The following is a 288358-nucleotide window of genomic DNA, read 5'->3' on the forward strand; positions in this document are numbered from 1 at the left end:
TAGTTTTGAATGTAGCTTTGGTATTGTTCTCCCGCTGGCCCAGGCTCTGTTTCTAGTTTTGATTGTAGCTTTGGTATTTTCCATTCTTCATCCTCGTAATAGTTATCCTTGCTTTCCTCCTTGCTAATCCGCTGCACTTCCTGATTCACTATCCACACATCATCCAACCTTCTCTCTCTCTCATTTTCTTCATTGTTCAGCCACTCAAAGTGCTCTTTCCATCTGCTCAATACACCCTCCTTGCTTGTGAGTATGTTTCCCTCACTATCCTTTATCACCCTTACCTGCTGCACATCTTTCTCAGCTCGGTCCATCTGTCTAGCCAATCGGTAATGGTCCTTTTTCTCCCTCCTTAGTGTCCAACCTTTCATACAACTCTTCAATTGCCTTATCTTTAGCCTTTGCCACCTCTCTTTGCCATGCTCCTCAACTCCTTACACTCCTGTCTACTTTCTTCATCTCTCTCACACTCACACGTCTTCTTTGGCAACGTCTTTCTTTCTATACTCTCCTGTACTTCCACATTCCACAACCATGTCTCCTTGTCCTCCTTCCTCTGTCCAGATGTCACACCAAGCACCTTTCTAGCCATCTCCCTCACTATCTCTGCTGTAGTTGCCCAGCTATTCGATAACTCTTCACTGCCACCCACTGCCTGTCTTAAGTCTTGCCTGAACACCACCTCACAATTAACCTTTTTCAATCTCAAACATTTGATCCTTGGCTTGACTCTACTCCCACTAAATACAGTTGGAGATCAGTGTACACCATCCACCCACAGTACCACCAAGGTAAACCATTAAGTCATCTGTAGCATAACACTTTACATTATATCATTTGTATACTATTAAAGGTATTGATAATGAGGAGGTTACTTTTGAATCACCAAGTCTGCCAGTCATCAAGCCATCCTCAGTTAGACTGATCTCATGTATTCTCAGGGTTGGGGCTTTCATCTGGGTCAGTGTTCATAGCTGCTGTGGTGATGGTGGGGTGTAATTCATGCAGCCATAGGGAGTCTTTTTGTTCTTTCATCGACATCCTGGAATGATAGTATTTTTATTGGCAAACACCACACCTTACGTGGGGAACTAGAGATCAATGATACTGCATAGGCTCACAGTGCCTTCCTCACATGGGTGCATACACTGGCATGCCCACTGTGCAGGGTACCACCACCCTGGTTGAATACACCTGCATGCCCACTGAAGTGTACCACTGTTTTGGCCTAACGCACATTTCCAGGCCATGTCTGCAGCATAGCACCTTTTCAGCTGGGTACCTGAGCAGGACACAGCTGTCCCCACCCACACCCCCCTTGATGACCATGTCCATCCTCCCCTGACCTGAGCAGGACACAGCTGTCTCCACCCACACCCCCCTTGATGACCATGTCCATCCTCCCCTGACCGGAGCAGGACACAGCTGTCTCCACGCACACCCCCCTTGATGACCATGTCCATCCTCCCCTGACCGGAGCAGGACACAGCTGTCTCCACCCACATCCCCCTTGATGACCATGTCCATCCTCCCCTGACCGGAGCAGGACACAGCTGTCTCCACCCACACCCCCCTTGATGACCATGTCCATCCTCCCCTGACCGGAGCAGGACACTGCTGTCTCCACCCACATCCCCCTTGATGACCATGTCCATCCTCCCCCTGAGCAGGACACAGCTGTCTCCACCCACATCCCCCTTGATGACCATGTCCATCCTCCCCTGACTGGAGCAGGACACAGCTGTCTCCACCCACATCCCCCTTGATGACCATGCCCATCCTCCCCCTGAGCAGGACACAGCTGTCTCCACCCACATCCCCCTTGATGACCATGTCCATCCTCCCCTGACCTGAGCAGGACACAGCTGTCTCCACCCACATCCCCCTTGATGACTATGTTCATCCTCCCCTGGCAGTGCCATCAAAAAACAATTTCATGTAACCAAGGAAATATGTCAGGATTTGTACTGATCATTGGAAAACATTTAGAGGGTGTAATACATTATATACTTAGCTCTATTGAGTTGACATGTAAGAGAAGGATTGGTCCTGAGGGCCACCCTGTCCGGCTAAAAGATAATGAAAGGCTCCACTGCCAGGATAGCCTGTAGTTTGAAGTACTTCGAGCTGAAGTGACTGCCAAAGGAGCGTGTAGCTCTGAAAACCTTGTAGCCGAAGTAAATGACAAAAGAAAGAGAGTCTTCCAAGAAAAAAATTTTTATATCTGCAGTAGCTGCTGGTTCAAAAGGAGGTAGGGTGAGTTTTTCCAGCACCAAATTGAGTTCCCATGCAGGATTCTGCTTTCTCCTGGGAGGCTTTAAATTTTTGGCTCCTCTGAGGTACTGCTTTAGCAGGGGGTGAGAAAAGAGCGGAGGGTCTATATTGTAATGATCCGAGATGGCAGAGGCATGGATTCTTATTGAAGAATAATATAGGCCCTTGTGAAACATCTCAGTTAAGTATTGCAAAATCTGAGGAATATTGGGCTTTGGTGAGTCTATTCCTTGTGCTTGGTTCCAAGGACCAAATATCTTCCATTTATCAGTTTAAGATTGCAATAACACTAGGCCTGCTGGACTCCAAAATGACGTCCATCACAGGTTTAGTGAGACATGTGATTGGTGAAATTAGTTGATTAGCCGTGCTGCAAAATTCAGAGCTTGGAGCTGTGTGCAGAGTTTGATAGTTCTGCCGAGACAGGAGGTGAGCTATTTGAGGCAAGTACCACGGAGGATTGTGTGACATATTCCTTAGACATGGGTACCATTGTTGGCAAGGCGAGTCGAGCAATCAGAATCATTTTTGGTTTTTCCTGTCTGACTTACAGTAAGACCTTGGAGAATAGAGGCAGAGGGATAAAGGCATAGACTGTTTATTCCAGCTGAAGGATAGAGCATCCACTTTCCATGCTTTTTTGTGATGAGTTCTTGTGCAGAATTTTTCCAAATGATAGTTTTGGGGAGAGGAAAATAGATGTATGTCTGGGCTCCACCATTTCTGTGTTAACATGATGAAGACTTTGGGTTCCAGTTTCCATATGTGCGTCTCCATAAGATTTCTGCTTTGGTTGTCTGCCAGAGTTTTTGGCTTTCTTAGCAGGAATTGATCGTGAACATGTAGTTGTTAAGTAAAGGTTGTGTTCCACAAGGCCATGGCTGGTCTGCAAAGGGGGCAGGAGTGGGTACCCCCTGCTTGCTTATGTACCACATAATGGTATTCTTTTCTGTCTTTATCAGTAGTTGTCCTGGATGAAGGAAGTCCTTGAAGGCTGTCAGAGCATTCTGTACAGCTAGCATTTCTTTCAAGGTTGATATGTAGATGCAATTGTTTTGGGCTCCATTTGCCCTGAATGCATCTCCCGGCCAGATGGGCCCCCCCAAGCATAGTCTGATGCGTCTTATGTTAGGGTCTGGGTGGCATGGGGTAGAATGAATGACAGTCCCTTGTTTTGGTGACATGCGTCTGCCCACCAAAGGAACTCTTGTTGCAAGCAGGGAATGAGAGGAATCACTGTTTCCAGGCTGTGACAATGTTGACTCCATAAGGTTTTTTATGTACCATTGAAGTTTCCTCATATGCACTCTCGCATATGGAATTAGTACAATGCAGGTTGCCATGAACCCCAAAGCCTGCAGAGTTTCTCTTGCAGATAGCTGGGTTTTTGGTCCAACTTGTTTGAAGTATGCTGTCAACTGAATTACTTTGTCTGGCATGAGTTAAGCCATCTGAACAGTTTTATTCAAGCTTGCACCGAGGAATTTATAGGACTAAGAAGGCAAAACCTACCGGTAACATAGACAAATTGTTGTGGCTCAAGTTAATTGATTATCATAGTCTAGATTTATGATGTCAGAAATGAGACATTCCATGGCTTTATAAGCAAGGATGCTTAGACGGATGGCTCTGTAATATCTGTGTTTCGTGTTTGGAACTCCCCCTTATGTATGGGCAATCATGCTGGCTGTTCTCCAGCCCTCAGGGATATAGCCTGTTTCAAAATTCATGTGAAATAGCTTTAATGGAGGTTGCAATAGGCTGTACTTATTGCTAATTTTTACATTGTACGGTATATTATGAGGCGAAGGAGGAAGGATGATGATAGGCCTTGAGTTTGTGGTGTCAGTATTAGTTCCACCTTTGTTTAGGGTGATGTTGAAGGCAAAACGCCCCATGGAAAAGACATATAATTCCTGCACGGAACTCTTTATAAGTACAGATATGGGGAAGGCGATGCTGTCTGCAGATACAATGAGAAAGGTAGGAGGTGGCTTGCCAGGTGTATTGCGGCAGGGTTTGAGTTAGAGGAGGAGTCACAGTCTGCAGACACAGGCATCTTTTGGACTTGCTGTGAAATACTATTCAAAAAACATTTATCAGCTTAGAAAGCGTTTACTACACATTACCATTTATCCTTAAGCTGCATATCAATCATTCTCCTGAGGTGTTACATCTCCTTCAACCCCTGCTGTTACTGGGATTTACCTTTTCTCATGCATATCATTATTTAAATAATTTTAAATGCCATTCAGTCTCAAGCTTCAGTGATGTACACCTGCTAGGCCACTGTCTACAGACACACAGGCATCCTCTTGACTTTGCTGTAATTTCCTGCTGCGAAGGACTTTTCAAAACCCATTAAGCAGCTTATCAAGCATTTTCTACATATTACCATTTAACTGAGCTGCAAATGCAAGACTTTCCCGAGGTGTTAACTCTCCTTTAACCCCTACTGTGTTGAGTGGTTTGAAGTGAACAATAGCAAAATGTTCCTCCTTTATTTACAGTTTTCTGTACCCAGTCGAGTATTTCCACATGAAAGACTTCTCTCACCCTCCTAACTGACATCCTGGTATTCAACCCTTTGTGAGGCAGCTTGGCTTCCAAATTGTCTGTCTCTGCTATTCAGTCCTATTTTGAGTAATCTTGGCTCTTTTGTTGTCCGTCTAAAGGTGAGTATTTAGACATGATGGGCCTCTCTCACCCTCCTAAATGGCTTTGTGGTACCCGATCCTTTATGATTCATGTGGTGTTGATAGTTGTGTGTCTTGCCTTTAAAAAGGGTTGAATGTGTCCAAAAATTTAAGGTCAGGTTTAAACTTCAATGCATCTCAATGTTTTTTAATTCTATCAGAGCACCGCATTTAGAAAGAGAGAAAGAGAAACAGAGAGAGACATCTACACATATTTGCATACATGGTACTTGTAACACAAGTACCATATGTAATATGTTACAAGATATGCCTGTCAAGAAATATTTCTGATTTTTTTTTTCTAACTGCCTCTGTTTGGGTATGCTGACTAATGCGTATGTATGTACGTATACCATACTTGTGTGTATATCAGTATTTATGCATTTTCAAAGTGCTTACTGTAATAAATGTGTATGTATGTGTGTGTATGTATGTACAATGTTTGTGGAAAGGCCTATATATCACAATAGTAATAGTGAAGAATAACTGAGGTGAAAAAGAAATACGGTTGGTAGGTTCATAGGTTCAAGGGTGTGTGGTCAAATCAGACCAGGCAAGAGTTGACTATTCCTGTACATCAAGGGTCGCCCCTGTTGATAATGACTCGGCGACAATGTTGCTACCTGTAGGGGGGGGGGGTAGCAAAGAATTTTTCCAGGACAATTAGAATGTAGGAATTCACTCGCTCAACATTTACAGGTATTGGTAGATGAGGGGAAGTTGCCGCTCCCGAGTGTGACAGTGTTTGGTTGTACCCCAATATTCTACATGTGTGCTTAGGATTTTCACATTCAACTTGCTGCAATGATGGATATGGTACATATTAACTGGTGGGCTGTGATGGCCCCCCACTTAGGAGTGTGTTGCGGCCTTGCCCCCTGTAAAATGTTTCAAATGGTGTACTTGGTCAGTAGCTTTAGCAATTGTCACTTTGGGGGTTATGATTGTTGGTACATATGCTTTCGCCCACCTGTGGTGGAATGGGGGTTATTACAGGAGGGATGACTGCTGTTGCTGGCGAAAAATTAATAATCTATAAAAATGTCAGATTGACTTAGTAAAAATACAGTCTGCATAATAGTTTGTGCTCTATCTCTAAACTTGCTTCCGCGCTACGCCACCACATGCGTATGTCTTTGAGGGTCCAGTACCACATCATGTTGCTACCAAGATGGCTGTTTTTTACAGGTGCTCATAATTCTTTATGATAACTCCTGTACTGAAATTATGTCAAAACAATATTTCCTATTCTAGCAGTACAAACATGTGTATGTGCTGAATTACATAGCCCCCACATAGTATGTGTGTACACATTATCGGAAACGCATACCTGCATGTGTTAATGTGCGTGCTGATGTGACATATGTCATTTTAATTTGACAACATGTCACCTTCTAGAACTATGTAGTAGGCATGCATGATAAGGGATGAGTTGTAAAAAGGTGACTGCATACATATGGAATCATATCTCATTGACTGACTTTGTGAGCCTAGATAGTGTTTTGCCTGTAGCGTACACATGCTTTTGACACCTGGCCGTGACCCATCTACTGTTGATAATAGTTTTTTGGACACATAGCCAGATTCTTACTACTGTGGGCAGTGTATAACTAAAGACTTTGCCTGTTGCTGGTTTGTGGGTTTCTGATATTCCCTTTCAACCCTGGTTGCCAACAGCTAATGATTTTCATGTGTAGGAAGGTAGCCTGTATTAACTGTAAATTAAAAGACTGGATTTTTGTGACGAGAAAGCGGTGTGCCACTATAAGAATGACATCATTTGTCAGGGACATAAATGAAGAACGCTTTGTAGCAGTATTCCTTTCATTTCTTTCAGTGTGGGTACTGTGATGGAACCAGATACATGCACAGTGAAGCAAGGCATGCAGATGGAAGGTGTGATGGAACCAGATACATGCACAGTGCAGCAAGGCATGCAGATGGAAGGTGTGATGGAACCAGATACATGCACAGTGCAGCAAGGCATGCAGATGGAAGGTGTGATGGAACCAGATACATGCACAGTGCAGCAAGGCATGCAGATGGAAGGTGTGATGGAACCAGATACATGCACAGTGCAGCAAGGCATGCAGATGGAAGGTGTGATGGAACCAGATACATGTACAGTGCAGCAAGGCATGCAGATGGAAGGTGTGATGGAACCAGATACATGCACAGTGCAGCAAGACATGCAGATGGAAGGTGTGATGGAACCAGATACATGCACAGTGCAGCACGGCATGCAGATGGAAGGTCAGTATTGTACTGATGCATGCACAGTGCAGCAAGGCATGCAGATGGAAGGTGTGATGGAACCAGATACATGCACAGTGCAGCAAGGCATGCAGATGGAAGGTGTGATGGAACCAGATACATGCACAGTGCAGCAAGGCATGCAGATGGAAGGTGTGATGGAACCAGATACATGCACAGTGAAGCAAGGCGTTCAGATGGAAGGTGTGATGGAACCAGATACATGCATAGTGCAGCAAGGCATGCAGATGGAAGGTGTGATGGAACCAGATACATGCACAGTGCAGCAAGGCATGCAGATGGAAGGTGTGATGGAACCAGATGCATGCACAGTGAAGCAAGGCATGCAGATGGAAGGTGTGATGGAACCAGATGCATGCACAGTGCAGCAAGGCATGCAGATGGAAGGTGTGATGGAACCAGATGCATGCACAGTGCAGCAAGGCATGCAGATGGAAGGTGTGATGGAACCAGATACATGCACAGTGCAGCAAGGCATGCAGATGGAAGGTGTGATGGAACCAGATACATGCACAGTGCAGCAAGGCATGCAGATGGAAGGTGTGATGGAACCAGATGCATGCACAGTGCAGCAAGGCATGCAGATGGAAGGTGTGATGGAACCAGATACATGCACAGTGCAGCAAGGCATGCAGATGGAAGGTGTGATGGAACCAGATACATGCACAGTGCAGCAAGGCATGCAGATGGAAGGTGTGATGGAACCAGATACATGTACAGTGCAGCAAGGCATGCAGATGGAAGGTCAGTATTGTACTGATGCATGCACAGTGCAGCAAGGCATGCAGATGGAAGGTGTGATGGAACCAGATACATGCACAGTGCAGCAAGGCATGCAGATGGAAGGTATGATGGAACCAGATACATGCACAGTGCAGCAAGGCATGCAGATGGAAGGTCAGTATTGTACTGATGCATGCACAGTGCAGCAAGGCATGCAGATGGAAGGTGTGATGGAACCAGATGCATGCACAGTGCAGCAAGGCATGCAGATGGAAGGTGTGATGGAACCAGATACATGCACAGTGCAGCAAGGCATGCAGATGGAAGGTGTGATGGAACCAGATACATGCACAGTGCAGCAAGGCATGCAGATGGAAGGTGTGATGGAACCAGATACATGCACAGTGCAGCAAGGCATGCAGATGGAAGGTGTGATTGAACCAGATACATGCACAGTGCAGCAAGGCATGCAGATGGAAGGTCCGTATTGTACTGATACATGCACAGTGCAGCAAGGCATGCAGATGGAAGGTGTGATGGAACCAGATGCATGCACAGTGCAGCAAGGCATGCAGATGGAAGGTGTGATGGAACCAGATGCATGCACAGTGCAGCAAGGCATGCAGATGGAAGGTCAGTATTGTACTGATGCATGCACAGTGCAGCAAGGCATGCAGATGGAAGGTCAGTATTGTACTGATGCATGCACAGTGCAGCAAGGCATGCAGATGGAAGGTGTGATGGAACCAGATACATGCACAGTGCAGCAAGGCATGCAGATGGAAGGTGTGATGGAACCAGATACATGCACAGTGCAGCAAGGCATGCAGATGGAAGGTGTGATGGAACCAGATACATGCACAGTGCAGCAAGGCATGCAGATGGAAGGTCAGTATTGTACTGATACATGCACAGTGCAGCAAGGCATGCAGATGGAAGGTGTGATGGAACCAGATGCATGCACAGTGCAGCAAGGCATGCAGATGGAAGGTGTGATGGAACCAGATGCATGCACAGTGCAGCAAGGCATGCAGATGGAAGGTCAGTATTGTACTGATGCATGCACAGTGCAGCAAGGCATGCAGATGGAAGGTCAGTATTGTACTGATGCATGCACAGTGCAGCAAGGCATGCTGATGGAAGGTCAGTATTGTACTGATACATGCACAGTGCAGCAAGGCATGCAGATGGAAGGTCAGTATTGTACTGATGCATGCACAGTGCAGCAAGGCATGCAGATGGAAGGTCAGTATTGTACTGATACATGCACAGTGCAGCAAGGCATGCAGATGGAAGGTCAGTGTTGTACTGATACATGCACAGTGCAGCAAGGCGTGCAGATGGAAGGTCACTGTTGTACTGATACATGCACAGTGCAGCAAGGCGTGCAGATGGAAGGTCAGTGTTGTACTGATACATGCACAGTGCAGCAAGGCATGCAGATGGAAGGTCAGTGTTGTACTGATACATGCACAGTGCAGCAAGGCATGCAGATGGAAGGTGTGATGGAACCAGATACATGCACAGTGCAGCAAGGCATGCAGATGGAAGGTGTGATGGAACCAGATGCATGCACAGTGCAGCACGGCATGCAGATGGAAGGTCAGTATTGTACTGATGCATGCACAGTGCAGCAAGGCATGCAGATGGAAGGTGTGATGGAACCAGATACATGCACAGTGCAGCAAGGCATGCAGATGGAAGGTGTGATGGAACCAGATACATGCACAGTGCAGCAAGGCATGCAGATGGAAGGTGTGATGGAACCAGATACATGCACAGTGCAGCAAGGCATGCAGATGGAAGGTGTGATGGAACCAGATACATGCACAGTGCAGCAAGGCATGCAGATGGAAGGTCAGTATTGTACTGATGCATGCACAGTGCAGCAAGGCATGCAGATGGAAGGTCCGTATTGTACTGATGCATGCACAGTGAAGCAAGGCATGCAGATGGAAGGTGTGATGGAACCAGATACATGCACAGTGCAGCAAGGCATGCAGATGGAAGGTGTGATGGAACCAGATACATGCACAGTGCAGCAAGGTGTGCAGATGGAAGGTGTGATGGAACCAGATGCATGCACAGTGCAGCAAGGCATGCAGATGGAAGGTCAGTGTTGTACTGATGCATGCACAGTGCAGCAAGGCATGCAGATGGAAGGTGTGATGGAACCAGATACATGCACAGTGCAGCAAGGCATGCAGATGGAAGGTGTGATGGAACCAGATACATGCACAGTGCAGCAAGGCATGCAGATGGAAGGTGTGATGGAACCAGATGCATGCACAGTGCAGCAAGGCATGCAGATGGAAGGTGTGATGGAACCAGATGCATGCACAGTGCAGCAAGGCATGCAGATGGAAGGTCAGTGTTGTACTGATGCATGCACAGTGCAGCAAGGCATGCAGATGGAAGGTGTGATGGAACCAGATACATGCACAGTGCAGCAAGGCATGCAGATGGAAGGTGTGATGGAACCAGATACATGCACAGTGCAGCAAGGCATGCAGATGGAAGGTCAGTGTTCTACTGATACTTGCACAGTGCAGCAAGGCATGCAGATGGAAGGTGTGATGGAACCAGATACATGCACAGTGCAGCAAGGCATGCAGATGGAAGGTGTGATGGAACCAGATACATGCACAGTGCAGCAAGGCATGCAGATGGAAGGTGTGATGGAACCAGATACATGCACAGTGCAGCAAGGCATGCAGATGGAAGGTGTGATGGAACCAGATACATGCACAGTGCAGCAAGGCATGCAGATGGAAGGTGTGATGGAACCAGATACATGCACAGTGCAGCAAGACATGCAGATGGAAGGTGTGATGGAACCAGATACATGCACAGTGCAGCACGGCATGCAGATGGAAGGTCAGTGTTGTACTGATACATGCACAGTGCAGCAAGGCATGCAGATGGAAGGTGTGATGGAACCAGATACATGCACAGTGCAGCAAGGCATGCAGATGGAAGGTGTGATGGAACCAGATACATGCACAGTGCAGCAAGGCATGCAGATGGAAGGTGTGATGGAACCAGATACATGCACAGTGCAGCAAGGCATGCAGATGGAAGGTGTGATGGAACCAGATGCATGCACAGTGCAGCAAGGCATGCAGATGGAAGGTGTGATGGAACCAGATACATGCACAGTGAAGCAAGGCATGCAGATGGAAGGTGTGATGGAACCAGATACATGCACAGTGCAGCAAGGCGTGCAGATGGAAGGTGTGATGGAACCAGATGCATGCACAGTGCAGCAAGGCATGCAGATGGAAGGTGTGATGGAACCAGATACATGTACAGTGCAGCAAGGCATGCAGATGGAAGGTCAGTATTGTACTGATGCATGCACAGTGCAGCAAGGCATGCAGATGGAAGGTGTGATGGAACCAGATGCATGCACAGTGCAGCAAGGCATGCAGATGGAAGGTGTGATGGAACCAGATACATGCACAGTGCAGCAAGGCGTGCAGATGGAAGGTGTGATGGAACCAGATACATGCACAGTGCAGCAAGGCGTGCAGATGGAAGGTGTGATGGAACCAGATACATGCACAGTGCAGCAAGGCGTGCAGATGGAAGGTGTGATGGAACCAGATACATGCACAGTGCAGCAAGGCATGCAGATGGAAGGTGTGATGGAACCAGATACATGCACAGTGCAGCAAGGCGTGCAGATGGAAGGTGTGATGGAACCAGATACATGCACAGTGCAGCAAGGCATGCAGATGGAAGGTGTGATGGAACCAGATACATGCACAGTGCAGCAAGGCGTGCAGATGGAAGGTGTGATGGAACCAGATACATGCACAGTGCAGCAAGGCATGCAGATGGAAGGTGTGATGGAACCAGATACATGCACAGTGCAGCAAGGCATGCAGATGGAAGGTGTGATGGAACCAGATACATGCACAGTGCAGCAAGGCATGCAGATGGAAGGTGTGATGGAACCAGATACATGCACAGTGCAGCAAGGCGTGCAGATGGAAGGTCCGTATTGTACTGAGTTGAGCTGCTTTCTCTATTTGAATGCTCATACTGTAATGGTCACATGGGTGGGTTGATAACACCATGATCTGTGTTGGTTTAGGTGTCCCTCAGAGACCTATCCAGGTGTGGATATGTGGCCATTCCTACGTGCACTGGTCAGCGAGAAGAGCTGTAGAAATAGGAGCCAAACATTTGTGGCAAAGTGAGTCCGAAATGCAGGTGTCATGGGTTGGGAAAAGAGGCTTGCAGTGGGATGGTCTGCTATGCTTGCTGCGTGAGAAAAACGGCAGAGGTGAAAAAACAGATATCCTAGTACTGCATCTGGGAGGAAATGACCTGACCACATGCCCCCTTGTGGATCTGAAAGTGGAAATTAAGAACATTTTGTGGAGACATGCGTGAATGGGCGTACCTTCGTTGAAGGTTGTGCATTAGGGCCGGTAACTCAGCACATAAAAATCAACTGCCAATCATTAGCGGACCGGAGTTCCGCTGTGGCGACCCCTAACCGGGAAAAGCCGAAAGACACAACAAAAGAGTAGAATGTGGATCTCTTCTGACATCTAGTGGTCATTTTTATTATTTTCCACAGGTGCTGTACTAGGACAACATGGTCTAAATAGTAAAAACCGATGTGAAAACAAAAGATTTTTCATTGTGCTGGATTATGAAACATATAGTATTGTTTTATAACTGGGTCTTAAATGCTTCTTAATAACTTGCATTAACCTCTCCATTGCTAAGCAAAAGAGGTATTAACCCCTTGATTTACAAATGTACAGATGTAAAGCAAATGGTAGTAGCAGACAAAACTCTTGATTGTGTGGGTCAAAATATTATGACTACAGATATAATACAATTGTGCAATACATTTTTCGTATCTGTTTTTTTATCTGCTCTATTTTGGACAGAAATTAGTTTTTCTACCCAAACAAGTGTATTTTTCATTGTAATTTCAAACTCTGCTGTTATGTTAGATGTCATTTGGGATTTACTGTATCAAAAGAGCATGTATCCAATGTATCATTACTCAGCATGTTGTCTTTTTTAAATATTTTATTTAATAAGGCAAATCATATTGGCTAATGTCTCCTTTATCTGATACAAGGGAGAAAGTTCCACAATACAAATCTAGGGACTTTTTAGTGGTAGCAATCAACCACAGAAACATCTATTTGGGAGGAACCAGAATGTATAGAGCAAACCTACTCTTGAAATGAGGGGGATTCATATACCATCCGTACAGCAGATGTAGGACATGATTTATGTATGGACCTTGTAAATAGGAAGTAAGAGCATTCAGCACTGTGCTTGTCTGTACAGCAAGCCATCAGGGCCTAATTCTTTCTCTCTTTCATATTAACTATATAAGACCAGTCCTTTCTGTCTGAGAATGGCCTGTTTACATCCAGAATAGTGCAAGGACTGCCTCCCTAGATAATGTTGCTGTCAGACCACATTATTACTTTTGGTTTTTAAAATTTGTTTAGTATTTTATACTTCAAATAAAATTCCTAAAGGACTGCAGCTTTTAAATTCTGTACTGTCAGGAGAGGAAAGACAGATACTTCTAAAACAATGAAAGAGTTCTAAGGAAACTTGTTAACTCAAAGGGTTACAATTGGATAACCATGTGAAATGCTGCATTGAAGTTTCACTAAAACATTTCAAGAACTTGAAATTGATGCGCCACCTCCATGGTGGTCTCTAGGTTATGTAGCTTCACCTGGTGTCATATGATGCGCCATCTCTATGGTGCACTCTGGGTTATGTAGCTTCATCTGGTGTCATATGATGCACCATCTCTATGGTGCACTCTGGTTTATGTAGCTTCATTTGGTGTCATATGATGCGCCATCTCTATGGTGCACTCTAGATTATGTAGCTTCAGCTGGTGTCATATAGTGTCACTGAACAGGAGGAGACGGACATGTGGAATGGGAATGACTGTCAAGAAGCCACTTAGTCCCACCACACCATTACCTTCTGGGTGATACTGACATATACAACTTCATTAGTGCAGCATCGACTGAGGAGTACAGGAGGACTGATGGAACTCTGCATGCCAGTTAAGTACTGGGAGGTATCTTCACATGGGCATTACTGTGTGTCTGTCGGCCAGCAGTTGGGGGCTGTTAACTCATGAATCCATAACTTGTTGGTATCTGCTTTACCTACTTCCTGATTGTGAGGGTACATCAGCCTTGTCTTCCCTACAGTGGGATTAAATGCAGGTGGGAGTCCTGAAGGGACCTGAGTCCATCACAGGGCACATCTGTTATGACCACTACTACTAGTCCTCCTGTGCGCTGTTTTCATACATAATTGCTTCCCAGATGTGTAATTTTGCATCATTGTTTGTTTATAATCGGGACCTTTTACAGTCTGAGTTTTGACTAGCATTTAACTGCAGTGATAATGATCCTTTCAGCTGAGTTAAGTCCATTTGTTATTTCCCTCTGTTTTTTGTCCTTCCCAGTGTTTTACCCACACCATCATGGTGCACAACACTCCCAGTCAGGGTTGCCAGACGTCCCTATTTGGGCGGGACTGTCCCGAGATCAGCAGCCTGATCCCGAGTCCTGCCCTGCCGGTTTAAATCCCGGCCAGCCTCCGCTTTGTTTGTTTTTGATTGTCCCGTATACCTGGCATACGGGCCAATCAAAAATTGCTAAACACGGAGCTTCTTGTGTTCTGCATTAAACACGAGAAGCTCCGTGTTTAACGATTTTTGATTGGCCCGTATGCTGGCATATGGGCCAATCAAAAATCGCTAAACACGGAGCTACTTGTGTTTAATGCATTCCGCATTCAACACGAGAAGCTCCGTGTTTATTGCAATATAGCTGCACTTTACACTGTAAAGTGATATAATAATATCAGTCATGGCAAATTCTTTGAAGCATTGTTACAACTTCTCTTAATAGTCTCACTTTTCATTATTTCTTCAAAGATATTTATAAAATTCAGCTAATGGAGATGCCAAGAACTGACTGTGCTTCTAGTAGTATGAAACAACCCAGTGACAGAAAGGGGTGAATCTAATTATTTTTCTCTGCTTTATATTCATGGAAATAACCTATCTACATTTGTACTCTGAAGTGTACAATTTAGTATTCAAACAAACACACCAGTCAATAGCATCTAAAACATACTAACCTCTTTCATGTTTGGCTTTAATGTTACTATACTAGGTCAGGGTATTGACCTAGTTTTAGTCCACAACATATTTGTTGTTTGCTGCACCCTGTGTTCCAAATTATTTGGCATGCCAGATGCTGGTTGGGAACTGATTTATATGCACGTATTGCACTGACAGAACAAACTTCCTGATGTATTTGTCAGATGTTATCTGAGTGCAGCAAGGTGAAGTTTTTTTTTTTTGTTCTTCAGTTGCCGAAGAACTTTTTTTTTTTTTTTTTTGGTCTTCACTTGTCGTTGTCCCTACCTGGGGTGCTGGAAATCTGGCAACCCTGCTCCCAGTCCATCTGATCTGATCACTAACAATTGTTGTGGTACCCCTGTCCTTTACTTTGCTAAGGTGTAACTGGGTCATGTCTACAGATGTGCTGTCATTATTTAATTTATTTATTTATTTATTGATATGTGTTGACCGGGAAAGTCCACTGGGTCAGAACCCCAATTTCAGTGGAGGCCTGGGGAGAAGAGCTCCACAAGTAATCAAATATTCTACAGAACAAATACAAAGTGAAAGTCAGACATACATACATTAGCATAGGGTGGGGACTAATGGTAAATAGTTAATACATAATTATCAGACGCTATGGATACAAAATAACATACTGTCAGTCACGAGAAAGTAATCCTAATGATTAGTAAATTGCACATATTGTAGGTAGGAGAAACGGTCATACAGAGGAGGAAGAGTAAATTGCACATATCGTAGGTAGGAGAAACGGTCATACAGAGGAGGAAGAGTAAATTGCACATATCGTAGGTAGGAGAAACGGTCATACAGAGGAGGAAGAGTAAATTGCACATATCGTAGGTAGGAGAAACGGTCATACAGAGGAGGAAGAGTAAATTGCACATGTCGTAGGTAGGAGAAACGGTCATACAGAGGAGGAAGAGTAAATTGCACATATCGTAGGTAGGAGAAACGGTCATACAGAGGAGGAAGATTAAATTGCACATGTCGTAGGTAGGAGAAACGGTCATACAGAGGAAGAAAATAATATAACAGTGTTAGAGTAGGATCTTTTAGTATTTGATCGTGATTTGCAGGTACATAGGGCAGTCTAGAATGAATGGAACAAAAAGAATATTTTTTGATGGAAGTATTACCACTTGGGTCATTGTAATTATAGCTCATATTGTTGTATTTTGAACCTTTGAAAGGAATCTGTTGTCTAGTTAAAAAGTACAAGGTACAGCAGAATAACAACAGGTTTGCTGCAGGAGCTGTTTTCTGCAAAGCTGTATGTCCACAGGGTCAGAAGTGACGTGCAGTAATCGCATGTCATAAAAGAGGGGGCATGTCTATATCACTTAAATTTTCAGCATCTGCAGGTGAGCAGTTAAAACCAGTGGCTCTCAGTAAATGTTTCAGCACTGTCTAACTCTACAGAAACTGAGCGGAACACGTGAACATCCATTGGGTAGGTACCAGAGGAAGAATTAAATAGTTGGTACCTCAGTGGAAGTCGTGAATTTATTTAAGCATAGGTACTGCATCATTTTGGGCTGTAAGTTTTTTTTTTTCCATGTGCTAAAATAAACAAACATACCAAAATTTTAAAAACATTTTCTCAACGTACTCATACAATTAGACCTTAGAAGATATTTCTAGTACAGATGCACAAATCACAACATACACTATGACAGTGTTAGAATGCACATGAATTTGCAAATGTATGACACTTTGAGCAATTCATTTCTGTTTTCATAATGTATTAAAATTGTCACATCTACAATACAGTACACTGTGAAAGAGTATTCTCTCATTTAGAGAAAATGTCATATTTTATGCCAACACTGATCAACTCTGCCATACTAATGTTTCAGTGTTTCTTACTAAATGAGTTGCAACAGGCACTTGATAAGGGGACATCTGAATTTATTAAGTAAAATCATTCTTGACAGGAATGGCAGACACTTCAGAAGTTGGAAAAATGAGATTGTTATAAGGCGTTTACCTAATAACCAGTTATACACGCAGATGTGCACTTAGTCATTATATGATGAAGGGACCTATAAGAGACTGGTTGTGTGCCCAGACCATGGAATGTGGCCTGAATTATAGGGGTCACTGTATAATGGCGATGGAGAGCACATGGTAGTGCTTACTCATTGTACAAAATTAATAATTACATGGAAAGGGTGCTCTAACTTACTGAATTTTCTTTGCAGCTCTGTGCATGAGCTCCCCTTTCGTATTTACTGAACTCAATGTGCATGATGAAGACCCTGGAAAGATTTTTCCTTCTAGTGAAATAATTATTTTGCCAAAGCAATAGCTGAATCCATATACAGTTCTGTAGTGTACTGCATGGGTCTCAGGGCAGAAGCACATTTACTACCAGAAATTAAGATGCTAGTGCAAATATTAAATTTTTGTGTGTGTAATAATTATTCTGAGTAAAATGAACTTGTTTACTACAATTAAATACCACTCTTACACATATCCAGCTTCACCACCCCTTTTCCTTATCGCCTGTAAACTTACCAAAACCTAGCAATCCCACTTCAGACTGCCTAAACACCTTTATAAATTCACCCCTATCCTGCTCATACCTCATACTCCTCTCAGATCCAGTACTGAATGCAATCTAGGTCCCTACCACCACATAACACCCATAATTTTACCCCAATACCACTACCCTCTCTGTGCATTAACGCCCAAAGCACCTCTAAGAGACTTGATCAGATCACATCTTCCTTACAACCCTCTTACCCAACATCACAGCTGTCACTGAAACATGGCTGAAACAAAATAATCCTAATTTTCAGCATCTACTTCTCTCCTACAAACTCCTCCAAGACACCAGACGTGGCAGTAGACAAGGTGGGGGGCGGGGCACTTTTATTCTTTATTAAAACCTTAAACCAACTGTTACTGCTCAAGCAAATGCATCCTTAGATGTTGAAATCAAATGGATCCTTCTAAAACTTCCCTCCCGTTGGATCCATCACCTTCTAATAGCAGTTGCCTCCCTTCCTCATCCGACCTCTCTTAACAAATTTAAATCTCTTAGTCTTACTACCATCTTAGCTGCCCAAAGCTATTAAAATAGTTATTCTCAGTGATTGTAACCTAAACTATCTAGGAATTGCTGAATTCCTAGCCAAAAATCAACGTTAAATCAATGATGCTTCTCATCCAACTCTCAAAACCAACAACCACTCCCTCCTGGATCTGGTATTCACTAACAACCCCCACCATCATCACCAATATTCCTCCACCCTCATTCAGCGACCACTGCCCAGTAATCTTCCAAATTATTCATCAGTCACCAAAACTGCCCCCAAACTAGTTAACTTAAGATGTAGATCCACCATGACAACTTCAAAAAACACCTAGCAACTTTTGACTGGTCTCATATTACCAACGTACAGAACCTCAACCTGGCTGAAATAGCTATGACACCTACCCTCCTTCAGTCTCAAGATAAATTCTTCCCTCTCCCACACCACCTTTTAATGGTTAACAGCCCTCCAGTTAACCACTAAACTGAAAGTTCTGCTCAAACTTTATGGCAATATGTGGTCTTTGTGGAGATGAAATGCCTCACCAGAAAATTCTACTGCCTTTACCACTCTACATCACATAGCTAAGCAAGCCATACACAGGCAGGCAACCAGCTACTTCAAAATCAAGCAACTTGCTTTTCCAGGCAAACCCCATTTTTGGCAGGAAGTAAACCTTTTTGCAGGCTGTAAATCCACTGATCTCACCTCCTCTCCTATCACCAACTAGACCTCTCAAGACCAGCTCTCAGCATCTCCCTTTCTGAAAGATTTCAGGCAACTCCCTAGTACTGCAACCTCTACCTCTCCCCCCAACTCGCATACCCCCTCTTCTAGTTTAAGAAAATTACACATAAAGAAGTTGTTACCCTTCTAGAAAACATATCCCTGGGTGCACTCCCTGGTGCATACAACCTACTCCTTGGTTTATATCACTCTGCAAAGACTTCATTACCAAACCTCTCCTACATATTTATAAACTCTGCTTAATTCAAAACACAATGCCAGACATATGGAAATCTGCTCTTGTCAAATCCCTTCCCAAACAGCCTCAGCCAGTAAATAACTCCCACTACTTCCTACTCCTTCACTGTCTCCAAGAAATTAGGATTAGGCCGAACATTTCACCTGATTCCAACATTTCTTAGCAAACAGATATTTCAGAGTCAAAATAGTCCCAACCCTATTTCCGACAGCAACCTTTACCAGAGGAGCACCCCGGAGATCCATACTAGCCCCAGTTTTATTTTCACTGTTTATTAACAACTTGCCCTCTGATCTCCCCAGTCATCCTATTAATCTCACCAAGACGACACTGATATATAGGCTGCATTTATATAGCACATATCATGGACAGAAGTAGGGCAGAAAGTAAAAAAGATAGCCGGGTGCACAAAACCCGGGGTAAAAAGTGACCAATCCTGGCAGGCGCACTGGTGCCAGGACTGGAAAAAATGACAGTGTAGAATCCACAAAATACGGAAACATTCCTACAGTGGGGCCAGGCCCAGGGGGAGGATGCCCCCCCCCCCCGGTGAAGAAGGAAGTAGTAGTCCACAAAAACTGAAAGGCCAAAGAAGAGCCATAAAGACACCAGAGTGTATTATTGAGGATAAGAAAGAAATTGTGTAGTGTCACTATTATACAAAAAGCCCAGAATTTCCAGACACAAGATATATAAAAAGATTGAGAGAAATTAGCGAAAAGAAAAATACTTTCGCAAGAAAAACTGTCAGAAGCCTCAAATAGAAATATATGTTCATTAATACAACAGATTTGTGAAAAACAGTATATAGACCAAGAAACGTTGATCTGTTTGGAAAAAGAAGCATCTGAGGAAGTGAGAAAATATAAACAAAACCTAGAGATTTTTGAAAAGTATGAAAAAGAAAAATGGACATGGTTAAGAGAGAGATGATATGGTGCAATATTTATGCAAAGGAGAAAGCCAAATTAATCAATATAAGAAGGCAGTCCTAAAGATGTTCGAAGAGATATACAGGCAAATGCATCTAGATATGGAAATAAAAAAATATCACAAAGAGGGAATGTAGAAAAGAAGATTAGTACAGTAGAAGTTAAAAAAAAATAGAAGTTAAAGTTATGGAGTGCCTGCGAAGTGAAGGATTTAATGTAGAAGGTCTAAAACAGACTACATCACAGCATGATGGAGTGAGTCCCCAGAATAAGGAAAAGCAAGAAGATCAGGAGACGTGAAGAAGTAATATGGACAGGGGAAAGGAAAAGAGATTTAATATGGTGTGATATTTATGCAAATGAGAAAGAAAAGCTAACCAATACAAAAAGAGCAGCACCAAAGATATTTGAAGGGAAATACAGGCAAAGGAATCTGGACATGGAAAACTTTACAAAACAAAAAATAAGAAGACTAAGAGGAAAAGTAGAAAAAGAGATTAGTAATGGAGAAGTCAAAGAAATAGAAATTGATGTTATGGAGTACCTACAAAGTGAAGGATTCAGTGCAGAAAATTTCAGAAAGCACCACAACAGGATGGAATAATCGACATCCAAATTAAGGGGAATCCAGTGGAATGGGAAGTAATGGGTCATGTGCCATATGAAGATATTTTAGAGCCTTCCACAGGAAGCCGATATAAACATTCACTTGAAGCTAGACAGCAAGGGAAGGAACAGGAAACTGTGGAAACTCTGATGCAGTCAATGTTGAAGAGTGATAGGCTAGTGAGTTCCCCTATGACAGAACAACAGAAGATGCTATAGAACTTTCTACAGAATGCCTACAGGAAATGGAAAATATGTGCCCTCAGTTTAGAAGAAAATGAGCTAAGAGAAGAGTTGCATGATCTAATAGAGACAGGCATATTAAGGTCAATGAAAGAAAAAGACTTCAGAAGGTCAATAAAACCCAAAAAGTCATAACTTTGATAAAACAAACGGACACAGAAATTAGGACTGTCCAAAGAGATCCATGTGATACAACAGAAGTAAACAGGATATATTACTGTGCAGCTAAGTTAATAACTGATAAAGTTCTACCACAAGAACACAGGGTAGTGAGGGAAAGGAAGGGGAGAAATCGAATACCATCGCGGAAATATCGAATAGAGAAAACTATAAAGCAATTAAACCAAGAAGTGTCACTGTCAGAAGTGTATAGAAGAAGGAACAGATCAACAAAAATACTTAGAAAGGTAGATGTGATAAAAGCAAAGTGCAGTATTAGAACAGATCAGGAACTATCATGCACTATCGCAAATAAACTAAAAATCTCAGCACAGGTAGAAAAACATAGAAGATACGCAGATAAATATAAACGAAAAATACAAAATAAGCAATTTATTGATGACCCAAAAAAGTTTTATAGAGAACTGATAAACAAGGTAAAAGAACTGAAAGACCAATAAAAATAGAAGAAATAGATATATTCTGGAGAAGTATTTATGAAGCTCCTGTGGAACATAACAAAAATGCAAAATGGATAGAAGTAAAAGAAAAAATAAGACGTTTAAAGGTACAGGATATTAAACGGGATGAAGTAGCAGCCAGAGAGATTGAAACAAAGTTAAGAAAAGCCTCTAATTGGAAAACTCTAGGCCCAGATGCAGTACCAAACTTCTGGTTAAAGAATTAACATCTTTGCACAAAGATTTAGCCATGAGTAAGAACTATTTATATGCGCACCCTGAACAGACACCAACCTGGCTAACAACAGGAAAAACAATGCTCCCACTTAAGAGTGAACCTGCAAGGTACCCTAAAAATTATAGACCAATAACTTGCCTTCTGATGATGTATGTACTATACACTGAAATTGATGTTGACAGTTTATTGTCATTTAGAAGAAAACTCAATTATGGCAATAGAACAAAGGGGCAATAAAAGAAAGTCATATGGAACAAAGGATCATTTGTTGTTGGTCATTGTGGAGCACTGTAAAAAGGGGAAGAATTTAGTTATGGCATGGATTGACTACAAAAAAGCATTTGGTAGTATCTCACATTCATGGATAAAAGAGTGCCTAAAAACGTATAGAATACATCCTACAATGAGCGACTATATTACAGTGACAGACCACTTTGCAATTAAGCCACGATAAATGACAAATTATTATTCCAGGGATAAAAATTCAAAGGGGGATATTCCAGGGTGACTGACTGTCACCGCTGCTATTCTGTCTTGCACTTAATTCATTAAGCTGTAGACTTAACAGCTTAGGCCATGGCTGTAATTTGGCTCCTAGAAAACAACAAAATATAAAGACTTCTCTTCTCTTTGTTGATGATTTAAAACTATAGCTCATCAGACGAGGAACTAAAACCACAACTGTAAGTTGTAAAAACATCTTCAGATGATATAAGAGCGTTGTTTGGTCTTGATAAATGTGCAAAAGTAACCTTTAAAGCAGGAAAACTGCAGCACCAGGAAAACAATTTGGGACAGGAATGTGATATAAAAGAACTTGAGCAAGAGAGAGAGTGTATAAAATTTGAGAACTGATGAAGGATCAACAATAAAGCAAGAACAATTGCGAATTAAACTTAGTAAGGAATACTTTAGAATACTTAAATAATCCTGAAAATGGCGTTGACATCTAGAAACAAAATTCAAGCTATAAACCAATTTGCTCTTCCCGTCCTAACTTAGAGTTTTGGAGTGACTGATTGGCCCTAAAATGTGTTGGACAGATTAGACAGGAAAACAAGAAGGATGCTTCATCCTCGCCAAATGATTTATTAAAAATCAGTGCATATCAAGATTATAAATTCCCCGTTCCGAAGGAGGGATGAGCCTCCTTCAAATTGATTACTTGTATAAATCTGCAATCATGGAACTGCACACATCTGCTGACCTCACAAGACCCAAATGTAGTGAAAGTTTTGAAACGTGAGGAGAATGAATCTAAGATGATTTCTCTGCTTAGTCTAGCAGAAACATAGCATCAAGCAGGAATAGAAATCAAACCAGAAGTAGATAAAAATCAGGCAGCAACTAAATGTGCAAAAAAGCAAAAGAAAGAATACAAGGTGAAAGACCAGATGAAAAGGCAAGAAATGTGAAAAATGCATAAACATAGTTACAAGTATAGAAAACTTGTGGAAGAACCTCATGTTGAACAGGAACAAATGCAGGAATGGTTAAGGAGAGGTGAATTCAAACCAAGAGATGAAAGGTTAATACTGATGGTCCAAGATAGTGGGCTTTGTAAAAGTCCATTGAAGATGTGGGAGAAACAGACAAATGAAGGTTTTGTAAAAAATTGGAAACAGTCGCACACCTCGTTGCTGGTTGTGATATACTAATGGCAGCAGGACTGTATACTGAAAGGCATACTAATGTGGCAAGAGTGTTGCACTGGGGATTGTGCAAACATTATGGTATTGAAGTGGCTGAAAAACACTGGAAAAGTACAGTTGTGTACCTACCATAAATGTAGATGTTCGAGTGTATTCACTGTTGCAGTCATTTACACTTGGGTTATCCTGCTGGCAGGCTACCCGCAGTCGACCTGAATTCCAATATCCTGGTCCAGCATCGGTTGCTCTCGCCTCTTCCCTGACGTCAGTGCACCAGGGGTATAAAAGATGCAGCCGCCATTTTCTTCAGTTTTTTCTTGCCCCAGATGTCAGGTGCCCCCAAAAGGGTAGGCTAAATAACATTGCTTATACAAGCATGCACTAAAATAAACAATACCTTCATCTACAAGCAAATACACCACATAGGTTGTATAGGATAGAGAAGTACAGATAGGTCCCAGCAAAGAAAGGGGGATGGTGGGTGGGTAACCTGGACTGCAACAGTGAATACACTCGAACATCTACATTTATGGTAGGTACACAACTGTACTATGTTCATCGTGTTTCACTGTTGCAGTCATTACACTTGGGTTGAATCCCAAAGCTGAGGTTGGGCGGCTGGGTCTAAATAGAATTGGGAGTGGCTATAAGGCCCTGCAGAACTGCAGTGGCAAAGCCTGCTCTGGATTTAGAGTAAAGAGGTAAGTGGCAGTGCTTAGTAAAAGTGTGCACTGAAGTCCAGGTTGCAGCCTCCAAAATAGTTGGGAGAGTAGCCTAATGGTTACGGTGTTTGCCTTACAAATACAAGGTACACGGTTTGAATCTCACAGGGGATAATTGGCTAGGCTTCAAATGGCTCACAAGGGCAGTTAGCCTAGTACTAACCTATGAACCTATACCAAGAGAATATATTTCAGTTGTCGATCTCCTCTCCGGTCCAGCTGGTGAATATGGGAATCTTGGGGCAATGTTACAACTGCCTCATGTACACAGACACCCCTCTCCTCCTCCCAACAAATTCCAACACATGTGAAAGATGCAACCATATAGCCAAACTGGAGGCTAAGCTCTCTCAACTCAGTACTGGCGTAACCAGTCAGGAGGAGAAGGAAACCACACTCACTACAATTCCAGTCTCACATAGACCTACCATGACAACAAACCAAACACATAAACACACAAAAACATACTTGGAGGCTCTAAATAAAAATCTGCCTAAGCAGCAGAGACCTCCAAAGCAGGCACCAAGCAACCGCTACCCCAAAACAAAACACGTGCAACACATAGCTCACAAAGCCAATGTGCCGAACAGTCACAGCCCTTAAGGCTAAACAACACACCTGATACACTTGTAATAGGTGACTCTATCGTCAGGCACACTGATGTCCCGCTCACCAGGCTGAACAAGGAGAAGGTCACGGTGAGTTGCCTGTCGGGCGTTAGGATCCAACACATAACACAAGCACTCAGGTCACTCCAAGGCAAGTGCAAATATGACTCAGTCATTGTCAATGCTGGTGTGAATGACCTGAGACATACCTCCCTGGACTACATGAAAAGAGACATAGAGGAGCTCTCTGAGCATGTAGCCCAGGCCGGTATGACCCTGACCTTGAGTAGCATTTTACCCTCACCAAGAATGATGCCACAATATGAAGACAAGATGATCAATTTCAACAATTGGCTTAAGTATTGGTGTCATTCAAAGGGGATCCAATGCCTGTCAGCCTGGGATGACATGCTCGACAAGCCACGATGCTTCGCTAGGGATGGCTTGCACCTGTCACCCCTGGGCTTTTGGATATTGGCAAAGGCTCTTGCTACCCCCATAGTGCCTTTTTTAGGCAAGGCTCAAAAGACAAACCCACCTCCATAGGTATAACAAGGGATAAGAAACTAAGAGTAATGCTACTCAACGCCAGAAGTCTAAACCTCAAGATGCATGCACTCGAAACTCTCCTCGGCATGGAGAACATTGATATCTGTGCAGTAACAGAAACCTGGTTCAAGGCTCCCGAGAGCACCCCAGCACTACCAGGTTATACCTCATACCATGCTTTTCGGCCCCAAAACTTGGACCGAACCACAAAAGGAGGGGGAGTATCAATATTCGTCAAAGATACCCACACCTCCAGGTTGGTGGCACAGCACAAAGCATCAGAGACTATACATGTGCAACTAACAGTGGGTAAAACTGCCTTCCAGTTTATAGCCTGCTACAGACCACCCTCCCAAACACAGGAACCCCACTCGGCCTTCCTGACAATACTGGAAAATATGAAGGTCTCTCCAAACACCATTATATTGGGTGACTTCAACTACCCAAACATAGACTGGGAGCATTACTCTAGCTCCAACACCCTAGCCCAAAGGTTCCTAGAATTTATAAACTCAAATACTATGGAACAAGTTGTTACCACTCCCACAAGAGGGGAAAATATACTGGACCTGATCATCACCAACATGGGGACACTATGCTCCAGACCAGAAGTGTATCCCTCACTGGTAAGATCAGACCATAAACTAATCTCACTGTTTATTCACATCCCGACCCCACCCCCTGCCCAGAAAACCACAGTGAAAAACTTCTCTAAAGCAAATTTCACATGCCTCAAAACTGAGGCGGAATCCTTCAAAGCCCCCAGGCCTGCGGAAAATACGGCCCAGACCGCAGAATCCTTTATAAACGCATTCTATGAACACCTTCAGGAATGCATGGATCATGCAATCCCAAATAAAACCAGGACCCAATCCTCCAAAGGCAGACGTCCTGTCTGGTGGACCCCAGCCATAAACAAACTATACAATAGAAGGAGGAAGCTACTACATGATGGAGCAAAATCCCAAAAAGGGAAGGCATCTCTGATCAGTATTAGCAAAAAACTACGGGCACTCATAAAATCGTCTAAGGCCAGCTTCGAGAGAAAAATTGCACAGGACACTAAGGATAATCACAAGGCTTTCTTTAGTTATGTTAGGAACCTGGGTGGGAATTCCCAGATATGCTCAGAATTAGTCCAAAATGACAAAAAATACACCGAGCCCACAGACATTGCCAACATCCTAGCTGACAGGTTCAGTGCAAACTTCTCCCCACCAAAAGGGCAAATATCTATCCCAACAGAGTGCTGCCCCTGACATCTCAGATGCTCAGGTAAGAGCCGCCCTCTCCAAAGCAAAAAACACAGCATCAATGGGACCAGATGGTGTCCCGGGCTGCGTCCTACATGAACTCCAAGAAGAGCTAAACCCAAACATAAAACTACTGTTCAATCTTAGCCTTACTACAGGATATGTACCCAAAGAGTGGTGTACAGCAACAGTGGTCCCTCTCCACAAAGGTGGTGACTCAATGGATCCTGGAAACTATCGCCCCATAAGCCTGACTAGCTTGGTCTGCAAAGCTATGGAAAGGATCATCATGGACCTCATAAATAAAGATATTGGGGACCTACAGACACTGGATCCTACCCAGTTTGGCTTTGTTAAGGGCAGATCCTGCCTCTTAAACCTGGTCGATTTCTTTGAAACAGTCACCAAGGCCATTGACGAGGGAAAGGTGGTCCACACAGCCTACCTGGACCTCGCAAAAGCCTTCGATACAATACCCCACTCGGGCATTATAGATAAACTCACCAGCTTAAATATAAACCCCTATGTCACTAGATATGTTGCAAACTGACTCAAGGACAGAACCCACATGGTTAGAATTGCTGGAGCCATGTCAGACTCCAAACCAGTTACAAGTGGCGTCCCACAAGGCTCAGTCCTGGGACCTCTCTTGTTCGGTATATATTTCTCGGCGGTACAGGCCAACACGGAAGGACTTTGGCTGACCAAGTTCGCAGATGACTGCAAACTGGGTGCCATAATCAACTCTCCAGCCGACACAAGCATCCTCCAAAAGGGCCTCATAGAAACAGACAACTGGTGCCAGAGCCATGGCCTCAAGCTAAACGCCAAAAAGTGTATAGTCATCCCTTTTGGCAAAAACAAAGTGCCCACAAATTACCACATAGGTGGTAATCCATTAAGTACAGAAGACATCATTAGGGACCTGGGGACCCAAGATGATAGCAATCTCTCATTTGACAACCACGTGGCCAAAGTGGCTAGAAAAACATTTTATATAGCCCACCTAATCATGAAGGGATTCACATCTATATCAGGGGAGGCCATCATGCCTCTTTACTCATCCCTCATCAGGCCCATAATTTGAGTACAATGCCCCTTTTGGGATGTACCTTACCAGACACCTGCAGCAACTGGAAAGGCCCCAAAAGTACCTCACCAAGAGGATCAAAGGGCTCAAACAGATGCCATATGCTGCCCGGTTAAAGAAACTCCAGCTCTACTCAGTGGCATACCGCCTGCTCAGAGGCGATCTGTGCCTGACGTGTAAAGCCATGTCCAACCCGGAATTAATGGACATGCTGCACCTCAGAAAATCCAAATCCCATCGAGCTATGCGCTCGAGAGACTTGAACCTCAGCACTGAAATAAATAGGACATGCTGGAGGGACAGATTCATAACCCAGAGGCTCCCTTCACTCTGGAATAAAATCCCAGTCCAGGTTAGGCAGAGTCCCACATTGACTCTCTTCAAGAGGAATCTTGATGAGTGGATGGGAGATCGTAGGTTTACCCCGGCTATCACTTCTGTGTCACTGTTAGACAGAGGCACAGTATACTAACCTCAAAAAAAGGCATAGCAAAATTAATTTAAAATGGGTGGTGAAAGCCAAACACACTCTGGCTAGGCTTATAAATTCCCTAGGGCAGATAGCCTAGTATGAACCTATGAACCTCTCCTTGGTTGGTACTCCTCTGAGGAAGGCTGCTGAGGTGGATACTGCCCTGGTCGAATGTGGTCTAATGCCCTTAGGCACTGACTTGCCATGTTGTGAATAGCAGAAATGAATGCAGTGTCCTATCCAGTTTGAAATTGTCTGCTTTGAGATAGCCTTTCCTTGTGATCCTGCAGCATATGCCACTAAAAGTTGCTCAGTCTTTCTGAAAGCTTTAGTTTTGTCCAAGTAGAAGCGTAGCTGTCTGTGTATGTCCAAAGAATGCAGAAGTCTCTCCCCTTTATTCTGTGGGTTTGGATAAAAAGTAGGCAAATAAATGGTTTGGTTAAGAGCCACACTGGACACTACCTTAGGCATAAATGTTGGGTTTGTCCTTAGAGAAACCCTGTCCGGATGGAAGATAATAAAAGGTTCCACAGCCATTACTGCCTGTAACTCTATGAGACTCTTCTTGCTGAAGTTTTTGCTAGGAGCAGAGCTGTTTTCCATGATAAGAATTTTATCTCAGCTGTATTGGCTGGCTCAAAAGGAGGCAGTGTGAGTTTTTCCAAGACAAAATTGAGGTCCCATGCAGGTATTGGTGCTCTCCTTGGAAGTCTTATATTTTTGGCCCCTCTGAGGAACTGCCTAAGCATTGCATGTGAAAAAATAGGTGGGTCTGTTTTGTAATGAGCTGAAATGGCAGAGGCATGGATCTTAATTGATGAGAAGGATAGGCCTTTGTCCAGCATCTCAGTTAGACATTGTAAAATCTGAGGAATATTTGGAACAAGCGTGTCAATTCCTTGTGCCTCGTTCCAAGCACAGAATCTCTTCCATTTTTCTGCATAAGATTTTCTGGTGCTAGGCCTCCTGGCCTCCAAAATAACACCCATAACTGCTTTAGAGAGAGGTGTATTCTGAATGGTTACACTATTCGCCATGCAGCTAGATTTAGGGTTCTGAGCTGGCTGTGCAGGATCTGATTGCCTCAAATTCCTCATTTACTGACCCAACAAAACAATGTCCAGGCTAGGCCTTGGGACAAGCTCCTTAGGATTGGGTACCAGTGTTGGCGTGGCCAATCCGGGGCAATCAGTATCATTTGTGGCTTCTCTTGTCTGACCTTTAGGAGTACCTTGGGAAGGAGAGACAGTGGAGGAAAGGCATATACTGTAAGGTTGTTCCAGCTGAATGACAAGGCATCCACTTTCCATGCTTGTTTGTGATAAGTCCTTGTGCAGAATCTCTGAAGTTGGCAGTTGTGAGGGGAGGCAAAAAGATCTATGTCTGGCCATCCCCATTTCCTTGTTATGCTGAAGATTTGTGGATCTAGTTTCCACTCGTGAGGATCCATGAGGTTTCTGCTTAGTTCGTCTGCCAGAGCATTTGTTTTTCCTGGCAGGAATTGTGCTTGCAGGTGTACTTGGTAGGTCAATGCTGTGTTCCACAAAATCATGGCTTGCCTGCAGAGGGGGTAGGAATGTGGCTCCCCTGCTTGTTTATGTACCACATGACTGTGGTGTTGTCCGTTTTTATCAGCAGCTGTCCTGGATGAAGTAGGTCCTTGAAGGCTGTCAGGGCATTTTGTACAGCTAGCATCTCTTTTTGATTGATGGGAAGATGCCTTTGGCTTGGGAGCCATGTGCCCAGAATACATTTTCCTGCCATGTGGGCCCCCCAGGCATAATCTGATGCATCTGTTGTTAGTGTTTGCCTGGCTGTGGGTAAAGTGAATGGCTGTCCCTTGTTGTGGTGACAGGCCTGTGCCCACCATCGAAACTCCTGTTGCAGGCAGGGAATTAGTGAAATTAATGATTCCAGGCTGTGGCAATATTGAGTCCAAACACTTTTTAGATACCATTGTAGTTTCCTCATATGCAGTGTTGCATATGGAATTAGCAGAATGCAGGAGGCCATGTAGCCCAGAGCCTGCAGAATTTTTCTTGCAGATAACTGGGTCTTTGTTGCCATGCTTTCGAAGTAAGAAGTCAGCTGCCTTTGTTTGTCTGGCATGAGATAAGCCATCTGGGCAGTTGTATTTAAGCTTGCACCCAGGAATAATATCTCTTGAGAGGGTACTAGTTTTAATTTCTTTTCATTTACTGTGTACCCTAGGCAAATTACAAACGCCAGATGTTTTAGTAGAATGTCTTTGGTCTCTGCTTGAATAAGGCAGTCATCCAAGTAGGGATATATTTGAATTCCTCTTTGTCTGCAAAATGCAATTACTGGTGACGGGCATTTTGTGAAGACCCTGGGCGCAGCAGATAAGCCAAAGGGCAGTGCAGAGAATTGGTAGTGCATTGAGCCAGCTACGAATCTGAGGTATCTTCTGCAAGATTGTCTGATTGGGACATGCAGGTATGCCTCTTTGAGGTCCAAAGTTACAAGCCAAGCCCTCTTGCCCAGCATGGGCAGAAGCTGCTGCAGAGTTAACATTTTGAATTTTGGAATATCCAGAAATGTGTTTTGGATAGACAGGTCCAGTATTGGTCTCCAGGCTTTGTCCTTTCTGGATACCAAGAATAGCCTGGAGTAAAATCCTTGTCCCTGTTCTTGTTGTGGCAATGGCTGAATAGCCCTCATGTCCATGAGAGATGAAACTTGTTTTTGTGCCTCTGCCCATTGATTGTGTGGCAGGTTTGGCATACCTTTTGTCTTTGGAAGGGTGTGAAAGTGGAACCTGTAGCCCTGAGAGACTATATTTAAGACCCATTTGTCCTGGGTGATCGCGTGCCAATTTTGTGAAAAAAGTGCTAGCTTTCCCCTTAAGGGTGCTGCCAAAAGATAAATACTTGGCATTGGCAGAGGGAAGTCATTGGGACTGTTATATGGCTGTGATTTGTCTTCTCTGCTTTTGGAGGTAGAAGCACCCCATTGTTTGGGCCTGTATGAGCCCTGGGGCTGTTGTCTGCCTCTAGGGCATCTGTATCTGCCTCTTTGTGGCCTGTCTGACATGGAAAAGGGCCAGTTCCTGCTAAATCTGGGTGGCTGTACCTGTAAGAAATCCTTCACTGTCTGTATAGATTTAGCTTTATCCTCCATTTTCTTCAACACCTCTTCTGCCTTAACACCAAACAAAGTATCATGCTGTAATGGAGCATCCAATAATTTTGCTTTAACATGATCAGGCAGAAGTCTGTTCCTTTAACCAAGCATGCCTTCTAATGACAGATCCTGTTACAGCGGCCCTGCAAGAGGCCTCCAGTGAATCATAACCACATTGCAAAGTATGTTTTCCCACTTGTTCAGCTGCGTGCAATAAATCCTGCAATTCCTTGTTCTCAGAACATTCAGAATTTGTCAACATTTTCTGTTTTAACAGAGTCATTACGTATTGCTGATATTTAAGCATATGAAACCGACAGTTTAAAGCCCTTACAGCCAAGGTAGCAGAAGTGTAAACTTTTTTCCCCCATCTGTCTAGTGCCCTAGAATCTCTATCTGAGGGGACAGGGTTTTTTGCAGTAGCAGCCTTGACCCCTTTGGGACCCTGAGAAATAGTTTCTGGGTCAGCAGTAGGGTTTTTATATAAAAATTTATGAGAATATGGAACCCTGTGGTATCTGTCTGGCTTAACAGGTGCAGGAGGTAGAGAGTCAGGAGACAGGCCGGACTCTGAAAGTACATCATCTACAATGTCTAGAACAGGTGGAATAGCAAGAGGTCTGTGTTGAGGTAGTAAAAGAAAGTCTCTGAGCCTTTTCTTAGAATCTGAATAATCTTGGCTCTCCCAGTGGAAATGCTCCCTCATAGTATGCAGGGTTTCCCCAAATGAGTAATCCTCAGGAGGAGAAGCTGAAGGAATAGATTCTTCAGCAACATAATCCTCATAGGGAGGAATAGAGTATCCCTATTCTGAAGAGGAGTCAGAGGAAATGGAAACCTGATCAGAGGAATCATATTCAGTATCTTGCCTAGGCCTCTTATCAGGAGGGGGATGGGAACCCCTGATCAAAGTAATTAGGTCTTCGGCCATTTTGAGCATCTGTTTCTTAGGCATGGAAGTCTGTTCTGGAGAATGCTGTACTTGTTTCCTTGTCTTTAAAACTGTTTTAGTCTTTGTCTTGGATGCTGACGTTGGCTTGACATAAAGCTGTGTAGGTCTGAAAACACCCTCAGAAGCCGATGCCTGCTCAGCAGCTCCGGATCCATCTGAGGGATTAGTTTCTGAAGGCTCATTACCTTGAGTATCCAGAGGCCTAGTTGTCTCCACATGGGAGTCGGAGGTGGCCTGTGGCTCTGAGGTAGCGGGTGTCAGTGGCTGTGAAAGCGCCTCACTGAGAACCAGCGAACTGGCGACTGGCCTAGAAGAGGCTTCGTCGTCGGTTTTGGACCTCGGATGCCTGTCCTTTTCTTTTTCCTTGCGTTTTTTATGAACTCCAGTCATCTGTTGTTCCGATGGCATTATGTAGTTAAACCTTCAGCCAAAGTAATGAAAAGCAAAATTGTACCGATGCTTAATAGTGCGTTGGTTAAATCTAGCACAAAACTGACAACTAGCAATGTCGTGGTCAGGACCTTGGCAAGGAATACAGTAAGAATGAAAATCCTTATGAGGTATTTGCTTCCCACAAGAAATACAATTGTTAACTTTTTCTGACATCGGTCTGGAGCAAGAAAAAAGTTTCCCCAACAGGGTACTTAGTTTTATAGAAGACTTCGGATCTGAAATTCAATTTTGAAAATCTCAGGAGTCGGCCGACCGGCACTTGCGAACTGCTTTTGCTTCGGGCACCGCGCGGCAAGAAAGACTGAAGAAAATGGCGTCGGCTGCATCTTTTATACCCCTGGCATACTCACGTCAGGGAAGAGGCGACAGCAACCAACGCCAGACCAGGACTTTGGAATTCAGGCTGACTGCGGGTAGCCTGCCAGCAGGATAACCCAAGTGTAATGACTGCAACAGTGAAACGCAACGAACATCATGAGCCACAAAGCATTATAGAAAATGAAGTTTACATCATATGGGATCATCACGTTACCAGCAGTTCAAAAGACAGATGCTAGAAAACTGGATATAGTGGTCCATAAAAAGAAGACAAAGATAGCATTGATCATTCCACATCCAGTGACTACAGTGTCTTGCGGAGAGAGAGCAACAAAGTCATAAAATATCAGGATTTGCAGGCACAAATGAGAGCAATGTGGAAGAAGGATACCCAGACAGTTCCAATAGTAGTAGGAGCAACGGGTCTTATAAAAAAGACTCTACATATGTTTACCAATACATGTAACCCCATATAAATTGCAGCGAGTGCTGAGAACAGCACTTCTGACTAACATCAAAGATTGAAACAATACTAATTTCATGAACTTTAATCATACTTTGACTCAGGACTGGGGTCCATTCCCGTTGTGGTATTAGAAGCCCAAAAGGTTTGGAGAAATTAAAAAGGCCAGATCACATGGTTATTCAGTCTAGCCCCTCACATTCAGCTATTCAAACCCAGCTTCAGTTTGACCTGCAGTCCCTTAATTTTAACTAAACGACCATGAGCTACTCCTAAACTATCTAAAACAACCACTTCCAAGCTGATTCCTGTCAGATAACTTGCATTGAGTGTAGCAATCCTTAGTTCATGTATGGCAGGTTGATTGGTTTGGCTTTTCACTCAACAGAGCTATCCATGGTAACCCAAACTGGGCCACAGGATACCAGCTGGCTAGAAACTTTTTGACCCTGGGCTTTATTGTGGACACATACTGGCTGATAGGGGCATATACACCCCTCCCACTGTTAGCATGCATCCCTGGCACAGGTTAGAGTAGGCTGGGTCCTGAACTCACTTATCACTGGCAAATACCCAAGCCCATTTGGTGACATTACTCAACGCGACTGAATCACCTAGTGCTAATTGTTTACACTGTCGATTGGATAGACCTGACCTCACTTTTATCATTGCCTGGGGAATCAGGAGCAGCAGTGAAATGGCATAGAGAAAGGGGTCTGTCTATTTGAAGGAGAAGGTGTCCGCTCTCCGTGTCCCTGTCTTTTGGTTCTGGAGTAGAACCTTTTGTAGTGGTTTGTTGTGATGAGAGGTGAAACGGTCTATTCTGGGGTGACCCTCTTCCTGGGTGAGATCCAGGAACATCTCTTTTCAGCATCCATTCTGTGGGGTCCAGAACATCCCTGCCCAAAGAGTCGACTAGGTTGTTGTTTTGACCTGACCCATGATGTAGGATGCTATGAGTGTCATTTGTAAATCCTGTGCCAATAGCCAAATTTTCAATGCAAGACTTTACAGGGGGTAAGAAGGGGTTCCCCCCTTGCTTGTTTATATACCACATAATTGTGGAGTAGTTTGTTCAAATTTTTAGGGTTCCTGGGCTCGGGTTGTAATGAAAAGCTTTAGCTATAAAGATGGCAAGTATCTCTTTCTGGTTTATATGCAACTTTCTTTGTTCTTTGGTCTAGATACCCAGCACCTTCAGGGGGCCTAAGTGTGCTCCTCTGAGGTAGTATGTGAACTATCTGTGATGATGGTCATCTGCTTCTGGCAGTGAGATGTTTGCCCCAAGATTAGTTTCCTTTTCAAGCACAGGAAGAGAGGCACTACAGTTTCCAAGGTTATAACCACTGGGTTTTTTCTCTTGTGCAATTTTGCAAGGCCAGGATGCCATGTATACCAAGGGCCTTAGGCAGTCCCTTGCAGAGATGGTTTGCTTTGGTGGTAAGCTGAGTAGATAATTTGTGAGGTAAGAAACCTTGTCCTGGGGGAGGAAGACTTTTTGTTGCGCTGAATGTATCATTGCACTCAGGAAAATAATTCTTGTCTGCAGCTGAATTTGTGACTTGTAGAGACTGAGGTTGAGGCCTACCTTTTGGATGCAGTCCGTGGTGATGTGTAAGGCTGCTTGGAGTTCTGGAATTGGTTTTCCATGGATAAGGCAGTTGTTCAGTTAAAGGTAAATGTGCACCCCTATGGTTTTGAAGTGGACTAAAACTGGAGGAAGACATTTGGTAAAAATTCTGGGAGCAATGGATAAACCAAATGATAAAACACAAAACTAGTAATGTAATATTGCTGCCACGGTATCTGCTGTGGTCCTTTGAAATAGGGATGTGCAGGTAGGTGTCCTTCAGGTCTTGCATGACTATATAAGCCCCTTGAGAAGTCATGGCAAGCAGTTTCAGAAGGGTCAGCATTCTGAATTTTACAAGAACTAGGTTAACTTTGCCAGGTTTTTAAAACTGGTCTTGAGCTGCCTTCCTTTCTGGTTACAAAAAAGATTCTTGAGTAAAACCCTGTTCCCTCTTCCCTTCAGGAACTTGTTGAATGATGGACCATTGCTTTAAAAGGTCTAGCAACATGGGAGGAAGAAAACCCTCTTATTCTTTTGGAGACTTCAGCATTCCTAGGAAGGGTGGCCTTTCCCTGAACTGAATGAATACCCCTTTTCTACAAAGTGTAGGACCTACTGTTGATGAGTTTCTATTATTGTAGGAAAGAAGGAGTCTCCCCGCTAAAGGAAGTGGGGGCGGGGGGGGTTGGAGGGAATGGAGATCTATGCAAAGTCACAGCTGTTCCCTGGAGTGGGCACCCCCACCCCCAGATCTAGGGTGTCTTATTAGGTCGGCACCTCCTAGACTGTCTGGGTGTCTCTGCTTGGAGAGGCCTCCCTTTGTCTAGTCTAGGGGGGAAGTACCAAGGTTTAGAAGGATAGTTTCTATTATAGCTGTTTTTGCCAACTTCTCAAATATTTTTCATGCAGGATGCCCAATACAGAACTCCTTATCCAGTGAGGCATCCAGAAGTTCGGCCTTTACCTGGTCCGATAGTTGCTGTCTCCTCAGTCAGACACGACTTCTGATGACTGAACCTATAGCAGCTGCTCTACATGATATATCCAATGCATTGTAACCACAGTTTAGAGAATGTCTGGATACTTGCAGTGCTGATCTGTTTCCTGTATGTCTGTCTGTAAGGCCTTGTCTGTAATGCCCTCTGCCTTAGTAATGATTAGTTCTTGTAAGGACTCCAAGTACTTCAACATGTGAAATTGTCAACTAACAGCCTGCACAGAGAGGGTAGCCAATGTGCAATTCTTTTTCCCGGATCTAATAATCTGCTTTCTCTGTCATTTGGTAAAGGGTTCCAGCTGCACCCTTAGAGGCACCTTTGGAAGATTCACTAGATACTACAGAAGGATCACCTTGTGGATTTTGTAGAGATGCATGTGAGTGTCAAGCACTCTGTAGAAACTATCTGGTTTCTTTGGGGCAAGTGGTAAAGAGTCAAGGTGCAGAGAGAGGCCATCAAAGACATCATCTAGACCTCCATGAACAGGAGGAATAGCCAGTGGTCTGGCAGATGGTAGACTTTGAAGCTCCCTAAAAATGGGTTTGGCCCTGACAGAATTCCTTGCTCTCCCAGTTAAATGCTTCCTTCATTTTACGGAGGGTATCCCCAAAGGATTAGTCCTGAGGGGGAGAGCAGAAGAGAGGGTATTCAAATCAGAGTCAAGGAAGGATTGAGGGGGGAGGTGCTCTGAATAGGACAATTCTTCTTCACCCTCAGATCCTGTGGAGTCCAATCATTCTTGAAAGGAAATAACTGTCCTCCTTTTACTGGGAGAGGCATCAAGGGTAGGCAGTGGAGTCTGGCTAGGCTCCCTAGATTTCACAAAGGCCATGAATTACTAAGCTGTCTTCAGAAGGTCCTGTGTTTCAACCCTGGCTATAGCAGCAGAGGACTGGGTAGCCAGCTGACATGTCTCTTCAGCTTAGGCTTCCTTTTTATAAAGAGAAGACTTGGGATGCGGTTGACTGACCATGTCTTTGGTCCATGTTCCTGAAGTCTGTTCATAAACAACAGCAAAAAACGCTCTTCCTTGGTAAGCAGTGTAAGAGTGCTGGCAGCCAAAGCCTGGGGAGTGGCCTTGGACACAATCGACAAAGGTGTTGGAGTAGTCACATCTAACTGGCCTGTTGCCATGACTGCCTCCTGAGGGATTCTTCTAGAAGGCTTGGGCCTAGTATTCATCAAACCCAGGGGCTACAAAGGCACTTCACCCAAGTTGACAAGCAACTTTAACACAGACACCTAAGGTTTGCTGGTATCCATTGAGTCCTTTTCCTTCAATTTTTTTTTTTTTTTTGTCTTATACAACTTGGATAAGATACCGTCTGTAGCTGCGGAGAGAGGAAGTGGAGGGAAATGAATCCAAGGACTCCATATGGGCTGCATGGACTTCAGCCCTACCCTTAAGAGTCTTTGCTCAAAAGCTAGCATAATCCTGACAGCTAGAAATGTTGTGCTGTGGCCCCAGACAAAACAGACAAAAGTATGAAAATCTTTATGTGGCATTTGTTTCCCACACTTCAATTACTGAACTTTTTGAACATTAATCAGAAGAAATGATCCCCCATGGGGTACTTATCTGAAAGCAGGAAGAAATAACTCTGGATAGAAATAAGCCAAAAGATGGACTGTGAGTATCTGATAGTAACAATGTAGAGCATTGGACTGCCCACTTAGAAAAAAATGGAGACTGTGCCGATAGACACTCCTCTTACACCCTGACGTCCAGACACCAGTCTCTGGGCATCCATTAGCTAGGAATGATGGAAAGACTTGGAAATCAGGATGGTAATGGGCTTCAGCATGGCAGGAACCCTCAAAAATCAGTACTGCACCACTGACTACAAACAGAATCAAAAGCTTCATTGTTCTCTCCATTCTATAAGTTCTACACCATGATGACAGATGTAAACAACTCCATCTTGTACTGAATCAGTAATGAACAATGACAGATGTAAACAACTCCATCTTGTACTGAATCAGTAATGAAGACCATAAATTCTACACCATGACGACAGATCTAAACAACTCCATCTCGTACTGAATCAGTAATGAAGACCATAAATTCTACACCATGATGACAGATGTAAACAACTCCATCTTGTACTGAATCAGTAATGAACACCATAAATTCTACACGATGATGACAGATCTAAACAACTCCATCTCGTACTGAATCAGTAATGAACACCATAAATTCTACACCATGATGACAGATCTAAACAACTCCATCTTGTACTGAATCAGCAATGAACACCATAAATTCTACACCATGATGACAGATCTAAACAACTCCATCTTGTACTGAATCAGTAATGAAGACCATGGTGCACACGCACATTACAAATAGATATAATTTTAAATGCGCACTCTTTAGTGTTGGGAACAGACCAGAAACAGTCAGTCTTGCAACAATGATCAGTACCTAGTAATCAAAATGGTGGTGAGGGGGCTAATTTGCTCCCTATCCAAACACAACAAGTCAGCCATTTACAAGCCTGTTGGGAATCTTTCTAACTTTAACTAAGATTCAATTCCTTACATCCCTCCACACTTGCAACTGGAGTTCATTAAAGCTCCTACTTGTAGATATAGCTGTCCACCACCTTAATGATACTTTTTTCAGACCTCCTAAATTCTCATACCTTACTTGGGTACAAATGAGTTATATCTACCCCAGCCCCCTCAATCCCCTAGCTCACTCTACCTACCAAACAACCCAAGCACCTACCAGATAAAGCAGAGGACACCTGGCAAAAAGGCTAGGACCCCAAACAACTACTGGCATTACCATCACATTTGTAATAATGCCAAAGCCCAAATAAATTCAGACAAAAGCTTATTTTTTCTACTGGTCTGCCATTTCTATACTCCAACTCAGCCAAACCCTCACAACCTAACCCATTACCTAATGATTCTGACTTATGTGTAGCTTGATCTTTCAACACACATTTTATTAACACTGATACCTCTCTTAAATAATAACCACATACAGACTCGGGTCCAGCTCCCACATGCCGTACTGAAAATACTCAACATCAAAAATGTCATCATCAAACAGTACCTCAAATAAAAATAAAATAAATTTAAAATTCACCACCACAACCCCAGACAATCTTGCCCAAAGAATATCTAAAACTAGCAGCTGAGAGCTTAGCTTATCTATTCTCTATCTAAATAGAAAAATCCAGGAAGCATAATTCTCCTTCATTTAGAATAAATCCTTAATTTTCCTACAACACAAAGGTAGCTCATTCTATGATATTTCTCTGTTCAGGCCTGTAGCTTTTCTATCACTGCTCTCAAACATCTTACAGAAATGTATCCACTCATACTACTTGAAAGCCAAGTTAACTTCTCGACCATAATTTTCTCTTACCGTGCCAGCATGGCTTCCAGGGCTCTCACAGCAGTGACACAACTCGCTTCTTGTTTCTCGGTGCTATAAATATCTTTAGGAATAGTCATCTCCTAGTCTCCTCAGTATTCTTCAAACTCTCTAAAGCCTTTGACAGTGTCACACCCCTTTCTCCTTCAAAGAATATCCAAGACAAGTTTATCACACAACACCATCATTGAGGTTCACCATAGAATTCAGAGGGTAAAATGGCTATAAGCCTCCTCCACATTCCTGCCCACTTAATTTCTCTTCAATATATTCATCAACAATCTGCCCACTGTACTAGACAACTCCACTTTGATCCAGTAAGCAGATAACTCCACCATCATCTGTTCAGCTCCCTGCATCTCCAAACTTAAAAAGTCACTTAACATGCCTTTACATCTGTGGAAATCTGGCTTCAGGAATTTAACCTAGTCTTAAACCCCCCCCCCAAAAAAACAAAACAAAACGTATGCTCTTCAGACCTAAACCAGCATCACCACTGCTCATTCCACTTACCCTTCAACCAGACATCTTACATATTGCCATAGTCATTTCTATATGTAACCATGGAGCTTTTATCCCCAAGCCTCTTCTAACAACTGTTTTAATTCTTAATTGGACCTTCTGGATAAACAAATATAAATAAATAATACACTCTCCAGAAACTGTACTTTACTGTCTCAGATGGACTGCATCAGACATTCACTGTCTGATGCTCAAAATGAACAATAACAGGGAAAATACAAGAAGAAGAATGCTATGTTTAACTGCTAAACTTCACCAAAGATAAAAACATATTGTCTTTCTTGCTTTTTGTGTTTGTGTACACTGTATTGGGCATCTTTTCTGATCCCTAATCATCAGTAATGTAAAAGTAAGTTGTAGGAGGAGGACATGCCTTATGTCTTCTCTGGTTTAGGGTGTCTGCAATGGCCTAATCCTGCCCATGGATATGTGTGTGTGTGTGTGTGTGTGTGTGTGGGGGGTGATGCATATCACTATGGAGGCCCACAACACCTTCTTCATGCATACCCATGTTGAAGGCTACCGCAAGATGGTAGCTTGATGACCATAATACCTGCCACCCCCCACCCCACCCAGTATGAGCATTTGCATCACTGCTCCTCTTGCTGGGGACTGCAGCAGTGCGTGTCTGTCCCCTCACCTCCCCAGGATGAACATGGCCATCCTCCTCTGCCAGATCTCTTCGGTGCCCAAGCCACTAAATGTCAAGGCCTTGCACCTCTTCACCACTAGAATGGACTACTCAAGGCATGTTTTGGCATTGTCGTTCCTTCAACAGAATAGTAAGAAATCTATTACTACTATGTTGTTGCAAACCAGGAAGTATAAAATTTTCTATGCTAGTTACATTACATGTCGTGCATAATAATGTTTTGATCCTTTAATCAGAAGCCATCAGTAATAGGCTTTCTACTATTATCAGAACAAATGATGTGAGGTCTAAGCATCCATACAATAAAAGCAGAGAAGGCAGCAAAGTCAGAATGTATGACACAACGTATGCTTAAATTACAAATTTAATAAAACGAAAACAGCAAAAATGAAAACGAACATTGCAAATGATTATGCTCACATTCTGTAAGCAGTGACTTGCACAATGGGTATTAAAAAACGCAGCACTACAAATCAGTGTTATACAGTGAATGTTCATTTTCGTCTCAGAAGAAAGGCACAAAGTGGTGAGTTAGCTTCTTGTGGGATGTTTTTGGATCACTGGAATGACTGAAAATGGAAACTGGCCTACAGTGTCAAACTTCAGTGGCTTTTACACTAAATGTCTATAAAAAGAATTGATATCCAGCTTGCAAGTAGCACATGGAAACTCCTTCTTCAAGAATGGTTCATACCTATCAAAAATAAATAAAATGAGGTATCATCAACTGCATAACTACATACATTGCAAATAAATGTAAACAATTTTATTTATACAATGCTTTTCTTACCTGCAAGTGTTAAGATATTTGTAAAGTGACAAAATGCAAGACAGAAGTCAATATGCACACCTTCACCCACAAAGTCTGAAAATTGCATGCACAAATTCTATGGGACTCCAAATCTGGCACCAGACAAGTGGAGTACCTCAGGGTTCAGTCCTGGGACCGCTCTTGTTTGGCATCTACTTCTCTGAAGTACAGGACAACAAGGGACTCTGGCTAACAAAGTTCGCAGATGACTGCAAACTGGGAGCCATTATTGAATCCCCAAATTATGTGGATATTCTACAAAAGGGCCTTACAGAAACAGATGCTTGGTGCCAGAGCCATGGGCTCAAAGTTAATGATAGGAAATGTATAGTTATCCCCTTTGGGGAAAAAACATGTACCCATGAATTACCACATAGGTGGCAGTACACTAAACACCAAAAGTGTGATGAGAGACTTAGGGACACAGGTGGACAGTGGTCTCACCTTCGATAACCACATTGCCACAACAGTCAGGAAATCCTTCTATGTGGCACACCTCATCACTAAGGGCTTTTCATCCAGAAAAAAGGAGGTCATTGTTCCACTGTACTCATCCCTCATTAGACCCATTATAGAGTACAATGCCCCATTTGGTATGTACCTCACAAGACATCTGCAACAGCTGGAAAGGCTGCAGAAATACTTCACTAAAAGAATCACAAGCCTAAAGCAGATGCCCTGTACTGACTGTCTAAAAAAAACTCCAGCTATACTTTGCCTCTGCGTAGGCGATATGCCACAATCTCTGCTTAACATACAAGGTCACGTCAAACCCAGAGCTGTTGGACATGCTCCACTTAAAGAAATCCCAATCCCTCAGAGCCACACGCTCCAGGGATCTAAACCTTGTCATCACAAAGAACAAAAATATTGGAGGGATAGGTTCCTGATCCAGAGACTCCCCATACTCTGGAAGAGACTGTCCATACATATCAAGCAGAGTGCCTCCTTGGCCCTATTCAAAAGGAACCCTGACGATTGGATGGGAGATAGGAAATTCACCCCGGGGATCACGTCAGTCACCCTGCTAGACAGGGGTCCAGGGAAGTAAACATTGTGGGAAGAAATATCCAGGGAATTGTTATGGTTATGCTTGTATAGGCCCTAGGGCCGATAGCCTAGTACCAACCTATGAACAGTGCAACGGTTAATATAGTGGGGAAATTCTCCTTCCCTTTGGAGGAAGCATTTGAGTGCCATTCTGGTGTTTGGCTTTATTGGTCTGAATATACCCATAAAGACTTAAAGTAATGGGCATTCAGATACCAAGTACTTGAAACATTGTATGCCCATAGGAGGTCATTCGCACACATCCCGTTGCCCTTTACTAGAGGATGTAGAGGATGTTTAAGGTATTATACGTTGAAAGCTCTAGCTTGGCTGGGTTTTTCTTTGCAACTTTTACTGAATGGTTTGTCTGTGTGACCTTTTTACCTTTTAGTTTGAATTTTCTTAGGGGGTTAAAAAGCTGCAGACAGTAAGATTTATCTTTTAACTGTTTCAGCTTCCCAATGAAATTATACACTTTAGAAAGTATTGACAGAAGACAATCAAAGACTTTCCAATAACCTTGTTTCACTACAGTACCTCAAAGATGATTGCAGGCTACCACATGAGCACGCACACACACACACACGCACACACACACATACAAAAATGATTAGTTGGACGTTACCTGATTGCACTAGCATCACTGGGGCCTTTTCAGCATATATGCGAAAACTACATGAAACCTTAAACTCTGCATTTATTTAGACTATATGTGATGCATGCTAAAGGCCCATATGAAAATCAGCCATTAAAGTGAATATCACACATGACTCCGTTTTAGTTTTCTATGAATGTTTGCGACTTTATACTAAGGTCTTACAAATGATTGCATTTACTGCAGGTACTGCCGCTGTGACTGTAATAAATTAGTACACCTGCTAGTAGTCGGCTTCAAGTAGACCTGACTCAGCAATATACCTGCATTTTAAAAATTACTCAGGGCTGTAACTTTTAGTTTGGTGGGCCTCCTAATATGTCATTGTACATGCAAGAATGACCACCAGTCAATTCCATTTCATATTTTAAATCCATTTTCTAACACTCTCTTAATGTATCACATCAACGCGAAAAGGACAGGATGTGACTTTGTACCACAAAATGAGAAACTTACCAAAAGTTTACAGCCAAGTTAATGCCAGTCTTCTTACTTGGGTATGACTGAACTTCATGCCACCAGAAAGCAGGAAGGAATAGCACGTCCCCTTTTCCAACAGTGCAGTTTAAAGGCTTGGCCTTGGAAAACATGGGGAAGGTCTGCAAAAGAATAGAGACAAGTGTAAATGAACAAGTGGAGTAAGTTTCAAAAAAATAAAGAAACGGGGTATCCTTTACTCTCACAACATCCCATAGAGAAGTTTTTTTAGGTCTTCCTGTGTTGTGCCTCAGCATATCTGAATTCAGACTATGATGAAGCACCTTTTGCCAAAGTGGGAGAATTTAACAAAAGAAAAAAAAACACAGGTACAGCACTCATCTTTTTTAACACCTTCATTGAATTATCACCTAAGGCATAGGCAAATGTATATTTACATAAAAGAAAACAACCCATATTGACGTTTCTAGTACAAAGATGTTTTTTTTTGTTTTTTTTTTAACTGTCATCAATTCAACATTACATAAATTGGTTGGTTCCTGCCTTACTTAAATCTCACTCCTCCAAAACATTATTCTGCATGTGTTCCCATAATTTCCATTCTTCTGTGTAATTTGCTTCCACCCTTTTCTAAAGATCCCACTTCCAGTTATTTTATCCCTTTTACAATATTTACTTCAAATACAGTTGGTTTAAACTCTGATTTCCATTCTCTAGCAATTAATTTTTGGCAGCCACCAAAATTAAACTTAGCAAGGCTTTACTATGCATAAGTAATTCAGAACATTTAGTCCAACCAGAAAAATGAAATCAAAACTAATCCAACAAAAATAAAATGAAATGACCAGGTACCACAGTCGTAAACCAAATAATCCACTTTAATACGATTAAATCACAGGAGCAACCACCATTAGCGCTTTCGTCTTAGCCACAAGACTTTCTCAGAGACTAGTGTTTTATATAAACATTCTATTTATTGTAGGTCCTTTAGTGGATATAAATTTGGCATTATAGACATAGTTAGAAATAATACAGGGGGTGGTGATTTAAAGAATATGTTGCTTAATAAAGAATTAAAATGGCAACTTAGGTTAAAATCTAACATACCCCCTGGATTAAATAAATACATTTCTGTAAAACCGGTTTTAGTACAGAAGGCATCTTTAGTGTGAATTTTTAGGTAGGGCATATAGATGGATAATTTCAACAGCCATCATGGTTAAGGATTATAAGTAAGATTGGTCAAATCCCAGACATGTTATTATTTTAACATTTTCTTAGGAAAAGGTTTTATATTTGTAATAATTATGGTGTTACTATTTATCTCATTTAAAAAGGTATGATATATGGTTTTAATTTGATAGTTTTTAGGATGAATATGAAGTGTTATTTGGTATTGTTCCTTTAAATTGTTAATTAATGTTCAATTATGTCTTACATAAAAGATCTGTAACACATGGAAGGAGTATCTGAGGAAGTCTTGTGGCTAAGACGAAAGCGCTAATGGTGGTTGCTCCTGTGATTTAATCATATTAAAGTGGATTACTTGGTTTATGACTGTGGTACCTGGACATTTCATTTCATTTTATTTTTGTTGAGGTTTTAAAAGTATGTTTCCCGTGTAGGGTATAAATGTGATGTATGCATGCTCAGTCATCAGAACTTATTTGCTACCAGTCTGAATGCCTTTTGGTCAGCTGATTCCTACCAAGCCATTTACACATAAGTGCCCCACTAGAGTTCTTTCTTTACCTTTTCTCTTTGTTTACTGTGAATTCATATCATCCACGAAGGGAAAATATCAACGTGGGTGTCAGATTCTCCATAATGATAGACACAAGAAGTGCCTGTTCTGTTTAGGTGCTATGCATGACTATACCAAGTGTACCATTTGTCAGGCTTTTGTGAAAACTCACCACAGTCATATGTCTTCCTTATCCAGCCATCCATTAAGTGAAAAATGCCTTAAGCTTTTGACCCATGGTACCATGGCCAAATCCATCTGCCCTGAGGTTCAGCTGCTGCTTAAAAGAAGACTATTATGTCTCGCTGTGATTCTGCTGCTGTCCAGTCTCCACAGTATGTCTCTCTTGAGCTGGATGAAGACCCCAAAGACCATGCAATGCCGATGTTGGTTCCCTCTACTGCAACCCAGTTGGACACTGGCATGAAACCTGATTCTTGCATGTCCTCTGAGGATGTGCAAACTTCCATTACTGATAATTTCCTACCCCCTAAAGTGTTTCAAAAAGTACAGTTGTGTACCTACCATAAATGTAGATGTTCGAGTGTATTCACTGTTGCAGTCAATACAATTGGGTTATCCTGCTGGCAGGCTACCGGCAGTCAGCCCGAGTTCCAAAGTCTGGGTCCGGCGTTGGTTGCTGTCGCCTCCTCCCCGACATCAGTACGCCAGGGGTATAAAAGATGCAGCCAACCCCATTTCCTTCAGTTTTTCTTGCCCCAGATGTCAGGTGCCCCTAAAAAGGTAGGCTAAATTATGCCAATAAGCATGCACACACAATTTTATTTATTTTATTTTATTGTTATTTTACATTTGTTGACCGGGATAGTCCGACTGGATGCATGTCCATTTTCAGCGGAGGCCCGGGGAGAAAAGCTCCAAGGGTAAGCAGATACAGCACAAAAAACAACTTTTCCTTCATCTACAAGCAAATACACCACATAGGTTGTATAGAATAGAGAAGTACAGATAAGTCCCAGCAAAGAAAAAGGGGGATGGTGGGAGGGTAACCTGGACTGCAACACTGAATACAATCAGACATCTACATTTATGGTAGGTACACAACTGTACTATGTTCATCGTGTTTCACTGTTGCAGTCATTACAATTGGGTTGAATCCCAAAGCTAAGGTTGGGAGGCTGGCTAAAGAGGATTAGGAGAGGCTATCAGGCCCTGCAGAACTGCAGTGGCAAAGCCTCCCCTGGATTTAGAGTAGAGAGGTAAGTGATAGTGCTTAGTAAAAGTATGCACTGAACTCCAAGTTGCAGCCTCTAAGATGTCTTTGGTTGGTACTCCTCTGAGGAAGGCTGCTGAAGTGGCTGCTGCTCTGGTTGAATGTGGCCTAATGCCCTTAGGCACTGATTTGCCATGCTGTGAATAGCAGAAATGAATGCAGTGGCCTATCCACTTTGAAATAGTCTGTTTTGAGATGGGCTTTCCTTATGATCCTGCAGCATATGCCCCTAGAAGTTGTTCAATCTTTCTGAAAGCTTTGGTTCTATCCAAGTAGAAGCGTAGCTGCCTGTGAATGTCCAAAGAATGCAGAAGTCTCTCACCCTTATTCTGTGGGTTTGGGTAAAAGGTAGGTAAATGAATTGTTTGGTTAAGGGCCACACTGGACACTACCTTAGGCATAAATGTAGGGTTTATCCTTAGAAAAACCCTGTCAGGATGGAAAATGATAAAAGGTTCCACAGCCATGAGTGCCTGTAACTCTGAGACTCGTCTAGCAGAGGTTATTGCTAGGAGCAGAGCTGTTTTCCAGGATAAGAATTTTATATCGGCTGCAGAGGCTGGCTCAAACGGAGGCAGTGTGAGTTTTTCCAAGACATAGTTGAGGTCCCAAGCAGGTATCGGTGCTCTCCTTGGAGGTCTTATATTTTTGGATCCTCTGAGGTACTGCCTTAGCAATGGATGAGAAATAATAGATGGTTCTGTGTTGTAATGAGCTGAAATGGCAGAGGCATAAATTTTAATTGATGAAAAGGAAAGGCCTTTATCCAGCATCACAGTTAAGTATTGCAAAATCTGAGGAATATTTGGAACAGTCGTGTCAATACCTAGTGCCTGGTTCCAAGCACAGAATCTCTTCCATTTTTCTGCATAACATTTTCTGGTGCTAGGCCTCCTGGCCTCCAAAATAACATCCATCACTGCTTTAGAGGGAGGTGTGTCTTGAATGGCTACATTATCCGCCATGCTGCCAGGTTTAAGGTCCTGAGTTGGCTGTGCAGTAACTGTCTTGTTGGGTCAATAAGTGAGGAATCTGAGGTAATGTCCAAGCTGGGCATTGAGACAAGCTCTTTAGGTTTGGGTACCAGTGCTGGCAGGTCTTGCCAGTCTGGGGCAATCAGTATCATTTTTGGCTTCTCTTGTCTGACCTTGAGGAGTACCTTGGGGAGGAGAGGCAGAGGAGGAAAGGCATATACTGTTAGGTTTTTCCAGCTGAAAGATGGAGCATCCACTTTCCATGCTTGCTTGTGATAAGTCCTTGTGCAGAATCCCTGTAGTTGGCAATTGTGAGGGGGAGGCAAATAGATCTATGTCCGGGCATCCCCAGTTCCTTGTTATCATGCTGAAGACTTGTGGATCCAATTTCCACTCGTGGGGATCCATTAGGTTTCTGCTTAGTTCGTCTGCCAGAGTATTTATCCTTCCTGGCAGGAATTGTGCTTGCTGATGTACTTGGTAAGTCAGTGCTGTGTCCCACAAGTTCATGGCTAGTCTGCAGAGGGGGTAGGAATGCATGCCCCCCTGCTTGTTTATGTACCACATGACTGTAGTATTGTCCGTCTTTATCAGTAGTTGTCCTGGATGAAGTTGATCCTTGAAGGCTGTCAGGACATTCTGAACAGCTAGCATCTCTTTTTGATTGATATGTAGATGCATTTGACTTGTGGAACATGTGCCCTGAATACATCTTCCTGCCATATGGGCCCCCCAGGCATAATCTGATGCATCTGTTGTCAATGTCTGCCTGGCTGTGGGTAAGGTGAAAGGCTGCCCTGTGTTGAGGTGACAGGCTCTTGCCCACCATCAAAACTCCTGTTGCAGGCAGGTAATGAGGGTAATTATTGTTTCCAGGCTGTGGCAATGTTGAGCCCAAACACTTTTCAGATACCATTGAAGTTTCCTCATATGCAGTCTTGCATATGGAATTAGCAGTATGCAGGATGCCATGAAGCCCAAAGCCTGCAGAATTTTTCTTGCAGATAACTGGGTCCTTGTTGCCAACATTTTGAAATAAGTAGTCAGTTGTCTGTGTTTGTCTGGTGTGAGATAAGCCATCTGGGCAGTTGTATTTAAGCTTGCACCCAGGAATATTATCTCTTGAGAGGGTATGAGCTTTGATTTCTTTTCATTTACTGTGTACCCTAGACCTGTTAGTAATCTTTTTACAAATGCCAGATGCTGTAGTAGGATGTCCTTGTTCTCTGCTTGAATGAGGCAGTCGTCCAAGTAAGGATATATTTTGTATTCATCTTTGTCTGCAAAATGCAATTACTGGTGCCAGGCATTTTGTGAAGACCCTGGGCGCAGTAGATAAGCCAAAGGGCAGTGCAGAGAATTGGTAGTGCGTTGAGCCAGCTATAAATCTGAGGTATCTTCTGCATGATTGTCTGATTGGGACATGCAGGCATGCCTCCTTTAGGTCTAAAGTCACAAGCCAAGCCTTCTTGCCCAGCATGGGCAGAAGCTGCTGCAGAGTTAACATTTTGAATTTTGGAATATCCAGGAATGTGTTTAGGATAGACAGGTCCAGTATTGGTCTCCAGGCTTTGTCCTTTCTGGGTACCAAGAATAGTCTTGAGTAAAATCCTTGTCCCTGCTCTTGCTGTGGTACTTGCTGAATGGCTCTCATGTCCATGAGGGATGAAACTTGCTTTTGTGCCTCTGCCCATTGATTGTGTGGCAGGTCTGGCATACCATTTGGCCTTGGCAGGGTGTGAAAGTGGAACCTGTAGCCTTGAGATACAATATTTAAGACCCATTTGTCCTGGGTGATCATGTGCCAATTTTGTGAAAAAGGTGCTAATTTCCCCCCCAAAGGAGCTGCCAGAAGATAAGTGCTTGGTGCTGGCAGGGGAAAGTCATTGAGACTGTTTCCTGTATGGCTGTGATTTATCCTCTCCGCTTTTGGAGGTAGAAGCACCCCATTGTTTAGGGCTGTATGAACCTTGGGGCTGTGATCTGCCTCTTTGTGGCCTGTCTGACACTGGAAAGGACCAATTCTTTGTAGGCCAGTTCCTGCTAAATCTGGGAGGCTGTACCTGTAAGAAATCCTTCACTGTTTGCACAGATGTAGCTTTGTCCTCTATTTTCTTCAGCACCTCTTCTGCTTTAACACCAAACAAGGTATCATGTTGTAATGGAGCATCTAAAAGTTTTGCTTTAACATGATCAGGCAGATTCTGCTCTTTTAACCAAGCATGCCTCCTAATGACAGAGCCTGTAACTGCGGCCCTGAAGGAGGCCTCTAGAGAATCAAAACCACATTGCAAAGTATGCTTTCCCACTTGTTCAGCTGCATGCAATAAATCCTGCATTTCTTTGTTTTCTGCACATTCTGAATTTATCAACATTTTCTATTTAAGCTGTGACATAAGATATTGCTGATATTTAAGCATATGAAACTGACAATTTAAAGCTCTTGCAGCCAAGGTCGCAGAAGTATAAATCTTTTTCCCTCATCTGTCCAGGGCCCTTGAATCCCTATCGGAGGGGATAGGGTTTTTTGCAGTGGAAGCCTTGACCCCCTTGGGACCCTGAGAAATAGTTTCTGGGTGAGCAGCAGGGTTTTTGTAAAGAAATTTGAGAATCAGGAACCCTGTAGTATCTGTCTGGCTTAACAGGAGCTGGTGGTAAAGAGTCAGGAGACAGACCGGATTCTGAAAATACATCATCTACAATGTCTAAAACAGGAGGAATAGCAAGGGGCCTGTGCTGGGGTAATAAAAGGAAGTCTCTGAGCCATTTCTTGGATTCTGAGTAATCTTGGCTCTCCCAATGGAAATGCTCCCTCATAGTATGCAGGGTCTCACCAAAAGAATAATCCTCAGGAGGAGTGGCTGAAGGGATAGATTCTTCAGAATCAGAATCCTCATAGGGAGGAAGGGAATATTCCTGTTCAGAAGAGAAATCAGAAGAAATGGAAACCTGATCTGAAGATTCATATTCTATGTCTTGCCTAGGCCTCTTATCAGGAGGGGATGGGAACCCCTGATCAAAGTAATTAGGTCTTCGGCCATTTTAAGCATCTGTTTTTAGGCATGGAGGCCTGTCCAGGAGAATGCTGTACTTGTTTCTTTGCCTTTAGAGGAGCTTTAGTCTTTGCCTTTGAAGCTGAAGATGGCTTTACATATAATTGTTTAGGCCTGAAAACACCCTCAGAAGCCGATGCCTGCTCAGCGGCTCCTGACCCATCTGAGGGAACAGTTTCCAAGTGTCCAGTACCTTGAGTTTCCAGTGGCCTAGTCGGCTCCACGTGGGAGTCGGAAGCGGCCTGTGGCTCTGAGGTAGCGGGCATCAGGGGCTGCAAAAGCGCCTCACTGAGAACCGGCGACAGGCCTAACGGAAGCCTCATCATCGGTTTTAGACCTCGGATGCCTGTCCTTTTCTTTTTCTTTGTGCTTTTTATAAACTCCGGTAGTTGGCTTATCTGACAGCATTATATAATTGAATCTTCTGCCAACGTAATGAAATGCAAAATCGTACCGACGCTTAATAGTGCATTGGTTAAATCTATCACAAAACCGACAACTAGCAATGTCGTGGTCAGGGCCTAGGCAAGGAATACAGTAAGAATGAAAATCCTTATGAGGTATTTGCCATTTTCTTCAGTCTTTCTTGCCACGCTGTGCCGAAGCAAAAGCAGTTCGCAAGTGCCGGTCGGCCTACTCTGGAAATTTTCAAATTCGAATTTCAGATCCGAAGTCTTCATTAAAGCTAAATACCCCGTTGGGGAAACTTTTTTCTTGCTCCAGACCGATGTCAGAAAAAGTTAATAATTGTATTTCTCGTGGGAAGCAAATACCTCATAAGGATTTTCATGTCAGATGGAGAAAGATGTGTCCGGAAAAAGGGGCTTTTGACCCTTGGAAGTTTGAGTGAGTTCATCAGAGAACATATGACGTTCATTGTGTTTCACTGTTGCAATCATTACAATTGGGTCTGTTCATTCTGTTCCACTATCCTGACAAGGAACAGGGTTCTATTCCAGGATGTTTCTAGTTCCCAGAAAAGAAGGGTCATGGAGACTTATCCTTGACCTGTCTTATCTCAGCACCTTTCTAAATGTTCCCTCTTTCAGGATGCTTTCCCTCCAAACTCTGATCCCTCTCTCTTTCTTTCTCAGGCATTTATTTCTAGTTTCTCTAGACATGAATGATACATATCTTCATATTCTCATCCATCCTGTTCTCAGGAAGATTTTACATTTTTCCGGTTCTTCCTCTCAATTTCAGTTCTCTGCTTGGCATTTGGTCTTTCTCCAGCCCCAAGGGTATTTACCAAATGTCTCTCCTCTGTGGTAGCCTTCTGCAGGCTTTGGGGAGTCCAGATATTCCCATACCTGGACAACCTACTTCTACAGGCTCTGTCCAGTTCCAGCTGGGTCAGGATCTACCACTTCATCATGCTCCTCCAGAACAGTCTGGATTTCCCTATCAATCTCAAGAAGTCAGTTCTGACCCCTTCCCAAGACCATATTTTTCTGGGCTGCAGAATTCATACCATTCCAATGCTGGCCTCTCTCCCATCTCCTAAAGTTCTGTCCTTAACAGCTTACTTCCAGTCTCTGCTCCCCCTCCGCCATTCCTGCATGGGAATTTCTTAGAACCTTGGGGTTCATGGCATCTACCACCCCCATGATCCACTTCATCTGAAAGAACTTCAGTGGTACTGCAAGACTGTGTGGCTCCAGCATTGTCACCCTTTAGAGTTTCCAGTTCCTGTATTGCCAAACGGATTGTTTGGCTATACTTTGGTATAACAGGCTAAAAAGAATGCACTCCCAACTATTATGTGCACTAAAACCCCAGGTATGATATTATCTTGGCTTCAAGGTGCAACTCTAAACTGCCTTTCCTTGCTGTTCTTATGATACAATCACATAAGCCTTTCTTGTTTTACATTCTGAACTAATTTTAGACTGATAGTCTTTTAACAAAACTGGCTGTTTTACCTTGAAGTCAGGCCTGAGTATGTCCACAGGTGACATCACCATGGATGTGCTGTCCAGCACCTTTCTTCTTTGGAAGGTTTTTGAGGTTTTGTTAAAGTCCAGCAAAGCCTCCTGGATGTGTCCTTCATACAATGCAGCACTGCTTTGTGGCTCAAACACAATGAATTCCTTCCGGCCTTTGATCTGCAGTTATACAAACACGGAAGAAAAACAGGGTTTGATTTACAAAAGAAAAGACATCACTAATGTACAGAGTTTTCCATCAGCATCCTTTCTTTATACTACTAAGCAGACGAACATTGTAAACAACCTAGACATTTTTGTTATACAGTCAGTAAATGCTGTACAGATAAGGCAATTGAGCATTTGTTCAAAATGTTAAACCAAAAATATATTTCAAACTACAATCCATGTTAACTCATTACTTACAGAAACATTTCTAAATGTGAGGTGCTGCAGAGATGCGACACATTAGCCAAGTCCCTAAGTTTACAATCTGTTGTGTTTTATTTGTGCATTATACAATACTGGTAAATATTTTAAATCATGTTGAACAGCTGTACCTACCTATGGTGTTGTGCAAAGATACTTGCTTTTTTCTGCAAGATAGACATGCTACATAAACAGTTTAAGTAGGAGAAGTCGATCCTCCCAGCAGAAAAAATAGTTTAGAATTACCAGATTTGAAGTGATATTTTAGAGCTACACAGTCAGTGGTGCTGCAGTAGCTTTGTCGCCTCACAGCAAGACGTTGTCCCATTCGATTCTCAGCTAGAGCGTCTTCTGTGTGGAGGCATGCGTGAATGAGCGTGCCTTCGTTGAAGGTTGTGCGTCAGGGCTGGTAACTCGTCACGTAAAAATCCACTACTAAACATTAGCGGACTGGAGTTCCACTGTGGCGACCCCTAACCGGGATAAGCCGAAAGACACAACAACAACAACAGTCAAGGCTCATATACACAACACAAGCAGGAAGTTGTAATTCAAAGTGGAAAGTGATGATGAAGTGGGGGGGGGGTCAAGACATAGGGGGGGGTTGGATGCAGATCCTTGAGAACAATAACCACAATACAGAAAGTTGCATAAAGTATTGTAAGAACTAAGCCAACACGTGAATGAAGAAAGGAGAGTTTGCTGATAGGAATGACTGCAAGTAGGGGGACAGCAAATAGGCAAAAGGGGGCTGGAAGCTACTGGAGAAAACTAGCAGAAGAACCAAGGTGTCAGGAGCAAATAACTAGAGGGGGAAACATAGAGTGGGGTGAGACCAAGGAGTAGTTTGAACTGCAGGTTAATGACTACCTTCTCTATCAGTGACCGATATCAGAGAATCTGCCAGTGACCGATATCAGAGAATCTGCCAGTGACCGATATCAGAGAATCTGTCAGTGACCGATATCAGAGAATAAGCAAAGAGAAAGAGATGGGAGTCCTAAGTGAATGACCTATGCTGGTAGACCTTTGCAGTTGAATCTATAAAAGAAGTTGCTGTTAAAAGGGGAATATTTAGTACGGCATATAAAATATTGTATGATAACTATCGTAATCAAGCAGACAAGGTTAGAAAAGGTTGGGAAGAGAGAATGGGAAAGCAATTTAAAAGGGAACAATGGGCTAGCATATGTACGACTCACAAGTATTCAACAGAATCGAGAAGGTTTAGGATTTGTGCCTGGAAATATTTGCATAGGTTCATATGTTCATAAGTAGATACTAGGCTATCGACCTAAGGGCCTATGCAAGCCTAGCCAACAAAGTTCCCTGGCTTATGCCAACCCAAGAAAGTTAATTTCCTGTGCCCCTGTCGAGCAGAGCCACAGACATGATCCCCGGGGTGTATTTCCTATTTCCCATCAACTCATCAAGATTTTTCTTGAAGAGTGCTAATGAGGAACTTTGCTTGACATAGATGGGTAGCCTGTTCCAGAGTATGGGAAGTCTCTTGCACAGGAATCTATCCCTCCAGCATGTCCTGTTTATTGTGGTGACAAGGTTTAGGTCCCTAGAGCGTGTAGCTCGGAGGAATTGGGATTTCTTTAGGTGTAGCATGTCCAACAGCTATGGGTTTGACATAGCTTTATGTTAGGTAGAGATTACCTCAGAATAGGTGATATGCTACAGAGTAAAGCTGGAGTTTTTTGAGATGATCAGTAAGGGGCATCTGTTTGAGGCCAGTAATTCTCTTTGTGAGGTGCTTCTGTGGCCTTTCCAGCTGCTGCAGATGTCTTGTGAGGTACATTCCAAAAGGGGCGTTGGACTCTATAATGGGTGTGAGTGTCGAGTAGAGGGGAACAATGACCTCTTTTTTTCCTGGATGAGAACCCTTTTATGTTAAGGTGTGCCATGTAGAAGGATTTCCTGACTACTGTGGCAACGTGATTATCAAAGGAGAGACTACTGTCCACTTGGGTCCCAAGGTCTCTTATCACACATTCGGTATTAAGAAGACTGCCGCCTATGTGGTAGTTCATGGGTACAGAGTTTTTACCAATGGGGATAACAATGCACTTTTTGGCATTGAGCTTGAGGCCATGGCTCTGACACCAGGCATCTGTCTTAGTGAGGCCCTTCTGTAGGATGTCCACATCATTTGGGGATTCAACTATAGCTCCTGGTTTGTAGTCATCTGTGAACTTCGTTAGCCAGAGGCCTTCTGTGTTAGCTTATACTTCAGAGAAGTAGATAACAAACAGGAGAGGTCCCAGGACTGAACCCTGTGGTACTCCACTTGTCACTGGTTTGAGGTCAGATTTGGAGTCTGCAACTTTTACAGTGTGGGTTTTGTCAGTGAGCCAGTTGACAACCCATCTTGTGACATAGGTATTTATACCTAGTTTAGTGAGTTTAGCTATAATTCCAGAATGGGGGATGGTGTCGAAAGCCTTGGCGAGGTCAAGATAGGCTGTGTGAACCACCTTACCCTAGTCTACGGCTTTGGTGATTGCCTCAAAGAAGTCAACCAGGTTTAGGAGGCAAGATCTGCCTTTCACAAACCCAAACTGGGTGGGGTCCAGAGTTTGGAGGTTACCAATGTCTTTTTTTATGAATTCTATGATTATACGTTCCATAGCCTTGCAGACCAGGCTCGTCAGGCTAATAGGGTGATAGTTCCCAGGATCAGTGGTGGCTCCCCCTTTGTGGAGTGGGATAAAGTACAGTTACCATAAATGTAGATGTTCGAGTGTGTTCACTGTTGCAGTCATTACATATGGGTTATCTGCTTGCAGGTAGCCCTCAGTCAGCCTGATTAACAAAGTCTTGGGACTTGCATCGGTTGCTGTCCCTTCTTCCATGACGTCAGATCGTAAGGGGTATAAAACATGCAACCGACGCCATTACATTAGTTTTTCTTGCCCCAGATGTCAGGTGCCCCCCTAATGGAAAGCAATTAAATAAAAAAGTACAATGATATACCTCCAACAAAAAAAGTAAATACACCAAAAAGGCTTTTAAGCACAGTAAAGGAAAATAGAGGTATAGTCTAAAGGAAGTTAGGGGGCTGGAGGGAGGGTAACCAGGACTACAACAGTGAATACACTCGAACATCTACATTTATGGTAAGTGTACACAACTGTACTATGTTCTTCGTGTTTCACTGTTGCAGTCATTACATTTGGGTAGATTCCCAAAGCTATGGTTGGGAGGAAGAATTTAGATAGCATTAGGGCCAGCTATAAGACCCTGCAAGACTGCAGTGGCAAAGCCAGCTCTGGATTTAGAGAAAACTGTCAAATGATAATGCTTGATGAAAGTATGCACAGAACTCCAGGTAGCAGCTTCTGGGATGTCCCTGGTAGGGATGCCTCTGAGAAAGGCTGTAGAGGTAGATGCAGCCCTGGTGGAGTGAGGTCTGATCCCCTGTTGGATAGGTTTTCCATGGTGCTTATAGCAGAAATGAATGCAATTGCTTATCCATTTAGAAATGGTTTGCTTTGAAATAGCCTTCCCCTCTACCCCTGCAGCAAATGCTACAAGCAGTTGTTCAGATTTCCTTTGAGGTTTAGTCCTGTTCAAGTAGAATCTAAGTTGTCTGTGCACATCTAAGGAATGCAGTATCTGTTCCCCTTTGTTGTGTGGATTGGGAAAGAAGGTTGGCAAATGAATGGACTGATTAAGAGCCACACTGGATACCACCTTGGCCATGAAAGATGGATTGGTTCTGAGAGACACCCTGTCCACATGAAATATGATGAAAGGCTCCACTGCCATAAGGGCCTGTAATTCAGATACCCTTCTAGCTGAAGTGATTGCTAAAAGGAAAGCTGTTTTCCAAGAAATAAATTTTAAGTCTGCAGTAGCAGCTGTCTCGAAAGGAGGGAGAGTGAGTTTCTCCAAGACAAAGTTAAGGTCCCAGGCTGGGGTTGGAGCTCTCCTGGGTGGTCTCAAATTTCTGGCCCCTCTGAGGACCTGCTTGATCAGTGGATGAGAGAAGAGCGGAAGGTCTGTATTACAATGAGCTGAAATGGCTGAGGCATGGATTTTAACCGAGGAAAAAGACAGGCCCTTGTGAAGCATCTCAGTTAAGTATTGTAAAATCTTAGGTAAATTAGGCACTGTTGTGCTCATCCCTTGAGCTTGGTTCCAGGCACAGAATCTTTTCCATTTTTCAGTATAAAATTTTCTAGTACTAGGCTTCCTTGCCTCTAAAATGATATCCATCACAGGCTTACTGAGGGATGATAAAGTAGGGATTATGTAATTAGCCAGGCTGCAAGGTTCAGTGTTAGAAGCTGAGGGTGCAAAATATGGTTCTCCTGCTGAGACAACAGGGAAGGAGTCTGAGGCAGGTGCCATGGGGATAACCATGACACACTATGCAGGAGGAGGTACCAGTGTTGGTGCGGCCAGTCTGGAGCAATCAAAATCATCCTTGGTTTGTCCTGTTTGATTTTTAGCAGTACTTTGGAGAGCAGAGGCACAGAGGGGAAGGCATTTTTCCAGCTAAAGGACAGAGCATCCACTTTCCAGGCTTGTTTGTGGGGAGTCCTTGTGCACAATTTGTCCAATTGGTAGTTCTGGGGAGAGGCAAACAGGTCTATATCTGGCCTCCCCCATTTGCTTGTCAACATGTTGAAAATCCTTAGTTCCAGTTCCCACTCGTGTGGGTCCATGAGGTTTCTGCTTAGTCTGTCTGCCAGTGTATTTAATTTTCCTGGCAGGAATTGAGCTTGTAGGTGCACTTGGTAGCTCAAGGCTGTGTTCCACAATGCCATGATTAGCCTGCAGAGGGGGTAAGAATGTGTACCCCCTGCTTGTTCATGTACCACATAACAGTGGTGTTGTCCGTCTTTACCATTAGTTGTCCTGGAAGAATGTGGTCCTTGAAGGCTGTCAGAGCATTCTGTACAGCTAACATTTCTTTTTGATTGATATGCAGGTGTATTTGACTTGGGTTCCATTTGCCCTGAATGCATTTCCCTGCCAGGTGAGCCCCCCATGCACAGTCTGATGCATCTGTTGTTAGGGTTTGGGTGGCAGGGAGTGGTGTGAAAGGTAGTCCCTTGTTTGGTGGCAGGCCTCTGCCCACCAAAGGAACTCTAGGCATAGGCAAGGTGTTTAGAGTAGACGGGTCCAGGATAGGATGCCATGAATTGTCTTTTCTGGGTACCAGGAAAAGTCTTGAGTAGAAACCTTGTCCCTTTTCCTCTTCTGGTACCATATGAATAGCCCCCATGCTTAAGAGAGAAAGTACTTGTTTTTGGGCCTCTGCCCACTGATTTGGGGGTAGGTCCGGCCACCCACTTGGTGTTGGCAACATGCGTAAACGAAATCTGTATCCTGGGACACTATATTTAAAACCCATTTGTCCTGGGTAATGAGTTCCCAATTCTTTGCATGAAGAGCAATCTTTCCCCCCAAAGGGGCAGTCAGTTGATAAGAGCTTGGAAATTTTAAAAGGAAGTCATTGAGATAGTTTACCATGGGGGGGGTCTTATTATTCCCAGATTTGGAAGTGGAGGCCCCCCACTGTTTAGTTCTGTGTGTCCCCTGGGACTAAAACCTGGGGGTTTTGCTGTGTCTGGGTTTGGCTTGAGAAGACCTGGAAGGGGCTGGAAAGGACCAATTCTTAGAGGGCCAGTGCCTACTAAATCTAGGAGGCTGAACTTGTAAAAAAATCATTAACAGTTTGCATCGATTTAGCTTTATCTTTCATCTTTTTAAGAACTTCCTCAGCCTTGTTGCCAAACAGGCGATTCTGATTTAAAGGAGCATCCAACAATTTAGCTTTAACATGATCATGCAAAGATTGCTCCTTAAGCCATGCATTCCTTCTGAGCACAGACCCAGTAACATCAGCCCTGCAAGAGGCCTCTAATGAATCAAAACCACATTGCAATGCATGTTTTCCAACTTATTCAGCAGAATGCATTAAATCCTGTATTTTTTTATTTTCTACACAGTCAGGAATCAACATAATTTTCTATTTAAGCAGTCCAATAACATGTTGCTGATACTTTAACATATGAAACTGGCAGTTTAAAGCCCTAATGGCCAAGGTTGCAGAAGTGTAAACCTTCTTACCCCATCTATCCGGCGCCCTGGAGTCTCTATCAGAAGGGGTAGGATTTTTAGCAGTAGAAGCCTTAATGCTCTTGGGCCCCTGTGAAATAGTCTCTGGATCTGCAGTAGGATTTTTAAAAAGGAACTTGTGGGAGTCTGGAACCATGTAGTATCTGTCAGGTTTTCTGGGAGAAGGAGACAGGGAATCAGGGGCCAAACTAGATTCCGAAAAATCATTGTCAACAATGTCTAGTCCAGGAGGAATAGCTAAAGGACTATGGTTAGGTAGAAGAAGGAAATCCCTAAGCCTCTTTTTTGAATCAGAAAAATCCTGACTTTCCCAGTGGAAATGCTCCCTTAGAGTATGTAAGGTTTCCCCCCCAAAAAAAAATCCTCAGGAAGGGAAGCAGAGGGAATGGAGTCCTCTGCATCAGAATCTTTATAAGTAGATAAGGGCAAATGCAGATCATCAGAAGAATCAGAAAAAACAGAAACCTGATCAGAAGATTCATAATCAACTTCAGTCCTAGGCCTCTTAGAAGGAGGGGTTTGGCTACCCCTGATTAGAGTTATTAGATCTTCAGCCATTCTTATCATTTGTTGTTTAGGCATAGAGGTCTGAACATGTGGCTTAGGCATCGTTTTTTTCAGTATGGATCGAGATTTAGGCCTAAGTAAAGAAGGAGGCATCGGTTTAATATGCAAATCCGTAGGCCTGAATACACCCTCAGAAGCCAGTGCCTGCACAGCGGCTCTGGACCCATCCAAGGTAGAGACATCCGCAGGTTCCATAGTTGAAGCATCTCGCGGCATACCGGACTCCGAATGGGTCTCAGTAGAGACCTGCAAATCAGAAGTAGCGGGTATCAGGGGCTTCGAAAGCGCCTCACTGTGTATCGGCGAACTGGCGACTGGCTTAGGAGAAGTGTCGTCGGCAGTTTTAGACCTCAGCAGCCTGTCTCTGTCTTTATCTTTGTGTTTTTTCAGAATCCCAGTAGTCGGATGGCTAACTGACAACATTTCTGGATAATTAAACCAAGAACCGAAATATTTAGAGGTAAAAATATACCGGTAACGGACAGTGCGCTGATTAAATAAAGCACAAAACCAGCAGCAAGGTACGTCGTGGTCAGGGCCTAGGCAAGGAATACAGTACGAATGAAAATCTTTGAGGCATTTGCTTTCCACAAGTAATGCAATTATTAACTTTTACTGACATCTGTAAGGAGCAAGAAAAAGTTTCCTCAATGGGGTACTTAGCTTTAGTTGAAGACTTTGGTTCTGAAACTCGAAAACGAAAATTTCAGGAGTCAGACGACCGGCATTTGCAAACTGCTTCTGCTTCGGGCACCGCACGGCAAGAAAGACTGATGTAATGGCGTCGGTTGCATGTTTTATACCCCTGACGACCTGACGTCATGGAAGAAGGGACAGCAACTGAGGCAGGACCCAAGACTTTGTTAATCAGGCCGACTGAGGGCTACCTGCAAGCAGATAACCCAAATGTAATGACTGCAACAGTGAAACACAAAGAACATCTGTTACTGTGTGCCATTCAGTGGACACACAGCCTGACGTGAGGCTATGATTGAACATGGTGCTTAGGTGGGGAGCCAGTTCGTTCTGAAGTTCGTGTAAAATGCAGCCTGGAATGTTGTCCGGTCCCATGGATGCTGTGTTTTTGGCTTTAGAGAGTGCTGCTTTTACGTTTGAAGTTGTGATTACAGGGACTCTGCATTCTTCCTGTATAGATATGGGCCCTTTAGGGGGTGAGAGGGGGGTAATGTTAGCACTGAACCTATCTGCCAGGATGTTGGCAATATCAGTTGGTTCTGTAATTTTTGTGCCATTGTGCTGTAACTCAGAGCAGATCTGAGTGCTGCCATTGAGATTCTTGACATAGCTATATAATGTTTTGTGGTTGTCCTTAGAATCAGTGGCAATCTTGTTTTCATAGCTAGCTTTGGAGGATCTTATAAGGGATCTCAGCTTCTTGCTAAGGCTGACCAGGGAACTCCTCCACTCGTGGGATTTTACTCTCTTTTGCAACAATTTCTTCCTTCTGTTGTAGAGTTTGTTTATGGCGGGGGAACCACCAGATTTGCTTCCTTTTTTTGGAGGATAGCGTCTTGGTTCTGTTACACTCGTGTAAGTATTTTTATATCCCAACCAAACTTCAAAATATTTTTCCTCCGGTAGATAGCAAATGCTAGGGGTGTGACTGGGAAAAAGAAGGCAACTGGAAATATGTTTTTTGGGAGTTTAATTGGGTGTCAGATTTAAAAAAATCCATAGAGAGTACTCTGCCATAATTATTGGGGGGGGGGGGGTGCTTTAACTAAGGAAATGATTCCTTTGAGCTGGGACATGGGATCTGAATTGCCTACTTATAGTAAGGTCTTATTAAGTTTAATTCAGTTGGCTGCCAAAAAACAAAAATAGAAATTACTAGAAAATGGAAATCAAAACCAACCATATTAGAAGTACTTAATGTTGTAAATGAGAGAAAAGAACTGGAAGAGGGATCTTTATAAAGCGAAGGAGCAAATTACAAACAAATTAAATTTTTGAAACAATACATGCAGAATAAGGTTTATGAGGAGGAGGAGTGAGGTTTAAGGGAATGTAGGAATACGACTTATGTAATGTTGGACTGATGATACTTATAAGGAAAGGAAGAAAAAATGTGGAATATAATGTATGTAAATGAAAAAAAGGTTAATATGGTTTTGTTTTCTTTTCTGTTAATGTATGTGTGCCTAGGTCTTATGTGATAATTCAATAAAGGCATTTAAAAAAGTGGTAGTGATTACTAACATGTCTTTTTATAGAAATAAAATGCTAAATTCTAATAGATTCATATTTTTCTGCAAATAAAATCTTACTGTTACAGTACATTATGTAGGAGACTAAGTCATTACATGTCAACGCATTTTCCTTATCAGAGCTATGGCACTGTAATCGATATCCAGCAGTGGCAAAACTACATAATGCAAACAAGAGTAAGAGGCAATTCTGTCTCTTCAACTCCATCATCTGCATATCGCCATGGAAATGTAGGAAAGAATCCGCATGACAGAAGCCAGGAAGAAAAGTAGCCCTGCACAGTCTGCAACATGAAAAAAAGGAATGTGGACCCGTTGACTGGGACTGCATTCAAAAGCTACAGCCGGTTTTTATGCATCTTTTCTATTTTTTTCTGGGATACGTCATTCAACACGTTGATCCTTAAGCAGGTGAAGGATAACAACCTGTGTGATCGAACACATGTAAAGTGTTGGAGCTGTAGTCTAGTCAGGATCCCACAAACCTCCAATGACCCAGAACCACCACTGAAGAAAAACACATCTACGGTTCCAGAGACCTTGTCGCAGTTTGATAATGAAGGGTCCACTCAATGAATTGATTAAAGCAGTTCTAAGACATTCTACCATGTATGGCAGTTTATGGGTTATTCAGTGCCTTTTCCAGGCTACCCTCTCGTATGAATAACACCACAGGCAAACCGTTTTGGAGAAAAGTGCAAACTGTTGTGATCACTGATGGCACTGTAAAATAAACAGCGACTGCAATGATTTTCTATGCAAATCATCAAATGATGAGTTGCAACCTGTGCAAATACAATTGCCGAGTTGCAACCTCACCCACTTTATATTTGACCAGTAGCAAAGGGGGGTAACACACATACATATGAATACACACACACACATCTCAGATACTTGCTTGTGCGTTAATGTAAATATATAAAGTATATAAAATATGCATATATATATATATATATATATATATATATATATATATATATATATATATATATATACATACATACATACAGTGGATATAAAAAGTTGATACTTCCGTATTATCGCAACCAGATTTTCGCAGTAATGCTGTTTGCTTCTGTTTACATAAAGAAATAGTAATAAACTTTTGTAAAGTTTAATAACATGTTTTCTGTAATGTCTGTAAGTTTTAGGAATGTTTACCACTCAAACTGCTGAGAAAATAAGTGCTGAAAATAGGTTTCCCATTTTACCGCCAGCATCTCATGTCATCTAAGCATGTCCCATACTACTTCATATGCATTCCTTTTCTCGTGCCATCAAATGTTGTCATAGCTGTAGTAAACAGATTTTTGAAAGCCATATAGTTACTTATGGTTTTATCTGTACAGTTCTTTACTTATTGTTCACTAAAAATGCGTTTGTGGGATTTACCAAACATATCAAAGGAGCAATTCAACTATTACAGCAGTATGGAATTATAGCCAGTTTTAAGGAATGCAGTCCAGGACATGCAATGGAGATATACTACGGGAAACAAATACTTTGGAAGTACAGCTCTGACAAATACTACCAACATACTGGAGTTCGTGAAGGTAACTTTTTTGAAGGCAACAGGATAACTTTTACAACTGCTGTTCGTTTCATCTGTTGGTGCAAACAGTTAACAACAATTAATTTCTGTCATGAAGAACTGGATATGGCTGACAAGACTGTCATCGACTGGACTAATTATTTAAGGGATGTATGTGCCATGGAATTGGAGAAACAAGACAAGAAACAGATCAGAGGGCCAGGGCATATAGTGGAAATTGATGAAAGTTTATTTAGTCATCGGAAAAATAATGCTGGTTGTATCCTCCCTCAGCAGTGGATTTTTGGAGGGATCTGTAGGGAGACAGAGAAACATTTGTAGTAAAAGTGCCAGATAGAATTGCATCCACATTGTTTGAGAAATTAAGGGAATACATCAAAGAAGGTGGCACTATTTACTCAAACTCCTGGAAAGCATATCAAACAAAACAACTACAAGAATCTGGCTTCACCCATGATAAAGTCAACCACAAGTTCAGCTTTTGTTAGCCCAGACACTGGAGTGCATACCCAACATATAGAAAGAACGTGGGGATCAGTAAAGTGGAGAAACAAGAAACAAGGGACTGCACATCACCATCTTCAGGCATATTTAGTAGAATATATGTAGCGCGAAACACAACTGGGAAATACAAAAGACTGCTTTGAAGAATTTCCTCCTCACAAAATCAGAACAACAGTGACTAACCCATCAATATCTTCTCAGCTTTAAAAAATGAAAACCAGTACAACAGCCACTGAGCAATCCATATCTCCTCAGCTTTGTACGCAGAAAAGCATTACAACACCAACCAGACAATCCATATCTCTAGAGCTGCAACACCTACTAAAATTAATGCAATTAAAACAGACATTGCACTAAAAATAAAAGCAAAACAGTACTGTCTTCTTATAACAAAGTTTAGTAAAGTATGTTTTATTTTTCCTGACAACCTTTCATTATATTGTTCGGAACAGTTTAAGTATTAAATACTTTACCTACATTAAATTACATGAGCCATGAAGTATATAAAAACAAAAAAATGCTATGTTACCAAAGGTAGTCTCAGCAAGTGAAGAAAATGCAGGAACAAAGATGAGACATACCACCAAGGCTGTCGTGAGACAAACACGTCACTTTAAAAAACAAATTATTTAATACGAATAATAAAAAGTAGCATACAACAAAGTGCTGGGGTGGATAAGCGCTTTCAGTAAAAACCATCTTCAGATCCTCACCCATTAACCAACAATTTTTCTTATAAAAGGAGTAATAGCCAATCATCAAGAATCAGGAAACAGATGATCCGCTGTGGTGACCCTTAACGGGAAGAGCCAAAAGAGAAGAAGATCATCGAGAAACAGGAACAAGTTGGACCAATGAGCTTCTCAAACTGAATCAACCATTTAGCATATCAAGATGACCAATACGAGACTATCAGAAACTATTTCTTCCAATCAGGAGCATGCCAGTTTCAAATTCATTCAGAATCACTGTAGAACCTATCAACAAAAAACAGGAACAAGCTGGTCCAATGAACTAGTCATACTGAACCTGCTATTTAGCATAACAAAAGCACCAATCATCTTTAATCAGGAAGCTATTTCGCCAATAGGAACCAAGTCATGACTATTCCTAGTCAGGGAGCTTGTTTTCCAATATAAATTAGACTGTGACTATTCATATTCATGCGAGGAAAAGAGACAATGAAAACACCCAGTAGAAGCAAAAGGACACTAAGGAGAAAAATACGATGCCCATGCTGACTCAGATGCAGGCCTTCCTGAATGATAGCATGATTTTTCTTTTCTGTCAGTAAAGAGGCTCTGTTTCTTAGCGGAACTCTTTATTTTCCTGATCAAGTGACTGTGCACAGTGACAGTTGCAACCAGCCGATCAAGAAAAATATCTTCAAATGTACATAAGGCAATATCTATTAGTAATTGCAAGACCAAAGTAACCAATCAACTGTATGATTAAAAACGCCTTCTCCTTATATGAAGGGAAAGAAAGTAAGACAGCAGAATTCATAGCCCGAATATACTCAAGTCCGTGATGCAATCAGCATGTTACATTAGATCAACTGCATTTCTTGACAAGGCCTCTTGCTTTTAAAATGGGCTTAAGGGGGATAACACCATTAAGACCAGGTGGACGATCAGCTCTGAGTTCCATAATCCATTTAGTTTCTTGTAATTCAGTATTGTTACGTACATCACCCCTTCTCAAATTCTCTCTTAACATTCTTATGGCCATAAAATGAAACTGGTGTGTTTTGTTGTTTTGAATATGCTCATAAAAGCATTGGTCTCAACACTGTTACGAATGTCAGATAGGTGTCATAGAATCCATTCTTTATAAGCTCTATTGGTTTTGCCTATGTAATAGGCTGGACAGGACATGCAAGTGGCTATGTAAACAATGTTGGCGCTCTTAATAGCTCTTCCATGGAAATAGTATTTGAATCCAGTAACTGGATGTACAAAAACATCACCTTTTTTGTGGATCTCCCCAAAGAGACTGTGAACAGAGAATGCAGGAGTATTCCACGGTGCCCAACGAGACCGAAAGACTTTAAACTGGACCCTTGAAATTTTAACCACTTGGTATGTTGTATGCCTCACCCTACTTCCAGGAAGTACTGCGAACAATTTGATATTTTTCTGACTTTCTTTTTGTAGAGCAAGTTAAGTTTTATTAACTGATGCCAACTCAAAATTAAGTTAATCATTTCTTTATGTGCTAATAAATTCTATTTTTATACAAAATTCAACTTGGTGCATGTTAGCTGTTTTATGTAACCTAGAACAATAGGATTTGGAAAGGGGGACAAATTAAGTGTTGAGCCAGCTTTCTCACCCACAGACAAATGTATTGCATTTAATATAAAGTTTTACTTTCCAGCTAATTGTTCTGACAGTACCATGCCAAAGTTATAGGAGTTTTTCTTTAAGGTCCAATGGGAAAATACAACTCACAGAAATTACTTTTTCTGAGAATAGTTTAACTTGTAAACTCACTTGTCTAGAGGAAAATAGTGATTACCCAGTCATGTCCGAGGGTCAGCTCCCGGGGTTCTATCCTGTCTACCTGGGAAATAGTGATCACCCAGACATGTCCAAGGGTCAGCTCCCGGGGTTCTACCCTGTCTACCTGGGAAATAGTGATCACCCAGTCATGGACAAGGACATTGAAAAATATAATGAAGCTGTGACTACTGATCTTTTGTTCCAGGTTGAGGAAACTAAAAAGAAATATTATAAAATGAGACTAGATATCGACAGCAAATGTGACGTTATTGTAAAAAGGAAATATAAAAAATTACAGAGGGACATCAGAGAATACAGTGAAGGCTGTCAATATCCTATGCCACCTACTACCCAAGGGTACACCCAAAAACAATATAGACCAGTATCTTATTCAGAACAGGTATTGCAAGAACGTGAACAACCAATAGACAGGTTTCATGAATGGGCAGCTGACCCACTCCCCAGGAGATCCGAAAGGATTCGCAATCAGCGAAAAACCCCTCAGCCTTTTTCCCCCGAACGTCCCCCATACAGGGGGAACATGAGGAACAACATGAAGGGGTGTTAGAGACTACTTCCAACGAGACAACAGATATTATAGAGATATTTCATAGTGGTACTGATGATGTTGAATTTCCTTATACCATATGTAAAAAAGCTGGTTATTCTATTTACAACTACAGCCATTTACACATCACTGACACTTTTTTTGAACTATTTACCAAGGGACTTAAATATGTCCCTAGTAGGAGTAGTAATGTTACACAAGTTATAGTGGATTTGAAATTATTCATTAGAAAACTTAACTTGGAAAACCTTATGGGTCACAGTGATCCAATCAGGCAGGACCATCCGCACAGAACTAGTACTTTTAACCCTCCACTTCATCCTCAATTGAAAAATCTCGAAATGAGAATAGAACAAAAGATCAGGAATCAAAGTAAACATACTAGATTTGCTTCTAATTTAACCCCTTCTGAAAGGCAACTGTTGGACACTTTGAGACAGGACACAAGTATTAGAGTTATGGATCCGGACAAGGGAGGGGGTATGGTCATCATGGACCAGGTTTTGTATGAAGGTAAAATGAATAGTATACTCAACAATCAATCCAGATACAGCATAGTTTCACTTAATGAAATCAATATAGCTTATAAAAAAATAGATCTTGCTATAAAAAATCTTCTGGATATAGGTACTATAGATCAAAGCACCTATGCCTTTTTACACAACGCAGAACCGAGGGTACCATCTATTTTCGGAGTACCCAAGGTCCATAAAAACTTACATGACCCTCCTTTAAGACCTATAGTGGCTGCCCAGGGTTCAAAAATCTCTACTATTTCCAAGTTTCTGGATTACCAGTTTAAGAAATTGTGGCCTAAAGCTAACCATTTACTTAAAGATTCGTGGGAATTTTTGAAACAAGTAACCCCTGATTTAATGGTACCTAATTTAAAATTCCTGACCATAGATGTTGTGGACCTATTCTCGTTAATCCCACATGAAACAGGTCTGCTATGGTTAGATGAAGCACTTACATCTTGCCCCAAAGCCAACAATCGGGACAACTTTCTGATTATGAATCTTATGAAACTTGTTTTGTATTACAATTTTATTTACTTTGCAGGTGAATATTATAAGCAAACCTCTGGGGTAGCTATGGGGGCCAACTGTGCCCCCACATATGCTGACATTATTCTGTCCATTTGGGAGAGCAAATATGTACTGAATAGTCCTTACAAACAATACTGGGTTGCCTATTATAGGTTTCTCGACGACATCTGTATTTTTTGGACAGGACCAGACAACCTTATTCAGGAATTTATGGAGTACTTGGCCTCCACCACAGATTTTCTTACATTTACACATCAAGTCCACGAGAATAGAGTAGAATACTTGGATGTCCTGCTTAGTGTAGACAGGGAAGGAAGATTTCAATCTACTGTATATAGAAAGCCTACTTTCTCTAACAGCTATATCCATTTCAAAAGTCTACACCCTATGTACCAAAAAAGGGGCATCGTCAAGGGGCAATTCGTTAGAATATCACGGATGACCTCTGACGATGAACAATTTTTATTAGAATGTCAAAAATTGAGCATTATGTTTCGGGACAGGGGTTACCCGGAGGATTTCATTTACAATATTAGGGATCAGGTAATGGCTGGTAGAAGGGACAGATTCATCCCGGTGCTAGGCTTAGGAATTATTTCTCAAGGCCAGGACACCATCGACAACAATTTAGAATTTCAGCAAGCTTTTATTACACAATACAGTACCAATTATAGTTACATCAAGGACATTATTTCCCAGGAATGGAATACATTTTTAGAAATTACTGATTTGCCCAATTTACATGGTAAAAGTATGAGAACAGTTTACAGTAAAGGGAAAAACATAAAGAGTATTTTGGAACATGGTCCTACTCAGAACAAATCCGCACGTACACGTAAGGGTACCTATAGATGTGGGACTTGTGTTCAATGTTCCCACATCTTACATGACGAACAAGTAACCCTTTCAGCCCTGAATAGAGTGATTAAAGCTAGGGCATATTATAATTGTAACAGCCAACGGGTTATATATCTGGCTACATGCACTCAATGTCCAGCATATTATGTGGGCAAAACTGAGCGAAGTCTCAAACGTAGGATATATGAACATATGTACGATGTACAAAAAGAAAATAACAACAATGCCCTGTACAAACATATATCCACATGCCCTACAGCTAGATACAAATTTTTTGTTCTGGAAAGTATATACAGGGACCCTAGGGGAGGACCATGGCAGGCCAAGTTGGAACAAAGGGAAACTTTTTGGCAAATTTCCCTGGAATCTAACAAAAAACCAGGCTTGAACGATTATATTTCTATCAAGCCTATTTTAAAATTAAAGGCAACCTCAGCTTAATACATAAATGTATATTTTATTTATATATATTTTTTATTCTACATATATACATATATTTTTTGTATATATTTTTTAATATGAGTATAAATTTTTGTATAAAATTTTGTACAATCATTATTTATTTATCAACACATCAGTGTAGTGTTAATATATGCTTTTTTGTGCTTAGTTGATCTATCCACAGCACTATAGTATAGAATTTTTAGGGTTTGTTGCTTTAATTACTTAATTGTTTTATTTAGAGGGCTGGTCATTCAATGTATTTAAGCAATGTGAAAACTTTCTGTATGATGTCTGAGGAAGTTGCATTCAGCAACGAAAACGTGTTTAACTGGGAGAATTGTCTGCGTTAATAAAGGAGTGTTTTTACATCTACAAGTGTTTTTGACTCAAGATCGACTTGGTTACTACTGGATATTCATTGGCATTTTTTTCCCCCGGGAGCAGGTTTTGGTATTATTGTGTTGTTCGGTTACCTGCTTTTTCTCCTTTTCTGGTGTTCTATCCTGTCTACCTGTGAAATAGTGATCACCCAGACATGTCCAAGGGACAGCTCCCGGGGTTCTATCCTGTCTACCTGTGAAATAGTGATCACCCAGGCATGTCCAAGGGTTAGCCCCTGGGGTTCTATCCTGTCTACCTGGGAAATAGTGATCACCCAGGCATGTCCAAGGGACAGCCCCCGGGGTTCTATCCTGTCTACCTGGGAAATAGTGATTACCCAAACATGTCCAAGGGTCAGCCCCCGGGGTTCTATCCTGTCTACCTGTGAAATAGTGATCACTCGGGCATATCCGAGGGGCAGCTCCCAGGGTTCTATCCTGTCTACCTGGGAAATAGTGATCACCCAGGCATGTCCAAGGGTCAGCTCCCGGGGTTCTATCCTGTCTACCTGGGAAATAGTGATCACCCAGACATGTCCGAGGGACAGCTCCCAGGGTTCTATCCTGTCTACCTGGGAAATAGTGATCACCCAGGCATGTCCAAGGGTCAGCTCCCGGGGTTCTATCCTGTCTACCTGGGAAATAGTGATCACCCAGACATGTCCGAGGGACAGCTCCCAGGGTTCTATCCTGTCTACCTGTGAAATAGTGATCACCCAGACATGTCCGAGGGACAGCTCCCAGGGTTCTATCCTGTCTACCTGTGAAATAGTGATCACCCAGGCATGTCCGAGAGGCAGCTCCCAGCGTTCTATCATGTCTACCTGGGAAATAGTGATCACCCAGGCATGTCCGAGGGTCAGCTCCCGGGGATCTATCCTGTCTACCTGGGAAATAGTGATCACCCAGGCATGTCCAAGGGTCAGCTCCCGGGGTTCTCTCATGTCTACCTGGGAAATAGTGATCATCCAGGCATGTCCAGGGGTCAGCTCCTGGGGTTCTCTCATGTCTACCTGTGAAATAGTGATCACCCAGACATGTCCAAGGGTCAGCCCCCGGGGTTCTCTCATGTCTACCTTTGAAATAGTGATCACCCAGACATGTCCAAGGGTCAGCCCCCGGGGTTCTCTCCTGTCTACCTGTGAAATAGTGATCACCCAGACATGTCCAAGGGTCAGCTCCCGGGGTTCTCTCCTGTCTACCTGTGAAATAGTGATCACCCAGACATGTCCAAGGGTCAGCTCCCGGTGTTCTCTCCTGTCTACCTGGGAAATAGTGATCACCCAGGCATGTCCAAGGGACAGCTCCCGGTGTTCTCGCCTGTCTACCTGTGAAATAGTGATTACCCAGGCATGTCCAAGGGACAGCTCCTGGTGTTCTTGCCTGTCTACCTGTGAAATAGTGATCACCCAGGCATGTCCGAGGGTCAGCTCCCGGTGTTCTCTCATGTCTACCTGGGAAATAGTGATCACCCAGGCATGCCCAAGGGACAGCGCCCGGGGTTCTATCCTGTCTACCTGTGAAATAGTGATCACCCAGACATGTCCGAGGGACAGCTCCCGGGGTTCTATCCTGTCTACCTGTGAAATAGTGATCACCCAGACATGTCCAAGGGACAGCTCCCGGGGTTCTATCCTGTCTACCTGTGAAATAGTGATCACCCAGGCATGTCCAAGGGTTAGCCCCTGGGGTTCTATCCTGTCTACCTGGGAAATAGTGATCACCCAGGCATGTCCAAGGGACAGCCCCCGGGGTTCTATCCTGTCTACCTGGGAAATAGTGATTACCCAGACATGTCCAAGGGTCAGCCCCCGGGGTTCTATCCTGTCTACCTGTGAAATAGTGATCACTCGGGCATATCCGAGGGGCAGCTCCCAGGGTTCTATCCTGTCTACCTGGGAAATAGTGATCACCCAGGCATGTCCAAGGGTCAGCTCCCGGGGTTCTATCCTGTCTACCTGGGAAATAGTGATCACCCAGACATGTCCGAGGGACAGCTCCCAGGGTTCTATCCTGTCTACCTGGGAAATAGTGATCACCCAGGCATGTCCAAGGGTCAGCTCCTGGGGTTCTATCCTGTCTACCTGGGAAATAGTGATCACCCAGACATGTCCGAGGGACAGCTCCCAGGGTTCTATCCTGTCTACCTGTGAAATAGTGATCACCCAGACATGTCCGAGGGACAGCTCCCAGGGTTCTATCCTGTCTACCTGTGAAATAGTGATCACCCAGGCATGTCCGAGAGGCAGCTCCCAGCGTTCTATCATGTCTACCTGGGAAATAGTGATCACCCAGGCATGTCCGAGGGTCAGCTCCCGGGGATCTATCCTGTCTACCTGGGAAATAGTGATCATCCAGGCATGTCCAAGGGTCAGCTCCCGGGGTTCTCTCATGTCTACCTGGGAAATAGTGATCATCCAGGCATGTCCAGGGGTCAGCTCCTGGGGTTCTCTCATGTCTACCTGTGAAATAGTGATCACCCAGACATGTCCAAGGGTCAGCCCCCGGGGTTCTCTCATGTCTACCTTTGAAATAGTGATCACCCAGACATGTCCAAGGGTCAGCCCCCGGGGTTCTCTCCTGTCTACCTGTGAAATAGTGATCACCCAGACATGTCCAAGGGTCAGCTCCCGGGGTTCTCTCCTGTCTACCTGTGAAATAGTGATCACCCAGACATGTCCAAGGGTCAGCTCCCGGGGTTCTCTCCTGTCTACCTGGGAAATAGTGATTACCCAGGCATGTCCAAGGGTCAGCCCCCGGGGTTCTCTCCTGTCTATCTGGGAAATAGTGATTACCCAGGCATGTCCAAGGGACAGCTCCTGATGTTCTCTCCTCTCTACCTGGGAAATAGTCAAAAAACAAACCAAAAGGTTCCGAACCAGCAGGTGTAAAACTCCAAAGGTTTATTAGAAAATGTAAAAGTAAAGCGCTTTTCGTCTCCCTTAGTAGGAAGACTTCTTCAGACAAAGGAAAACTTCATCAAACACAATTTAAAACCCAAAAAAGGGGTGTGTGTTACAAAATTACAAACAGCTGCCTTAATTGAATCCACTGACATACCTTCACATTTAAAGTTGTATTACATTAAAAGCATAAATAAATGTCCACTTAGTGTAGACAGGGTGTCAAACATAAAAAAGTTTTCAAAAAAGAAACATGAACTTGATAAAAGTAACCAAGAATGTCTAAACTCATTCACTCCAGAGCAGCTCAGGAAAAGCTGCCTGCTGAATTCCACCATAGGAACAACAGAGCAGCCTGAGTTCATTTTCAAAAAATCCATTTGTAATACTATACAGAAAACAAATGCTCATAACTCTTTAACTATAAGAGCTACACTAAAAATGTAAACGCGAAAGTTGTTCAGCAGACACTGACCTTTCCAACAGTGTAAATGTTGATAGTGGATATCAAAGTCATAATGAAATATTTGGCAAGGAATGCTGATATTGTGCAATTTTTTTAATTTTTTGGAAAAGCAAAGCACAATATCTTGGTCTATGTACCATGCAGACACATACAATTTGAATGTAATTTGTTAGTATGAATGTCAGCTTTAAAATGATACCTTAACCATTACTGTGTGATGTTCCTTTCCAGAGATATTCACAGAAATATGATTAATATATTATTTTTCATAACTGATAAATAAACAAAGCATAATATCTCATCACCTGTAACAGACAGAGCCTACATATCAGTGTAGAAGTTGTGCATCTGAATGCCAGCTTCAAAATGATGCATCATTTGTGTGATCACCATGCTCCCTCGCAAAGATATGGGCATAATAATGAGAAGTATTGTAAATGTATAATTTTCATATTTGTACAAGACTAAACAAACTCTGATATCTGTACGTGTGTACAGTGCCTAGACACAGTTCTTTTACCATGATGTAAGGAGTAACACTGTCTTCAAAATGATGCATTACGTCACACAATGTGGTGCTCCCTTGCAAAGTTATTTACCAAAATATGAAAAAATCATAATTTCCATAACCTAAGTCAGAAACAAACTTTGATATCTGCCTATGAGTACAACATACAGGTACCATACTGGTACAATTCTTTTACCATATTAGAACCAGCAATACTGTCTTCAAAATGAGATATTACTTGGCACATTCAGATGCTCCCTTGCAAAGTTATTTACCAAAATATGAAAAAAATCATAATTTCCATAACCATAAGTCTCAGACAAACTTTGATATCTGCACATGTGTCAAACATACTGGCACAATTCTTTTACCATATTAGAACCAGCAATACTGTCTTCAAAATGAGATATTACTTGGCAGATTCAGATGCTCCCTTGCAAAGTTATTTACCAAAATATGAAAAAAAATCATAATTTCCATAACAGTTATTTGCCAAGCTCAGAGAAATTAATTTTACACAACACATTTCATAATAGTGTTTTACTTACTATACTGGTCTGACTTGGTCATGGGTGTTTTCCATTCTTCTCACAAGCTGCATGTTAGCAATCTTGCATGGCTCTCCTCACACCATTGTGGAGGTTGGTCAAGAACAACGTAATGCCCTCCTCAGTTAGGTGAATGCCATCCCTTCTGAACAGGTGAACATCTTCTGCGGTGATGCCATTATGGCAGATTGTAGATCCACCGACCCTGTGCATCAAGCCATGCATGAACGCATTCTGTAAACGTCTGAACAGCGGAAGACAGTCTTACCTTACCTGAAATAAAGCATGGGTGGACACTGACAAGGGTGCACTGCAAGGGCACATGTAAAGAGAAAAAGCAGGGTAAGGACCGCCGCTCCACTAATATGCATTAGGGAATGGATGGCAAACTGATAAGTTCATAGTTACTAGGTATCTCCGCCAAAGTAAAAAATACAACACAGTACAGTATCAGCAATCCATCTACATACTGTGGAAGTAGAACCCCCACAGGCTTCTGCATCAAAAGCAAGTATACTACCTGTAATAACACAAACAGACTTGGCAATCCACTATCACATGCCCAAGGTTGTTCTAAAACTTCAAAAACTGAACAAAGGATTCTTAGTTTATTTCCCCTTACATAAATAGCACACTTAAACACCTTTCACAATATCAACTCTACTTAGTGCAATAATGGCAAAAGATAAACCAAAGAACAGCATCTGATCACAAAAGCCTACATTGCAGATATTACTTATGAAAACTAAAATTACACAGTAGTACAATAAGCACTTTCTAAAGAACTGCAAACACATTTAACTACGTCATATAATTTAAAAATTAAAAAAAAATTGTGAAACATATGCTAGAGGCTATAAATATAAAGACTACAAAAAAAATCAAATGACTGCAATGCCAACTACTCTTGCTTGTTCATTTTATGCTGCAATAAGAAATTCCAAGTAGCAAAGTACCCAGACAGCAGTTCGGTACAGGTTTAAAATGCAGATATTACTTATGAAAACTACTAAAGGTGGTTGTGTAGGACTCGTGGCACGTCAAACAGGACAATGAACTTGAGCTTCTCCATCTTGAAAGTGCCATAAGCCAAATCCCATAGCACTTACTTGGAAGACATAGGCCCCCCTCTGTGACCCAGGAAACCCATGTATTATTGGAAACACTGACCATGCAACCCAACAGCTAAACCAAAATAAATAACAGCCACCCTTGGTTAAATCACATCATCAATAGGCTCTGTAACAGAAGGAAGAAATTCATGGCCAAAAGTAGGAGGTGCAGCACCCAGCAAGATAAAAGCTGTGTAAAACTAAACACATATGAAGACAAATAAAGTCTAGCAAAGCCAACTCTGAGGTACATTTCTCCTACCAGGCCAAGGACAACCACAAGGCATGTGCACATCCTCAAATGAAACAAATGCTCTCCATAAAGGGCTAACACAGACAGATAACTGGCACCTCAGCCATGGACTAACACAAACTTGCCAAGAAATACATAACAATATACAAAGTACCCACAAACTACCACATAGGTGGCAGTCCCCTAAATATGGAAGGTGTAATAAGGGATCTGGGGACCCAAGTAGATAGTAATCTCACCTTTGATAATCACATTGCCAAAGTGGTTAGAAAATCCTTCTACCTGGCCCACCTAATCACAAAAGGGTTTGCATCCAGATCAAAAAAGGTCATTGTGCCCCTCTACTCATCAGATCCATCTTAGAGTACAATGCCCCATTTGGGATGTACCTTACAAGACACCTGCAAACAGCTTGAAAGACCACAGAAGTCCCTCACCAAGAGGATCAATGACCTCAAACAGATGCCCTATGCAGCTCGACTGAAGAAACTCCAGTTGTACTCTGTTGCATACCGCCTACTCAGAGGTGATCTACACCTGATGTACAAGGCCATGTCTGACCCAGAATTGATGGACATGCTCCACCTAAAGAAAATCTTATCCCCTCGAGCCACATGCTCTAGGGATCTAAACCTCACCCCAGCAATAAATAGGACGTGCTGGAGGGATAAATTCCTGTCCCAGAGACTTCCCATGCTTTGGAACAAGATCCCAATCTACATTAGGCAGAGCTCCTCACTAACACTCTTCAAAAAAAACCTTGACGAGTGGCTGGGAAACAGGAAGTTTACCTCGGGAATCACTTCATTGGCTCTACTGGACAGAGGCACAGGGAACTAATCTAAGGGGACGGCGAAGCCAACACATTCTGGCTAGGCTTAGCAATGCCTTCAGGCAGATAGCCTAGTACCCACCTATGAACCTATGAATATCCTCCAGGAAGTCAGCCAGCCCTTGGGACTGTCATATTGATACCACATGCCTAAGACTTGACTCAGTAGTCAGGGACTTGGGGGCACACACAGACATTAATCTAGCCTTTGACCATCACATGTCTACACCAGTGAGGAAATCATTCTATGTTTTTCAATGTACAAACAAAGGTAAGGTATCTCGGTCCAAGGAAGTCAATGTTCCAGTTGATTCAGCATACTTCAAACCAATCAAGTAAAATGCTTCCTATAACCAGGCATATCCAACAAGTGAAACATCGACAGAGGTTCGTTAAAAGAACACGTCATACTTATGACAGATACACAAAACACACAGCATCACAATTACCCATTCTAAAGACGTAAACCGTGATTCTGGTATAAATAGGACAGTATTCATCTGAACTGTAAAAATTCATTAAAAATGTATTATAGAAGACATCCTTATCTGTAATAATGTTGGCCTACTAATGCATATATTGATTTCTGGGCTGAGCAACATTTTTAAAATACTGCAGATAGTCACATAACGTGATAAGGTTAGAAGAAACTACTCTGAATAAAAGTAACAGAGCTAAATGAATCCATCAAGGACAAATCAACAAATGTAAAATAAATACAAACAAGATAAATCAAATGCAGTGGAAAGACACATTCATCATGCAGTGCAGTGACATACACTATGAACTTTCAAATGAGACCTATATAATTGGATTTTGTAGATCAAATACATGTAAAGAAATTGTGATGAAGATCATTTAATGAAAAACATTTCAGCAAGGAATTGTGTTCTGATTCACACCATTACTTATTCCATGTCCTGAATGCCTTTATTAGATATGATGTCAGCTATGGTAACTGCAAAATCAATTAGCCAAACAGAACACATTTGCTGAGCGCAACCTTTTTCATAACAATAAACTGCTTTATGAGCAAAGCAATGGGAAAAGCTCAGCAAACTTTTAACTGACTATGTATATATAGGGAGATATAAGAAGACCTACAAAACATCAAAAAATGTATGTTGCTTGTCCCCTGGACACGACAAAATAAGCAATGCTGTAACCAACTATCCTCACACTTGCGCAAAAAAAAATACAGGGTACCCTTCTCCACAATCATCACACAGCATTATCTAGTCCTACCTTTAAATGTAAAAAAAGGTAAATAAAACTAATTATAATAGCAATAATTCAAATTTTTAACCAGGTAGGCCAACTGGACATGCAGCCGCTATTTAAAGGTATGAAACCACAGAATTCCATTCTATAACACACACGCACAGACTAAACCAATGTAAGCAAGCTCACTCACTATGAAATCACAGAACTGCATTCTATAACACACACTTAAAAAAAAGCATACCTGAAAAATCACACACACACACACACACACACACACCATGACACACTATCACTTAGTAACACAGAAAGGAGACAAGCATGAAGCTGTAAACCACAAGACAGCCATTACTTTTTATTGGGCAGCACTATGAGTTCTGACTGAGGGCTTCCAAAGCAGAGACATCAGATTCCCATTTTATTATACTTGGCTGCATACATAGGTAAGGCAAAATAACAAGCTAAAATATATATAGGAAGGACAGTAAAGTAATATAGTTTTGGGATGTTCTTGTTTTCTTGCAAATGGTAATTTCCTTCCAAAATACTAAAAGATCAGAAATAGAGTAGAAATGTACAATTCACCAAGTACCTCCGATTCCACCAATAAGCACTATGAGCCCAGTAATCACCACGATGAAAACTTCAACAAACGGTTTAATTAATCCACATAACGCCAAATACTCCACAAAATATACAGACAAAAAAACGACATCAACGTGCTGTAATAGTACGTGAATAGGATTATTCAAGTACAAAGCAAAAACATAACTTAACAGTAAATGCGTGGCACCGGTATTAAAAAACAAAAAAGGACGCCAAAACACTAGTTTAGCGCTTTCCAACCAGAAAAACTGGTCTTCTTCAGAACTAGAACTGAGTGTTTCCCATTCAGTTTAAATAAATTCATTGGCGCCAAAAAATTAATTCTTTAAAGATACACTGTTGTCAGTAAAATCCATTGCTATATCGCACAACAGTATAATAACATACATTCAACATATTTGAACTAATCATTCTATCCTGTATGATATATGTCGACAATTAGATAAAAACGATGTAGACATCTACCTGAAGTTTCTATAAAACGTATATCAGCAAATGTATGCGTGTGCTTTGACTGTCCGTACATTGTAAAAAGCAACCCTGCATAATTCGTAAAAACATACATCCTAATAAGTGAATATAAAAATTAAAAATTGATTGTGAGTTATATGATTAAATAAAGTTAAAAAATTAGTGCACATTATAGTACGAATATAATATAATGTTTGACAGGGACCCTTCCCTATGCCATAATGTTCGTAACTCATAAACCAATATGGATTCACTCTACATTCTATACTAAAATCAAATTCAACATCTCATGAAATTATGATTATATAAAATATTATATATTATATAATAATATATGTTTGTCTGTATATTTTGTGGAGTATTTGGCGTTATGTGGATTAATTAAACCGTTTGTTGAAGTTTTCATCATGGTGGTTACTGGGCTCATAGTGCTTATTCGTGAAATCGGAGGTACTTGGTGAAAAATACTAAAAGATGTCAATCACATTAGTGGAGAACAGATACGAATTATAAAATGCTGTACAAACCCCATTTTAGGCCTTTTAGGACTTTCTCAAGCAATGCAATGCACGGTGTCTGTCTTACCGGAGGGGTTATACAGTGAATACCCATGTTGTTTTGTTTAAAAGCAGTAAACAAATTTCACTCAGTTCTTTTTCGATATGCATCAGCAGTAAATCCCTTGGGCTTGCACTAGTAATACAAACGGAGTTATGCTGCCTGTAGTATACCATATTTAAACATTTTTCTTTGTGTTTGCTCCAGCACCCATGGGATCCTGGAGAAAAGAAAAAGACTTCATATGCACAGTTCAGTCTGTACTAAAGGCACAGACTGCAAAAATTTTGAGAAACGATGCTTAGTGATACTTTATTTAGCTTTCTTTGAAGCTAGTTTTTACTTCACATAATGGGATCCTGCCTCATTGTAGATTTACAGCAAATTGGGGTAATATTACGTTTAGTCAGAGCTTCTTATTCTTGCTACATTCATGCAGTAGGATCTAAGCTGGAATGCTGGATCTTCAATAAAAGTTCGGTTGGTAAAGTCACGGTACCCAGCCAGTATGCTCGCTCTCTCTTACACACACGCGAGCGCATACTTCCAGAAGTTCTCCTAGTAATTATGTCATCTTCTGTTTTTAAGAAATACAAACTGTGGGAACACCAGGATCCCACACATTTAAGAACAATTGTTCATTTAATATAAGGGAACAGGTACCAATGCACAATGGATGAAAGGTCCTTTATGGCAGCATTACTAAACCGTTTGATCAGTTTTAAAGTGACAGGATAACAAAACTACAAAATACACGTTAGCCCTTTATCCATTGATCGATCTATATCCACACCCATCCCATGTTGACACACTGTATGCCATATTACAAAATTAAGTTTAAATCTCTCTACAGATTTGTTGCTGCTTGGTTCACTAAAACAGTAAAATAAAATGATACAAGCCTTCATGTCTACAAAATGCTTTTCAAAGTATTTAAAAATCACCATTCACAATGCAAATGTATATGTACAATGAATTATGTGTGCATTGTGACCAAACAGCGCAATCCTCTTATTTTGAGAACTGGCTTAAGGCTACAAGTTTAAATTAAACCAGTGTAATTCGTTTCCGAGCAGACTTTTAAACCAGTCGAAAAAAATACACCCACAGCTGTCGTTCGGCTGGATGAATATTACTAATTGCACAGTACACAGATGGAAGCACGGTGCTATAAATCACATCTCTCTTACGCCATTCTGAGCAGAAAGGTGGCCTAACATTAAAAAGTAACACTTACCAGGAATAAAAGAAGGTAGTTGTTGCGCTGAGCTGAACGGGAACTGCTGGATAGGTATGGCGGTCCGTGAAATCCTTTGAGGATCCAGTTGCAGGTAAAATGTCCATTTCTCTAATTCTTGGTAGAAAGAAAGGAAATACCTGCTGCTGGACCCTCTTTTTATTAAGGGGGAAACAAAAGAAATTTACGCTGGGGGTGGAGGTGTTATAAGTTCTTGATAAAGCAAGCGGTGGCTTGGATTGCAACAATCTGATTGGCTGCCACCGTTTGCTTTATCAAGAACTTTTAAATCGGATTTTCAGTAAGAATTTTAATGTGACCTTAATGTAAAAACACGCTGAATCACAACTACAGATGCTAAATTACACATCTAGTTACGTTTTCAGCATGTTTTACATTAAGGTGAACTATAAATCTGCAGTAAACTTTCTCTCGCTTGTGGAAGGCACTCGGGGGTAACAGCTTCTAATTTGTATCTTCTCATGGCGCGCTCGGGTTTAAGCACACAGGCGCCATGAGAAGGTACTCGGGATTAATGAGTTAAGTGAAGATTCATGAACCTAATCAAGTGTAAATACTGTTTGTTTCTCTTAAAATACATTTTAGCAAACAACTTTTCATAGGGTAAAACAAAACTCGTACAGAATCTTGTGATTAAACAGAAAATAAAATGAAGTAATGCTTGCAACCAAATATAATATCCATTCCTTAACAGAAAAGGTAGTAAGGAGTACACATCTCTAATGCATAATGAAGAATCAATAATAAATGAATAAACAAACAAATAAATAAACAGGATAGGACTCCTGGGCTTTTTTAGAAAATGTAAACAAATTTGAATACTGTGACAACATTCATTTTCTTACAATAGATGTAGTCAATCTTTACTTCTCCATACCCCACGACATAGGGATTGAATATGTCACCAGAAACCTAATAGCACATGGAGCAGAGAGTGATGAGATCCGTCTAATTCAAGAACTATTAGACGTGATCCTGAACAATAATTATGTTGGATTTAATGGGGGCATACATAAACAAATAATCGGAGTAGCTATGGGTTCCCCTTGTGGAGCCAGCTACGCCAATTTAGTACTGGCCCAGTGGGAACATGACTATGTATTTAAGGACAACAATTTTCAGAAAGTCAAACTATATAACAGGTTTTTGGACAACATTTTCATTATGTTTCAGGGTAACCTAGGGGATGCAAGCAACTTTGTTGAGGTTTTAAATAATAGCACTCCATTTTTGAAATTCACATTTACCTTTGGTGAAGACACCATTAACTATTTGGATGTTGAATTGGAGAGACGACATCCACAGGGGTTATGTTGCTAAAACTTACAGGAAACCCACTCACTCTAACACTACGTTACATTTTTCTAGTTGCCACCTGCTACACCAGAAAAAAATCTGTTTTAAAGGGCCAACTAGTTAGAGCGGCAAGAATGACTCCTGAAGACTCCGCCTTCAACGAGGAATGTACCTTGTTGAAATACATGTTTATGAGTCGTGGGTACCCCGAATCACTGGTGGATGACACAATAGGAGAAGTTTGTAGGAAAAGGGGTTTGGGTTCTTTCAATCCCATTCTGACTTTGAAACAAACCAACGTGAACCTGGCAGAGTCAGATGAAGTCACATTAAAGATTCTTGGTGTCCACTCTTCTAGCATCTGTCAAACCATTTTTTCCCAAGAGAAGTACAATAAAAAAAGTTTAATTACTTATTTTTCATTAGAAGCTAAATATATTAGCAATGTATTTAGAAAGAATTGGAAGTTATCTTTTCAAAAAGAACTCACGGAGAAAATAGGGGACAAACCTGTTATAATTTTTAGAAAGGGCAGAAACCTCAAAAACATTATGGAAAGACCTTCAATAAAGCATACTAGAACTGAAGGCACATACAAATGTGAGACATGCAACTATTGTAAATTTATATCTACAGGGTCCACATGTATAGTGAAGCAACGTCTGTTTAAAGCAAAGGGTCGTTACAATTGTAACTCAAAATCAGTGGTGTATTTAGCTATGTGCCAGTCATGCCCTGCCTTCTATATAGGGAAGACTGACAGAAAACTTAGAGAGAATTTATGAACATACGTACCACATTAGGAAGAAGAGCAACACTAACGCCCTTGCAAGACATTGTAATAACAACCCTTCTCACGCTTTCCTTTTTAAAGTTATAGACCAGGTACTTACAGATGAAAGAGGAGGACCCCAACAATTGTTATTAGAAAAAAAGGAACTCATTTGGCAACTTAAAATGAACTCTTACACGTCACCAGGGTTGAACGAAGTTACTTCTTTATCTTGTGTTTTAAAGTTAAGAAACCTGCTAAGATAAGACTTCTTTTATCATTACTTAAACCTCAAGTCTGGTTTTTAAACCTTAACTCACAAATGTTTAACTTGAGAAACATTGGTTTTCTGACCTCTGCAGCGCTTCACTGTACTTTTACTCGTACCTTATTTTATTTTATTTTTATTTTCATTTTGCATAGCTTCGTTCAGGATTTGTATGTTTTATTTTTGTCAGGTTCTGCATTGTGGTTTGACTTGATTTTTGCATACTTCTAGACACATACACCTTTTTGCATAAGCAACAATGAGACCTTAATGTTTAGACCCACGGTATTTTGAAGTGCTATGTTTACTTATTGTCAATGTCATTGAACACCAATAGCTGTGGATTTACTTAGGTGTTGCGTTTATTTCTTTTTTTGTCTTCTGCTACTTTATTTATTACCTTTTTCACACACAGTACAAACTCATTTGCAGAACAATGTGCCGTATTCATGGGCACGATTGTGAACTGATTTTTCATTTGTTTGGCTATCCGCCTTTTTCGTATTTTTTCATATGCTTAGTACCTGCACGGTTCTTGAATGAAATACCATCTTGTGAATCCGGCGGTTTGTTTGTTTTGATTTAAACGTGTCTTTCACGCAATGCCTTGCCATATTTTTTCTGAAACAGCTGCATTTTGACTTGTTTTGGCTGCTACAACTGTGCATACTAAAGCTTAGAAAGTGTTCTCATCGCAGCTTGGTGCTTTACCCATTGCTCAAGGAACATTTAAAAAAAAAATTATTTTTCATATACTGTTGTTGCATTCTGTTGGCATTGAAATGACAAGCAATTTCTGTGTTAGATTTTTAACACAGAAATACACATATTCGGTTATTTAATATTAGAAATAACATTTATTTTATTAGAAACGCCTTTGAAATTCCGCTTATTGCAGACTCCTAGGTGAGTACTGTTTATTTATTAATTTATTATTGATTCTTCATTATGCATTAGAGATGTGTACTCCTTACTACCTTTTCTGTTAAGGAATGGATATTATATTTGGTTGCAAGCATTACTTCATTTTATTTTCTGTTTAATCACAAGATTCTGTACGAGTTTTGTTTTACCCTATGAAAAGTTGTTTGCTAAAATGTATTTTAAGAGAAACAAACAGTATTTACACTTGATTAGGTTCATGAATCTTCATTAAGACATTCTTGGTTACTTTTATCAAATTCATGTTTCTTTTTTGAAAGCTTTTTTATATTTGACACCGTCTACACTAAGTGGACATTTATTTATGCTTTTAATGTAATACAACTTTAAATGTGAAGGTATGTCAGTGGGTTCAATTAAGGCAACTGTTTGTAATTTTGTAACACACACCCCTTTTTTAGGTTTTAAATTGTGTTTGATGAAGTTTTCCTTTGTCTGAAGAAGTCTTCCTACTAAGGGAGACGAAAAGCGCTTTACTTTTACATTTTCTAATAAACCTTTGGAGTTTTACACCTGCTGGTTCGGAACCTTTTGGTTTGTTTTTTGACAGTTTTTTTTTTTTTTCAGTTTTGGAATTGTTACCTGGAAAATAGTGATTACCCAGGCATATCCGAGGGACAGTTCCCGGTGTTCTCTCCTGTCTACCTGTGAAATAGTGATTACCCAAGCATGTCCAAGGGACAGCTCCTGGTGTTCTCTCCTGTCTACCTGGGAAATAGTGATTACCCAGGCATGTCCAAGGGACAGCTCCTGGTGTTCTCTTCTGTCTACCTGGGAAATAGTGATTACCCAGGCATGTCCAAGGGACAGCTCCCGGTGTTCTCTTCTGTCTACCTGGGTAATAGTGATTACCCAGACATGTCCAAGGGACAGCTCTTGGTGTTCTCTCCTGTCTACCTGATGAATCCGGGCATCTTGGGGCAATGTAGCAATTGCCTCATGTACACTAACAACCCTCTCCTCCTACCACCCAAAACTACAACCTGTGAGAGATGCATTTATCTTGCCAAATAGGAGGCAAAACTCTCTCAACCCAAGATTGAACTTCTCAGTCAAGAGGAGAAGGTAAACACTGGCACCACACCACACTCATCACTTAGTCCCACTATACCTACACCACCAAAACCCACACATAGATACACAAAAACATTATTGGAGGCTCTCAATAAGAATCTGCCCAAGCACCAGAGACCTCCAAAGCAGAAACGCAAATAATCTCCACCCCTCAACACAACTCAAAAGACACATAACACACAGACCCAGTGTGCCACTCAACCACAGCCCATAAGGCAAAACAACGTGCCTAACATGAGTCATAGGTCACTCTATAGTCAGGCACACTGATGTTCCACCCACTAGAATAGACAAGGAGAAGGTTACGGTTAGCTGCCTGTTGGGTGCCAGGATCCACCACATAACCCATGTACTCATGTCACTCCACAACAAGTACAAATATGACTCAGTCATTGTCCATGTCGGTGTGAACAACCTGAGATGTACCTTCCTGGACTACATGAAAAGAGACATGGAGGAGCTCTCTGATCTTGTAATCCAGGCAGGTATGACCCTAGCCCTGAGTAGCATCCTACCTTCGCCCAGAATGATACCACATTACAAGGACAAAATGATTGACTTCAACAATTGGCTAAGCTTCTGGTGTCATTCCAAGGGGATCCAGTATTTGTCTGCCTGGGTCGAAATGATTGACAGGCCACGATGCTTTGCCAGAGATGGCCTGCACCTGTCACCCGTGGGATTCCGGATACTGGCTAAGGCTCTTGCTGCCCCTATAGTGCCTTTTTTAGGCAAGGTTCAAACGACAAACCCACCACTGTAACAGATACAGGCAAGACAAAACCGAGGGTAATGCTACTCAATGCTAGAAGTCTAAACCTCAAAATGCACTCACTCGAGGCACTCCTTAAAATGGAGAACATCGATATATGTGCAGTGACTGAAACCTGATTCAAGGCTCCAGAGAGCACCCCTGCATTACCAGGATATAACTCTTACCATACCTTTCGGCCATCTAACCAGGACCAGAACACAAAGGGAGGGGGGAGTGACCATATTCATTAAGAATATCCACACCTCCAGGCTAGTTGCCCAACATAATACATCCAAAATTATCCAAGTGCAACTATCTCTGGGCAAAACTGCAATCCATATTGTAGCTTGCTACAGATCCCCCACCATGCCCCAGGATTCCCACTCCTCTTTTCTTGATATACTGGAAAATATTAGGGTTCAACCAAACATCCTAATAATGGGTGATTTCAACTACCCCATCATTAACTGGGGAAACTACTCATGTACCAACTCCTTCGCTCGCTCAACGCTTTCTAGAATTCATAAACTCCAATGCCCTGGATCAACTTATTCACACCCCCACCAAGGGCAATAATATCCTAGACCTAGTCATTACCAACATGAGTGACCGGTGTACCACACCTGAAGTGAACTCATTGGTCAGATCCGACCATAAGCTAATCACCATAGATATCCACATCCTGCCCCCACCCCCCATTAAGGAAACCATTGTAAAAAAATTTCTCCAAAGCCAACTTCATGCTTCTTAAGACAGAAATGGCAAACTTCACGACACCCATGCATATGGACAATACAGTTATGACTGCCTAATCCTATACAAATGCACTCTACATGCACTTACACGAGTGCATGGATCATGCTATCCCTAGCAGAACCAAGACACTATCTTCCAAGAAAAGGAAGCCAGTCTTGGTGGTCCCCTGCTATAAACAAATTCTACAACAGAAGGAAGAAACTGTTGCAAAAGAGAATAAACTTCCATGAGTGGAGGAGCTCACTAGTCAGCCTCAGTAAGAAGCTGCGATCCCTGATAAAATCCTCCAAAGCTAGTTACGAAAACAAGATTGCCACTGACTCTAAGAACAATCACATAGCTTTTTATAGCTATGTCAAGAATTTCAGCGGCAACACCCAGATATGCTCTGAGTTGCAGCACAATAGCATGAAAATTATGGAATCAACTGATATCGCCAACATCCTGGCTGCTAGGTTCAGTGCCAACTTTACTCCCCCCTCACCCCCTAAAGGGCCCATATCCATACCAGAAGAATGCAGTGCCCCTGCAATCACAATTGCGCAGGTAAAAACTGTGCTCTCCAAAGCCAAGAACGCAGCATCCATGGGACCAGATAACATCCCAGGCTGCATTCTACACAAACTTCAGAATGAACTGCCCCCCCCCCCCCACCTAAGCACCATGTTCAATCACAGCCTCACATCTGGCTTTGTACCCACTGAATGGTGCACAGCAACAGTTATACCACTCAACAAAGGGGGAGCCACCATGAACCTCAGGAACTATCGCCCTGTTAGCCTGATGAGCCAGTTTTGCAAGGCCATGGAATGTATCATCACAGAACTCATAAACAAAGACATTGGTAACCTCCAAACTCTGGACCCCACCTAGTTTGGGTTTGTGAAGGGCAGATCATGCTTCCTGTACTTGGTCGACTTCTTTGAGACAGTCACCAGGGCCGTAGATGAGAATAGGACAGTTCACACAGCCTATCTTGACCTCACCAAGGCTTTCGACACCATCCTTCATTCTGGAATCATACATAAACTCACTAAACTGGGTATAAATCCAGATGGGTTGCCAACTGGCTCACTGACAGAACCCACACTATAAAAGTTTCAGACTCCAAATCTGACTTCAAACCTGTGACAAGTGGATTACCACAGGGTAAAGTCTTGGGTCCTCTCCTGTTTGGTATTTACTTCTCTGAAGTACAGGCTAACACAAAGGGCCTCTGGCTGACGAAGTTTGCAGATGACTACAAATTAGGTGCCATAGTTGAGTCCCCAAATGGTGTGGACATCCTACAGAAGGGCCTCACAGAGACTGATGCCTGGTGCCAGAGCCACAGCCTCAAGCTCAATGCCAAAAAGTGCATTGTCATCCCCTTTGGTAAAAACACGGTACCCATGAACTACCACATAAGCGGCAGCCCACTTAAATCTGAAGGTGTGATAAGAGACCTTGGGAATCAGGTGGACAGTAGTCTCTCCTTTGATAATCACATCACTGCAGTAGTCAGGAAATCCTTCTACATGGCACACCTCATCATGAAAGGGTTATCATCCAGGAAAAAAGAGGTCATTGTTCCACTGTACTCAGCTCTCATTAGACCCATTATTAAGTACAATACCCCTTTTGGAATGTACCTCACAAGACATCTGCAACAGCTGGAAAGGCCACAAAAATACCTCAAAAAGAGGATTGCGGGACTCAAACAGATGCCCTACGCTGACCGTCTCAAAAAACTGCAGCTTTACTCCATAGCATATCGCCTACTCTGAGGTGATCTCTGCCTAACATACACAGCTATGTCAAACCCAGAGCTGTTGGGACATGCTACACCTAAAGAAATCCCAATCCCTCCGAGCTACACCCTCAGGTGACCTAAACCTTATCACCACAATAAACAGAACATGCTGAGGGGAAAGATTCCTGTCCCAGAGACTTCCCATACTCTGGAACAAGCTACCTATCCATGTCAAGCAGAGTTCCTCATTAGCACTCTTCAAGAAAAATTTTGATGAGTGGATGGGAAATAGGAAATTCACCCCGGGGATCACCTCTGTGGCTCTACTCAACAGAGGCACAGGAAAATAACCTTCTTGGGTGGCGAAAGCCAGGGAATCTTGTTGGCTAGGCTTACATAGGCCCTTGGGCCGATAGCCTAGTACCTACCTATGAACCTATTGTATCTACACAGACTGCCAAAATATTTAAGAGTATTAAGTAGTCTAAGCAAGTCTCCTCTGAGATTTATTTGTAGACCAGGACATCAGTGGTAGTTTAATCTCCTCTTCTGTCCATCAACAAGCCCATGCGGTCTGATGTTCTCGAGAACAGGTTCTGAATGGAAGTCAAACAAATAAGAAGCTAGCGGCCAGCTGTGCTTTGTATCCCACTCAAGTACTGTATATGAAATTCTGAGATAAAAGTCAGGACACTGACTCAAGTCTTCAGTTTTGATCATAGGTATTTAACTTACCAGAAAAAAGCATTCCAACATCATAAAAAAGAACTTATAATCTACCCTATTAAATGCTTTGTCTGTGTTTAAACCAGTAATTATTAATGGGAGGTATGATTCTATGTATCCCAAATTAATATTAACATTCTGATAATGTACTATTGAAAGCCTGCTGTCCTGTATTAAACACATATTTATACAAGTTAATTAGTTCTGAAATCAGAAAAGTGAGCCTGGGAGTCTAAATAACCATCATTTTATAATCATGACTAAAAAACTGATAATGGTCTGTGAGATGCAGTCAGTTCTAGATCATTCCTTTCCATATCTCATTTAATCCTGTACAGCAGGAGGCTAATAAACACCTTTGCTTCCTGTGATCTTCTAACCCTGGAATCCACTTCTTTCCTGAGTGCTTTTCTCCAAAATCCTCCACCAAAAACACACTTCATTAGGTTTATAATATTTAATAAATGATGTGAGTTACAAAAATGTAAAATATGACATCTGTCTGCTAGACAGTTAGGTTATACACTGACAGTATCAAAGGTCTGTCTGTAGTTGCTGCTTTTATATTGTAGATTTATGAAGGAAACTGTATTTTGTTGGCCAAAATATCCTAGTGTTACGGGCAAACTACAGGTTATGTCTCTATAAGAGTGCAAGACAGATCCAACAGATCAATGACTGAATTGTTTACTTGTTTAAGTACATGCCAATGATACATGACAAGAGGGGATGCCATACTGCTGCTATGTGATACTGCAGAACCTATGGATATAATAATTTCATAATACTTCAAAACAATGTTAATCTACAAAACCATTCATTTTAGATGGCAAATATCAGCAGCAACATTGTGTGCCTTAAATGTTCTGGATACGAGCGTTTATATCGCAGAATGTCTTCACACTCCCCACAGTGTTTTCATTTCATTTTTACCAGTGCTCACTGCTGAAATACAACACCCCAACATGTTAGTATCACTTTATTTTTGCATTATGAATGTAAACATGAAAATGTCCTACTTTTTATGCCTTTTTGTAAACACTCCTTAACTGCAGCTCTGTATATCCCATGCTGACCATTCAGCGTTCATGCTCAGTGTCATGCCAACCTGTAAATGCCACATTGTTGCCTTACTTTTATGTATGTACCTTTGAAAGAACTTCACAAATTAGACTTTGAAGGCAGTGACCAGTAATGGGAAGTCACCTGCAAAGACCAGTATACTTTTACAGGATGTGCAAGAAGTCTGCTTTCCAGATGAGTATATTCTTGTAGGAAGCAAAATCACTGAGATAACGGCCTGATTCCATGTTGAAAGGATTTCCTTCATGGTAACAAACGTATTCATTAAAGGCACCATGTCTGAAATTAACTGACCCATGGCCTGTGTAGAGGACTTCAACAGGATGCCATCAAAACTTGAGGACTTCTTTTATGTAATCCAGTCAGCCTGGCCTGCAGGTCCTCTTGGATAACCAGTTCCAAATTTAAAAACAATATATAATGAGCCTGCTCATGGTATATGGTGGGAAACCTCTGCTGAATAAAACAAAAATATCTGGTTTCCTTTTTAAAATGATCACCTCTATTGGATGCCTTAGCCTCATACAATATTATATTGCAGAATGAAAATCTTCAAAGAGGTGCCCTTGTGTTACCCTTACAGGACCACCTCTTCAGACCTCACATTGAGAAAATGAAAAGCTAAGAAGTAATGCAATCAGGGGTATTCATGCAGCATCCAAGTCTTAACAGAGATAGGTATGTATCCCAGAGACTACAGTGTCTATGGAACAGGCTCCCCATCCATGTGAAGTAGAGTTCCTCCCTAACCCAATTCAAATGCAACTTGGACAATTGGATGGGAAACCGGAAATACATCCCTGTTTTGGCACCAATGTCTCTAATGGACACAGGTATCCTGTAAATGGTTCATCTCCCAGGCCCATACTTACACTTATCAAGGGTATCAGAACTTTTCTGAGATTTGGAATACATGGCCACGGTGGTGCAGCAGTTAGCATTGTCGCCTCACAGCAAGAGCCTCTCCGGTTCATTTCTTGGCTAGAGTGTCATCTGTGCGGAGTCTGCATGTCCTCCCTGTGGTCGAGTGAATTTAAAGACATACAGATAGGTGTGTGCATGTGTGGGTGTGCCTTCTTGAAGGGTGGGTGCCGGGCTGCCAACTCGACACTGTAAAAACTCACTGCCAATCATTAGCGGACCAGAGTTCCACTGTGGCGACCCCTAACCAGGAAAAGCCAAAACACTGAAAGATAGGCTAGGCTTAAACAGGCCCTTGTGGTCATTAGCCTAATAAACACCTATGAACAATTTAGAATGTATTTTGACATGTAACTTCCATTGTCATACTCTGTCCCCTTCTGCTGTCCAGCTAAGATGGTCAGACAATCTAGGTTGCAACCCCTGCAGCTAGTGTTGTCACATCAGCATATTTACTTTTGTCTAGCTAGTCCCATAAATGTAGGATAAACTGGAGCACCTACACCTCAAATGTAGGATGCACCCAAACATTCTGAGGTTTCATAAACAACAGCTCCCTAGAACCAACTGTCAACCAACCTGCTAGAGGGTATAATAATGTAGAGCTGGTGTTTATGAATATAACGTCTTCATGTACTGTCCCCCTGGTATGTCCTTCTCCAGTTGTCAGATCATAAACTAGCGATCATCACTAATAGTATCCTTAAGCTTTGATGACACTAATATCTCTGAATTAAAATACTTCAACCCCTGGATTCATGAAGCTTGGTGCAAGGCCGGTGTAAGGCTTACGCCGGCCGTGTGGCGTATATATGGAGTAGTAGCGCCATATGCATATTAATGAAGGCGTGCAGCTGCCACAGCCACGTGCATAGGAAACATGCGCGAGTGCATGGGGCGTACCGAAGTTGCAGAGGGAGGCGTGTCAATGTCGGCTGTCGATGAGCAACCGAAACTGCTGAATAGTATAGTCCGCCTGCAGTAATACTCGCACCTATCAGTGTCCGTGGAGACTGAAACGTATACAAAGTATGCAAGATAGTCCCTGCGAACAGAAAATGAAGAAGCAAACACAAATGCACGATAGGGAATAACAGGTCCCTACCCTTGAACAAATGACAGAAAAAACGCGTGCCCGTGGTTCAACGTAGTGTTTATAGCTATACCATGTGGAAGTGAAACATATCATATGCTAGGGTGCCGCCAGGAGGTACGTCCAGCCCAATGGAGAGGGTCACCAGCTGACCCATAATATGAGGGAGGGTACATAGCTGTGCAGATGTGTCCATAACAAAATACACGAGGAGAAAAGTAGATATATGTAGTGACTGTCATGTCTGAATCATATCCCACAAGGGATGTAATAGTCACATACAAAAGGTATGTCTGTATCCCACATAACAAATGTGATAGGGAATAGAATACACATGTAAACGAATCAGGAGCATAGAAACAGCTACAACAATAAGGACACATGTAGGCCGAAAGGAACAGTATGACCCGTACCATTGACTAAGAATACCACCTGTCCCACTTTGCGAGCGACAGTACCGCTGCGGCCAGATGTGTCCTGACACAAGCATGTAAACATGGCAAATGTGCAGAGATTATAGGACATAATAATCCCTCAGACATCATGTAATAGTGGCAGTAAACAGTTGTTCTCCGCACGTATATTACATAAATGTCATAAGAAAAAGAATAAGCCACTGAAATGCTACAAGACTAAAGCTTAGATATAGGCAAGAGTTGTAAGTTCTATCTGCCAAACTGACCGTGGGTATGTGTCGGCGTGGAAAATGTGTTGTGTCCACCGCAAATGTTACATTGCGGCCAATTGAAAAGGTGGAAACAGTACCGTAGACTGTGGGGAGGCATTGTCCACAACAGTCGGATATGTGGAAGGAATAGCATGGGCATCAGAAAAGGTGCCATCCCCCCAATGAGTACAACAGGTGTGCAAATCCCGGGAGTCATCGGTAGAAGCCAAACTATTATGTGACACAGCCGAACAGGTAGTACCCGGGTATACCAACTAAGTAACGAAAGTGAAGTATGGGCGTGTACCTATGTGTGTGAGGTATAGCACGTGGGAAGCAAACATGGCAGGGTAGTCCACACAACCATAATGGTACCCGACACCTGTAGGGCAGTCAATGTGCTACTCTGGCCGTGTCATGGCCCAACAACAAAAGTAGTGAGCTATCGGATGTGAGTAAATTGCATGTGAGGGGTGGATGGGTAATGGTAAAACCCACAAAGGTGATACTGTGTCGTATGCAGAAAAGGTGAACCAGAGGTATAGGAGGGGGCAGCGGGTGAAGTGGACATAAACACAAACACATGGAGAAACAGCTGCAAGATGAGCAGACAGGCCATAGTGTAGAACACAATCCCACAAACATATGTATCATGTAAATGTGCGATCAAAATGTATAGATATGTCACTGTCACATACCCACAGGTTGGTCCTGATGGAACTGGCCATAACAAATGCAACACACCTGGCTGCATAATGGGCTACCCAGCATACCCTCCACATCACTCAACCCAGCCCCGTAACAGAACGTCCACCAAATCCACCCGTACGTGGCCCACTGGTCCGTTGCAGACACAGCTACACATACCGACCCCTACGCATATGTAGTAGGTATTGTCACCCTAGGCAGTGTCAGGATAGCAAACCATCTATTCCCTGCATGTTAAACCCCCTGCACATTTTCATAAAGCCAAAATACATTTAGATATCGTTTCTGTGTGGAATGGTCCAATTTCTGGAATATCCCTTACGGGATAAGTAACCTGTGTAAATAGTAGAACGGGTATGACGACAAGATGTCCAATCCTGTACATATCTGGACACAAGTCAGAATGTGAAGTACAGGTCCAAGACACTGTCCAGACCTGAGTGGTCATGCATAACCCAGTACCGAGGATAAAACACCTTCTCGTGACGCACGTGTCCCCACACAAATATGCGGGAGAATATATCGCACACTCGCATAGTGGCAAATGGCAGAAGGGTGAGGAAGACACCCGACATTAACAGGAGAACCCTGATGAAGTGCGAGGGATACCTAGTGTGTGCCGGCGTGACCGACCATACCTGGCAACCCGTGTGAGTTAGATATCCGGACAGAGCCGTGACTACACGTGAGACAAAGGTACAACAGCAGGTACAATATGCAAAGATAGCTGTTAGAAGTTATTCATGTATGTGCAGTCTGAGTACCCGGGAAGTCCACTGGGGGAAGAAGTGCCCAGTAACAGCGGAGGCCCGGGTAGAAAAGCCCCACAAGCAATACAAGGAAATAAAGGCTACAAAATGTTAAAGGTAAAATACAAGAGTAAAAGGCATACAGTTAGGAAATACACATGCATAACATGTGCATAATAAGAGAGTGCAAATCCAGAGTTTGTAGTGGTAATACAGAAATGTACGACAATGACATACTGGGAGTCAAGTGAGTGTCAGCCAAGTCTGGTTAAGCTGGAGGGTAGAGAGGAGCAGGAGTATGGAGAGCTCAGAGGAGTGAGATCTGTAGAATGTATAATAGGTGCAAGCAGGAATATATCCATGTGGATGGATAAACTTAGATATATCATAGAATGACAGTTTGCACAATGGCATTAATGTCTGGAGTATGAAGTCTGAAACTCAACTGTCTGCCAGCACGTCCCGACATCTGTCCCTAATGCCGAGCTACTGCTGTGCCAGAATACAACAGCGTATTACAGAGGTTTGTACCATATCACTCAACTGTCCAGATATTCGCAGAATGACCTGAGTGTTGGCTCATAGTGTTGTGTGTCTCCGACAACCTGCATCTGTCCGGTAAATAGTTGTGGATTGATGTCACGAAATAATGAGCATTAAGTATAGCACTCCACATCCTGCAGAAGAGTCATGACAATGCAAAACCTAGTATTCTATCAACGTTATAAGCTTGTAAGGAAACTAGTTAAAATGTGTCCCTCTTACTCTCCCCATCATGTAGGGTTTGCACAGATTTGTTGCTCAAAGAGGTCGAGAGGTATGGTCCGTACATATGTACAGTAACAAGCCATGACATTTGTGTAATGTACAACTGCATACCTGTAGTCACAACATGTCCAAGAAAATAATCCCAGTATGAATGAATGCAGGTAATATTCAAATGTGAATGGGAACCCCCCCCTCACCGTGGAGTATGGACCGTAACAACCCCACCCATAATATGTACAGCCAACAGAATAAGCTCCTGATAGATGCCCAAACACATGTGTCTATAAATACAGGTAAAATGTTCATAATAGGGAGATGCTCCCTGTCCACATGCTTCATCTGACATTTGAACTCGGCCAGGGAAGTTCCGTTCACCAGGCGGACAAGCCCATATCCAGATCACTACATGAACACCCTGACAATCAGAAACGTGTATGTGATACGACTATATGCCCTGGTGTTCTGCATATCCTCGGAGTGATTAACAATGCAGCTGGGGTCCACAGCAGTAGGCAGTACGGAATGTGTAATATGTAGTACCGCATTTCCCACAGCAGGGGAATGGATGCCTGTGTTGTAAGTGAAGCGGTGAGGCATATGTTGATGTAGCTAAGTACTATGGGTATGCATATCAATGAGGCAGAACAGCAACAGAATACTGTTTCCGGCATCTGTCCAACTTGAATGCAGTCCCTGTAAAGTGTAATGAATGCGTTTGTGTTGTACACATAGTTAAATACGTAAAGGTGAACCATGTGTTTCACACCAGTCCGTAAACCGGACTACAGATGAGCAAGTGTTACGGTCAGACATATGAAAGGCCGCACAAGCACACATTTATTAAACAGATGTAACCCACAACATGTAAATGCAAGTGCGCCTGTGTGTGTGTGATCCGCTCACAGCATAGTAAATGAATGCTGTTTCCCCCACGTTAGATATACATGGCTCAAACCTGTTAACCCCGTAAAGTATGAAACCAGACAAAGGCATGCAAACTACCGGTACAAATAGGGATAAACCCCAGATATGTGCCAGAACAAACATAGAAAGTGGATAGAATAATGGGTGTGTCAGTAGCATGGATTCTCTGAAGGGTATGCAGTCGTAACCTGAACTGCTTGCCAGTATTTCCCACCGTAAGTCTCAAATGAAATGCCACTACATTGCCAGATAGACACAAGGTTATGAAAAACACACCGAAGATAAAGAGGCAACCAGCTGTACATTCTGCGACAATCTGTACAGTGGAAAGGTATGGTATGGATATAGATATATGTGTATACACATAATCCACAGACGTAAACCAAAGCAAATTATGAAATGAGGACTGTACATGTACATATGTATACACAACAAACATATGTCCCGTAGATATGACATATGTACATAAATAGGCCATGGCATAGCTAATATGGGTAGACAGACATGCATGAAAGGTGAATAAACTGCTGCCTTACAAACCATTGGCCAGAAAGTGACAGTCCAGCAAGTTCTACACTTTAAACATGCATATAGGTGTCCATTGCAGGACCCCAAAAATTGATCCATACGTAGTGTCAACCGTCATTGACGCAAAATAAGTGACCTCAGCAAATACGATATAGCTGTACATGCAACAGTAGCAGGTGCAAGGGTAATGACACATGTGTCGATAGAATGTATGATGTACGAACTGATATCCGGAGAGTGGGGAATGCATATAAGTGTCTCCACACTTCAGTACCGCTCACATTAAACATGTGTAATGGGTACTGTGGAGGGGTGTCAGGTATGGGAATCATGGGTATGCAGAAATGGGCCTAGGTGTTGTTTGGCAGAGATTTAGTAGGCCCGCCCCGTGGGAGTGATGTGGGTATAGCACATGCCTATATTCTCAATAATGGGGCAAACCATCCACTGGATATTGCGTAAACCATTGTGGGAATATGTAGGGCCCTATATCAGTGTCATGTAGGAGATTATCATGGATGGACATGCGTACGACCAAGATGGTAACCATAATTAGCAAACTGTCAGAATAAGACAGCTGCACTAAGGCATAGTACATGAAATACAAACAGGGACTATATTAGATATACCCCAGACAAAGTCATAACGTTGATAGAATACTGGCGTAGCCAGGAATACGAATGTTATGAGTGTTACTAATCATGACATAGAAACGTCAGTCACTATTATCTAACCGCACAGTTCGTAATGCCTTGCCACTAATTTACCAGAAAGGCACATTACTATGACAAATGTAACAAGAGCAAAGGTCAAACGTCAGGGCGTTTACCCATAATGTGTACAGGTTAGGGGTATGAAGGTAACCTGTCCAAAATACTTGTACAGAACTAGTGATACTAGGTGGACAGGTGAGAAGAAAGACATCAGGACAAATGACAAAACATGTACAAGTCATACGCATGTACTCCAACAAATGTGAATTACAACGTATACCCTGTGAAAGTCAATGTGGAAGGTTAATAGACTCAAAAGAAATGTGTCCCTCAGGGTGTCATGCAGTGTCACTGTTACAATGTCCAGTCCCCCATACTCGTACGTGAGCTCTGCCACCGACGGAAAGCACAAATACCGGCATACACATACGGTACATGATAGACTAATTAGTGTGGATAAGCAGCTGTTGGCCTGTGTCAGGAATACAACCCTCTGGGTGGGTGTGTCCTGCAATATAAATGTAATGGCATGTGGCCTGTGATGCCGCCATACAGTGTGTGTATTGGTGTCAGAAAGTTGATATCTTGTATCAGACACATACTCCGCAACTGTACAGATTTACGCAGAATGTGCAGAGTTCTGTCTCGTATGTTTGGTGTGTTCCACGTAACATCAGTACCATTCTGGCAAATTCCTGATAACTGAAGTCATGAAATAATGACAAACATGTGAGTTTAAGACACCAAATCCGTCAGAAAAGTCATACTAATGCAAAACCTATTATTGTGTCAACTATCTACGTTTGTAAGAGCAACATGTCAATACTGCCCCTATGTGTCCCACTATCAGTTAAGGCTTTGTCCAGATGTTTGCTCTAGGAGGTGGAGTGGTATGATCAGAAACAGATACATGTGTGAGGAAACAGCATTATCGACTGCAAGATAACGCAGAAGGTATGAAAAGTGCTGCAGTAGGACGTTCAGTACTGTCCGCAGGTATGTGCTGACATGTCAAATGACACAGCAGTCTACATGAAGTACCTATAGGGCTGTCACCTTTACAAATAATGATAGTGGGACATACCCACAGCCATGCACACAGCACAAATAGACATACACACAGCAAAACTAGGCCATGATACATGAAGCCTCCGGCGTGTACGAGTAGAGTGAGAGTACAGCAAGGATAGATGTCTGCCAAGCTATACAGCAAACACCTGTAAGGGCGTGTAACACCACCCGTAACAGGACGTTGCATGGACAATGTTGGGATTTGCAACATACCCCATTGGTATGTGAAAGCTATGCAAATATGCAATACATGTAACAGTCAGCTGTCCATGCAAGAGCAGAGTTATGGGCAGAAAAAAATATATATATATATATATATATATATATATATATATATATATATATATATATATATATATATAGAGAGATACAGACACACACACACACACACACACACACACACACATGGCAGGGTTGTGAGCAGAACACGAACGTAACCACTGTACTACACAACACCATTACGCAGTGACAGAATGTGCAACCGTAAGTCGTAGATCACAGAAATCACACAGGCATACGTCTAGCCTGTAGACAGCTGCATCAAAGGCAAAGACGCCGCACAGATGTTATGGTGAGTGAATACTGTAAAAGCAATGTACTCTTGTCATGCAGCTGGAAACACACACACTTTCAGCAAGTTCTACTCTTTAAACATGCATATAGGTGTCCATTGCAGGACCCCAAAATTGATCCATATGTAGTGTCAACCGTCATTGACGCAAAATAAGTGACCTCAATCGAACTTACACATAACTACCCTATCACACTACAGCATGACGCATTTACAGAACGCGCTACCAAGATTACTAAACACAGCAGACCCACAGGCATTCTTCTAGGTGGGTGTCAACATCCGCAAAGGCAAAGACGTCAGCAGGATATATCTGTGGTGAGAAGCGTCTAAAAGCATAACCTGAGTCCCCAGGCGGACGGGAGCATGCACACACACACACACACACACACACACACACACACACACACACACACACACACACACACACACACACACACTTGGCAGGGCTGGAATCGAACTTACACATAACTACCCTATCACACTACAGCATGACGCATTTACAGAACGCGCTACCGAGATTACTAAACACAGCAGACCCACAGGCATTCTTCTAGGTGGGTGTCAACATCCGCAAAGGCAAAGACGTCAGCAGGATATATCTGTGGTGCGAAGCGTCTAAAAGCATAACCTGAGTCCCCAGGCGGACGGGAGCATGCACACACACACACACACACACACACTTGGCAGGGCTGGGAATCGAACTTACACCTAACTACCCTATCACACTACAGCATGACGCATTTACAGAACGCGCTACCGAGATTACTAAACACAGCAGACACACAGGCATTCTTCTAGGTGTGTGTCAACATCCGCAAAGGCAAAGACATCAGCAGGATATATCTGTGGTGCGAAGCATCTAAAAGCATAACCTGAGTCCCCAGGCGGACGGGAGCATGCGCACACACACACTTGGCAGGGCTGGGAATCGAACTTATACCTAACTACCCTATCACACTACAGCATGACGCATTTACAGAATGCGCTACCAAGATTACTAAACACAGCAGACCCACAGGCATTCTTCTAGGTGCGTGTCAACATCCGCAAAGGCAAAGACGTCAGCAAGATATATCTGTGGTGCGAAGCGTCTAAAAGCATAACCTGAGTCCCCAGGCAGACGCGAGCATGCACATACACACACACACACACACACACACACACACACACACACACACACACACACACACACACACACACAGGGCTGGGAATCAAACTTACACCTAACTACCCTATCACACTACAGCATGACGCATTTACAGAACGCGCTACCGAGATTACTAAACACAGCAGACCCACAGGCATTCTTCTAGGTGCGTGTCAACATCCGCAAAGGCAAAGACGTCAGCAGGATATATCTGTGGTGTGAAGCGTCAAAAAGCATAACCTGAGTCTCCAGGCGGATGGCAGCATGCACACACACACACACACACACACACACACACACACACACACACACACACACACACACACACACACTTGGCAGGGCTGGGAATCGAACTTACACCTAGGGCTGGGAATCGAACTTACACCTAACTACCCTATCACACTACAGCATGACGCATTTACAGAACGCACTACCGAGATTACTAAACACAGCAGACCCACAGGCATTCTTCTAGGTGCGTGTCAACATCCACAAAGGCAAAGACGTCAGCAAGATATATCTGTGGTGCGAAGCGTCTAAAAGCATAACCTGAGTCCCCAGGCGGACGGCAGCATGCACACACACACACACACACACACACACACACACAGACATTTGGCAGGGCTGGGAATCGAACTTACACCTAACTACGCTATCACACTACAGCATGACGCATTTACAGAACGCGCTACCGAGATTACTAAACAAAGCAGACCCACAGCCATTCTTCTAGGTGCATGTCAACATCCGCAAAGGCAAAGACGTCAGCAGGATATATCTGTGGTGCGAAGCATCTAAAAGCATAACCTGAGTCCCCAGGCAGACGGGAGCATGCACGCACACACACACACACACACACACACACACACACACACACACACAACTTGGCATGGCTGGGAATCGAACTTACACCTAACTACCCTATCACACTACAGCATTACGCATTTACAGAACGCGCTACCGAAATTACTAAACACAGCAGACACACAGGCATTCTTCTAGGTGCGTGTCAACATCCACAAAGACAAAAACGTCAGCAGGATATATCTGTGGTGTGAAACATCTAAAAGCATAACCTGAGTCCCCAGGCGGACGGGAGCATACACACACACACACACACACACACACACACACACACACACACACACTTGACAAGGCTGGGAATCGAACTTACACCTAACTACCCTATCACAGTACAGCATGACACATTTACAGAACGCGCTACCGAGATTACTAAACACAGCAGTCCCACAGGCATTCTTCTAGGTGCGTGTCAACATCCGCAAATGCCAGGATGCCGGCAGGGATTGTATAGAGAGTGTACGATCAGACATAGTACTGTCCCATGGTAGACGTATACAACCACACGGCAGTGGTGTACTCGGGGCAACTATACATGTATGGAGCACTACAACAACAATACATAGACACAGTACGCACCACAGACAGTACACCCTTCCAGATAGTCACCCAGTGTGTACTCTGTAGGCATCCATCCTGACGTTGAAGACGGACATCCGTTGCCTGGATGACCACCATGGCAATACAGGATGTCAACGGCCATGCCCATGCACAGAGGGACATCACTGACACAAGGTGTCACTGGCCATGGCCGCACACCTGGTAATATACATCAGTTCGGACTGTACTGTGTGTCGATCTACACAACAGCGTACTGGGCATGCTCACACACTTAGCTGTTGCAAAGGGCCGTCTTGCATGCAGATGGAGTGTAAACACGGAAGGTCTCAGTTTGGACTGTACCGTGTGTCCATCTACACAAATGCGTACATGGACTGTACTGTGTGTCCATCTACACAACAGCATACTGGGCATGCTCACACACTTAGCTGTTGCAAAGGGCCGTCTTGCATGCAGATGGAGTGTAAACACCGAAGGTCTCAGATTGGACTGTACCGTGTATCCATCTACACAACTGCGTACATGGACTGTACTGTGTGTCCATCTACACAACAGCATACTGGGCATGCTCACACACTTAGCTGTTGCAAAGGCCTGTCATGCATGCAGATGGAGTGTACACACAGAAGGGCACAGTAAGGTATAACTGTCCTCACGCACAGGGCGGTCACACATGTAGTGACCTGTACACACACAGCTGCCATCACAGCTGTCACAGGTGCAGGTCACATACGTACACACTGCAGTGTACACTGTAGCTGTCAAGTCATCACCATGTCGTCGGTGCAGCACTACACAGCCTTACAGTACCACAACACTATGTGACACATGACCACTGGGCTGTACAGAGGTGTACACCAGCTGTGCAGAGTACACATGTACCAACAGGAATCCAACAGGTGTTATGCATTGCAATGATACCAGTATACATGAACAGGTCGGCTCAAGACATACCATGGCCCTTACACAGCTGTGACACATGACTGTTGCTGTACACCAATGAACGCACATCTGGATATGTCATACATGTGATTGTGTGGATGTGTGCATGGACTGCACACACAACACATACATACATAGTCTTTGATGTACCTCGTGCATAACAGTGGCTTAATCAATGCTACACACGCAAATGGAAGGTGGGTCCATGTCTGTTGAATGCTCACACTGCAGAGGGTAGCAATGTTGACCAGGACACATACCCTTGTACTAGTCGCCTGTGACACCCGTGATATCATACCACAGTCCATGTGTTATGTATGTCAACACACATGTCCAACAATAGCAATGCATACAAACATGGCAACAGGAGACACATGTGACATCTGTACTGTGCATGCAGCAACCATGCATGTGCAGTGGCCGATGTCCGTAACATAGTTGCACCTAACTACGACATGCAGTCACAATGCAGACCCATCATAGACACCTGTATACGGTGACATACAAACAGCACATATGGAGGGATGTGTGTACATAACATGGTGAACCACCTGTGTAGATGTATGTGTGCAGGGGGTGGCTCACAGTTGTGTCACACACCATCCTATCATGCCATGTGCAAACAGTACGCTATGTCGCTGTTACGTGACGGTGCTGACATAATGCATACACAGGGGTCAGGTGTTACCAACTATATGTCACATGGCACCTGTAACACCTAGAACCTCCCGTGTGCATATAGCAGCACATTTGCCAGATATAGCATTGGTACACATAATGCAATCAGTACCGCTGCATGTCTATCAAACGTGTCATCATATGGCAGGTGTATCATTCCCAGCACTGCCATGTGTGTCCGAATGTGTGACCAGAGATGCCACATATCGCGGGGAATATGTCCCAGTTGTTACACATCCCTGTACACTGTTGTAGAGATCTGTACATATGTCAGTGTGGGAAGCATGACGTCGGCCGGTGTGGTGCATCACACACGTCGGCTGTCCGTATATACATGTGTGGTCACCACAGTGTGTGTGTGTCTGTATGTATGTCTGGTGCTTGGTGTGAGGGTGTATGCTAATATATGGTGAGAAATGATCACTAACCCCACGTGGTGACTAACCCGTAATGGTGATGCAGTGCACTACCCTGTTGATGCCATAGGTCCCAGCCATACTGGCTACCTGTGCATGTTCCTTCTCTGTGACAAGTCGTGTGGTGCATAGTATTGTGAGGGTGATGACCACATAGGCAAGGGTCCCCACCTGCACACTATGGGGTGTGCATTATAGTGGTGTACACCCCGTGAATGTGGCCATGTTCCCGTACTGTTACAGGGTCCTACTGCTGCACAGTGTGGCCTACAGCTACCAAGTGACACCTCACATCATCATTGGCCAGACCGCTGTGTACAACCCCTGCACCATGTCACCATACCTGTAATGTGTCCTGCTATGTATGTCACGTCTCTGTCCAGTGTAGCCTGTAGCACTGACCACATGCGTCAGGTGCAGTATATGTGCGGACATCTGTGTCATGTTGGTGTTTCCAACAGTCAGGTTGAGGGTACATGTAGCATGCTGATATTGCCAGACATGCCTGTGAGTAATCCACAGTTACATGTGGGGGACTGCAAACACTGCTACCTGTAGGCACATGCAAGTACACCATAGGAGGGAACCAGGGTATCACAACCAACATGGTGCTACAGATGTAACCGAGACACATACCGTGAACACATCATAATGCATGCTGCACCTGCACTAAATGGTATGACCGGTGCATATCGACAGTACACAACCTATGTCACATACACATCTCTCAGTATTCACACACAACCACTGCAACATACACATCCCTCACTATGCATACACAGGTAATATTACATACACCTCTCACTATTCTGTTCACCCTGTGCATCAGAATATTTGTGCATAACTCCGCACCGATGGTGTGGATGACAGGGATGCGGCACAGGCTTCATCATATGCACAGGGTGATATGTTTTCCAGGGGCATAGGCTGCACCAATGGATAACATCATGTGTGTGTGTAAGGGCCGGTGAGTTGATTGGACATGTCTGTTCAGAATGCATGTGGATGTTGTGGAGCCCTACAGTTGTGTTTGCTGTGTGCGTGTATGTGTGTACACAGTTTTGCCATTTATGAGGCCTACACGGGGTATAATTGACAGCCCCAGATTGTACAGAGCAGGTTGTACGGCTCACTGTGTCCATCCATGGCCACGTGACCTGTGCCTGCCTGGGGTTGCACGGGCATTACCAGGTGGAGGTACAGAGTGGCTACTGTCCGACAACACATGTCCACTGGAACCGTGTCCCCGCTGAGAATTTCCAGGGCCACGTCCACATGGCCTGCTGTGTCCTGGTGTTAACAGCGCAGCACCAGCTGCACTGCTACTGCTACCGGCACTATGGGAGCGGGCATGTGAGGTGGCATGCTCACGTCAACCTACACTAGGTGGTGTTGCTGGCCTACGTCCACGTGGCCTACACCTCACTCCTACCAGATGTTCCAGCACAGACAGCTCTCGCTCGCGGATTGCCATGCCTCGGTCAAGGATTCCGACCATTTCACCCAATCGCCTATCCAGAACATCAGCAATCTGCTGTTGAGCATTTGTCAATGCCTGGATGTTGTCATTTAGGGTATGGATAGCAGCCCTCTGCAGCCTCTGCCCTTCTCTGTTCTGCCATTCAGCACGTGCCTGTGCTGCCATTACAGTCTGGAACATGCGTCTGGTGATACCAGCTGCTGCGCTCTGTCCTGCAGGTGCATGTCTGCCAGAGGTCCTCCTATGAGCAGCACTGGCCACATGCCTGTGTGGCACATCTGCAGTCATTATACTGACACCATGGTGTGTAGACACACCTTCTGTAGCCACCACACGTTCCTGTTCCACGCTAACAGACACTGACTGTCCTTCCTCTATGGCCACTGGTGATGCAGTATGTGTTGGCAGCAGAACTGTGTGCGGGGAAGAGGGGGACATAGCTGGGATGGTAACCATTGGCACAGATTCAGCCCCTGACAACCCTGCCTGTACCTCATGCATATGTTCATCACCGCTAGTATCTGTGGGGACACTAACATCAGATGGACCGCAGGAGGGTAACGCACCTACATCACCTGTGAATGCAAAGAAATACTGTAAAGTACAATAGACACAGACACACACACACACACAAACACAGACACACACACACACACACACACACACACACACACACACACACACACACACACACACACACACACAGACACACAGACACACACACACACACACACACACACACACACACACACACACACACACACACACACACACACACACACACACACAAACACAAACACAGACACACACACACCATGCATGTGATTTGTCAGATAGCATGCAGCATGCCTGCGATACAGCAGAGGGCATGCAGCTCAGACATTAATAGTGTTAGTAAGCATACCTCCCTGGGGTGCACACTACAGCAAGCAGGTGTCATATCAGTAGCCATGCAGTTCACACAATCATGGTAGTATGCATGCATCCCCGTGATACACCATGTGGCCCAGAACAGGATAACAGTACACATGGCTGACGTGTCCTTGACATGTAATCTGCTGACATGTGCATTAACATGCATACATGTCTGACACAATGGTGTCCTGACACATGTACAGCATCATAATGGGCTTCACATTGCAGTGTTGTGTGTATGCCCTACAGATAGAATGCATGTTTAGCAAATGTGCATGAGCATGGGAGGGTAGTGTGAGCCATCTACATTGCTATGCAGTGTGAAGTACAGACACTGTGCCATTGCATGGCATCATGAGGCATCTATGTTGCTGTAGAATGCATAATATGTACACATTGCATAGCCATAACTGCAACACAGTCGTGATGTTCAACAGATCATATATGGTAGACTTCAGTGACACCTGCTGTAGCTGTGCACAGGCTTTTAGGTTGTCCAGTGTACCACATCAACTGTATAATCAGTCAACTAAGGCTATAATTGGACCATGTGTGGACAATGTGCAACAGGGTGTATACACATCCCATGTACTGTGTGGCTACATGTCTCTGGCCATCCCCCATGGCCATGTGTGCACATGTGTTGGCCAATTGTGTGTGATGGCCATCTATCTCACATGTCTGTGTTGTCCCATATGACATACACCCATAGATGTCAGATATGTCACAATCCACAGGGCTATGCAGACAACAGGTTGTATGTTTGGTATGTGGGGTATAGGTCATGCGATAGTGTGAAAATATTGCAGACAGAACACTACATGTCTGGGACATGTCAGGTGGCACATCACAATGTGTGCACCCAATGCAGGGGAATATGACACAATGGTGACACCTGTGGGCTGCCCATATCACAGCTCACTGTGTGGTACTGTGTGCGTACCACACATGATGTTCCAATGCATACCACATATGCCTCCATTGTAGAACACCTCCACCGTTGTATACACAGCTGACCACACATGTCGCAATGACAAGTACTGTGGTTTCAAGTCGGTGTATCATTTCGTTTGTATATATTGCACATGGGTGGCCTGTGTGAATGATGGGTGATGCGACCTGCATATCGTGACTGGAACAAACATCAGGTGTGCAAGTAACTGGCCACATGGTAAATAGATCTACACTGTAACATGCCTGATACTGATGACAGTCTCACCTGCAACGGACTCATGTCTGTGCGGCACGCCAGAGGTACCTGTATAGGGGTGACACACCAGTATGAACATTATCCATGACTGTATGACAGCCACAGGTTGCACTGTGCATGTGAACACATTCACCTGTGTAATAGCATATAGTATGCACATGTGTGCATACACGGTGTAGCATACTGTAGTATGCAGCATGTGTGTCCACATACCTTGCATATGTTGTTACTTTACATAATGTACAGTGACACATGCAACTACATGGGATATAATAGCCATATGTGCAGTACTGACTTACCAGGCAACTCCAGGATCATTGGTTGGGAGACACCCACCTCCACGATGGCAGCTAGTGTTTCCGGATGCTGTTTTCTGGGTGGCCCCAGACTGGCCAGTAGCTCCTCGGTGTGTGTGAGTGGGGGCTGGGTTGGTGGCCCACCACCTGTTCCACCTTGTTCCCTGGCGATTGCAGTGGCACGCTGTTTTGCATGTCGTATCAAGTCCGTGCAGTGTCTGCGCACCTGCTGGTAGGTGTGGTTATGGCCACCCACATCGTTTACCCTCCTGCATAGATCCTGTCACAGGTCATCCCGCTGCTGGGCATGCTGTGGCACATGGCTGAACAACAAGTCATAGTTGTCATGGAGCTGTGGGATGAGGACATCATCCTCCTGGTGGCTGTATGTTGGGAGGTGTGTACGGGGCATTATCTGTAAGACATAATGATGGTGACAGGTCACAGTTTCAGAGATGTACAGAGATACTGCTGCACATACATTTCTATGACATCTACTACATCTGCACAGTTATCTTTGCAAAGCATCATGACACTGACACGACTGACGTGTTTGTGTCACACACATCACACCCATTATGCATTGGAAATCATCACCATATATGTGTGTCACCTCATTACAGTGTTCATACTCCATGTAAATGCTGTCTTGCTGTGGGCATGTCTATTTGCCTGCACTTGTGTTCTTACCTATCTGCACATGCCTGGATGTGTCCACGGTAATGCTGTTGACCTGGATGCTGTGTATAAGTCACATATCAACACAGACACAGCCATAATGGACTTGAGCAGTGACAATGCACACATACACATGGACACCTGTACATGCATGTGTTTTGCCATATACATCTACACAGCACTGTACAACTGTTCAACATCCTGCCACGGATCACCTGTATTGCACATGTGATAGACATGGGACAATGGCTAGTCAGACGACATTCGCAGGGATGGTTATCAACCATAGCATGTGCGGGCATGGTTTCCAAGCTGTAACAGACAGCCATTATGCCACTGCAAGGTGCATCAGTGCCACATTACTGATCCAGTCAGTTGATAGTACATCTACCATGCGGCCATCACACCATGTATGACTGGGATGACATGTGCAACTTTGATGGACAGGGTTGCATGGTATGGCGGGAGTATGTCACATATATGGCACAGGGATCTGTCCAGCCTGTGGCGATCCTAGTATTAGGACGGTGGCTGTCCATGACATATCTCTTATAGATCAGGATATGGACATGTAGCAAGACATCTGCAACAACTGGAAAGGCCTCAGAAATACCTCACTAAAAGAATCACAGGCCTAAAGCAGATGCCCTACGCTGACCGCCTTAAAAAACTCCAGCTATACTCTGTCGCATATCGTCTACTCAGAGGCAATCTCTGCTTAACATACAAGACCATGTCAAACCCAGAGCTGTTGGTCATGCTACACTTAAAGAAATCCCAATCCCTCAGAGCTACACGCTCCAGGGATCTAAACCTTGTCATCACAATAAACAAAACATGCTGGAGGGATAGGTTCCTGACCCAGAGACTCCCCAGACTCTGGAATAGATTGCCCATACATGTCAAGAAGAGTGCCTCTTTGGACCTCTTCAAGAGGAACCTTGACGATTGGATGGGAGAAAGGAAATTCACCCCAGGGATCACGTCAGTCGCCCTGCTAGACAGGGGTCCAGGAAAGTAAATAATGTGGGAAGAAATAGCCAGGGAATTGTTATGGCTAGGCTTGTATAGGCCCTAGGGCTGATAGCCTAGTACCAACCTATGAACCATCATCATGGTGTAGCAAATGTCTTTCTGCAAGGTAGACAGCATGCTGCATAGTGGAGGTGAGGATTGTGAAGGCTGGTATCGCACATCCATGCATAGCCATTACCCCTTAAAGGTGGTATGTGATCCAATATTGGTCACCGCAGTGCTGTATATGCCTGTCCAATGATCTCCGAGCTCATGGATGGCACCCTGACATGACATGGGTCCCTCATATGACTACCTAAGGGGCCTGGAGACGTCACCAAGTCGAGGGGTGCACTGCACAGCACCATCCCTTACACAGTGTCCATAATGTTGACCACAGCCTAGATAGTAGTTTATGGGTACAGGGATGTTCACCTAGCGGTGACAATGCTGGTATCATCCATCAGACTGTGCACATATGTCACACACCTCACCCACACAGCCTGTTCTGTATGTTGTTCACAACACTGACACAGCTATACTGATAGGTCATGGCCATTCACAGCCTTACATACACAGATGCCTAACATTTGTCTGTGCGGTATGGGCTACAATGAGGGTGAGGTACAACACATTAACCCTGTTCTACTGTAGCTGGCACTGGTGTGATGTGCACATGTCACTCTTGCACCTTTTGTAGTTGTGAGTCTGTCAACAGGCCACTGGTGGAACACTCCTGTGACATACAAAGGTATTTGTAATCAAATATCCGTGCTGTCTTGTACATCTGTACTGCTAACATCTACAGTGATAATGGTTCATGGACATGCACACCATACTCAGCAGGGTTATAGTGTGGTGCCATCCAAAATGACTGTCATCACCACTTGTGGGTTGATATTATCCAACACCCTATCTGTATTGTATGGTCATGCTAGGCACTTGTTCAGAACTTGTGAGCATGTCATGAGCTACTGATTACTATAGCACCCATTCCACATAATTTCCCACAGGTACACTGGCTGTCCTACACTTCCCAGCTTGCTTATGGTACAACAGCTGTTGTACACACGTAACGCACATATCCTGTGGGACATGGTTGTATATACAGGCATGTCCAACTGTCACGTACCAGTGCTACTGCCTGTCTATATGAGGGATATGTCGTACATGTGGCAATAGAGCAATTGTCTCGTACGCATTCAATGCTCACCTCCCAACATACGACACTACAGCCTGTGGGGGATGCACTTCTGCAGCCGTGCTGGGGGCATAGCTCTCAAGTGTACCTCATTACGAGGAATGTACCTCATTTGGGGTCTTAAAAGGTGCATGTTCCTCAAGGTTCCACATTGAAAGGGTCTGTCACACATTCATTGTTGGAAATTGTTTACCTGCTAGCCATGGCTAAATAGATGGGAATCATATTAATTCATTAGAATATCTTTTTTATACGTAAAACCAGCCTATTTTAGTCATCATATGCCCTTCCTAGTTGAAGCTGTTAGTAAGCCAGTTGTAAGTGTTCCACGTTTTGCCCATTTGTCACACAGTATGAGGGCTAATGTTCCTCATTTTGGGGACAGGAGGTTGACAGCTATGGCTGGGGGTAATGCTGTCACCAACCCTGACTGCACCTGACAGTCATTTGGGGATGTGTAACATTCGCAACACACCCCACCCATCATATAGTCTCACATGATCTACACCACTTGCCACACCTACGAGGACAACTTGTGCAGTACATCTCCATACTCAGTGTAGGCACCAGAGGTAGCCCCCATCATGGAAGACAACATCACCAGCTTATAGCCCACAGACTCATGTGTGCCCATCACATACAGCCAATAGGGAGTTATAACATTCACAACACACCAGTCATAGGTGACTCTATAGGGAGTCACACTACAGTTCCACACAGCAGGCTACACAAGGTGATAGTCGCTTACATCTTGCTGTCGGGTAACTGCTTCTGCAACATAACCTATGCACCCATGCCACACCTCACCAGGTATGATGTGACTGTCATTCTCCATGTTAGTGTGACTGCCCTGTGATGCCACTTCACAGACTACGTGTGCAGGGACATGCAATAGCTCACCAGTCTTATAGCCCTGAGGGTGTGGGCCAAGCCCTGGGGAGCATTTTGCATTCGTCCGGACACGATACCACTGTACAACGACTGACTGTGTCACTTCAACAGTTGCCTATGCTCCTACTGTCATTCCACAGGCATCTGGTATCTGTCCGCTTTGACTGACCTGGCCAAACACAATGCTGTGGCACAGATGACTTGCACTTGTCAGCCCTGGGAGTACAGCTCACATGTAAGGCTCTTGCTACTTCTATACTGCCTGTCTTGCACAGTTTCCAATAACTGTCACCGGCAGAACGGGAACTGGCAGGCACGACATGGGGTCATGTGACACAATGCTTGCATCTTCCTCTGTGATGCACGCAGGCAAGGCACACCTTATAATGCACCACTCAAACATCTCTGCAGTGACTGGGACCTACCTCTAGGCTCTGCAGAGCACACCTGCAATGACAGACCATACCTTTCAGGCACATACCTGGACCGGCACACCCACAGCTGAGGGGTTCCCATATCCCACTATGTTTTGCACACATTCTGGCTAGTTACTTAGCACAATGCATCAGAGGTGCTCCACGTGCAACTAACTGTGTCCGGGACCGCTATACACATTGTAACAAGCTACAGAGTCAACATCATACCCCACGGTTAACATACCTTCTTTGTTGGTATATTGGACAGTGGGCCTCAGACAGCTACTACTGATGTGTGGCTGACACTACCCCACACTTAACTGGGATAGCCACTCATGTACCGACACATCCACGAGTCATAACCTCCGCTCTGCTGGATCAACCCATACACACCACCTCCAAGACCTACATTAACCTTGGCATGAACACTACCACCATGTGACTGGTGTTAAACACCTGGGGTTATCCCCTCATTGGAGGATTCCGAACATATGCTAATCAACCTTGTTAGCCACATCCCGGCACCACACCCATCACAGCATACACAGTACATGAGTACTACAACACCTACTACAGACATCTGCTGACAGCGGTTGTTAATGTCATGACACCCGTGCAGATGGACAATGCATATACAAATGCTGACACATACTCCAGTACACTTCATTAGCATGTACACAACTGCATGGATCATGCTATTCCACACAGAGACATGATGGTACACACCAGATAACAGACACCACTCTGGTGGTCATGTTCCATGGACATATGATGTACAACAACAGGTGTAGGCTGTTGCACAGTGGTGTACATTCCCATGTGTGGGGTGGCTCACTGGTCAGCTGTGGTGGGGCCACAGGGTCCCTCATCACATACTCCAAGACTAGCTACGTAAACATGACTGCCACACATTCCGGGGTGTACCACCAGGCATTATGGTGGTATGTCAGTAGTCGATGGTAACACCCACATCTGCTGTCACATACAACAGTCACTCAGGAACATTACAGACCCAGGTGATGTTGGCAACATGCTGGGGGATGGATTCAATGCTAACATTACACCCTCTCACTCACTAGAGGGCCACAATCCATACATGAACATTGTGGTGTCCCTGTGGTCACACCTACACAGTACTGACCTACACTCTATATGTCCTGAGACACTGGCCCCATGTCACCTTCCAACATCCCAGGCTGTGATGTCCACCAACCTCTGAATGACATGTCTCCCCACTAGGCCACCATATTCAGTAATAGCCTTGTTTCAGACATTGTAGCCTCTGAATGGCACACAGCAGCATTTATCACACTACACACAGGTGGCACCACAATGCACGAGTGGGACTATAGCCCTACACACCTGACTGGACTGTTCTGCATAGCTATGGGGCACATCATCAAGGACGTCATTCACAGAGACATTGTTGGGCTCCTGTCCTTTGCTGCCACCCGGGTTGGGCTTGTTAGGGCCAGAGCATGGCCCCTACACATTGTGGACTCCTTTCATACAGTTACCAGGGCAGTTGCTGATGGTACGGGAGTCCACACATCCTACATTGTCCTCTCATTGCCTTTCAGCACCATTCTCCATTCTGGTATTGACAACATACACATCCACCTGCACATCTTACCCTATGTCTCAGGATGTTATGCAATGTGGCTCATGGACAGGATACACACAGTGAGGCCAGCATACCATAGTACCTACTACATGTCAAGTACATTTGGTATACCACAGTCCTCAGTCATAGGGCCCCTCATGTTCAGTATATGCTTCCCTGCGGAACAGGCTAGCACAGGGGACTTTCCCCTGCCTAGCTTTCAAACCCCTGCATACAAAGCGCCATGATTGCTCCACCAGCTGATACTGACTCCATCCATACGGGTGTCGCTGTGACAGATACATGATGTGACTATCATGGCATCAAGCTGCATGACACAAGGTGCATGCACATCACCTTTGCATTACACCATTCACCCACTGACTATCACATGGGTGGTAGTCCCCTACATACATATCACATTGTACATGCTTGCAGTACACACATATGTCGCACCCACTCCTGTGGTTACCATATTGCCACTGTGGCGTGGATATCCTTCTACGTGGCCACACCTATCTGTACTGGGTGTGTAGCTGGTACATAGGCACCCATTGTACCTCTGAACTCAAAACATCTACACACATTCAAGGGTACACCACCCCATTTAGGGTGTACCTTACACAACAGCTACAGCTTTACATATCACAACATTAACACGCCATGACATTTACTGAGCTCCGACAGTTTAAGTATGCGGCTGCACTACGGACACCACATCTGTACACATTTGCATACTACATACTCAGGGGTGAACTCTGCTTATCAGACAGGGCCCATGTCCACAACATTATTAATGGATATACTCCTCATACGTGACATAAGCAAAAGCCACTGTGAGCAACATGCTCATGGATATGTGCACACACACCACAATGAGTGGGATGTGCTTGAGGGTTACATTCCCAAACCAGACACTCACCATGCTTTGGAACATAAGTCCTATGTACATCACGCAGGGACACTCAGTAGCACTGTTCATGTGATACCTCCCTTGGTGGCTGGGAGACACATGTAGGCCTGGGATCACTGCAGTGACTGTACTGTGCAGAGGTGCAGGTGACACATGGCTCTGCTGTTCACAGGACACTACCCTAGAGAGGTGCCACTAGTGTGAACACTGTAGTTGTGCTTACACATGGACTTGCCAGACTGCATAGTACCCTACTATGCACCTGTGAAGCTATTACATGTCCTTTGTGCATGGTTACTTGGTAGCCCTTCCATTTAGATTAGCTATCATGCTATTACAATGTCCCATGCCTACAAGCCATATGTATCCTGTTATTGTACATGCCAATAGACGATACCTGTGGTATGCATGATATGCCTGTTATGCTGTGTAGAATATCTGTCATATCTACCTACAATACTATACATTACATATTTCAAATAGTATCCCATAATGCAAAGCATACTTGCACAGCGGGACCACCTTAGATATGTCATTAACGTTATATGCCCATACACATGCATGCTGTGACAGTATATCAACATATACTATCCCCTGCTATGGCACGTCCTTGTTGGACATACCCTACCACTGACGGCGGGTTGTATGGAATTGTTCTGTTTAACGCCCTCATGTAGCATCCCTTGTGGTGTCTGTGCTGTGTACCTTGTGTCCCACTGCTGGACGCAGTTTCTACAAGCGTTAGTATGCTCAGCAGGACATCACTACATAAATACCTTTCCCCACTTTATGCATTGCGGACACGTTTAATTAATGCAAACCAGGCTATACATACAGTAAAACTAATTAATACAGATCATGCTATACATAACCTTACATATCGGGTGTTCTACATACCTTGTTATCGTTACGGCATTTCGTTTCTATCTCTCTCACAGTGTTTCAACTGGTATTCGGTATGAGCATACGGTTTGAATGTCTGCCAAGTTATCCTTATATACGTCGATACCTGTAACATGTGGATTCATCCCGCCAATTGGTGTTCCTGAGTGACTAATTACTTGCATATCAGCTGTGCAGCTACTCCATTCGCCAATTACGCGGCAACAGTGGGGTATAATTGAATTCACCACTTGGGCGTTGCCTATTTGCCCTACCTTCGGGGAGACGGTCTGTATTTTGTTTTGTTATGTGTAATTGCAACTGCTATGCATGGAGACAAGTATACTTTGGATTCATGTCCCCCGTGGATTGTGTGTGACAGGTAGAGTATTTCGTTCAACATGTGGGTGTACCTGTCATCCCAACGTCTGATAATGGAGTATTGCACACAAAACCTGTAACATGGCTGTTTGTTCCATTATACAACGCCTGAAATTTTGCATGACGCCTTTAATTGTGTCTCTCACACAGTATGTTGAGGGTTCTGCAGTTGTAATTGACTGACTGGATGTTTGTGCTGCTATTACAGTCTGTATTGCTTTAGTTTTTTTTTTTTGCTACAGTATTATGTTAACTAAATGCAACTAACTGCCTCTGTTTATGAAGATATTTGTCTTGTCTGAGTCTGTATTTGTTCACTCTGCAGTGTCTGTACTAGTGCTGTAATCGCGACTAATGCAAGGCTAATTTATTTACTTGGCCCTACCTTTGGCATAATTACTGAATTTACTGTGTGGTTCCATATGGTTTTGGGGTTTAACTCAATAGTGATTGTCTGGGTTCTTCACTTGTGTGTAATGAGTGCAGTGTAGCAATACTATTGCCCCATGTCACTTTGTGTGGCTGATACCACTAAGCTGAAATAATTACTGAGCACTGTGGATGTGTATGTTATATAGTGTTTAGTAATCTGCTTTGTAAATGTTTTAAAATGTTTTGACCTAAAGAAATGATTGACCTTGCCTGACTGTATATTATTAATGTGAATTTAAGTTTAATTTATCTTTAAATTGGGAACATTTTTTTTTTTTTAACATAATTTTTTTTTTCCCGCTTTTCATTTTTCCCAATAGATTTTTACCGGGAAAAATAATCTCAGCACCTTTGAATTTTCTGGCTTTTAAATTATTTCCCGCAAGTCTTTAAAAACCCCAAAAAAGTTTTTAATTATTCTGGTCTTGTAAAAAACCCCAACCCCGTTTTTGTTTTCAACCAGCAAACCCCTTTTTTTTTCCCCTTCAGATTTATTTTGTCCCCTTTTCCCCCTGTAAGTTACCTTCCCGGAGTGTGTCTTGTGTTCTTTTTCCCCTGGGCCCCTTTACCAGTATCTAATTTTAGTATTCTTCTATTATTAAATTTTTTCTAAATTTTCCCTCCCCTTTTTTTTCTAATCCCCCTTTCCACTATTTTGGTCCTCCCCTTTCCTTTTACAAGCTTACTTATTTTTCACCTATCATTTTTTTTTTCCCCCCCTTCCTTGGGGCCCCCTTATAAAGAATCTAAAATTAACCCCCCCTTTCAAATTTTTAAAAAAATTATAAATTACCCCCCCAAATATAATTCTTTTTTCCATTTTTTACCTTCCTACTTGCAAACCCAACCCCCCCAATTTTTTAATTTTTACCACCCACAAACCCCATTTTTTTTGCCTCTTACTCCTGATATTCAATTTCTTTCCCCTTTTCAAATTTCCACATTTGTTTCCTCCCCTTAAAATCCCAAACCTTCATTAAACCTTCCCAAAACCACAATCAGTTTTTTAATAAAATTTGTTTCAATTAAATATTTTTTGAATAAAAAACACAAAATATTCAAAACCCCCAAAAAAAATAAATTAAATTTCCCACTATTAAAAATAAATAAACCCTGGGCCCAACCCCCCCAAATCGACAAATTTTTCCTTTAAAGGGACTACCAAAAAAAACCCCAAATCACCCAAAGGATTAAATATTTTATGTAACAAAAACCCTTTTCCCTTTGGGCCAAAAATTTAATTCTCTGTTTTAACAAAATTTAAACCTTTTAAAAGCAAAATTTCCCCACAGAATTAAAAGATTTTTTAAAAAATGGGGGGTTTCAATTTTTATTAAACAGGAAAAAAAAAAAATCTTAACTCCCTTGTGGCATCTTAAAAAATTTTACCAAACTTCTTTAATTATAAAAATTTAATTTCTCCCTATTCCCCAGGGAAAAAATGATATTTAAAGGCCTCCTGAATTCTTTTAAACTCCCCAAAAACTTCTAGGAATTTTTTAAATTTTTTTTAACAACTAACCTTTCCCCAAAATCCTGGCTTTCCGGCAAAAACTCCATAAAAAAACAAATTAAAAAAAAAATTTAAGGATTCACAAAGACAAAGAAAATTAATAAACCCCTTTCCCAAACCTTAACCACCTTTTTTGTATTATCAAAATAAAAAAAAATTTAACACCCAAATTAGGCCACCAGCCAATTTAACCAAAAATCTTTTTAACTCTCTACCATTTAAATTTCCCCAAATCCCCATGATAACTGAAAATTTTCACCTTTACAATCCTAAAAAACCCCCCCCGTATAAAATGAAAAATAAAACCCTTGGTTAAATATCTGGGAAAATTTTCCACAAAAGAAAAAATTTCAAAGGGGGACCTCTTTCTCCCCTTTTGCAAAAAGAAATTTAAAAAACTTCCACAAAAAAAAAACATTTTTTTCCTTTGCAAAAATACTCAAACAAAAAAATTTTTTGGCTCTATTAATACTTTTCCCCCAAATTGAATCCCCAACCCATTACTCAACCCAACTTTCCCAAATTAAAAACAAAGTTCCCTTTTTTTTAAACCCCATAAATTTGTTGTCCAATCTTCCTGAAACCTAACTTTCTCCCCCTTTTTACCCGAACCATTTTAATCTCCCCCTATTAAAAATAAAAACCCCCCCAACCAATTTCCAAACCCCAAAATGGACCAAAATTGCCTCCCGTTCCCATAAATCAATGATCCTTAAAAAACCAATTCCTTTAAAATTCATAATTTCCCCTAACCTTTTAATTTCCAATTCCCCATCTTACTTCCCCTACCAAAATTTGGAAAATTTTATAAAAACTTTTTACCCCTTTTAAAATCCTGGTAACTGCAGCATGGTTTGATTTTTAAACCAACAGCCTTAACCACTAATTCCAATAATGTAAAATTTTTTTTCTTTTTTTATCTTTCCTTTTTTTAAACATCCCTTTCCCCTAATTCTGGGTTTTTTTAACTCCCAATAACTTTATTATCTGGAAAAAATTTTTTTTGGAAAAATTTTTGTTTTTATTTAGGTGTAAAGGTTTTTTAGGGATATTGTTTATTTATAAATATTTTTTAAAACTTCTTTTCCAATATGGTCCCTAATTTTTTGTACTTGTCTTTTCTCCCAAAAACCTTTCTCTTAAAAATGGTTTTAACCCCGTCTTTTTTAAAAAATTTTCTTTAACTCATTTTCCCTTTAAAAATTTAAACTTACCCTTTTGACCCCCTAAAAACCTATTAAATAATTAATTTATTCCATAAATTTTTAAAAATTTTCTGGGCCCTACCGCATTAAACCCTTCCTGACACCAACAACTAGAACCACAATAGCCAGAACTCACTTAATCTCTACCCTGTTATATGCTTCCCCCATATATACAAATCTTTCCAAACATAATCTTAACAATCTGACTAGATCATACAATAATATTGCAAGATTTGCCACCAACTCTGCTTTTAGGACCCATCACTGTCAGAATCTAAAACAGATAGGCTGGCTTGAATTACCACTACTATTACAATTTAATCAACTCACAATTGCCCACAAAGCCCTTTACCAACCTAGTAATACCCCAATTCTCTCGACCCTTATAAGACCTTATAATAACCTGAAGAATCTGCACTCTGCCAACAAAATGTTGATACACATTTCCTTCTCAAATAACTTAGCAGGCAAATCTCTATTTTCAAACACAGTGGGTAAAATATGGAATCAACTACCAAACGATCTGACCACCCTCTCCTCTCTCCCATTATTTAAAACCAAACTAAAACTCTTTCTCTCTAATCACTGGTTATGCTCTTGTAATAACCCAGACTAACTATCCTTACTTTTCTTTTCTTTTACAAAATACCTGACGCTAACATTTTTCTCCTCCCTACCTTATATCTTTACTACTTTCATTGATTATTACTAGTCCCTCCCTTTACTCTCTACACTCCCTTCTCCTGTAATCTTCAATCCTATTAACCTTTTCCTTCTGTCTTATTACTACTTCTGTTAACTCAAGAACTTGTACTCTATATTATGTCACTGTCTAACGATGCTTTCCTTTCTTTATCGTAATATGTTGTTTTTGAAATGTTAAGTGCTTTAAATGTAATGTTCAAATGCTATGTGAGGTTTTTCTATATTTTATTATGTTGTATAACTGGAGCTTTTCTCCCCGGGCCTCCACTGAAAATGGATATGTATCCAGTTGGACTAACCCGGTAAACAAAAGTAAATAAAATAGAATAAATAATAAAATAGTTTCTAGTGTGGGGGATGTCAGTGGCTGTACGTAGCATATACAGGTTTGTGGGCCTTGCATTTCTACATAATCGGTATATATGTGTGTGGGCTCCGTCCCTAATTAGAGAGCTAACAGTTAGTAGACTTATGTTACGGGATTGTACGTTGGGCCGTTGTTAATTGGTTTCTATATCGTCTGCAGGTGAGCTTGCTACTTGTATACCTCCGTAATTGCAGCGATATATCAAGGGATATGTGTAAGTGACAGCTATCCCTTGTATTTCTGTCCCAGATATTTGCAGTCATTGTGGTTGTGTTGGTAAAAGAGCCTGTTTGCCATGGGTTGCCACCTTTTCATATGGTCATTGTTGGACACTTGCGGGACACACAGTGGTGTTTACAGGCCAACACGTAGCCACGGTCAGTACACAGGTTAGCACATACTTTTATCCTCAATACATACCTATTGTTGTGGGACTTTGGCTACTTATCATATTGCATGTAACATTTACGTTTCTTACATACAGGCATAACTATTAAATACGACTATTACATTATATATGGGACATATTTATGTCCTACCATCTCGGACATTTGCCCTTTGTACTGTTTTATGTCAGGACACACCAGCCCAGGGTGGGGCTGTCCCTCCTACTGTGGGACAGGTAGTAACCGTATGCCTACGGCTAGCTATACCCACACCTACCGTACTGATCTGCCTCTGACTTGGCACTAACAAACAGAATGTTGCAGACACACACACACATTACAGTCACACGGAGACGCACACGGCACCCTCAACGCACACTTACACAGACTACGGCACTCACAAACACAGTTGAACACAGTACCTACGTGGACCGCAACACCGGCAGCAGTAACTAAATGTCCCTTCATATCATCATACTATTACTCACGACTGTACTGTTCCGGTACTGTGTTCTATCGGTCTTTCAGCCTCGTGGTTACGCATGTCAGTATGTTACACATTCCATGGTTGGCGGTATCCTATTTATTTGTACCTCCAAGGTGTTATGAATGTCGTTGAACTATCTATTATATTTGTAGATATCGCTGAATCCATGTATATCACCATATATCACTCTATTGACCTTTCTATCTGTATTATATATATGCATATGTGTACATATATCTATATCTATATCTATATATATATATATATATATATATATATGTATATCTATATATCTATATATCTATATATATCTATATATATATATATCTATATATATATCTATATATATATATATATATATATCTGGTGGCGGGGAACGTGACAGGCACACAGCATCACCATATGCTGTAAGGCTCATGTACTGTTTAGGTGTTGGCATTCTGTGTTCCACTAGCTGTTGTGTTTACAATGTTTGAGGGCTGCCTATGTAGGAGTCACACATTGGGCCACCTATACATTACAATTTACAGGTGGTCATGTTTGTGTGCCATCCATTTTACTGTGTGTGCAGGTGGAGAGGTGTCAGTCCATATGGGGCCTACACTGTCAGAGTATGTGCTTTACGTTCCCTCTTTGCCAAGGTGTAGGCATATTGGGCACGCCTCTGTCTGCCTACTGCGGCTGGCACAGTGTGTTCATGGTCTGAATCCCTCTGTGCCTGTACTGGCCTTGGCAATTGCGGTGGGCTATGAGGGCCTTCACCATTTTGTCCCTGCTGCAGCTGCTTCCGCAGGTTCATATTATGTAGCATGGCACATACGATGACGATGTGGGCACACGTGGCTGGAGAGTACTGCAAGGCTCCACCAGATGTATCCAAGCACCGGAACCATGATTTCAGCATCCCGAACACACGCTCTATGATGATTCTGGTTTGTGCGTGTGCCTCATTATGGCGTTCTTGCATGGGTGTGTGTGCATTTCTGATGGGAGTCATTATCCATGGCTCCAGTGCATAGCCAGCTTCCCCCACAAGATGGCCATGTGGGATGTCCCCCCTGACAAATACCTGATACAGCTGTGAGGCATGCCAGATATGGGAGTCATGGTAGCTTCCAGGGCTGCCAGCACACACATCCATGATAATGCCCTGGGCATTGCACATGACCTGGCAGTTGATGGAGTGGAATCCCTTGTGGTTTATGTAGCGCCTACCATGCTCACTGGGTGGTGACTTGATTTGTATGTGCGTGCAGTCTATCACACCCAGTACCTCTGGGTAGTGTGCCACACAGTGGAAGTGGCGCATATTGCTGGCCAACTCCTCCTGAGTTCGGGGGAAGTATATCTACTCATTGGCATGTGGTAACATGGCATCCAGGAACTAGTGTAGTACCCTGGATGCTGATGCCTGTGAGATACCCATTATATCTCCAGTTGGCCTTTGAAAGGTACCTGTGGCCAGTATTCGCAGGCTTACACATACCTTTGTGTCCACTGGGATGGGTTCCCCTCTGTTGTTTCTGGTTCTCAGGCGTGGCCGGCACAGCTCCACTATTTGCTGTAAGATGTCCCTATCCACCCTGTAATGCTCTACTATCTCCAGATCATGTAGCCTCTGGTAGGTTACCCTTGGTCTGAACACTCTCCTTCTCCTCCGAGACCTGCGGTGGTTGTCGGCATCATCCTCCACAACACCATCAGTCTCTAACACATGCTGATGAATCACAGCTATGGCAGCTCCCAACATGTACATTTTAAAAGTTCCCAGTGTGTTTACACCTATGGTGCAGTGTTTGGGAATATACAGGTGTGTGTTGGGTGCTTTCACACTTTATACTATTGTGCTGTGAACACCGATGGTGTCATAGGGTGTGTATGTACGATCGTAGCTACATGGTATCTTATGTGTTTTACTGCCGGAACTACTATTGTGGTGCCTTTGGTGTTGAATTACATTTGCCTGTGGTGGAATACCTCTTGACCTTCCCTTTACATTTCTGCACGTTGCACCTACCATTTTCTGGCGTGCATCCTGCAGCCTACTTTCATTTTACTTTCCTGGACCTGGCGTATCTTGCGTTATGTGTGCTACTGCCAGTTTGCTGTTGGTTTGCTTTGCTCTGCTGTGTCAGGTCTCCTATCTTTGCATTCCAATACCTCCCCTCCTTTCTTTGCATTCCAATGCCTCCCCTATCCTGTTTTGCAGGTTTCTGCAAGCAGACTTGTCAGCTGCCGTCGATTGGCCATCGTGGGTTGATTGGTGTTGATTGCTCATTAGTACTTCAATTACCCTACTTCAGCATTTCCTTCTTTTCTTCCCCTGACCTTCCTGTTTGTGCTATTGTTTGCGGCGCGTGCGTCCAATTACTGGGTTTCGGGCACGTTTTCTTCCCCGTACACATGTGCTTTTGGGCACCATGTGTGCTCTCAGCTAAACGATTCTATACCTTCCTCCCCACCCCTGTCCTGCAGCTTTGCTTAGCAACAGACAGGCCAGATTTGCATTGCTCCAATGTGCTTACTGCTACGGTGGCACACCCCTCTGCTGATGTCATGTATCTCCTCTGAGCCACTCCTCGGAGTTATACCACTGCGCCGTATGGTACAACCTTCATCCGGCGGGACATTTGTGATTCAGTATTATCTGCCTCATTTGCATGACATTGACTACTAATTCATAGTTACCGCGCCGAATACTATCGCAGGCCCTTAGCAACCCTTGCACCTTGGTTGTGGTGTTCCATGCCTACCATTGTGTATTATGCTGTAAACCTGATTTCTATTACATTGCAATTTTATGACATTTTTATATTATTTCTTTATGTTACAGCTTCCGCACACATGCCCTGCGGTTGTGCTGTGCGTTACTGTGGACATGACATTAAATGTTGTTATTTACGTGTTGTGCATCTTTTCTTATGCCATTGGCTGTGTATTTCACCATTGGCATATGTTAACGTTGTGATACTCGGGTCTGGCCCTCTTCCATAGCTCCGATGTTCTGTTTGGGAAAATGTAAACCGTGTTTTTTTGGTTTACATTTCCGTGGGCTTACGCTACACCTGCACCACTTCATGAATCACTATATGCCTTCATTTGCATGGTGCAACACTGCACATGGGGTGATTAGCATACCTAAGCCGGGGGCTGCGCAGTTCTGGCGTACGCCGGTAGTGCACGTGGAATTGGATCGTACCTGAATCGCTCGACGGCCATATTTGGCATTATACCGCCTACGCTATGCCTGCGCTTGGCACAAGCTTCATGAATCCTGGGGCAAATGTATAAACTGAATCAAATTCTGTGAAGAATTTCAAGAGTTACTTACTCCGCCACAACATGAAATAACTGCTCTCAGCAGGCAGCTACACACAAGAGCTCTATGACCATTTAGGTAAGTGTATACTGACAGTACCTAACAGATCTAAACAAAATAGGAAGTTTAAAAGCAAACCAGCTTGGTGTTCCACCAGTATAAATAAAACTCCACAATAAAAGGAAAAAAGCTCCCTAAACTAAACAGCAGATCTAAGGACTCTCAGGTCAAGGGTATTCAAATCAATGATAGCAGTAGAATATTGATTAAAAGCTTAAAAAAACTATGAGTGCTACTAAAGCAGTCCATGAACTTAGGTTAGCATTTGAAGCCAAGGACAACTACAAATCCTTATTTAGTTACATTTGGAAACTATGAAATAACACCCAACAGTGCTCAAAACTTAATCAAGATGGCACCACTTACTCTGACCCTGTAGGCATTTCTAACATACTAGCTAACAAATTTAGTACCAACTTCACCCCAGAATGGACTATTCAGTGTCCACTTATCCCTGAAGCTCTGAAACCCTTCATCATCACAAACGATCTTGCACTGAGGAAGGTCTCAAACGATAAAAATACTTACTTCATGGGACCTGATAATATACCTGGATATTTAACAAATAGCTAAAAGCAAAGCATGGCAGGGTCACTCCTTAAAATAGCTAATGTGAGTTTAGCTACTGGCTTTGTCCCTGAAGATTGGCATACAACACTAGTGATGTTATCCCACAGTGGTGGCCCCACTACTGTCCCCAAGAATTACAGCTCATCAGATTGATGAGTGTCATATGGCACGCCACAAGGCACATAACTGACCTAATTAACTATGACATTAAAAATCTCATCAGGCTAGACTTGCAGGAGTTTGGCTTTGTCAAGACTAGATTCTGTCTAATGCATCTGGTTAACTTTTTAGAAGGATAACACAAGCTGTTGGTAGCTGCCATGCTGTGCACCCTGCATACCTAGACCCGGCTAAGGCCTTGGACTCTGTACCCCATGCTAGCATAGTTAGTACACTCAGCGCATTCCAAACAGATCTCCATGTGGTAAGATGGATAGTAAAGTGGCTAAAGGACAGAACTCCATACGATGCAGGTAGCAAGTGCTTCAAAGAGTATGAAAGTAACCACTGTTGTTCTGCAGGGCTCTGTGGTGGGATCCCTTTTATTTGGCACATACTTTTTCAACCTTCAACCCACAAGCTATGACCTCTGGCTAACTGGGTTTACAGATGCCTAAAAACTGTGAGTCCTTGCCAACTCAGCTTCTGAAACCCAAGCCCTATAACAGAATTCCTGGTTTGCTAACAATGGGCTTAAATTAAATGATAAAAAAGTATCATTGCTAAACTATCTCTCTCCCCAGCATGCAGCGTAGATAGTACTCCACTTCAGAATATGAATGTTGTTGGAGACCATGGTACTTGGGTTAATAATTTCATCTCCTTTGATCATCACATCCTGCTTAGAGCAGGTGATCAATAAGGGCATATTTTCTAGATCCAAAGAGTTTACTGTCCCATTATATTCATCATTGATAAGACCAACTATTGAATACAGTGTCGGGATGCACCTCACTAAGCATATCAGACAACTAGGAAGATCCCAGAGGTTCCTAACTAAGATGATCAATGGATTAAAACTTGGCTGCCAGAAAAGACTGGAAATATTGTCCCTTTATTCCATATCTTACAGACTCTTGAGGGGAGATATATGCATTGCTTTCCAAGCCATTAGGGACCCAGTGGTCCTGAATTTTTTGTATCTACAGAAATCAAACAGTCCCACAAATACCAGAACATGGGATCTAAAGCTTCACCAACAGATAAATAAAAATAAGTGGAAAGATAGGTTTGTTACACAGTACCTTCTTCACCCATGGAATGGACTCCTACTGCAAATTTAAACAGTGTGATACATTAAAATGGATGACTGCATGGGTCTTCACAACGTCACCCCTGATTTGACTGGCCTGACCTTCCTCAAGAGAGGAGGTTCAGTCTGATGGTGGGCACTGGCAAAGGTCACAAGGCTCCGATGCCTTGTATTTTCTATGATCTTGTGACAAAAATGCCCCATGTAACTTTTAATTTATAACCTTAATGACTATCTTATCATATCCTGTATATTCTATAGGTTCTGGCCATGTCTTTGACCATCTCTTAACCAATGCCTTTGTGAGTGACCAGCTCCATTTCTTAAATTACTTATCAGAATGAAAATGACTCATGAGCCTCCAATGTTTATCCAGCCCCACAAATGTATGATATAGCGAGCATTATCGGAGATTGACTGGAAGTATCTCCATGCTCAATATTGAATGACGTGCTCTTTAGATATTTTCACATTGTCTGTACTAAAAAATGAGCGATACAGTGGGAGGAAAAAAGTCAGTCACTCCCAACCCTTCTAATGCAACCAGCAGGCCTATGAGTCGGCAACATGTTCAGAAAATCTTTATTTGGTTGGAACCCTGTTTAATCCTCTGCAATCCTATGTCAAATGAACATTCCAAGTCTTGCTAATAACATTTCTGACACATACTGAAACGCTTCAGTTTTATCCAACATATTCATCAAACCTAAGTGCAATGCTCCTGGGGACTTTAGATATTTGCACGTGTTAAGCTTTCATCTTCACTATAACTTTTAATTAAAACTTATTGTTCTTGTGTGTATTAGAAATTATCTTAGACTTGAAAACCATCAACTGTGACCTAAAATTAGAACAATCTCTCTCATTCTCTGTCCTGAACAGGGTTGCCAGATTTCCAACTGGCCGGGTAGGGACAAAAAAAAGGTCTTTAAACACGGAGGTACTTCTGTTTAATAAGGAACATCAGGCAGTTCCGCATTAAACACAAGTAGCTCTGTGTTTACCGATTTTTGATTGGCCCGTATGCCGGTATATGAGCCAATCAAAAACTCGCAAAACAGAGCTGTGTTTAATGCAGAACTGCCTGATGTTCCGCATTAAACACAAGCAGCTCCGTGTTTAGCAATTTTTGAATGGCCTGTATGCTGGTATAAGGGCCAATCAAAAAAAAAAGTGTGGAGGGTTGTTTCGCCGGGATTTAAACCGGCAGTGCGGGACTTGGGATCGGGCTGCTGATCCTGAGACATTCCCGCTCATATAGGGACGTCTGGCAACCCTGGTCCTGAATAACAAGATAAACAACTTTCGCTGTACCTGTACATCAGAAGTTTTACAAGCCTAACCTTTTTCAGGTGTATTTCAGGAAAACCTACTGACGGAGGCCTCCCATACTCAATATATGTAAAAAACTGTCTTTTTTTAAAAGTGGTTTACTCAGGCTATTTACATTTCAAAAAATAAATGTAGAAATGTTGTCATTCTGAACAGAAGTTACAGGAAATCTACCACTTCCTTTGTGACTAACTTTAAAGACCAGGCCACCTTGTGCATTAAAAAGTACAGTTTTGTACCTACCATAAATGTAGATGTTCGAAGATCCACATTGCTGCAGTCCTTACACTTGGGTAGTCCGCTGTCCTCGGTCGGCCCGAATATCAAAGTATAAGGCTGACGTCGGTCAAGGCGCATTTGACTGACATCAGGACGTCAGGGTACAAATGCGCATGACCGACGTCATATCCTCAGTCTTTTCTTGCCCCAGATGTCAGAAGACCCTAAAAATAAAGGTCAAAAACCAAAAGACAGCAAACCAACAACCAACCATCCTAGCACTAAAAATATGTACAATATATACAATATACAATATACACCCAATTGACAACTCAACCCACACAACCCTCTAACTACAGAGGGAAGGAGGGAGGGTAAATTGGACTGCAGCAATGTGGATCTTCGAACATCTACATTTATGGTAGGTACAAAACTGTACTATGTTCTTCATCTCACATTGCTGCAGTCCTTACACTTGGGTAGAATCCCAAAGCAGAGGTAAGGGAGGATGGCCAAATTATAAGGAAGCAGGAGCTGCCAAAATGCCCTGCAAAACAGCAGTGGCAAAACCAGCCCTGGATTTAGAGTAAAGTGGTAGGTGATAATGCCTGGAAAAAGTATGCACTGAACTCCAAGTAGCTGCCTCCAAAATATCCTTAGTTGCCACCCCTCTCAAAAAGCTGTCCAGTGGCAGTAGCCCTAGTGGAATGAGGCCTAATCCCAGCTGGAACTTCCTTGCCATGATGGGAATAACAGAAAGCAATGCAAAACCCAATCCACTTAGAAATAGTTTGTTTTGACACAGGCTTGCCCTGAGAACTCAAAGCAAAAGAAACAAATAACTGCTGAGACTGCCTGAACCCTTTAGTTCTGTCCAAATAATATCGCAACTGCCTGTGTACATCTAAAGTGTGCAAAATCTTTTCCCTTTATTTTGGGGATTTGCATAAAAGGTAGGCAAATGAATAGTTTGGTTTAAAGCCACACTAGAAACCACTTTAGGCATAAAGGAAGGATTAGTACGTAAAGATACCCTATCCTTATGGAAAATTAAGAAAGGCTCAACCGCCATAAGGGCCTGCAACTCAGAAACCCTTCTTGCAGAGGTAATAGCCAACAAAAAGCAGTCTTCCATGATAAAAACTTTAATTCAGCAGTAGCTGCAGGCTCAAAAGGTTGTAGAGTGAGTTTCTCCAACACAAAATTGAGATCCCAAGCAGGAGTAGGAGCTCTTCGTGGGGGTCTTATATTCTTTGCCCCTCTAAGAAATTGCTTGAACAAAGGATGAGAAAACAATGGTGGGTCACAATCATAGTGAGCCGAAATTGCTGCAGCATGAACCTTAATAGAAGAGAAGGACAAACCTTTGTCCAGTAACTCAGTAAGATATTGAAGAGCCACACTTAAATTAGGCTCAGAAACATCAAAATCCTTTGCTGCACTCCAAAATAAAAATCTCTTCCATTTATCTGCGTACACTTTCCTTGTACTAGGCCTTCTAGCTTCCAAAATAACATTCAAAACTTGCTGTGGAAGTGGAGGCCCACTATGGTTCAAAACAGAATATGCCAGGCTGTTAGGTGCAGAGAGTGAAGCTTGACATTGAGCAAATGACTGTCCTCCTGAGACAACAGGTGTGGAATCGAAGGTAAAGGCCATGGAGGCTTCCGTACCAGGCTCCTCAGTAATGGGTACCAATGCTGTCGAGGCCAATCTGGAGCTATCAAAATCATCCTTGGCTTGTCTTGTCTGGCCTTTAGTAGTACCTTTGGGAGGAGAGGCAGAGGCGGAAAGGCATACACATGAAGATTGCTCCAATTGAAAGAAAGAGCATCCACTCTCCAAGCTGTGGGATGAAACCTTTTTGTGCAAAACTTTGGCAGCTGGTGGTTTAGTGGAGAAGCGAACAGATCTATGTCTGGAGTTCCCCATGACACTGTCAATGTCTGAAATACATGAGGATCCAATTTCCACTCGTGGGGATCCATAATTTGTCTGCTCAACACATCTGCCAAGGAGTTCTGTGCTCCCGGCAGAAACCTTGCCTGAAGATTTAGCTGTAAACTGAGAGCAGTCTCCCACAAAATCATTGCTTGCCTGCATAGAGGATAAGAATGTGTTCCGCCTTGCTTGTTGATGTACCACATGACAGTTGTGTTGTCTGTTAGAATCAACACCTGCCCTGGAAGAAGTAAATCCTTGAAAGCTATTAATGCAAACTGGACTGCTAACATCTCTTTCAAGTTGATATGTAGATGTTGTAGTCTGGCAGGCCACTTGTCTTGTATCCACTTTCCATTCAGATGAGCTCCCCAAGCTTTGTCTGAGGCATCTGTCGTTAGAATCTGACTCGCCTCTGGCCGGGTCACAGAGAGTCCCTTGTTTAGGTGACATTCCTGAGCCCACCACAAAAATTCCTTTTGAATGCAAGGTATTATTTGAATGACAGTGTCCAAATCCTGGCAGTGCTGTGTCCATACATTTTTGAGATACCATTGTAGCTTCCTCATATGCAGTTTGGCATTGGGAAGCACCAGAATACAAGATGCCATGAACCCCAAGGCTTGAAGGACTGTCCTTGCAGTCAGCCTGGACAGATGAGACAACTGATGAAAGTAAAGGGAAAGATTCTTTTGTTTGTCCGGGGTCAAAAAGGCCATCTGGGATGCTGTATTCAGTCTCACACCCAGAAAGCACATGTCCTGAGAGGGTACTAGACTGGACTTTATTTCGTTCACAGAATACCCCAGGCATCTTAGCACTGCTATCACATAATCCAAATGATGAAGAAGCTCGTCCCTTCCTTGAGCCAGAATCAGGCAATCGTCCAAATAGGGATAAATCTGTATTCCTTTTAACCTGAGGAAAGCTATCACTGGAGCCAGAACTTTCGTAAACACTCTGGGCGCAGTAGATAAGCCAAAGGGCAATGCAGAGAACTGATAATGAGAAGTCCCAGCTCGAAAACGCAGATACTTCCTGCAACTCAGTCTGATAGGAACATGAAGATAAGCCTCCTTGAGATCTAAAGTTACCATCCAATGATCTTTGCCCAGCAGAGGTAAAAGCTGCTGTAACGTCAACATTTTGAACTTGGGAATGTCCAGATAAGTGTTGAGGATAGATAAGTCCAAAATTGGTCTCCACGTGTTCCCTTTCTTTGGTACTAGGAACAGGCGAGAATAAAATCCTAGGCCCACTTCTGGCATAGGGACCGGCTGAATGGCCCCTATTTGGAGTAACAGAGAAATTTGCTTGTGAGCCTCTATTCTTTGTGGAGGAGGAACGTCTGGCATGCCTTTGAAAGGAGGCAAGGTATGGAAATAAAACCTGTAACCGTGGTGTATGATATCCAATACCCATCTGTCTTGGGTAATTAAACTCCAATTTTCTTTGAAAAGTGCCAACCTTCCTCCCAAAGGTGCTGCCAGGCAGAAGGCTCTGGCAGCTGAAAAGGTAGGTCATTGGGTCTGTTTACGAAAGGACTGACCCCTGCCCTCACCTGAAGACTGTGCAGGAGAACTCCCTGTTCTAGGCCTGAAAGAGCCCTGAGCTCTGCCCCTACCACGTCTAGATCTACCCCTAGACTGGGAATCATAAGAAGGATACATCCACCCCTTAGTAGGCCAATTTCTACTAAACTTTGGAGGCTGAACCTGCAAAATCTTTAACAGTCTGCATAGACTTAGCCTTGTCTTCCATTTTCTTTAAAACTGTCTCAACAGGAGAACCAAACAACACATCAGATTGTAAAGGAGCATCTAAAATCCTTGTTTTAACATGGTCAGATAAATTCTGATCCCTCAGCCAGGCGTGCCTGCGAAGAACTGACCCAGTGGCAGCCACCCTAGACGAGGCCTGTACAGCATCAAAACCACATTGCAAAGAATGCTTACCCACCTGTTCAGAAACATGTACTAAATCTTGCAACTCTTTACAATCAATACCTTCCGCCAGAGCATCAACCTTAGACTTCAATTGTGAAAGGAGATAGTTTTGGTATTTTAACATGTGAAACTGGCAATTCAAAGCCCTCATAGCTAGAGTGGAAGAAGTATAAACTTTCTTTCCCCATCTATCCAAAGCCTTGGCCTCTTTGTCTGAAGGAACCGGATTCTTGACAACAGAAGCCTTAACACCTTTAGGCCCCTGACTAACAGTTTCTGGGTCTGCCCTAGGACTCTTAAAAAGATACTTATGAGCTTCAGGCACCCTGTAATATCTATCCAGTTTAACAGGAGCAGGAGGCAAAGAATCAGGATTAAGAGAAGCCTCTGCAAAAACATTTTCCACCACATCTAAAACAGGAGGTATAGCCAAAGGCCTATGCTGGGGTAAAAACAAAAATTCCCTAAGCCTTTTCCTGGAATCAGAGAAGTCCTGCCCTTCCCACTTAAAATGCTCCCTCATAGAATGAAGAGTTTCTGAAAAAGAAAAATCCTCAGGATGAGAAGCAGAAGGAGTAGAATCATCCACATCAGAGTCAGAATAAGGAGAATACTCCTGCAAGTCTTCAGCCGAAGACTCTGAAACATCCGAAGCCTGCTCAAAACTCCCTGGCTCAGGCTCCACCCTAGGTCTCTTATCAGGAGGAGGCAAAGAACCCCTAATCAAAGTAATCAAATCTTCTGCCATTTTAAGCATATGCTTCTTGGGCACAGTTCCTGAAGAACTAGGGGTGACACCAACTGAAGCTAAACCTGGCCTGCCTCTGGGAGAAGCCTTGGAAACAGAAGGAGAGGGCCTAACTACCCTAGGAAGGGAGGGGAGTATAGTAACCTGAGAAGCCCCTTCAGCCTGACCTGCCTCCTGAGAGGCCACATCCTGCAATAACAAAGTCTCTCCCTGGGAACCCAAAGAAACCTCCGGTGGAACCACCGGCTCCACCGACACCTCTAAAGAACCGGCGTCCGGTACAGACGGTTCTTCTAGCCTAGGCTTAACTGCTTTGTCCTTGCGCTTCTTCGAAGAAGCGCCGGAGCATCCGGCGGCATTTTATAATTGCACCGCTTCCCAAAGACTAACCTGGCACAATCCAACCTTCTCTTTATAGTGCGTTTATTGAATCTAGCACAAGAGCGACACCCAACAACGTCGTGCTCAGGCCCTAAACAAGGAATACACAAAGTATGATAATCTCTATGCGGTATCTGTTTCCCACAAGAAATGCAATTATTCACTTTTTCTGACATCCGGTAAACCACTGAGGCAAGAAAAAACTAAAATATTCCCCAACGGGGTACTTAGCCAACTTTGACCCGGTCTGAAACTTCGAAATCGAAAAATCTCAGAACGCCAACCGGCACTTGCAATGCTGCTTCTGCATCGGACCATGCGGCAAAAAAGACTGAGGATATGACGTCGGTCATGCGCATTTGTACCCTGACGTCCTGATGTCAGTCAAATGCGCCTTGACCGACGTCAGCCTTATACTTTGATATTCGGGCCGACCGAGGACAGCGGACTACCCAAGTGTAAGGACTGCAGCAATGTGAGATGAAGAACATTGGGTGTATATCATAATCTCGAAGTCTGAAATGTTCGAATCACATAACATCGAACATGAATCATTGAACTGTAAAACATCGAAATTGAAAAAAAAAAACGTGGAGTGTAGATCAAAAACAAATTGCTCCATGCAGGGGGGCAAGATCCCCTGAAACCCCCACACCCCCTGTCACTTAAATATACCACTTCGGAGATCACACTTCAGTGCACTACAGTGCGGAAACGGAAGATTTCCATTTCCTACACTGTAGCACGATCTCAGAGTTGGTATATTTAAGTTGCGGGGGGTGTGGGGGGTGCAGGGGGGCTTGCCTCCCTTCCTACAACCTTAATGTGTCATGTCCCCATTGGAAACTGCGTTTACATCATTTTGATGTTTTCATGGTTCAATGAATTCAGTTTGATGTAAAACTTCGATGATTTGATATAAACCCCAGTAAAACCCCTAACGTAAATAATTTACCAGGTATTTGAAATTCTGCAGTTAATTTATTTATTTAGAAATGTCTGTCGTAGCTAAAAAGTAAAGCATCAAAAAGCATAAATTAATTATACCTTGTGTAAAAACTACAATGTACACAAATACAATTGTGTAAAAACAAAAAAAATGACAAAAATGTTCAGTTTACACAACATACAGACAGACAAACAGATTCAGAATTAAATACAGCTTGTGTGTGCTTAATAGTTTGAACCAGATATGCTTAGTAATACTAAACAATATAAAAACCCCAAACTTTATACCAGATTTGAAAACATTTAAAGGACCCATCTTAGTGGCACAAAAACATTTAAAACACCCATCTTGGTGGCACAGAGGGATGGCATCCATATGCACCACTGCTGACCAGAGGGTGGGCATCCAACTACACCACTGATAACCAGAGGGGGGGGGGGTCGGACATCATTCTGCACCAATGGTGACCAGAGGGAGGAAGGCCGGACATCCATCTGCACCACTGGTGACCGGAAGGAAGGAGGGTTGGCATCCATTTGCACCACTGATGACCAGAGGAAGGGCATTCAACTACACCATTGGTGACCAGAGGGAGGGAGGTCAGACATCCATCTGCACCACTAGTGACCAGAGGGAGGGAGATTGGACATCCATCTGCACCACCGGTGATCAGAGGGAGGGAGGGAGGGCAGGCATTCATCTGCACCACTGGTGACCAGAGAGAGGGCGGGCATCCATCTGCACCACTGCTGACCAAAAGGGAGGGACGGTGGGCATCCATCTGCACCATCAGTGACCATAGTTTGAGGAAGGACTCAAACCAGTGGTAAAATTAGCCGGGGATGAGGGGGCAGGATTCTACAGGAGGGATAGGGGTACTAGATGCCACAACAGCCTCTGCTAGAGACTAGTGGCCTCACAGGATATCTCAGTGTAAGAAGTGGGAGGCAGTGACACCCTGATATCATTGCACTGGACACTCACACAGCTAGGGTAAGTGACCAGTTGCCACAAGAATGATGGCTCTTGGCTACACTTCCCACAACTCCCCTTGGAATCACTCACTCAACAGGCCTAACACTAGGTCACCATAAGCTCGAGTGCCTGAGGAGTCAGTCAGCCCACCTAGTGAAGTATTACATCCATTATGCCTAGATGCAGTAATAGAAGGATCCATGTAAGGGCATTTGTGAAGACCTGGGGAAGATCTAAGGGCCACAACAAAAAATATATTAAAAAACATCAGTGTTTTGTAGGTACCATAACCAAAGCTTTACACAAAAAACTGGTTCCATATGTTGTACCTAAGCAGTTCCAATGTAGGCGGTCAAACATCTTTGCATATCAGTTGGATGCGGAGTCAGTAATTTGCTAAAGATCTGGCAGTATATGCCCATGAATTGTCTGACCCACTATATGTCTCAAATCATTCTCTCCCCATTTATTTCTTGTACTATATACTGGGTTGTATTGAAATTCATCTACCGTAACAACTTGTTTCACCATTCTATACAAAAGAAAAAAGGTATATAACAGTGAATGGGAACTAACCATCCTTGATAAAGAGAACTGGACAGAAAGAATATAAGCGGAATAATCAGTTCTTTTGTTAGCTTTTATAGCTTGTCCACCTTTTTTGATATTTCATAAGGACAGGGTGTCCTTGCGTACTAATCTTTCTTTTATGCCCAAGGTGGTTAATGAGTTGTCACTTAATCAGTCTATTAATTTGCCTACTTTTTTCCCCTCTCTGCAATCTGACAGTGACAGGGTCCTGCATACTTTAGACATGCATAGACAGCTCAGATTTTATTTGGTTAAGACTAACACCATCAGAAAATCTAATCAGTTTTTGTTTCCTTTCATTTGAGGTCTTTAGGATTGGCTGTTTCCAAGCAAACTATTTCTACTTGGATTTCAAATGCTATTCCGTTTTGTTGCACTTTTCATGGTGACAGCCTTCCTTCTTTTGTAAAGGCTCATTCTACTAGAGCTGTGGCTTCTTCTGGTTATTTTTTAAATGTTCAGACACTAATTCTATTCTTGAAGCAGCTACCTGGACGTCTGTGCATACTTTTGCCAAACACTACAAGTTGGACGGTATCTCCAGAGCTAGAGCTGGTTTTGCTAATGCAATTCTTTGTGGCTTCTTAGAGGGCTCTACTGCTGCTTCCTCATGCTTCGGCCTCTCCCATAACTTATGAATAATGTAGCGGTGAATGTAAGGACATAGTACAGTTGTATAAAATCTTACTATAATGATAGACGTCCTTGCCTTCACCACTGCAGTACTCACACCCCCCAGTCTTTTGCCCTTCCTGGATGTGCAGGCTCTCTTTAATTTTCCTTGGACAGCTGCTCCTACTGGGGCAATCAGTTCTGAGGATGGTATGCCTGAACGTCACCTTTATGTCCTATGCTATGCGAGGAGTGTGTAGGTGACGTTCAGCGCACCTTAAAGCAATTGTAAACTTTGGTAGACTGGCTGGACAAGGTTCTTCATGGCAGGGAATCCCATAAGTTATAAATACTGCAGCGGTGAATGTAAGGACATCAGTGTGTTCCTGTTTTACTGTGGTGCTCCGAAACACAGCGCCAAATTCATAACCTTTTGGAATTCAAAGAAAACCCTACCACTGCGCTTAAACTGCAGCACCCTAGTGGGATATCTCTGTGGCTGTGCTGCATGCTAGCGTGGCAGTACGGTAGACAGGTATATGCTAACATGCCAAGTGCTCTCCTCCAGAACTGCTTGCAGTATGGCATTTCTGCAGCCAAATGATTCAGAGAATCGCTAGGCTGTGTAGAATAGCATGGCTGCTCCTAGTTCCTCACATCAGTGAACACAACCAAAAGGCTATGTTCATCCGCTGCAGTAGATTAACTGTTGGAGTGTGTGTGTGTGTGTGTGTGTGTGTGTGTGTGTGTGTGTGTGTGTGTGTGTGTGTGTGTGTGTGTGTCTGATCTGTCAGGGAGGTAGCATCAAAGAAATTAGAGAAGGGTAAGTTAGGGAGATGTGTGGATGTGGGAGCATGGATGATTTATGTCTGTGAGTGCAATCAGGTGGGGAGGGGGCTATTTTGTGCATGTGTGGGATGGGGTGGCTGTCATACATCCACACATCCTTAGACTAACAAGCAGAGCTTGCAATAATGGGGGTAGGGGTCACTAGCTACCTGGGATACCTCTTTAAACCCATGCCTGAGCGGGACTTAGTACAGAGATCAGGGGATGGGGGCACTATTGGCCACCAGGGACGTCTTAATTTACATGCCTAAATGGCGCACATGATCAGGGAGAACAGCAGATACTGGGATTACTTTGCATACGATACCTAAAAGGTACTTAAGCACAACAGGGCTCAGAGAGTAAGAAAGTACAGTTTTGTACCTACCATAAATGTAGATGTTCGAGTGCTAATACAGCTGCAGTCATAACAGATGGGTTCTCCTGCCGTCAGGCGGGTCCTCGGTTGGCCGAATTCCAAAGTCTAGGTCCAGCGTCAGTTGTCGTCGCTTCTTCCCTGACGTCAGTGCGACAGGGGTATAAAAGAACCAGCCGAAGCCATTTTCTTCAGTTTTTCTTGCCCCAGATGTCAGGTGCCCCCAGAAGGAAGGCAATACATAAATTTGTGTAATAAAGCAATGCCATATAATCAAAATACAGTAGTGCAAGCAAATACATCACGAATGAATACCCCAATCAGGCTGCATGAGGATATGTTAGCCAATAGGCCTATCCCAAGAGGGGAGGGAAACCGGGACTGCAGCTGTATTAGCACTCGAACATCTACATTTATGGTAGGTACAAAACTGTACTATGTTCATCGTGCATACAGCTGCAGTCATAACAGATGGGTAGAATCACAAAGCTAAGAAAGGGGTGGTAGGCACTAGGTGGAACTAGGAGGAGCCAGAATGCCCTGCAAGACTGCAGTGGCAAAGCCCGCTCTAGATTTGGAGTATAGCAGAAGGTGGTAGTGCTTGGAGAAGGTATGCACAGAACTCCAAGTGGCTGCTTCTAAAATATCTTTGGTAAGAACTCCTCTGAGAAAGGCTGCAGAGGTAGCCGTGGCCCTTGTGGAGTGAGATCTGATGCCTGTAGGTACAGTTTTGCCATGAAAAGAATAGCAAAAGCATATGCAGTGGGCTATCCATATTGAGATTGTCTGTTTGGAAATTGGCTTTCCTTGAGCTCCTATAGCATAGGACACAAAGAGCTGTTCTGATTTTCTGAAAGGCTTTGTTCTGTCCAAATAATAACGCAGTTGTCTGTGGATGTCCAAGGAATGTAGTAATCTCTCCCCTTTGTTTTGAGAATTAGGATAAAAGGTAGGTAAGTGTATGGCCTGATTCAAAGCTACCCTGGATACCACTTTTGGCATAAAGGATGGGTTGGTTCGTAAGGAAACTCTGTCCTGATGGAAGATGATAAAAGGCTGCACAGCCATGAGAGCTTGTAGTTCCGAAACCCTATGAGCTGAGGTAATAGCCAGAAGGAAAGCTGTTTTCCAGGACAAATATTGCAAATCTGATGAGGCAGCTGGCTCAAAAGGAGGCAAGGTCAGTTTTTCCAGAATGAAATTGAGATCCCAAGCAGGTATTGGTTGTTTCCTTGGGGGTTTTAGATTCTTAGCCCCTCTGAGGAACTGTCTTAAGAGGGGGTGAGAGAATAAGGGTGGATCAGTGTTGTATTCTGCAGAAATGGCTGAGGCATGGATTTTGATGGAGGAGAATGAAAGTCCACCACTTAGCAGCTCAGCTAGATACTGTAATATTTGAGGTAAATTCAGTTTTCCAGGATCCTGGCCCTTTTTCTCATTCCAGACACAAAACCGTTTCCATTTTGCGGAGTAAGCTTTTCTAGTAGATGGCCTTCTGGCCTCCAAAATGACATCCTGCACCTCCTTGGAGAGTAGGGTCTGTTGTGATGCTAAGGAATCTTCCATGCGGCTAGACTGAGTGTTTTTAGCTGACTGTGAAGAATTTTAAAGCTGTGCTGAGTCAGGAGAAGAGGCATTAGAGGCAGGGTCCATGGTGGGGAATGCGTCAGGCTCCTCAGGAGTGGGTACCAGTGTTGTCTTGGCCAGTCTGGAGCAATGAGAATCATCTTTGGTCTGTCTGCTCTGGTCTTCAATAGAACTTTGGGCAGCAGAGGAAGAGGTGGGAAGGCATAAACTGTCATTGATGTCCAACTGAAAGAGAGAGCGTCCACTCTCCAGGCCTTTGGATGAAAAATCCTTGAGCAGAATTTTGTCAATTGGTGATTTTTGTGGGAGGCAAAGAGATCTATGTCTGGCCTTCCCCATGCTTGGATTATCTCTGTAAAAACTTGAGGATGCAACTTCCATTCGTGTGGATCTGTCATATTTCTGCTTAGGTTGTCTGCCAGCGTGTTTTCCTTGCCTGGCAAGTACTGTGCTTGTAGTTCGATTTGTAAGTCCATGGCCATGTTCCAAAGTGACATGGCCAGTCTGCATAGGGGGTAAGAATGTGTTCCTCCCTGCTTGTTTATGTACCACATAACTGTGGTGTTGTCCGTTCTTATCAATAGTTGACCTGGTTGTAGAAGGTCCTTGAAAGCTATAATAGCATTTATTACTGCTAGCATTTCCTTTTGATTGATGTGAAGGTGCTTTTCTTTTTGGGACCATTTGCCCTGAATGCACCGATCTGTCATGTGCGCCCCCCAGGCGTAGTCCGAGGCGTCTGTTGTGATGACTTGATTTGCTTGAGGCTTGCTGAATGGGAGACCTGTGTTTGTTTGGCATGCTTGAGCCCACCACAGAAATTCCTTTTGAAGACATGGAATTAGTGGTATTATTGTTTCCAAACTGTGGCTGTGTTGAGACCATAGGTTTTTCAGGTACCATTGAAGTTTCCTCATATGCAGCTTTGCACATGGGATTAGTAAGATGCAAGATGCCATGAATCCCAGAGCCTGCAGGATTTTCCTTGCAATCAGCCTGGTGCAATTTGCTAGTGTACTGAAGTATTGAGTTAGTTGCCCCTGCTTCTCTGGCATGAGGTAGGCCATCTGGGTGTTTGTGTCCAAGTTGGCACCCAGGAAAATTATTTTCCGAGAGGGTATTAGCCTTGACTTCTTTTTGTTGACTGTGTATCCCAGAGAATTCAACAACATTATTACATAAGCCAGATGTTTCAGAAGAATGTGCTTGCTGTCCGCTTGGATCAGGCAGTCGTCCAAATAGGGGTATATTTGTATCCCTTGAAGTCTGCAGTAGGCAATTACTGATGCCAGGCATTTCGTGAATACTCTGGGTGCAGTAGATAAGCCAAAGGGCAATGCAGAGAATTGATAATGGGTTGAACCTGCAAGAAATCTGAGGTATCTTCTGCAATTTTGTCTGATTGGGACATGCAGGTATGCCTCCTTGAGGTCCAATGTTACCAGCCAAGACTCCTTGCCCAGCATGGGAAGAAGCTGCTGTAGAGTGAGCATCTTGAATTTTGGTACGAGTAGAAATGTGTTTAGGATGGATAGGTCCAAAATAGGTCTCCAATCTTTTCCCTTCCTTGGTACCAGGAATAGTCTGGAATAAAAACCTTGACCTTGTTCGTGCGCAGGTACCTTTTGAATAGCTTTCATGTCTACGAGATCTGAAATTTGTCTTTGTGCCTCTGCCCTTTGATTGTGTGGCAGGTTTGGCATGCCTCTCATTTTTGGAAGGGTGTGAAAATGGAATCTGTAGCCTCTGTTTATAATGTCCAGGATCCATTTGTCTTTTGTGACAATATGCCAATTTTTTGAAAATAATGTCAGTTTTCCGCCTGAGGGTGCTGCCATTTGAGTCTTGTTTGGCATGCAAAGGGGAAAGTCATTGGGCTTGCTTTCTGAATGGTTGTGAGTTATCCTCACCACCTCTTTGTGTAGGAGCTTGCCATTGTCTGCCTCTAAACGATCCTTGGGATTGCCCTCTGCCCCTCGGGCGCCTGTATCTACCTCTTTGGGGTCTGTCTGTGGCTGGAAAGGACCAATTTTTGGAAGGCCAATTTCTACTGAAATGTGGGGGTTGTACCTGTAGAAAATCTTTCACAGTTTGCATTGATTTAGCCTTTTCCTCCATTTTCCTTAATACCTCCTCAGCATTAGCACCAAATAATACATCCTTTTGTAGAGGGGCATCTAGTAATTTAGCTTCGACATGATCTGGCAAGGTTTGTTCCTTGAGCCAGGCATGTCTACGTATGACTGATCCTGTAACAGCAGCTCTACATGAGGCCTCTAGAGCATCAAAACCACATTGTAAGGTATGTTTACCCACTTGTTCTGCACTATGCATCAAATCCTGCAACTCCTTCAAGTCTGGTTGTTCAGGTTGTGACATTTTACTTTTCAGTTGTGATAACAAAAACTGTTGGTACTTTAGCATATGGAACTGACAGTTTAATGCCCTCATGGTTAAGGTAGCTGATGTATATACCTTTTTTCCCCACCTTTCTAAGGATCTGGAATCTCTCTCGGAAGGTAATGGATTTTTAGCAGTGGAGGCCTTAATTCCCTTGGGGCCCTGTGAGATGGTTTCTGGGTCAGCAGCATGGCTTTTGTATAGAAATTGGTGTGAGTCAGGAACCCTGTAGTACCTGTCAGGCTTGACTGGGGCTGGAGGTAGAGAATCCGGGTTAAGGCAGGCCTCCGAGTACACATCATCTAGTATGTCCAAGACAGGAGGTATAGCCAGAGGCCTGTGCTGAGGTAGTAAGAGAAATTCCCTAAGCCTTTTCTTGGAATCTGAATAATCTTGGCCTTCCCAGTGGAAGTGTTCCCTTAAGGTATGCAAAGTTTCCCCAAATGAGTAATCCTCTGGGGGGGATACAGAGGGAATGGACTCCTCTGCATCAGAGTCTTCAAAAGGGGAGTAAGAATGTTCCTGTTCATCAGAGTGCTCTGAAATAATGGAGCCCTGATCAGAGGACAGGGATTCTTCCTCCACTCTGGGCCTTTTGTCTGGGGGTTGAGAACCCCTGATAAGAGTAATTAAATCCTCAGCCATTTTAAGCATCTGTTTTTTAGGCATGGGGCCTGGAGATGGGCCCTGTGTAGCTTGACTCTTAGAATGCATGGCTGCTTTAGACTTAGTGAAAGCCTTGATGGAAAAAGAAGAGGAAGGTCTGAAGACACCTTGAGAGGAGGTAGACCTGTCCACATTTTGAGACTCACCGCCAAGAGTGGCTTCGGTATCTGTAGTCGGTGTGTGGGCCGAGGAGCCTGCGACCTCGGGCACAGGAGACACCACCAATGAAGTGTCGTCGGTAGTCAGGGGCTGTGTAGGCGCCCCGCTGAGAACCGGAACACGTGTAGTCGGCTTTGGCATGGTGTCGGTAGAGGCCGCGGACCTCGTGTGTCGGTCCTTATCTTTGCGCTTTTTAGACAAAACTGGAGTCGGAGTATCCGACGACATAATATAGTTAAATGTTTTGCCAAAATAATGCTGGGCGAACTCCGCCCGACGCTTAATGGTGCGTTTGTTGAATGTAGCACAAAAGCGACAGACCGAGACATCGTGGTCTGGGCCTAAACAAGGGATACAGAGGGAATGGAAATCCTTATGCCGTATTTGCTTCCCATATGAAATACAATTATTAACTTTGTCTGACATCGGTATGAGGCAAGAAAAGTTTCCCCAATGTGGTACTTAGCTTTCAAGAAGACTTAGGTTGCAAAATTTTCGTAATTTCAGGAGCTGGCCGACCGGCACTTGTGAACTGCTTCTGCTTCAGGCACCGCGCGGCAAGAAAGACCGAAGAAAATGGCGTTGGCTGGTTCTTTTATACCCCTGTCGCACTGACGTCAGGGAAGAAGCGACGACAACCGACGCCGGACCTAGACTTTGGAATTCGGCCGACCGAGGACCCGCCTGACGGCAGGAGAACCCATCTGTTATGACTGCAGCTGTATGCACGATGAACATCAGATATGAAGAAGTACCTCTCAATTGGAAACCTCAGTATCACGGAAACAATGACTTTTTACCACACCACTTAACACAAGTACTAGGGATCTTTAAGAATCCTCGGGGTAATTCCATATACCTCAGCAGGTTTACTAATCCTATATTTCACTATCTCAGTAGGACGTTGCCCACTTTGAATACATATCATTGTTAATTTCTGACAACAAAATCCACAAGCAGCAATGCACAGTGACTTGCTGATTGAGGCCCTGTATATAGAGAATCTTAATATCCCTCTTTTAAAATGCATCTTGGAGATAATATCTCATAAACAGTTTCAACTTCAGGCTTCCTCACTCGCTTTACATATGCCATCTACTTACTAAACGTACATCCACAAAGCAGCATTATACATTACTGATAGTTCAGACCATACATGGGTGTGTTTGTCGGTATATCTCTAACTACGTTACCTACACATTGTTTAATGTCTTCTGTCAGATCCCATTAATCAAATTGTATTTCAAAAGTGGTTAATGGTACAGCTGTAGCTCCCAGCACGGCAGCTATGGAAAGTTGTTGTCTGCCACACTGTTATGGAGTTCAGATTTCTCCGTTTGTGTTTTGGGGATTATGGGTAGTTCAGGGGAAGCAGTTTGTGACAGTGTGATAAAGAAACAGCATTGTTAGAAAAATTTCCCCTTACCGATGTGGCTGTATGATTGTGGAGGTACCCCTTACATGGGGGTGCAGAGGGCTTGCTACTTGCAAAAATACTGTTTCATTTTTCTTTGTTGTTTAGATAAGAATTCATTGTATTTAATCACTGCATCAGCTATATATAATCAGTTTGCATTTGGTGGTGTGACATGCATGCTCACGTATGTGTGTGTGTGTGTGTGTGTGTGTGTGTGTGTGTGTGTGTGTGTGTGTGTGTGTGTGTGTGTATCCATGGAAGTGCAAGAGTATATACACACTGACTGTTAGACTAAGGGAAAAGCACCTTGGCTGAAAAAGTACAGGTAGAGATGCCTTTTAAAAAGGAGAATGTAGAAAGCAATGAAAAATATAAAAGCCGGAACTTAATGGAAATTTTGGGGTTATGTCAGGGCCACTACCCCTGATGAGGTCAGATTCCAGACTCATGATTACTGAAGTGAGACAAGATGGCCAATGGATTCTCCACTGAGTGATGAGGGCAGCTGAAAGTTTTCTATGTGAGGGGAACCTTGAGGATAACCATAAAAACCATATCAGGTGGAAGGTGTAACTGTATAAAGTCTCGTGAAGGAGGTCTGGAAGTATCTGTTCATGCCGAGCACAAAAAATATTTGAAGTACAGCTTGATTTGCATTACTCAAGTTAAAGTCTTGTGGGGTTATTTTGAACACCTGTTTTTGGTACTGCAAAATATGTAAAGCTTATCTTTTTCTACAAACATATCATGATAGCATATGCTCATACGTAACTCCATTCTTAATTGGTTTTAATACTTATGATTAAGGAACAACTGCTGCTCACTGAAGAAGAAACTTAGATCTCAAAGTTATCTCCATTTCCCTTAGTCACAAACACAGCCACTTCCGGCCTAAAGGCCTAAAAATAAACTTGTGACATCAGTAAATGTGTCAGCAGTGAGCTCTGCTGTCGGTAGCACTGGCATTTGTATACCGTGTCATACATTTCTAAAAATGTACAAGTTCTTCTCAAAAAGTGCCGTTAGACTTTTTTTTACTCATGGGATTGGGCCCGGAATAGTTTCTAGTCAGGTATGTCCCCAAGACTTTGTCATACATTGTAATGCAAACAAAGCATTACTTTTAAGTAGTTCATTTATTGTGCAAGTTTGACTTGCTGTATCTGAGCACCGTACTGAACATTACATGCGTCATAATTTTCCCTTCTGGCTTATCAGCTATAATACACTGGCAACTATAATGCTTTATTTATTTGCCTGTTACCTCTTATTAAGAGAGGGAGTAAGATATTTATTGATTGATTTATATGGATTTGATAGAGCACATGGATCCACATAGACCTTTTTTCAAATGCAGCTGTGAGCACTGTCTCATAAGTGACTTAGAGTCACACAGTTAGGCAAATGAAGGCTGGGGGAATCAAACCCTGGGCCACAGGAAGCAGTTCAATAAAAGCTGATTATCGTAATCCTCTGTACTAACTCCTTTCATGTTGTTTTTCACTAGGGAATTGAACTAAATAAATATTTATACTGTCAGCTCTCTCTCTTTTTTATTTGTTAATGCAGACAGTACACTGCTTACGCAGCTACTTCTCAGAAGCCCTAATCACAAGTTCCCATGATTTTTACTTCTGTTAGAATGCCAGCTGCATACATTTGTTTGTGGGAAGCACTGCATTTATTACCTTGAAGAAAGGCCAGTCACACCTTAAAGAAGCAGAACATAATGTGGTTTGGCACCCTGAACATTCGTATGGCCTTCAACTATTATAGGTTCATAGGTTCATAGGTTCATACTAGGCTATCTGCCCAAGGGCATTTATAAGCCTAGCCCATAGTTATGTGGCTTTCGCCACCCCTTTAATTTGAATAAAAACTATGCCTATCATTTTGCTGTGCCTCTGTCAAGCAGTGACACTGAAGTAATCCCTGGGGTATATCTGCAATCTCCCATCCATTGGTCAAGATTCCTCTTGAACAAGGCCAGAGAGGTGCTCTGCCTCACATGTACCGGGATTTTGTTCCACAGCATAGGGAGTCTCTGGGTGATGAATCTGTCCCTCCAGCACGTTCTATTTATAACCGTGTCGAGGTTGAAGTCTCCCGCCCTTGTGGTTCTGAGGGATCTAGATCTTTTGAGGTGAAGCATGTTCATCAAATCTGGGTATGACATGGCCTTATATGTCAGGCACAGGTCACCTCTGAGCAAGCGGTATGAGACTGAATAGAGCTGGAGTTCTTTCAGTCGGGCAGCATAAGACATATTTTGAGACCCTTTATCCTTTTGGTGAGGAACTTTTGGGGCCTTTCAAGCTGCAGCAGGTGTCTGGTCAGATACATTCGAGCGGGCATTGTACTCAATCATAGGTCTAATGAGTGATGAGTACAGGGGCGATGACCTCCCTTGATCTAGATGTGAATCCCTTCATGATCAGGTGGGCGATATAGAAGGTTTTCCTAACTACTTTAGCAACATGAGTGTCAAAAGCGAAGGCTACTGTCAACCTGGGTCCCCAGATCCCTGATGACTTTTCTGTGCTCAGTGGATTGCCACCTATATGGTAGCTAGGGGTAACCTTGTTTTCCAAGGTATGACTATGCATTTTTTGGCGTTTAACTTCAGGCCATGGCTCTGGCACCAGTTATCCGTTTCTGTGAGGCCCTTCTGGAGGATATCTGTGTCAGATGTGTTTTCGACTATGGCGCCCAGTTTGCAGTCATCAGCAAACTTTGTCAGCCATAACCCTCCTGTGTTTGCTTGTACTTCAGAGGTTCCTCTTCCAGCATACACCTGTACTTCTGGAACACGTTGATATTTTCTAATAAATGTTTTTAGGGCAATATCTTTGAATTTTATTTATAAACTGCATGTATACTGTACTTCTGGGTGCAAAGGTAATGGAAGAATTGTTCCAGGAGAAAACGGAACATGTATACTATCCAGTAAAAAAGCAAAGAGCGACCAGACCACAGCTAATAAAATCAAGCCAAGTTTTATTTCAGGAAATACAAATGGTGAGCGCTTTCGCAGTAAAAAACTGCTTCATCAGACAAATTCTTCATTCCACTCATCAGTTTAAAAATACATGTGAGCCAGTCAGAACTCAATAGCAATTAATAAAACATCAAATAAGAATTCACTACTATTTAGCCCATTAAGGAGCTAGCTGTATCATGGTGGAGGGTAGATATACAATAAATGCTAAAAGGTAGAAATACATGTAAAAATACCTATATGCATCAGTTTTTAACAAAATACATAAGACACACCTATTTTTTAAGATGTCTCTTATCTAGCATAGGCTTGATGGAAAACGTATCATTCAACCCTTTCCCCATAGTGGCTCTCATTCTAATGATCCATTCTAGTTCTTTACAATCCACTTTATTCCTTTCCACACCCCCTCTATTCCCTGTCCATACTTTCTCCATGACCAAAAATTTAAATGTATGTGATACATCCGTATCAATCACGTATCTGGCAAGGGCATTAGTGTTTGCTCTCCTCCGAATATCATAAAGGTGTTCTCTGATGCGATCACACAGTCATACTTACACAAAAAGATGAGCACAGTTCACAATAAGCCAATTAGACTATATTATATGTGTTGCAGTCACACACGTGAGCATGCATGTCACACCACCAAATGCAAGCGAATGTAGTAATTAAATACAATGAATTCTTATCTAAACAACAAAGAAAAAATTAAACAGTATTTTTGCAAGTAGGAAGCCCTCTGCACCCCCATGTAAGGGGCACCTCCACAATCATACAGCCACATAGGTAAGGGGAAATTTTTCTAACAACGCTGTTTCTTTATCACACTGTCACAAACTGCTTCTCCTGAACTACCCATAATCCCCAAAACACAAACGGAGATATCTGAACTCCATAACAGTGTGGCAGACAACAACTTTCCATAGCTGCCGTGCTGGGAGCTACAGCTGTACCATTAACCACTTTTGAAATACAATTTGATTAATGGGATCTGACAGAAGACATTAAACAATGTGTAGGTAACGTAGTTAGAGATAGACCAACAGACACACACACATATGGTCTGAACTAGCAGTAATGTATAATGCTGCTTTGTGGATGTACGTTTAGTAAGTAGATGGCATATGTAAAGTGAGTGAGGTATTTTGTATGACTAATAATAATTATGAAAGCAAAACATGAGCTGTGTTTTCATTTCTTTCATGAAGTATCACAAAAATAAGTGTTAGCATCTTTTGCACATAGACTGTCCTTCAAGAATAAGCTCCTTCTGACAGGCTACACCTCTTTCTTACACAAACTAATATCCCCACATACAAACATATAAAGTAACTACTATATTTTAGGGTGCTGCACAGATAACTCACTATGATCCAGAGAAATAAATTCTAGCCATTGTGATGTAATCAGCTTATTTAAAAACAGCAACAGTAATAATACTCCGTGCATCCACCATGTGTTAGTCATGCTTTGGTAATAATACTCCATGCATCCGCCAGGTGTTAGTCAAGCACTTGGGCTTCAGACCAGTTGTTTTACATTAGGAAGGTTTGTGGCCTGCACTGTGGTGGCAGGACAGGTAGCTTACGTCCTTCTAAGATGGGAACTGCTGATTGAGGGCTCAGTGTCTGTTACTCTAAAAGTGTATTAGTTCTGGTTTAAGCACTTGGGCTTCAGGCCAGTTATTTTACATTAAGAAGGTTCGTGGTCTGCACTCTTGTGGGAGGAGAGGCTGGACTCTGCCCTTCTGAGCTGGGAATTTCTGGTTAAAGGCTTATAGTGCCCGCATATTTGAACTGTTTCTTACTGAAATTGGTACACCTTGTTTGCTGTAGCATAGACTAGATCCAGGCCTGCTGAATCTAGCTTTGTTTGTATGCTTGTTGTTTGTTTGCTTGTTATTTCCCTGAAACGCTAATTCCACCTAAAATGTGGCTTTTCAGCGTTTCTGTGGATCCCTAGTGATATCTGCATTGCTTACTGTACTTATTTCCTTGTTTCACTTGAAAGAAAGTTACTGTTTGTCGTTTTTGCATTTAAGTTACCTGTAACACATTGCATTTAAGTTACCTGGCACTTGCACACTAAAGCAATTATATAAGTCAGCACTAAAAAATTAAAAGCACTACACCCTCACAAACTCCCCTTGAGTACCTTGTTCCCCATTAGCCCTTTTTTTTCAAATATAAAGGAATTCCCAATACTATTCTAGCATGTCCAAAGGTCAGTTGTCAATCTCCTCTCCGGTCCAGCTGGTGAATCTGGGAATCTTGAGGCAATGTTACAACTGCCTCATGTACACAAACAACCCTCTCCTCCTCCCAACAAATTCCAACACATGTGAGAGATGCAACCATATAGCCATACTGGAGGCTAAGCTCTCTCAACTCAGTACTGGCGTAACCAGTCAGGAGGAGAAGGAAACCACACTCACTACAATTCCAGTCTCACATAGACCTACCACGACAGCAAACCAAACACATAAACACACAAAAACATACTTGGAGGCTCTAAATAAAAATCTGCCTAAGCAGCACTGACCTCCAAAGCAGACACCCAAGCAACCGGTACCCCAAAACAAACACGTGCAACACATAGCTCACAAAGCCAGTGTGTCGAACAGTCACAGCCCTTAAGGCTAAACAACACACCTGATACACTTGTAATAGGTGACTCTATCGTCAGGCACACTGACGCCCCGCTCACCAGGCTGAACAAGGAGAAGGTCACGGTGAGCTGCCTGTCGGGTGCTAGGATCCACCACATAACACAAGCACTCAGGTCACTCCAAGGCAAGTACAAATATGACTCAGTCATTGTCCATGCTGGTGTGAATGATCTGAGACATACCTCACTGGACTACATGAAAAGAGACATAGAGGAGCTCTCTGAGCATGTAGCCCAGGCCGGTATGACCCTGACCTTGAGTAGCATCTTACCCTCATCAAGAATGATGCCACAATATGAAGACAAGATGATCAATTTCAACAATTGGCTTAAGTATTGGTGTCACTCAAAGAGGATCCAATGCCTGTCAGCCTGGGATGGCATGCTCGACAAGCCACGATGCTTCGCTAGGGACGGCTTGCACCTGTCACCCCTGGGCCTTCGGATATTGGCAAAGGCTCTTGCTACTCCCATAGTGCCTTTTTTAGGCAAGGCTCAAAAGACAAACCCACCTCCATAGGTATCACAAGGGATAAGAAACTAAGAGTAATGCTACTCAACGCCAGAAGTCTAAACCTCAAGATGCACTTTTCGAAACTCTCCTTAGCATGGAGAACATCGATATCTGTGCAGTAACAGAAACCTGGTTCAAGGCTCCCGAGAGCACCCCAGCACTCCCAGGTTATACCTCATACCATGCTTTTCGGCCCCAAAACTTGGACCGAACCACAAAAGCAGGGGGAGTATCAATATTTGTCAAAGATACCCACACCTCCAGGTTGGTGGCACAGCACGAAGCATCAGAGACTATCCATGTGCAACTAACAGTGGGTAAAACTGCCTTCCAGTTTATAGCCTGCTACAGACCACCCTCCCAAACCCAGGAAACCCACTCAGCCTTCCTGAGAACACTGGAAAATATGAAGGTCTCTCCAAACACCATTATATTGGGCGACTTCAACTACCCAAACATAGACTGGGAGCATTACTCTAGCTCCAACACCCTAGCCCAAAGGTTCCTAGAACTTGTTACCACTCCCACAAGAGGGGAAAACATACTGGACCTGATCATCACCAACATGGGGACTCTATGCTCCAGACCAGAAGTGTATCCCTCATTGGTAAGATCAGACCATAAACTAATCTCACTGGATATTCACATCCCGACTCCACCCCCTGCCTTGAAAACCTTCTCTAAAGCAAATTTCACACTCCTCAAAACCGAGGTGGAATCCTTCAAAGCCCCCAGGCCTGTGGAAAATACGGCCCAGACCACAGAATCCTTTATAAACGCATTCTATGAACACCTTCAGGAATGTATGGATCATGCAATCCCAAATAAAACCAAGACCCAATCCTCCAAAGGCAGACGTCCTGTCTGGTGGACACCAGCCATAAACAAACTATACAATAGAAGGAGGAAGCTACTACATGATAGAGCAAAATCCCAAAAAGGGAAGGCATCTCTGATCAGTATTAGCAAAAAATTACGGGCACTCATAAAATCGTCTAAGACCAGCTTCGAGAGAACAATTGCACAGGACACTAAGGATAATCACAAGGCTTTCTTTAGTTATGTTAGGAACCTGGGTGGGAATTCCCAGATATGCTCAGAATTAGTCAAAAATGACATAAAATACACTGAACCCACAGAAATTGCCAACATCCTAGCTGACAGGTTCAGCGCAAACTCCCCTCCCACCAAAAGGGCAAATATCTATCCCAGCAGAGTGCTGCCCCCCATGACATCTCAGATGCTCAGGTAAGAGCTGCCCTCTCCAAAGCAAAAAACACAGCATCAATGGGACCAGACAGTGTCCCGGGCTGCGTCCTACATGAACTGCAAGAAGAGCTAAACCCAAACATAAAACTACTGTTCAATCTCAGCCTTACTACAGGATATGAACCCAAAGAGTGGCGTACAGCAACAGTGGTCCCTCTCCACAAAGGTGGTGCCTCAATGGATCCTGGAAACTATCGCCCCATAAGCCTGACTAGCTTGGTCTGCAAAGCTATGGAAAGGATCATCATGGACTTCATAAATAAAGATATTGGGGACCTACAGACACTGGATCCTACCCAGTTCGGCTTTGTTAAGGGCAGATCCTGCCTCTTAAACCTGGTTGATTTCTTTGGAACAGTCACCAAGGTCATTGATGAGGAGAAGGTGGTCCATTCAGCCTACCTGGACCTCGCAAAAGCCTTCGATACAATACCCCACTCGGGCATTATAGATAAGCTCACCAGCTTAAATATAAACCCCTATGTCACTAGATGGGTTGCAAACTGGCTCAAAGACAGAACCCACATGGTTAGAATTGCTGGAGCCATGTCAGACTCCAAACCAGTTACAAGTGGCGTCCCACAAGGCTCAGTCCTGGGACCTCTCTTGTTCGGTATATATTTCTCGGAGGTACAGGCCAACACGGAAGGACTCTGGCTGACCAAGTTCACAGATGACTGCAAACTGGGCGCCATAATCGACTCTCCAGCTGACACAAGCATCCTCCAAAAGGGCCACATAGGTGGTAATCCATTAAGTACAAAAGAAGTAATTAGGGACCCGGGGACCCAAGTTGATAGCAATCTCTCATTTGACAACCACGTGGCCAAAGTGGTTAGAAAAACATTTTATATAGCCCACCTAATCATGACGGGATTCGCATCTAGATCAGGGGAGGTCATCATGCCTCTTTACTCATCCCTCATCAGGCCCATAATTGAGTACAATGCCCCTTTTGGGATGTACCATACCAGACACCTGCAGCAACTGGAAAGACCCCAAAAGTACCTCACCAAGAGGATCAAAGGGCTCAAGCAGATGCCATATGCTGCCCGGTTAAAGAAACTCCAGCTCTACTCAGTGGCATACCGCCTGCTCAGAGGCGATCTGTGCCTGACGTATAAAGCCATGTCCAACCCGGAATTAATGGACATGCTGCACCTCAGAAAATCCAAATCCCATCGAGCTACGCTCGAGAGACTTGAACCTCAGCACTGAAATAAATAGGACATGCTGGAGGGACAGATTCATAACCCAGAGGCTCCCTTCACTCTGGAATAAAATCCCAGTCCAGGTTAGGCAGAGTCCCTCACTGACTCTCTTCAAGAGGAATCTTGATGAGTGGATGGGAGATCGTAGGTTTACCCCGGGTATCACTTCTGTGTCACTGTTAGACAGAGGCACAGTATACTAACCTCGAAAAAGGGCACAGCAAAATTAATTTAAAATGGGTGGCGAAAGCCAAACACACTCTGGCTAGGCTTATAAATGCCCTAGGGCAGATAGCCTAGTATGAACCTATGAACCTATGCTTTGGTAATAATACTCCGTGCATCCGCCAGGTGGTAGTCATGCTTTGGTGGTCCGCCAGTTTTATTAGCTACTTAATCAACTCATTTCTCATACACACACCCCCCAAATCTATGTTAATTGAATTCTGTACGAATGCCTAGATAAGAAGCTTCAGCACATCGTCCTCCTGAATTACCACCTTTTGAACATGTACCCCACCAATCATTCGCTGCTATCAACGGAATTAAATTTGGTCTAAAGATTTCACCTCATTTCACACAAATACCCTACAGTTTCAGTATTTAACTGTGACTGCACTGGTGGTCCACTATATAAACACCCCCACACTGATACAGCAAGATGTTAACTTCATAGAGATTGCAGCTTTCCTCCAATGATCCTGCATCCCACCAGGCCTGGCTTAGTCTCCCAAAGCCTTGACTATGTGATACTGAATACTGGTCCTTTCACACAAATCCCACTTTCCAAAATTCATTCCTCTTGTGACGCTAGTGCCCTGGCCCAGCAATCAAGGAGTAAAGTGCAATTTCCCTTAAGAGCACACAGAGATCACAGTCAGTCCAGGGCTGGTCGTGCCCTTGCTCTCCAGGTCCCCAATAAGACTCCTCACTGGCACAGCTATAGGGTCCAGATCTCAGCCTAGTGGGCAAACTAAAACCTCCAGCACCCTCTCTGTCCAACTACTGCTTTGTACCCCTGCCCAGGTAGCTGACACACACACACACACACACACACACACACACACACACACACACACACACACACACACACACACACACACACACACACACACTTTGAGAAGAGTTTATACAACCACACAGACTCTCCTGGGAAAGGCTGGCACAGGTTCTCCAGCTGTGCCCCCTTTTCCCAAACTATACTGTAGTACCAGCTGCCACTACCCACTAATATTTATCAGCTACCCAAAGGCCCTTAAAAGGGTGTCCAATTACTACTGCAATATTATTATCCAATTGGTAGTATAGCCCATGGCTAAAGCTATTGGAGTGGTTTTGTACAATTTTACCAAAGGCATGCAAGTACTCTAGAGAGCTTAAATTATCTCTTCAAAAACAGCCACAGTTGAAAGGGTTTAAAATATTTAATAACAAATAGTCAAAACACAAGACAATACTTTTTACTACACAGTGCTAGTCAAGAGTTCAGAGATCACAGATAAATACTTAAAATAATTCAGTAGTACAGTTCTGACATCACAGAAAAACAGTCTAATATTTTTAGTTTCTAGATATTTCTAGGAGAAAACACAAGTCTAAGATAAACTTACATATAGAGCAAGACAGTGCTGAGTTGGATTGTCAGGACAAAAATGCATAATGCTCACTGATTCTCTCTATTTTTAAAATCACATTCCTGGTTCACATTACATCATTCTTCACACTACCCTGGGTTCCCAGGTTAACAGAAACATTCTTCAGTAAGCTCACACCAGGTCAGGAAGCAAAGCCATTAAGGACATTTATGCATGCAAATTCTGGCCATTAACTATGGCCTTAAAACAATAGCAAAAATTCCTTCATCTAGACAGGCCGGAGCCGACTTTAAAGATCAAAAGCAGTCATAAAATGCTTGACTTAGCTTCCTTACAGCAGAGTGCACTGTTGTTACATTATTTTCCAGTTCATAGGTTCATACTAGGCTATCTGCCCAAGGGCATTTATAAGCCTAGCCCATAGTTATGTGGCTTTCGCCACCCCTTTAGTTTGAATAAAACTATGCCTATTCCACATATAACACTATTTTTACCATTTAAGACAACAAGCCTTATGGTGTACATTAATATTTACATATGACACAATTATCTATAAACTTCTATCTAGCTAGGCAGCAGCCTTCACCCCCCCCCCCCACACCCCCAGAGAACTCAAGCTAGTTTTCAAAGTGACCCTTGAGAAACGCTGCTTGAGAGGGTTAGGTCTATCTGAGTATACCTTACCCCATTCCGTGTCTTGAGAGCCCATCTGCATTGGCATTGCTAATCCCACTGTGGTGCTGCACTGACATATCATATGCTTGCAACCCTAGGCTCCATCTTAGCAACTTGGCATTTTGCCGGCTGGCTGGCTGGCTCTGTTTAACCATGTTAGGGGGTTGTGATCTGTCATAACATGCATTTCCTTCCATACAGATAAGGCTGAAGTTTCTGCAGTGCCCACACATTCCTTTTCTACAGCTGCATAGCATTCCTCCCTGGGTTGGAGCCTACGACTGAGATAAACCACTGGGTGCTTTTCCCCCTCTGAGGAAATCTGGCTAAGTACACCCCCCACCACATGGTTCAAAGAATCCACTTGCACAACAAATTATTTGCTGTAAGCTGGACTGGCTAACACAGGGGGTCCTCCCAAAGCTTCTTTAAGCTTCTGGAATGCCTGTTCACATGCTGGGGTCCACAATACCTTATCTGGCCTGTTCTTCCTTGTCAGGTCTGTGAGGGGAGCAGCTATGGTAATATAACTGGTGACAACCTTTCTGTAGTACCCTGCTGTCCCTAAAAATGCCCTCACCTGCTTTTTAGTAGCAGGCATAGGCCATGCCTGAATGGCTTCCACTTTGGCAGGTACTGTCCTTATCCTACCACTCCCCACTCTATGTCCTAGGTAGGAGACCTCTGCCATACCCACCTGACATTTGCTTGGCTTAATGGTCAACCCTGCCCAGCACCTCCATGATATGTTGAAGGTGCTCTGGCCAGGAATGGCTGTAGATGGCAATATCATCTAGGTAAGCAGGGGCAAACCCTCCTGCTCCTGTCAGGATATGATCTACCAGCCTCTGGAAAGTTGCTGGGACATTCTTCATCCCAAAGGACATCTATGTGAACTCATACAAGCCACAATGAGTGATAAAGGCTGACTTCTCTCTAGCACTGGGAGTCAAGGGCACCTGCCAGTAACCCTTGGTAAGATCAATGGTTGTAAGATACTTAGTCCCACCCAGCTGCTCTTGGACCTCATCTGTCCTAGGCATGGGGTAAGCATCTGACTCTGTGTGACTATTTAATTTCCTGTAGTCCACACAGAACCTGGTGCTGCCATCTTTCTTTGGCACCAGCACCACTGGGGAGGCACAGGGTTTGTTGGACTCTTGAATCACCCCTAGTTCCAACATCTCCTGTACCTCCTCCCTCAGAGTCTGACTCTCTCGGTCACTCTATAAAGGGCCTGCCTAATAGGCCTTTCAGGTCCTGTATCCAGCTGGTGCTGCCCCAGGTGGGTGCACCCTGGTTTCCCAGTGAACATGTCCCCACATTTCTGCAATACTGCTCAGATTACTTGAACCTGGGTAGGAGATAGCTTCTGGGACATTGCTCCCCCTTCCACTGAGGTGTCAGCCCAAGCCTTACTGAGGAGATCAGTCCCCAGATCTCCCTCAGACTCCTGCAATCCACTGCAAATGCTCAGCATAAGGGCCTCCCTATCATGGTAAGGTTTCATCCTGTTAACATGGTACAATCTGTGCCCCTGCCTACTGCCTAGCAGTTCCACTATGTAGTTAACATCACTTACCTTTCTTAACACCTTGTAAGGTCCCTCCCAATCTGCTTGCAGCTTGTTGTGTCTGACAGGAATAAGAACAATTACCTGCTGCCCGACAGCATACTCTCTAGCTCGAGCATTCCTGTCATACCACACCTTTTTCTGTTGCTGGGCTTCTGCCAGGTTCTCCTGGGCCAAGCCCATGAGTTCCCAGAGCCTTGTCCTCAAGTTTAGGATATATGCCACAACAGACTCCTTGTGAAACTCTCACTCACCTTCCCACTCATCCCAAATTAAATCTAGAGGTCCCCTCACCCTATGCCCATACAGCAACTCAAAGGGTGAAAAACCTGTAGAGTCTTGGGGAACCTCTCTGTAAGCTAACAACAGATGAGGCAAATATTTGTCCCACTCCCTCTTAAACTGATCTGCAAATGCCCGTAGCCCGGACTTGATTTTAGAGTTTAACCTCTCAACAAGACCATTAGTCTGGGGATGGTAAGGGGTGGTCTTCATATGCCTCACACCACCGAACTTCCACAGATAATCCAGCAGGTCTGACCTGAAAATGGCACTTCTGTCAGTCAATATTTCTTTTGGGAAACCTACCCTGCTGAAAATCTCTAACAGAGCATTTGCCACCTTCTCTGTCTGAATGAAGGACAAAGCCACTGCCTCAGGGTATCATGTAGCATAATCCACTACCACTAGAATATACTTTTTCCCTGTGGAACTTGGGGTATTCAGACCCACAATATCCATAGCTACCCTCTGAAATGGCACCTCAATCACAGGCAAAGGCATCAGAGGAGCTCTCACCTTGTCTCCTGCCTTGCCTACCTGTTGGTACTCCTCACAGGTCCTGCAGTACCCTGTTCCATCTCTGGAAATTCCAGGCCAATAGAAGTTCTGCATAATATGCCTCTTTGTACATTTTATGCCCATATGGCCTGCAAAGGGAATATCATGGGCTATGCCTAGAAGCGCCAGATGGTAGGCTCTTGGCACTACCAACTGCTGTACTCTCTCACCTTCTAGCTCTCCCTCAGGGGTTCACTCTCTGTATAGTAACCCTTGGTCCCAGTATACAGATTCCCCCTTTCCTTGAGAATCAGGTGCCTCCCTTGCTACCTGCCTCAGGCCTTGCAGTGTAGGGTCTGAGAGCTGAGCCTGTCTCAACTCTCTTCTTGTAACCCTTCCCCGCTCCCCTTCCACAGGAAGTCTGGCATCCTCTGACATGGTGCCTCACTGACAGCCTGGGTACTACTACTCACCTCTACCTTTGCAGTCACTCTGTCCAAGGGATCATCAGTACCCCAAAGCAGCTGTAGCTCACCTTCACTCTTACTGCTACAGGACAGCTCCCTCCCTGAAGTAACCACCTCACCAGTCCTGGCTGCAAGTATGCAGTGTGTCTGGGTCTCCCCCAGGCTACCAGACTTACCTGCTTGTCTCCAAGCCTGACTGCATGTAACTGCACAAGCACATGATACTGCCTCATCCAAATCCTTCACTATCAGGACATCTGCAGGATGGTAGTTCAGTACCACTGTTGTCTCAAGACACCCTACTATTGGCATTTTGTCTTTCCCACTTACTGGCTCCCTAACCTTTTGTTCCCCACCTTGCCTCTGTGGACACCTGTATGCCACATGGCCCCACTGATTGCATTCAAAACATTTAACCCTAGCTCCTGGACGTGTACCTGGACTAGTGGCTTCCCCTGCTACTGGCAGATTCTGTTGGGGCAGTCTGTGCTGCCCACCATGGGTTCCTTTAGACCCATGAGCAGTACTGGGGGTCCCTTTCCTGTGCAGGGCTGCCCTGCTTACCAGGTATAGGTCTTCCTTCTTCCCCAACTCATCTGAAGTCGCATGTTATCTATCAGCTAACCAGATCCTCATGTCCTCACACAAAGTGCTAAGGGCTTGTTCCCTCAGCAAAAGGTCTTCCAGTCCTTCAAATGTGGTGACCTGACATCCACTCACCCACCTATGGAAATAAGTGCTCAGTTCAGCAACATATTCACACACACTTTCATCTGCCTTGCGTCTATGCTCAAGAAACATTTTTCCTATACGTTTCAGGTGTTAGTTCTAACAAGTGATTTTTAACAGCAGTATAATTACAACATGCAAAGTCAGACATTTTTGACAAAACAGTTGCAGCTTTTCCATGGAGTAAGTGGGTCAGGTACATACCCAGAGCCTTTGGTCAGCACTATACTGTTTGCATACCCTCTCAAACATATGAATGAAACTATCAAAATGATCCCCCTCTTTAAAATGCGGAAGAAATTTACTGACCTTTTGTGCTTCTGGGGTCCAGTTACTCCCTTCCCCATTACCTCCATGACTCTGGCGAAGAGTCAGCATTTCCCTCTCATGCTTCTTCTGCCACTCCTTTTCTTCGGCTTCTATTTCCAAACGCCTGGCCTCCAACTCAAGTCTCTTTAGCTCCAGATGGATTTTTAAGTCCTCTGCAGAAAGGTTGAGCTGTCCATTCTCTGAGGGTATAATATCTCCACTGCCAGTCTGATTGTCCTCCTGGTTGCTGTTTTCTGATGCAGCTGTAACCAAGGCTGCAATCAGGTCTGCCTTAGTCAGGTTTCCATGCATCAGTCCCCTAACCTGGCACATCTCAGCCATCTGGCTCCTTGTCAGCTTTCCATACTCCTCTGCTGACATGCTGCCTGCTCACCCTATCTAAGCTAACAAAAGAAATAAAACAATTGTGATCTGAACTCTGAGTATTCACTGCATGGCTGATTTAGAGTACAAAACGCATTCAAAGCTCACTGTACACAAGCTACAGGAATTAACTCTACCCACACCACTACAAGCCAATTAGTATTTGCTACCAATTAATATGTGGAGTGGCTATCCCACTGCTGCCAAACAAAAAATATGTGATGTCCGTGCCCTGGCCCAGCAATCAAGGAGCCTCAATCCTCACCACTAACACCAGTGAGGGGTGTCTCATATAAGAGGAAAGGATAATAAATACACACAGTAAAGTACAATTTTCCTTAAGAGCACACAGAGATCACAGTCAGTCCGGGGTTGGTCGCTCCCTTGCTCTCCAGGTCCCCAGTAAGACTCCCCACTGGCACAGCTATAGGGTCCAGATCTCAGCCTAGTGGGCAAACTAAAACCTCCAGCACCCTCTCTGTACAACCAGCAATTCGTGTCCCTGCTCAGATAGCTGACACACACACACACACACACACACACACACACACACACACACACACACACACACACACACACACACACACACACACACTTTGAGAAGAGTTTATACAACCACACAGACAGTCCTGGGAAAGGCTGGCACAGGTTCTCCAGCTGTGCCCCTTTTTCCCAGACTATGCGGTAGTATCAGCTGCCACCACCCACTAATATTTATCAGCTACCCAAAGGCCCTTAAAAGGGTGTCCAATTATTACTGTGCAATATTATCATCCAATTGGTAGTATAGCCCATGGCTAAAGCTGTTGGAGTGGCTTTGTGCAATTTTACCAAAGGCATGCAAGTACTCTAGAGAGCTTAAATTATCTCTACAAAAACAGCCACATTTGAAAGGGTTTAAAAATACTTAATATATAGTCAAAACACAAGACAATACTTTTTACTACACAGTGCTAGTCAAGAGTTCAGAGATCACAGAGAAATATTTAAAATAATTCAGTAGTACAGTTCTGACAGCCCAGAAAAACAGTCTAATCTTTTCAGTTTCTAGCTATTTCTAGGAGAAAACACAAGTCTAAGATAAACTTACATATAGAGCAAGACAGTGCTGAGTTGGATGGTCAAAACAAAAATGCTTAATGATCTCTGTTTTTAAAATCACACTCCTGGTTCACATTACATCATTCTTCACACTACCCTGGGTTCCCAGGCTAACAGAAACTACATTTACATTCTTTAGTAAGCTCACATCAGGTCAGGAAGCAAAGCCATTAAGGACATTTATGCATGCAAATTCTGGCGATTAACTATGACCCTAAAACAATAGCAAGAATTCCTTCATCTAGACTGGTTGGAGCCAACTTTAAAGATCAAAGACAGATGTAAAATGCTTGACTTAGCTTCCTTACAGCAGAGTGCACTGTTGTTACATTATTTTCCAGTTCCACATGTAACACTATTTATACCATTTAAGACAACAAGCCTTGTGGTATACATTAATATTTACAGATGACAGAATTATCTCTAAAATTCTATCTATCTTGGCTGGCAGCCTTCACACTTCTAACCATGCATTCTCAATTATCGGTCCTAAACTATTGGAGTCCTTCTCATCAAAACTCAAAGACACTTCTCTTACCCCAAGTTTCGTTACTCAAGCTAAATACACCTGCAGCCCAACAGGCCACATAACCTGAATTAACTAATATCTCTCCTCTCCTCTACCTAACTGCTCCACTAATTTCCATTGCTTTTAATCTCACACCTCAGAATGCTATATACCAAGTTTATATGTGTTACTCTATATGTGTAAATGGAAAGCAACCTTTCTACTAAACATATATCTCACTTTACTGGTTTATGTACCTCTCTACTCTTTGCATTACATGTTCTTTGTATTTTATTCACTGTCATTTCATGTTTTTGTTATCTTATGTACTATGTATAATTGGTCATATTATTCACCCCAGGCTAAGACTGAAATCGGTTAGAATTGATCAGTGCTCTACCCCCGTTAACAAATTCAGTCAATCAGTTGTCACTGTTTTTCTCAACAATTTACCCTGCAATTAATTTACAGAGCCAGTCAGTGTGTGGCATTACAAATTAAAATCTCTGCAAGGTGTGCATCATGTCAAATACAAATTATCTGGGCACTCAGTATAATAAGATTAAAATGCATACAAATAAGAATACCTACCTAATGCTCCAAGTCCGAACTTTGATTGTCACATGACTTCAGACCCCCCCCAGTCAGGTGATTGAAACTAGGAATGCTGCTACCTTCAAGCTAATTTTCTTTTTAAAACTGTTTACTTTTTTTTTATAAGGGCAGTTGTCAGCTTTGATAATTTATAGTTGTTTTGGCCGGTGCGTGTACTTCTGTACAAAATAATATTTTCTAGTATACTTGCTTTATTTTCATTTTGTAACTAAATGATGAAACTGGCATTAAGCACAACTGCATGTAAACTGGTTTGATAAGCTGCCTGAACCACTGTATTGCTTTAGCTTGGTTTTGATTTAAAGATTTATCCAGTGCACGTTTTGCTGTTTTTTCAAATGGGAGATTTCTAACACTCCCTCCAGTACACAAATCTGACAGAAAACAGTGATGTCCCCAGTGTAAATACTTTTACTCTGAGTGGGTTAATGTTTACTGTTGCAGAGTGATTATCTAAGGTTTGTTTAGAATCTTATTAGGAGGAGCCATAATTATTCATTAAAGTGCTACGTGGTGAAACACAATTAACTAATTTAGTTTCATTCAATGCATTTGTTGCACGAAAACTTCTGAATACAGAAATATAACCTATGCCAAGTTCCCAAAGTGTAACAATGAGTAAAAAGGTCACACAGAAAAAAACAATCAGTGAGAGCCAAAAGGAAAATCTAGCAAGGCTAGACTTTACACTGTATGATTCGTAAACCTCTTGTATTAGAGGCAACATGGGATAGATGCAAATGACTAGGACATCCGGTATTTCAGATATGGCAATTCTGAACGTCCATGACTTTTTTCTTTTTAAGTCTATTAATGGACAAACATTACACTTATGCTGTGCTGATGATGCCATAAGAAGGCCGAAATATGCATGTCCACAGCTAGTGGGATTTGACTTTATTGGCCTGAATTTGTCCAGTAATAGACTTAAAAAAGCAAAAAGTCATGGACATTCAGAATTGCCATATGGCTGAAATGCCTGATGTCCCATGTTGCTGCTAATACATGAGGTTTACGGAATTACACAGTGGAAAGTCTGGCCTTTCTGGATTTTCCTTTTGTTTTTTACTGATTGTTTTTTCTGTGTGACCATTTTACTCATTGTTTTAGTTTGTTAGTTGGGATATTTTGCAGACACCCTAATGATTACGGTTACCAGCTGGGTATGATAACCCTGTATTTCTAAAGGCTAGCCAAACATTCCAATTATGTTGTGTTGATGGTGCAATAAGAAGGCAAAAACATACATGTCCACATCTAGTGAGGTTTGGCTTTATTGGATTTGAATTTGTCCATTAATACACTTAAAAAGAAAAAGTCATGGACATTCAGAATTGCCACATAGCTGAAACACCTGATGTCCTTCAAGGCTATTTGCATGTATCCCATGTTGCCTCTAATATAAGAGGTTTAAGGAATCACACAGTGGAAAATCTAGCTTTGCTATATTTGTCTTTTGGGTTTTACTGATAAGTGTGGAAGAAGGAGGTTTGATTTAGTGGTATGTAAATGTGAGGTCCCCCACACAGAAAATGTTTAACAATACAGCAAAATGTGTTTGATGAACTGTTTTGCCTCCTCCTTTTTTCACGCAGTAGTGTTATGTATAAACAGTGAATGGCTAAGGAAAGAAAAAATTTAAATTAAAAAAAAAATTAATTTAAATTGAGGGAGGTAAAATATTGGTTAAATAAAGGATGCTGCCACTGAGGAGTGTTGTTAACTTCAGAATAAAGGAAAGTGAAACTGATAAGGTGAATAACAAGGGGTGGAAACCCCTCAAGTATGGTTCAACATACTTATTAAGGGAGAAATAACAAAAGTGAAAACGGTCAGGATTTCTAGCCTTGAGAAGAACAAGGAGAGAACTGCTCGACAGAAAACACTGAGGATGTAGTGACAGTAACAGATGGAAGCCAGTTGTGCTTATGTGATATAAAATCAAATTAGAATTGAAAGATAAAGATGGAATTTCCAGTTGTTACTGTTACTGCAACTGGATGAATAATGCCCCATTCACCTCTTAGCTTTCTAATGGTGGGTTACGTGACATAGTTGATGGGAGGGACACAACATGTCCTGCGTATAATGTACAGCATGGATGAAATATACTCAGTTTATTTCCTAACTTCAAAATATGAAAGGAAAAGAAGGTCATAAAACAAAAACAGACTACACTGGTTCTGAAATGTAGATGGTGTAAAGATTATTTAGAACAGTAATACATTTTGGAAAGTGCAGTGAAAGTGGGGAGATGGAAGGTTTTACAGTGGTATATTGTTTATGAGCAATACGCTGTGCATGTCTGCCTGGGTGCTGAGAGACAATTATGATGATATTAGCATAGGATTAAAATCTTGCCACTCCAATGGTCGACTGATGGAGTATCACCTCAACCTTTCCTCATAAATTGGCATCCCAAATACCAAGATGCACAAACATAGCACTGAATGCTGACAATCCCTACTGCTCTGGACCCAAGAACAAGAGCTAACATGGGTCCAGAAGGAAGCAAGTCTGGACAGTCGGTAATGCCAGTATTTGACATTCTGACAGTCAAAATGCAAAATTCACACAGCTAGACTTAACCTTTGTAGTCGTGAGTTTTTCAAGGTACACTAGCTGGAAGTACCTGGTAAATGAGTATCACAGTAAGGTGATTTTGACAGAAGGAAAAGGTTAAGGAAAGGATATTTTAACAAACTCTCTACTACCTAATTCACATTCATTTCATCCTGTATCTGTTGTACCTTCCCTACCCCTCTGTTCGTTGTGCCTGCATAGCAGGTTTCTTTACTGTGTGACCCCCCACCTGGGATAAAGTGCATAAAGCAATTTCTACCTTCTCCACTGAAGCTGGCTATCTTAACTAAGTAAAACCTCTGGGAAGCAAGAACCTGACTCCCTCCAGCTTTTCTATTGTAATAGGTGAATTACAATTTAGTTTTTGTAAACTGTTGAGGCTTAAAGGTGTATGCACAACAACAGTGAAGGGATCCAGCCAATTGCGACTAGATTGGGCTATAATACCTTGAATCAGCCTTAGACTCACACACTGTTCCAGTCCCAAGCACTTACTTTTTAATTTGGTAAAGTTTTGCTTATAGGCTGTCTCCCCACAGTAATTTGGCTCCCTCCATATTGACTACATTTGCTAGTTTACCCCTAGGATCTTATTAAAATTTGCCTGAAAATTGGTGTAAAAATAAAAAAAAAATAAAACAAATTAAAGTACAGCCAAAAACAGTGCTTACCTACAATCATACAGACTAAAAGCCCAAGTTAACTCTCTGAGACAGTCAACTCAGGAATGATACAAAAAAATTTATTTTACTGGATAAAAAAAGCTTCTACCAAAATCTCTTACAAAAACACCATAACAACCCTCAAAAGTTCCGGGGAGGCTTAAATCGACTACTTCATCCAGGTCATTCCACCACGCCAACCACGGATAACACACCCATAGTTCCCCAGAGACCATAGCTAGCGGAAAAACAATATCTTCAACGCAGCTCCGGTACCGGTACAATTAAGGCTGTCTTGTATACCCACGGACCTGACTGGTCCTATAATAATCCAATGTAAATGACTGAATATTGAAAAATAAATTTATTATAAAGAACACAAAATAACACAAAGTAATAAATTATGGAACATAAACAGAATTAAAAGGTAACTGATTAGCTAGCGCCTTTAATAACTTTTTCACTGAAATAATCCAATCCCTAGCAAATCAACTAACCCCCTCTAACTTAAACCACATGCCTAATCTACTTGATAATTACCTTGAATTTAGCTTCTAACCAATATCCACTAGTTTTATCAAAACACTTCTAAAAAAACTAAAACCTACCACCCTCACTGCTGACCTCCTCCCTGCAGAGTACCTACAAACAGCTGCAGATGCCATTGCATATCCCTTATCTATCCTCATTAACAGAATATCCGAAAACGCTATCCCCTCCCTCTGGAAAATATCTCACGTCATCCCACTCCATAAAGGTGGTAGCTCCTCAGACATATTCAACTATAGACCTATTGACATTCTTTCCCCACTAGCCAAAATAAGAGAAATGTATACACAAGCAACTAATGCAATACCTTACACAGAATAACTTACTATCCAACTCCCAGCATGGTTTCAGCCCATACCACAGCACCACCTTTCCTTTACTACTGCCAAAAACCAAAACAGGAATGACAATAGGCTAATCTCCGCCATCTTTCTTGACCTATCAAAACCCTTTGACATGGTCAACCTTGAACTTCTCATTCTTTCACTAAAATCTATTTCCCTCAACAAGCCTGCTATCCAATGGTTCCAGTCCTACCTGACTGGTAGACAACAGGCGGGCAAACTCTCCAGCCAACTACCTCTCACACTTGGTGTCCCTCAAGGGTCCATACTAGGTCCACTACTCTTCTATATTTTTATCAACAACCTTCACACTGCTATCCCTAAATCTGCCTGCATTCAATATGCAGATGATTCCACTCTGATCTGCTCAGCCACCTCCCCATCCGAAATGCAAACCTTAACCCAAAATACATTTAACACTATCGAGAAGTGGCTCGCCAACCAACGCCTACTTCTGAACCCCGATAAAACTAAACTTCTACTCTTCTCCCCCACTAGTAGATCTACCACACTTTGATTCCATATCACATCTAACAATCGTACCACTATTTCCCCAGATCAACACACTAAACTGCTTGGGGTTATCATAGACAATAATCTCAAATTCGACCTACAGGTCAACAAAACCATACAGAGCATCAATAAGAAGCTTGGATCACTGTACAGAAACAAGATAGTTTTAATCCCACTGGCTAGGACTGCAATCGGCCAATCACACCTACTCTCTACACTTTTATATGCCTCTCCTGTACTGTCAAACCTCAACAAATCCGAACTAGGTAAGCTGTCCCAAAATTACAATCATATTGCCAGATTCGCCACTGGCTTCACCTATAGAACCCACCACTGCCAGAACCTTAAACAACTAGAGTGGCTAGAACTGCCCAGCTTAATTCAATCAACTCTTAATAGCGCACAAAATTCTGTACCACCTCGAGGATACCCTCTCACTTAAAAATATTATTAAGCCATATAGCAACATGAGATCCATATGGTCAGCCGATAAACTACTGGTCCAAACCCACAAAGCTAATAACTCTGCTGGTGAATCCCTGTTTGCCAGCTTCATTGGCAAAACCTGGAATTCGTTGCCAAACTATCTAACCCTACAATCCCCCAAAAGTCTCTTACAAAAACACCTCAAACAGTATCTCAAAGTGAATTGGCAATGCCCATGGACCAACCCTGATTAAGTTATAAATTGAAAGCATATTCTGTAATTATCATAACTTGTAACTACGTCACCAAGGTCTGCTTCCAATCTGATGTCTCTTACTTTTAATTGTGCCTGTCCATGAGAATTGTGAGTCCCTACTAGGGAACACTACTAACCCATTGTATATAATCACTTTGTTTTTATCACTGTTTGCTAACTTCTGTTTAATCTATGTAGGTTTGTCTATTTGGAGCTTTTCTCTCTGGGCCTCCGCTGAAAATGGGGATTCACTATGTAATCCCAAAATACTGAAATCCCGAATTTCAGTATTTTGAAATTACATAGCCGAACACACCAAACACTGAAACCCTACAACCGCGAAATTCAAAATCCCAACAGTGCACTACAGATGCAGCACACACAAACACATACACACAACTCCCCCCCCCAACTCAAATATAATATCCTACACTACAGATAAGCAGGGGGGCAAGCCCCCCCCCTCATCCCCTATGTGAGGGTGTGAGGGGCTGTGCCCCCCTCCCCCCTTATATATATATATATATATATATATATATATATATATATATATATATATATATATATATATATATACTAACTCCGAGATCGCACCATTAGACACACACAGGTAACTCGCTCCCACACATTGTACACACCCACACACACACATCACAGTCAAAACACACACTGACATACACTAAAGCCCTTAACCAACAGACATGTACATACATACATACACAAACTCACATCTTACCATTCACACACCACAACACCAGAAGCGCTAATTCAAAATCTCCACACTTTGGAATTTTGAATTTCATGCTTCTGGTTTACCAGTATTTCAAGACTTCGCTATTATAATTTCGAAATACTGAAATTCGTGATTTCAGTATTTCGAAATTAAATAGGGAACCAGAAAATGGACATGAATCCAGTCGAACTATCCCGGTAAACAAATGTAAAATAAATAAATAAAATAAACAGTATGTGCAGATCTTTAACAGAATTAAGTTATTATGCAATTAATGGGCGAGATCAAATGGAGGATGATAACAAAATTATTGTTTCTAATAAGATGCATCCGTTTGTTATGGAAGTTATAGGTGTAAGAAGTAATTGAAATAAACATGCAAGCTAGTTTTTATTCTGAGTAAATGCCCTTGAGAGCAGAAATTAACAAAGAATGCTGCATGACATAATGGCCCCAATTTAAGAAAGACAAGGTAAAAGGATGATATCTGGAATTTTTTTTTGATAAGATGTATAATTTCTGACCATGTAATAAATCAAGAAGAAAACTTAAGACTTATTGGTTTCTAAATCATGTTCCCTAAAAACTATTTTATACTTGACTTTAAAGCAGTTTGAATTTTTTGGTAAAATGCAGTACAATCACCTGGCCGAGAAGGTTGTCAAATGGATCAAAATGCAACTTCCCAAGGGTATTGCCATCACCCAGCCACAGGTTCAAGTGTTTCCTGGTTAACAAGCCTTTAATGAATGGAAATTCATTCAGGTCAGACTCCATATCCGGCATATACTGTGGGATCGAGGAATATTCCAAATAAGCTGATGCTCTGGACTCAGATGATTCTTGCATCATCTGTAAAAACTCTGCAAAAGTCACATCTGCTGTGGCTGGACATACCACAACAAGGTCTGGAAACTTTAGCTGAGAACGGACAGAAGGTGGAACTGTAAAATTCTTGAAGTTTTCAAAATGCTGAGCTTTCTCACAGCCTTCAAATACACCATTGGGGGCTAGTTTGACATGTACTCGAAGGCTTCCATACTCCTGTAATGAAAAAAGTAATATTCCTGAATGTTACATTCCATAAATACTAAGATACCGCCTTCATAATGAGTGTTTACTCACACTAGCACCTTATTTTATTTGCCATAATCAATAGTTGCAGTTTTTACTTCATTTTTTTATGACAATTAACTGAATGCCATACTGATGGAAAGAAAAACATGGTCGGTACAGCTTTCAGTAATAAAAATACTAACTTTTTGGGAGCTCACACATTTCTTATATCCCCAAATTTAAAAATAACCAACTCTGAGATCACTACAGCTTGAGACAAAGGTAAAGGCCTGACGTTAGACTTCCATTGAAAGATAAGATTTAGCCAGTTGTGCATGACTAAGTACTTGCCCATCATGAGTTCTTTGATACGCAGAAATATATAGATATACACACATACACACATACACACATACATACATACATAGTGTGTATCAAACTCCTGTCACACTGCATGAACTGCTGGTTAACCTAACTAATAAACATGCAGAGCAGTAGAAAACAAGCTGGGAGGTGAGCAGTATGGATTCAGATCAGGCTGCATCACAACTGACCTGATGTCTGCAGTGAGACAGAAAGTGGACAAGAGAAAAGAATCCAAGTAGGCATTTTTATACTTGGGGAAAGCATATGACAGAGTCCAAAAGAAACTAACTTAGGCAGTCCTCTGATGTTCTGAAGTCCAGGAAATAATGGTAATATTAGGGTAAGCCAGGTTCACGGGCCCAGTGATACAAGTACAAACAGTATTTGGATTTACAGAGAGGCTCCCAATGGAAGCGGGTGTGCATCGGGGTTCTACTCTGAACAGGTTGGTTATGGACTACATCAGCAAGTATGTCAGAAGGAACAAGGCTGTTGTCTGTAGATGTGGCACTACATGAAGATTCTAGAACTTCTGCAAACAATGGGGACTGGAATGCAAATCTAAAGGCACATGGGTTGCAGCTGAGTACAGACAATTGTCATGGTAGTACATGGGGAATCACACAAAGAAAAAAAAACACTGTGACAGGAGGAAAAAGAGTGAAACAAATTAAAAGTCTCAAGTATCTTAGAGGCGTGACTCAGGAGAAGGGAACTCTGAACAAAGAAGGCAAAGCTAGAATCACAGACATTGCAGTCAGCTGTCTCTTGTTTATTTGGGATAGTGTCTGACAAATAGCAAGAAAGCTAAAAAGTAAGATCTACAAAACAATGGTGTGACCAGTACTAATGTGTGGGACAAAAACCTGTGCAGTGAAGGCAGAGCAGCTAAAGAAGGTAGAGGTGATGAAGTGTCTGAGAAGAGTGCTGAGATGTACAATATGGGGCAGATGACAAAATGAGGTATCAGAGTGGAAGCCAAATTACAGGAAATGTCAAGGAGAAGACATTACAGTGCTTTGAGTACATGTATAAGCAGAGGAACTGATAAAGCACATTTGTGAAATCCAAGAAGACATGATGAGATGAAGACTCAGTTTTGTTCTAATACTGAATGTTCTGGCTGCACAAAACATTTTGGCATTAGCAGTAGGAGTAAGTGACAGTGTTTATGGCAAGAGATAGGTTTATTGTTGTGCTCGTTTCTGTATCTGAAGAGGCTGTGTGTCTTGTGTACCTGAAGTGGCTGCAAGTCTTGTGTAGTTGTACTGTTAGGGAAGAGGTTTTTGAGAATGTAATGTGGTGTTAGGGGAAAGTGGCAGGGTTAAGATTAGGGTTAGTACATACGAGTAAGGAGGTATGGGGGCAATCTTGTTATGAATATCATACCACACTGAGAAAAGCTCTGGTAAGACCAATTGTTGGAAGTACGGTGACTCAGACCTGTACAGGGCAAGGAGCAACTTCCATAGCAACATGGCACATCCGAGGCACTAAAGACAGAGAACTATAACAAAGTACGCAGTACTGACTAAATCAGACATAAGGTCCCCTGGATGGTGTGGAGTAACAGCAGTGGTACTGTGTATTATGGATGTGTGTGGGGTGGGGTGGGGTGGGAAGAAGAGGTTGGTAATAAGGGAGAAAAATGTATGATGGGAAGGGCTATATGACATGCAGCTGCCTTACATGCTGTGCATGGACGCACAGGCAAACATAGACGCATGTTTTCATGTGTGTTGCAGCAGACATTCAGTGTGCCACATTGAAAGCTGTCTACAGCTTGTTAGAAAGCACTTTGCTATGCAAAAATGATGAGCATGGTTCATGATGTTGGGTCGTGTGACCAGCTTCATCAACCACTCCTTTATACGGTACATAAATATTTCTGTAGATTAACACCCACACTAATGTGTTTCACTGCTGCACTGACCTGTACTGTTAATGTTTCCACTAAAACTCACCTTTTCCTGGTGCTTTTTTATTAGCCATGCACTTTTGGCATCACCAGCAAGTTTTTTCTTTTTTGTCCAGCAAAAATAGTTTGGATGTGTGAATCTCCATGTGTTTGTGGGGCAAGTAGCTGACTTGTTGCATTGGTGCCTCTGCTGATCATGGGACCTTGCTTAGGTGTCTGTACATTGTTAACATAGCCATGCAACCTTGTTTCAATGTACTGAAGACCACATAAGTTGTTAAACAAACAGAATGAATTGCATTAGGACACACGCAGCATCTTTGTTACATTTGTATATGTACAGTGCTTAATCCAAAAAATTTGGTTCATATTGCAGTTGTCATTTCCTACATTCTATCCTGACGTGGAATTCAGTGTCTGTGGATTCTGCCCTTACACTGCAGTAGAACATAATTATACATCATGCTCAAAAGATATAAAAACATAACACCAAGATATCCACACACAACTACCCAAACTCATCTATAAACTTAAAATACTATATAATAATGCCAATATAAACTGTCACATCAATAGAAATAAAATAAAATTACACACAATTAAAGAATCCTACCATAGAAATTACACATTTAGAACTAAATTTAACTCTTATTCAATACCTTTACATACCATGGTTGAACTAGGCCCGACATGCCCACTGAATGTTACTTCTCTCTGACTGGAAAACAGATCCATGTCTGCTAATATGAACACATCTTATTTAGTTAGCTCCCATTGCTAGGCAATAGTAAAATCAGAAATATATACAAAACAGTACAAACAACATTAAGACAACTCATAAATTCATAAAAAAATAAAAAGATACACCCCTACAGTTTCAGTTGATTTTAAGAAGTACCTATGCAGTGGGAAACAGCTGAAATGTTCTCTTTGAAGGACACTGTCTCTCTGCAAAAAAATAATAATGGCACACTCAAAGACAAAAACATGTCCTGCCAGGGAAAGCTGCATCTTCATACATCCAAGCACTGAGAGTCTACCTAGTTCCAGACCCCACAGTTCTGTCCTTAGAGCTTCCACTGAATCCAATATATGAGATAAAAAAATGATATAAAGTTATAAACTGACCATATAATGGGATCTCCAGGAAAGTAGTCAGACACAGAAGGATAGTTGCAGAGCAGTAAGCTCCTGGTAAGAGCACATCTGTTACCTTTAACTTTGATGGACAATCTGCAGTGAGGTAATGGGTGGAATGATTCCCAGTCAGTATCAAAATAGCTCTGAGGGGAATATAGGCCCAAAATTCCACAAAGTCACGGACTCGGAAAACCAAGTACAAAACTTGGAATCATGGTCCAATCAGTAATGCTTGGGTGAAGATGTGAAGCAATGACTGGTTGCCTTCAAGAGGATATCTGGTTGAAAATACAACAGTAAAATTCTCATTTAGAAAAATGGTCCAGCTGCAACCACCAGGAATTATTTTGCTGGAAGGCAATTTGGGAGAAAACTGAAAGCTACAAATACAAAAGTTTGATCAATTCCTCATTATGAGCAGATTAGCCAAGAAGCCAGAAAACTATGATGTATTACATTCCTGCATGTTGCTGGAGAAGAAGCCTTGACAGTACTTAACTTTTACTTTTTGGTTTGTTTGGAAGAGGACAAATTAAAAAAAAAAATCAGCAATAAAAAAAAGTTCAGGAATTATTGTAAATCTAGAAATAACTTGATGTTTATTCACTATGTGTGTTTACAAGAGCACAAATTCCTACAGAGATGCAAACATTAGTGTGTTGAAAAGGAGCAATAGAGATTGTTTGTGGAATAAGTTAGGATAAAACAAGGGTCAAGCTATCAAAAGAAGTACACCTGACTCTTTTGAAAAGGTGTGGATGTAGACACAGCAAATGAAATTATTAGTGCATGGTAAAGCTAATTAACAGAGGAAATGGAAGCATGTAAGACAAAATGCATGCTGTTGAACAGAAACATAGCAATAAGCTATTTTGGGGTATTAATAAAGTGAAAAGGGTTTTATACAAAATAAGTCTGAAAATGCCTTAGAACTATTACAGCAAAAGGGAAAGCCAGACTGTTTGGAAAGAAATGTTGGGAATTAGTAAAATAAATGATAAATTTAACCAAGACATGGTTGCAGAGTGTAATACTTTGTCAGAAGATATTTTAAATACAGTCAGATACAGACATGATGAACTGAGAAGTGTGATCATGTTAATATGTTCTACCCATCATTTAGGTCAAAAGCTACTGCCAAATGAATATAAAAACAAAAAAAATACAAGACCATTTTTCAATTTATAACAAATAATGAAGTGATATGAAATCATATGCAAGTAAACATGAATAGCAAGAAGAATTACAAACATAATGGATGGCAAATAAGACAGTACTGCTTAAAGTGATATGTCTTTATATGTATTCATAGTTTCTTACTCAGCTTATGGCCAAAGAGACTAATGGGAAGGTAACCCTCATCACTTAGTACTGGTCAGAGACTAACAATGTCCCTGTTAAGTAGGTTTTCCACACATTTCCAGTTGAATATTTCTTATTATTCATACAGTCTTTCAAAGCCATTTTAAAGGTTGCTAGAGAAGTATTCTGACTGATATGCAAGGGCAATGTCTTCCACAAATGGGGAATACATTAGGTTTGATTCCTATCACACCATATGGTGCTGCCAAAGTGGTAGCATAAGTTAGGTCTGTTCCTTTACCACTGGTTCCAGTTTGGAGGAGTTCAAGAAGTGGAGTCACTTAAGAGCATGAACTGCTAAGCAGAACTCACCCCTCAGGAGTTGGTTCAATGCTAGGTAGCAGGACAAGAAACATGGCCTTGCAAGTTGATTTACATGCTAGCAAGGTACATACTAAGGGACATTATATTCAATGATGGACCTAATAAAGAAGGAATGAAGTGGAGCTATATATTCTTTGAAGAGAAGATAACATGAAGGATATGTTGACCACAGTAGAAGGATTTTCCAACCACCACAGACACAAAGTCCTTGATGATTGTGTCATATTTAAGTGGAACATATCTACATGGTAAGCGGCAGCTATGCTGCATTTTATTTTTAGCATTGAAGGTAAGACTACAATTAATACAATGAGCACTTGGATATGACAAAGGAAATCATAAGTAAATTTGGTTAGCCATAGTCGGTGGATATCAGCTTTAATGCCAGAGACACATACATTAAAAAATAAGTAATAAGAGCAAATATTAAATCTAATAAATGAGTGAAGTACAGTGCATTGTTACAGTTAGCAAAACTTAAAGATGTCCACAAGTATCCCTTATTTTAAACTCTGCTGTCACACACTGTTCTTGCCCTTTTCTGAAGACAAACTTGAGATAGTCCCTGTACATCTACATGTGTTTGTCTTTGTTTTAGCAATGTAAAAAATGACTTTGTACATAACAAAGACATCTCATGTCTTCTTTAGGGGGTCTTGGACCAGAATTTATTTCAGAAGAATCATTATTTATCATTGGCGTGCACATAGCTAAAGATACCACACAAAATTATGACTGAGGCTTATACAGTTTCTCCACTCATATTTCCTTAACTAGTTAAGATTCTCATAACTACGGTTAATACAAATGAGATAAAACATTATGGTAGTCCATAAATAGACAGCTCAAGTCCAAGACTACATACTTACGTTTTAGTGAAATGAAAATAGGTTTGTAGGATCACGCTGTCCAAGGCACTAGTAAAGAACCTATCCCAAACTCCAGATTGCCCCATAGGACTGGTTAAATGACTTTATTCAAGTTCACACAGTAGGCAAAATAATGTGGAAAGATTCAGACTGTATTTTTGGCACAGAAAACCGCTGCTTAACTGGTCAGAGCTTAAATCTTCTGTGCTAACAGCCAGACTACAATATATATCCCCCAGGGGATGCTATCTCACAACTTTCAATACCTTTAACCTCAAAGGCATGGCCTTTACATGCTGATCTACAACAAAAATTATCCAGTCCTGGGAGATGATCTACACGAAGAAGAACCCAAGTCCTGAGAACAAAACCCACAACCTTCTAATCTTCAGGACCGAAGTTAAGCATATTAACTGTTGAGTCACTGCTGCTCCAAATCCTAGTGGTTTAAACAGAACTAAACAATTGGGCAACATTTACTACTGACTTGGATCAGAAGGTGCTTAGGCTTTCACACTTCTAAAGTCTAATAAGAAGAAAGTGCTTTATGCCTGGGAGGTCTTGAGTTTAAAAACAAGGTAAGCAAAATGAAACTCTTACCTTTAATAAGTAGTCATAAGTCCAGGTTTGCATTGCTGGCCAGTCTGCCAATGCCCCTTCAATAATCACAGGTTTTGAGCGTTTCAGATATTTCTCAACAAAATCCTCCTGAGATGGAACTGGTATGCGATCACAGACTGGAAGCGATCTTTTCCTGTGCTTGAAGAGAAATTCCTTGCCATCTGTGCTTGCTACATCATATTTGAAGGTAGAGTTTAAAGGGATGTTGACATTGTAAACTTGTTCCATGTCCAAGTCTGACACTTCTGCAACAGTGAACAAGTTATTTAATACAGCAAGCCTTTGTCTGCCTTCAAGATTTAGTCCACCTTCCAAGGTTCGGTAGGTTTGGCATTTCTCATTTATGAAACCCAGAAGGGATCTTAAAGAATCCCTTTCCCCATGAGGTAGAGGTAGCCCTTTTGGATAAACCTCAGGTTGAGGAAGTAGGCAGGTTCTGTCTTTCACCTTTCTAAGAAATAGGATGGCATGCTGCTCAGTGCTGGTAGGAGGTGATGCCCACTGGAAGTGAAGCCCATGGTCTCTGCTCCAAGTGCAGGAGGGGATTGAACACGACAACACACATATGGTGACTCTCTGCTCACTGTGAAAGGCTGTCTCAGAGAGAGATTGTAAGCTGATCATAGTGTCTTGGCTGGCAGCAGGGTCCAGGGCAATAACACATGATGTATCCAGCAGTGAGAGGATATCTTGTGGTGATAAAACAGGAAGAGTAGTGGTATTGCCAAAACCAGTATGACGATGTAGTAAAATAAATAAAACACGGGTCAGAAATGAAACGATGTTTGACATTAGGAACTACTGTGTAAGTGTGAACGTCAGCGAAACTAAATTAGCAAGTAAAAATAATCCAGAAATTAGCCTCAGTATCTAAATGACAGAGACGCCGAAATCAGGAAGTAGGATCCGCAGGCAAGGTAAAGTACCCTGCTTCGCATCAACCGCGTGCATTAGTTACACAGCATGAGCCTGGCATGAAATAGTACATCTGCTACACTTGGCAGTATTACTTGTACATCCTCGTTTTACAGGGAGAAAGTACCGTCGACATCTAAGGGAAACAGCTGGAATAACGGGACACGCGACAGCGACGTCATTAATAACAGGATGCAATGAACGTCTGCCAAGTGGAGGAGAGCCTGCTTTGTGTACCACGCCCACCTTTTTATACACCAATTGAATTTAGCATACATGTATTCGAGTCCATCCCTACATGGAATAAATTACTAGACTGCAGTAATGGGTTCCGTGAGTAGTATGTGCGGTTCAGCACGCGCTCCACCTGCACTTCCTTGTTTTTAACACCTTGGAGACTTTGCTACTCACTCATAGCAATAAAACATTGTCTTTTACTGTTGCTTGCGTTACCTCAGTAAAGCTCCTATATATTCCGTTGCTGTTCAGCTGGATTGTCACCTGTACTTGTGTAGCCTATGCTTTTATTTTGTACTTGCAAAGGGGGAACAACAAATCAAGGTAGGGTAGATTACCGTGCCCTTCACTTTTGGGTGAACAACTTGATATAGTCTTAAAGGATCCCTGAAGGTTCAGGAACTGAAGTATTATTGCACTGAAAGGGAAAGCTGCTTTCCCATTTTGGACTATTTGGCACCTGTTGGTTTTCAGGTGTTGTAACGCACCTTTATTTACATAAAGGAAACGGTCATCTTTTGACAGGGCGTAACTACAAGAGTATTTATGAACTGATGTGCTCTAGAGGGCTAAACGTCCTACATCTGTTAGCGAAGGGAACCTATACAGACTCGGAGTTTAGGCTAGATAAGGGTGGTCTTCTTACTCAGCAACTGGTCGAAATCTTCCGTATCTTAAGGGTAGCTCAATTTTACTGCATTAATGAAAACTACATAATTTCCTTTCCTTTTTATTTAATTTTTGATTCCAGTCCTGCATTTTCCGTTACGTGCTGCTGGAAATCCTTCAATTTCTGCTTTGTTGCGCACGCTTGCCTTGAATGAATCACCCCATAATTATCTCTGATATTGCAATTTTTGTCTTTAGTATTTATGTTACCCTATTTTGCTCAAGTCTCGGCTGAAAACTGTCTCTGTGATCCGAGTGGATGTAAAGTAGAACTACATCACTAGAAAAGGTACGCTGAATATTTTATATTGTACAATCTGTTATAACGAAGTGGGTGGGCTAACATAATAGAAGGTGGTGAAGTCCATCACCAGGTATTTAAGTTTGTTATAGGTGATGCCTTTGAATTGTACAATTACTTATTCCTAAAATAAATTAATTAAATAGCCCCGTGTCCAGTAAACAAAAACTAATGGTACTAATTAATAGGGATTTTTGTTCATTGCAATCTTCATGCTAGTGAAGGACCATATCAGTCAGCATGTAACTGTATTTGTATCCCCCTTGTTGAATAAATACTGACGGCCATTTGATTAATCGTGCTGTTTAATCTGTCAGACATCACTTAAGCATGAAGCAAAATAATAGAAGCCATACAGAGGAACCCAGCTAACAAATATTAGCCCTTTATATGCCAAGTGGTGATCACTGATGTGCTTTAGCACAGAATTAATTACTTTACTTCATTACCGTGCTAAAATCAAACATCATTCATTTCACTTTCACATACCCAGTTTTCACTATTGATAGTGGGCACTTTGTACACTTGAATTTTACAGGGCTGTAAAATGTTTATCTGACTGAATTTGAGCAGACTGGTAGAATAATATACCCAGATGCAGCAGTTCTTTATCAGAACCCCCCTTTTGATTATGGGACACAACCAGCATTAGTGTTAGGGTAGATGGTTGTTGCTAATCTTGGGCCTGAGGATTTGTATATGTAGTAAAAATTGAGAAAAGCAGTCAGTCAGTATTTGGGGCTCCATTATCAGACTTATGTTTCTTTACTGTATAAATTCATATGTAGGTTTGAAGTCATGATTGTGTTTCAGATGTTACGCAGATGTGCTGAAAATTATGTCAGGATTTGTGATAATGCATACAAATGTTCTTTATAAAAATCTTTCTTTAACTAACCCACCTAAGAGTAACAAAGCTGAGGCACTAGTCTGAACTTTCTTACATTTTAAAAACTGTAAAATGAATGGGTAAGTCAGCAACAATATAGGTCCATTAATTATTGTACAATTAGTTAGTAATTTATGGCAGGGATATGGGTAACTGACAGATAACTACTAGCATTTTGTCCTCAGAACTAGGAAGGAATAAATCCAACTTCCCCTGCCTTGAATTATCGCTATTATAACCTGTTTATTAATTTTTTTAATCTGTTTTATCTCCAAGTTGAAAAGAATGGGTGATAACATACCTCACTAATATTCATGGATTACACTAATATGCTTTTAGGTTATATTTTGAACTGGAATTATTTCTCTTTGAATAAGATTATAGGAAGTCTTTATATAATGAACCTGGTAACAGGTTGTTTAATGTATTTCCAGGTGTGTTTTGTTTGTCAAGTTAGAAGGCTTCTAACTGATCCTACCACTTAAGAATCATAATCTGAAATGTTCGGCAGCACTTTTAAGAAAAGATACAAATCAGTGTAAATAAAACATAGCTCTAGCTCATTTTCATTTTGGGCCTTGATAACTGTGAATAAATCAGGTATTTGTAATTGGATTGTTCTCTGAATGTTCCACAGGTAGTTGTCATTTGATTTACTCTTAGTGGAACTTTGTTAATCAGTCAGAGATATGAATTAATTTGTGTGCAGATATGTGTATATTTGTCTACTTGGGATGAGCATAGATCACAATTAACCAGTTTTCAGGCCCAGCCGAGGAGAAGACTAGTAGAAAATGCGATAACAAAGTAGTAGGTAAAACATTTCATGAATAAAAACAGCAGAGTAAAGCAAAGGCTGTATAGAGCATTTCGGTACTTACACTGAGACTTATGTTCTTGGGTATAACACTACCAAATGTAATTCTGCTGCGTTTTCCTGCTAATCTTCAGTGGCCAGCTTCCTCTTTCTCATTCCATCGCCTTTCTGATAGATTCATTAAAATCAAAAAGTATATTTTCCTCTATCTCCTTTCAGCTATTGAGTAAACATAAAGAACAACATGCTGTCCAGGTCAAGAGTTTGTTCCAACTATTTATTAGTAAAACAATAAGTTAAGCGCTTTCCTTCCCTCAAGAACAGCATATGGTTCTCCATGGTTATTGGTACTTCACTGCACGGACTGCACACATAGGTGGTTATTGAGTAAACATCACTTTTTTGTACAATTTTCCTCTATTGCCACTCAGATTGTATAAAACATCATGTCTTAATGTCCTTTGCATCCTGTTTTAATCTTTGGTTAAAGGTGATATGTGCAAATGAGTGCAATTCTGCTAATCTGACTTAATGTATGAAAAACTGTTGGAGCTTTTCTCTCCAGGCTTGGGCTGGAAAGGGGTTTTAAATAACCCATTCGGAATTTCCTGGTAAACAAATGGAAATAAATAAATAAATTCAGTTCAATTATTTATAAACTACTTCTAATTCTGTAACAGCTTGATTGTTGGGTCTACCCACCTCTTCTAGCTCCATCAGACTTGCTCCTATTCGGGTTAGGGCCATTGAGATCACAATACCCCGGGACAGTAACACTGCTGCTGTGGGAGTATTTTGACTATTTATTTCTCCACTCCTACATACATCCATTTATACTCTGAGGGTAGAACATACAATGGACAGCAGAACTGGACTACCCTCACTTTTTATTTATTTATTCATTCATTCATTCATTTATGTAATCATTCATTCATTTACACTTTATCAGGTTAGTCCCACCAGACCAATGGCCTCTTTTCAGGTGATTCCTAAGTTGGTTTTCATACTGACTAGGTGAAATATGGCCAGGCACCAGGGAAGTCACCATACAATTTTCAATAAATGCTGCGGGATATTTTAAATCCACAAAACAATTCCTCCTGCACAAAAGGCAATTGCACGGCTCCACAAAGTAAGGTACATCCAAAAAAAACAATGAGCCAGCAAACTGTGACCTAAAAAATTTATTGATTAATGCAGCATAAAAAACAAATGACCAGACCGGTTTCGGCTGGTAAGAAACACAGCCTTCATCAGTGTGTACATAAAAAACAAATGCTACTGTTTATATACCTGCTCCTAAATGATTAATCAACACCTTCATTGGTTCATTTAAAATTGCTCATTGAGACCAGGTGGAAATAATCCACCTAGCTTTACAATCCATTTTTTCTCTTTAGAGTCTAGAATGGAATGCCAACCTGTTTTGTTTGATTTATTTCCCTTTACCACGTCAATAATCATAAATGCAAATTTAGCTGATTTGTGTATCATGCAATGTTTATATAATGCATTGTTGGATTTTTTTGTTCTTAATGTTACTTACATGCTCAGAGATTCTCAGCCTGAGTGGACGAGATGTTTGACCAATATAGAAAGATCCACAAGTGCATGTGGCTAGATATACCAGCCAATCACTGCTGCAATTAGCAAAAAAAATTATGTCATATACAATGCCACAGTTTTTACTCGTGAACTGTTTGGACTTAGATATTTTATCACAGTGTATACAGTGGCCACATGGAAAACATCCAATCAAAGGTTCACCTGTAATGGTAGTTTGTGTCACTTGAGACCAGCTTTTGTCATGAGAACGTTTATAATGATTGAAACAGGATGCCACATTTTTACCTTTGAGAAATGAAAACAGACACTTATCCAGTAACATAATTCAATAGATCCTGATCACACTGTAATATGTTCCAGTGTCTGTATATGCTGTTAATAAGTACATCTGAATTCCTCGTATATGTAGTGACAAATCTAATGGGTTTTGGGTTACATTCTTCACGTGATTTATAGGTCAACAAATCCTCCCTGTTCAATGTATTTGCCCAGTTGCTGGCCCACAGAACATGTCCCATATGATATGCCCTGGACTTGAATCTACTAGTTAAGTCCTGTCTATGTTCTTGGAAAGTGGGTTCCTGAGAACAAATATGCCTCATTCATATGTATTGTGATTTGGGGATATTCCTTGCTATGTAAGGAGAATGAAAGCTGGATGCATGGATGACAGTATTAAATTGTGGATACTTCCTATAGACCTGCGTACTTAGTGTGATCAGGTAATCTATTGATCAAGACAAGTGATGGTATCTACATAATAGTTAACGGTAAAATGCAGGCCCCATTTGTTGTTATTCAAATAGGATATAAATTCCAACAAGTAATCCATATCTGTCCTCCATACCATCCAGCAATCATCCAAATAGCATCTCCAAATGTCAATTTCACCCAGGAAAATATTACGGCTACTGTCATAAATGATTTGTTCCTCAATAGATGCCATGAATAGGTCAGCATAAATGGGGGCAAAAGATGCCCCCATAACTGTGCCCTTGGTTTGCCAATAGCAAGTATCCTGGTAAAAGAAGACATTTTTAGTTAAGACGTGTTCGGCAAGACCTACAAGAAAGTTGTTAAAATCAGGCTGATATAAATCAGCCACCTGCAACCAATAACCAATGGCTTCCAGCCCAACTTGATGAGGGATGTTAGTATATAAAGCACTAACATTGCGTGTGCACATAAGCCATCCTGGTTCCAGCTGGGTTTCAGAAATGATTTTGAGGAATTCTGTGGTGTCTTGTAGATGAGAACGTTCCCAAGGTAGCAAAGGCTTCAGATACCTAGTGAGACAAATTTACAAAGGTTCCGTGATATATCCTTTTCCTGAAACAATTGGTCTTCCGGGTGGATGAACAGGATCTTTGTGTATTTTAGGTAGAAAATAGATGTATTGATTAGCGGAATCATGAGCTGCATCACCCTATCAGTGATAATACTTTCATCCCTAGCAGTTAACAAAAAGTCATCTATTTGCTTCTTGAATCTAAAGGTGGGGTTGATATGCATTTCTGAATAATAGCGTTTGTCAAGAAGCTGTCTTTTGGCCTCATTATCATATTCTGACTAATTCATTACTACTACTGCCCCACCCTTATCAGCAGATATGATGACAATATCCGTGTTGTTCTGTAACTCTATAAGTGCATCCTTTTCAGCCAGAGACAAATTATTGGGTTTAAATGAAATATCAGAGCTTCGATAGTGCAGATCTTTGAGAACACTGCTCTGAAACTGGTGCACTATAGGATGCATAGGGGGAAGATATCGTGATTTGTGATATATAAACATATCATTATCAATGTTAGAATCCGTATCACCAAATTGCAGCTTAAGATTGAGTATTCTGCAAAAAGACATTGAATCCTGTGCCAAAAAACCTCCAGAGACCACAAAGCCAGGAATAAAAGTCAGTCCTTTATTCAAAATAAACATGTGAGTTGTTGACAAACTGAAATCGGATAAGTTCAAAACATTTACGTTTTTATTTACTTCTGTATTGCTAGTCTCAAGAGACCTTGTATATTGTTGATTTTTCCTATGTTTCCTCCCCCTTGTTTGTATCTTGGCCTAAAGGGACAAATCCCTGTGTCCTTTTGGGGGTCAGTGAATCTGATGCCAGGTGTATGTCACTATCTGTACAAGAAGATAGATCATCAGTAGATGATCCATTATCAACTGGACGTTTTTTGAGAATAGATCTGGGCCTTTTTCTTTTTGGAGTTCTGGATTGGCTTTGTATAAATCTAACTTGCTTGTTGGTATTGCTAAATGGGTTGCTACCCTGATAGTCTGACTGATCTCGTTGGAATTTTTTGATTTTTCTAGATTTGAGTTGCTCTTCAAGGTTGATTAAATCAGTAGCCACCTTATTCAAATTTCTGGTAAAGAAGGATTCTCCTTCAAATTTCTGCACCTCACTACACAGTTTTGTGACCCCATTGATCTCACGATCAACCACTCTGTCATGGTACTTGGCCAAAGCCTCAACAAAAGACATGGCAACTTGCTGCTGGATGGCTCCCCACTGACTACTGAGCTCCACATCAGCCTCACTTACATGAGGCTGTATTCGAATCCTAAGCCTTCTGGGTGTGATACCTTTGGCCATATAGGCCTTGAAGAGCTTGGAGTGCCATACATTTGACCTCAATGACCTCATATGCTTGTGCAATTGATCAAAAGCCAATCCACAACTGGCCTCGGGACCCAAGGATGCATTGCTCTTGCCATTATCGGTTATTGTACCAAAACCAAATACCCCAAGATCCTCTCTGTCAGCTGACAAACCAGATATCAAACTCATTAGATCCATACTGTAAACATGCAATGAATACAATGCAAGGTCTATAAACCTTAAGCAATAACAGATTAAGATCAAGCAGTGTTCCACTTCTTCAAAATATTATTGGTCACAAAACCATATATACAAGTGGATATTGGCAATGACAGCACTTACCATAAACCAAGTAATGCTACGCCAATATCAACTAACTGTGTTCAGTCCATTCGCACACTGAACAGGAGCAATAATAGCAAAACCTGGGCCAAAATCTGGCAAAAATTAAGTTAAAGCTACGCTCCACTATTCATATACTAGTGACTGAAAACATTGAACCGTTATTGAAGATGTTGAGGAAAAATCATTGGCCATCAAATTCCAAATAATGATAATGGTTTGAAAGCTGACAAAAAAACATCAACAATTGCACAATTCTGAACAGAAGAATTAGCAGTCAGTTTGCTGGCTCATTGTTTTTTGGATGTAACTTACTTTGTGCCCCTGTCAAGCAGAACCACAGAAGTGATCCCCGGAGTGAATTTCCTATCTCCCTTCCAATCATCAAGATTTTTCTTGAAGAGTGCTAATGAGGAGCTTTGTTTGATACAGATAGGTAGTCTGTTCCAGAGTATGGGAAGCAATGATTATGCACAGTTTACTCCCTCCATGGAGTAATTAATAATCCATGGCATTACTGTGGAATGTGGTAGGATTTACTTATGACTGGCACAGAAATTGAGGTGAATTACTAGTAATCAGACACTCAAGGCAGGAGTGAGTAATTCCCACCATAACCTATTCTTCCGTGCTATGGATTACTGCTAAAGAGGGCACGGGCCTAGTGGGGATAACCTGGTCAACAAAGAGTAAACAAATTATATAGTTTCCTTATTTATTATTATAACAAGGGAGCAATAGTTCTCTTTATTACAGATTAGTTTAGTAATTGTTTAACTGGAGATAGTCGGATGTATTCCTTGTTAGAATGCTGAGGGATCAGAAGGATGGCTGTATTCATCTTCACTAAGTTACCCTTGGCATTTTGTAATCTAGTACTTAAAAATGATGAAAAAGCTGTAATAAACAACAAGCTGCTACTGATAGCTTTTGTAAAACAGAGTAATGACATGGCCAAGATGTACTGCTTGACCATAACATATGTAAAAATTGGTACTATGTTAGTGACGCAGATTAGCAAGTATGTTATTGTTTTTGAAACTTGAAATGACGGAAAAGTTGAAAACTGAGCATTTTTATGAAGAATTTTATGGGGGAGAGTACGTAGGGACTCAATGCATAATAAAATTGTTTTTGTCTGGAGGTTTTAGCAGTCAACACAGTATACCTCAAACTTTATTTTTGTTCAAGAGTTCTAAACCACAGCAAAATTAATAGAGGAACAAAGGTTCAAATTCAGGGACGGTGTTTAAACATTGCTGTGATTCTCTTAAAAATGACTAGAACAGGATTTGTATCAACATGGATGTTCTGAACACTGATTGGTATGAAACTCTGTTTGACATGATTGGCAGACTGTAATACTGAATTGTTTGCCAGAAAATCAAACATTTTACAAGGAGCAGGGGGAAAATAGGGGAAACTGGAGGCAGTTGACAGGTATGCAACAGAGATTAAAACTGTATTTGATATGTCTGATTGGCTTATGCATAAGTTGAGACTGCATCTGTTACGCAGTCTACTTGTGAAGCACTTGTTTCTTTATAAATGATCCGAGCAAGTTGTAACACTGCCAACCCAGCTATCTGAAATTTTGTAAATAATTCTATATTATTTGTGAATATTGATATGATTTGTACAGAACTGTATGTTATGTACTGAGCTTCAAGAATGTAACCACCGCATACCCTGCTGGAACATTGAAGATTAAGTTACAAAACTTTAAGAAAATAAGGTGAAATTAAGTGCTTTACAATGTGCTATAAAAGTTAGTTAATGCAGCTAGGAGACAGAATATCTAGAGCTAGAAGTATTCGTATTGTCTTGAAACAGAAATAATTACTAGGTTTCAAATGTAAAAGCATTTTATTGTTTTATAACTTCCAAGTTCTGCAAACATCTGAGAGACTTCTCTCACAGAGATGTTAAAATTCTGTTAGTATCTGTTTAGCCTGGGAACTGAAGTCAGGTGACAAAGAGTGATATCATCCAAGCTAACCCAGCAGTAATGTTTATTATTAATTTAAGAACTCTCTCAGAGAGAGTCTGGGCATTTTGTACCTTGTCTTGGACCTAGAAAGATCCACTCAGCACTTTCTGAGTATTGTCTTGTTTGTTTATTATTTATTATTAAATACATTGAAACTTATCTTTGTGGCTGATATTTGTGAGACATATTTAAGCTCATAGAGCACTTGCATATGTATTTGGTGAAACTGTACAGGCCACTCCAAAATAGCCTTGCAAGTCTTGGTCAAAACTACCAACTGGATTTATAGTAACATTACACAGTAGGATTGATCACTCTTTGTAAGGGCCTTATAGTAGCTGATAAGTAAGGGTGGCTGGTGGCAGCTGGTACTACCTTATAGTCTGGGCAGAAGGGGGCATAGCTAGTAATCCTGTGCCAGCCTTTCCCATGTGTGTGTATATGTTTGTATATCAATCAAATATCAAAGTGTGTGTGTGTGTGTGTGTGTGTGTGTGTGTGTGTGTGTGTGTGTGTGTGTGTGCTACTTTGGCAGGGATACAAAGCACTGGTTGGACACAGAGGGTGCTGGAGGTCTTAGCTTGGCCACTCAGCTGAGATCTCAACCCTATAGCTGTGCCAGTGGGGAGTCTTACTGGGGATCTGGAGAAAGAGGGAGAAACCAGCCCCAGACTGACTGTGGTCTCTGTGTGCTCTTAAGGGAAATTGTACTTTACTGTGTGTGTACTTGTCATCCTCCCATTGTGTACATCCCTCACTATTGTCAGTGGTGAGGATTGAGGCCCCTTGATTAATGGGCCAGTGCAGGGGCATCACATATTAAATTGGAATATCCACATCACATATTAACTGGTTGACAGTAGTGAGTTAGCCACATCACATATTCATTTGGCTTATTCATAGGTGTGTACTAGGCTAATGCCCCTGGAGTATATACAAGCCTAGCCCCTAAAAATTGCCCAGGCACCCTGCCACCTGATGTTAGTTCACAGTGCCCATATCCAGTAGGGCAACTGGAATGATCCCTGCAATGAACTTTCTGTTACCCATCCACTCATCAAGATTTCTCTTGAAGAGGGCCAGCGAGGTGCTCTGCTTGACATGAATGAGAAGCTTATTCCAGAGTATGGGCAGTCTTTGGGAGATTAACCTGTCCCTCCAGCATGTTCTGTTAATTGTGATAATGAGGTTGTGATCTCTGGAGCGTGTGGTGTGTGTGTGTGTGGGGGGGGGATTGGGATTTCTTTAGGTGTAGCATTTCAAGTAGGGCTGTATTGGGCATGGTTTTGTAAGTCAAGCAGAGATCACCTCTAAGTAGACAATAACAGACTGAGAACAGCTGAAGTTTCTTGAGTCTGTCCTTTTAGGACATGTGTTTAAGGTCTAGGATCCTTTTTGTGAAGTACTTTTGTGGCCCCTCCAGCTGTTGTAGGTGTCTGGTCATGTACATGCCAAATGGGGCATTATATTCAATGTCTGGTTTAATGAGGGATGAGTAGAGAGGGATGATGAAATCTTTCTTAGTGGATGCAAAACCTTTGGTTATAAGATATGCCACATAGAAGTACTTTCTGACCACAGTGGCAATGTGGTGGTTAAAGGTGAGGTGCCCAGATCTCTTATGATCCCTTCAGTGTTCCATGGGCTGCCATCAACATGGTAATTCATGGGAACGGAGTTTTTCCAAAGGGGATGATAATGCAATTTTTGGCATTAAGCTTCAGGCCATGGTTCTGACACCAGTCATTGGTCTCAGAGAGGCCCTTTTGTAGGATGTCTGCATCACTTGGGGAGTTTATAATGACTCCTAGCTTGCAGTCATCAGCAAACTTGGTCAGCCAGAGTCATTCTGTGTTGGCCTGGACTTCTGAGAGGTAGATGCCAAACAGGAGGGGGCCCAGAACTGAGCCTTGTGGGACTCCACTCATGACTGATTGACAGTCTGACTTGGAATCCGAAACTTTCACCCTGTGGGTCATGTGTGTGAGCCAATTTGCAGCCCACCTACTGATGTAAGGATAGATGCCTAGTTTGCTGAGTTCATCAATGATACCTGAGTGGGGAATGGCATCAAAGGCCTTGACCAGGTCGAGGTAGGCTGTATGCACTGCCTTACCTTCATCCACAGCCTTAGTGACTGCCTCGAAGAAGTCAACCAGGTTCAGCAGGCAGGATCTCCCCAGACAAAGCCAAACTGTGTGAGGTCAAGAGTTTAGAGATTGCCTATATCTTTGTTTAGCAGGTCCATGATGATGTGCTCCATAGCTTTGCATACCACACTCTTCAGGCTAATGGAGCGATAGTTCCCAGGGTCTGTAGTTGCTCCCCCATTATGGAAGAGGATGACTGTAGCAGTGCACCATTCGTTAGGGACATAGCATGAGGTAAGGCTGTGATTGAACAGGGCACACAGTTGTGGTGCCAGTTCATTTTGTAGCTCATGTAGGATGCACCTAGGGATATTGTCAGGTCCCATCGACACTGTATTCTTGCTTTGGACAATGCAGTTTTTACCTGCAGAAATGGTGGGTACCAGGCTTTCTTCTGGTATTGCGATAGGGCATTTGGGGAAGAGAGGGGTAAAGTTGGCACTGAATCTGTTGGCCAGTATGTTGGCTGTATCTATTGACTCAGTATAGGAGGTGCCATTGTGCAATACCTCAGAGCAAATCTGGGTATTGCCTTTGAGGTTTTTGATATAGCTACAGAAGGCTTTGTGGTTTGTTTTTTGGTGTCAGTTGCAATGCTGCCTTCATAGCTGCCTTTAGAGGATTTGATAAGGGATCTCAGCTTTTTGTTGAGACTGATAAGGGAGGCTTTCCAGTTTTGTGACTTCATTTTTTTCTGCAACAGTTTCTTTCTTTTGTTGTAGAGTTTATTGATGGGTGGGGACCACCAGACTGGCTTCCTTATTTTGGAGGAGAGCATCTTAGTTCTATTTGGTAAGGCAAGGTCCAGTGGCCCTAATGGTTAAGGTGTTTGCCTTACAAACACAAGGTGTAGGGTTTGAGTCTCACACGGGATAATTGGCTAGGCTTACAGTGGCTCACAAGGGCAGTTAGCCTAGTACTAACCTATGAACCTATGTACATGCTCGTATAGTGCATTGGTGTATGATTCGGCAGTCATGCAGCTATTTTCCACTGGCATGGGTGCCAAGAAGTTACCCACCTCTGATTTTAGATGCCCAAAGTCAGCTTTAGAGAAGTTTTTCAGGGTGGTCACCTTAATGGTTGGTGTAGGTGAGGTGGAGATTTCCATGGTGATCAATTTGTTGTCAGATTTAACCTGGGAGGAATTGACTATAGGTGTGGAGAAATGGTCTCCCATGTTGGTGATAACCAGGTCGAGGATGTTGCTTCCTGTAGTGGGGGTCAGAATGAGCTGGTCCAGGGCATTGGAAATGATAAATTCCAGAAAGCATTGGACCTTCCTAGTTGATGGAAGGGTAGTTGAAGTCACCCGGTATGAGAGTATTGAGTAGGACCTTGATAGATTCCAGGGTGCTTAGGAAGTTGGAGTGAAAGTCTGGGGACATGTTTGGGGTTCTGTAGCAGGCTATGACTTGTATCACCATTTTACCCAGTGTTAGTTGTACCTGAAGTATCTCAGATGCATTATGCTGGGCTACTAGTCTGGAGGTGTGCATATCCTTTAAGAATATGAAGACGCCACCGCCTTTGGAGCTTCCGGGCGTATTCTGGGGTTAAAAGTTATGGAATGAGTTGTAGCATGGGAGTGCAGGGGTGCTTTCTGCCTCTTTAAACCAGGTCTCCATTACAGCACAGATATCGACATTGTCCATTTTGAGGAGAGCTTCAAACGAGTGCATCTTGAGATTTAGACTTCTAGCATTGAGCAGCATGAACCTCAGATTGTATTTGTTTGTAGCTGCTATGGTGGAATTTTAGTCTTTGGAACACTGCCTAGAAAAGGCACTATAGTCCCAGGGGTGACAGATGCAGGCCGTCTGGCAAAGCATCAAGGTCTGTCGATTATGTCGTCCCAGGCAGACAGATACTGGATCCCCTTAGAATGATACCAGAAACAGCCAATTGTTGAAGTCAATCATTTTCTGCTTGTACTGTGGTATCATTCTGGGTGATGGTAGAATGCAGCTTAGGGTGACCGTCATACCTGCCTGGGCCGCCTAATCCAAGAGTTCCATCACATCTCTCTTCATGTAGTCCATAGAGGTATGTCTCAGGTCATTCACATCTACATGGACAATGACTAAGTCATATTTGTACTTGTTGTGGAGTGACCTGAGTGCATGTGTTATGTCACGGATCCTGGCAACTGATAGTCAACTGACTGTCACCTTCTCCTTGTTCAGCCTAGTGAGTGGGACATCAGTGTGCCTTGCAATTGAGTCTCCTATGATTAGTATATTGGACAAAGTGTTTTGCCTTAAGAGCTTGGGTTGAGGGGCACACTGTGGTGGTGAGCTATGTGTTCTGGGGTTGGTGTTGTGTTGTGGTGGTAGAGTGCATTTCTGTCTCAGGGCTCTCTGTTGTTTGGGTAAATTTCTGATAGCTTCTACAAAGGTGGGTGTATGGTTTGTGTTTCTATGTCTGGGTTGTGATGGTTGGTGTTTTGGAGGGCTGTGTGTTTTATGTAGTGAGTTGAAGGTGTTGACCTTCTCCCCTTGACCAGCTAGTCCGTGTTGGTTGGAGCTTGCACTACTTCCAGTTTGGTGATATAAGATCATCTCTCACAGGTATGAGTTTTGGGAGGTAAGAGAAGAGGTTGTCTGTGTACATTAGACAGTTACCATACTGTCTCAGAATGCCCAAGTGCACCCAGTTAGCAGGAGAAAGCACAGGAAGTTGCCCTACAGTCATATCAGGAGGGGCGGTCATAACTAATAAGTACTGGTCCTGTTACTGAGTAGGAACAGCTAGTGCTGATAGCACCTAAGTGTGCTACAATAAGTGCTACAAAAGCCCGTTAAAGTGCTAGCCGATTACGCTAACTGAAGTGCAAGAAGTAAAAGAACAAGCACATTCTAAGGGGAAAATTGAAGCGCAGACTTTCTAACACCTGTAATAGTTTACCTCAGCTGAGCACCACTGCGTGGTGTGCAAACACAAGCTTTTAAACCAGAAAGTTGAAAGTGATGGAAAAACTGCCCAAACAACCAATAAACTACAATTTCTGGACCAGAAACCACTCCTCTTGTGGTAGATAGGCTACCTAGTGCTTACCACTTCCACTAATAAGCTAGAAGGCTTCCCTCCAGCACAGAAAGGTCGAGGGGGCTCATCAACCTACAAATCAGTCCTGGATACAGCAAATCTGTATCTGGACTAGACTAGCTACAGAAAAAGGCGGGAAACAAGTTTAGAAACTTTTTTTTTATTTTGCAGAAAAATAGAACAGTAGCAAAACACTTTAAATGCAGTACAAGCTAGTACACTTGAGTGTGTAGCAATATTAAGGCAAATACAGTTTAAATAAATGCAGATAAATTAAAAAAAATGACAAAAAAAACAAGTGTAGTGAGCAGTAAATTATGAAAAAATCAAAATGGAGACACTTAGAGTATCTCTTTTCTCCTTCTTGTTGCTCTTGTACTCTGCAGGACGCAAAAACTGGATCCACGGAGCTTAAACAAACGCATACCCACGTAAACACGGGTTTTTAAACCATAAAGTTGAAAGAGACAGAAAAACTGCTCAAACGGACAATAAATTACAATATCTGGGCTAGAAACCACTCCTCTTGTGGTTGATAGGCTACGTAGTGCTTACTACTCCCACTGATAAGCTAGAGGGCTTCTCTCCAACACAGAAAGGTCTGCGGGGCTCAGAAACGTATAAAACAGTCCTGGATACAGCAAAGTTGTATCTCGACTAGACTAGTTACAGGAAAGGCAGGAAACAAGCTTAGAAATTTTTTTTTTTTTGCAGAAAAGCATTTAGAATGGTAGCAAAAACACTAAATGCATTACAAGCTAGCACACTTTAGTGTGTAGCAATATTAAGGCAAATGCAGTTTAAATAAATGCAGATACATTTAAAAAACAACAAAAACAAGTGCATAAAGCAGTAAATTATGAAAAAATCAAAATGGAGGCACTTAGAATATATCTTTTCTCCTTCTTGTTGCCCTTGTAGTCTGCAGAACATCAAAACTGGATCAGTGTAGCTTAAACAAGTGCAAACCCATGTAAATACGGGCTTTTAAACCAGAAAGTTGAAAGAGATGGAAAAACTGCCCAAACAGCCAATAAACTACAATTTCTGGGCCAGAAACCACTCCTCTTGTGGTAGATAGGCTACCTAGTGCTTACTACTCTCACTGATAAGCAAGAGAACTTGCCTCCAACACAGAAAGGTCTGGGGGGCTCAGAAACTTACAAAACAGTCCTGGATACAGCAAGTCTGCATCTGGACTAGACTAGTTACAGGAAAGGCGGAAAACAAGCTTACAACTTTTTTTTTTTTTTTTTGCAGAAAAGCTGTTAAAACAGTAGCAAAACACTTTAAATGCAGTACAAGATAGCACACTTGTGTGTGTTGCACTATTAAGGCAAGTACAGTTTAAATAAATGCAGATAAATTAAAAACTAAAAAAAAAACAGCACAGAGAGCAGTAAATTATGAAAAAAATCAAAATTGAGGCACTTAAGAGTATCTCTTTCTCCTTCCTGTTGCTCTTGTAGTCTGCAGGATGCCAAAACTGGATCCACTGTGTTTAAACAAGTGCAAACATGGGCTTTTAAACCAGAAAGTTGAAAGGGATGGAACAACTGCCCAAATGGCCAATAAACTACAATTTCTGAGCCAGATACCACTCCTCTTGTAGTAGATAGACTACCTAGTGCTTACCACTCCCGCTGATAAGCTAAAAGGCTTGCCTCCAACACAGGAAGGTTTGGGGAGCTTTGAAACTTACAAAACAGTCCTGGATATAGCAAATCAGTATATGGACTAGGCTAGTTACAGGAAAGGTGGGAAACAAGCTTAGAACTTTTTTTTTTTTGCAGAAAAGCAGTTAAAACAGTAGCAAAAACACTTTAAATGCAGTACAAGCTAGCACACTTGAGTGTGTAACAACATTAAGGTAAATACAGTTTAAATCAATGCAGATAAATTAAAAATGACAAAAAACAAGTGCAGAGAGCAGTAAGTTATGAAAAAATCAAAATGGAGGCACTAAGTGCAGAATAAGAGCACTTGAACACTTAAGAGCACACAGAACAGCAAACTAATGTAATAAGGTAGAAGACAGTTAAGTAAGAGCAGCTGAAGAAAGTATAAATATTTTTTTTTAGAGGAGAGAGAGGGAACAGAGCAGATTAAGATAATGTAGGGGATGTCTTTCCCAAGTGCTCTCTCTACACAGCAGAGGAGATGGGGCTGGTAGGAGTATCTGAAATCAAAATATGATCTTACTGTCGGGTGGACAAAAGAGATGGGCCCAGGAGGAGGGTCAAAAACAAATTTACAGCAGGGGTGGGCAATTCCAAATTCAACAAGATTAGCAACACAACAGGAACAGGGAGGTGGGGTGGGAAAATAACTGCAGCAAGACAGAGACCACAATATTCAATGAAACAAATATCTAATCTTAAATAAGAAAAGTGCAGAGAAAAGTATACTTAAAACAGCTTGTGTGTCCAGTTGATTTTTGCAGGTAAATCACAGCAGCCAACAGCTCAGATGATGAACAGAAATGATTCCCAGAAATGTGACCAACTCTGATTATAATTCAGACAGAACCCCCCAGGCTAAGAGTTAATCACAATAGTGGTGTAGATATTGAATTCCTGTAGCCTGTGTAGAGTGATCACTGAAGGTATTTTTACTCTTAATCACCCACTCAGTGAACATTCAGGGTTTGTATCACAATTGTTTTTTTATTTATTTTTTAGCTTATAAGAAGAAAAAAATGCTGCTCCAAAGCCACATAACGGTATTCCGATAAACAAATGTAAGCACATTAGTGTCCAATGCTACAGAAACATCATCAGACAAACAGATACACTACCTCACATCCTTTAAATCCCACAAAGCCACATAACGGTATTCTGATAAACAAATGTAAGCACTTTAGTGTCCAATGCTACAGAAACATCATCAGACAAACAGATACACTGCGTCACATCCTTTAAATTCCACAAAGCCACATAACGGTATTCTGATAAACAAATGCAAGCACTTTAGTTTCCAATGCTACAGAAACATCATCAGACAAACAGATACACTACCTCACGTCCTTTAAATTCCACAAAGCCACATAATGGTATTCTGATAAACAAATGTAAGCACTTTAGTTTCCAATGCTACAGAAACATCATCAGACAAACAGATACACTGCCTCACATCCTTTAAATTCCACAAAGCCACACAACGGTATTCTGATAAACAAATGTAAGCACTTTAGTTTCCAATGCTACAGAAACATTATCAGACAAACAGATATACTACCTCACATCCTTTAAATTCCACAAAGCCACATAAAGGTATTCTGATAAACAAATTTAAGCACTTTAGTTTCCAATGCTACAGAAACATTATCAGACAAACAGATACACTACCTCACGTCCTTTAAATTCCACAAAGCCACATAACGGTATTCTGATAAACAAATGTAAGCACTTTAGTTTCCAATGCTACAGAAACATCATCAGACAAACAGATACACTACCTCACGTCCTTTAAATTCCACAAAGCCACATAACGGTATTCTGATAAACAAATGTAAGCACTTTAGTTTCCAATGCTACAGAAACATCATCAGACAAACAGATACACTGCCTCACGTCCTTTAAATTCCACAAAGCCACATAACGGTATTCTGATAAACAAATGTAAGCACTTTAGTTTCCAATGCTACAGAAACATTATCAGACAAACAGATAGATACACTACCTCACATCCTTTAAATTCCATAAAAAACATCACTCAATAATTCAATAGATTTTTTGCATGCAACTCTTTACAAGAACATGGAGAATTTCAGATATGAGTCTAATATAGGAATCCAACCTTGTCTAATGCCTACTTACATTTCTCTAGCCATTATAAGAGTTCTGGCAAAAGAAAAATGTAGAAAAGGTCAGTTAATCAGGCTGTGTACGTTGGTTTCATATGGTGAAGTGCTCAAAGTAGAGGTTGCAAAATTGGTTGGTATGTTCTTTGAAAGGGGTTATCTCAAAGATGTTTTGGCTATCACCATTACTTATGTTATGGAAAACAAGAATGTTAGATGTATGCCCCTTTTGTGCAACAATGATATGGGTACCAATTCTCTTAATCTTGATGGTCAAGGAACTAACACTCAACATAATCGGCATAATTTGTTACAAGTATTTGTTTTGCAATATAATCCAGGTATTTATTTATTACCGGACACGATTAAGAAACACTGGGCAACTGTTTTTGAATCATTGGGACTTATGGATAGGTTGGGTCCAGAACCCAAATTCATTTATAAAAATAATAAAATCTTTAAGGGTATTTTTGAAACCAACAAGCAACAAATGAATGGTTGCACCAATGGGTGTGGAATGAAAAAAATGTGGGGCCTGCTGACAATGCAGGTATATCCTGGAAGTTAGTAGTTTGTTCAATGTAGAGCCTGCCGACAATGCAGGTATATTCTGGGAGTTAGTAGTTTCCTTGTTCAAGGTGGGGCCTGCTGACAATGCAGGTATATTCTGGAAGTTAGTAGTTTCCTTGTTCAAGGTGGGGCCTGCTGACAATGCAGGTATATTCTGGAAGTTAGTAGTTTCCTTGTTCAAGGTGGGGCCTGCTGACAATGCAGGTATATTCTGGAAGTTAGTAGTTTCCTTGTTCAAGGTGGGGCCTGCTGACAATGCAGGTATATCCTGGAAGTCAGTAGTTTCTTTGTTCAAGGTGTGGCCTGCTGACAATGCAGGTATATTCTGGGAGTTAGTAGTTTCCTTGTTCAAGGTGGGGCCTGCTGACAATGCAGGTATATTCTGGGAGTTAGTAGTTTCCTTGTTCAAGGTGGGGCCTGCTGACAATGCAGGTATATCCTGGGAGTTAGTAGTTTCCTTGTTCAAGGTGGGGCCTGCTGACAATGCAGGTATATTCTGGGAGTCAGTAGTTTCCTTATTCAAGGTGGGGCCTGCTGACAATGCAGGTATATTCTGGAAGTTAGTAGTTTTCTTGTTCAAGGTGGGGCCTGCTGACAATGCAGGTATATTCTGGAAGTTAGTAGTTTTCTTGTTCAAGGTGGGGCCTGCTGACAATGCAGGTATATCCTGGAAGTTAGTAGTTTCCTTGTTCAAGGTGGGGCCTGCTGACAATGCAGGTATATTCTGGAAGTTAGTAGTTTCCTTGTTCAAGGTGGGGCCTGCTGACAATGCAGGTATATTCTGGAAGTTAGTAGTTTCCTTGTTCAAGGTGGGGCCTGCTGACAATGCAGGTATATTCTGTGAGTTAGTAGTTTCCTTGTTCAAGGCTGCCCATTCTTGCTTACTGTTAAAGGTAAAAATGACTGTAACACAAAGGGGGTTGTTTATATCAGTTTTTGTGGACACTTGTTTTGCTTTTTATATTGGCAAAACTAACGGCCCCTTTCGTATGAGAATTTATCCGCATCGTTATGCTATTAAGAGCAAAAGCACAAGTAATGCACTTTATAAACATTCTGCCACGTGTCTTGGTTATAAGAAATTTGTATTTGTTATTTTGGAAAAGGTGGGTACACTAGATAGAGGGGGTGACTGGGAGACCTTCTTGAAGAAAAGAGAACTGTATTGGCAAGTTCTCTTAAATGCCACTCCCCCCCCCCAGGGCTTAATGAGTACATATCGATCAAACCTAGTTTAAAGTTAAAAGCAGGTATTGTTTGAGTTTTATTACGAATTGATATGCACTTTTAGTATAAAAACTAACTAATGCACTTTTATTATTGGCATTAACTTCTATGTTTGTATATATGTTTTTTAGCTTTTAGTATTCAAAATGCACTAGGATTTAACAAAATGTTTTGTAACTTTTTATCTTGCATTTTGGTGCCACCTTTCTTAGAAAGTGAGATGTTGCATAAGATGTTGTATAACATGCCTTGCACTTGGGCCCCACCCCTTCAAGGAAGTGAGGTTAATCCCTTAAGGAAGTGATGTTTTTATGGTATTTAAAGGATGTGCGTTAGTGTATCGGTTTATCTGATGATGTTTCTGTAGTATTGGAAATGAAAGCACTTACATTTGTTTATTAAAATACCATTTTGTGGCTTTGGTGCATCGTTTTTTTCTACTTGCAGTGTTACTTTTCGCTGTTGGGCTTGGTTACTTGTTTTTTGTTAGCTTAGTTAGTCAGGGAGAGCAGGCAACCATGTCAGCAGAGGAGTATGGCAAGCTGACAAGCAGCCAGTTGGCTGAAATATGCCAGCCTAAAGGACTGGTGCATGGCAGCCTGACTAACACAGACGTGATTGCAGCTTTAGTCACAGCTGCATCACGGAATAGCAACCAGGAGGACAATCAGACTGGCCATGGAGATATACAACTCTCAGAAAATGGACAGCTCAACCTTTTCACAGAGGACGTAAAAATCCACCTGGAGTTAGAGACTTGAGCTGGAGGCCAACCATTTGGAAATAGAAGCAGCAGAGAGACAGATGTCTTGAGGCGGAGGAAAATTGAAAAACTGTGATGCCTGGAAGCTGAGGAGAATGAGAGGCAGAGGCAACATGAAAAGGAGATGCTGACTCTTCGCCAGGGTCATGGAGGTAATGGAGAAGGGAGTAACTGAACCCCAGAAGCAACAACGGTCTGTAAAGTTCTTCCACAATTTACAGAGGGGGATAACTTTGATAGTTTCATTCATATGTTTGAAAGGGTATGTAAACAGTATAATGTAGACCAAGGGCTGTGGGTACAGTTCCTGACCCCTTACTCCATGGTAAAGCTGCAACTAATCACTTATTTTCATAGGTGGGTGAGTGGATATCAGGTTACCACTTTTGAAGGACTGGCAGACCTTTCGGTGAAGGAACAAGCCCTTAGCACTTTGCCTGAGGACATACGAATCTGGTTAGCTGAGAGACAATGCAACACTGCAGCTGAGTTGGGGAAGAAGGGAGACTTATACCTAGCAAGCAAGGGAAGGGACTCCCAGTGCTGCTCATGGGTCTAAGGGAACCCATGGTGGGCAGCCCAGACTGCCCCAACTGAGTCCTGCAGTAGTAGGGGAAGCCACTAATCCAGGTACACATCCAGGACCAAGGGTTAAATGTTTTAAATGCAACCAGTGTGGCCATGTAGCATATAGATGTCCATGAAGTCAAGGTAGGAAATGACAAAATGCCAGCAGTAAGTTGTCTCAAGCCAACAAGGGTAACAACTACCACAAGAGGTTATATCCTATCTTAGTGGATGAGAAAGGGGGGAAAAAGATCACTCTAAGAGAGACACAGCCTCTGATCTAACCATTGTGAAGCCTGCACTGGTTAAAGAGAAGCACTATTTGCTTGGGCAGTCTTTTCCAGTCAGAGCTTTAGGAGGGGCCCCATTCCAAATACCTTTGGCTAGGGTTTACTTTGACTGGGAGGGTGGAAAAGGAAGCTAGTAAGTAGGTGTGTTTAAGGATATCCCTACAGATTGTCCTGATAGGGAATAATGCAGTACCATGTGTGCATGCAGTTACATGCAGTCAGGCTTGGAGCTAGAGAGTATGCTATAGGGCAGCAGGTAATGGTTCTCATTCCTGTCAGACACAACAAGCTGCAGGCAGCCTGGGAGGGACCCAACAAGGTGGTAAAGAAGGCCAGTGTTGTTAACTGCATGGTAGAGCTGCTAGGCAAGGACACAAATTGTACCATGTTAACATAGTGAAACCTTACCATGATAGGGAAGCCTTGTGAGTATTTACAGTGGATAGGAGGAGGAATATGGGAGGGATCTGGTGACGGATCTCCTCAGTGAGGCTCGAATTAACACCTTAGTGGAAGGGTAGCAATGTCCCAGCAGCTATCCCCTACCCAGGTTTGAGATATCCGAGTAGTGTTACAGGAGATTGGGGAAATGTTCACTGGGAAACCAGGCACCTGGTGCATCACCATGTGGATACAGGATCCCAAAGGCCTATTAAGCAGGCCCCTTATAGGGTGCCTGAGAGAGTCAAAACAGACTCTGAGGGAGAAGATACAGGAAATGTTGGAACTAGGGGTAATTCAGGAGTCCAGCAGTCCCTGGGTCTCTCCAGTGGTGCTGGTACCAAAGAAGGATGGCAGCACCAGGTTTTGTGTGGACTACAGGAAATTAAATAGTCACACAGATTCAGATGCTTACCCCATGCCTAGGACAGATGAAGCCCTAGCATAGCTGGGTAGGGCTAAGTATCTTACCACTATTGATCTTACCAAGGGTTACTGTCAGGTGCCCTTGACTCCCAGTGCTAGAGAGAGGTCGGCCTTTGTGAATCGTTTTGGTTTGTATGAGTTCACGAAGATGCCCTTTGGGATGAAAAATGCCCCAGCGACTTTCCAGAGGGTGATAAACCATATCCTAGCAGGAGAATTTGCCCTTGCTTACCTAGATGATTTTGCCATCTACAGCCATTCCTGGCAAGAGCACCTCCCTGACATGCTGAAGGTGCAGACTACAGAAGGCAGGGTTAACCATTAAGCCCAGCAAATGTCAGGTGGATATGGTAGAGGTCTCCTACCTGGGACATAGAGTGGGGAGTGGTAAGATCAGGCCAGAACCTGACAATGTGGAAGCCATTCAGGCATGGAATGAGGGCATTCTTAAGGACAGCAGGGTACTACAGAAAGTTCGTCCCCAGTTATAGTACCATAGCTGCTCCCCTCACAGACCTGACAAGGAAAAACAGGCCAGATAAGGTAGTGTGGACCCCAGCATGTGAGCAGGCATTCCAGAAGCTTAAAGGAGCTTTGGGAGGGACCCCCTGTGTTAATCAGTCCAGATTACACCAAAGAATTTGTTGTGCAGGTGGATGCTTCAAACCATGGGGTGGGGGCTGTACTTAGCCAGGTTTCCTGAGAGGGTGAAGAGCACCCAGTGGTGTATTTCAGTCATAGGCTCCAACTCAGGGGGGGATGCTATGCTGCTGTAGAAAAGGAATGCCTAGCCATAGTGTGGGCACTGCAGAAACTTCAGCCTTATCTGTATGGAAGGAAAGTCACTGTAGTTACAGACCACAATCCCTTAACATGGCTACATCGAGCCAGCCAGCAGAATGCCAAGTTACTATGGTAGACCCTAGGGTTGCAAGCATATGATATGACAGTGCAGCACCACAGTGGGGTTAGGAATGCCAATGCAGATGATCTGTCAAGACAGGGAATGAGGTAAGGTATTCCCAGATAGGCTCAAACCTCTCAAGCAATGTTACTTGAGTTTTCGGGGGGGGGGGGGAATTGTGACACTGTCAGCCCAGCTAACTGGAATTTTTTTTTAAATAATTCCATGTCATTTGTGAATATTGATATGATTTGTACAGAAATGTACTACGTCATTTGTGAATATTGATATGATTTATACAGAACTGTATGTTATATACTGAGCTTCAAGAATGTAACCACAGCGCACCCTGCCGGAACATAGAATATTAACTTACAAAACCATCAAGAAAATAAGTTGAAATTAAGTGCTTTACAATGTGCTGTAAAAGTTAGTTAATGCAGCAAGGTGACAGGATGTCTAGAGCTAGACGTTTTTGAATTGTTTTGAAACAGAAATAATTACTAGGTTTCAAATATAAAAGTGTTTTATTGTTTTATGACTTCCAAGTTCTGCAAACTTCTGAGAGATATGTACTTCTCACAAAGAGATGTTAAAATTCTGTTAGTATCTGTTTAGCCTGGGCACTGACATTGGGTGACAAAGAGTGATGTCATCCAAGCTAACCCAGCAGTAATGTTTATTATTAATTTAAGAACTCTCAGAGAGAGAGTCTGGGCATTTTGTATCTTGTCTTGGACCTAGAAACATCCACTCAGCACTTCTGCCTGCATGTTGTCTGTAAGTAAGACTTAGGGCATAGTATCTTTCTTAGATATAGATAGCAATATAGTAAAGATTAGTTCAGATGTTTTCTTTATTTATTTGAAACTGTCCTGCAATGTTGTTTTAAAATATTTCCTGTGATTTTGAACACTGAAGTAACTGTGTTTGTTTACTGAGTATTGTCTTGTTATTTTATTATTTATTATTAAATATGTTTAAACCTATCTTTGTGGCTGATGTTTGTGAGACATATTTAAGCTCTTAGAGTACTTGCATGTGTATTTGGTGACACTGTACAGGCCACTCCTAAATGGCCTTGCATGTCTTGGTCAAAACTACCATTTGGATTTATAGTAACATTACACAGTAGGATTGGTCACACTTTGTAAGGGCCTTATAGTAGTTGATAAGTAAGGGTGGCTGGTGGCAGCTGGTACTACCTTATAGTCTGACCAGAAGGAGGCATAGCTAGTAAACCTATGCGAGCCTTTCCCAGGTGTGTATATGTGTTTGTATATCAATCAAATCTCAAAGTGTGTGTGTGTGTGTGTGTGTGTGTGTGTGTGTGTGTGTGTGTGTGTGTGTGTGTGTGTGTGTGTGTGTGTGTGTCAGCTACTTGGGCAGGGACATGAAGCACTGGTTGGACAGAGAGGGTGCTGGAGGTCTTGGCTTGGCCACTCGGCTGAGATCTCAACCCTATAGCTGTGCCAGTGGGGAGTATTTTTGGGGACTTGGAGAAAGAGGGAGAAACCAACCCCAGACTGACTGTGATCTCTGTGTGCTCTTAAGGGAACTTGTACTTTACTGTGTGTGTACTTGTCATCCTCCCATTGTGTACATCCCTCACTATTTCCAGTGGTGAGGACTGAGGCTCCTTGATTACTGGGCCAGTGCAGGGGTATCACACAAGTCATTGCATTGCTTCAGTCAAGAAAATATTAAGCTGAAGAGAAACCAAACATAAGCTCCAAAGGTTTCATAATTGTTTCAGAGGATTACTGCTCTGAGCTGTTTTCTGTTGTCAAGGGTACAGGTTTTGATTTTTTCACTTCCATTTGCTTGCTCTATGAATCTGAGAAGTCACTTAATAGCCTCCCATACACTCCCATTAACATTCCCTCCCCAAATCCCTTAGCTACCTCCTTACCAATCTGGTGGTCCCCTGCCATAAACAAAATTTACAACAAAAGGAAGAAACTTTTGCAGAAAAGAGGAAAATCCCAGGATGCAAAAAACTCCCTTACTAGCCTCAGTAAGAAACTGAGATGACTCATAAAATCCTCCAAAGCTAGTTACGAAAATAAAATTGCCAAAGATTCCAAAGACAACCACAAAGCATTCTATAACTATGTCAAGAATCTAAATGGCAATGCTCAGATCTGCTCTGAGCTAAAACAGAATGGCATTAAATATACTGATCGGAAGGATATTGCCAATATCCTGTCAGATCGATTCAGTGCCAACTTCACCCCTCTCTCACCCCCTAAATGGCCCATCTCAATACCGGAAGATTGCCAAATTCCAGTAATAACGGCCACACAGGTACAAAACGCACTCTCTAAAGCCATGAATACAGCATCCATGGGACCAGATGACATCCTGGGCTGTGTACTACATGAACTACAATATGAATTGGCACCTCACCTAAGTGTCATGTTTAATCATAGCCTCACCTCAGGTTTCATGCCCACTGAGTGGCGCAGAGCTACAGTTATCCCAATCCACAAGGGGGGATCCACCTTGGATCCCGGAAACTACCGTCCCATCAGTCTGACAAGCCTTATCTGCAAGGCCATGGAGCGTATTGTCATGGAACGTATAAACAAAGACATTGGCAACCTTCAAACACTGGACCCCACCCAGTTTGGGTTTGTGAAGGGCCGATCTTGTCTCCTGAACCTGATTGACTTCTTTGAATCAGTCTCCAGAGCCATGGACAAGGGTAAGGTGGTCCACACAGCCTATCTAGACCTTGCCAAGGCCTTTGACACCATCCCCCACTCTGGAATCATAGATAAACTTACTAAGTTGGGCATTAATCCCTACGTCACCCAATGGGTTGCTAAATGGCTTACTGATAGAACCCACACTGTAAAAGTAGCCGACTCCAAATCCAGCTCCAGACAAGTGACAAGTGGAGTACCTCAGGGTTCAGTCCTGGGGCCGCTCTTGTTTGGCATCTACTTCTCTGAAGTACAGGTCAACACTAAGGGACTCTGGCTAACAAAGTTTGCAGATGACTGCAAACTGGGAGCCATTATTGAATCCCAAATGATGTGGATACTCTACAAAAGGGCCTTACAGAAACAGATGCTTGGTGCCAGAGCCATGGGCTCAAGCTCAATGCCAAGAAATGTATTGTTATCCCTTTGGGAAAAAAATGTATCCATGAATTACCATATAGGTGGCAGTACACTAAACACAGAAAGTGTGATAAGAGACTTAGGGACACAGGTGGACAGTGGTCTCACCTTCGATAACCACATTGCCACAACAGTCAGGAAATCCTTCTATGTGGCACACCTCATCACGAAGGGCTTTTCATCCAGAAAAAAGGAGGTCATTGTCCCACTGTACTCATCCCTCATTAGACCCATTATAGAATACAACGCCCCATTTGGTATGTACCTCTCAAGACATCTGCAACAACTGGAAAGGCCTCAGAAATATCTCACTAAAAGAATCACAAGCCTAAAGCAGATGCCCTATGCTGACCACCTTAAAAAACTCCAGCTATACTCTGTCGCATATCATCTACTCAGAGGCAATCTCTGCTTAACGTACAAGGCCATGTCAAACCCAGAGCTGTTGGACATGCTACACTTAAAGAAATCACAATCCCTCAGAGCTACACGCTCCAGGGATCTAAACCTTGTCATCACAATAAACAAAACATGCTGGAGGGATAGGTTCCTGACCCAGAGACTCCACAGACTCTGGAATAGATTGCCCATACATGTCAAGCAGAGTGCCTCTTTGGACCTCTTCAAGAGGAACCTTGACGATTGGATGGGAGAAAGAAAATTCACCCCAGGGATCACGTCAGTCGCCCTGCTAGACAGGGGTCCAGGAAAGTAAATAATGTGGGAAGAAATAGCCAGGGAATTGTTATGGCTAGGCTTGTATAGGCCCTAGGGCTGATAGCCTAGTACCAACCTATGAACCTATGAACTAACATAACCCCCTGCTAATAGACACCCAAAGTACTCAGGGACAAAATTATGTTGGGGTGTACAGCTATGCTTATAAAGGCCCTAGTGGTCATTAGTCTGTTAACAACTTATGAACTTCTGGTTCATTCCTGAAAAATGGACACTTGTGTCAGGTGGACTTGCTGTAGTACTTTCCCATCATTGTTTACAATCTCTTTCAGTTGCTCATATTCTGTTTCCTTAGTCCTGCTTTGTAACAAGATCATGACTGAAAACTGACATTTGATGGCCAGTCTACCTCAGAGTAAAATAAATACGACTAAATAAAACTGGCTTTAATTTCCTGACTATTTTATTCAATTCACAAGGGCACACTACTATGTGAACAGATAGTATCTAAATGTTGTTGTTGTTGTGTCTTTCGGCTTATCCCGGTTAGGGGTCGCCACAGCGGAACTCCGGTCCGCTAATGTTTGGTAGTGGATTTTTACGTGCCAAGTTACCAGCCCTGACGCACAACCTTCAACGAAGGCGCACCCATTCACGCATGCCTCCACACAGAAGATGCTTCAGCTGAGAATCGAATGCGACAACATCTTGCTGTGAGGTGACAAACGCATTGTGTTCACTACTTTTATTTTGGACTAAAGTAACTTTTTCATCATGCAGAATTACTTGAGTTTCTCCTTTAAAAATCGATGATAGTAGGATGGAAAAACAAGAAATGCAGTGTTGGTCCACTGGCAGAAAATGCAAGGGCACTGTAATACAGGAACACAGATGTAATGCAATACCTTTTACTGGATCAACATTAGGTTTTACAATTAGTCAAGTTTTTTGGCTAGCATGAGCTAACCTCCAATGAAGGACTTGTGCTAGACAAAAAGTCGAGTAATTGTAAACCTGTGTTGGCCCGCTATAAGGCAGTACATCACATCTTTAATCCAGTGAATTTGTGTTTCCTTCAAAAAGCACTGTGTGTGTGTGTGTGTGTGTGTGTGTGTGTGTGTGTGTGTGTGTGTGTGTGTGTGTGTGTGTGTGTGTGTGTGTGTGTGTGCATGTGTGTGTGTGTGTAGGCCAGGTCCTCTTTCTACTGTATGACCGCTAATTGCATGTATGGCTTTATGAATGAAACAAACCAATGAAAACAAAACATTTTTAACATTTTTTCATAAAAGGTAAAGGTTTACCCCTCCCACCCACAGATACCTCTATTGCAGTGGGAAATCTGTCCCTTCCAGTCTTGTTGTAAGAATAATCATTTTCAGGGTCACTTTGCAAAAGCAGTAACCAAAATTCCCTTCTTGAGAATGGATCATTTTGCCTAATTGATCATGTTTTTTTGGTTGAGCTGATCACTTCCGCAGGGTAAACATATTCTAGGCTTAGCAGAATTCTTAACAAGTTGTGTGCAGAAATCATTATTATCTTATACTAAATAGTACTGCTGAGACTTTATATGTTCTAACCCCGGAGCAATGCGCTCATATATATTTATATATTAAGGTAGAGCCTTTCTTAATATTTCTTTTCACTTCCAAGTTAAACTGTTTTCCTGACCACAGGAAAATGCTCGCAGTGGGCTTGTCTGCCTGTCAGTCATTATATTCGTGACAAGTGTCTATACTGATACTTGCATTTACAAACTATTTGATTTCACACAAGTGTATAGTTTTACCATTCAGTTTTTATGGAACTTGATTGGTACAGCAGTAGTAGTAGTAGGAGTTCGGAATCGGAGGAGGGTCGCCAACCTTCTATTTTTAAAACATGGGGAAGTAAATAAAAAAATTACACTATTGTGTCATGCTGGTCTGTGGTATCACATGCAGGTATGACTTCGGGATCTCACAGAAAGGCTGTTTCAACTATCTGTCAACTATTTGATGAAAAAAGAAAACGGGCATCAGCTTACTTTTAAATGATTGTTCAGTCTCCATTTTCCAATTATGTCTTCATTTGTAAACATTACTCAGTGAAAGATGGTACCCTCTCAGATGTTGATTCTCTTACTTAAAAGCTTCTGTTTTACCCTTCTTTGCTTTCTTTATGACTATACTCACTAATATTTTCTAATACTTTTTCTCTCTCTCTGTTTTATATGAACTTTTGTTCGGGTTGCAGTACTTTGTTGTTGAATTATTCTTGAACAAAATGCACTATTGCATATTTATTGTAATGCTGGTTGGGAGTCGTATACAAGTGCTATTCTGCTTTGTAGTGTTAAATATCAAGGCTCTCACGGCACGGCATGGCCTACTACTATTTAGGCATTGATCAGGGCTTTGATAACACTGACAGTTGCCAAAAAGGAGTGCATAGTAAATTAGTGAAAGTGTATTATGGGGATAAAAGTCATCAGATAGGGTCAGTGGTGGAGGCATGTTATCAGCATTCTTGTGATTGGACTGGTTGATGTCACACAAAGTATGTCCAGTCTTCAAAGCAATGCGTACTCATTTTGTGCAACTAAGTGCCTCATTGCTGTCACTTGCACAGTGGCACACAACCGAAAGTGGGCAGCACATTATAGTGCCAACCTAGTTGATATAAGTGGGGAGGAAAGCACATGATAGGAAAATTGGGAATACCAAGCAGAGGAAAATGTACAAGGGTAACCTCAAGGTATAACTGATGGGAGGCAGAAAAACATATTTTGCGTGTGAAAGGCTAATATTTTTTATATGAGAAGAGAGTGGTAGCTAGGAAAGCAGTGAGAAAGAGTTGAGGGAGGGACAGAGGAAGAAGAGAAGGCTGCATAACTACATATCAAACAGAAAAAGCAGATGCAGGCAGGAGTAGTATGGATACATGAGGTGCAAACAGTCTGATGGCACTTGGTGATTGGTAGCTTGAGAAACAGACAAAAGTATAGGGAGTAACCCAAGACAAGGTACATGACCAATGCCACAGCAGCCCAGAGACCCGCCTGTTCACATTCAGCAGGGTGACCTCATCCCTCTGCTGAAAGGCAAGCCTGGTTACCCAGAAAGATTGACAGGATCAGGCTGAAGTGACCCTTGCTTGCTTATCTGACACTGATAGAAATGGACCTGTGGAGAAACACAAAAGGAGAACTTTTGTATGCACCTGCACATAATGCTAAAGCTGAACAGTGAGGTAATGAATGTGGCATTTGCATCCTTCTGCTTGCAGAGGTGCTCTTGTCTCTTGCAGCATCATTTCATATTTCTTCTCTGCCCTTCAGTTGCAGCTGTAAGATAAAGTGAGAAGAACTTTGGGCAGCGGTGGATCTGGAAAAGATAAGAAAAAAAACTCTTACATAATCTCTGCTTTCCGCTGAATAATCAAGTCAGGATGACACTACTATATGATGATATAGCAATACCTGCACTGCTGACCAGAATTACCATCCTGACAAACTCATGCCAGATGTTAAACTTGTAGAAAGAGTCACTGTACTGCTCCAGCAGGCACTCTTGAAAGTCCATGTGGAGGAGGAGCTCTCTCTTGGGCACCATGCAGAAGTCTTGCTGTTCCCTGAGCCTAAAGTCGCCATGATCAGTTAAGTCTGCCTCAACTTGAGACAATAACTGGCAGCTCTTTGTTCACAGACACATGCTTGGACATCATGTGATGTGCATTGTAGTACAGCACTGAGCTGCTACAAAATGGCTCATGTTCACCCATGGTGCTAAAGGCTTCAGATACCGTGCAGGAACATAATATGCACAGCCCCAGAGTGGGCAGGGATAAGCAGGATAGCACTGCTTGTGGGGATAACATGGTGCAGGATAGCACTGCTTGTGATGATAACATGGTGCAGGATAGCATTGCTTGTGGGGATAACATGGCACAGGATAGCATTGCTTGTGGGACTAACATGGTGCAGGATAGCACTGGTTTTGGTGATAACAGGATGCAGTACAGTAGCATTTTAGAAATGCTTAATGTAACCCTGCCATATATTGAACACCCATGGTGTATCACAGCAGCAGGGACATAGAGGAACTGCTGTATATAGGTGTGGAACACATTGTAATTCCATGGCAGTGTTATGTCATGCTGTGGGTGGAGGTGCACACCAATGGCAATGCATATGGTAGGACATGCCACACAGAACATGATGGCCCCTGTACATTGAGTGAGGCATGTTAATGCATAATGTGGGAGGAGGAGGACAGGGTGAGCTGTGTATTACAGAGATTCAGTACACTGCAGGATGGGCTGCTAGAGCAACAAGTCTGTAGCTGCAGTTTGTATAAGAAATGGAGGGAAGTATTACACCATTGGACAGGTAAGTGGGCAGCATACAGTCATATGGCACATCATACACAGCCATGTATGCGAGCGCATGCCCACACACACACACTAACATGGGAAACCCATAGGTGCATGCACCTTATGGGCCTACAAAAGAGGCAATAACTGGGAAAGCTGACCACCCTGAAGACTGAAGTGTTGCTCAGGCCCTCTGCAGGTATGGCATGCACATGCTGGCCAAGGGTAAATAATGTGGACAAGCTTAGTTTGAAGCAGGTATGGTAGGGAATACTATGGATGACCATAATAAGATTCTAAATATGCACTGGCCAAGGGTAACCAGTATGATATTTCATATCAAAAACAAAGCATGGGACATAGAGAATAACATGTCCACCACAGGAGATGGATCACCAACACAAGAAGTTGATGGAGATGGAGACGTTCCTGGTTTCCCTGTCTAGGGAATGCAGAGATGGAGATGTTCCTGGTTTCCCTGTCTAGGGAATGTGAGCAATCCCTAATAACCAGTGCTGGCCGGGATGTGAGATGTGGGCTGGTGCTGACTGTAGGGGATGTACCAAGCTAGCATTAGCCATTATATTGCCATATTGTACATGCACTGCATGTGAGGAAGGACTTGTTTAGCAAAAGCCTTCTGCATGTCTTTTCAGGTACTTTTGGTCTGGAACTGCAGCACGTTGCATAAAAAGTTATATTGGTATGTATATGGTATAAAAACGTCATGTCAGATAACAGCATGCCTACTGGAGGGTGATCCATTTGTTATAGTGATGCCACAGGTCTATTGGTTTTATGCTTGGAAAGGTTTTACTGGGGGGAAGGGTGCAGCACAAGGGGATATCACATGACTGATGTCAGCAGGTAACCTGTAGCTGACCATGCTTAGGGTCATACTAGGCTGTTGATCCAGCGAACTATTTGTAGCCTAGCCAATGATCCCACCAGTTTAGCAAGGGTATGCTTAAAGGGCCATGGACCCACTCTGCTTTACCTGTAACAGGAGTTTATTCCATAATAGATACTCTCTGTGAAAGTTATCTACCCAGCCAACCAGTCCTGTTTACGTTTTGGTGGGAGTAAAGGTCTTGTGAGCATTTCTGTTTAGGGTGATGTTCATTTGTGGATGTGTAAGAGGTTATATAGGACTGGAGATGTAGAGGCTGTTTTGACAAGGCAGAGATCTCTCAGTAGTTAGTAGGAAGTGGAAAAGAGTGAGAACACTTTTAGGTGGACAGGAGCACTCAAGGAGGTGGTTATTCCAGTTTTAGTAAAGGATTTCCTAACAGTGATCACATGGTGAATAAAGATAATTCATCGCATTGAATTTGCCTAAATCCCTAATGATGGAGTGAATTTTTAGAGAGGTATTGCCTGTGTGATAGGAACTGGAATGCCCAGGTTTGCCAAAGGACATGTCCTGAATTAAGTTTGAGGCTATTATCCAGGCACTATTTGTCATTTTTGTATGAGATAGACCCCTTCTGGAGAATACATAGGTCATCTGGGGTATTTATGCAAGTTTGCAGTCATTGTCAAACCTTGGCAGCCCCAGGCCTTTGGTGCCTGCTTTAATGTCAGAGAAGTAGATAATAAAGAGGAATTTGCTGGTAACTATTCTCTTGGCTGAGATTGTCCATTCACCACTAACAGACTGGTTTCTATCAGTGTGTCATTTTGCTACCCAGATGGTAACATAGGGAGTTACATTTAATTGGATTAGCTTGTCAATGATACCAGAGTATGGAATGGTATCAAAAGCTTTGTCCAAGTCCAGATATGATGTTTGAACTAATTTACTCAACTCTAATGCCTTAATGACTTGCTCAAAAAGTCCACAAGGTTTAAGAGGCGGGATCTGCCTTTACCAAATCTAAACTGATTAGAGGCCATGATTTGAAAACAGACTGTGATGCATTCTATTGCCTTACAGATAATGCTGATAGGTTTTAGTTATCCAGATGAGTCGTGGGTCTCAGCTTGTGGAACAGGATGGCTACAGATGTTCTCCATCATTTTGGCAAAAAAAACAGTGGAGAGATAAAGATGGAATAGTCATAATAAGTAATCAGCCAGACATTGTTTGTTGCCAAGAAGAAGACAACTTGGTAAATTGTCAAGAGCCGTAAAGTCAGTGCTTTTAGCCTTGGAGAGAAGAGCGCTTAAGACTTGCTCGGAGGTTATTTGGGAGGTAGCATAGGCATGCTAATATGCTGTGAGTAATATGGGGGAGATAGGAAGGTAACGTTTTAGCTGAATTTGCCCAATACATAGTTTGACAATGTCCTCAGGGATTGACTATGTGATGTTATTTTGTGTTAGCTCAGAACATTGCTGGTTATTATTTCTTACGTTCCTGATGTAGGTGAAGAAGGGTTTATGGTTATCCTTAGCATTAGTATCCCAATTCATATTGCTGTTGGAGAATTTGATTTTATTTCTAAGTTCTTGATTATTTTGAGTTCTTCTCTGGCTGATAGTATGCTAAGTTTACTTATAGAGGCTATGAGTTTTTTTTTTTATTTGTATAATTTGATAATGGGGTTTCACTAACCATTGTTCTTAAATTTGGCACTTTTTCTGTGGCATAATATTTATATCTTATAGGGACTGGGGCCTCATTACTAGCTTGGAGTTGGGCAAAGAATTTATCCATCAAAATTGCAGCATGTGAAGGAGGGTCCATGGTGGGTGATGTTGTTTTGAATTTCAGCAGATCTTTAGTTAGCTTGAGTCTATATACGTTGGAGTAGTCTGTGAAGATGGAGGGAGGTGAGTCGAGTCTCACAGCTAGAGTAAATGTTACTATATTGGTGGGGGGGGGGTTGTATTTTTGAGAACCAGATCTAATATTTTTGAGACCATTATTGGGATTTGGACTACTTGTTTCAAGGAGTCAGCATTCATGAACTCCAGGAATCTCTGTGCTTACTTGTTTGTGGTGGTGTAGGTTAAAGGAGGAATAGTTGAAGCCACCCAAGAGGACAGTGTTTGGCTTCTATGTTGAAAGATATTAGTACATTATGATATGCTTCATGGTCTACTGGGGTCATAGGGGGAGCATGGTAATTGGCTACTATGAAGTGCTGGTCTTTGTTTACAGTAAGAAGAATGTGGAAATGATCTACGTCATTGTTTTGCACTGAGTGTGGAGGCAGAGTAGTTTATTAATAACTCGTGTACACCCCACCATCTACAGTATCCAGTGCAGTGTTGGAGCCTCTTAAAAAGACACCAGGAGTTAAGCCAATAATTAGTCAATTAACTTTTGTTTTATTTTGACATCATTCTTAACAATGGTAAGATATTGGTCAATACCAGTTTTCACTTCCTTTCTAGATGGAGAGTGTGGTAGTTCAATCATGTCTCTTTTATGATCCATGGAGGTGCATCTCAAGTCATTCACTCCCACATGCACAATGCACAGGTCGTATGTGTACCTGGAGTTGAGGTGTTTAGTGACATTACATATCCTGGTACCTGAGAGTCACCTAACCATTACTTGACTTTGCTTAGCCTGGTAAGCAGAGTATCTGTGTGTTTAACTATAGGGTCACTTTTAACCAGAATGTTGTCAAATGAACTAGCTTGGTCTTGCTGCCTTAATGGCTTCTGAGTGCTAGTTATGTGACCCCTGTTAGTGTCTGTATTTCCCATAATTTCTGAGTAAGCTGTACGTTGGATACAAGCTATTGATGTTGGGTTGCAATCAGAAGGTAAATTAGAAGGTTTGGGCTAATGCCTAGCCTCCTGAGTCCTAGGAGGTTTTGATAAAGATGTTTTTAACAGCAACAGCAAAAGACAGCTTTTAGTTTGCAGTATGTGGATGTTGCTTAGGTAAAGATGGGGGTAAGTGATGTTAAACTTACTGCATGTCTGACTGAGAGAGGGATACCTCCAGCTGAGTTAAATACTTGTACCTTTCACAGTAAAGTCCTTTATGTTTAGAAGGAGTTCATTGTCAGTGAGCATGAAGTGGTTTATACACTGCATGAAAATCCCGCCTGCTCTAAGGCTGGAGCATGTGTGTGTATGTGTGTGTGTGTGTGTATGAGACTCACCTTGATGACCAGTGCTCTAGATTTAAAGTAAGAGAGGAGATGAAGAAGGGCCAGGGCAATATTGCAGGTGTGGAAGTTAATTGGACTTTTTTATTGTTCCGCATAAGCCCACGCTGCTCACTACAACTGCTAGTTAGGCTGCACAGATCAATGCAGCTAAGAGGGAACTAGCACACCTCTGTGCAAGCAATTTAGACAAATTGAACATGGCTAGGTAATTCACTAATGTTATAAGAATGTAACCTTCCTGTAGTATGAGAGAGAATTTTACTTCAGCATACTAGCTGCTATCAAAATGCCACTACTGTGGTGCTGCATTCAGCACAGCTCTCATCAGTAAATTTATCAGAAAAACAAAAAGAGCAAATAACCAATCAAAGCTAGGTGAAATGTGAAGTATTGAGTGCTCTAAACCACTGAGGGATTGTAGCAATTAGTCTAACTCTCCTTTAGATAAAATCACAACTGATTCTAAAATGGCTTCCACCCCTTGCCAAGTAGATTTACTCAAAGCAGTAATTTAAATGAAACAAAACAGTATTAAGCAGAACAGCTCAAAATTTCTAAAATGTAGTCAGCAATATCAGACAAGGCAGTGTTTACTGAAAATGACCAAAATGTCATAAAAAAGGACAGGCAATGCAAGACCTCAAAATGGCTAGAATAGTCAAGCAAGGAAAAACACTGTCCTAACATTTTTTCTCTCTTTTCAGATGCAGCAGCTAGCTAAATAGTGGGGATAACATGGCTCAGCTTTCTGCAGTCTGGATGGGAATGCATACATGGCATAGTTTGCTTCTACAATGGTACCGTCAGCAACACTAACATTAGAGGGCTCACACATCTCCCATGAGGAGTCTGTGCATGGATTAATAGAAACCCCAGCCTCACCATTGTTTGACAGATGTCCTGTAACTCTAAGCCCCACCCAAGTGCTGCCTGAGCTTGGGACGTCCATGTAGCCTGTGAGCTGCACTGCTTCTGGCATGTTGGTACACCCTACTGGAGAACACTGTGATAATATGTAGCAATGCAATGACTTCTCTGGCATGTCTGTACACCCTGCTGGAGAATGCTGTGATAATGTGTAGCAATGCAATGACTTCTCTGGCATGTCTGTACACCCTGCTGGAGAATGCTGTGATAATGTGTAGCAATGCAATGACTTCTCTGGCATGTCTGTACACCCTGCTGGAGAATGCTGTGATAATGTGTAGCAATGCAATGACTTCTCTGGCATGTCTGTACAACCTGCTGGAGAATGCTGGGATAATGTGTAGCAATGCAATGACTTCTCTGGCATGTCTGTGCACCCTGCTGGAGAATGCTGGGATAATGTGTAGCAATGCAATGACTTCTCTGGCATGTCTGTACACCCTGCTGGATAATGCTGTGATAATGTATTGCAGTGCGATGCCTTCAGATCCGTTCTTGACCATGCAGCACTTTGCATCTTTCAGTGCATGTGCAGCTCGGTGATCCAGGCACTGATAGCTGCTACTCACAGCATTGTGGAGATGGTGAGTGTCCTGCATGGCTTGTAGATAAATGTGCAACACCTACATGGCCTGTGTGTGACCACCAATGCCTGCACAATCACCTGGAATATAGGGAGAGGCTGTAGTCTGTGTTGCTTAGGGCACTGGTGGCTGACATGGCATCCACAGCTGCATTCATGAGGCAGAGGGTTACCATCCCGTGGTCTGCTTGTACAGGGCTATGGAATGGTGTGGATACAAGGTGGCTGGTCCAAGGTCTGGCATTTGCAAATGGCACAGACTTTTCCTGATACAGTAGCTCTGGCCACAGATACCATTAAACCTGGCCTTTTGCTGTGTTGGTTGCTTCCTGAGCTCCCATCTGCTTAGCGTGCATTGTTTTCTGTAGTGTCCCTCTGTTTCTTTATTCTTGGTCAGTGCTGACAGTTTCTTTTTAACCTGCCTATGTGTTTGAAGATCCTTACTGGCATGATATATAGTTTTGCTGATTTTCTTTACATCATCATTTGCTTGTCTTTGATGGCAGCTTTCATTTTTTTTCTATAGTTTTTCTTGACCACCTGTCAAGCTACTTTTTGATGCTGGGTCTTACCAAATCAGCCTGCTGAATATCCACTTACCTTACAGAGGTATAACTTGATTTCGTCTCTGTTTGTTGTGATACACATTGATAAATATACAGAGCTCAGTGACACATTTGATGTGATATTACGTTTATTATATACCCCACACCTTATTGTTTTTTATTTTTACTATAATTGTGCAGCTTTTGCCCATTGAGAAGGGGTTACTATGGCTCAGTTGGACTTTTCCCAGTTAAAAATGGAAATAAATAAATAAATGAACACTCCTTCCTAAATGGTTACCAGCTTGTACACCAGAGATCCCTTTTCCTACAAGATGTTAAGATTTTTTCCCCCTTGTTGTGAGGCGGGCTTTTTTGGGGGAGGGTCTGCTTCAAGCATTATGGAAGCTGCACCGGTGGAAGTGATATAAGGTGCTACAGCAATCATCCAACATATCCAAGTCCCTCATCAATAATGCATTACTTTTTCCTGCTATTGTAATCATTCCTTCTGCCATCACCTTGCTTTTTTTCTTCACCTTTTAGAGGGGATATGTAAGTTCATAGGTTAGTACTAGGCTATTGGACCAAGGGCCTAAGTAAGCCTGGCCAACAAGGTTCCCTGGCTTTCGTCACCCAAGAAAGTTATTTTCCTGTGCCCCTGTTGAGCAATGCCACAGAAGTGATCCCCGGAGTGTATTTCCTATTTCCCATCCACTCATCAAGATTTTTCTTGAAGAATGCTAATGAGGAACTTTGCTTTACATAGATGGGTAGCTTGTTCCAAAGTATGAAAAGCCTCTGGGACAGGAATCTATCCCTTCAGCATGTCCTGTTTATTGTGGTGACAAGGTTTAGATCCCTAGTGTGGGTAGCTCGATGGGATTGGGCTTTCTTTAGGTGTAGCATGTCCAACAGCCCTGGGTTTGACATAGCTTTATATGTTAGACAGAGATCACCTCAGAGTAGGTGATATGCTACGGAGTAAAGCTGGAGTTTTTTGAGATGGTCAGTGTAGGGCATTTGTTTGAGGCCAGTAATCCTCTTTGTGAAGTACTTCTGTGGCCTTTCCAGCTGCTGCAGATGTCTTGTGAGGTACATTCCAAAAGGGGTGTTGTAAGCTATAATGGCTCTAATGAGTGTCGAGTAGAGGGGAACAATTACCTTTTTTTTTTTCCTGGATGAGAACCCTTTTGTGATGAGGTGTGCCACGTAGAAGGATTTCCTGACTACTGTGGTGATGTGATTATCAAAGGAGAGACTACTTTCCACCTGCGTCCCAAGGTCTCTTATCAAACATTCGGCATTAAGTAGACTGCCGCCTATGTGGTAGTTCATGGGTACAGAGTTTTTACCAAAGAGGATGACAATGCATTTTTTGTCATTGAGCTTGAGGCCATGGCTCTGACACCAGGTATCTGCCTCAGTGAGGCCCTTCTGTAGGATGTCCACATCATTTGGGGACTCAACTATGGCTCCTAGTTTGCAGTCATCTGCGAACTTTGTTAGCCAAAGGCCTTCTTTGTTAGCCTGTACTTCAGAGAAGTAGATACCAAACAGGAGAGGTCCCAGGACTGAACCCTGTGGTACTCCACTTGTCACTGGTTTGAAGTCAGATTTGGAATCTACAACTTTTTGCAGTGTGGGTTCTGTCAGTGAGCCAGTTGGCAACTCGTCTTGTGACATAGGGATTTATACCTAGTTTGGTGAGTTTAGCTATAGTTCCAGATGGGGGATGGTGTCAAAAGCCTTGGCGAGGTCAAGATAGGCTGTGTGAACCACCTTACCCTCATCTACGGCTTTGGTGACTGCCTCAAAGAAGTTGATGAGGTTCAGGAGGCATGATCTGCCTTTCACAAACCCGAGCTGGGTGAGGTCCAAAGTTTGGAGGTTACCAATGTCTTTGTTTATGAGTTCCATGATGATATGTTCCATGACCTTGCAGACCAGGCTCATCAGGCTAATAGGGCGATAGTTCCTAGGATCAGTGGTGGCTCCCCCTTTGTGGAGTGGGATAACTGTTGCTGTGTGCCATTCAGTGGGCACAAAGTCTGATGTAAGGCTATGTTTGAACATGGTGCTTAGGTGGGGAGCCAGTTTGTTCTGAAGTTCATGTAAAACTCAACTTGGGATGTTGTCCAGTCACATGGATGCTGTGTTTTTGGCTTTAGAGAGTGCAGCTTTTACCTGCGTAGTTGTGATTACAGGGATTCTGCATTCTTCCTGTATAGATATGGGCCCTTTATGGGGTGAGAGGGGGTTAAAGTTAGCACTGAACCTGTCTGCCAGGATGTTGGCAATATCAGTTGGTTCTGTAATTTTCATGCCTTTGTGCTGCAACTCAGAGCAGATCTGGGTGTTGCCATTGAGATTTTTGACATAGCTATAGAATGCTTTGTGGTTGTCCCTAGAATCAGTGGCAATTTTGTTTTCATAGCTAGCTTTGGAGGATCTTATAAGTGATCTCAGCTTCTTACTGAGGCTGACCAGGGAGCTCCTCCACTCATGGGATTTTACTTTCTTTTGAAACAGTTTCTTCCTTCTGTTGTAGAGTTTGTTTATGGCAGGGGACCACCAGATTGGCTTCCTTTTTTTGGAGGATAGTGTCTTGGTTCTGTTCGGGATAGTATGATCCATGCACTTGTGTAAATACTTATAGAGTGCATTTATGCAGGATTCAGCAGTTGTAACTGTATTGTCCATCTGCATGGGTGTCATAAAGTTCACCACTTCTGTCTTAAGAAGCATGAAGTTGGCTTTCGAGAATTGTTTTACCATGGTTTTCTTAATAGGGGGTGGGGGCGGGATGTGGATATCTAGGTTGATTAGCTTATGGTCGGATCTGACCAACAAGGAGTTGACTTCAGGTGTGGAACACCAGTCACTCATATTGGTAATGACTAGGTCTAGGATAATGTTGCCCCTGGTGGGGGTGTGGATAAGTTGATCCAGGGCATTGGAATTTAGGAATTCCAGAAAGCGTTGAGCAAAGGAGTTGGTACATGAGTGGTTTTCCCAGTTAACAGTGGAGTAGTTGAAATCACCCATTATTGGGGTGTTTGGTTGAACCCTAATATTTTCCAGTATATCAAGAAAAGAGGAGTGGGAATCCTGGGGCATGGTGGAGGATCTGTAGCAAGCTACAATTTGGATTGCAGTTTTTCTCAGAGTTAGTTGCACTTGGATAACCACGGATGCATTATGCTGAGCAACTAGCCTGGAGGTGTGGATATCCTTAAAGAATATAGACACACCTCCACCTTTGGTGTTCTGGTCCAGGTTAGGAGGCCGAAAAGTGTGGTAGGAGTTATAGCCTTGTAATGCAGGGGTGCTCTCTGGAGCCTTGAACCAGGTCTCAGTCACTGCACAGGTATCGATGTTCTCCATTTTAAGGAGTGCCTCGAGGAAGTGCATTTTGAGATTCAGACTTCTAGCATTGAGTAGCATTACCCTTAGTTTTTGCTTGCCTGTTCCTGTTACCATGGTGAAGTTGTCATTTGAACCTTGCCTAAAAAAAGGCACTATAGGGGCAGCAAGAGCCTTAGCCAGTATCCGGAATCCCAGGGTTGACAGATGCAGGCCATCTCTGGCAAAGCATCGTGGTCTGTCGACCATGTTGTCCCAGGCAGACAGATACTGGATCCCCTTAGAATGACACCAGAAGCTTAGCCAATTGTTGAAGTCGATCATTTTGTCCTTGTACTGTGGTATCATTCTGGGCGATGGCAGGATGCTAATCAGGGCTAGGGTCTTACCAGCCTAGGTTACAAGATCGGAGAGCTCTTCCATGTCTCTTTTCATGTAGTCCAGGGAGGTACATCTCAGGTCATTCACACCAACATGGACAATGTATTTGTACTTGTGGAGTGACCTTAGTGCGTGGGTTGTGTGGCGGATCCTGGCACCCGACAGGCAGCTGACAGTAATGTTATAGATTCATAGGTTGGTACTAGGCTATCAGCCCTAGAGCCTGTACAAGCCTAGCCATAACAATTCCTTGGCTATTTCTTCCCACACTGTTTACTTCCCTGGACCCCTGTCTAGCAGGGTGACTGACTTGATCCCCAGGGTGAATTTCCCTTCTCCCATCCAATCATCAAGGTTCCTTTTGAAGAGGGCCAAGGAGGCGCTCTGCTTGACATGTATGGGCAGTCTATTCCAGAGTCTGGGGAGTCTCTGGGTCAGGAACCTATCCTCCAACATGTTTGGTTTATTGTGATGACAAGGTTTAGATCCCTGGAGCGTGTGGCACTGAGGGATTGGGATTTCTTTAAGTGTAGCATTTTTCAACAGCTCTGGGTTTGACATGGCCTTGTATGTTAAGCAGAGATCGCCTCTGAGTAGACGATATGCCACAGAGTATAGCTGGAGTTTTTTAAGGCGGTCAGCATAGGGCATCTGCTTTAGGCCTGTTATTCTTTTAGTGAGGTATTTCTACGGCCTTTCCAGTTATTGCAGATGTCTTGAGAGGTACATACCAAATGGGGCATTGTATTCTATAATGGGTCTAATGAGGGATGAGTACAGTGGGACAATGACCTCCTTTTTTCTGGATGAAAAGTCCTTCGTGATGAGGTGTGCCACATAGAATGATTTCCTGACTGTTGTGGCAATGTGGTTATTGAAGGTGAGACCACTGTCCACCTGTGTCCCTAAGTCTCTTATCACACTTTCAGTATTTAGTGTACTGCCACCTATGTGGTAATTCATGGGTACATGTTTTTTTCCCAAAGGGGATAACTGTACATTTCTTGGCATTGAGCTTGAGCCCATGGCTCTGGCACCAAGCATCTGTTTCTGTAAGGCCCTTTTGTTGAGTATCCACATCATTTGGGGATTCAATAATGGCTCCCAGTTTGCAGTCATCTACAAACTTTGTTAGCCAGTGTCCCTTAGTGTTGGCCTGTACTTCAGTGAAATAGATGCCAAACAAGAGCGGTCCCAGGACTGAACCCTGAGGTACTCCACTTGTCACTTGTCACTTGTCTGGAACTGGATTTGGAGTCAGCTACTTTTACAGTGTGGGTTCTGTCAGTAAGCCAGTTGGCAACCCATCGAGTGATGTAGGGATTAATGCCCAGCTTAGTAAGTTTATCTATGATTTCAATGTGGGGGGATGGTGTCAAAGGCCTTGGCGAGGTCCAGATAGGCTGTGTGGACTGCCTTACCTTCATTAACAGCTCTGGAGACTGATTCGAAGAAGTCAGTCAGGTTCAGGAGACAAGATCAGCCCTTCACGAACCCAAACTGGGTAGGGTCCAGTGTTTGAAGGTTGCCAATATCGTTGTTTATAAGTTCCATGATTATACGTTCCATGCCCTTGTAGATCAGTCTCGTTAGACTGATGGGACGGTAGTTCCCGGGATCCAAGTTGGATCCCCCCTTGTGGAGTGGGATAACTGTAGCTGTGCACCACTCAGTGGGCATGAAGCCTGAGGTGTGGGTATGATTAAACATGACAATTAGGTGAGGTGCCAGTTCATTTTGTAGTTCATGTAGTCCACAGCCCGGGATGTCATCTGGTCCCATGGATGCTGTATTCTTAGCTTTAGAGAGTGCGTTTTTTACCTGTGTGGCCATTATTACCGGAATTTGGCAGTATTCTGGTATTGAGATGGGCCGTTTAGGGGGTGAGAGGGGGGTGAGGTTGGCACTGAATCGATCTGCCAGGATATTGGCAATATCCTTGGGATCAGTATATTTAATGCCATTCTGTTGTAGCTCAGAGAAGATCTGAGCATTGCCATTTAGTTTCTTGACATAGTTATAGAATGCCTTGTGGTTGTCTTTGGAATCTTTGGCAATTTTATTTTCATAACTAGCTTTGGAGGATTTTACGTGGGATCTCAGCTTCTTACGGAGGCTGGTAAGGGACTTTTCTGCATCGTGGGATTTTCTTCTTTTCTGCAACAGTTTCTTCCTTTTGTTGTAAAGTTTGTTTATGGCAGGAGACCACCAGATTGGCTTTCTTTTTTGGAGGAGAGCATCTTGGCTCTATTTGGGATGGCACAATTCATGCATGAGTGGATGTGCTTGTACAGTGCCTTAGTGTAGGACTCAGCAGTTGAACTTTCAGTTCCAGTCTGCATGGGTGTCATGAAGTTTGTCACTTCTGACTTGAGAAGCATGAAGTTGGCTTTGGAGAAGTTTTTTATGGAGGTTTCCTTACCTGGGAGTGGGGGTGGGATGTTAAGGGTGATTAGCTTATGGTCTGACCTGACCAACGAGGGGGTGACCATAGGTGTGGAGCATCGATTTCCCATGTTGGTAATTACCAGATCTGGGATATTGGAGTCCTTGGTGGGACTATGGATTAGTTGATCCAGGGCAATGGAATTTATGAATTCCAAGAACTGTTGGGCAAAGGTGTTGGTACACGAGTAGTTTTCCCAGTTAATGGCAGGGTAGTAGAAATCACCCAGTATTAGGGTGTTTGGTTGTATCTTAATATTTTCTAGTATGTTTAGAAAGGTGTAGTGAGAATCTTGGGGCATGGTGGGGGATCTGTAGCAAGCTACAATTTGGAATGCAGTCTTACCTAGTGTTAGTTGCACCTGAAGAATTTCAGAAGCATTGTGTTGGGCAACTAGCCTGGTGGTGTGAATATTCTTGGTGAATATGGACACCCCTTCACTTTTAGTGTTTCGATCTTGGTTTGGTGGCTGAAAAGTGTGGTAAGAGTTGTAGCCTGGTATTGCAGGGGTGCTCTCTTGAGCCTTGAACCAGGTCTCAGTTACTGCACAGATATCGATGTTCTTCATTTTTAGGAGTGCCTCAAGAGTGTGCATTTTGAGGTTTAGACTTCTAGCATTGAGTAGCATTACATTCAGATTTTGCATGCTTATACCTCTTATGGAGGTGGTTTTGTCCTTTGAACTTTGCCTAAAAAAGGCACTATATGGGGTAGCAAGAGCCTTAGCCAGTAACCTGAATCCCAGGGGTGACAGGTGCAGACCATCTCTGGCAAAGCATCGTTGTCTGTCGATCATGTCGTCCCAGGCAGTCAGATACTGGATCCCCTTTGAATGACACCAGAAGCTTAGCCAATTGTTGAAGTCAGTCATTTTGTCCTTATATTGTGGTATCATTTTGGACGAAAGCAGGATGCTACTCAGGGCTAGGGTCATACCTGCCTGGGCCACATGATCTGAGAGCTCTTCCATGTCTCTTTTCATGTAGTCCAGGGAGGTACATCTCAAGTCATTTACTCCAACATGGACAATGACAGAGTCATATTTGTACTTGTTGTGGAGTGACTTGAGTGCATGCGTTATGTGGCAGATGCTGGCACCCAACAGGCAACTGACTGTAATTTTCTCCTTGTTCAGCCTGGTGAGTGGGACATCAGTGTGCCTGACTATAGAGTAACCGATGGCTAAAGTGTTAGGTACGTTGTCTTGCCTTAGGTGCTGTTGCTGGGTGGCATGCTGGTGTTGTGAGCTATGTGACTCTTTGGTTGTGACTGGTGTTTGTTAGCGTTTCAGCTGTGGAGATCCTTGTTGCTTGGGCAGGTTACAAATAAGGGCCTCTGCATATGTGGATTTAGTGTTGCTATCAGTGGATGTTGGTGGTGTGAGTTTAGAAGGGCTATGTGTTGCTTGAGGTGTAGTGTGAGTGTTAACCTTCTCCTCTTGACTGTCTAGCACAATCTTGGGTGGAGAGAGCTTTGCTTCCAGTTTGGCTATGTAAGTGCATCTCTCACAGGTTGTAGTGTTGGGTGGTAGGATGAGAGGGTTGTCTGTGTACATGAGGCAATTGCTGCATTGCTCCAGTATGCCCAGATTCACCAGGTGGACAGAAGAAATCACCGGAAGCTGACCCTTGGACATGCCTGGTTTGGTGCTTTTTTTTTGAAAAGTACAGGAGCTGTTTTCCCTTCCCTTAGCAAGGTACTTTGCAATTATAGGCTGTTTAGTGCCTATGATTAATTTCTCCTTATTAATAAGGAGAGTTGAGTGCTTGTATCAGTTTAAGACTTCCTAGTGCTTTCCAGCAGGTATTAAAGCAAGTGCTAGTCACAGGAATGCTTAAAGGTAAGATGACAAAATGGTTTATCCTAAACACTGCAGTGTGCACTAGAGAAGTTAGATGGGAAATGGGAAAGTAGATAACTTCAGTTTAACCTGTTTAAATACTTAACTTTTAGTGGAGAGTCACTATTTTTAAAACAGCAAGATAGATTGAAAGGGGGTGATCACTTTTGTATTCTGGTACTATGGAACACAGTAGGATGGCCAATAAATTTAAATAGTTGAAGGGAGTGATTTCACAAAATGATAATTTTGTGCTTACTCACACAAGCCAGTGAAAGCAGAGAGGAAATGAGATATATGGTCAAATTAACATAAGAGGCAGGCAATTAGAAATACAGTGGTATGTAAAAACAGAATAGTAACAGGGTGAGCGGGTGGGAAAAAAATTCTGCCTGACTCACAAGAGACAGAGCTGTGGTCTCTTTTGAAGTTTTAATATGCAGTTAAAAGCAGAATACAAGTGAAACACAAGGTAAAGAAAACAAATCACAGTATTCAAAATATAAAAAAGGCAATAAACTAATACAAAATACAACAAATAAAAAGCAAACTAACCTTTCCTTCACAGCAAAGTGTAGCAGAGTTTTGGTGAGCCTTTCTAATAAAGCTCTGAAATGTTTTATTATACCCTTTAAATAGAAGGTTTAGTTCCTATCCCCACCCCCTCAGTTCACAAATGATTAACCTTAAGTGACCGCTTCTATCTTATGTATGAGTCCTTAATTGATCAGTTCTAATTTCTGCCTGACTCACAAGAGACAAACTGTGGTCTCTTTTGAAGTTTTAATATGCAGTTAAAAGCAGAGTACAAGTGAAATACAAGGTAAAGAAAACATCACAGTATTCAAAATATAAAAAGGCAATAAACTAATACAAAATACAACAAATAAAAAGCAAACTAACCTTTCCTTCACAGCAAAGTATAGCAGAGTCTGGGTGAGCCTTTCTAATAAATCACCTTCTCCTTGTTTAGCCTGGTGAGTCAGATATCAGTGTGCCTGACTATAGAGTCACCTATGACTAGTGTGTTGGGTACGTTGTTTTGCCTTATGGGCTGTTGTTGAGTGGCACACTGAGTCTGTGGGTTTTGTGTCATTTGGGTTGTGTTGGCGGGTGGAGTTTGCTTGTGTTTCTGCTTTAGAGGTCTCTGTTGCTTGAGCAGATTATTATTGAGAGCCTCCATGAATGTTTTTGTGTTTCTATGTGTGGATTTTGGTGGTGTAGGTTTACTGGGACTTTGTGATAAGTGTGGTGTGGTGCAAGTGTTTACCTTCTCCTTTTGACTGTCAAGTTCAGTCTTGGTTGGAGAGAGCTTTACCTCCAGTTTGGCTAGATAAGTGCATCTCTCACAGATTGTAGTGTTGGGTGGTAGGAGGAGAGGGTTGTCTGCGTACATGAGGCAATTGCTACATTGTCCCAAGATGCCCAGATTCATCAGATAGACAGGCAAGAAAACTGGGAGCTGACCCTTGGACATCCCTGAATAAAAAACTATTTTCCTCTAGACAAGTGAGAAAAGTGAGTACAAGAGCTGTTTTTCTCTAAGCAAGTGAGGAAAGTAAGTACAAAAACTGTTTTCCTGTAAGCAATGAGGAAGGTTGAGTGCTGTAGTAATTTGTAGCTTATTTCCTGCTTATAACAAGTTCTGAACAAGTGCTGAGCACTAATAAGCAAATTCAAGTGCTAAAACTAAGAATCTGTATCTGAACTAGACTAGTTACAAGAAAGAATAAAGTGCAAACGAGGGCTTTTAAATCAGAAAGTTGAAAGATATGGAAAAATTGCCCAAACGGCCAATAACTACAATTTCTGGGCCAGAAACCACTCCTTATGTGGTTGATAGGTTACTTAGTGCTTACCACTCCCATTGATAAGCTAGCAGGCTTCCTTCCAACACAGACAGGCTTGGGGGGCTTAGAAGCTTACAAACAGTCCTGGATATAGCAACTCTGTATCTGTATTAGACTAGTTACAGGAAAGGCAGGAAACAAGTGTACATTTTTCTTGTTACAGTTAAGCAGAACACAGGGAGATTCTAGCAAAGCTTTTTTTTTTTTTTTTGTAAAGGAAAAGGGAGAGAGGAGAAGCAGAAGATAATTCAAGGCTAGGAAATTAAGTGGGTTGGCCTTCTCAGATGTTCTCTCTGTATTAGGTAGAATGAGCTAATGACACTAGACTGGGAGGAGTGTCCCAGATCAAATTTACAGTAGGGGCGGGCAACTGCGAAGCCACCAAGTACTAAAGCTACTAGCCTACACTCTTTTAGACAGTAAACACTACAGAAATGTTGCCTACAATGTGCCTGCTGCTTTACTTTTTTGCTTTTGCTGCTGTGATTCGTTCTCCTTACCTGCTATTACCTTCCCTTTTCTTTCCCCTTATTTGTTATTTCCCTGTGTCTCCTGTAGAGCATAAAAAATAGTATCTTGACTTCCCAGGCGGGTTACTCTCTTGTATTAATTTTTTTATTGTTTCTTCAGATGGTACAAACATCAGTTTTTATCTAGGTTGTTAGTCCGAGGAACTTATAGCACAAGATATACAGAAAACAAAAAGCGAAAATTTGGTGTTTTAGGAAATAATAAACTTGATACTGCAGTCCTTGCTAAAACATGGTAGAAATAAGTTATTTGTATTTATTTTTTGTAGTTGGATGAATACACATTATAAGTACTCTAAGAAACAGCATAGAAGAATAATGTGCATAAACCACAGTATGATATATTGTAATACAAGGTAACATTTTAATAGTACAATGTACATGGTACAGATCAACTGTAGTACAGTACAGCTGATTGAGAAGGAGCAACACTAGTTGCAGTTCAGACAGAGGCATGCAGTGTAGGACAGCAACACATTCTAAGAACAAAGCACATTGTTCTTATGAGCACATGACTTCTACAGCTGCAGTCCACCTGGCTGTGAATGTGCATCAGATTAACTGATCAGCAACAGTACAAGACAATCCACCCTCCTCACATAACCTGGGCAAAAGTAAGCCTGGAAATTTGAATGGATTTGGTTCTAACCAGACATGGGTATAGCTCTACCAAGAGGGTTCTTCCCAGATGCCATCCATTCATGGGCTTTTACCTAAAATAGACATGGACTAATAGTTTTGTAGTGCATGGAGCACGGTGATTACACTCTGATATTTGGAAAAAGAGAAATCAGTTAAGCACTAGAATGGAGCGAGACCTGACCTTAACAAATGTTAAACATCCCCTACTAAAGTTGTTAAGTTTGGGGCTCAGCCTAGGCAGTAAAATCTGTCAGTACAGATGACAGCAGCAGAATAAAATATTTGTTTCTGCCTGCTGTCCATCGGCAGCATGTCCCTGCCTTCCTATTTTAAAATTCCAAAGTAACTACAATAACAGGATGTGTGTTCACCAGATTTTCTGAAGAATACAAAGCCTGAAACCATTTGTCATTATTTAGTGTCTTCAGTCCTCAGTAATTTGTCCCAAAACCACAGAGCTTTTGAGGAGCACACCCAATGGATGAGGCAAAAATCTGGACAGTTGAGAGGTATGGAAGATGTTGTGATGCCCGTGCCCTGGCCCAGCAATCAAGGAGCCTCAGTCCCCACCACTAACACCAGAGAGAGCTTCTCATATATGAGGAAAGGATAACAAATACACACAGTAAAGTGCAATTTTCCTTAAGAGCACACATAGATCACAGTCAGTCCGGGGCTGGTCACTCTGTTGTTCTCCAGGTCCCCAATAAGACTCCCCACTGGCACAGCTATAGGGTCCAGATCTCAGCCAGCTGGGTAAGCTAAGATCTCCAGCACCCTCTCTGTCCAACCAGTGCTTCATATCCCTGCCCAAGTAGCTGACGCACACACACTTTGAGATAAGAGGTTATACAACCACACAGGCACTTCTGGGGAAGGCTGGCACAGGTTCTACAGCTGTGCCCCTTTTACCCAGACTATATGGTAGTACCAGCTGCCACCACCCAGTTAATATTATCAACTACCCAAAGGCCCTTAAAAGGGAGTCCAATTCTTACTGTGCAATATTATTATTATCCAATTGGCTGATGTGACTAAACAGTCAAAGCTTACTTGGAGTGACTTAGACAGTAAACTCTATAAATATGCAATGTACTCTAGAGCTTAACTTATCTCTACACAAACCCAGCCACAGTTAAGAGGTTTTAAAATATTTTATAATAATTAAAACCACAAGACAATACTTTCTACTACACAGTGCTAGTCAAAAGAGTTCAGAGATCACACAGAAATACTTAAAATAAATCAGTAGTACAGTTCTGACATCACAGAAAAACACTTAGTCTAATCTTTATAGTTCCTAGCTAATCTAAAAGAAAACACAAGTCTAAGATAACTTCCATAAGACAGCAGGCAGAGTGCTGATAGTTGGATGATCAAGACAAAAATGCTTAATGCCTTCTGATTCTCTCTGTTTAAATTTAAACTGCAGTTCTGATAAAACATTATATAATTTCACACTTTTCTGGTGTTCCCAGACCACACATTAACTACATTTACTTTCTTAACATCTCCTTTTTGTTATCTTGCAGCTGGTCAAGAACAGAGCAATAAAAATACATTTGTATGTTTAAATCTAGCAATTTAATTTAAAACAATAGAAAGAATTTCTTCATCTAGACTTTTTGGCACCACTGTCCACTTCAAAGGGTCACCACATGCTTTACTTTGGTCAGTAGAGTGCGCTGTTGTCACATTTATTTCCAGTTCCACATGTAACAGTATTTCTTTACATTTAAGACAAGCCTGTGATTCACATTCATATTTACAAATGATAGAATTATGTATAAAATTCTATCTGGCTACGCTAGCAGCCTTCACTGTTCTCTGCTAGTCTTCACAGATGTGTATAAACCTAAAGGACTGTGTTGCACTACCTTTCTGAAAGCACTCGCCAGTGTTTTATGGCTTTGAAAGCTGGTAAAACACTTAGCATTTTTTTTTCATTTTTACCATAGCTTGTATCACATAGAGCAGATAAAGCTCCAAGCACTACTAAGAATTATGAGTGGTTTGCCAACTGCTAACCTCATATTATATGCTGCCAACATGAATGCCAAGATTCACCTCATGAGATCTATTTTCAAGGTGAATTTCTTGGCATCTCTGTCTCAAACACACAATAACATGGTTATCATCGACAAACCACTCATAATCCTCCATGTTAAATATTATCTTTGTATGTACTACACTGCCATATATTTTATACACGCATTTATTTCTATCATATATCGACACTGTAGCTGACAGAGGGTTTGTGGTTCAGTCAGCTCTCTTTAAAAAATTACTACTGATAAAAATGAAGTACAGAAAAGTGGGAAAAGAATAGACTGAAACAAAATGGGTTATTACAAAATGGCTGTAAACGAAAAGACAGCTGCAATTTGTGAAAACTTAGAAATGGGTAGGGGGTAACATGTAATACTTGTGTCAGTGTGGGTAGGGGGTAACATGTAATACTTGTGCCAGCGTGGGTAGGGGGTAACATGTAATACTTGTGCCAGTGTGGGTAGGGGATAACATGTAATACTTGTGCCAGTGTGGGTAGGGGGTAACATGTAATACTTGTGCCAGTGTGGGTAGGGGTAACATGTAATACTTGTGCCAGTGTGGGTAGGGGGTAACATGTAATACTTGTGCCAGTGTGGGTAGGGGGTAACATGTAATACTTGTGTCGGTGTGGGTAGGGGGTAACATGTAATACTTGTGCCAGTGTGGGTAGGGGTAACATGTAATACTTGTGCCAGTGTGGGTAGGGGTAACATGTAATACTTGTGCCAGTGTGGGTAGGGGGTAACATGTAATACTTGTGCCAGTGTGGGTAGGGGGTAACATGTAATACCTGTGCCAGTGTGGGTAGGGGGTAACATGTAATACCTGTGTCAGTGTGGGTAGGGGGTAACATGTAATACCTGTGTCAGTGTGGGTAGGGGGTAACATGTAATACCTGTGCCAGTGTGGGTAGGGGGTAACATGTAATACCTGTGTCAGTGTGGGTAGGGGGTAACATGTAATACCTGTGCCAGTGTGGGTAGGGGGTAATATGTAATACCTGTGCCAGTGTGGGTAGGGGGTAACATGTAATACTTGTGTCAGTGTGGGTAGGGGGTAACATGTAATACTTGTGTCAGTGTGGGTAGGGGGTAACATGTAATACTTGTGTCAGTGTGGGTAGGGGGTAACATGTATTACTTGTGTCAGTGTGGGTAGGGGGTAACATGTGATACTTGTGTCAGTGTGGGTAGGGGGTAACATGTGATACTTGTGTCAGTGTGGGTAGGGGGTAACATGTGATACTTGTGTCAGTGTGGGTAGGGGGTAACATGTGATACTTGTGCCAGTGTGGGTAGGGGGTAACATGTGATACTTGTGCCAGTGTGGGTAAGGGGTAACATGTGATACTTGTGTCAGTGTGGGTAGGGGGTAACATGTGATACTTGTGTCAGTGTGGGTAGGGGGTAACATGTGATACTTGTGCCAGTGTGGGTAGGGGGTAACATGTGATACTTGTGCCAGTGTGGGTAGGGTGTAACATGTGATACTTGTGTCAGTGTGGGTAGGGGGTAACATGTGATACTTGTGTCAGTGTGGGTAGGGGGTAACATGATACTTGTGTCAGTGTGGGTAGGGGGTAACATGTGATACTTGTGTCAGTGTGGGTAGGGGGTAACATGTGATACTTGTGTCAGTGTGGGTAGGGGGTAACATGTGATACTTGTGTCAGTGTGGGTAGGGGGTAACATGTGATACTTGTGTCAGTGTGGGTAGGGGGTAACATGTGATACTTGTGTCAGTGTGGGTAGGGAGTAACATGTGATACTTGTGTCAGTGTGGGTAGGGGGTAACATGTGATACTTGTGCCAGTGTGGGTAGGGGGTAACATGTGATACTTGTGCCAGTGTAGGTAGGGGGTAACATGTGATACTTGTGCCAGTGTGGGTAGGGGGTAACATGTGATACTTGTGCCAGTGTGGGTAGGGGGTAACATGTGATACTTGTGCCAGTGTGGGTAGGGGGTAACATGTGATACTTGTGCCAGTGTGGGTAGGGGGTAACATGTGATACTTGTGCCAGTGTGGGTAGGGGGTAACATGTAATACTTGTGTCAGTGTGGGTAGGGGGTAACATGTAATACTTGTGTCAGTGTGGGTAGGGGGTAACATGTAATACTTGTGTCAGTGTGGGTAGGGGGTAACATGTAATACTTGTGTCAGTGTGGGTAGGGGGTAACATGTGATACTTGTGTCAGTGTGGGTAAGGGGTAACATGTGATACTTGTGCCAGTGTGGGTAGGGGGTAACATGTAATACTTGTGTCAGTGGTAGTTTTTTGTGAACATTTATTCAGTGTTGCTGATGCTTTCTTTCGTTTTCAGAGTAATATGTTGTACTTCACTCTGTGTTCTGAGTTTGCAGTTGATCATTTTGCCATGGCTAAGAAAGGATCACTTTCACCCACCTGCCCAGCTTACAAATAAGTAAGAGTACAGATAGTGATGAGGCAGGTAAAGTTATATGTTAAGTCAGCACAGTGTTACATCTAAGAAGTTGATTGCTGTGTATGTATCCAGTCCTACTAGTCACTTCCCTTTATTCATACAAATTTCACATTTTACAGAGAGTAGACCAGGGTTTATGGAGGAGGGTGTAGTAGCGACCCCTACCTTTTCATAAATGCTGCCTCTTCCACCCATATTCTGAAGGAACAAGCTTATTGTTTGGACTGTGCAAACCCTTCTAGTGTCAGTCTGCTTGCCACATCAAAGAACCTGCTACACATTGTGTTTAAATAAGGAAGTGTGTATGAATTTGTTGTGCTATACATTGTGTTTAAATAAGGACGTGCATATGAATTTGTTGTGCTACACATTGTGTTTAAGTAAGGACGTGGATATGAATTTGTTGTGCTACACACTGTGTTTAAATAAGGACGTGCGTATGAATTTGTTGTGCTACATATTGTGTTTAAATAAGGACGTGCGTATGAATTTGTTGTGCTACACGTTGTGTATAAATAAGGACGTGCGTATGAATTTGTTGTGCTACACATTGTGTTTAAATAAGGAAGTGTGTATGAATTTGTTGTGCTACACATTGTGTATAAATAAGGACGTGGATATGAATTTGTTGTGCTACACACTGTGTTTAAATAAGGACGTGCGTATGAATTTGTTGTGCTACACATTGTGTTTAAATAAGGACGTGGATATGAATTTGTTGTGCTACACATTGTGTTTAAATAAGGACGTGCGTATGAATTTGTTGTGCTACACATTGTGTTTAAATAAGGACGTGCGTATTTGTTGTGCTACACATTGTGTTTAAATAAGGACGTGGATATGAATTTGTTGTGCTACACATTGTGTATAAATAAGGACGTGGATATGAATTTGTTGTGCTACACATTGTGTTTAAATAAGGACGTGCGTATGAATTTGTTGTGCTACACATTGTGTTTAAATAAGGACGTGTGTATGAATTTGTTGTGCTACACATTGTGTATAAATAAGGACGTGGATATGAATTTGTTGTGCTACACACTGTGTTTAAATAAGGACGTGCGTATGAATTTGTTGTGCTACACATTGTGTTTAAATAAGGACGTGGATATGAATTTGTTGTGCTACACATTGTGTTTAAATAAGGACGTGCGTATGAATTTGTTGTGCTACACATTGTGTTTAAATAAGGACGTGCGTATGAATTTGTTGTGCTACACATTGTGTTTAAATAAGGACGTGCGTATGAATTTGTTGTGCTACACATTGTGTTTAAATAAGGACGTGCGTATGAATTTGTTGTGCTACACATTGTGTATAAATAAGGACGTGGATATGAATTTGTTGTGCTACACATTGTGTTTAAATAAGGACGTGCGTATGAATTTGTTGTGCTACACATTGTGTTTAAATAAGGACGTGCGTATGAATTTGTTGTGCTACACATTGTGTTTAAATAAGGACGTGCGTATGAATTTGTTGTGCTACACATTGTGTTTAAATAAGGACGTGCGTATGAATTTGTTGTGCTACACATTGTGTTTAAATAAGGACGTTCGTATGAATTTGTTGTGCTACACATTGTGTATAAATAAGGACGTGGATATGAATTTGTTGTGCTACACATTGTGTTTAAATAAGGACGTGCGTATGAATTTGTTGTGCTACACATTGTGTTTAAATAAGGACGTGCGTATGAATTTGTTGTGCTACACATTGTGTTTAAATAAGGACGTGCGTATGAATTTGTTGTGCTACACATTGTGTTTAAATAAGGACGTGCGTATGAATTTGTTGTGCTACACATTGTGTTTAAATAAGGACGTGCGTATGAATTTGTTGTGCTACACACTGTGTTTAAATAAGGACGTGCATATGAATTTGTTGTGCTACACATTGTGTTTAAATAAGGACGTGCGTATGAATTTTTTGACTTATCCGCTCTGGTTATGGTAGAAAAGAGGGAATTGCCAGCAGTTGGAACAGGCACCCTTCTCTTATTTAGTTAAATATCTCTCTGTAATCCAGTCCTTATCCCTCCTGACATTTCCCACAGCTACTGTTGCATAATTATGTCCACAACGGGTTGTTTTACTTTTTAATTTCTTACATTGCACTAAAAGTGGGACGGTGGTGATAAATAATAAATACCTTCCTTTCTTTCCATCACATGAATGCCAACATCTTTGTAAGTACCCTCATTTCACCACAACACTCACCCTAATCACTCAAACTTATAGCCAGTTCTTCAAAAATAAGGCTCTCCACCTTTCTCACAATACTTTCCAACACAAAGTGAGCTTCCTACAAAAAAAAAAACAAAACTGAAGTAGTTCTGCAGCCACCAATTTTACCACCACAGTTTGATCATCCTAACTGTGGGTTACAGACCTAACCAATACCATCTCCAACCTCACCACCTCAGCCTAAGAACTGAACAGGGCTACTCCTTTTCAGTGTCAGTCCCAGAAACATTTGTAATAGACTGCCTGAGATACATGCATAGATAGCACATCACTTACATGATATTGTGGTAGCCACAGAAAAGTGGCTAAAACATAGAATGTGTGATGAGGAGTGTGTGATGAAGCTGTACCAACAAGCTGCAATATCCTCAGTCTAGACAAAGAAAAAAAAAAAACAGGTGGGATACTTATCATCAACAAAAACTGAACTAGTCTTTCTTTTAATCCACTCAATCCACTTAATCCTCCATCTGTTGGTTCTACAGAAATTCTTATATAATCTCTTAAAATAAGTAAACAAAAAAGAATATAAACATAATAGGAACATATGTTCCTCCAGGTAGGGACATTGAAACTGCAAAAAAACAATTTTCACAGATCTCTAGGAAGCTTTCCTTGATATTTAATAATCCTAGGGGCTTTAGCATTGACTTGTTAGCAGTAACAAATTAGTCCACTAACAACGGCATCAACCATTGTGGTTTCAGACAATTTATATGCATACAAACCATATTCAACTGGATTCCACCAAAGGCATACAATCACTTTGTCAACTGCCTTTGGCCGAACTGAAATTATGAATGCCACAATGTCGAACCTTACAATAGCGAATATTCGCTGTTGTAAGGTTTGACATTGTGGTGCAGATAGCACTATAGTGGGGATCGGGAAATGTACCCTTTCTGTCACTGTAGTGCAATCTCAGAGTTTGTATATATAAGTAGGGGGGTGTGGGGGAGGGGGCAGGCCCCTCATGGGGGGTGCAGGGGGGCTTTCCCCCCTGCAAAAGTGTTTGTTAATGTTGAGCGGAAGTGCAGCATTTCAGTAAAGTCGACATTTTCAAAATTTAGACTTTACTAAAATGCTGCCTTCAACATTTTTTGTTTGGTGTTGAGATTTCCGAACATGTGATTCAGACATCTTAACACTCGAACGGAGTAGATTTGATTATGTGACAGTAAACCCCCACCAAATTCTCCACGATAAATTAAATGACCATCTCTCTCTACTTTTGTTGTAAGAAACTATACTTGCAGCGCAGAAATACACCAATGCAACCTTGTCTGCAATCTGTCATATCTTTATATGGACACCTTGTCTTCCACACCCAAATCTCTCAACTAGGAACTGTTAAAAACTCAGCAACTAGATGAAGCAAGTTGTCCTGTTCATTACTGCATTTCTGAATATACTTAAAGTAGCCCCAGTCAGAAAATCCAGTACACTGACCGACTAGGGAAATAAAGCAGCTTGCGAAGTAGAGAGATAAAGCATGGAATTATTGGAAACATAAAGCTGAACATAACCTCAGAAATACCAACAGCTTAGAAATCCAGCTAAGAACAAGATGAAATCTGACTAAAAATCCTTTCACACCATGCAGCAAAACTCAAGTCAATCAAACTCAAAACTGTTCTAGACCTCAGTAAAACGTATTCATCCAAACTGTACAAATGAGCCTTCACCTTCAACAAATAATCGGGAATTATTACCAACCGATTCATTTTACTTTATTCAGACAGTAGCCTTTTTCCTGAAAGGTGAGGAGCTTGTCATAAAGTTTATCTGTGATGCTTATCACTGCCACAAAACAATATACCTCCAACCAATGACTATATGTACCATCAAAAAACTCCTCAAATCAAAACTTACAACACTAACCCCAGATAATCTACCAGCTGAATATATCAAAATGGCCGCAGACGTAGCCTATCTTTTTTCTGTCTTAATCAACCAGTCTATTAGAGAAAGCTGTTTTCCTCTCCACTGGAAAAAAAAACCTGCATTCTTACTCTTCACATAGATGGCAAATCAACTGTTTTCACCAACAATAGGCCTATTGCCATTCTGTCTTCATTATCAAAAGTTCTAAATGTAGTCAGCACCAAGTACTTAGCTGTATTCTTGACAAACAACGTGCTGTCTCCTGCATAACACAGTGTTTTACTGTATCATAGTGCTAACTCTGCGCTTCTCAGCTTCTTCATTGTTATCAACATGCTGGCTCCTGCATAACATAGCATTTTATTGCATCATAGTGCTAACTCTGCACTTCTCAGCTTCTTCATCATCATCAGTGTGCTGTCTCCTGCATAACATAGCGTTTTACTGTATCATAGTGCTAACACTGCACTTCTCAGCATCTTCGTCATCAGTATGCTGTCTCCTGTGTAACAGCGTTTTACTGTATCATAGTACTAACTCTGCACTTCTCAGCTTCTTCATCATCATCAACCATAACAGAAATGCAGGTAATCTTGTATCTGCAGTATTCCTTTACCTGCTCAATGCTTTTGATATCTCACCCTAGACTACTTAACTGACTCTATTCTTTAGGACTTGACACATCCTTCCTCCCCTCCCCCTCTCTGTCTCTCTATCTTTCTCTCTGCCTCCCCTGGTTTGAAAGTTATCTGTTTAGTAGGCGACTGACAATCAAATGAAATGCTCCACTTTCCTTCCAGTATCTGTATGCGACACCCAGGGATCTATCCTAGGTCCTGCTTTGTTCAACATCTACATAAATGACCTGCATAAAGCCAGTAAATACGCCACCATCATTCAGTATGCAGATGACTAACACTCATCTGTACCATAAAGTCCATAAAAAACTACAGCACCTAACTCAGAAGGCCTTCCTTCCTGTAGAGTTATAGTCTAAGGACTCTGATCCTGCTGAATCCCATGAAATCCAAACTATTCCTGTTCACACACAAAGCATACAACAGTCTGAAATCCCTTTTCTCCATATTATATTCAAACAAAACTACAGCAGAAATAGTAGCACATACCAAACTCCTAGGGGTCACAATCAATGAGAATATGAAATCTGATTACCACATAAAAGAAGTTGTGAAGAAAAACTTACCAAAAGCTTGGCAGCCTCTACAGGATAAAGCTGTGCTTAACAGATGATGCCAGGAAACACACAGCACCAGTCCCCCAACTACCAATCCTTCTTTACTGAGCTGCCATTTTTAAAAATGTACAAGCTAGACAGTCCTACCTACCAGAAATGCTACAACTAAGCAAAAAAATGTGTAGCCAGTATTCTGCAGAAATCACACCACAATTTAGCTTTAAAACAACTCTACTGGACTGAACTCATAACTAGTAATCACTCAATCTCATTTATAAACCAAATAAATGCCCACTCCTGTCACCCCCCCCCCCCTCCCGGCCAACTGTATACATCACACAGAATTCTCCACTCAGAAAACAAACGCCTACTGAATGTAAGTAGATCCTACAACGTGGCAGGGGAGTCTGTCTTCTCCTGCCATGTTTTCAGATGTGGAACACCATTCCACTTCCTTTAAGATTAATCATCAACCTTAAATGCCTTAAAAAGCAGCTAAAACAATACCTGCTCTTGCTCTAATCCCAGGTAAACAGACATCTCTTAAAGATGCAGCACTTATTTATCACTTTGCTGGATATATTACCCAGCAAGCTAGAGCAGATTTGTTTTGAAGTCCTGTCTTTTTAAAATTCTCTTTCTTGTTCCTTTTCTGCTCACCAAGCTTCACCCTTATTTAATATATATTCTCTCCTGTCTAGTCAATCCTTATCCATCTTATTCCATACTATTTGCACTGTTTTCACAAACTGTGCACTGCTAGCTACCTGTTCCAGAGCTGCATCTTCTACCTTCAGCTTTTTCAAATACATAGTATTTCACGTAATATTACCTTTATTATTATTTTTACTTTCTACATTGTTTAATACTTTAAATCATCTTGTTAGTCTTTTGTGAAATCTCTCAATGGTAATCTGCTCAAGTAGAACAACTCTGTAAAAAATAGAGTGGTATTTAACTATTGACTATTTCTATATAGGAGTTTTTCTACCCAGGCCTCTGCTAAAAAAGGGCACTGACCAGTCTGACTATCCTGGTAAGCAATTCAAATAAATAAAGAAGTTATTTCATTCCATAACATTCCATCTGTGCTGTCGATCTACACTAATCCTTGACAGTGGGGTTCAGTTCCAAGCCTCAGAACCGACTCGGAAGTTAATTCCAGCTCGCGTCTTCCAAACTCTTGAGTCAGGCAGTACCCATAATACCCCTCTTCAAATTTACTTCAGATCGAGTTTGCCCAAAATAGTAGAAGACAGACGAGCAGAATTTATAGTTAAATAATAGATATAATTGTCAAAGACCAGATACGTGTCCTTAATGTGAAGCTAGCTGTGGAAAATCCGGTCGACAAAGAGTCTCAGGTTGGGGGAAGGAAGGTGGGGATGTCAAGGATTAGTAAAGATCGACAACACAGATGAAACATTATAGTAAGACATAACGTCTTTATCTGATATTGTCAATCATCACTGAATCATTGACAGTGGGACAGAGTCCCCAGCTACTTTAATCTTGGGAGGTCTCACGGAAGAATATTTTTAAGCACAATCGAGCTGAATGATGCTCGTCCCCTCAAGACCCGATCCAATTTGTAATGAGTGATAAAAGTATGAGGAGAATTCCAAGTGGCTGCTGTGCAGATAACGTCCAAAGATGCTTTGTCATGAAAAACTGTAGAAGTTGCCATCACTCTCATTGAATGGGCTTTAACTAGTTGTGAGAGTTCAAGTCCCCTAGAATGAGAGGTGGAAGTTATGTAGTCTCTAACCCATTTGGCTGAGGTAACCTTTGAAACAGGATTACCAAATGAAAGAGAGGAGAATGCCACAAATAATTGGTCAGATTTTCTAAAATCCTTTATTCCCTTAAGATAAATACATAACTGTCTGTGTATGTCTAGTACGTGAAGGGCATACTCCCTTTTATTAGAATAATTAGGGAAGATGGCTGGCAGTTGTAGAGTGTGGTTAATGTTAGATTCTAAAACAACCTTAGGTAAAAAGGTTGAATTCATCCTAAGGTCAACCCTGTCCTTGTGAAATATTTAATAGGGACGTTTGCAGGATAAGGCCTGAAGTTCAGATATTCTTCTGGCAGATATAATAGCCACCAAAAATAAAGTTTTCCAAGACAAATATCTTAAGTCACAAGTCACTGATGGTTGGAAAGGATTCATAGTGAGGCCCTGAAGAACTAAAGTTAGATCACAAGGAGGAATGGGTTCCTTAAGTGGAGGTCTTAACATTAGAAGACCATTTAAAAATGCTTTACAAAGTTTGTATGACATTAGAGATTAAAACCCATATGAAAGTTGGAAATTGCAGCTAGGTGAACTTTAATTGTTGAAGCAGAGGAACCAGATTGGTAAAGAGTAGCTAGGAAATCCAATACCTTATGAACAGGACTGATATAAGGGTCTAGTCCACTTTCAAGGGCCCAGTTAGCAAATTTTTCCCATTTACATTGATAAGCTTCCTAGTAAAAGGTTTGTGATGAGCGACAATAATTTGTCCGACAGGAGAAGAAAGGGAAGGATGCCTGGCAAACATGGGAATTGGAGAAGCCATGCAGAAAGCTTGAGATGTTGGAGATTTAAATGAACCATGCCCTCTGGATAGGACAGCAGATCTGGAACTGGGTCCAGAATCCACTGTTTCTGAAGAAGATGAGGCCAAAAGAAGAGAATCCAAACTTGTCAAGGCCAGAAGGGGGCAATGAGGATTAATGAGTTCTCTGACCTTTTGGCTTTCTTTAGAAACTGGGATATCAAGGGAGTCAGGGGAAAGGCATAGAGGAGACTGGGGGGACAAATGTGGAGAAGACGGTCTCTGGGTGACTCCCCAAGTGGGGGAATTTGGGCAAAGTAACTGCTGCACTTGTTGTTTAGGGGGGAAGCAAATAGGTCGCAGCAAGGTTGGCCCCAGTGACAAAAAATCTTGTTTACCACTCCAGCATTTAGAGACCACTCATGAGGCATGAGAGTGGTTCTGCTCAGTTTGTCTGCTATCACACTGGAGCTCCCCGGAATGTGCGTTGCTGTGAGAATGTGATTGGAAGAAATTGCCCATTGCCAAACTCTGAAGGCTTTTGGACACAATGGGTAAGGTTTAGTTCCCACTTGTTTGTTGATGTACCAGAGTAAAGACATGTTGTCTGTCTGAATAGCTATTGTCCCTAGAGGAAGGATGTCTCGGAATGCTTGCAACACTAACAGCACTCTCCTCATCTCTAGAACATTGATGTGCAAGTTGGCCATTGGGACCACGTGCCTTGGACCGTTTTCCCCAGGTAATGCACCCCCACTCCATCTGGGAAGCATCCATGGTCACTCTGGCTTGGGGCAGGGGAAGAATGTATGGCAAACCCAAGAGAATCCGGAGTGGAGCCGCCACCTGAGATTCTGTTTGCAGCGATCAGTAATCAAGATTTGGTGAGACATATCCTGGCAGATAGATTCAGTGCAAACTTCACCCCCCTCTTACCTCCAAAAGGGTCCACAACAATACCGGAAAAGTGTAGTGTCCCAAAAATCACAGACGCACAGGTGGAAACAGCCCTTTCAAAAGCCAAAAACACAGTGTCAGTGGGACTAGATGGTGTCCCAGGCTGCATCTTGCACGAACTACAGAACAAACTAACCCCCCACCTAAACACACTGTTCAACCTCAGCCACTCCACAGGCTACATGCCCATAGAATGGTGCACAGCAACGGTTGTTCCTCTCCAAAAAGGAGGGGCCACAACTGACCCTGGTAACTATCGCCCCATAAGCCTTACTAGCCTGGTCTGCAAAGCTATGGAGTGCATCATCATGGAACGCATTAACAGAGATATTGGGAACCTCCAAACACTTGACCCAACCCAGTTCGGCTTTGTTAAGGGCAGATCATACCTACTAAACCTGGTTGACTTCTTCGAGACAGTCACCAAGGCCATAGATGAGGGAAAGGTGGTTCACACAGCCTACCTTTACCTCACCAAGGCTTTCGACACCATTCCCCACTCGAGTATTACAAAAAAACTCACCAACCTAAACATAAACCCCTACGTCATGAGCTGGGTTGCCAACTGGCTTACAGACAGAACTCACACGGTAAGAATAGCGGGCTGCAGGTTCGACTCTAAACCAGTAGAAGTGGTGTCCCACAAGGCTCGGTCCTGGGACCCCTACTGTTCGGCATATACTTCTCAGAAGTACAGGCAAACACAGGAGGACTATGGCTAACCAAGTTCGCCGATGACTGCAAACTGGAAGCCATAATTGATTCTCTGGCTGACACAGACATCCTCCAAAAGGGCCTTACTGAGACAGACACCTGGTATCAAAGTCATGGCCTCAAGCTAAATGCCAATAACTGCATAGGCATCCCGTTTGGGAAAAACAAAACACCCATGGATTACCACATAGGTGGCAGCCTCCTTAATACAGAAGAGGTAATAAGAGATCTGGGGACCCAGGTAGATAGTAATCTCTCCTTTGCCAATCATATTGCTAAAGTAGTTAGGAAATCCTTCTATGTGGCCCATCTAATTACTAAAGGGTTTGCATCTAGAAATAGAGGTTATAGTGCCCCTCTACTCGTCACTCATTAGACCCATCATAGAGTACAATGTCCCATTTGGGATGTATCTCACAAGACACTTCCAACAGCTGGAAAGACTACAAAAGTACCTCACCAAGAAGATTACTGGTCTCAAACATATGTCCTATACAGCCCGACTGAAAAAACTACAGCTGTAATCAGTGGCATATTACTTACTCAGAGGTGATCTCTGCCTGACTTACAAAATCCATGTCCGACTCAGAATTGATGGACATGCTCCACCTAAAGAAATCCAAGTCACTGTGAGCCATGTGCTCTAGTGAGCTAAACCTCACCACAACAGTAAATAGAACATGCTGGAGGGATAGATTCCTGTCACAGAGACTCCCCATGCTTTGGAACAAAATTCCAAATTACATCAGGCAGAGCCCCTCAATAACACTCTTCAAGAGAAACCTTGACGAGTGGATGGGTAACAGAAAATACACCCCTGGGATCACTTTATTGGCTCTGCTTGACAGAGGATCAGTTAATTAATCAATGGGGCGGTGAAAGCCGACACACTCTGGCTAGGCTTATAAATGCCCTCGGGCAGATAGCCTAGTACCTACCTATGAACCTATTGGTAGGTGAATCAGAGACCATTGGAAAGCAACTAGACATTGCAAAATTTGCATGTGCTACCTTGCTAGGGGAACAAGAATGACTGATGCTGCTATGGAGCCCAATGTTTGTAGGACTAGTCTTGCTGGAACCCTTTTGTTCCTTAAAATTTGCTTGATTTGTGATCTGATGCATTGAAGTGTTTATGGAGGGAGTGAGGCAATTCCTGAAACAGTATTTAAACGGACTCCAATAAACTCTATAATTGCTGAGTGGTTTGCAAGCTTGATTTCTCGAAATTTATACTTATGCCTACAGATGTACAGAGATGTAGAGTTTAGTCTCTTGCCTGTTCTAACTGTCACTTGGTGGCAACAGTAAGGAGCCAGGTGTCGAGGTAAGGAAATACTTGAAATCCTAGCATTCTGAGATGAGCTGCCACTACTGCCATGCATTTGGTGAACACCCTTGGGACTGTGGTGAGACCATAGGCCAGCGCTCTGAATTGGAAACGACTGGCTCCCGCCCGGCAGGGCAGAGATGTCCTGGAGCTTTTGTCCATTTTTATATGGAAATAAGTGTCTGAAAGTTCTACAGAGCACATCCAATTGCCTTTTTCCAAGAGTGGAAGTATCAACTGTATCAAGACCATCCGCAATTTGGTTTGCTGAACTGCCTTGTTGAATTGGCTGAGATCCAAGATGGGTCTCCAGTCCCCTGTTTTTTGGGGCACTAAAAAGAACCTTGAGTAAATCCTGGATCCTGTTTGGTCTGGTGGGACTTTCTGGATGATTCTTTTGTCTAGCAGTCTTTGAATTTCTAAAGCTGCTGCTTCCCTGTGACTGGGTGGTACATCCGGGAGTTTCTTCTGGGATGATGGGGGAACTGATAATGCTATTTTGTAATCTCTGGATATTATTCCCTGCACCCATTTGTCCATAGTTAATGTTTGCCAGGCAGATTGGTGCAGAGAGAGTTGTCCCCTAACTACCTCCAGAAAAGGGCAATCAGGCAGCCATTCAGGGGTGTTGGTAGGAAGTACCAGAGAAAGAGTCTCTTGACCCCTGGTTTTGCGGTCCGTTTCTGCCTCTGGGGTGGCGGCTTCTGTTACTTCCACCTCTGCCCTGGGTAAAGTCTTTGTCAAGTGAATCCTGCAAAGGCCCTTTGGATTTTTTTAAACCATAGTCTCCCACTTCTCTGGTTCCTGGGGTAGGGCCTTTGAGGAGTGGAGAAACATACACCTAGAGCAGAAAGGGTCTTAACATCCTTTTCACATCTGGGTAAAGTGTCTGTAACCTTGGGACCAAAAAGGGTGGATCCGTCAAATGGAGCATTGACAAATGACGCTTTGAATGGTTCCACAAAACTGCACAAGCACATCCAGGAATGCCTTCTAATGGCTATGCCTGAACCCACTGCTCTGGAAGTCCCTGCAGCTGTATGAGCAATCAGCCTCATGGACGAGTTAGAAATTGCTTCAAGGGTTGCTAGTTGAGAGGTAAATTTGTCACGTACCCCTTCAGCCACTGCTCCTTTGAGGGTATCCAAGAGCTCCTTAATCAGATCCCTCTGTAGTCTTGTGAAGTGTGCCATATAATTCAAGGACCTGAGAGTGAAGGTCATTGAAGCATAAACATACTTCCCAAAACTATCCAAAGTCCTAGACTCCTTATTAGGAGGATGGATCGTCAGACTTTCCTTGGCAAGTTCCCTTTTTGTGGCTGCCACTATCAACATGGCATCAGTGGGTATTCTTTTGGGCCACTGTGGCTCATCCTTTGGGGCTGATAAGATACGATCTGGCCTTTTGGGGAATCAGCTCAATGGCATCAGGTTATCTTCTATGCGCAGTGAGCGATCAGTTTAATGAGACTGTCAGCAGGTGGAAAAATCTAAGAAGTAGAGGCCTGGGCATGAAAAGCCTCCAGGTATACTGACTCCTTTGAGGAAGGCTGAATGGAGAACCAGCCACTCCTCTGTTTCAGGATTTTTTAGGATGTCCCCGAAGGAAGCATCATCAGGGGGTGACCTGTGGGAAACTTACCCTTCATCAAAATCAGTATCTTTGGTGAAAGACTCTTCCAGGGAGTCTAAGTGCTTCCTCTTGCACTTCCTCTTCACAGGAACTTCCTCAGGGAGATGATCCAGGGAAGTGTCCAAAGAGGAAACCACCAAAGTGGATGTAACCTGGGACTTTTGTGCCCTCTGTTCCGGGGATGAGACAGATGGCAGCTCAGGTCAAGGGGGTGTAGACAGTTGTCCCGACAAGGATGGCAAGAACTGTGAGTCCCCAATGGACAAGGCCTTCACCATGACTTGGAAGGCTGGCCTCTCCCATAGAGGGATCGGAGCCTGGAACCGGGGTCACACCCTGCACCAAGGAGACTGTCTCTGAAACAGACGCCTGTGTCAAAGCTACAAGGGCCGAAGCACCAAGGGACATGGATGGCTCTGAAACCAAGGAAACCGATCCATGCACCTCAGACCCAACCAGAGATCCCTGACCCTGGGGGCCCTCTGGTGCTGAAAACTTGGAGGAGCTCAAGGCAACTTTTGGAACTGGAGAAGAGGATGCTACCAGAACCAAGACCATCATTGCCGGGAGTATCCGAACTGGGGGCTCTAAAGACTCAACAGTAGTTGGAGGAGGAGGAATTGAAGGTATCGTAGATTAGGTAGTTCTGGTGCCAGTGTGGCTAGGAACCGAGGACAATCCCCTCGCTGTCAGAAGCTAATCCACCAGTCTCAAAATGTCAGCTTCTGAGAGACACTTAGTAGATTGGATAGAGGCAGTCGAAGGAGACTTAGGAGATCTCACTTCGAGAAACGGACTTGGTGGCCTGTCTTTAAAAGGATCAAAGGTTGGTAAGTACGTTGTCCTAAGTATCAATGGCAGCTGTGACTGTTTCGGTACTGAGGGTACCGAAGAAGTCACTGTTGGCTTCAGTACGGTTTTAGGTGCCAAGCCAGATAGACCTTCCAGTGCTGAAGAGCTCTTCGGTACCGAAGTCAGTTTAGAGACCTTCTTGGATGGTTCCGATAAACTAGGAAGTGAAGGTCTTCTTCATAGGTTCATAGGTAGGTACTAGGCTATCGGCCCTGGGGCCTATACAAGCCCAGCCAAAAAGGTACCCTGGCTTTTGCCACCCAAGAAAATTATTTTCCTGTGCCACTGTCGAGCAGAGCCACAGAGGTGATCCCAGGGGTGAATTTCCGATCCAATCATCAAGATTTTTCTTGAAGAGTGCTAATGAGGAGCTTTGTTTGATATAGATAGGTAGTTTATTCCAGAGTATGGGAAGTCTCTGGGACAGGAATCTGTCCCTCCAGCATGTTCTGTTTATTGTGGTGACAAGGTTTAGGTCCCTAGAATGTGTAGCTTGGAGGGATTGGGATTTCTTTAAGTGGAGCATGTCCAACAGCTCTGGGTTTGACATAGCTTTGTATGTTAGGCAGAGATCACCTCTGAGTAGGCAATATGTGACGGAGTAAAGTTGGAGTTTTTTGAGACGGTCTGCATAGGGCATCTGTTTGAGGCCGGTAATCCTCTTTGTGAGGTATTTCTGTGGCCTTTCCAGTTGTTGTAGATGTCTTGTGAGGTACATACCAAAAGGGGCATTGTACTCTATAACGCTGTACTTCTTGGAAGAAGAGGAGGAAGAAGATGTGCTAGCTTTAGTCCTAGACCCAGAAATGGCCTCTGTGAAATCAGATTTGAGGAGTCCCTTCAAGATAAATTTTTTCTTCCTCTCAGTAAGGGTACAGGCAGAGAACCCATGACAAACTGAACAATCTTGTTGAAGATGAAGTTTCTCCAGGCAGTATGCACATAAGGTATGCCCGCCAAAGTTGGACATCTTACCCTGGCACTTCTGGCACCTTTTGAAACCAGTGGTGCCTTTTGAAGTTTTAACAGGGGAGAGTTGTTTTTCAGCCATAACAAAAGAAAAAGGGCTGACATATACACACACAGATAAAGAAGTGATATAGAGATGAAGATTTTTTTAAACAATTAAGAAGGAATAGGAAGAGGAAATACCAAGAATGGTAGTATAAGAGTACCTAAAGAGGTAATAAAGGGAAGAAATGTGCTAACAATGGTACTAAAAGAGACTACCAAAGGTAGAAAGATAAAGAGAAAAGAAACAGAGTCACACAAAGTTACAAGAGGAGCGGGTAGACAGAAAGAAGATTTAAAAAGAAAATTAAGGAAAAATATGCAGATATAAGAGTATTAATAGAAATAAACTTACTCACAATCATCCAAGGCTCGAGAGAAGGACAAACGCTTCTGACCTACAAAGCGGGAAATGAGACCTGAGGTAAATTTGAAGAGTAGCATTATGGGTAGTGCCTGCCCTGAGAGTTTGGAAGGCATGAGCTGGAATTAACGGCCGAGTCGGTTCCAAGGCTCGGAACCAAGGCCCACTGTCAACGATTCATTGAAGATTGACACCATCAGATAAATGGTTAAAAAGGGTCCACAGATCAATTCAGTTATCCAGATGACCTGGAACTGATTAGGGGCTGAAATGCTAGTAGAACTGGCTTGGGAAAAAAGGGTAGACAAGACTATGCCTGCACTCCTCTCCATGAAGGATGGGATCAGGGAATGTGTTACGAGGGGAACTGCTGCTCTGCTGTTTGATGAAAATTGGCGAGAGAAGAGAGCAGCAGCATAACTTAACGTGTGAGTGGTGAAGTAGGGGTTTGACTCACTGCAAAGGATGGGTGTGAACCTTGAACATTCCATTGCATGCCCCACATGAAGTACTTAAGTAACACCAGCTCCTCTGTGTACCCTGTCAGCGAATGGCTGGCTGCAGTATGATGGCCACTCTTTGTCCACTCCTCTCTCTGGTCACAGAGCTTGTTCTGAGTATACATGAATATGTAATGGCCACAGGGAGGGACAGACTTGTGGGATATAGAGCAGATCAGAAGTCAACAGCGGTTGACCCCATACAATGCTGCATGTCAAAGTCCCTTGTCCCTTAATAACAATGAAAAATACCCTGTGGCAGTGTGGAACTGTCCTTGGGTCACCGTGGTCTCCTGTCTGCCTGTTCTAACTCAGCATGCTGCTAATCTGGCTTCTGTTAGTACTACTGTTGGGCTTTTATGTCATTGCAAAATAAAACAGACAGGAGAACTAAGACTAGAAGGGGCAGCAATCTGCAATGAAAGCTGTAAGCGGGATAAAGAAAGAAACTTATTGGTTTAAGCAGCTTTAAAGTCTCTGTAGATTAGATTTAGATTCAGAGTACTTATGTATTCTTTTCCTTAATGTGAATAAGTAAAAAAGCCTCGAACCTTAGAGCATGCCAGCAGGATAGTGAGAAGAGTTTATGGTTTATCATGGACATATGTAGTGAGAATGAAAGAGTATGATCAGCCATATAGTGAGGTATTTCAAGGATTAGTCCGTCTTCATGAAACAAAACCAAAATATAACTTTTGGTGCCAACTTGAACATGATGGACCTTTGGTATAACTCCACAGCAACTTAAAGCAGTTGTCTCTCTTAAGTAATATTCTAGATATAATTTCCTGTGGTCCATTGGTGCAAGATTTAATTCCCTCATCCTCCATTGTCTAATTGAGTGACTCTTTGCAAGCAACTTACCACTCCCATGCTGAGTCTGAAAGAGTCCACGGACATCAGTGCTGTACCCCAGCAATCAAATGCAAAATAAAATAAATAAAATTTACCTGTATAGAGACTTGCACTTCAGCTATAATGTGGTACAGCTTCCCTTATTTGGTAGCAGCCATAAAACTATTTTGTTAGGTACACATGTAAAACAAGCTTCAGATATAAAAACCTGAAACAAAACGACTGCTGCTAGTGTGTGTGTTTGTGTGTGTGTGTGTGTGTGTGTTTGTTTGTGTGTGTGTGTGTGTGTGTGTGTGTGTGTGTGTGTGTGTGTGTGTGTGTGTGTGTGTGTGTGTGTGTGTGTGTGTGTGAGGGAGTGTGTGTGAGTGTGTGTGTGTGTGTGTGTGTGTGTGTGTGTGTGTGTGTGTGTGTGTGTGTGTGTGTGTGTGTGTGTTTTGTGTGTGTGTATTAAAAATAATATCATAGTCTGAAATAATTTCAGGGACTTGGGATTGTGTCATAGAAAAGCAAGGGAAACAAGGGGATCATCCATCTGAAAATTCTGGGAAAGATAAAACCAAAACTAAAACTACTTCTATAGAAGAAAAATTACATGTTGCTCAATGGGTATTGTTAATATACTTGTAAATAATGTTTCAACTTTAAACTTTTTTATATTTTTTATCTAAATAAATGTTTTCATAATCATACCAAGTATCTCTTCATTTACTTCTGAATTGAGCATGCAGTTAGACCCATGTAGCAGTACTCTATCATGGCTGTTGTGTCTTTTGGCTTTTCCCGGTTAGGGGTCGCCACAGCGGAACTCCGGTCTGCTAATGATTGTCAGTAGATTTTTACGTGCCGAGTTGCCGGCCCTGACGCACATCCTTCAACGAAGGTACGCCCATTCACACATGTCTCCACACTGAAGACGCTATAGCTGAGAATCGAACAGGATGTCTTACTGTGAGGCAACAACGCTACCAAAGCACCACCACTGCAGTTCAGTACTCTATCATGGTAAACATAAATAAACCATAGAATGTTTACTTTTCTTCCAGATCAAATATATATCAATAAACAAAAAGTCAAGTTTTGCAAAAAAAAAAAAAGATTTCATAAGGAAAACAGGGTACATACTGTGTGCAAATATTTCTCTGCTGTGTTTCAGTTTTGTGTTTTTTGGCTTTCCTGTTGTGGTTGTACACTTGTGGTTGGATCATGGCTGAAAATGGTCTTTGGACCAGTCTACATAGCCAGTTACAAAATATAAGCAAATAAATTGCTTTGAACCTGCGGCTGTTATGAAAAAAAAAAATAAAAAGAGTGTGTCAGCTTTGAAATGAACAAAGTCGGGCCTTGATATAGAAGATAATACAAGCCTTTTACAGACAGTATAGCAGCGCACATTTGTTTGGCACAACTAACATAGCTGATAAGGACAATGATGTTTGATACTGTGACAACCCATCCCTGGACCAGTAATCAAGGAGCCTCAATCCTCACCACTGGCACCAGTGGGGGATATACACTGGGAGGATAACAGGTACACACACAGTATTACCAGATGCAGCTCTCGGCATCAAGTGCAATTTCCCTTAAGAGCACACAGAGACTGCAGTCAGTCCGGGGTTGGTTTCTCCCTCTTTCTGCAGATCCCCGATAAGACTGCCCACTGGCACAGCTATAGAGTTGAGAACTCAAGCCAAGACCTGCAGTACCCTCTCTATCCAATTAGTGCTTCGTGTCCCTGCCCAAGAAGCTAGCACACACACACACACATACACACACACACACACACACACACACACACACACACACACACACACACACACACACACACACATACACTCTCACACACACCTGGGAAAGGCTGGCACAGGTTTAATAGCTATCATTGCCACCAGCCAACTCTTTATCAGCTACTTTAAGGCCCATAACAAAGGATGTCCAATCTTACTGTGTAATATTAATATTAATATAATATATAATTATATAATATATAATTAATATAAATGGTAGTTTGACCAAGAGCAAGGTTATTAGGAGTGGCTCACACAAGGAGGAAGACCACTTCTTTGAGGAATGTGAACTCTTGAAGTCCATGTTTCTCAAGAGGGGGTACCCCATTGAGTTGATTGCTGACCTTATAAGGGAGGTGAGTAGTAAAAGGGCCTCTGGCCACTTCAGATCCATCCTCTCCCAAGAATGGACAGCAGCTCACACTTTTGAAACCAACGTCTCAGTAGAGATAGAACTGAGTAAACCCGTAGTTAGGAATAGTATTGGTCCACAAAGAGAGCAAAATTGTTTGAGATTCGTGACTGCATTCTCGTTAGATTATGAAGCCCTGATCACAATACTGGGCAAAAACTGGCAGTTGTTACTGTCCGATAGGGATATACAAGGAAAGTTGGGAGACAAACCACTGGTCACCTGGAAAAAAGGAAGGAACCTAAAAAAACTTACTGAAAGTAGTAACAGCACCTTTAGAGGCACCCCAGGGCATACCTCTCAACCTGGAAACATCAAAAATCTGGACAAGGCCCATGAAAAATAGGTACAAATCTGTACGCTGATTAACATCAAATTTGTATATGTAATTATGTAACTCCGCCCACTCCAGTGGAATTGTGGGATACCAACTTTCAAACGCAAACTGAAGAACAGACAACCAAAATATGGCACCAGAGTCTCCCTGTAGCCATTCATGTGCCCCATTACCTGTCTATTTTGCCCCATTTACCATAAATACTAATGTGTGCATATATACTGCTTTACTCTACAATGATTATTTGGATTTTATTTTTTTACATTTTATAGCACAATGCACAAACACCAAGACATCTGCTAAACAAAGCTGCTAACACAAAGCAATACTGTCTCACAATGTAAATAGAATTGGCATTAAAACTTCTCTGCCATTGAAACCCACACATCCAAAGAAAATGCATTTGACCAGTGATAGATAAAGCTTACCTAGTTTACAAATCATTGGCCCCTTGCACACAAAACAAGAAACATACATATGTTTTTTGATACACCTTCCTGACTTTAATTATATTCCTTGTATAATACAGCACACTTGTTAGAATTTCATCAGTCTGTTAGCAGGACTGTCACCTTGCACAGATTTTTTTTAAAGAAAGCTCTCAAAAAATGACAGATATATTATTATGAGCACCTTTGATGGTAAATGTTTTATGGCGACACATTTTAAAGTCAGAAATGTCCTGCCTTTGCTCATTAATCCATTAAATCAAAGTGCTGTTTTAAAAGTTTTGTTAATTTCCTTAGCATTCTGCAAGTTTGAGTAAACACCTGTATACTAACACAGTTTGCAGTTCCATATTGAGTGAAACAGATACTGCACTTTGTAACATTCCATATACAACAATGACTTAGAGTTCACAATAGCCATTGCACTGTTATAGTCCCACAATACATTCAGTAAAAACCAAAAGTGCAACCCAATTATACTTTATAACATGTCCAAACATACTACCTGGAAATACTAACATAATTTGTAGACCACTTTTCAGGGCCGGTGCTAGGATTTTGGGGGCCCCCAGCAAGTTTCAAGTTGGGGGCCCTACCCAGAAGAATATAAAGTGTGACCAAATTGCTGTCACACCCCCTTCCCTGCCAAGCTCATCCAGCACCATTTAAAGATCACTATAGAGGTGATCATTAAAGGCCTTTAAGTGTTTATGTCTGCTTAATTCCCATGATTGCCTTCTTTTCCCTTTACCATAGTTAAAATCTTTACTTCTTCCATACCCTTATTCCAAGCTTCCCCTAAGTGTTGTTCTACTCCATCTATGGCACCAAGCTTATCAGTCATTATGCTCTAAAGCCATTGCTGGAATGTACCCTGCTACATGAGTAGGGAAGTGCCAATGTGGTTCAATAAATTTATTGTTTCATTTTATCATCAACATCAACCCTCTTTTTCACATTTTCTACATGGGGTAAGGGTGTCATGTTAACTTTGCCATTTCTCTCGTTTCAATGTCACACTCCTGCTCTCTTTGACACTCATGCCAGACTGTCATAGATCTTCAGTCACACAATCCATTCACCTCTTTGCTGGATGCCCTCATTTCTTCTTAACTTCTTCCTGTCTGTCACAAATCTTTTTCACCACATTGTCTTCTGCTTTTCTGCACATGTGCCTGCACCACAGTAATATGTTCTCTCTGATATTTTCTGGAATTGGAGCTACTTTGGCTTCTGATCTGACGTTCACATTTCTTAATCTGTCCCACAGTGTGCATCCTACCACCCTTCTACTTAGGGTGCTAGAGCCCTGAGTAATTCCTTGAAATTTTGTACTTTCTCTCTAGTCAACTTCCAGGTCTTCAGCCTGGTCTCTGTTGACCTTAGAGCCTTCTCTGACCACTGCTTGCAGCTGATTGTGGCAACCAGTGCTTTATGCTGTGGGCTGACTGTTTCACTGGGGATGACTTTGCAATTACTGATTCTACCCCAGTGCCTTTTTCTTATTAGGAGACTTCTACCTGAGTTGCATGTTGGTCACTCTTGTATATAATCTTGTGACTGTCCCTCTTTCTGAACCATTTGTTGGCTACTATCAAGCCATTTTCCAGACAGAATTCCTCCGAGTAGTAGTCTCTGGATGCCAAGCCAAGTGGCTTTGCTTCACTGCCCTTCCATACATAGAATGTCCAGCCTCCTTCATACCATCATGTCAACTGCTTCTAAGCTCCATCCTGTCAGTGAACCTACACTGAGTGTAGCAATTCTTAGTTCATGTTTGGCAGGTTGATTGGTTTTATGTCCAGCTTTTTCTCAACAGCGGTATCCCAGGTAAACCAGGCTGGTTAACTGGACACAGGCCAGCCAGTAGCTTATTGACTCAGGGCTACTGGACTTTATGGCAGGCACACACTGGTCAACAGAGGCATGTACACCCCTCCCTCCATTAACATGGGTCCCTGGTGCAGGTTGGACTAGTCCGAGTCCTCAACCCATTTATCACCAGCAAATACCCATGTCCATTTGGTGACATTAGTCAACATGACTGAATCACCTACAGCCATATTTTACACAGTCGGATGGCTAGCCCTGCCGCAGCATGCATTCTGTCATTCATGTTCTATCTTGAGGATACTGTGCAGCATATACTCTCATGAGAATCATGGAGTTTGTGCCGTTATGTGGGATATTACTCACCAGTGGCATTTAAAAAAAACTATGGATGCATTTTATCATGGGATTACTGTTAAAGCAGGACTAATAAAGACACAGCAAATGAAATGAGTGTAACCACAGTACATTCACTAGGTAGTTTTCCAGTAGAGTCAATTATGCACAAAAGTTATTGCATGGCTGAAAGGGGGAATAACTGTAAAATACAAATATCATGATAGTTGCAGATACATATGTCTATATCTACTGTCTGTTCCTACAGCATTTCTTGTTATATAGTTTAACTTTCCATAATATTTTTATCTAGAAAATGATTATGACTTTTTTGTATTGAAAGTCTAATATATCCTTATAAGCTGTTTAGATATAAGGTAGGGAAATAAAGAAAGCATACATCAAAATGTTTATTAAAGTAACCAGAGACTTTAACTTCAACGCTCTCTACATGAAACTTTTTTTTTCCCACAACTATGTTAACCCTCCCATACAGCCTTCAGCATACCAGGCTGCTGGCTAATGACAGAGATGGGAGCTTGTAGGGGGCACGTGACTCCTGTCATCTCTCACAACTCCATGCTGGCTAATGACACGGATGGGAGCTTGTAGCAGGTGCTTGACCCCTGTCATCTCTCAACTCCACTGACAGATGGCTTTCAAGAGTTAGTGAATTGACAACACTGGGGGGATTTGGAACATGGTTAAAAATCTACACAGATGACTTCTTTACATGAAGGTAATGGCAGAAAAAAAATAACACTGGCTATGCTAAGTAGGATTGAGTGTCACAGGAGACAGGAATAACTGTCAGCATGACAGAGATACATGGAACTCTAAGGCAAATAGCAATGATGGATACCTATTCAAACTCATTGCTAGATCAAAATCTAGTGCCACCTCCCAGAAAGCTCCTCCAAAGATAAGGACAAAAAAGCTCATCTGAAGTTAGCTGCACTGCTCTTGCACCCAACTCAGTTGCACTACTCCTCACGCCCCATAACAGCTTGCATCTAGGGTAATCATACCATTTGCACCACCTTAGCTACAGCATTGGTTTCAATAACATGTCACCATTATGGCGCTTTCCCCATTATGTCTTCACTCTGTAGATCCACCCAATGAGCAAGAGAAAAACTGGATGACCAGGCACATTAATTGTCAGCTTCTTCTGTTGCAACTTATGAGAGGGGGTATGACTTGCTCACTGCACAGGGGTGAAGACTACCTGTTATGTGGATGCTGATATCCCATTACCTGTTAACCAAACACCGGGGTTGCTGTTTTGGACAATGTATTCAAGTGCCTTGTCAAGATAGAGAACCTTGCATGCTTAACTGCAGATTCACTGGAGTGGCACCCCTTAACTTTGGGCCACAGAGGGTCAGTCACCATCTGGAAATGTTGATCATCCAACACTGGTCCTGTATAGGTTGCCATCTTAGCCACCCTGATATCCCCTGTATTCAGCACCCTAACTGGTGTGACTTCCTTTATATGTATCCTGCCTCACATTTTACATATGGTAAAACCTCCCCATCACCACCCCCCATGTATTTGTCCAACAATTTCCAACCCATTCTTCTCTGTGCAGAACCACCAATCTGTTTCTACTGTTTTGCATTTGTTTTTTTTTTTTCCAAAACATAGTCCTGCATCTGCTTTTATTTTTCAGCCTTTTCTTGCATAAAATACCTCCTCATAGCTCTCTTTACCTCTTGTCATCATTTAAATTAGAGTGGCTCTCTCCCCAGAAAGGTACCCTACCATCCTACCTTTTCATATCACTGTATTTTTTGCTCTCCCTTGTGTGCTTCTGTTTTCTTGCTTTCCTCCTTTCATACTCTCTTATACACTCCTTTCTTTTTCACCGTAACAAGGACAGAAGTGGGCATGTGATTTCAGCCACCTCGAGTGATATTCATATACTGCAGTTTGCAAGAAGGTTGCTCTTTGCAGTGTTTTCTGGTGTGAAATACCATATCTTGGAACAGTCACTGTATTGTGCACGACCTAGTCTTGCACCTTTGTGACACTTTAGTTAGCAAGGTCACTACAAATACATGGATTTACTCTGCATGTTGTCATTACCCTGTTCTGCTCCACATCACTACAGCAATAAACCAAAGATGCTCCGTTCTATTGATCCTGGTTATCATACCACAACTGTGTAGGACTGAGTACACTAAAACACTAGGGTTCTCTGGTTCAATTCTTGGTTGGGGTGCCTTCTGTGCAGACTCTGCATGTACTCCTTGTGTTAGTGTGGGTTTCCTCCCACATTCCAAAGACATGCAATAGGTGGATTGGACACTCTAAATTGACACATGAGGGAGTGTGCCCCCCAAACCACCTGCTAATTAAATGTACCAATTCTGAGATCGCACTACAGCAAAGAAAACAGTGAATATACCATTACGCTCTGTACATGAGATCCATTTAAACAGTTCAAAGTTTCAAAACTTCGTGAAAGTATGAAATTTAGAAGTAGACCCTTATATATATATATATATATATATATATATATATATATATATATATATATATATATATATATATATATTTAAATGTGTGTATGTGTGTGTGTGTGTGTGTGTGTGTGTGTGTGTGTGTGTGTGTGTGTGTGTGTGTATGTCTCTCTTACAGATTTCTTTTTGGGATCTGCATCTGGCCTTTTAAGCCATGAAAAATCCAACCATATTTGACCTTCTATTTCTTCACAAAATAAATGGAACAATAAATACCAGGTTAAAGGAACTAAATCTCAACAACAAATAAGCCACATTGGTATTATATATATATTTTATACATTTTACAGTGTATCCCCACCTCTGGAACAAACTTCCACAATGTCAAGCAGAGTATCACCGTTAGTACTTTTAAGGTAAACTTTGGTAATTGGATAGCCAGCCTCAAAATGTCCCTTGGTCTGATTTGTACTGCCCTGCTTGAATTGGGCAGGGATATTGATAATGGGATACTGGCTAGGTTTGTAATGGTTTGCTGACTTATTCCTTAACACTTAAAAAACAGCAATGATTTAAGGCATGTAATGAGGAAGGTTGTAGTGGTTTTACAGCAATAAATAATAACCATTGGTCAGTACCAAATGTTAGCTTGTGGTATATTGGGCTCATAATGATCCCAATATACCACAAGCTAACATTTGGTACTGACCAATGGTTATTATTTATTGCTGTAAAACTACTACAACCTTCCTCATTACATGCTTTAAATCATTGCTGTTTTTTTCCCAGAGTTCCCTTTACAGACAACATACTGCTGAACTATAACAGAAATCTAACATACACTGCCTATTCCACGTTTCTGAAGCCAAGCACAAACTGTACCACAAAACTTTAACAATGCAAGAGTCAAGGTACTAGGAAGTCTGCAGACCAAAACGTAGTAAAAGGCAGAAAAGTCCCAGAACTGCCCCAGTTAAAAAAAAAAAAAAAGACAACTTACTTCCTTGTCTATTGCAGCCAATCAGGTCCCTTGCTTCATTGAAGTGGACCTGATTGAGGGCAGCTTACAGACAAGTTAAAATTAAAAAAAAAAAAAAAAAACGGAAAAAGTTTGCATGACGATGACATCATGTAGCTGTGCGGACGTCTACAAGATGTGGAGTAATGAATGACAGAGAAAGAGAAACCCCGCGGCTGCTGCTTGGAGGCCCTCTTTCACGGGCAGATGATCGGAGGCTCCCCGCGGCCGCGGGTTCCGCGGGTGCCTAACGCCGGCTATGCACTTTTAGAGATACATACAACCCTGCAATGGTAAGCATTGCCGAAAGGATGCACATTAGTATGCATCAGGCAGCAAAAGTTTAATGAACCATTGTTTGCAAAAAGCAAGGCCATGGTACCAATACTGTACATTTAAAGCATATGTACTGAGCTGCTGTAATGAGGCAGAGTGCATTGCTTTCTGAAAGTGGTATTAAATGTTAGCTTGACATGTTGCACAAAAATTCAAGATATGGTTATACTCCTAACTCTACACATATGACAAAGTATTTTAATATCTTTCATTAAAACATGCACTATAAAATTTCAGTTTTAGAGCTACAGCTTTTATAACAAGAGGAAAAAACATCTAAGGCCATTTGACACTGAAAAGTGCAAAATTACAAAATGTTCACTTTAGAGATATTCATTTGTTTGCAAAGTAGAGCAAATCTGAATACAGTCAAAAACATTTCATTATAATGCCATATCTAAAACTATTATCTGACTGAAAGCAGTGTTCAAGCATTTGAATTATCACACTGAAAAAATGTCAACCTTTCCCCTTTGACCCCTTCTAGCTATTCCTGTTTTGCAGTTAATGACACTTTACAAAATCACAGGTGGAAGGGAGTGAATTGTGGCCAAGCATGATGGCATAATGTAAAAAAAAAGCTGCTTAGTTTATCATTCAACAAGGGTTGCACTTAAAGTGATGTTTCATGGCTAAAAAAATGCTTTTGTGTCACAGTCCATCTGTAGGGTCACTAAATAATTAGATACGAACACTATAAAAAATGCCTTAGTTAGCACACAATACAACAAACATAACATTACACAGCTTTGTCTAATTCATCAATCCTAACTGGACCAAGAATATTTTTTAATAATAAAAAGATGCAAGCCACACAAATCTTACCCCCTAATAAAATATCAACAAACTCCCTTATCTTAGCACTTTATGTTAACAATAATATAATCTAGAAAAAACAAACTACACTTAAAATACTTAACTAAAAAATATTTTCATTGCATCGCAAGTTCTCAGTAAATTGCTTAGATGATTAACAGTTGAGTCAACACTAACGACTATGAAACTAGACAATAGTAAGTTCAGAATTATGTAATTAAAAAAAAGCTAGCCAAGAACAATTACAGTAATAGCAGGGACCCATTTCTTATCTGAAGGCTGCCGCTGAGACTTGAATTGATATGGGACTAGGCAGATATGGCTACCATTATCGTTGCTGCCTGTTTCTCGCTGCTGCTGTATTCCCGCTCGCAGCCAGCCGGAAATAATGATTTGAGCTCCTTGAGCTCAATTCCGACTGGCTGGTAGCCCTGACGGCGCTGACGTCATCGCGCACGTGATGACGTCAGCGCCAACAGCGCGATTTTTAAAAAAATAAAAAAATTGAACCAAAAAAATCAGAAATGAAGGGGTGCCAATCGGGAATCGTGGCACCCCTTCATTTGGACCCCAAAACTCGGTAAATACCGAGTAATTCGGTATGGTTGGGAGGTCTGCCCCAGGGACATTTAAATGTGAGGCATGTAACCAGTGTCGACACATTGCTACAGGGTCAAAATTCATTATTAGGGGGCGAGACTATTTCCTGAAGAACAAGTTTAACTGTAACTCCAAAGCCTTAGTCTATGTAGCATTATGTCAGTGCTGCCCTAGTTTTTACATAGGCAAGACTGACTGTAAGTTTAAGGAGAGGATTTCCGAACATGTTTATTACATTAACAAAAGGAAAATGGAGAGCCCACTAGCTAGACACTGCATTGAAACCCCTAACCACAGTTTCAAATTTAAGGCCATCGACTCAATTGAGATGAATAGTAGGGGAGAGGCGTCTACACTTATGTTGGAGAAACTGGAACTTTTGTGGCAGCTTAGACTCAATGCTGCTTTCCACCAGGCTTGAATGAAATGACTTCTATTCTATGTGTGCTAAAACTAAAGAGCCTTAAGAGATAGTAGCTGCGCACACACTATTTTTGTTGGATGGTTAAATAATAGATGCTCATTAGCCCTAGGGAGGTTACAATTGCTAAGTTACACCCACCTTTTATAGGTTAAAAGAAACATTACACAACACAGTTTTTATGAAAAGATTACTACTTCCACGTGTCCCAGAACATTAGTTATAAGTAAAGTGAACTAACTACGATTTTAATTAATACTATTTAATTTACTATATGTTCCGTTATAAGATAACAGAACTTTGTTTTTTTATAAAACTAAGGCACTCATTTTATCTAATGACTTAACAAAAAACAAACTGCTTGACTTCAGTATTTTAGGACTACACCTTTAAATTATGTGACTGTGCTTAATTGGCTTAATTGTATTAACAAGTATGAGTCACTAGGTTAGTACCTAAACTTGTTTTTTCTTTCTGAGCACTATTGTCTGAAGAAGTTAGGAGAAGTGTTTCCTAACGAAAAGCGCTTTACACTTTGTGACTTGGAGTCTGTGCAGCCAGATCGTTTTTAACTTTTTATTGCTTGGCAGTTACCAGAGTGTGCACAGGTACTACTGATTGCTGTAAGCTTGTTTTACTCGGCTATTAAACCTTGTTGGACTTTGCAGTGTACGCTCGTCTTGTCTTGTGCCTTTTCAGTCATATGAAGTAGACACACACACACACACACACACACACATATATATATATATATATATATATATAATTTTAGAGATGTCCTTAGAAATTAGTTATAAACCATAAAATAGGAGCATACATTCTAAGCAAATGACGTACACAAAATCTGTGCTCTGCATTCTACTCAGGATGTTACAGTATGTCAGTGTTTGATACAGTATCGGTTAGGTTGCAGGTAAGGGGACATATTCATAACCCGTAGTCTTTACAGAAGGAAGTTGGTCTTGTTTGACACTCAGGCCTAAATATTATCTGTGAGGACAGAGTATAAAAGACACTAAAGAGAATGTGTTATATTCTAGGAGTATGAATGAAACAGAACAGACGACTATTTGGAAAGAAGCAAATTAATTGGCACATAATTTTTAGCTGTGAATGTTGAATGACATTTGACATTATTTTTGGGTGTGTTAACTGGAATAGCATGAATAAACTCTACAATTTTCTCTTGTATATTAAAAGGTCTGACAGATCAGTCCAGAAAGTAACTATATGAATTCCAAGTAGAAGTAATAAAAGTCTTTATCACTTTAAACATAATGAAACATCAGAGTGTAGACAAATAGAAACCATTGTGTTAATTATTAAGATAAACATGGTGGGCTGTAGTTTGTGTAATGCAGACCTTAACAGTTTTGCAGTATGGCTTCACTGATTAAGTTGCAGAGCTCCAAGTTAGCTAAAATCTGTTGGCATGAGTCAGATTCCGACAGCCTTTCTAATGTTTATTATATTACTAAACAAGTGACCTAACCAGTACTTCCAGATCCCCTATTGCTTATACCTAGCTGGCCTTAACCACTTGAAATAAAAAGAACAGCAAGTGACAGTCTTTGTCTACTGCTGCAGCTAGTTGCATACTTTTGCAGAATAATTCACACCTGGCAGCGTACTGCTGTGCTTAAAATAATTGCATGAGGAAATACTGTAGCATTTCTTACAGTATATTGAATAAAATGTTTTTTTTTTCTTGAACAGCCAGCTCATATGCCGTATTTCTACTCTGCAGTACTTGTTAAACTAAAACTAAAGGAACTTTGCTTTTGGGTAGGGTTTACCTAAAGGTAATCAAGGATAAAATGATAGGGCTGAAACTGGTGCCTGACCCCAACTGGCCGAGATCCAAGGTTAGGGACTAAACCAGCACTGGATATCTGTTTATGCAAGGCTTTCTTACATTTTACTGGATGGCGTCTTTCACCAGCATTGTGCAATCATGGAGTTAATCTGTCAAAGTTTGGGACTGTGAGGGGTTTGCCTTTCAGCAGAAGTACTTACTTAAATGTTTGCTAGTGGGGTCTTAGGGGAAATGTTTTATTGATGTCCTATTTTCTTTTGTTTTAATTGATCATGTGTTGGGCTTTCATGTGAGAAGTACTAGTTGCGGATATGTAGCCTCAGCATGATATGGTAGACAGAATGCATTGCCAGGAGTACGGTGTTGAGATGGCATACTAAAGTTCGTATTGGCCAGCAGATGATATCCAGGAGACTGACTAAAACATGTGATAGCTGGGTTTGGGGAAGACGATGGGAGCAGACCAGGATGGGCGGACAAATACATATGCTAGTTTTTGTGCCTGGTCATTGCACAGTATTGTGGTAACTGAAACAGCCAAGTGACATGGCCTTGGTTAGTCACCACACTGCAAGACTATGAACATGACTGCTGCTGGTCACTTAGTTAGCAGTGACCTCATGGCAGAGAGTCAGAGCCATGTCTGAACTGTTACATCACTTAAATCAGGTGGCTATACCACTCCCATGCTAAAGAAGCTTAAAGTTTTAAGTGTACTACAATCCTTTGAAGACAGTTTGTGTACTTTTCTGTCCCTATATTTTATATGTAGATATATTGTATATTTGTTTATTTATAAAATACCCCTTATTGAAAGTGGAGAGGCCCAGACTTTTTTTCTTTACATGGAATAACACTAGATGTGATCCTGTCTTGTTTTACATTTGTTAATGAGGTAGCTGCCATGTTTACTGACCTGTTTGAATCATGTCTAGCACTGAGTAGCATCTTTGTACATCGTGCTTTATCACATCTGATACAGGAGGTGTACTACATTTATTACAATATCTGAAATATAATCCATAAAATAATTTAGAATGATTAACTCCATTTCAGCTCAAAAACCTAAACAAAATTAAGTGAAAAAATACTCTCCAAAATCAAGTATCAGCAATTCCCCAATATACTAAAATCCTTCTAGGAGGAGACATTCGCCCTAATCCTGAGCCCACCTATCAGCATGTATATCAAGACAATTCTCTTCTACATACTTCTCTAACCCTACAACGGTCAGCCCCCAACTCCGGTAATCTAACTTTTGCTGTTAAAAGTATAAGAAATAAAACTGCTAAACTATATGCCTCAGTTACCCAACATAGACCTGATATTCTTGCTGTAATTGAAACGTGGCTTAAACCCAGCATAACTGACTCTGAAATTGCACTTCCTGGCTATAATATCAACCTTAATGACTGTATAAAGAGGAAAGGTGGTAGCATTGTTTAATACTTCCCAACAACTGCCACATTTCCCCTTATAACAAACCAATACCAAACTTCAGTTCAAAAGAGCTTCCTATTACTTTCCTGAAAATAAACAATTACAAACAAATATGTATTACTGTCCTTTACATCCTTCCTGGTGACAATACAGCTATACTGGAAGATAATCCTACATTGGATATCCATAACAGTTCCAGAAGAAAAAAAAATACTTCTAGGTGATATGATTGTCACTTGGTTAGACATTAACTCTGACTCCCCTACAGGTAGCATGAACTAGCTCTCACCCTAGCACAAGAAATCTGGACAAAGCCTAAAATAGTGGGGGGACAAAGGCTCAAAAATAGGGACAAATTTTAAATGTTGCTCTTATAAACTTAGAAAGTTGCTATAATAATAGGTTTTGTGTTTGCATGCATTTTCTGAAGGATATTTAGTCTGGAATTCAAATGTATGTCATCATTTAGGGACTTCAATCCTCAGTGATTTGCCCAAAACTCACACATTTTATGAGGAACAGAATAAAAATACAAGGCGAAAATCTACACAGTTGAGAGATATATAATTCAAACAACTTATTAATAGTCCAACACATTATAGTAAGACACACAACCCAGAAGGGTGAAAACTAGTAAAAAGCAAAGTAAATATGAACTGCACCAACTGCTGTTTATTGACAAAGCTCACAACAAGCTCCAAAATACCAAGTGCTTTCACTATATGTAAATCAATGGCTTCTTCAGAGTACAAGGAGCATTACATCACAATACTTACGAATATTTTACACATTCAAATCCACCTATCACACACCTTAGTTAATTAAATATGCTAATAAGCCAATACATTCCAAGTACAAAAAAATTTTTATATAAAACATATTACATAAAACTAATGTATAAAAATGAAATTAAATAAATCTAGCTGAATTAATACACATTCTAGGGTCAACCCATTACATTCATCTTTTGAGTAAATGTTATTTCTATAATTTTGTCAAAATACATTACAATAATTGCTTAGAATGAATACCTTAAACAATACACTCAAACGCTATCTAAGTAGCATTAAATAGCCATAGCTCTCTGTTTAAGCAATGGCATAATTGAGATGTGATTGTTGAGCCCCGGAAAAGATGTAGCATTGAAAATAACTTGCCATTTGTATTGTAGGGACTTAATTTTAACATTGTCATCACCCCCTCTTTCACTCTCTAGTACCCAATCAATCACAAAAAAGATACATTTTTTTGAAATTGATACATTTGATAGAATGTACATACAAGGCATTGCGAGTGTCTTTATTTTTGATGGCCCTTAGATGTTCTGCAATCCTGTCTCTCAACTTGCGAGTGAGTGAGTGAGTAAGCGCTAGTCTGATGAAGCCCTAGTGGTGAAAGCGCTTACTGTGCACAATAAAATTATATTTGCCTAAGCCGAAGTTACGCTTATTGTTTCGCTAAGTATTTTATGGACTTGCAATTGCTGAGACTGGTATTTGTAACCAGAGTGCCTTGGTGGTCCTGTGGATGATCTTTAGTATTTTGTTTGTTTTATATAAAAAAAATGTTGTACTTGGAATGTATTTGCTTATTAGCATATTTAATTAACTAAGGTGTGTGATAGGTGGATTTGAATGTGTAAAATATTCATAAGTGTTGTGATGTAATGCTCCTTGTACTCTGAAGAAGCCATTGATTTACATATGGTGAAAGCGTTTAGTATTTTGGAGCTTGTTGTGAGCTTTGTCAATAAACAGCAGTCGGTGCAGTTCGTATTTACTTTGCTTTTTACATTATAGTAAGACATCATATTCCCTATTACATTGGATCCTAGTGTCGCTTATTTTGTGTATATTCAATAAGATGATGAGGCTGGGTGTTCATTTAAGTAGATTATTACAAACACATCAGGATGGAGAATGGTAACATTAAACTTAAACGAATGAACTAACTGAATGACTACCACACACATGCATGCTTACACCTCGTCTGCTCGCTACAAAATAGCAGTCTTGCTTGCATGTGCTCAGTACTTATATGCACATGCTCACTGCCTGAAATAGCTCTTAAAGGAACATATACACTCTGATCTACATCCTTCCTCCTTGACTAGTTGGTCATGCAAATAAGCAGTGACAATCATATAAACATGCAAATTATACAGATATATGCAAATAATAATCATGTCCATGTTGCTGTATATTTGAGAGTAGGTCTTGAGATACGGCTTCACCTTGTAACGTAATAACTAGAACTGGGTTTTGCAACAGGGACGGTCACTGAGGAATGATCTTCTTGTGGACTTTCAGGGATAGTTTCAGAAACAAGAACAGGTGATGAAAAGTTCTCTGGAACAGGAACATTGGACAAATCACTCTGAGAATTAGAGTCTTTGTTACAAGCTAAATGTTGCAACACTGGCTCAGACACTGCTAGTAAATGTTTTTGATTTCGCCTGAATTCCATGCCTTGTGACTCAATAATGTACTCTCTTGGTTATTCATACAAATGTTTCACAAGTCCTATTTGGTTAAATCCCTTTGCTGTCTAAATCTTCACTCTCTCGCCTTCCTTTAATGGATTCAGAGGCTTGCTTGTTTTATCATAGTAGGACTTTTGGAGAAATGCTTCTTTAGGAGTTGAGCTTTGACTGCTTTGTTGCTTTTAGCACTTGGAACCAACAGATTCTTATTGATTGGCAGTGTGGTTCTGGTTTGTCGTGACATTAACCTCTGGGCAGATGAACCAAGAAGATTGTCGCAAGGTATGTTTCTGAGATTTAGCAGATTTAGAAAAACATCAGCATTGTCACGTTTAGACTTTTCCAACATTTGTTTTGCACTTTGAACTGCACGTTCTGCCAAGCCATTTGATTGTGGGTACTCAGGACTACTTGTAACATGAATAAAGTCCCATGTTTCAGCAAATCTCTTAAACTGCTGACTTGTAAACTGTGCAACATTGTCAGAAGTGACTTTATGCAGACTACCATGGACAGAAAATTTTCATTTCAACTTAGTAATGAGAGTACTTGACATGAGATTAGGAAGTAGGTCAATTTCGAACCAATTTGAATAAGAGTCTACTAATACCAAGTAATGTTGACCATCCCATTTGAAAATGTCTGTAGCTACTGTCAACCAAAGTAGTTCAGGAATCTGGCTTAGCTGAAGTGGTTCTTTTTGTTGATGCGGCTTAGTACTATTACAAACAGAACAAGCTGAGAGTTCTTTCTCAACGTCTTTTGACATAGTAGGCCAAAATACTAGTCGTCACACCCTTCTTTTGGTAGAATCCATTCCTGGGGGGCCACGGTGCAAGATTTTAATATACTCTTTGTTGCAAAGATTTTGGAACAATCACTTTTGGACCTTTCATGATGATACCATCTTCCATCAAAATCTGGTTTCTATAAGGAAAATGCTGCTGCACATCTGGTGGTAAACACAATTGCTTTGATGGCCATCCTCAGCTGATAAAGGAGTTGAACTTCTGGAGAATTGGATCTGTAGCTGTGTGAGTTCTAAGCTCATTAAGATGCATGGAAGAGAAATTTCTCACTTCCATGACTTCAAAATCAGGTTTCTCATTTTATGCTGTTCAGTGTTTTTTTCTGGGCGATCTGGATAACGTTTCAGCAAGATAAAGAAGATTCCCTTTTATGTAAACCAAGTGAAAATTGTACTTATGTAATTTTAACATAATGTGTTGCAATCTCATAGGAGCTTTTTCAAAATAGTAACCAAAGGTTGGTGGTCAGTCTCAATTTGAATAGGTCGGCCATAAATCTAATCATGGAACTTTGAACATGCAAACACAATTGCCAGGAGCTCTTTTTCTATCTGAGTATACTTCATCTCAGTTTGGGTAAGGGTTCTGGATGCATAGGCTACTGGTCTACCCTCTTGAAGAATGACTGCACCAAGACCAAACTTCGATGCATCACAGGAAAGAGTTACAGGTTTGTAAACATCATAATATCTTAAAGTGGGTGGACTGGCAATTCCCGGTTTCAGGACATCAAATGCTCTTTGGTGTTGTTCTGACCAAGACCAAGTTACATCTTTGCATGTCAGCTCTATGAGAGGTGCTGAAAGTTCACTAAAATCTGGAATGAACTCGCCCAAATAGTTGACCATGCCAAGAGAACATTGTAAGGAAGTGACATTTCTGGAGCTGGCATTCCAAGAATTGCAGCTTGCTTGGAAAGATCTGTTCATAAACCTGAACTAGTAAATAAATGACCCACATAAGTAACTTCTTATAGCTTGAACTTGCATTTCTGAGGATTCAGCTTAAGATTCACCTCATGAGCACGTTCCAGAAATTTTCTGAGGTTACTGTCATGTTCGACTTCAGCATTGCCTCCTACAAGAATATTATCCACTGTAACAGCACATGGATAGCTAGAAAAACTTTTGCTCTATCACAAGCTGAAACAGTTCACTGGCAGAATTTATCCCAAATGGCATTCTAAAAAATCTGTACCTGTCAAATGGTGTACTGAAAGTGGTTAGCAGTGAAGCTTTACGGTCAAGCAAAATTTGCCAAAATTAACTTTTCGCATCTAAGACAGAAAAATCAGTGGCATTAGGTATAAGAACAGCAACTTCTTTCTCTGTACACATTGGATGATGAGGGTGTTTTAGTGCTTTGTTCAAGTCTATCGGATCAGTACATATTCTAATTTCATCTGAGCTTTTCTTATGACCTACCACCATGGAGGATACCCATTCATTTGGTTCTTCTACTGGACAAATTACTGCTAGATGCACCATTCTGTCTAGCTCAGCCTTGACTCTGCCCTGCAAAGCTATTGGAAATTTCCTTGCTGGTCTGATAACTAGGCTTATTTCAGCATCTAACTTCATGGAGTACACAACCAGGAGTTTGCCTAACTTGTCTTCGAAAAGAACAGCATAGTCAGAAAAAATAGTTTGTGCAAAATTTTCATTGTTATACATGCTTACATGGTGGACTTCTGCATTAAATGAAAGCAGTCCCATTTTCAAACAGTCTCTAAAGCCTAACAATGACTGCACGTGCCTTTTGACCATATAAAATTGCAGTTCATACCTGTTCCCAGCAGAGTTACATGAAAGCACTATTGAGTCTTTGGTTTGAATTTCTTCACCACCAAGCGACAAGCTTCTCACACTTTGCCAGAGCAAGCTTCTCACCAGCACTTACTTTGGCAAGCATTTCTGCTGACTTAACATTGCACTTTGAATCAGTATCAACTTTGAGCTCTACAGGTCTCCCGTTAATCAGAACAGTACAAAATACTTCATTCATTGTCCAAAAATCTACTGCATTGACTGTTTCACCAAGCGCAGACACACATTCAACATAAAAAGTAGGGTCGCAGCTTTCTAGTTGATCAACTTGCCTCTTTGAATTCTCTTTTTAGTAAAAGAATGGACCTCTTTTGATTTACAGAACCTTTTAAAATGATTCCACTTTTTATATGTGTGGCACTGCTGACCAAAAGCTAAGCATTTTTCTCTTTTAGGTTCATGATTACCATCACAATTATGACAGCTGACTATGAGGATAAGTGGGAACACATTCTTTGATTTTTGCTGAGTCACACCTCTGCTTCACTGAGCGTGCTCATGATTTTGCTGGAACTGCCCTGGAATTTGCTAGAAAGGCTCAGGGTTTCATTGAAGCTGGCCCACCCTTAGGCCTATATCTTTTAACCACGTGCTGCATACTATCAACATTAGCACTGGAAGGCACTGGAAGCATGCATTTCTCATTTGTAAGCATATTCGTGTGCTTTTCTGTGAGCTCATATATCTGACAAATCTCTAGGGCCTTATTCAAAGTTAAATCACTGTCTTGAAACAAAAAACTTTTTCACTACGTCATCTTTAATATCACATACAAGCCTGTATTTTATCAACTCATCTCTTAAATCACCAGATCTGTAGATTTTTGTCTTATTTCTCAAGTCAGTTATATGTGCTGCAAAAGTTTACCAGGCTTTTAATCTCTTATGTAAAATATGTGCCTTTCCATTGTAATATGCCCCATTACGCTCTATTAGATGCAAAGCTAAACCAGCACCCTGGCTCTCAAATACTACTAGGCATAAAATCCATCTGAGAAACAAAGCCTGGGCTAAATGGCATGCTACTAAAAACCCACTATATCACTTAAATTTTAAGCAACTAAGAAATAATACTAAAATAGCCATAGTGCTAGATAAAAAGAACTACTACCTTCAAATACAGCAAACCCATCTTAATAAGCCTCAGATGTTTTGGAACAGCATTAACAAACTTCTGCACCCAGGTCAGTCTACCACCCCTAACCCTCTAGGCTCTAACCCAGACAATCCCATTCAAACTGCCAACTCCTTTAATTCATTCTTTACCAACACCATCCAATCTCTTGCTAGCCATCTTTCACCAGACACATCAAATCTGCCTAACGCACCTTTAAATCCTCCTCCATCCCTTCAATTTCAACCAGTCCCTACTTCTACTATAAGCTCTCTTCTACTAAAACTGAAACCTTCCACCCCTTCTGCTGACCAACTCCCAGCAGAATACCTTCAAATTGCTGCCAGACCCATTGCCTACCACATATCCATTCTTATTAATAGAACTATCAGTGAAGGATATATCCCATCCATCTGGAAAATTTCTTACATTATTCCTCTACACAAAGGTGGGAACTCTAGTGAATACTCCAACTTTCGTCCTATAGCCTTACTATCTCCTCTGGCAAAAATTATGGAAAAATGTATACAGAAGCAACTTCTAAACCACCTTCTCCAAAATAAACTACTGGCAAACTGTCAACACGGTTTTAGACCCTACCACAGTACCACCACTGCCCTGCTATCATTTACAGATTCTATCAACAACAAACGTAACAATGGCCTTCTTTCCTCTGCAATTTTCGTTGATTTATCCAAAGCCTTTGACATGGTTCATCATCAGCTGCTCTTACATATTATGAAATCACTTTTGCTAGATCCATTAGCCATCAACTGGTTCAAATCTTACCTCGATAACAGAAAACAAGCAGTACTTTGGCACAATAATCTTTCTAATCTCTTACCTATCTCCCTGGGTGTCCCTCAGGGATCCATATTAGGCCCTCTCCTATTTTCTATCTATATTAATGATCTTCAGTCAGCAATTCCACATTCTGCCTGCATTCAGTATGCAGATGACTCCACTATTATCTGCTCAGCTACTTCTCAAATCGACCTGCAGAACATTACCCAGAATGCATTTAATACTGTTGAACAATGGTTTACAAAACGTTGCCTCCTTCTAAATCCAAAGAAAACTAAACTTCTACTCTTTTCCCCAACCCATAAGTCCACCCCCATCCATTTTACATTTACATCTAACGATGGTACTGTTATCTCTCCAGACCTCACAACCAAACTCCTAGGAATAACTATAGACAACAACCTCAACTTTGACACACATATTAACAGTACAATAAAAACAATCAACAAGAAACTTGGATCCCTCTATAGAATCAAACCCTTTCTTACTCCAACAGCCAGGACTGCTATAGCCAGAACACATCTCATCTCTACATTACTCTATGCCTCACCCATTTATACAAACCTTTCTAAAGCCAACATTAACAAGCTGACTGTATCCTATAATAATATTGCCAGATTTGCTGTTGCCTCTCCTTTTCGAACTCATCACTGTCTAAATCTTAAACAACTTGATTGGTTAGAGTTGCTACACCATCTCCACTTTTCTCAGCTTACAATTGCACACAAAACCCTACACCAATCCTCCAACACTCCTATTCTTGCAAGCCTCCTTACCCTCTACCAAAATCCAAAAAACCTACGCTCTTCTAATAAACTTCTGATTAACACCTGCAGATCCAACAATTTGGCAGGAGACTCCCTCTTCTGCAATTCCATTGGTAAGCTTTGGAATGCTCTTCCCTCTTAACTTACAACTCTCTGCTCTCATACTCTTTTCAAAAAGAAGCTTAAGCTTCATCTCATGACTCACTGGTTATGCTGCTGTTCTATCCCTGACTAACTGCTGCTTCCTCTCACCTACAACCTCCTGCTTTAACTAGCCTTCTCTTCTAACTCTGCTCAGGATGTAACTTTTTACTGAAGTCTTCACATAGATATCAATAGTTCATCTATGTTTATTGCTCTGGCCATGCCTTATACTTAAAAAAATATATATATATTTTTATGCTCTGTTTTTGTATACAACTAATTGATACTTCTTCCTTGACTCTATTTTGCTGCATTCTTCTGTATACTTTTTCATGATTGTACTTAATTTTGTGTTTTTTATTCTATATTGTTATTTTGTATATCATTTGTTAATGGCTTGTTGTACTCAACATGGAGCTTTTCTCCCCGAGCCTCTACTGAAAATGGACATGTATCCAGCTAGACTAGCCCGGTCAACAAATGTAAAATAAATAAATAAAATAAATAAATAAATATTCATTTGGAGGTTAGATATTTCTCTAAATTTACATTTTAAGCACTCAGGGTCATCCTACATTTCAGCCGGTACCACAATATGGCAGTTTCCCTCTCCCCTGCATACACAGCTGGGGCATACGCAAATTAACGCTCTCTCTTTTAATGGCTTCTGAACCAGCTAAATTAAGCAGAATCAATGCCTTTGTATGTGTGTTTTTGTCAGAAAAAGCAGCCTGTATGAAAATATCGTACTCTTGCTCAATCTCCAATTTTCAGCAACATTATTATCAAACACAAATGGAGATGGTCTATGAAATCCTTCTGCCATGCCAACAAATTGCTCATATAATTGCACACACACACATATATACCAGGTACTCGAAAAATCTCTTTGAAATGATCGTATTCTGTGAAATAACTGTACTGTCATACTGCACAAACTTGTGAACACTTTGCACACCTTGGATATCTCAGATTGCTTCAGTTAATACGACAAAGAAGCACATAGTGCAAAAATATGGTTGTTTTCTCTTTTTTATACATTTTATGTGATTCAGAAGTTATTTCAAGCACTTTTGTAAGCATTTTGAGTATTTTTATCAGCATATCACAATTTTGATCATTTTGTTTAATTACAAAGCCATTCTGAATGGTTTTACTGCTTAGTTTTGTATTCGTTGAGTAAAAAAAATCATTTAAATGAGTTTTATTTAGTACCTGGATTTGTCTTTCTGACCTGTTTGCAAGTCTTTTGAGCAGTGATGATCCTCTCCTGTATATCCCTCCAGCTGTAACTGCCTACCGCATGGTCTTTAAGAAGTTTTACTTTGTATCCCATTCTGACACTATGTCACTCGTCTTGTGTATATTCAATAAGATGATGAGGCTGGGTGTTCATTTAAGTAGTTTATTACACACAAACACATCAGGATGGAGAACGGTTACATTAAACTTAAACACATGAACTAACTGACTGACTGCTATACACATGCATGCTTACACCTCCACTGCTCACTACAAAATGGCTCTCTTGCTTGCACATGCTCAGTAGTTATATACACGTGCTCACTGACTAGAATAGCTCTTAAATTATTATACACACTCTGATCTACAGCTAGTATCAAACCCTAGCAAATACAACACCACAGGTACAATGTCTGACTGCCTCAGTAACCATCTCCCAATCTATTTCATGCATCCAGCTAAACAGCATATTTATAAAACAACACACAACCTTTCAAAGTTTAACTCAGAAATGTTCATTACTGGACTGTCATCCATTAAATGGAACTTCCTAAAAATCCTCCCCTTAGATAATGCTCTAATTGAATTCAATACCACTTTCCTGAATATCCTAAATAGCCCTGCATCTCCTAGAAGGAAGAGACTAAAAACAACTTCTTCTTCTTTCAGCTTTTCCCAGTTAGAGGTCACCACAGCTGATCACCTGTCTGTTCATGATTGGCAGTAGAGTTTTATGGTGTCGAGTTGCCATCCTGGTGACAACCTTCCACGGAAGGCGCACACACGCATGCACTCACGCCTAGGGTCAATTTAGAATGTCCAATCCATCTACAGCATGTCTTTGGGATGTGGGGAGGAAACCGGAGCAGCCGGAAGAAACCCATGCGATCACAGGGAGGACATGCACACTCCGCACAAAAGGCACCCCAGCCAAGGATCAAACCGGAGAACCTTTTGCTGTGAGGTGACTACGCTAACCACTGCACCACTGTGGCTGCCCAAGGAAGAGACTAAAAACAACTAATACAGTTTGGCTTTCCAAAAAGAGTAGAATGCTAATGCGGGATATTGAAAAAGCATGGAAAGAACAGCCAAATTTAAAATGGCATAATATCTTGAAAACTTCAGAATGCTTCACAATCATACTAAAAAGCAAATAAATGTAGACAAGCAACTATACTGTAATAACTTTCAGAATAGTAGTAACCACAGCCCTAAAGAATTAGGGACAGTCATTAAAGAACTCGTATCCCAGCCAAAAATTCAACTCGAACCCCTCTCCCAATAACTCACCACTCAAAACCACAATACAATTCAACTCATTATTTTGTAGATAGTATAGAATCTCTAACCAAATATATCCAGATATCTAATCCTAATCCTGCCCAACCACCACATATCATCACATTCACTTTCATTTTCAAACCTGTGCCCATCCTATATAAAACATTGGGAAACGTTTCATAGGTGCAGTCTTTCTGTGGTTTTTATTCCCAGAAAAACAAGAAGCAGAATCTCCGTCTGTTTCTCAGCTCACTTTTTGTTGGACAAACCTTTGCATTTCCTCCTTAGCATGCACTTCATCAAATAATTATTTTGTCCCAGCAGGTAAGAATATTTTGAATATAGTTGGGTACAGTGGTTTGAATCTCATGCCTGCTTGTCGATATTCCCTGAATAGTAGAATACATTTACTCTTCCTCTGCTTGGTTTACAGTGAGTAATCATTCTCCACAAACACTCTGATGTCTCAAACTTTTAGTACTTTGTCCTTCTGCCACAGTTTTGTCAGAAACAACTTCTGCTGGTAGGATTGCATTTTTACTATTAATGGTCTAGGTTGTTTTCTCATAGCCAGGTTTGGAACATACACACAATGTGCACTTTCAATTAACAACTCTTGTTCATAGGTTCATAGATTAGTACTAGGCTAACTGCCCTTGTGGGCCATTTTCAGCCTAGCCAATTACCCCATGTGAGAATTAAACCCTGCACCTTATGTATGTAAGGTAAACACCTTAACCATTATGCCAACCTCCCACCCTTGTGGTAGAATACCTTGTGGTGGAATACATGTCCATTTATTTACCGCTTTTTGTCCAAAGGACTTCATTAGAAAAAAACAAATGCAAAATTGTTTTATATAAAAAGCATAATAGGATAATAAATACTTGAATCACAATTCAAATTTTTAAAGATACAAATTGTTAAAACCACAGAAGAAATACAAGAAAAAAAATCATTGTTCCCACAAAAACATTATATACGTTTTCTAACTTTCATCTTTCTATCCTTAAGAAAGCACTTAATGTTAGTCACCTAATTTAAACCAGGTTCTTGGTCAGTTTATAGCTTGATCTGCCACACAGTTTCTTTTTTCTCTATAAAAATCTTATGGTTTCCCTTTTATCTACTGTTGTATGGGGACTGGTGCTGGCATGTGACAGTCAAACCTTAGGAAATTACAGGAGGCTAACAACTGCAGTGGCTGGCAGCTCAGGTCTGATAACAGCTATACAGCCTTTCAAAGGATAAAATCACTCTGAAAATGGGCTATGGGCTGTGTGGCAGTAGTATGGGCAGTTATGGAATGCTAATGTTTTAATATGAGCAGTTATGGAATGCCAATTTTTTTAATAGATTTTTTTCATATTATTGTATACTGCTGAAAGTAGACATTGCAGAGCTAAAACAATTGGAAGGTGCTTGCTGCAAATCCTGACTAAATAAGAGTCCCCTGCTGATAATAAGAACTACTAATATAAGGGTAATAGAAAGGAAGTAAAAAAATTGAACTTGGCGACAGACTACATGTCGTCTACTTCTGCCTCATTATAAATAGCCATATGTGCTGTTTGTTGAGTCACACTGGATTGCTTGGTTAGGTGTTGCTTTGTTTGTTCTGCCACCTCTAGATCACTTACCTTTGTATAGTAGGCATAAATGATGCTAAACAATCCAGCTAGCCTTTTCACTTAAGTGCTACATGATGTAATATGTTGTAATTATGGACAAGGAATGCCTGTTACATTCGGAAGCTTTCATTTAGGCTTACTGCTGAAATTATTAGTTTTGTTTTCAGATGCCATTCATTTTATGCAGGCTTGAGTATGTGTTTCTCTGTGATAAAACATAACCTAATAATGCCAGTGATAGCTTTCCAAGTCATTATGTAGTATTCAGAGCAATAAATATTCAAGAAGTCTAAAGGTCTTTCTTTCACAGAACAGTCTTCAGAAACAGGAAATGAGCACCTTTGTCATGCTGGCATGAAACGCACTGAGAACAGGAACATTTGGTTAGTATAATTTGCATTATACATTTATATTGTTGTGTATTTGGGCACTATGTATAACTTTTAACTTCCTCAGGTGAACTGTTTGATTACATGTGGTTGTTGTTTTAGGTGTGATTTCTTTTGTGGCATTCATTCAGTAATTACAATAATCGGCCATTTCAACATTTGTAGTAGATTACTGCTTCTGAGTCACCTTTTTCAAAACTATTTAATTATTATTGTATAGTCTGATTTTTGGCTGTTGTGTTTTACTGCTGCTACATAAGGTAATTTTGCTGGCCCAATAACTGTCAGTGACTGTCCATAAATGCTTAATTTAAATTGTGTAGAAATTTTCAATGAAATCTAGTCTCATTAGTCACTACTGTTCTGCTACTTTAGAAATATTAAAGCTGCTGTAACTGTTTTTACCTGGATACTCCTGCTTGGAAGTACTTGAATATATGTAGAATGTTATTTCTGGCTAGCATTTTTTCCTGATGATATAGTCTTGAACTGGACCATTGCTACTATGGAAACTAAGCGATTTAGTAGATGGCTGTTACAGAGCTGCATTTTGTGAATTATAGAAGCTTATTAATGTCTATATCTGAACTATTTGTTTCTATCTGTTGTCACACCAGCATTGCTTCTTTAGAAACCAATATGACTACAGCTATATATCTTATCTCCTTTCCTTCTCGTCTGTCCTCTGCAGATTGATCTCCTGTCCCAGCAGTTAAATAATAGCAGAGACAGATCCTCTGGAATGAATTCCATCCCTCTCTGTTTTCAAGTGACCTTCTTAACTAAAGGGTTAGAAATCATCTGCGGGCATTTTTAATTGTAATAAGTTGCAAATAACCACTGTTAAATAAACTTAAATAGTACTACATCCAGTAATGTACGGTAACCCATCTAACCCACCTTTATTTGAAGTCTAATCTAACTTTTTCTTTTTAATATTAAAGCCTAAAAACCTATCCTGGAAAGAACCCAGTGTTGCCAATCTTTAGTTCCATCTGACCACAGAAGTTGACTAAACTTAGTAGCAAGCATACTAACCTCTCAGGTCAGCATTTCTGTACGCTATTAGCAATTCTAGTGGAAATGTAGCTAACTGTAGAGTACATTTCCACTTAACAATGCTCAAAGCATTTCCATTAAACTGTTTTTTTTTTACTTTTAGCATGTGTTTAACCTCTTCCTGGTGTTGCAACATGCTGTGTTCACCCTTGTTCCACCTGAGCTCACTCCGCTTCCCTACCCTACCCACCAGTTTCCACCCACCCCCTCTTCTACTATATTTATGCTTTCAACCGCTACCCCCCCCAAGTACACCTTTCCAATCACCACTGAAATGTAATTAGTCTCTCAACTATTCCAAATTGTCTTCCAGCTACTATTTGACTTAACTCCTCCTAATAACCTCACCATTTACTCCAACTAATTAACTACTCTGTTATTTTTCCTTCCTACCTCTATATATATTTTCACCCCTTCTCACTTGAAAATGCTACTTTTATCACTTTTTAGCATCATATTCCTTCTGCTTACTCATTTTACAACCCTATATCTTGCAGAATTATTAAACCTTCAAACAACTAGATAACCTCAGATTCTACTAAAATAACTGCCAGGAGAGCTACAATGAATCTCACCTAGTTTATTCAACATAAAGCGATTTCTCTGCCCCAAACTGAAAATAGCTTTCCCACACCAACCTAGCCATAACATAAAATTAATACCAATAAAACAACACTGTCATTGATAAAGCATTTGCCTCCATTATCTCTCAGTGCAGTGATATTCATCCAAACACTGGATTCTTTTCCCCAGTCCACTCAACTTCATCTAAAGCCATAAACCTTGTCACTGTAAACCTTCCTTGTATTAGCAGCAAAATCCCAGACCTACATACCTATATAATCCATTATACCCCGATGTCTTAGCTACCAGTGAAACATGGCTCAAACCAAACATTCAAGACTCAGAATCCCTAGCCCTGGCTACAGTGTAATCAGATGTGACAGAGTACAAAAGAAAGCTGGTGGTATAGCTCTTCATTATCACCAAACTTACAAACTTATGATCTCACTCCTTTTAATTCTTCATTACCCCCAAACTTATGATCTCACTCCCTTTACTTCTTCATTACCCCCATACTTATGATCTCACTCCCTTTACCTCTTCATTACCCCCAAACTTATGATCTCACTCCCTTTACTTCTTCATTACCCCCAAACTTATGATCTCACTCCCTTTACCTCTTCATTACCCCCAAACTTATGATCTCACTCCCTTTACATCTTCATTACCCCCAAACTTATGATCTCACTCCCTTTACCTCTTCATTACCCCCAGACTTATGATCTCACTCCCTTTACTTCTTCATTACCCCCAAACTTATGATCTCACTCCCTTTACTTCTTCATTACCCCCAAACTTATGATCTCACTCCCTTTACCTCTTCATTACCCCCAAACTTATGATCTCACTCCCTTTACTTCTTCATTACCCCCAAACTTATGATCTCACTCCCTTTACTTCTTCATTACCCCCAAACTTATGATCTCACTCCCTTTACTTCTTCATTACCCCCAAACTTAAGATCTCTCTCCCTTTACTTCTTCATTATCCCCAAACTTATGATCTCACTCCCTTTACTAGTACCATTCCAACATTTGCCAATGCAGAAATCCTTATCACTTTCCTTAGATTAAACAGATCAAAAAGTTTATGAATTACTTTACTGTACATTCCTCCCGGAAACAATGCTGCTATTTGAAGATATTCTATCCTGGACATCTTCTACAGTGAAAGCATCATTCCAGGCCATGTCAGCATTAACTGGCAAGACTTTATCTCTGAATTCCCAACCACTAGTATGAACCTGTTTGGATTCATGCAACTTACCCCTACCTGATAAACAAAAGCAGTGACCAATGTTTGATCCTTGACTGGATATTGGTTTCTGATCCTATTAAATTCATTAATTCTGTAACACTTCCAGACACACCAAGTGACCATGTACCCACCTACACCCACAGAACCATTACTCATCTACCAAAAGAAGATACCTATAAAAATGTAATCTTATAAAATTTAACCAACAACCATTCAATAATGCACTAAGTGCCATTGACTGGTCCATATTACCCCCGCCTCAAACACAGGTGTAAATCACTTCATTTTTGTGTTTCTCAACATCCTTGACAGCTTAGCTCCCCCCTTACAAAAAGAATTAAAGTAAATCAGTCCATTTGGCTATCGAAATCTAGTAAAGAGCTTATGACCTCTATGGACAAAGCATGGTGTCAAAAATAAAACCCATACAAACCTACAACTTTTCAGACAACTCTGTAACCAAGGAAGAAAACAGGATAAAAGAAATTCTACATTAATAATGCAAAACAATCTCCAGCATAATCCCAAGAAATTCTGGTCCCCAGTAACTTCCTTAATTAATTGAGGTTCAAAAAAAGACTTTATCCCATGCCCAGAAACGTCCACCTCCCAAACAGCACAGAAGTTTAACACTTACTTTATCAATAGTATTACTAAATTAACTTGAAGCACCTCACAACCAAGCACCATATCCCACCAGAAGACATCTTTTCTTACCCCAGCTCCATCGTCTTCTCCCAGTACTAGCAAAAATTATCATCCTGCTACCAACCAGCCCTTGGCAACCAATGTACTCTCTTTTACTCTTAAAACAACCACTAATACTCTAATTAAAAAAGAAAACTCTTACTTAAACTGTAGCCTTGGTCTACTTCAACAACCTCCTTTCAGAATACCTTAAACTAGCTGCAAGTTCCAGAGCTTATCCTATTGGTGTTCTTATCAACAGAGGTATTCTGAAGTCTTACATCCCTACTGTATGAAAAATATCCTACATTATTCCGTTACACAAAGGTGGCAACTCTGTTGATGTATCCAGTGCTTGTCCCATTGCCTTATTGTCCCCTCTGTCTAAGATTCGGAAAGAATGCCTTCACAAACAGTTACTTGACCATTCCTTTCATAAACAAATGTTAACCTCTACACAGCACAACTTTCGACCATTTCAACCAGGCCACAGTACTACAACTGCCTTATTCTTCTTCATAGAAACTGTAAATAAAGCCAGGGATTCAGGCAAATTCTTGTGTCTTCATTATTCCTTGATCTGTCAAAAGCATTTGATACTGTTTCCCATGCAAAACTTCATCAGCTGTCCATCCTCTGCATATCTCCCCTGTCACTTCATTTGTTTATGAGCTACCTATCAAACAGACATCAAGCTGTGAAATGGCAAGGCTCTTCCTCTACATACCTGCCAAATACAAATGCAGTCTTGCAAAGTTCCATTCTTGGTACTTTACTCTTTACTAGTTTTAACATTATTCTTCATGCCTCTTCCTGCTCAAGTTCCCTCATTCGATATGCCGATGATTCTATTATCTGCAGAGGAAACAATATTTAGCATCTTCAACTAATAACACAAGAAGCTTTTACTTGGATTGAGATATGGTTTAATAAATCACAATATCTACTTAATTCCAAAAAAACACATCAGAAACTGGGACTCCTCTATAGGTATAAACAATGTATAACTCTACCAAAACCACCCTTGCAATTGCCTGCCTTCCACCTGCTCTCTTCAGTGGTGCTCAAATGTTATCTGCAAATGTCTTTAAGAACAAAATGTGAAACATGCTACAATAAAACTGCAAAGTTCACAGCTATTGTTTCTTATTACATAATTCACTGCATCACTCTTCAGTTACTAAAAATGGCTTGAATTACCACAGCACCTAAATTATCTTCAACTTACAGTAACCCAAAAAAATCACACACAAACCCAAAGTTTCCATACCCTTAGCTCTGTCCTCCACTTCTACCTCCCTAACAGACATTTAAGATCAGAAGACAAACAACTCCTCTCACTCTACAAATCCAATAAATCATCAGGACAAAGTCTCTATTCCCCTTCAGTTGCAAAAACCTAGAACAGCTTACCCCTCCTAAGTCCAACAGCAAACTTCCCTCCTTCAATTACAAATAATTCCTTTCTAAATCATGGCTTTGTGCATGCTCTAAACCAGGCTAAACCCCATAACTCAAAGTCTTTCTCACTTTCTATTCCAAATTTACCTCCCTCTTAATTTCACTTTAATTTCATTATCCCTTTCCTTTACCCTTATTTTTCATATCCTTTCTGCCTTATACCTATTTTACCATAAAGATTCTTCCCCTTACGTCTTCTTCTTGCCGCCCTCGTACCCCACTTCACCCAGCTCTATCCCCTGACTCCCATCTCCTAATCTGAATGACCTATCCCTCTTCCTTTCTTCTACTTTCTAACTTCATCTTTGAAATCATTATTATATATCCTTCTAGAATTCTAAAATTGATTGCTATTGTTATCTGTTTAATGTCTTTTATATTTCTGGTGATTAATTAATTGTTCATAGATGTTAAGTTTGTATTCTTTTAGTTAATTATAGCTGATGTCTTAAACATCTTTTTAAGTATCTGGAGCTTTACTTCCCAGGCCTCCACTGAAAATGGGTACCTAATAGTCCAGTCAGACTTTCACGGTAAACAAATGTCAATAAATAAATAAATAAATATTATGGTCTATATTTGTCAAAAGTCATTGAAATATAATCATCACAGAATACATATGCAGATTTTTGAAGTGTAGTCCAGCCTGATTTATAATTATTGAACTTTTTATAATTGATGTAGCCATGTGAAAAACAAATTCCTATTTTCAATAGTGAGTCCATACTGCTGTCATACTAAGACATGTGCAAATTAAATGAATAAGAAATTGTCATTAACTACTGCATATATATGTCTCTGAGCCCCCTTTTCTGAGATCACACTTTTCCAATAAAATGACTTGCCAGTTTAAACAAAAAACAATTATTTTTTTATTTGTTCTTTTTGGCTCCCCCCAGCTGAACATCTGCTCCTCCCAGTTCCAGTCTTCATCTACCTGGTCTACTGGTCTCACCTTGACCTCCCCTCAGGTTAAACCTAGCCCATGTCCGAGGTCAGTGGGGAGATGAAGGGCCTTGCGGCGCTGTTACACTGCTGCTGCTGGGGAGTGTCTTCCTATTCTTTCCCTGGCCCTGTACATACTCAGTAAGTACCCTGTGGTTAAGATATACAGTGGAGGTGGGCACCGAGCCACCCCCTCACTTCCCCAAACAGGATGCCCCACCCTTCCTCAGGAAGCAGTTCTCAGTAGTTTCCTGGTGTCCACTGGAGAAACTGTACCATAATATTGTGCCCTGAGCCCGCCCACACACACACCAGGATGGGCATCCTCCCCAGCTAGCATCTCAGACACCCAAAATTTTAATCGAACCTGGATCACCTGGACCATAGTCATGATTTTATCTCTCTATTCCATGGTGCTGACTTGTTTTTTTTGTTTGATGTTTATTATACCTGTGGACCTCCTGAGGGAAAATCCCCTTTTGGCAGCATGATGGGCAGAGATAAGGTGTCCACGTGTGCTGCTGGTGACCATGTTTCAGCATTGTGCCCTATGATACATGAGGACTGGCTACAGAAAGGACTCACAGCCAGCTGTCTTCTTTCATGGAAAGCATCTAACACATGACTACTGGACAGCTTCCACACAGAAAGTATGTCTGACGTATAGCACTGCTGGCCAGCTCTCCTTCCTCATGGGTTAGTGTGTGACTGATATAACAGTATTAGCTGGTCATCTTCCTCCTTGGGAGTATGTGAGGTGACATGGCTACACTGCCTATTTTCAACTGCAATATCGTGGAAAACATTTGCTCATGTTAGAGAGACAACTAGTTCTGTTTTAGGGAGTTTTTCCTTCCCCCCCATGTTGTGTAACCATTGATACACACACACACACACACACACACACACACGTGTGTGTATATATGTATATATATATATATATATATATATATATATATATGTGTGTGTGTGTGTGTATGTATATATAAATAAAATGGGGGTAGCAGTTCCATGTGGGAAGTTTAGATGACTGTCTTACAGCAAAAACAAGTTACTTTGAGCTGCTCCATTTTGTTACATGTAACTTTCTTTCATACTGTTAGGTCTGAGGACATGAAATGCTAGAGACCTAGTTAAGACTTCACAAAGTACAAGCTGTGTGACATATGACATTGTTGGCTAGTGCTCCTCCCATTGTGAACATGTGACCTATGCTTACAACAAAGCTGTCCTTTCATGGGGCACATTTGTCCCTTCACAATGCTAGTCCAACCAAAGGTGGATTCAGAAGTGTATCAGGTGAGCAGCAGTTAAAGTGCTTTTTTTATGCAGAATCAGATTAATGGACATCCCAGGCTAAACGATGCATATAATAGTAAGGGGAATGTGATACTCATCAGAGTTCATAATGTAAATAAAAACCTATGCTACTTAGAAGCATATTGCCTTTGAGTGAACATGGATATGTGACATCACGAAACATGGTTTAAACATCTGTCTTGCAGTCCACAAATACGTGGTTAAAATTCTTTCGACTTATTTTGGCCTACAGAGCAAGAGGGTGATATTTCCATTTTCTTAACTTATGCGTTCAAATGCAGGCTTTTAGAAATAAATTTTGGGCATGAAGTGTTCCACGCCCAGGGTATGATAAAGAGCACAAACTACAGTTCAGTAAAATATTACTGCATCCCATCCGTGTCACCTCAAGAACAGGGCCAACTGATTCATTGGGAAACTTACGGCCTTTCCCAAATCAAGAAGTATTTTCCTACTATGTGACCTAAATAATCCTTCCACTGACTGGGAAAACTAGGCCTTGGTTAATAACAGGGAATAAAAGCTTTTAGACTTCATAAACATACCCATTCTCAGACAGATAGTAAAATCACTGACAAGTAGAAACATACTGGGAATATTCCTGCCAGCTGTGTTGAGTTCAACATCACCCCACCCTTTTTTTCACACAATGCAACTGCTTTCCATTTATGAACCAAACATGAAAGATGAAACCATTTGAAAGGATTTTTGAAACAACAGCTCTGTTGTTCTGAACACTTCCAATTCACAACCAAACAATTTAAAAATGAAACCATGTCTCAGGATTTTTGAAACCGTCACCTTGTCGTTTTCATTGGGACCATATAACAGCCCTCCCCTTGTAGTTTTCTGGCAAATTGCTGAGGATTGTACAGTCACTAAATGACAGACATTTGTGCTTCAGGCTTCATATCCTTTTTGAAAAATACATGCTAATGCAAAATCTGTTATTCTAGCAACTTTCTAAGTATGCCCGATCGATATTTATTAAAATCTGTCCCGATTTTGGGTCTTTGCTCCTCCCCATTTTTTTTAATTTTGTTGCTCTTTCTTGAGCTAAGAGGTTGAAACTAGATCCTGGCGAGGCACAAGTTTAGTGGAAAATTCTGCAGTAAGCCTAAATGAAGGAACTACAAAGTGAATAAGTTATCGATAAGAAGAGAGAGCAGGGAGCAGGGCATGAGGATGGGCAAGAGTGGTATATAGCTTACCCATCCTGGGGGTAGGAAGGTGGTGCAGCTTACAATGTAGGTGATACCATATATGACCTCTGCATGTGGCAGCCCATGGAATCTAGGCCAGAGGGGCATGTTGCTGTGGTATAGTTATGTAGGTCATGGAGCAGTCATATAGGGAGGCTCAAATGCTTCTCCCCTAAAACTGGCAGCATTAACGTCCATCAGAAGCTGCTGATGGGATGTTAGGTTATTGAAGACTGATAGTCGACAGGCAGCTGGTTTAAAAAAAATCTTTAGCTTTGTTGAGTCTCTAGCCAAAAAAAAAGGAAAAATTCACTAAAACATTCAAAAACGCAGAGCTTTATTGCAGGTAAAATGTGGCATCAGGTTCATTGACAATGATAAGGCCTTCTACAGTCACATCTGAAAATGATTGGGAAGGAACAAGAATACTGCGTCCTACAAAATGGGGTGACCAAAACAGAGCCAACACAGGAGAACCCCAGTCACTCTTCCTCCCTGCAATGCAGTGCCATCTAAAATGGTCACCTCTGCCCTCAGTAAGGTCAGAAACTCCAGTTTCACAGGACAAAGTAAGAAAACAGGGAGCATAATTTATTGCATCCTCTTACCCTTTTGTCTTACCGTATCCTTTTTAATATAACTTTGAAAACTGATCAGATCCCTCATATTGGGGAAAAGGCTGTTTTAGTCTCAACTCACAAAGGAGACACTTCCCCAAGCTCCAGTAATTACTAATTCACATGTTGTGGAGGGAAATGGAGACTCATCATGGAAGTTTTTCATGCAGATACAGGTAGCTAACATCTCCATGGACTAAATCAGTATGTTTTTTTTTGCAATGGTAGGTCTTGAATGCTTAAACTTGTAAATTTCTGAGAGTGTGACTGCTGATTCGGATAATCAATTATCTGTCCATGCAGCTTACATCTATTTGGCGAAGAATGTACTGCTATATTGTGTGATAGAGTAATGCATAAATCCAGGATTGTGAAGGTAATTGAAGTTGTAATAACTTGGGCCCACAAATGGCTACACGGTCATCCACAGAAGCCTGGGAATAACATCTCCTATCCTTATTATATTCTGTCACCAGTGGAGTCCATCATGGCTCTCTCCTGGAGCCACTTCATTTTGTTGTCTTTTATCAGATGGTAAAATGGACTTCATTGATGGACTTATCAAATGTGCACATAACTGCAGAACAAGGCACATTGTCCTTAACCCCACTGACATGACCTCCTTTTAGATTTCACTTTGCACTACACATCAATGCTAAAGAATCAAAAATGTAGCATTCCGGCATTTGACAGAAGTCCCCTGACAGCTTGATATAGTATTGATGGGCAACAGTTAAAACCTGACAGACTGGAAAAGACTTTGGAGTCCTTGTAGATGATGACTTTTCATTTGATATCCATATATCTGTTACCATTCACAAAGTATAGAGGTGTGTTTTGATGCTCTTTGTAGTGGAAAACCATGCCAGGCAAGTAATTGTCCTCCAGTATGCAGCTGTTTTCATACCAATTATAACATGCTGTTCACGTGCCATTTGGAGTAACTGGAGAAGTAACAAAAATTCCTCATATAGTGAATCGAAGGTCATCTAGGCATGTTTTAGCAGCCAAACAGTACAGCAACTGGCGTTTCTTAGAACACCAACTGTCCTGTCATAGCAGACCTATGCCTGACACTTCCTTTGGGAATCCTTTTGCTTAGAATGCTACCTGAGTGACCTTGAACACAAGACAGCACCTGACCTCATCCAAAATATATTTATCTTAACCAGGATAGAACATCAATCCAGCTGAACCATTTTCAGATTTAGCCCCAGTGATGAGTGAATACAGACAAGCAGTTAACATGAATAGTTACATAAGCTAAAATCCTGTAATCAAAACAAGTTAGAAAATGTTATGCAGCATTTCAGAGACACAAAAACTGATTAAGATGTGTGGACATTAAAGAAAATCAGCTATGTATAGTATGTAATCTAAAAGCATTGTAGCCATAACAAGTTAGAGGTTTTAATATAGTATTTCAGTAGAGAAAAAAAGGCTAATTGTTAATGTGTATTGGTCATGTTTGAGGCACGTCACTGCATCTGCTGGTTTAAGTGCCATGATGCATTTGTGCCTGTCTCCTTTCTTATTTATTTGAGCTGTTTTGTTTTAACAAAAAGCTTTGCAAAGTTTTTTTTTTTTTTGTTCTTAAACCAAGGTCCAAATAAATTTAGTGTATCCCTCAATGACATCACTGTAGGGATACTCTGAAATGTGCCCATAGATGTTAATGCATACATTTCCATGCATGCATAGCAGTGACCCCATTAAAGTCTATCGACCAGCTTCATAGTGTCCCTGTGCTGATGTTGCTAGGTTAAAAGTATACATTTTATCCTTCATGGTATGCTTGTAGGTGAAGGAGGACTTTTAAAAATTTTGTTTCGTAAAACTTGTAGCTAAAAGCATTTGCCACATGACAAAAATGTTCAGCACTCTGTGACCACATACCATGATGGATAGCTAAAGAGGCAGAGATGACCAACGTACTTTAAAGAGAATTGATTATGTACACAGCGGGCAAAAATTAAAAAAAGGAAGGAGTATTGAGGACAGTGATATGGGGGTAATTGTACAAGCAAATGATGCATTAAAGAGGGTGAGTTTGTGTATGTGTGGCGGGTGAGACTGAGGGGGGTTCTCCACTCCTGAGAAACATCCTTAAGTTGAGACATATTAAACATAGGTCTTGTCTGCTTGAGTTGTTAAGAGCTCAGGTAGATGTAAAAGATCCCACAGCCCCTATCAAAAGGAGTAGGGATCCTTTATTTAACACAGCATAAAAACAGTATTTACATATTTACATTCACATATATACAGATTTTTATGTTTTGTTAGTTACTATTTATCGTTTTTCTTATCACATCCTCATTGTTATTCTTTCAAAAGTGACCCTCACTCCTTCTTCCACAACTATAATCTAATTTTTCACGATATATCTGCCAAAATCCATTTCCCATTAAACAAAATTTCATTCAGGCTTTCATTGCAAAAAATCCATATTACACGAATCAAATTGTTATGCACCTTTCTGACATATTCAGTCTTCTTATAATATCCATACATAATCGTATTCATATCTACATTGTTTATAGCTTCACAATTCTCATTCTTTCACACAGCTTATTCCATAGTTCCACCACTCATTTACATTAAAAAACTGCTAAATTCTCACTTCCTCCCTGCAACATAAACACGCTCTTTCAACTTTCTTTTTTTGATCTGGCATATTCCTCTTCACTGTAACGTCTTTATTAGCAGCCTCTATAGGAAAGGCTGACACACTATTGTCTTGGTACACTTTTCCTTACTTCAATGGCTTTAATCACTACTGGTCAGTTTTCTAATGTATTTACATAATAATATTGTTTCATCACATTATTATAGCACACCCTTCTATCTTTCTCCATGGCATCAGTTTTTCTTTTCCATGTCAGTATTTTTTCTAGATAATTTTTAACTTCATTGCTTGTCATCGTCACCCAAAACGTTTTGTACTTATATTTAAACATTTCTCACTGCTAATTTTCTCATTCTCTTTCTTTACCACTTTCATATCTTATACAAGTTTAAAGAAGCAGAATAAACACCTGGCTTTAGTGACCCCATTTCCCCCTTCATCTTCACTCACGTACAACACACCTCTTTTCACTGGGTTTAATACTGATGCACAACTTCCTTTTGATATTTTTCTGGGATCATATAAACATTTGACATGTAGTCTGTTCTGCCCATTAATACAGAAGTCACCAGCTAAACCTTTTAACTGAATGCTAATCTATGCTTCCGCCACAGAAGGCATATTTCTTTTATTTCTTTAAGGCCCTCCCATTGTATCATAACAACATCATTGTTCCCAAATTTTATCCCTAGTAAAAAGATGTCATTTTTTGAAAAAATGTACACCCCCAGATTTCATTGCATCACCCTAATTAACCCTTCCTTTTATCTTTATTCAAGGTCATTCCCATTTCCTGTAAACATTCATTCCAACAAACCAGCACTTCCCTCATCTACATTTTGTTCTTAGCAACAACTATATTGTTTGCGTATGTCAAAACTACTGGAATAACAACCTCCTTTTGGATAATTTTTTATTCATTATGCTACTTCACTCACTATCATATTCATTACCAGTGCAAACAATATCCCACTCATGGGACATCCTGGTCTTATACCACACTTTATGTACACTTCCTTACTCAGCCCCCATTCACTAACACTCTTACGCTATTAATTTGATATGCCGACATACCTGCCATTAATATATTGTACATTCCATACCTATACCATCTGGTCCTGACATTTCCTTACTCAGCCCCCATTCACTAACACTCTCACGCTATTAATTTGATATGCTGACATACCTACCAATAATATCTTGTACATTCCATACCTATACCATCTAGTCATGATACGCCCACCCATTCACTAACAGTCTCACGCTATTAATTTGATATGCTAACATACCTACCATTAATATCTTGTACAAACCATACCTATACCATCTAGTCATGATACGCCCACCCATTCACTAACACTCTCATGCTATTAATTTGATATGCTGACATACCTACCATTAATATCTTGTACATTCCATACCTATACCATCTGGTCCTGACATTTCCTTACTGAGCCCCCATTCACTAAGACACTCACGCTATTAATTTGATATGCTCACATACCTATCATTAATATCTTGTACATTCTATACTTATACCATCTGGTCCTGACATTTCCTTACTCTGCCCCGTTCACTAACACTCTCACGCTATTAATTTGATATGCTGACATCCCTACCATTAATAGCTTGTACATTCCATACTTATACCATCTGGTCCTCACATTTCCTTACTCAGCCCCCACTCACTAACACTCTCACGCTATTAATCTGATATCCTGACATACCTACCATTAATATCTTGTATATTCCATACCGATACCATCTGGTCCTGATACTGAATCATTGCTTGCTTTCCCAAGTACTTAATCCAGTTCACTAATGGTAATTTCTTTTTCAAATTTTTCTTTAACTCATTCTGTATGTTTTTTTTCCACTTTCCATTCTTTCTTTCTCTTTGTTACTCTTTTCACATGCAGTACTACAATATTCATAATCTGCTTTTGTGTTCTTTTCACAGCTGCTCTTACATTTTTTCATTTCCCTCAATATAATAATATCCTCCTTTACTATTTTACCCAAATATGCAGATACCTCCCCCTTTCTCCCTTGTAAATAATATCTCTGCCTAAACATTTATGCCTTATTCTTTTCTTCATTTATTTTATATATTTTTCCATATCACAATATTCCTTTCTTACATCTTTTCTTTGAAAAAAAATAAAAAAACATGTTTTAATTCAGTCCACCATTCAGACAAGTTTTTATCAAAGTCCTTCATGGTTATATTATTCTTGCATAACTTCAGTACTTCCCACTGTCTAATTTCTTTCCATAATTGCTCTTTATTCTTTTTTATTCCCTTTCCTATTTTAATAGATTCATTTTGTTCTATCACCTCCATTCATATTGCCAAATGGTCTGAAAAACCCATCACAATTGTATCACCATCTGCTACCTTCAAGACTTCCAATAATTAAGCAATAACCCACACCTGGATATGGGTAATGCTGGATTTACCCACGGTTGGTATGTTTTGGTCATGAGGGCGAAGCCCAAATGGCCAAACAAAGACAACCGTGGGTAAATCCAGCATTACCCAAAAGTGGGTTATTGCTATTATACAATGACATTATTTAAGAAAAAAAATACTTACTTTTCTTAAATAATGGCTTTGTATAATGCCTCCGTGCTGCCCTTCCACTGCTGTCCCATATTCTCTGGCAGTTCTGATGTACTGTGCATGTGTATGCTTATATAGTACATCAGAGCTGTGGAAGGAAGATCTCTGTTGCTTTTTAAAAGGTGTCTCGCTATCTTAAAAGAGTTTAACATAGCGAGATATCTTTATAAAATCAACGGAGAAAGGAAGATCTCCGTTCCCTTTTTTAAAGCTGCCTCGCTATGTTAAATGAATTTAACATAGTGAGATATCTTTATAAAAGCAACGGAGAAAGGAAGATCTTCGTTGCTTTTTTTTTTTTAAGATATCTCGCTAGAGCGAGATTACAGCAACGGAGCTCATCTGTCCCCGTTGCTACTAAAAACACAAAAAAGTCAAGACTTATACTAATGGAAAAAGTCCGGGCGTACTGACCTTTTTCATTAGTATAAGTCGGATTTACAACGGGCACGCTGACCAATCAGCATGCACATTTTGGAATATTAATGGGAGGGTCATTGTATAATAGAAAATAATCAATTTCAGATCCAAGTGCCCCCTTCTATAAGTCCGTTAACTTCTGTGCCACCTGTACCACATTTTGTCACTTCCTGTATTTTTTTACATCTTTCCCTTTATTTTTACATTTTCCCCTTAAATCACAATTAAAGTCCTTTGCAATTATAATTATCATGTTAACCACCACATAGTCTATTATTTGATGAAACAGATTCTGTCCTTCTTGCTGGTTATACATGCATATAATGTTGTAATTCTATACACATATTCTCTTTACCTCATATGTACACCAGTTAACCTTCCCATCCTTAACAACGTTGCATCTAATATTTTCTCTGCTTTTTATTTTTTTATTTTTGGTTTTACACAACACAGCCACTTCAGAACAAAATCACTTCCTATGTCCCATACTATATTTCCAACCCACAATTTTTCTGTTTGCAGTCTTTTTCACTTGTCAGAAATCTTACATCCTGTAACAGAGTAACATCCACATCACATTTAACACACCATTGCAGTTTTCCTATCCTTCTTACAGTGTTAATAATACTATTCACATTTACTGAAACTACTCTATTGTTTTTTTCTTCTTTTTAAATTTTGGGGAATATTTTTAACTGTTTGTTTCTTTATTTTTACTTTCCCCCAATTGAATATATTTTCCTGTGTTTATGTACAAATAATCCTTGATCCTCCGAATCAGATTTTTCGCTGGCTAGAACTTCTAAAAATTATTAGTATCAATCCTTTCTCCTGACCTCTCTTCCTGCATGCACACTCTCTCCTCATTTTTCCTTCCATATTTTTTCTTCTGTTATTTCTTCTTCACCTGCTTCACCCTCTTTCCCAGCCTGTTGTGGTCCTTCCTCAGGTGTGGTTTCTTCTCTCTCCCTTCTTTTTCATTATTTAATGTTTGCTTTTGACAACACATCCAAAAGTGTCACTTTTTTTACACAACCGGCATTCAAGCACACACCTTCTTGCCATAAATCCATTTTTCCTACACTGGTTACATTTTACCTTGTCACAGTCATTGTTTGTTTGTGTCTTTCGGCTTTTCCCAGTTAGGGGTCGCCACAGCGGAACTCCGGTCCGCTAATGATTGGCAGTTGATTTTTACATACCGGCTTGCCAGGCCTGCCGTACAACCTTCAACGAAGGTACTTCCATTCACGCATGTCTCCACGCAGAAGACGCTCTAGCTGAGAATCGAACCAGACAGCATCTTACTGTGAGGTGACAATGCTACCGCAGCACCACCAAAAAAGTTCTCAAAAAAGGAACATGATTTAGGCTGGCCTGCACATCTTAATGTCCCTCTTATGACCAACCACAAAAATAACACTTGATAAGAGTTGCACCTTATTTTTTTTTTTTTGACATTTCAAAACAAATTCCAACCACTACCCTCCATTCCAAAAGTTTCCCTCATCTCTGACTTTCACAATATCATCAACAGTTTCACACAGACCCTACATGCTTTTTTTAGTGTCTTCTTCGAGTTCATCAGTTCTAAGCTGCAAAGTAGCATTTTTTAACATTTAAGTTACTACCAGAAAACAAATAATTGTTCCATGGATAAATGTCCTCTGTGTTAAACATTTTCAGAATTTTTATCATCAAACCACCAGTTTCAAATGTTAAATCACAAAAAGTGTCTGTCTCAATATGTATAAAAATATTTAATTTCTTGGGGCTTTAAAAGCCATAACAGCTACCCCATTGTCTCATGTGCAGTATCTGTCTCAGTGTCATTTTTTGTTCTTATTCTCACAGTTGGTCTTCTCTTCGTTTTAAGAACAGTTTTACTTACAGTTTTTTTCTGCTGACATTTTTGCCTGCTGCCATTGTTGCATATGTTTTACTTATTGCTTTATCTACTGATGCAGAACCAGCCACCTTCTCAGTTTGTTGCTGTTTTCCTTCTTACTTTCTGTCACTACTGCATAGTTTGTTGCTGTTTTCCTCTTTTACTTTCTGTCACTACTGCATAGTTTGTTGCTGTTTTCCTCTCTTACTTTCTGTCACTACTGCATAGTTTGTTGCTGTTTTCCTCTTACTTTCTGTCACTACTGCATAGTTTTTTGCTGTTTTCCTGTCTTACTTTCTGTCAGTACTGCATAGTTTGTTGCTGTTTTCCTCTCTTACTTTCTGTCACTACTGCATAGTTTGTTGCTGTTTTCCTCTGTTACTTTCTGTCACTACTGCATAGTTTGTTGCTGTTTTCCTCTCTTACTTTCTGTCACTACTGCATAGTTTGTTGCTGTTTTCCTCTGTTACTTTCTGTCACTACTGCATAGTTTGTTGCTGTTTTCCTCTCTTACTTTCTGTCACTACTGCATAGTTTGTTGCTGTTTTCCTCTCTTACTTTCTGTCACTACTGCATAGTTTGTTGCTGTTTTCCTCTCTTACTTTCTGTCACTACTGCATAGTTTGTTGCTGTTTTCCTCTCTTACTTTCTGTCAGTAATGCATAGTTTGTTGCTGTTTTCCTCTCTTACTTTCTGTCACTACTGCATAGTTTGTTGCTGTTTTCCTCTCTTACTTTCTGTCACTACTGCATAGTTTGTTGCTGTTTTCTTCTCTTACTTTCTGTCACTACTGCATAGTTTGTTGCTGTTTTCCTCTCTTACTTTCTGTCACTACTGCATAGTTTGTTGCTGTTTTCCTCTCTGACTTTCTGTCACTACTGCATAGTTTGTTGCTGTTTTCCCCTCTCACTTTCTGTCACTACTGCATAGTTTGTTGCTGTTTTCCTCTCTTACTTTCTGTCACTACTGCATAGTTTGTTGCTGTTTTCCTCTTACTTTCTGTCACTACTGCATAGTTTGTTGCTGTTTTCCTCTTACTTTCTGTCACTACTGCATAGTTTGTTGCTGTTTTCCTCTCTTACTTTCTGTCACTACTGCATAGTTTGTTGCTGTTTTC

General features: G+C 41.8%; 2 protein-coding genes across 2 annotated transcripts in view; one reads left to right on the forward strand and one right to left on the reverse strand.

Annotated features, from left to right (window-relative positions):
- Window positions 1-40952: 40952 nt before the first annotated feature.
- Window positions 40953-174687, reverse strand: LOC122811021. Its single transcript, XM_044082536.1, has 5 exons — window positions 173535-174687; window positions 166545-166943; window positions 52488-52670; window positions 43579-43721; window positions 40953-41300 (listed from the first exon to the last, which is right to left on the reverse strand). The coding sequence occupies exons 1-5, from the start codon at window positions 174345-174347 to the stop codon at window positions 41219-41221; spliced, it is 1620 nt and encodes a 539-aa protein (XP_043938471.1). The 5' UTR covers window positions 174348-174687; the 3' UTR covers window positions 40953-41218.
- A 95810-nt stretch (window positions 174688-270497) lies between these two features.
- LOC122811022 (liver carboxylesterase 1-like) overlaps window positions 270498-288358 on the forward strand; it is a 683437-nt gene continuing 665576 nt past the window's right edge. Inside the window, exon 1 of the mRNA XM_044082537.1 lies at window positions 270498-270566. The gene's annotated coding sequence lies outside the window, so the exon portion shown is untranslated. The remainder of the gene's footprint in view (window positions 270567-288358) is intronic.

Source organism: Protopterus annectens, chromosome 9.part0 (genome assembly GCF_019279795.1).
Source record: "Protopterus annectens isolate FY-2018-M chromosome 9.part0, PAN1.0, whole genome shotgun sequence".
In the NCBI taxonomy this organism is placed as follows: Eukaryota; Metazoa; Chordata; order Ceratodontiformes; family Protopteridae; genus Protopterus; species Protopterus annectens.

Excerpts from the sequence above, each read along its gene's own strand:
- LOC122811021 (XM_044082536.1), bottom strand. The coding sequence starts at position 174,347 with ATGTCAAACATCGTTTCATTTCTGACCCGTGTTTTATTTATTTTACTA. Across the intron at positions 166,944-173,534 it reads CTTATGACTACTTATTAAAG|GAGTATGGAAGCCTTCGAGT; the intron begins GTAAGAGTTTCA and ends TTTTCATTACAG. Across the intron at positions 52,671-166,544 it reads TTGACAACCTTCTCGGCCAG|ATCAAAGGCCGGAAGGAATT; the intron begins GTGATTGTACTG and ends GTATAACTGCAG.